Source organism: Strix uralensis, chromosome 1 (genome assembly GCF_047716275.1).
Source record: "Strix uralensis isolate ZFMK-TIS-50842 chromosome 1, bStrUra1, whole genome shotgun sequence".
Lineage (NCBI taxonomy): Eukaryota > Metazoa > Chordata > Aves > Strigiformes > Strigidae > Strix > Strix uralensis.
In genome coordinates, this window is record NC_133972.1 from 11,121,663 (window position 1) to 11,344,509 (window position 222,847).

The 222,847-nt window shown below is 39.3% G+C and overlaps 3 protein-coding genes, 2 long non-coding RNA genes and 1 gene segment (V, D, J or C); 3 read left to right on the forward strand and 3 right to left on the reverse strand.

Moving 5' to 3' along the window:
- Nucleotides 1-1,473: 1,473 nt before the first annotated feature.
- Nucleotides 1,474-80,800, reverse strand: GOLGA4 (golgin A4). 19 transcript variants are annotated; one of them, XM_074882087.1, is made up of 31 exons: nucleotides 80,438-80,563; nucleotides 79,610-79,746; nucleotides 79,418-79,534; nucleotides 78,608-78,797; nucleotides 78,099-78,278; nucleotides 73,630-73,745; nucleotides 64,363-64,452; nucleotides 55,048-55,146; nucleotides 50,438-50,503; nucleotides 48,952-49,266; nucleotides 46,879-46,926; nucleotides 46,431-46,487; nucleotides 42,814-42,912; nucleotides 42,146-42,284; nucleotides 40,561-40,748; nucleotides 39,456-39,539; nucleotides 38,452-38,599; nucleotides 32,158-32,336; nucleotides 30,954-31,085; nucleotides 27,994-28,149; nucleotides 22,853-27,144; nucleotides 22,011-22,132; nucleotides 20,836-20,966; nucleotides 18,615-18,728; nucleotides 15,169-15,189; nucleotides 14,918-14,986; nucleotides 14,267-14,342; nucleotides 11,852-11,955; nucleotides 6,720-6,806; nucleotides 4,244-4,307; nucleotides 1,474-2,210 (listed from the first exon to the last, which is right to left on the reverse strand). In XM_074882087.1, the coding sequence occupies exons 5-30, from the start codon at nucleotides 78,211-78,213 to the stop codon at nucleotides 4,278-4,280; spliced, it is 7,077 nt and encodes a 2,358-aa protein (XP_074738188.1). In that variant the 5' UTR covers nucleotides 78,214-78,278; nucleotides 78,608-78,797; nucleotides 79,418-79,534; nucleotides 79,610-79,746; nucleotides 80,438-80,563; the 3' UTR covers nucleotides 1,474-2,210; nucleotides 4,244-4,277. The 19 variants fall into 19 exon arrangements, with proteins under 19 accessions (XP_074738188.1, XP_074738323.1, XP_074738106.1 ...); XM_074882222.1 differs by lacking the exon at nucleotides 80,438-80,563 and adding an exon at nucleotides 80,672-80,800 and having other exon boundaries at nucleotides 78,099-78,797; XM_074882005.1 differs by having other exon boundaries at nucleotides 78,099-78,797; nucleotides 80,522-80,631.
- On the forward strand, nucleotides 71,859-83,751 carry LOC141949655 (uncharacterized). 2 transcript variants are annotated; one of them, XR_012630829.1, is made up of 5 exons: nucleotides 71,859-73,039; nucleotides 75,241-75,282; nucleotides 76,899-77,033; nucleotides 80,081-80,155; nucleotides 80,469-83,751. It is a non-coding gene; the product is annotated as an uncharacterized LOC141949655 (long non-coding RNA). The 2 variants fall into 2 exon arrangements; XR_012630837.1 differs by lacking the exon at nucleotides 75,241-75,282.
- Nucleotides 83,752-84,937: 1,186 nt separating this feature from the next.
- Nucleotides 84,938-88,866, forward strand: LOC141949727 (uncharacterized). Its single transcript, XR_012630850.1, has 2 exons — nucleotides 84,938-85,439; nucleotides 88,638-88,866. It is a non-coding gene; the product is annotated as an uncharacterized LOC141949727 (long non-coding RNA).
- Nucleotides 88,867-90,223: 1,357 nt separating this feature from the next.
- Nucleotides 90,224-149,922, forward strand: LRRFIP2 (LRR binding FLII interacting protein 2). Of its 16 annotated transcripts, XM_074883769.1 has the most exons (27): nucleotides 90,224-90,791; nucleotides 100,563-100,667; nucleotides 110,759-110,845; nucleotides 112,313-112,363; nucleotides 115,106-115,159; nucleotides 116,746-116,811; nucleotides 118,690-118,731; nucleotides 119,672-119,737; nucleotides 121,173-121,247; nucleotides 122,024-122,071; nucleotides 122,157-122,201; nucleotides 123,556-123,603; nucleotides 123,699-123,752; nucleotides 126,515-126,622; nucleotides 128,996-129,040; nucleotides 129,730-129,843; nucleotides 130,294-130,365; nucleotides 134,945-135,115; nucleotides 135,707-135,799; nucleotides 137,962-138,054; nucleotides 141,969-142,070; nucleotides 142,319-142,451; nucleotides 143,783-143,832; nucleotides 145,824-145,944; nucleotides 146,956-147,035; nucleotides 148,153-148,257; nucleotides 148,991-149,922. In XM_074883769.1, the coding sequence occupies exons 2-27, from the start codon at nucleotides 100,578-100,580 to the stop codon at nucleotides 149,099-149,101; spliced, it is 2,124 nt and encodes a 707-aa protein (XP_074739870.1). In that variant the 5' UTR covers nucleotides 90,224-90,791; nucleotides 100,563-100,577; the 3' UTR covers nucleotides 149,102-149,922. The 16 variants fall into 16 exon arrangements, with proteins under 16 accessions (XP_074739870.1, XP_074740128.1, XP_074740049.1 ...); XM_074884027.1 differs by lacking the exon at nucleotides 137,962-138,054; XM_074883948.1 differs by lacking the exon at nucleotides 130,294-130,365.
- Nucleotides 149,923-179,654: 29,732 nt separating this feature from the next.
- On the reverse strand, nucleotides 179,655-205,043 carry TARP (TCR gamma alternate reading frame protein). 2 transcript variants are annotated; one of them, XM_074885130.1, is made up of 6 exons: nucleotides 204,954-205,043; nucleotides 204,539-204,848; nucleotides 193,106-193,161; nucleotides 183,575-183,868; nucleotides 182,064-182,132; nucleotides 179,655-181,308 (listed from the first exon to the last, which is right to left on the reverse strand). In XM_074885130.1, exons 1-6 carry the CDS (start codon nucleotides 204,994-204,996, stop codon nucleotides 181,175-181,177), a joined length of 906 nt encoding a protein of 301 aa, XP_074741231.1. In that variant the 5' UTR covers nucleotides 204,997-205,043; the 3' UTR covers nucleotides 179,655-181,174. The 2 variants fall into 2 exon arrangements, with proteins under 2 accessions (XP_074741231.1, XP_074741318.1); XM_074885217.1 differs by lacking the exons at nucleotides 193,106-193,161; nucleotides 204,539-204,848; nucleotides 204,954-205,043 and adding exons at nucleotides 191,880-191,930; nucleotides 196,658-196,978; nucleotides 197,110-197,180.
- Nucleotides 205,044-207,071: 2,028 nt separating this feature from the next.
- LOC141953356 (putative non-functional immunoglobulin lambda variable 1-50) lies at nucleotides 207,072-209,024 on the reverse strand. The segment is given in 3 exon segments: nucleotides 207,072-208,071; nucleotides 208,794-208,881; nucleotides 208,982-209,024. Coding segments are annotated over 3 exon segments (420 nt in total).
- Between the last annotated feature and the right edge of the window lie 13,823 nt (nucleotides 209,025-222,847).

Sequence of the window (222,847 nt, forward strand, 5' to 3'; positions counted from 1 at the left end):
AGGCAGTAGGAAATAAAGATGTAACTGAGTCCTTCACTATCAAAGGCAAGCCATGTCCCTTTAGATGGTAAACAGTAATTTAAAACCAGATGTATTTGTTGACAGCTAGCAGCCACAACAGACCTTGGAGCACTCGAATTGTTGCACTTCTCCGAGTTTCATTAGCATAGAAAACTGTGCAAACAAATTCAGCTTCTTCATTTCTTTTCCTGCAGATGAGAAAAAAAGTGAATCCCAGCGCATTTTCAAAAAAACCCCACCAAAAACCAAAACAAACCCCAACTGTATCAAACATCCTACATATCACTGGCCTGTACTTATTTTTTGGAGTCATGTGCAAATATTAGGCTGCTATCTGTGCCCTGGCCTGAAGGTAAGCCAACTGAACAGGACATGGAAAACTACAGGGCATGGCAAGAGAAACGGCTGAACTTGACAGGCAACAGTATGAGAAGCTGACAAAAGGGATAGTGTTGTGAGGAATGCCTGGATCCCACTGGTGGTTATGGGGGAGTTATGCAAGAAAAGGTTGAACACAGAAAATCAGAGGCGAATAGTGGGGATGCAGAGTCTCGAAATGCCAACAATGCTGAGGTAATCACAACTCTAATGCCGTATGAAGCTCAGAATATCTAGATCACAGCATGAGAAATACAAAATTTGGGTAGACAGAAATACAAAATTTTGGGTAGTGCCCTTGGGCACGACAGCTGAAGCAGGACAAATCAAGTCTGTCGGTTTGGACCACACCACGCTAGCCAAACCTGTTTCTGCAGTCAGGAGGACCCGCTGTTTCCCTTGGCTAACAGAGGAGCACCCAGAGGAACAGACTGAGCATCCCCGGAGCAGGATGCATGTTCCAGGCCTGACAGCATCAGCAACTAACCATGGCTTCCTAACAGTACTCAGAAGTACCTTTCAGGCAGGCAGTGTATTTAGAAGGCCTGCTTATGTTCAGAGATGAGGTATTTAGAGGACTGCTGACCCTATAAACACTTGTTAAAAATTGTATTCATGGAAGACTGATCACCTTGAACCATCCTGGCAAACTAGCATACACAGTACAGACGATAGTTACTGATATGGTAAGTATCAAAGCAGTTGGAGAACAAATTAAATTTATCCATACTTGCATATTGCTTCAGAGGATCACAACTTACACACCAAAATGACCAGACAGGCATTACTTAAAAGAACAAAAATACATAATTTAAAAATTTTACAAAGCAAACTTCTCTACTTGCTATATTCTCACGCCAGCTTTTCAGCTCACTGTGTCTGTTTCACAGGTTGTGACCCCTTGAAAATCTGAAGTCTCCGCTGACTTCTTACAGTTCAACGTACTTGAATAGCTCTCCTTATGAGAGGGATTTCAGCCTCTAAATGTCTCAGCTAAAGATGTCTCGAACAGGAACAAGAACAAAAACTGGTTGTTCCTTTCAGAAGGAAAATCATACCAAAGAAGTTCCAAAATTATACAGTAAATATACTTTATTTCACCTCAGCTCTTGTCAGATTAGTGCTGTCAACAGTCACAGATCAGCATATGATACAGATATGTATTAACTATTTACAATTTACAGTAACGTACTTTTTCTCCAGAAAATATAAGTACAAAAGCTAGGAGTAAACAAATGAGGTACTGCAATTTGGATTTATTGTAGGCAAAAGCAGATAGAAGTGACCTTTAGCAAACAATCATAGGATCAAATCAGGAAAGAGTAGTCATCAAGAGTGCCTAGCTCATCAGGAAAATCACCGCAACCGCTACCCATACAGAAATTTATTGCACAATTCATTCAAAAATAAAAAAATAAATAGAAGAAACAAACAATTTATTTCAACTCTTAAAAAACACCCAGTAAAGCCTGTATAAAGATACAGTAGTGGGCAATTCCTTCCTAGGATAAAGTCTTTTCTCTCCTTTAAAAAAATAACCTTTAACACAAAATAGAAGACAGTGTTCAATAGAAGAGAAAAAAGACTTATCACTTGATAACCCCTGATTAGCGTTTCTCATCAAGGCAGTTTTAACTATATTCCTGGTCCAAAGGTGGCGCTGAGTTTTGGTTCTTGCTGTTCCATTTGTGACCTTGAGTAACAGCTTTTCTTCTTGGCCCTTATCAAAGGACAATGACAGAGATGTGAACTAAGCAGCAATGTCACGAGACATTCTCATCACCATTTCTTCAAGATGGTCGTAGCCATGACTAGAAGAATGAAAAGTTAGAAAAAATGAGCAAATGTTACATTATTATTTTAATATTAAATGCTTCTAAGTTGCTCTTAATAATGACACTGTTGTTTATTGACAGGAATAGGAGATGGAAGGATTTCAGATAAATCAAACTGTCAAATTATTAACTGATTTTGAGCAAGTAAATCCATTCCAGTATCTGCAAAACAGTTGAGAAACTATGATGAAAACAAAATAACCTGTAGCAAAACAGTCAGGAGTCTCACTGGAAATAGTCTACTACATCACTGCATGTTAATCCAATGAAAAAAAAGTTGGCCTTTCTGCACAAGGCCTATCATCAAAATCGAAGTGATGAAATAAAATTTTGGGGCTAGCAAAAAGCCTCCTCTACCAGGAAAATATTTACTGCTTTTACAATGAAGTCAGCATCATCTTAATTTCGTTTTATACATGCAAGAATATTATCCTGTTTGCTGACTATCTACTGACAGGAGTCACAAAAATACTTGAGATAAAGAAAGAAACTACAATCCAATAATGAGGTCTGAACAGCTTCCATACATATTAAGTTATGAAAGTGTACGAGGCAATTGCTGGCATTAAGGTTAAACTCAAGCCCTTCTGTGATACGCTTCGAATACAGCTGAGAACGCCTGAACTTTTTACACCAGCGTTACAGACAGCATGGCAAGAACTTCAGTTTCACACATGCTTTCTGCAACAGTGTTGTAAATAGCTTTGTCCTATCATTAACAACAATTCAATTATTTTCAACAGAGGGCTAGAAAAAACTGTTGCTGATTTAGTCAAGAAGGGATCAAGGCTAGGAGACAAACAGTCCAAACTCTACTGCGTTTAAGTGCAATAAAGCCCATCCGCTATTGTATTCAAAGGTTTAAAAGAACACAAAATAAAGCAGACACCATGACTGTTTGCTAAGATGAATGGATATTTTTCCTTTGAAACAGATATTATTTTGTAGAGGGCTACATCTGCATGACTGCAAGAGAGGGAGATAGCCTGTCAACCGCACTGTGGTAACTGGCAATGGGAACAGCCTGAACGAATCCATCCTGCTCTGGCGGTGGTGCTGGCCAGCCGCTGCGTTTCAGCCCATACACACTGCATCCTGGCAACTGTGCAAAGCTTTTCCGTTGCAGAGGAGGAAAAGGAAAGTTGGGCTGACTGTATGCTTACTTCATCTGAAGAGTTGATTAAATTTCATACAGCACTAATGACTCAAATTATAACCCTATCAGGCAGCATCCTGCTCCCCTCTGCACCACTAGTGCTTGTGTGTGTTTAGCCTGGCTAGTCTGGTCTGATGCAACTTGCATCTTTAGGCCTAAATCAGCTGTTGCTTTTCTGTACCACTGCAATTAGTGTTGCAGATTCATAATGAAAGTAGCTTAATAAAACCTAAAAAAAGGCACAATAAACTGAGAGCATAAAGCTCCCCAAGTTGTTCTCCCTAATCTTTCTGCTCCATTTTCTCTCGATACCAAGCCAAAGCTCCAATTCAGAAAGGTACTGATGTTTAAATGCAATCATATCCCAATTCCTCTACAGAGGATATTTCTTTCATCAACTTTTTTTAAAATAATCCATTCTCATATTTATAAGATGTAATGATTTATTTCAAGCAGTACAGTATGTCTCCCATAAATCTGACATTTGCCTATTCAAAAAAGGAGCTCAGAAAATGAAGACAAAACAAAGCCAAGTGCAATAAAATTCAGTATTACGTATTGAATTAAAATCTGATTTTCTTTCTACAACGGAGATTTCTGTAGGTCAAACATTTCAAGTTTGCTTACAACTCAAAAAGATTGGTTTTGAAGCAATATTTACCATTTTCAAACTTGGCTGTGTCAAACAAAACATGATTAAGAGTAGAACAAAGTTTATCATACACATATAGAACAAAAAATTTGTTTTCTTCTAACAAACAAAAGCAGGCAAGAGAAAAAAGCAGAAGAATGATTAATCTCATACTACAGGTTTCATCTTTAAATAAACAAGTATGTATTAGGCTTCACTCACCCACATGCTAACTAAGCACAGACTGATAGGATATTCAGAAGATACCACGGCGAGGTGAGGCAAACTACAAAGCCAGGAAGAAAACAGAGTATTGGACTACTTTGTTAATAGTGTCGATAACTCTGTGGACATCTACTACTTACAGATGAGATTGCTGCAGTTAGATCACAGTAACTATGCAGTAAAAGCTAGATTAGTGAAGGAGACACACTGATCTAGCATATGTTTATTGACCTAGGAATTTGTTAAAAATTTAACCTGCTAAATATATGCTCACTAAGAGGATAAATAATTACTCACAGATACTTAATACTACACACACTTATTCTCTTCCAGTAGTACAGTTAATTAACAATTTACATGTTAAAATTAGTTATAGTTTTTGGCCATAAACTAACACACAGAAACAATCAAGCTTTATGTTAAAAATGCACATTTATGTTGTAGTTCAGAACTTTATTGCTCATGAGATCTAAATACTGGGTATTTTCAAACACCAGCATCACTCCAATATTAAGTGTGGAGAAACACTACTGCCATGTTAGTAAGTGTCAATAAATAAAATACAAAAAACCAAGCATATTTCTTCACAGAATAATTTATGAAGACCCCTCTAACTTTTTAGTCCTAAACAGAGTTACAAAAGACTCATGCCAAAAAATAATTTGTGCTTCAGTAAACAAACAGTAACTTTGAAAGTGAAGAAAAAAAAAATTACTAGATCCTCCATAATATGCCCTAATATTTGAGTTTCCATTGAATGTCTAATTTAATCTCTGTGGATTAGGAAAGGAGAAAATTCATAGGCTAGATCTGAGCCAAGAAAGGACTGCTATGTGAAACTCAAGAAGTTTTTGATCAGGACATGCAGCTCCTTGAATGACAATATCCTTAACAACCAAAGCACTTGGAGCCTGCAGAAAACCTCACTGTATGTTTTAGACAAAATGTAAGATCAAGGACCAAAACCTGTTGAATGAATTCAAGTCTATTTAGTGTCAGAAGATGTGAATATCTGTTTTAGGAAGACCAAGTTTCAAGCATCAAAAAGCTGAAGGGACTGAAAAATAAGGTTCATCTCTCTAACCTCTCTTTTGGCCAACAGAGAACTCAAAATGTTTCCTAAATATTACTCTAGCTTGCCAAAACAAAACAACAAAAAAGTGCCATCTTTCTACCTGAAGGTCAGGGAAAGAGAGCATTAAGAGAAATTCATGTTTGGGATGCATGATACTCACTGGAGCTGCAGTATTATCAGTATTTATAATTTTAAAAGTTTTTTAAATATTTAAGATTGCAAGACTCTCAAACCTACTTCAAGATGAAATGGTAAAAAAATTTTTTGATGTTGTTTCAATGAATCAACAGGACTTTAACATAACTACTTCAACTGAAATGTAAAAATGTTCAAATTTTTATTTTATTCTGTTTCTGCAAGTACTAAATAAATATATATGCAAGGCCAGCAAGAGAAACAGAATGCAATTCCTCTCAATTTAATTCCTGAATATTGTACTAAACTGACCCACAAAGAGAGGGATCACAGTGTTGACTCCAGATACAATGTAGAGAAAACTATTACTGCAGTTTTTATCTCAATAAAAAATAGCTACTAGACATAAAATAGTAACAATAACACCAAAGAAATGTTTATGTTCGTATATTCTTCTTTTTTGGGTCTGCTTCTCAAACCCAAATTCACCTTTCTGGTAAATACTGAGCAACTGTCACACAATAAGAAATGTATTGAAACTGGGAAAAAACCAACCAAAGAAAACCAAAGTGAAGTGTTGAAGACTCTTATTTTTGATGTGTCCTGACCCAGAGTGATCCTGACATATTTTGATGTTTTTTCAGTGTAAAAATAAAGCAGGCTCTTAGGAAAAAAAAACCCAACCAAGAAACAAGCAAACAAAAAAACCCAATCTTGTTAGGACACTCAAGATAAAAATGTACATATCCTACTTCAAACACACGTATCTCAGGTGGTGGAACTAATCACTTTTCTACTCTACAAGCAAAATGGCTTTTGGTTTAGCCAGAAATTTTGTCCCAGGGCTGAAAAAAAATCTCAACATATTTTTCATGAAAACTGGTATGACTCCACAGAAACTTCTGAATTTAAGAAACACAAATCTTCTGTCACTTTTTTGATTAGAAAACCCATCTACAGAATAGTAGTGATGACTGAACTTGCTTTGTTCTGTTGTACCCACAGCTATCAGAAATATGGCTTAACTGACGATAAGAAATACTAGTTAAGAAAATATGCTTGGTTTTTTTTTCCCTTCACTTTTGCTACAAACTCAAACCTACAGCTGGAATTTGACATTCCACTGAAGAAGAGGGAAGGAGGGAGAAAAGGAGTTTTCTTTAATGTGGACACAGGGAAAAAGGAGACTTAAAAGAAAGTTTCTAATTCCTTATTCTTGCAACCTAATCTCTTGCATAAACTTGGTTTACTTCTTTAACTTACCAATGGTCGAGCATCTTCCCGTTCTAGTATCTTCTGAGTCTGATCTGCTGGGAACTTCAGCAATGTTGTTATAACCTTAGCCATTGTCTAAAAAAAAAAAAAAAAAAAAAAAAATTTCATTTCATATGCACTAAATGCTTTGAAATGCATTTTAAAATACATTTCATTTAAGAACACTGGATGCTATTTTTAGTAATATCAATGGAAAACATTGTGAAATGGTAAGATAAAACTACTTGTTTCATACCATATATGCATGACGTGCTACGTGAGTTATAAGAAAACCATGAAGAATCTGTATTTCACATTGTCACAAACTGCAGCTACTATAATATGATGTAAGCTCTATGGTATCTATGCCTAAATCATTGAAGTCCATTATTAAGAGAGTGTACTGTTACAAATACTGCTCCTACCACATTTGATCTTAATGTGGCCTTTCTGAAAAGCACATTTCAAGCCCATGGCACGTGAGAGAGTCCTTATGGATTCAACTATATTCACATCATCCAAATATTTTGTAAAGAAATGAAACATTGAGAAAGCAGATCCAAATGTCAAATGTGGAACTCCAGTTCTGTAAATATTTTTAGCAGGTATACAATAACCTCATATTTAAATAGCAAACCATTTAGACATCCTCAGACAGAAGACATGAGAATGTCAAAGCTTTGTGCAAAATAGCAATGATTATTTCCATTTTATAAACAGATGTGTGGGAGGAAAAAACTCCAAAAGGCACAAAACAAGGTTCAGGTGACTTTTACAAGAAAGGTCAAAGTAAGAGCTGCAGTGCAGCTCAAACAGAAGGTGATTGCTACAAAAGCAGTAACTGCTGCTCTTAAAGAATGCGGGTGAGATAAGATTGCTGTTGTGAATGTCTACTGTTTATTACCAGTCTCACGTGTGGAATGAAGAGGGAGACTGTAGCAACAAAGCAGTTGCAGGACAAAAATGACTGCAGCAAAAAGTGAGAGGTAAAGCCCTAATTTGCAACAATTGTTTCAGTATATAACTTAACTAGGGGATAAAAATCAAAAGAAAGCAAAACAAACCAAGCCCTGTTGAAGCCTTTCAGCTCCAAAAGCTTGATTTTAACATATAGCTCCCATAATTTAAGAAGTGCCTCTACTGCAGTTCCCAGATACACAAAGGAATGTGCTAGGTGCCACAAACTAACATAACGCTTTTCTAATTTTTTTTGCCAAAATCATCATCACAATTATTTAGGACTAAAATATTAGAAAGCATTGAGCTTACAATTTATTCAAACTCTCTGTAACAGAGCTATCAAGAAATTCCTCTCCTAACAATTTTCTATAGGATGCAAATATTAAAGAAAAATCTACAAACACTGCAAATACTCCATGAAAGCACAGATACTTATGTGCCAACTTAAACAGGGGCTACCTAAAACCTTCTTTTCCTGAAAACCTCCATTTTGTAATTTGTCACTAGCAACGACTTGAAATCATCGCCACTAGGGAGATTTTGAAGCAGAATTCTTCTACATTATTCACAGCTGCATAGTTATGAAACAAAGTTACAAGGACTGCAGACCTTGGGATAGTATGTTTAATATAGCCTTACCTTACCACTCTAACAGTCTGTTCTACTATAAAAAACCCTAATAACTCTCTAAGTGAGTACACACACATATGTTCCTGTGTGTGCATCTTTATATCTACCTATAGAAAGACCCTGAGCCTTCCCAAACACAATAGCTAGTTCTGCTATAAGAGATGATACTTTGCATTCCCATTTCTTTTTCTGAGGTTGATATATTTAAATATATCATCTCTGAAAATAATATTTTTACAATGATACCAATCAGTCCTCTCAACAATTCAAGAGCTGCTGGTCAAAGGCAGAACCTTCAAAATCAAAGTTTTCCCCTTTGTTTTATACCCCTTGTTTTTCTGCAATGCAAAAGAACCTGTCGAGGTGCCAGAAAAAGATCTGCATAAATTTATTATCTCCAAATCATATGTCTTCTATTACATTCTTCCATGCACCCAGTTGGTATCAGCACACACATTTATTACAGACATACAAAACTTAAACTGATTTTCTGGCCTCAGAAGAGACTCCAAAGAGCATAATGAATTTACAAGTAGAGCATCTAGGATTTCTGCAAGACTTCAGATTCAGAGTGCAGTACAGCTGGACAGTGCAACTGTTCACGTAACTGAAGAAAATATTATCTTGTTTGACCTAGTGGTTTCTGCCACATATTTCCAGGTTCAGATATTCTGAACAAGGTGCATGCTTAGAAAAAACTGGCAATCTCATTTCTTCTACCCTGCCAAGGTTGAGGCAAAAAAATAAAGTTGGACTGGAGGGCAAGACAGTAAAATCCCCCAGCAAAGACATGTGCAAGGTTACATGTTATAAGCATAATTCCTGACTCTTGAGATACTGAGTCACTATCAACCTTCAATATTTCTCTTATGTCTGCAGCACTATAACACAAGTAATGCATTCATTAATGTCTCTACTTAATATGATTCTAGGATCACTTACGAGGTGCATAAATGGCAATCCATCCTAGAGAGTTTGTACAGATTCCCTTGAATTCCTTTTAGTAAGGAGGAAATAATGTCTATAGAGAACACCAATTTCCTGCTCACACCTTTGAGACGTGGCATACATATCTGCAGTGTAAAAGGAGACCCTGCACAGAAAAAGGCCACCAGAGTGATCTTACAAGAGCAAATTAACGGCCTCATTTGGTTCAGGAAAACAAAAGCTGAGAGGAAGGTATCTGTACTGAAGAGGTAAATCTCAATACAGACCTTTTAACTCAAGGACTGGGGGGGCGGGGAGGAAAGTATGTTAATACTTTACTAACACACTTTGTGTATTCAAAGATTTTCTCAATCACATTGTCCAGTCAGTGTAGCAGGGTGAAACCAGTTTTCAAGACACAGTTCAGTAAATTTAAGATTATGCGATACAATCCCTACGAGAGCAGACACTAAGCTCAGCATCTTCCAGCAAAAAAGGAAGTTGAAAGAAAACCAGCAGATGAAATCAGCTTGGAAGTATTTTTTGAAGCAAAAGTGAAGAGACCAAAGTATCTTCATATTTAAATTAGTAAAAATGTTAGTCTTCATTCAATTTTAATTTCCCATTAGTATATGCCAGCATTTCTACAATCTTGATCCACTAATAATAGAGAACTAGACAATACCAGAAATTCTTCCCTTCTTGCAATACATCAGAACATTTACCCTCAATTAAAATTTGCTACGAGGTAATCAAATTAGTATGAACACACAACAGGGAAGAATACAATCACATTCTATTGTAAGAACTCTGTCACCTTCCCTTACCTATCTACATCTAACTTGCCAAAGCTAAAAACTGTAGTGCTTTGAAAATTATTTCTGCTGGTTGGTTGTTTAAATATACTTCCTCTTTCAATCATACCAACTTTCAAACAATGCTTTCTCAAGTTATTGTAGGAACCAGATCTCTATCTCTTCCGATTTATTTCTTCTCCTCTCAATATCCATCTTTTTTTAGGAGCCTGTGTGCAGGCAATGTTGTAATGGCGTCTTCTTGTTAAATACAATGTAATGTCCAGGGCAAATAAATACATATATATGTCTACAAACACATACATACATATAAATGCATACATACATAAATTTAATATATATATTTATTCATATAGCTTTTAATCAAAGCAATTGAAAGACAGAATAAAGACCTAAAGCCAATTTACTTTAGCACTGATTGTTGTTAGTTGCTGTAATTGAAGAAATCAACTACAAACTTTAGTACATCACTGTTCAAAAGGCAAAAAAACCCTCACAATTTTATAATGCAAAGTTTTGAGGCATGTATAGTAATGTTTTGAAGTAAGAAATAGCCTTAATGAGTGAAAAAGAGGTTTTAAATTAGGTTTTCTTAAATGCAAGTTTGCTATGTGCATCAGCTATCTGCAAGTCATCTGCAGCTGTCTCAAAACTTGAAGCCAAAACATTTGCTGACATGCTTTTTAGCATTTTCGCTTGTCTAAGTCCCTCACAATTCAAAATCATAAAATTTAGTAACATATGTATTTTTCTTTAACGATTTCAGTTGTTTGTTATTGAAGTAGGAGAGCCATCCAATGAGCTTGTGAACAGAAGGGAACGAGTGATTCCGGGTTTTTTTGATCAGGGATTTGTATTTTTAATAAAAAAGGAATTAATATCAAAGTGAAAAATGGGATAAAAAGAAAGAGAAAGAGGAATCCTGTAAGGTCAAGATGTCCTGCACAGACCAAGTTTTATTCTGTACAGAGCACGACGAGAACAAAGCTAATTAACACAGAAACCTACATAAAACCTCTCTGCTTAATAGTAGTCCAAGCTGAGAGCAGGACAACAAAGAATGGAAGAACACCAGGGAGGAGAAAAAAAAACAACTAGAAAAAAATTAATCCACATAGCATTTATCGTCCAAGGAAAATGTTTGTGTTATGACATACTTCTTTTGAACCTGGTCAGTCTCTAAGCATCAGTATTGTTACAAGCTAGTAAAATTCCAACTTAGGAATGATTTCACAGGCTTGCAGCATACAATAAGCAGCCTACTGTGCAGTTTTTTTCACTACTTTTAAGGGTAAATTAATACTATCTAGAGAAGGTATACAGATGTGGGAGCACTATAAAACATCTTTAAGTAACAATTAAAGAGATATTTCATCATCTTTGGAGCTATTAAAAACCTATTATTTAATCCAACTATTACTTACCATATTTGTGTCAAGATGACATCAAAAGAGCACTTTTGCTAATATTGTGCATACCAGTTTTCACAGTACGTTAAACTCGAATGACAACAGGACTTGTGTTAATAGAACCATACCTGCCTATAAAGGTTTTTGTCTTCATAGGTACATTGGTGAGAGATGTGACAACTCCCCTCCCCCCGCCACTCATCTCGGCATGCTGGCAAAGTTATTAAGGTATGGATCATGCCTCTTTGGAAAAAAAAAATGTGAAAGCCTATCGAATGCTGTGTCAGTAATAAACAGCATGTACTGAATCACAAACACACGGTACTTCAAATCCATACAGCAAGGATGTTAAACTGTATTCTAACCTCAATCACGTGTCACCATAGACAACTTCCCATACCTTTGTCTCACGACCCATCATATATTCAAAAAGCACCTTCCTCAAGTATTCAAACTCAGCAGGCTCCCCAAAGAGGGAAACGTCAGTATGGTGAAGGTTTTCATCTGTGTAAACAAAAATAAGAGAATATTTATACTGAGAGTCACTCATAGGAATCCAAGTTTCACCAATGGCATGAAACTGGACAAAAACAAATGCTCGACTCTGCCCCTGGAATAGGGTAACAACAAATACAGGAAGGGGTCTGGGGGTGCTGGTTGACAGGAGGCTCGTCAGGAGTCAGCAGTTGTGCCCCGGCAGCCAAGAGGGCAAACCGCACCCTGGGGTGCATCAAACACAGCGTAACCAGCCGGGCAAAAGAGGGGATTATCCCCCTGTATTTAGTGCTGGTGCAGCCTCACCTTGAGTATTGTCTGTGGTTCTGGGCCCCACCATTTAAAAAGGATGTGAAGGTACTTGAATGTGTCACGAGGAGGGCACCAAAGCTGGTGAAGGGGCTGCAGGCATGTCCTGTGAGGAGTGGCTGAGGGCTCTGGGTTTGTCTGGTTTGGAGAGGAGGAGGCTGAGGGGCGACCTCACTGCTCTCTGCAGCTTCCTGGAGAGGGGAAGGGCAGAGGGAGGTGCTGAGCTCTTCTCCCTGGTACCCAGCACCAGGATGCATGGGAGTGGCTCAAAGCTGTGTTGTTGGGGGAGGTTCGGACTTGACACGAGGAAACATTTCTCTACTGAGAGGCAGGTCAAACCCTGGAACAGGCTTCCTGGAGAGGTGGTCGATGCCCCAGGGCTGTCAGTGTTTGAGAGGCATTTGGACAATGTCCTTAATGCCTTAACAGTGAACTGATCAGGCCGTTGGACTGATTATTGTAGATCCCTTCCAGCTGAACTAGGCTGTGCTCTGCTGTGCTTCTTCCTACCTCCTCCTTGCCCAGCCATTACATGCCGTGGAAATCCCTGATGAATTTATCCCCAGCCCTGCCCTAGCAGAAGGCCCTGAATACCCATAACCATGCCCCAGCCTAGGCACTGGCTCTGTCACATTGTGGGAGGCAGGCCTGTACCTTCTGATGGGGGTGAGAGCTGTGGATCCTCTTGAGATAATTGGACCATCTGCACAAATTTGCAACAGGAAAATTGTGAAGTGTCATTTTTGAAAGTCTTCTATGTTCATTCAGTTTCACTGCATTTCCTCAGGATGGTAAAACCCCACAGCGAGGTTTTGACCCTAGCGAGGCTCAAAGATAAAGCCCTCAGTCTGAAGCAGGACTTGCTCCTCAACTAAATGGTTGCAAATCCTTTTGAGGTGAGCAATACCTGTTCATTTCCCCATGGATATTTTTTTCTCCCTGTACTCATTGTTAGAAATGCCTGACCTGTTTCCCATGGAAAAAAAGCTGAAACAAAAGAAGCTGAGAACAGCAGCACTCCCTCAGAGGGGGAGTCCATCTGGCCCAACACTCTGTCCCCAAAGTGGCCAACCATCAGTGCCTACAGGAGAGCACATGAGCAGTGCACATCTGCTTCTGTCAGGGTCCTGGGGGTGCTCATAGGCCTCAGTGGGTGGGACCGGCCTTGTGGGACCCCCCACCCCCCCATCTCCTGATAAGGGCCCAGGGGACGTGTCTCAGCTCAGCCTGGGGCCTTCAGTCCCTGCCCGAGCGATGCTGTAGCTGTGCCCGTCTCTGCCCCTGCCTCCTGGGGGGGCCTGGACCTGCTCTGCAGAGAGCTGCTCTCCTGGAGGGACCCCCTCAGACGTGGCTCAGAGCTGCTCATGCAGAACTCTCGGCATAGCACAGTGTAACTGTTCTGTTCTATTCCCTGTGCTCACCATGAGTTGAGTAACGAGGAGATGGTTATTTGCCTGAAATGCCAGGGGGTTTTTCAGCTCCAAAACCACTTTCAAGGACACATATCACAAAGATTACAAGTGGAAATGGGATTTTACTTATTACTGTGTCAAAGCAGATCATCTTGCAAGTGAACTCTAATCACAAGAAGAGTAAATGTCCAAACACATAACTCAAGAAAGATCCGTAAAATCCAGCAGTTATATTGTTAAGAGTTTTAAAGTCATAAAATGTATATCTAATTAGCCAAGACAAATGGATAATTCCTCCCTACCCACTTCTGAGTGCCACTGCTTACACCACTCACCCTGGAGAATGCTGAAGAACTCCAATATAGAACTTTTTTAACTGTATGACATAAAAACAAACATCAAACAAAAGGCTGTGTGATTCGCTCATCTGAAATCACACACCAGCTCTACTGTAACAGACAAGACAAAACAAGGATAAGATGACATAAAAACATTATACAAATGTTTTAAAGAGAATGACATTTTAATAAATTGTCTAAACCAAAGCATATCTTTCAAACAAACGAAAAACTTCCTTGTGATGAAAACAGTGTACTCACCTCCGTACGGTGTTCCAACTGAGGTGACGTACACATTCTTCTCATAATTTTTCAACTGGTCTTCCAGTACATGAATCTAAATAGAAAACAGTCAAAATGATGAATGGTGTTCACAAGCAGTTAAAATAAGCATAACTGAAAGTTTTCAGCTAAACATCATCTCCTTCTATGAAAGCAAAATACATTAAAAATTGTGTTATTAAAAACTGTCCCTAAACTACTTAAGGAAATGTGTGTACATGTGTATATATACACATAAGAGTATCTATAGCAAATGTTATGCATATATATGTATTCACATATATATATACACATGTGTCTATTCTATACACATAAGCATACATAAAGAAAACATGACAAAAATTGTATTCATGAATTGTGTTCATGAAGCGCATTGTTCCATTGTTAGCACATGTTTTGCTAACCTGTAAGACAATCACGTGGTACTTGCATTCTCAGGGGATAGAGAAGTACTTTGAAAAGTGCAGAGATCTGAGAGGAAGTATGAGGCAAAACTATTTTATGTATTATTTCCATAGTACCTGTGTGGAGATGTGCTACATCATCACTTGAAAAGAACAAACCTTTTAATACTGCAAACACAAAGTATCAAACAAGAATACTTCTTACGGGTTTGAATAGCACCCTCACCTGCTCTCTTAACTCCTGCTCTTTCAGTTTTGAATCATTGACTAGTGTTGTCTTCTGTGCAAGCTGTGCCTGAAAGAACAGCCACATACGGAAACCATCAAAAAACTCCTGAAGATATATCACAGGTACCTTTTCAATAATCCTCTTTCTGCTTTTAACACACACACAAACTTATAAGCAGTATTTCTGCTTTCAAATTGCTATGAAACAGAATTATCTAGAGAGTAAAATCAGTAAAATTTGAGACTTACCTGAAGTTCTGTTATTTTGACCTAGAACAACAACAACAAAATTAGATTAAAATGTATGAAAAAACCTGAGTATATTGAGTACTGCACACAGGTAAAAAAAAGAAAGAAATATTAATCATCTAGTTCTGATACAGTGTGCTAACTGAAGTTGATAAAAATGGAAATGATGAAACATACTTTAAAAATAAGTAGTCCCATAAATAGAGTTTAACTTATTTGTATTGACAGTACCTAAAGATTATATTTAAATTCTCTCATTTGATTCTGTAAGACAATTATCATAAATATAACTTCGAGAACCCAGTATTTCCAAATCTTTACAAAATGCATATTGGAGATGAATGGTAACTGAATGAGTATGAAGCACATGCCAGAAAGCCCTAGCTACTATGAATACTATTCACAGTATTTTATCTTATTCCTTAATTCTCCAAGTTGCATCTGGAAATGTGAACATTTATCTGAAAATAGCTTCAGCTGAAGAGCTTCATGAGCTCTACATCTTGTGAAGATAGCAATGTTTATGGAGTACAGAAACAATTCTAAGGTGAAATTCCTATCTTCCAATGTTCCAACTCTAAGGAAAATAATGCTTTAGTAGTCATGGGTATAACTCAAGGTTGTAAAAATCATTTTAACATCAAGTAATTTGTGTGTGAATCTTTTTTTTTTTTTTTTTTTATTAAAGGTAACCTAAACCTTAACAGAGAAGGGCTATATCCCACTTGTTTCTTCCCGAGCCTCTTTGGACTTGTGTTGAAAAGGAAAGCTATTCTCTATCTCTGTAAGTTCATAAACCCTGTGGGTTTTCCTACAGTCCACAAACAGACTATAGGGGAAAATCATTCCTCTATGGGTCTCAAACCTGTAAGTGCAATTCTTGCTTCTGAAGAGCTCAACTATCTGACCAGGCATTTATTTTCTCATGCAGAGAGAGAGTTTATGATATTTTTACATCCCTACACTAACACTTAAGGACATAAGTATTTGCCAACTGTTTATCACAGTCAAACAAGTATTGTTCAATCACATAGTTATGATTCATGTCAAAGTGGATACATCATGTGTGGTGTTTGGCCTAGGCTGACAAGAAGCAACACAGGAGGTTTTATAAGACAAATTTCGGTGACTTGGGAGACTCCAGCGTTACACAACACGTGTATTAGCTGCCCACAGGAAGTTGCTTCCAGTCAATGGAAGACTTCTGACCCGGTTTACTACTAGTGATGAAGGAAAAAAAACCCAAACCAAAAGAGAATAATGTTACAAAGCAACAAAATAAAAAAGAAATAAGGTGAGACAAAAGATACCACAGCGAGTATAAGATGACAGAATTAATTTGAATGGACGTGTAAAATCCAGATGTGGATTGGTACACTTCTGCTCAGGTATGTGGACAAGGTCCACAGGCCCCATCCAATTTTCTCATCTAGCTCTGTAATGTTGCAAATGCTGTATGAGTTGCAAATATACGCTATTGCACCAGGTAATAGCAAAATTAGTTTGCTACAGACATATCGAGGACCAGCAATGGACAAATTAAGACAGGTAAGAATTAAGAAGAACAACTACTCTTAATTTCTAAGGAGGAAAAAAGAAAACTACCTCCTGATCCCAGACCAGACTGTGTCAAAGAGTGAGAATCCAATCCTGAAATACTGATAAAACAAGAACTAGAAGCCCACTTACAGCACTCTAAATATTTGGGCTTTGACCAGACCAGAGATGCACCAGGAGTTATCTGCACATTCAGTAGCATCTGACTACTGGAATAAGTTATGCTGTTTTGAGATGAAGTCAGCACTACAATTAGTATGAAATATGAAATTTATATCAGTTAAATCAGAGCTATGCAAAAGAAAGCTTGTGAACAATTTGCTAAATTTGAGTTCAGCTGGAATTCTCAGAACTACTCAAGAAAGCTTGATGCCTGTATGCCAAGGAAATCATGGATATTTAACTGCCTTACACTCACCAAAAAAATCTCATTCTTACTCTGCAAGAACTTCAAACCTGGATGCTTTAACTGTACTTAAGTAGATGCACTACCACACAACCTCATTTTCCTCCCCTCCAAATGAGACATCATTTATTCTTTAAAACAAAGTTATTCACCAGCAATGGAGTTCTCTCAGCTGGTTTATATCTGCCACAGATGGAACAACTCCTTTGAGTTTCTCCAAAGTCTGCCATGGAAACTCCAAGGAGTGGACAACTGTGGACAAGGTTCCAAGGGCAGGCAAAATTATTTATTTATTTTGTTTATTGTAAGCAGACATAGAGATGTAATATCTGCAATATTCAAATTTTTTACAGCTCTATGCTACCACTGCAAATCTGTGTGATGCATTTCTGGGAAGAATTGAGAAATACATGAAATACCATTGCTGGTACATAGATTTGATATAACTTTCATGTCCTATTAGTGAATATGTGATCCCGAAGATGCATGTGCTAAATGACTGCCTGTGTTTATAGCATACTTCTATAACAAAGCAAGCAGTGAAACAGTTAGCAAAGAAGCCCTAAAGATAAAGTACTCTTCATACTCTTCAGAATGTTTTAGGGTTTAGGAGTCTCTTAAATCTTCCTCCAGATAATAAGATGATGTAAGATTATCATCAGTGGGTGGACAAGGGTTGATTAAGAATACAAACCAGTCTGATACAAGTATTTCTGCTTTTACTGTTATGAAAACATCACTCGTGTCATGGAATAGTTCATTAAAGTAATATAAAGGGTGTTGTAAGTAAGTGCAAGGTGGAAGGGACAAACATTAGGACAGTGAGGTAATAATCTCTACTGTAAGTTTGTAGTGTCAAATAAATATATTTAGTATCCCCACTCCTGCCTGTTGTCAAAATGAAAAATTTAAAAATAAGGCTAACATGAATTCTCATCAATGACTCAACACCTCATACACTTTTCCTCTTCTCAGTGTAATAAAAACTAGTAATATTTTCAAAGAATTCCTCAAAGTAAAATGTGGTCTCAGAAAGACAAAAGCATGTAGTCTTCTTCCAGTGAAGACTTCTCTGTCCATAATTGATATATTCAAGGCACTATTTCAGAGTCCTCTGGGATTTGAATTAAAAAAAAAAAAAAGTAATAATCACACTAAAAATGACCTAATGTGATTTCCTTTCCTTCTAAAGGGCTTCCAGTAAAATCAACGTAAAAAGCACAGGTAGAGGCAAACCCCCCACCTTAATAATCACAACATAACTGGACTTTTCAACATAGCATTAAAAAAGGTAGTTTCAAATACTGCAGATTCTAAAGAGGTTCACTTTTGAAAAAGTTAACATTTGAAAGAATACAAAGTGTATGGGAAAGCAAAGGCCAGGTATATAAATAAAATCCAATTAAGAGCAAACTACAGAATTTTATGAAGACTAAGCATTCCATATTTTAAGATATAAAAATAAATGTTAGTGCCAGCTCACTTTTTCACTGTTCCAATGTTGTTCTTCTGCCATCTTTTGTTTGTATTCCTTCTTCAAGTCTTCTAGCTGTGCCTGCAGCTCACGGACTTTTGCTGTCATCTCTTCTTCACGAGCCTTCAAAATACAGGAAAAAAAAATTACTTAAACAACTAACCACTCAAAACCTAAACTACAATGGACAGAAAGCAACAAAAGAGTTATGCTATACACAGAAAAGAATATGCTTGAAATTCAGTATAAAGGCTAGTTACACTACAGGACTACAGAAAAGAGCAAGAAAGAAACATAGGAGCTTGGAAAGATTTTTCAGGCCTTTGACAAGATTATGTAGTTAGGATTAGAGTTAGTTTTTTGAAAATTACAAAAAAAAAAAAAAGAGCTATTTCTATTAGACACTAAAACAGCATTCGAGTATAATCCAGTAAGTGTATTACTGGAAAGATTGTGCTTGCTTATTATAACCTTCATGAAAGGGACACATGATGATACAGTTACCTCCTATACTCTGGAGGTGACAAGGACTTAAATCTTTTCCTCACTCACTCTCACAGACATGTTCCTCAAGCAGTTTTAAGCACATTTTCAGCAACAACGACTAGGTTTGGAGGGCACTCTGCTTCGTGAAGGAAAGAAGCAGTGGCAAGACTGGTAGGGAGGAAATGAACTTTTCCTGTCTGATTTATGACAGTGTGAATGGTACATTTACAGGAGAAAAATACAATGACCTCAACCCTAGGAAGTTAATCCGCCTATATGGCACTTTGCAAAAAGAAGTATTTCTAAAAAACTGTGTCCTCTCCGGCCTTTCTGTGAGATAACGTGTTAGGGAACTTACAAAACAGCACTCCAATTCAGAGTGTGTGTCTCCACAGCTGAACTAAACTAAAACTCTAGTTTCACTCATGCTAACCACTCAGGGCACTGAGCTGACCCCTCTGCTATGCAGCAGTACTTCACATCAAATTAGTACAATTAATCAACTGTTATCAAGAACAGAACTGCTGATCAAAATTCTGCTCTATTCAAAATCTCAGGATTACAAACTACAGTGATACAGAATATTCACTGGAAAAGTAAGTGCAGAACTGGAAAGCCAGCCCAGGCTTAATAGATTTAGGGTATGCCATACGTAAAAAAAAAGATTTATTTCCCTGTAAGGTCACTTTTTAAGGTTTTCCTTGCACCCTACTTAAGAATAAAACACCCTCCCCTATGCAGCCCCTCAACCCGAAAACCACCACAAATAACAAGCAAACCCCACCCCCAAAACACCAGTGAATGGGAAGTCACAGTACCTGAGCAAGCTTTACAGCCTAGAAGTTTTAAGAATATCCACCTTCAATAAAAACCTTGCTCAAATATCATGGCCTCCAAAGAGCATTATTTTTCACTCATTTCACATGATTTTTCTATGCCCTCAAAAATACATCAACAACTAATCTTTTCTAAGATTTTTTAATAGATGGTTATAGACCTCTAGTTAAAAATCCTCAATACCTGGCATACTCAGCTGCTTCTATTTTCTCTAATTTGGGGTGTTTTTTGGGGGGTGATGGTGGTGGTTGTTTTGGGGTTTTTTTGAGGTTTTTTACATCAAGAACCATAGAATCTTACAATAGTATCTTTAGAACGAAGTTTGCTGCTAACTCCTGGTTGAAATGTTACTGGAGCAAAACTATGTTTATCTGCAAATATCAAGCAGACAAACTGTTCGCTTAGAAGTAAAAATGAAAGCTTTATTAGCATAAAAACTATGCAAACAGACTGCATCCCACATAGAACAGAACCTTACTTTAAGGGCTATGGTGCCTATCTGGACAGAGCATCAGAGAAAGGAGCTAGGGAGGGAGGCTGACCTATACACACCGTATTTAAATCCTTAAAAGAAACACCACCACCACAACTCCAGTAAAGCTTAAAATTTAACTCACTCACTTCCCTCTTTTCCATCTGGAACACAAACTGTTCAAGGACACAAGGACCTAACCATATAACATTTATTAAGTAATCAGAGCTGGAGCTTAATTTTTAGTGTTTCATGTTCATAAAACAGAGAAACAAACGTTTTAATTGCAAGCTAGGTCACCACCCATATCAAGCGTAATCCAAGCAGTAAGATATTTACTAGAAAGAATTATAGTTTCTCTATGTAGCTGTGCAATGAAAAGAGGGGAAGGTGATTTTAAAATGTATATAATCATATAACTTTTCAGAAAGATACCTCAAGGATTTCTTCATATTTTTTCACAGTTCTTTTTAGATCATCGTCTTTATCAGCAATTTTCTTATGCAACTGAGTTGTCTCTATGTGATGATTTTCTATCAATTCAGTTTCTACCTCCTGGGCTTTACCTATAAAAAAGTCAGGCAATATTAAAAAAACCCCACATTTATTTTGTTAAATTATGTCACAACAGTATTACAAAAAGCTTGAAGACAATTGAGGAAGGCATAAGGAAAACTTGACAAAAAAATTCATTTTTCCACACTGTCAGTGATAACTATGTCACTTGATCCTAATGTATATATGAAGTTGTCTGCAGTTTGGTATCCAGAGCAATTTTTACTACCTGATGCTGGAAATTTTCTCTAAAAGTTAAGAACACAACCAATATTTATCAACTAATTCTATCTCTTACTCTATCTAGAGAATTAATTGGAAGTGATTGAAACATCTGCAAATCTTCAGAAATTCCTCACTTTAAGGGTACTTCTAGTAACTGCAGAGTCAAGAGAGACTTTCTGCTCACTTCTCCAACCTCCAACTTACACTATGGTGGCAAAACAGGGACAGAGAAGCTGAAATTTGCTGTACTGTATTATAACCGTATGGTATAGTGATCAGACATATCCAGTTGGCACCTGTGAGTGGTTACAGTGAATGAAGTCTGTAAGACACAGTTAAGAAAACACAATTCTGATTCCCAGATAGATTTAAGTTTCTCTAAAAGGCACCCTTCAGTGCCATATATTCAACAATGGAGCATTAAAGGTTTGTACTGCTGAAGTCAAAGTAGTATTGCAACGAAAATTACCAATGTGCTTTCACCTCTAAAACATTACTGTCCTTTTTTTATTTTGTACATATGATAAAGATAGGTACCTATGGCTACCACAGGTAACTCTTGCTGTGACAGATGCAAACAGAGTGCTAGATCAAAGATCCATCCTGCAGGGTAAGGAAGAACAGCTACATATGCATTTTCCTATTTGTGCTACATTTAAAATTTATATGTTAGTTCCTGACCAAGAAAAGTTTTTTCCGCAAGTTCTTTAGGCAGCCGTAAAACACATGTTGTCTCTATCAGTCCCAGGTAAAACCCCTTCCCCAAAACATCTGATGATTTGGTTTTCTGGCTATTTTACTGATTACAGTTATATTAGTATTTCACTCACTGATCGCCTCTTTTACTGCTGTTTCCAATTCTCTTTCTTTTTGAGCCAGCTGAGTATTGAACTCTCTCATTAACTGCTTTAAGGTGGAGTTGTGCTTTAACTCAATGTCTTCTTGTTCACATCTGTACAAAAATGTCAAAAAATACAGTGAGAAAATAAAATATTTGAAGAGAGCGTGAGAACAGTTTAGCAAGGTAGGAGATCTGGGAATTTCTCCAAAACTATTTTTAGAATGGGATGGTTTTGAATTATATGAATTCTGTGGGATTTGGGGAGGCTTTTTGTTCCCCTCCTATTGAATTCACCTGGAAGGTGTAGGTGTTTAATTTAAAAAACAACCCAGAACTGAACCCTTCTAAAAGATACGGAGTTTTTCCTGAGGAAGATGAAGAACTGGAAGTAAAGAACATGCCATGTAAAAGCAGAATTTTTAGGGAATTCCTTGCTTGAGAAACATTACGAACGTTTCTTGATATCATTTGAACATGAACCTCTCAATACTAAGTTTTAATAAACTTTATTTCCCATCTGAGGAAAAAAGAACTATATTTTATGTTCTGGCAATGCTGAAAACAACTATCACTAAAACAAATCAAAGTGGAATTACTTTGCCAAAAGATAAACACTTTTTCAACTGATGATTCAAATAGTGGTTTATGTGTTCATGAAGTGCTACTTTCAAGTAGCATTTTTCTTGCTGTTTCTCTAAGTCTATTTAGAAAAATGATAGAAAAATAACAGTCATTATTTCACTGTTAGAAATTGAGCTTAAAAAAAGGATTCTTGAGATTTTAGTGGTTAAAGCAAAGAAATAGTAACAACACCAGGAACAAATAATTTACCTGATTCTCTGCTCCATTTCTTCTAAGGTCTCCTTCTTTACTATGTCAAGCTCTTGCTGATGTTCCTTTCGCAGAGTACGCAAGTCTTTTTGAAGATTATTCACTTCTTTGCATAGTTTCTGTTTCTCCCTTTCAGTCTCTTCCAGTTTAGTCTGCAAATCCTTCTGCTGGTTCTGCATATCACCTAATAATTTCTGCAGCTCCAAACCAGATTTAGCCTTTTCTTCAACATTTTTCTCAAAAGCTTTCAGACTGTCATTTCTTTCATCCAACTGTTGCTGTAAAGCTTTTAGCTTTTCTTCATATCTCGAACTCATATCTTCCATCTCAGTCTTATGTACTTCATTTTCCTTCACTAGATTATTTTCCAACTCTTTTATCTTCTGTTCTAAAGATTGACTGACTGCCTCCTTTTCCTGCATTTTTTTCTGGAAATCTCCAATTACATTCTCCATATCAAGATGTTTTTGTTCTTTAGCTCTTAATTCTTCCCTACTGCTTGCTAAATCACCACTGCAACGAGCAAGCTCATCTGCTAACAATGAGTATTTTTTGGTTTGCTCCTCAAGTTCTTTCCTGAGGCTTTCAGCCTTACTCTGCTCCTCCTGATGGCTCTTCTCAACACATTCTAGTTTTTTAAGGAGCTCTTCCTGTTTGGTTTGCAGTTCTAGACGAGAGTCATTACTCTCTTGTTGCTCCTTTTCATACTTCTGCAACAGTTCATCTTTTTCAGTTAAGCCCTTCTGCAACACGTGCATTTTCTCTTTGTATGTCTGTTGGACGCTCTCAAGCATGTTATTTTTTTCTTGTTCTACAGCAGCTTTTACACTCTCTACTTTTTGCAACATTTCTTTCTCTAATTCTGTGGAATCTCTTGTTGACTTTATTTTTTCTTCTAAGGACTCAATTTTGGCCTCTCTCTCCTGCACTTTTTGTTCCAAGTCTCTTAACTGATTTTCTCTATCTTGCTTAAATTGCTGTTCCTTTTCTTCCATCTGAGACATCAATTGCCTTTTAATAGAACCGATTTTTAGCTCTGCCTTCTTTTTTAGATCCGCCAGCTTAGTGTTGTTCTCTGCATTCAATCTCTCTTCTAATTCTTTCAGCTCTTCCTCTTTGCTTTTAAGTATCCCTGACTTCATTTGAACAAATTCCCTCTCCTTTGCTTCAAATTCAGTTTTCAGTGAACCTATTTGCTTCTCAAGATTAAGCACTTTTTCTTCAGCCTCCTTAAATCTATTGTCCTTTTCAAAAGCCACCCTCTCTGCCTGCTGGAGTTGCCAAGCTATCTCTTTTTGCTCTGTGTCTTTTTGTTCATTAGACTTTTTAAGTTTCTCCATCAAGGAATCATTTTCTGAAGTTTTCTGAGCAACGTGTTCTTCTAGTTCAGCAATTCTTGCTGCTTGGTTTTTTAACTTTGCAGTTAACTCACTTTCTTGTTTTTCCCTCTTGTTTTGCTTTTGTTCCAATTCACTTTTCAAACTATCGAGATTCTTGCTTTCTTTAGCTAGCTGCTCCTTCAGTTTATTTAGCTCTTCACCTTTTTTATTGGCTTCAGTATTGCTTAATTCAAGTTTGCTCTGCAAATCTTTAATAGTATCGTGATTTTGTGTAAACCTGGTTTGTGCTTTCATCTTCCACTCAGACAGCTTGGCCGTGCAATGATCTACCTGCTGAAGAGCTGATGCTTTTTCTTGACTCAGCGTCTCAACTCTGGCCGATAACTCCTGTACCTGGTTTAACAACTGCAACCGATCCTCTTCATGTTGCTTGCTTAACAGAGACATGGCTGCTTCCTTTTCCGTTAAACTTATCATGCTTTCAAGTCTAACATTAAGGTCACTAATTGTTTTGTTGAGAGCAGAGATCTCGGATACTTTTTCCTGGAGTTCCTCCCTCATTGAGGTGACAGCATTGATATTTTCAGATAATTCTTTCCTCAGCTGTGTTATACAAGTTTCTTTTTCTGATGCTGCTTGCTGCTGGTGCCCTCCCTCTTTTTGCAACTGTTCCTTTTCTGTTACAAGTCCTTCAATGTCAGCTCTCATGGACGTAATTAAATTGTCCTTCTCTTGCAGCTGTTGCATTGACTTTTGCAAAGAAGTACTCACAGCAGAATGATGCTCTGTTACTTCTCTAAGTTGAGCTTCTAGTTCAAGAATCTTACTCGTTTTAATTAATACTGCTTCTTTAACTTCTGCAGTTCGGCGCTTGCAATCTGCAATCTTGCATGTTACTATGCCAATTTTTTCACTACATTTTTCAATTAATTCATTGATTTTTGTTTGCAATAAAGCTTCAGCGTTCTTCCAGCAAGCATCTAACTGAGCTACAAGTTCTCCTGACAGCCTTTTAAACTCAGCTTCTTTTAGCTGAATTGCCTCTATTTTTTTCTCATAATTTTCATGATCTTTATACTGAGAAGACTGCACATCTTGGAGTTTCTCTTCAAGTGTTTTCAGTGTATCAGCCAGCTCGGTAATTTTGGCTTTGTCCTTTTCTTCAACTGCTTTCTGTTCACTGAGCTGTTCCTGAAGTCCTGACTGCTCTTTCAGGGACTGATTAAGATCACCTTCCAATTTTTTCAACTGTGTTTTCAGGTCACTTTCCTTATCTGACAAAGCAGTCACCTTAGCCACTGACTGCCTTAGCTGTTCTTGCAATTCCTTCAGGGACTCCTCCCTTTTCACCTGTTCTTCCTTCAGGTGGGTTATTTCTGCTCTGGTGCTCTCCTCCTCAGCGCTGAAGGTGGCAAGTTTCTGTTTCAGGTCTCCAACTTCCTGCTCTTTCTCTTGCAGTTCCATTTCATGCTTTTCCTGGAGCTCTTCAACCTGCTGATGGAGTTTCTTTTCCCAACTTTGGGTAATTTCTTCCAACTCCCTTCTATGAGCCTCAGCAAGACTCTCCAGTTGCTCTTTCTGATTAGATTCTAGTTTTGACACAGCATCGTTGATTCCAGCTGAGCTGGCATGTGCCATTTCCAACATTTTAGCATTGAATTCGCTCTCTTTCTGACTGAACTCCAATTGCTTGTTTTCAAGCTCTTTTTTTAGCTTAGCTTCCTGCTCAGCAAGATTCTTTTTGAAAGTTTCCTGCATATCTTTTGATTTCTGTTTAATTTTCTCCATTTTGTTATCCTGACGTTTCAGCTTACTTTCATATTCTTCTTGTAGAGCACTCATTCTCTCCTCTGTGGCTAACAGTTTCTGTTTAAGCTCTTCCACTTGCTTGTTCTGTAACTTCATGTGTTCAATTTCATTTTCCTTCTCACTTAGAATTCTCTTTGTATCATCAGCCTCTCTTTGTAGATCCTTCAGCTGACATTCGTATTGTTGTGTTAGAGAGGTTTCTTTCTGTGTATTTTCATTCCTTTGCTCTTGCAAATGCTGCTTCAGGTCATGTACCTGAGAGATGTATGCCTCTAACTCATTCTTGACATCATTCAGCTGGGATTCAGTTCTTTCTAGCTGCTCACTAAGTTGCAATTTTTCACCTTCAAGATCTGTCAGCTTTTGCTGCAGCTTTGCTAATTCCTCTTCATAAATCTTTGCTTGCTCATTAGACGTACTCCGATGAGACTCTGAAAGCTCCTCTAGCTTTGCAGACACTTGTACAAATTCAGCTTCAGATCTTTCTGAAGATTCCTTCAATTTCTGTTCATGTGCTTTTAGTTCCTCCAAATGTCTGTCCTTCTCCTCCAATGACTGCCTGAGTTGGTTGAGCTCCTCTTTGAGTACCTTCTCAACTCCTTGAATAGACATTTCATGCTCTTTTAACATAATTTCAACCTCTTCTTTGTGCCTTTTCCTCTCTTCTTCCAACTTTCCTTCCAATTCTTGCTCTGCTTCACACACTTTACTATTCAATGCAGAGAGCTCTTGTTCTAAATCATGACGTATTTTTAGTGCTTCTGATAGCTCAGAAGACAGGGCTTCTAATTCTGTTTGTTTCGCATCAAGTTTTTCTAATGTTTTTTCATTCATCTCTTCTATGTGTGCACGGAAAACTGTTTCTTTCTCCTTCAAAATTGTAGCTATCTCTTGTTGTTGTTTCTCTCTCATTTTTTCTATTTCAGTTACTTGTTGTTGCTTTAAGATTTGAAGTTTTTCTGTCCAAAGCTTTTCCTGCTGCTCTTTCATGTTTTCCGGTTTATTCTTGTGTTTTTCAACCATACAATTTATTTCCTTAGTGTGCTGCTTTTTTTCAGACTCCATCAGAGTACTTAATTCCTCTGATTGCTTTCTGTCATCTTGCGAATACTTTGCAAGAGAGCTTTCCAGTTCAAGAACCCTCTGTTAGAAAATACAGTTTTAAAAGAGTATCAATACTCAAAAGGTAACAAGAGAAAATTTAAAAAAATCTCACCAGGTTCACATAACTACAACTTATTCCATTATTTTTTAGTGAATATCAACTATTTCTATAAGCCTTTCATGCACCTAGTTTCTGCTCAGCTTTGCTTCCATTATGGTTAGTTATTTAATAAAAGGTTTTCTCTTTCATTGTGGTGAAAATACATACAATAAAAACTTAGAAAGAATTTAACTTATACAAATAAAATAATTCATGTGATATTTATGAGATACACACTCATTTTTTCTTGTTAAGCTAAAGTGCCAACACATAGGATGAAAGACATCAAGAGTCTACGTGAGTATTATCGACCTACTGATTTATCTTAATTCCACACATCTCATGGAGATTCTGCTGTGAAGGTAAAATGGTTCTATAGGCAAAACTTTCAAACTAATATTTGGGAGTGGTGGAATAATGTACAAACTTGCATTAGCAGATAATACAATCTTAGCCATTACATAAAGCAAGGGACACTTCAAAAATTTAAGCACATTTTTTTAATTTATTCAAGTTTCCTTATAAGTGTTTGTATGCTAGCAGTACCCAGAAGTTAAACAGTTTGAAGTTTAACTCTCCTGTACAACATATATAAAAATTATGCAGATGGATACAAATTAATATCCCACGCCATGACAGCAAGTGAATGCAGTTGTATATTTTGTAAACATTGTGAGATTAAAACAACCCAATCACAATAAATCCACAGTATCTGTAAACTGCCACAGGTAAAATATATACTAAAAGGAATTCCTGTAAACGTTTACCCCTTTGGAATCTTTACTCACAGTTCTATAAATCTCTACTACTTCACGCATCTTCTGAACCTTCCTGTCACATGCTGACTGTATTGCTTTCTTCTGCAGCTCTAATTCTTCTAAAGCTAGGGATCCTTGCTCCTCTTGTTCTTGAAGCGTTTTTAAACACTCACTCTGGTTTCTTTCCTGTATCAAAAATTATGATTAAAACAATAAATATAGTCATCACACCTTCAAAAACAGTATAATAGAAAATTTACAAACAAGTTCATAGGAGTCATACACTAGGCACCTGTATTTTCACCACACGCACAGAGTTTGTATTTTGTCTGTGAAAACAAAATCATTATAAATCACTTCCATTTTCTCTTCTTGGGAACCATTTGTCTTTCTATGAAAAACATATCTCAATCCAGCCTTTCATTTTGTTTTGTTTAACACAATTGAGAGTAACACCTTAGAGGAATAAAGGTCTGTTCTCACTTGATTCCACTGCTAAATTATTTTTAAGCTTCTATTCCTTATAATTAAAAAATAACCTGAGAAATAGGTAGGAAAAAAATATAGTCAGGAAGAGACTGTCAAAGTCCCTCAGTCCTACTCACCAACCATCATGGAGGAGCACAAAAGAGAATCTACTATTTGTTAGGTAAAATTACATGATCTAAAGTGGATTACAGCTTATGAAAAAGAACAAAGAATCCAGTGATTCCTCCCAGCCTGACCTAGAAGAAAATTCTTTTCTGAGGTCAAACACTATGAATAGTTAACCCTGCTCACATAATACAACACAATCACAGAATCATCTAGGTTGGAAAGAACCTTGAAGATCATCCAGTCCAACCATTAACCTAACATTGACAGTTCCCAACTACACCAGATCCCTCAGCGCTGGGTCAACCCGACTCTTAAACACCTCCAGGGATGGGGACGCCACCACTGCCCTGGGCAGCCCATTCCAACGCCCAACTACCCCTTCTGGAAAGAAATACTTCCTAATATCCAGTCTAATCCTTCCCTGGCGCAACATGAAGCCATTCCCTCTTGTCTTATCGCTCATGACTTGGTTAAAGAGACTCATCCCCAGCTCTCTGCAACCTCCTTTCAGGTAGTTGTAGAGGGCGATGAGGTCTCCCCTCAGCCTCCTCTTCTCCAGACTAAACCCCCCCAGTTCCCTCAGCCGCTCCCCATCAGACCTGTGCTCCAGACCCTGCACCAGCTCCGTTGCTCTTCTCTGGACACGCTCAAGTAATTCAATGTCCTTTTTGGAGTGAGGGGCCCAAAACTGAACACAGTATTCGAGGTGCGGCCTCACCAGTGCCGAGTACAGGGGGACAGTCACTTCCCTGTCCCTGCTGGCCACGCTATTTCTGATACAAGCCAGGATGCCATTGGCCTTCTTGGCCACCTGGGCACACTGCTGGCTCCTGTTCAGCCGGCTGTCAATCAACACCCCCGGGTCCCTCTCTGACTGGCAGCTCTCCAGCCACTCCTCCCCAAGCCTGTAGCGCTGCTGGGGTTGTTGTGGCCCAAGTGCAGCACCCGGCATTTGGCCTTATTGAAGCTCATACAGTTGGCCTTAGCCCATCGCTCCAGCCTGTCCAGATCTCTCTGCAGAGCCTCCCTACCCTCGAGCAGATCAACACTCCCACCCAACTTGGTGTCATCTGCAAACTTACTGAGGGTGCACTCGATCCCCTCGTCTAGATCATCAAGAAAGATGTTAAACAGGAGTGGCCCCAAAACCAAGCCCTGGGGGACACCACTCGTGACCGGCCGCCAACCGGATTTAACTCCATTCACCACAACTCTTTGGGCCCGGCCATCCAGCCAGTTTTTTACCCAGCAAAGCATGTGCCCATCCAAGCCACGAGCACCCAGTTTTGCCAGGAGAATGCTGTGGGAAACGGTGTCAAAGGCCTTACTGAAGTCAAGGTAAACTACATCCACAGCCTTTCCCTCATCCAATAAGCAGGTCGCCCTGTCGTAGAAGGAGATCAGGTTTGTCAAGCAGGACCTGTCTTTCACAAACCCATGCTGACTGGGCCTCATCATTTGGTTGTCCCGCATGTGTTGTAAGATGGTACTCTGGATGAGCTGCTCCATCAGCTTCCTGGGCACCGACGTCAAGCTGACAGGCCTGTAATTTCCTGGATCATCCTTCTGACCCTTCTTATATATGGGCATCATATTGGCCAGTTTCCAATCTGTCGGGACCTCCCCAGACAGCCAGGACTGCTGGTAAATGATGGAAAGTGGCTTGGCAAGCACCCCAGTCAGCTCCTTCAGCACCCTTGGGTGTATCCCATCAGGTCCCATAGACTTGTGTATGTCTATGTGATGCAGTAGGTCACTGACTGTCTCCTGGATTGCGGGGGGCGTCGTTCTCCCAGTCTCTGTCTTCTGGCTGAGGAGGCTGGATTCCCTCAATACAACTAGTCCTGTTATTAAAGACTGAGGCAAAGAAGGCATCAAGGACCTCAGCCTTCTCCTCATCACTTGTTACCACGTTTCCTCCCGCATCCAGCAGGGGATGGAGACTCTCCCTGGCCTTTCTTTTGCTGCTGACATACTTATAGAAACATTTCTTGTTATCCTTGATTGCTGAAGCCACAATGATACCAACACTTTTCAAGTAACAGCCTCATTCTTTGTACCTCTTTTACTCTAGTTGCTCTGGCTAATCGCCAATGATCCAGAGGAAGAAATTAAAAAAAAATATCTAACAAAAGGAATTTTAAAAATAAAAGAAGTCTTTCCCACAAGATGCAGCTGTTAGTGAGCAGTGATAGTGATTACCATTATTCAGTCTTGTATCACCGCAGCTGCTTTCCCTTCATGTTGCTGAAGTGTCTGACCTCTTTGACTTTTGGAGGACACTTTGTATCTTTGAGTGCAGGACTCTCACTACAGAACAGGGTCAGATTAAGACTTCTAGTTCCACCTCACACTTAGAGAAACGTCTTTCTACACTTTTTAGGGATACTTACAAGAGCTAACTTCATCTTGCCCTGGAAAGCCTTTTCTTGGGCCTGTAATCTCTTATTTAGCTCCTGATCTTTGGTAGCCATTTCTTTTTTATGGTATTTTTCTAGTTCAGCAACACGCTTCTCTGAAGACTTCTGTGAACCAGTCAGAAAAAAACTGATTTCAAAATATTAAATAACACTTTGTATTATTTCTTAATAAGAAAAGCAGTGCAAAAGAGAGAGGAAACCAGAACCATCTCTTTGCTGCCTTTGAATAAGTAACAGTCACTTGGAACGCTTCATATTGAGCCCTGAGAGTTGCTATTTTCAAGCTTGAAGTTATCCATCTTCCTTCTCAAGTCTTTCACTGTTCTACTAAAAGAAACACCAAATTTTCTAAAGACTCGTCGACCAAGGTGAACTTACATGTTTTCAGTTTCAGTTCAAATGTGGTAATAAATTGGAAAAGGAACTTCTGTCTCTAGCTTTCCCTGCATTCTTATTATTTCGTGAGCCAGAAAGTCAAGTGATGATACTCTATGTAGACAGCTATCTATGATCTATATACATGCTTTATTTAAGAATAATGTAATGCAAGTAAGTTCTTCCCCTAAAGCATCAGTCTATTCTCTTAGAAAAATTACTAACATAACAAATGCCAACACAAGAACTGTAATTTAAAGGTGTTTAAATTTACAGCTTTGCAAGGCACATGCAGTACTTCTGCAATGTCTACCTGAATACACCAAATGAAGCAAATTTTAGCAATTCTTAACTAGCAAACAGTTTGGCAACAAGTTCTTAAGGGTTTACACATACTGGGCTAGGATAACCATTAAAAGTACTTAGTATTAAACCCCAAAATCCTGGAGGAGATGCGTGAGCTGACCGCCATTAATTTCTTCTTCTTGACTTCCTTTAAAGTCTCAAGTGTACTTCTAGTAAATAATTTTATTAAATACTGTGAAACAAGGAGTAATACTGTTCATTTTTATATGCCTCTAATGTACTGATTTTAAACTGTTAGAGAAAAAAAAAATCTATATGGGGAGTTTTCTGTTCTGTCTTAAGTAAATCTTTAATCCTAGAAATTAATTTTTATAGAACTTATTAAATCAGAAAAATGTTATAACATTATGATATACTAATGTATTTTACAACTATAGTTTAATTGTAATTGAATTATTAGATTAAAAGCCAATACAAGGTGAGTTTCAGCTTTTACCTTCATAATCTCAATCACCTCTTGTTTCACTCTGGTTAACTCCCGTTGAAGAGTTACCCTCTCTTCCTCACTTGCCTTTTCTACTGCTTTGATTTTTTCATCCATTTCTGCCTGCAATTTCTTCCGGGCTTCCTCTGTCTTCTGGGCAAGACTCAGAGCCCTCTCAAGCTCTTCAAAAGCTGCAAAGAAAAAAAAGTATATGATAGTCAAGAAATATCAATGTCCCTTGATAGAAGAACAGAGTTCTCAGTAACTGTAAATTACACAAGTAACAGAAGAATGAACTTCGGCATCCATCAAGAATTCACATGGGTTTATATCTAGAAAGGAAAGAGAATTGACAAATAGATGTGAATGTCTTCCAACACATTCTGTAGCTTCTATTTCTTCCCCTAAAATCACTATAAAATACATAAACCGTATAAAGAAACTATGGCTCCTCTTCTGGCTATATGTGCTGAATAACTTTGAAGAAGAGGAAGAAAGCTGCATGAAGAAAAGGCAACTCACAAGTTGTTCTTCCACTAAAACAACCAGACAGAAGCATAAACCAGGAATAACTGCTATGCAGGTCAGTTTTTACTGAATCATGAAAGAGTTCTTCCTGAACAGAACACCGAAGTACAATACCAGGCACTTTATTTACCTAAGAGTTGTTCATTTCAAACTGTACAACCTAGATAATCTTCTCTTTAAACTGTGGGTTTGGTGGAGTCCATACAAAGCTAATTTTATTATTTCACTACTTACATTTAATGTAAACTACTATCAGTGCAATTCAGAGAGACTGGAAAAATGCTTGTGTGTTATGAAGACTGTCCTGTGCTTCTAAACTTCACAAATAAAATGTAAGAAAAAAATATTAACATTTGCTCCCAGAAAACCTCAATGTCCATAAAATGTTTCAAAAGAACACTGAAGTTGCAGTGATAAAGATAAGATGCACAAGTCTGCTTTTAGAAATCGGAACCAGTAATTCCACAGCTTCTTCCCATGCTAAGGAGAAGTATTCTAACATACTTCATTCACTTCATAGATGATCACTTAGATGTAAAAAGAAACAAAATAAATTCCTGTGTTGTGAGCTGGTTTTTTTATTACTATTATTACTCAATACCAGTATCTGAGTTCCTCACTGAAACTGATGGCAGAATCTGTATAGAATTACACAAGACTAGAATTTGATCACTATTAGGGAAATCTCTTTTCCTGAATAGATCGTGAATGTGGAAAACCCCTGCTGCATATCTAAGGAAAATTCAGACTAGTATATGCTTAAATTTGTTGCATAGAACAACTTTGGCCAAACACCTCCATAAAACTCAAAATCACAGTGCAAATATCAAGACTGTAATTTATCAGAGCACAAAACCCCTAGAAGTATATTATTTTACTATACCCTGGAGGACTACTTGGATACTATTCTGGGAGCAAAAATAATAATTTTCAAAGTGTTATTTAGTATGCTAAGCTTTCTACCACTTAGTTCTACCCCCAAAAGAAGATCATAACAGACACATACATTTCTAGTTTCCTTGATTCACCATTATTTGGTAGGCATACACAGCAATTTTTGTAATCCTTGTTTTTTTGAAACTAGTAACACTCAGGTACAAGTTTCAGAAGTGAATAATAATTTCCATTCCACATATTCTGATAATATTCAAACCTGAAGCTTTTAACCACAATCTATACTTTTGAAGCAATACTGCAAATATATTTCCAAGTAACTTAATTCCATAAAATTGCATTCACCCAACTTCTGACCTTTTCCAGAATTTTCTTCTATTTTCTGAGGCAACCCTTCTCTGACTACTCACAGCAACGATCATGTTTTAGAGCAAAACAGGGCTGTTACTGACCCTGGCAATACCAAAGGCCATCATTGTATCCACTTTTTCACTCCTAACCAATGAATACTAGAATTCATTACAAAAAATTAGAAGCACTAGAGATTATTTTAAACAGCAAACCAGTCTAAAACAAAAAGCAAGCATGCACGAGGCTTATAGCTCCTTGCTTTCCAAGCACAGTTCTTCACAGTCCCCACCAAGGCATTTGCCACCTGGGACCCACAGGACTCAAGTCCTCTCCCCTGGCCACCCCAGGCACAACTGTGTTATGAACACAGCCTGCAAAGTTGTTTTTGGAGAACGGCACCAGCTTCCCTGATGCTTCTCTCGCCCCTGACAAAAGCAAGTACAGCCAGCAAAATTGGCAAAGTCCTTCAGTACTACAGCATCGTAAACAGCTTTTTAAAAAAAAGAACAAAAACAAAAAACCAACCCTATAGACCATTACAGAGTATAGCTTGAAAATAAAGCCTGCAAGTAAAAGATTGTTATTTTACTTTTCTATAGATGTTTTCTGATTCTTGTTCTCAGTAACATATACTTCATTTTCATTTGAGAAACCTGTATCTTCTGTAAAAGGAAGGAGAATGCGTTTGCCATAGCCCACAAATCCATCAAAGAGAAGACATCCAGGTTCACACTAGGATTGACTACTGATATGTAAGAGCTGAGCAACATGCAGTACAACAGCTGCATCACCATCGTCACAAGCAGGATGCCAATACAAAAGCTAGACAAAAGCTGATGGATAAAACGCCAAGGGGGTATGAAAGCAGAAAGAAGCAACACTTCACAGAACCACGCTTAGCTCTCTAAAAGTTAAATTATATGCATCTCAGGCACTTACAGCACTTAAGCAAAACAGAACATTTTTATTCGAAGTAGTTAATTCTAGTGTAGCATGACACAACCGAGTTTCAAACCAGATGAGGGGTAAACTATCATCAAGCAGACAGAACATGGTCTAAATTATTACTGTTATTATTTTTTTCATCTATGGGAGATTTTAATTCTACTGTCAATAAAAGCCTGGAATAAAAGTCCACGTTTTTATCCAAATACGTCTATTCTGAATGCAAAGACTAAAGGCACTGCCTGTGTTCTTCCCCAACCAGCGGAGCTACCGTTGAGGGAAGATCTTTTAACCAAGGCACTGGTTAAGCAAAGTCTCATAAAGGCACAGTGGCAAATCAGAAACAGGAAGAAGGACACCAACAGAGTCTCAGGTGAGTCTTGCAAAATCCCATTCATGTGACCAAGCCAGACAAACAGGAAACCTTCATGTGCAGTATATAAATGACACAAAGAGCCTGAGCAGAGTTTAAGAAGTGCAAGGTTGCAAAACTGATCTTTACAAAACGTGCTAGAGAGTTGACTGCTTTACACAGGCTACTCCAAAGCACCCGTCTCAGTTCCCTTCGCCTTGCCTCTCCTACCCACTGTCACACCAGTCCGTACTGTAAAGGGCTTCTTGCTTACTCTCCCGACGCTGCAGACATGGTATCTTCAACTACAGTGCCATCTACTGCTGAAAACTGCGAAGAAAGCACTCAACAGGATGGCAAAGGAGGGATTTTTACATTTCCTTACTGAAGGCTGAGAGCAGGCACCTTGTCAAAAGTCTGAGAAACCAAGGTTGAATTCACTTCCTATAGTTGATGTGTGCACATAGGCAGGATTTCAGATGCACAGTCCAAGCTTCTTGTTTCTCTGCAGCAAGGTGCAAAGCATACGTTAATTAAGCTCACAAAAGAAAGTGTCACCTACAAAGAATGCCAAAGTAAAGCAAAATGAATTTGCTTTCTAAAGACTTTGTTTACTGTACAGAAAACTCTAAGTAAGTAATCTGCATCCTGAGAAGTCAGAAAGGACTTATGCCAAGTAGTTTCAGGAGAAACAAACTTCAATTTACCAGTAAATTTACAAATACTAGAAATAGCTTTGTTGAAGTAAAATGTAAGTAATTGATGTACATTGCAAAGCGTTAGAAAAAAAAGATCAGTTGCAGTTACTTCAAGTAAAAGTGCCTGAGAAGCACAGAATTTACTTTTTAGAGCCCAGTTCAAGCACCCAATGTGTGATGTAAGAAAAAAGAGCCCTTACCCCAGTCCTGTTCATACAAGGCTTGGGAAAGGCACCATGATTCACTTATTGGCATGTGTGGATGCACAAAAACAAGATGCTGTGTGAGATTTCAACATAATGTACCTCTAACTACAAAAAATAATGAACTTAACTGGGGAGACCAAGTTACAGTTTACACAACACGCACAAAATAAGCATACGTATCTTTTCACTATTTCAGTACACAAAAATGCATTAACATTAAAACACTGGAGCATTTCACTAAAGTCACTCAATTACAACAAAAAAAGCCAGACACGTAACTCTAGGCAAGTTAAAAACATGAAGTGGAAAATTATACCATTTTTTAGCCTACAATATAGCACTATGAAAATAAATTCCAAGTGTAAGTGTATTATGTTTATCCTTATTTTGCCATAACATAAATGAAATTAACATTTCTACAAATACAGTATTCCCTGAAGTCAATTCTTTACTAAATAATGATATAGAAGAAGAGAAATCTAGAATTTAAAATCATCTCACATCAACTATCCAAGAAATAGAACTTGAAACATGTTGACCTCAAATACATGAAACTGCCAAATTCTTAAAACTGGTACAACTCCAAGGTTGTGACCTAAAAGTAATTTCGTGCTCTCCCAATATCGATGGTGGTTTTCTCAAGTGCCTGAACAATTTAGTTCAACTGTATTGGACTACACTTCCATTGTACGTCACAACGTTTTTGTAGTGCATAAAGCCAAGGAAGTAATAGGAAAACCTAATAAAGGTCACCTTACAATTTTGCCTATCTTAGAAGCAGTATTAACTAATTTTCCAAGGGTTTCAACATTTATATATGCATGTATAACAGAGTACAGAAAAAAATGCACTCAAAGGCAAGGTGCATGCTTATGCACCATAAAATCTACCAAAAGTACTTTAAAATTTTATTTAAAAGAGAAAATATTTAACACACAAATCTCCCCCTAAGAAAGTGCAGCATACTCAAACACCTTATTCGTAAATGAAATTACTTCTCACTACAATAGTTGTTTTCCAGGTATCCAGAGCATCATCTCCAACCCATTTTCAGCTTCTGGCTATGCAAACCTGAGGAAATTACTGTATTAACCAGAGTGTGTAGATATTAGTTCATAATTAAGAGTTTTCTACTGCTTCAAAACAATGCTGTGTTTCAAACAACTATGACAATAACTTCATATCTACAGAAGTATTAAAATATTCTTCAGCTTTTTTTTTTTTTGATCATGAAGAAAAGCTTCCTAGTCTCCAAGAACTGAACAAATTCCAACTTCAGCAGAACTGACTTCTGAAGTATGAATTTCCAGAGCTAAAAAGACACATGCAACCTGAAAGGGTAGGAGGGCACCTAATCAAAATGCTTGTTACTTTCACAAGATGGATGTTCAAGCTGCTCTTCTGTATGACGGCAGAATGACCTACCCAAACTAATCTTTAAAACTGAAAGTCCTACCCTAAACCTATGTAGATTTAAAATAACCCCCTATGAAATATATTGTTTGAACTTATCATTGTTTTTTAGAGAAAGAAAATATGCATAATGTTTTATGCAAACTAACCACATCTGAGCTTCTGCCAAAAGAATGAACTCCTATTGGATGCCTATGAGAGCAAACTAAATTCTTCTAAAAGAATTTTGATATAGTGCAAAACAATTTCACTGTTTAAAAAAATGAAGGTGGGGTGGATTGACCTTTTAATTTAGTTTCAAGCAAAAGGGAAATGCGAGCACACATAACATTACCTAATTTCCATCAAAAGCAAACTACAGCATGTAATAGTGACATAACTGCTAGGTTCCAAGCCTGAAGCAAAAGGAATCATCACTGCTGTTTCACTAAGAAGTAATCAGATACACTTCCACTATTATTACTGAAAGAAAATGCTTATTATGGTTGTAACACATCCTCTTATTTCTACTCCTTCCCAAGCTCTTATACACTCATTGCTACGTTTTTGATGTAAAATACTTGTGGCATTATACTCATAATTTATAGATAGGTGCAAATTTCCCTCCTGAAGTTATACCAGCACAAAACTATCAATCTTTTTTCCTACAAATGGGGAAGTACAGCTGCCCTTCAGCAGTTTCCCTCCTAACTCCAGTTGAATTGGTAACAGAGACAAAGCAGTCAAAAACATCCCTAAACTCTGTTGACCTAAAGTGAAGTTAGTAATGAGGCTAGCAGGGGAGATATGTAGAACATCAGGAAAAAGAGCATCTCTCAATATTCATTCCAAACAACAACTGATGAAAGAGTGCAAAAAGACCACGCTGAAGCTTCCTCATGTTTAAATGTGAAAGCTAATAATCTCCAGAATTTCTTACCAGCTCTTTCAGATTTTTCTTTCTGTTCTTTTAATTCCTCTCCTTTTGTAGTTATTTGTTTGATCCGAGCACGCAGCTGGGCTATCTCCTCCTCCTTCATTTCCAGTGTTTCATGCATTTGTCGCTTTGTCTCTGCAATTACCATGCCCTACGGAAAAGATCCTTGTGATAAAAAGCTAGCAAATAAGTAAAATATATACCTGAAACAATTTCAAGCCAGGACACAATCCTTGTCAGGAATAAACTTTAGTCTATTACTACAAGACCAGAGATCATGGTATTCTTCTATGTCAGAAAATGCTAACAAAAAGAAGATAATAGGGATTATTTTGAAGAGTAGACAGAATTTATCTAGTGGTGAAAAGAACTCCTTCAGCAACTAAGGTCCATCAGAAAACTTCCTCCTTGTGGTACAGATACTTTTGTCTGAAATATGCATTCTGTAAACAAACCAAAAGCACTGTAGTGTGCGTGCTCCTCCTTAGACAGGCACATATAATGAGTGTTAGTCACGTTACTTATTATACCACTACAAGTTACTCCAAGTACCAAGACTGTGATTAAAAAAAACAACTTTAAGGAACAAAAAACTGAGAAACTCTTCATATTCCTAAGAAACTAGTTACTGTTTCTTCTTCAGTCATTTTTAAATTCATCTACATTGTATCTCATCTTTATTAGTGTGGGGGGTTTTTTTTGTTTGTTTGGTGTGGTTTTTTGTTTGGTTTTTTTTTTAAAGCTGGCACTGAGGAGTGTATTCAGCATAATTGCTCCATCCTAAATAACATCATCTTGCAGTATTAAGTATAACCCAACAGACAATTACCCTAAGGTATTTATACAATAAAATTCTTGGGTAGCTTAAATTATTTGCTTATTAAAACATAAACCAAACCACATCAGATGACTAAGAACAGCTTCCAATACCAGGAAGCCAGATATTTTGAGTTTTAAACAATCTTCTTCAAAAACTACACAGAGTTTAATGAAAATTTTTTGTTTACCTTGTCTTGTTCTAGCTGCTCAATCAAATTCTTTGCATCACGCAGCTGCGTAATCAGTTTAGTCTTCTCAGCCATTTGAAGGTCCTAAAAAAAGACCCCAACCACAAGTTTAGAACACTGCCATCTGTAAGAAAATACCTTCTCTGACAAACAGCTTAGGTTAGCTCTTATCCTGCACTATGCCTTGCAGGAAGAGCACAGAACAGAATCCAGGGAAATTAACTCGGCAGCTTTAAATCACTTTTAAATCTCCCAGTGCTAGGCTGCCTCATGGCTTCCGTAATAATTCAGGTATCTGAAGGCTTTGTTACAGCCTCCACAGTTCTCTCATGGGTGTCAGACCTGTTACAGTAAAATGGGCAAGAAACATGCCTAAGGCAACTGCTCTGTTACCTGCATCTCAGCTTACAAGAGGATCTCAGCAATGCAACTTAATTGCTCATTACTGGCCTTGTTCTAGAACAGTTCCTTAGAATACTAGAGATTTTCAGAGCTCTTTCAGATTGGGCTAGTGCTCAGAGAGACCAAGACAGAGAAGAGAATCTGATCTCCAGAACTGAAGTTGAGTACAGCTGTACTTTCCCATTTTCATGTTTCTGTTACTATTAGTCACCTTACTTTTATTCCACGCTCGGCATTAATGGCCTTAAAAGGAAAACTGAGCAAAATATTAATTTAGCTTTGGGACTGCACTTATGTTTTCTTCACTGTATTGTGCTCTCCACTGTCCTACCTGTGTTTACTGATCATTTACATAACTGATGCCTCTTCCACTATGTCTTAAAGGTTTAGCTCTGCTCCACTTTTCTCACTTTACCTCCGGTCTTGTGCTAGGGCAGTCTTTTCCTCACCGCAATGTCCCACAGCTACTTTATTTCTGATACCATTTTGACAGTTATTCATATAGTAAGGTTTCATACCCTTCTTTACAGCTTTTTGAGCAATTGCTGAATGTGTTCAATCCAGGTGAGTTTTGCACCATTAACTCCCAAAACAGCATATGGACAGATTGTTTAATGGTCTGCCCTATTAATAAAGTTTGGAAATACTGGAGTTCTTACTGTGTTTTAGTAGCTACTCATAAAGTTAAGAGCATTTTCCATACCTTCATTTTCTCCAGTTCCTGAAGCCTCTCTTCTAACTGCTCTTGAAGTGCCTCTTTCTCGTTGGTTAACTGGGCGCAGCGCTCCTTATGTGACTGAATCATCTCCTTACAACGTTGCAGCAAGTTTTCTTGGCGCTTCACCCTCTGATTAAGAGTTTCCAGTGTTTTAACTGAATCTTCATTATGCTCTACAAGACAACATAGCAACATTATCATATGCGCACCTTTCCCAAAACGTAGAGATGCATTCATCATTCACATTGTGGATGACTCTCGGGTCTCTAAAGTTGTGCAAAGTCTGCAAAACTTCCTAGTGACTACTGTAACTGCCAGAAACATGCTACACACACACAGAACCGTAAATACAGTCTTTCACCCCAAATTAATTCACAAAACCCTAGTTACTATACAAGCTTCAAAAACAAACTATTATTCAACAAGGTTTTCTATGCAATTAAAAAGTCATCATGATTTAGAAACCTGCCTGCTGCTACTAACAGAATATTCACAAGGCAGGAAAAAATGCAAAGCAAAGTAAATCGCATCTCTCAAGTGCCAAGCACACAGATTCCTGCTCTCCCAGGGCTGGGTATGATGTTAATTCTAAAATATCCAGGTTGGCAATACCACATTTGGCAGGATGAAGGCCACATTTAGCATCTTTCCAAGCTGTACTCCTCCCTGCGTAACCAGCACAGTGGGTAATATTTTACTGTGTGTTCTGCTCTGATGCTCTGGAGTCTGTACGAGTACTTGTCATGAAAACAGGACCAGACAAATTCAGAAGTTCAGTTCATGACCATAAGTCTTACATGCTACATTCCAGAAGCACACTCCAGCACAGGAAACGTCTTGAACCCTGATTCTTAGGGCCTGGATACTTAAATTACTTCCTAAGCACTACAAAAGACATGCCACAGAAAATCTCTGATCTAAGCCTTCATATCATCCTAACATACAAAAATCATGGCAGATGCTGAACAAAGATAATTTAAAGATGCATGTTCACCTCTATCTGAACCCTAGGATACCAATGAATGACACATTCATTATATATCAACATTATAATGTCCCTTGCTCAGTAATCAAATATACAAAATACTGGGTGTCCCGTAACTCAAATAACCTCCTGATGTGAGGGAACACTTAGATTAGTGAACAGCATGAGTATAAAAATTGATCTTTGCTTTTACTTTTCCGGGGGGGGGGGGGGGGGCGGGGCAGGGGTTTGGGGAAAAAAAAAAGACAGACTGGCAACTGGTCTCTTCTCTAAACTCCAGGGATAGGTCCTTGCTTATGGGGGAATCTCTTAATCATATTAAGTGGGGATAGTGACAACCCCTACTGGCAAATGCAATAATTACAATACTATCATCCTTACTGACAAAGGCAAGACAGATCAGATTTGAATTCTTACGAAAATTTAGTATCTTAGAAGGGTTATCCTGTCCTCTAGCTGCCACACTGTTTTCAAAACAACTGTCTCCTTCCAGGAAATATACCTTTATTATGACACGCTCATCATTAATAACAGTAGGCTTATTTCACAAAATTCAAGATCTCTTGAAAAAGCTGCAAAACCTACCATTGCTTCCTGGTTCCACAGTATTTTCTGTAGTGATTTCTTCTATTGGACTTTGAACTTGTGGTTCAGATTGGATATTTGAATCAGGCAATTCAGTGCCTATCTGACCATTCTGTAACCTCCGTTTCAGCAACAAGACCTAAATAAAATGTTCTTTTTGTTAAAAAAAAGCCAAGGATTCTAAGTAGATCATGTTTTCATCTTCAAAACTAGAGAGAGTTAAATAAAATTGGTATCAGCGAGTAGAGAAAGGAAAAATCTGTCTGAATTTTTTTAGCATTTTAAAAATCAGAATTATGTTTCCAATTAACAAAAATAATATCAATATGAGTGGAGAAAAAAAAAGACCAATTAAGCAAAACACATAAATTTTGCCAAAGTGATTTTCACTCAAACATCTACTAATGTTATGTTCTTGATAAGAAAGACAATACAAAGGTATTCAAGCACATATCAAAATCACATTTAACATGAGTGAGATTTTACAAGAGTATCCTCTACCACAAAGATGCACTTAATTTCTAGATAATCATAAATTCTCAAGAAGCTTAACAACATCACAGCAATTATATAAAAACATGGACATGCATTATAGGAAATACATAATTTAAAAAAAAAAAAGTACGAAGAGCAGTTTTAAAGAACATCTGTTGGGTAAGGTATCTTACCTGAGTTTGCAGGACACTAATAAGTTGATCCTTTTCTTCTAAGGAAGCATCAAATTCCTCTTGGAGATGTTTCTTTGCTTGTTGATCCATCTGGAGCTCCTGCGAATCATAAACAAATGCATCTCAAATGAAAACTGAAATGTGAATTTAAAAGGTTTATCAAAATACCATGAAATATTAAAAATATCTCTTCACATTTGTGACCCTAGAATACAACCACAAAGTGGGTATTTCTTTTACTATACAACATTCCACACAACATCAGAACATCCCATTGTAATACTAGCATTAAACCAGCAAGAGTCTAGATCTAATGCAAAATTATCACGGAATCTTTCTTCCTAAAACACAAGTTTGTGTAGGGATCCCTTCACGCTTGCTCCCAAAAACTGTTTTCCACACAAACACTTGTGGAAATTGAAGACTGCACTTCAGTAAACTAGATTGTTCATTTAGCCACCAGATTAAGTCAACTGAAACAGCAGAAATGTTAATTTCTCTTATGCTCATTCAATAGGCTAGCATTCTAATATGACATATGGCATTTATAAGAGCAGAAATTTGGCTTCTTTATTCCTCAAACATATCTCAAATCAGAAACAGTCAGAGAATACAAAAGAACTTAGCTATGTGGCTTTACTTGCTACTTAGTTGCATTAATTTGGCTGAACACCTTTAGAAACTTCTAGTTGTTACCTAAATGCATTACTAGGATCTATGTAACCATAAAATACTGCCTTAGGGAGGTTTCTTTACTTCCCATGTGTTTAAAGTTTAAATATTTTAGTTCCTTTAAATAATTATTGTTCTAATAGAAAATAAATGTATTTAAATTGATTCACATCTAACTGCTTATTGAATCAGAACCATACACATTTCATGCATGCACTGTAAACAATTTCCCAAACTTGTATTCTATTTTTTTTTTACTTAAATATTTACTTCATCCATATATATCTTCCCAGTGATTTACTGCAGGAAGCAAATGCTTCTATGACCATTATTCTGCAAAGATCGGTTGTATAAAAGCAAGCAGCACCCATAAACATGGCTTCTGTTAGCCAGGAAAAGATAAAGGGCAATAGGATGAAAAAGTGAACAAGAGACAAAAACACAGGGCACTGAATGCTTCCTGCATTGCTTTCCTCTAACTCCAAATGTTGCTTTTATGCTGTCTTGCTGCCTACCCCTTACCTTCCGCAGCGAATCCCGACTGCCCCAGCGGAGCCTGATACCAGCTCTGAGAACCGCAGTCGTGTGAGCTGAGCCTGCCCAGCCCCGCAGGCAGGGCAGTGCTGGAAGGTGGCACTGGGAAAACTAGTCTTCTCTCTTCCCAAGTAACTATATCCACTTTATAACCATGCCTTGCCTCAGGTTCTCAACAGCTACTTGCCCTTCTGAGCTTTAGAAGCAATTCCTTCCAAGCCAAGGAAAGTAGCTCAGTGCAAGAACAAGTGACAAAGAGTTTTACTGAAATCAACACAGAAATGGTCCTTTTTGGGTCCCAAAGTCCCTTCTGATCCTTGTCTGAGAATGAGAACACTGAAGACTGCTGTTGAAGAGTTATTCTTAACGAGAAAACTAAGGTAAGCAAAACACACATTGATAGCCAGGGACTCTTTCACACTGTCAACTTGGTCTCAGAGAAGACAGTTTATTCCTACATGGTCCTCTTAAAAGAAACTTGTCTGATTCAACATATATATGGGGAAAATGGACTGTACGATGAAGAAAAAGATTTTTTAACTTCTGATAACAAATTATTACATCAATGAATGATCTATTTTGTACCATTTTAGCTTCCGTAATGGAAATGTACCATTTTATCTGTCATTTTTCTTTTAGGTCTGTTTTACCTGATGCTGTAACTTGGGCTCCCAAAAGACCAAAAAACTACTTTTTGAAGTTCTTCAATTAATAGAAAAGAATTTCAGTATGAGATTTGAAGGAATGCTTAAATCTACAAGACTTAGAAGAATGAAATTAAATTTTATATCAAATATATATACAAATCTATATATATCAGAATATATATATTATATGAATCAGAAAGGCTGTGACAGAAAATGTGGAAAGTAAGTATGCACATGTCCAACCCTTCTTCATAATGAAAAGCTTTAACTCTGGTGTATATATATATGCCTTCCAAACTTTACCAAGTACCAATAAGCTGGAAAACTAAACCTACTGGAGCATGCAGATATAGACTTAACACAGAATGAGCTTCTTTCATTTGACCTTGTAGTGAACTGGGAAAAAAAACATTGGCAAGGCACTTCTGTCAGTAATGCTGTGGGTTTTCCCCTCCTATGGGCTGACAGATTAGCTTAGGACAGGGCAACAGCCCAGGCACAGACTCCAGCTCAGCTGAGCACCACACACTCAGCACTCTGGCCGCCTGTTTGCAGGTGCTGGGGCAGAAACAGCACGGATCCAAACCAAAATGCTATCCCCATGGCATACACAATGCACAGCCGGCTTACCTGGATTACACCCTGCACAGCTGAAGTAGAGTGCTCCACAATTTGTCAGTGACTTCCTTTGAAATAACGTCGCACAGGGGCAGCCCCTTGCAGGTGAGCAGGAGCTTTGGGTACCTGCACGTCCGGATGCTCACAGTCACCATCCCTCACCCTCAAGGGCCAGATCCTGGCCCTCATCCGTGGGCGAGACGCCCGACTGCCTGGAGCGAATCTGCCTTCAGGCACAGGTGGGACCTCGCCATGGCCTTGCAACCTCCACAGCAGCGCTGCTGCTCGGCACAGCACACGCCAAAACAGGAGTGCAGCCACAGAGAAAGCCCGTGGCTTTGAGCGAGCTGGTATCCAGCTGCCAAGCGAGGTCAGAGCATGGACAGAGGCCCTCATGCACCCATCTCTGAACCCGACGCTGCACTGGCTCTTGGGGCAGTACAAAGGCTGCAGCTTCACATCCTGCTTCACCAAAGTTTGACAATACGGCTTTTGTGAACTTGCCCTTTTAATTTGTTCTGCCCAATAATTTGTACATGTCTTGTAATTAAACTCAACGTGTTTATTATCAATACCATATATGTTAGAGCTTCTCCTTTTAATTTCACTATAACCTAAGGAGACAACAATCATAACACAACCTACCTGATTTTATGATTGAAATAAACTGCACTACAAATCCATAAAAACAATGTATATAATTGAGATCAAGAGAGCAGTTTTTAAAATTTTATCCTTTTTTTAAATTGATAGTCATTAAAATATTTATTTAAAAGTGTCTCTTACTTGTATTTGCCTAACATTAGTATTTCTTAATACTAGAAGAGCAACAAGTTGCACAGGGACATCTACTGCTGGACCCAACAATACTTTAAGAACCACACACATTTCTACCTATTTCACAATGAACAGAAAAGCAGTTCAGTCGGTACAATGAACTGCTCCATCTTAAGAGTATGACAATAAGCTGCTGAATGGGAAACAAGTCAGAGAAATAACCCCATATAAGCAAATAAAAACAAGCAGTAAGAAACCCTGCTGCACGACAGAAAATATTTTGTAAAGTGAACAAAAAAAATCAAAAGCTAGGCAGAGAAAGATCCTATGTATATGTGGTATAAATATTCAATTAATAAAGTAAATTACCTCTCTCAGTTCTCCAATTCTGCGGAGTGCTTTATCCTGACTTTGACTCAGAATGGCCTTAAAAGAAGGAAGAATAAACATCAGGTATATTAAATGTAACTTTTATAAAGTATAAATAAATCCATAGAATTCTATTTCAGCAGACGAATTAATGATTTGTATTTTTCTTTCAAGTCAAGCTCAATGTGTAAGTATTATCGTAAACTGCCAACTTGGCAGTCACCTGAACTCAGCTGATGCAATAAAAAAAGGCTGAAGTACAATAGCTTCACAGTTACGTTGACAAACTAATATTAGCTTATTCCTCAGAAGTTGCAGCTAAGGAGTCTTCTGTTATACACACACACACATACACAATGTATTGTGTAAACACACACACACACAATGCCCTGAAAATTAAAGCTGTATTTGCATTACACATTCTAAGAGGGTAAAAAGTAATGCTTACCTGTAGCTTCTTCTTCTCCCGCTGGATAACTTGATAAGCAGACACTAGCTAAAAAACAGAAATCAGGTATAACGACGATAATACATGCATTTATAGCTATCAAAATAAATTACTTAGTTTTATCCCTATCTGCATTTTCAAACTCTTCATTTGAGAAAGCTCTTCTGACACAAACATACTTAAATTTTCTCAATGTTTCCTTCTTCCATTTATAAAATATCTCCAATGTCTTAAAAAAATAAAGCCTACATGTCAAAACAATAAGGTTATTCAGCATTCATGCACTGTTCTCCCTTCACTGAAAAGACCTCTAAGAAGAGCCATGCTTCAATACAGGCAGTCAAAAAACAACCATAAGAGAAAGTTACATCCCAGACAGTTACCCTACAGGGATGTACATTTGTAAGGGTTCACATCCCAGAGAGCTTCAGTAAAATTAATTTTACAATGAGTATACGTTAAAAAATACACTTACAAATCTAGAAAAAAACCAACTCTGTGTAATAACGAATGTTCTCATTCCATGTGCTTTGCATATACCCAGCAGACAAAGAAAGACTGGAAGTGGACACTATTTCTTATTGTAAGCCGACAAAAGGACTTCATGAGTAACTGCACAATTTAGTTTAATTAAAAATTTGATCACAATTGCCTAAGCTGTCCAAAGCTTAAGTAGCATAATGGCACTTGGAGCTAGAATATGCTATTTCCAAATTGCTGAAAATTTAAAGGAAAACAAATCCAAAACACCAAGCCCAGAAATATTTAAGTCAAAAGGTACCTTTATTTTAAATAGCAATTTGAAGATTTTTCAGAGTTCAAAATTACTTTTAATTTCAAAGTCATACTTATTTTACATTTAAAAGAAAACTAAACCTACTATGGATGGTTTCCCTTACCATATTTTTGAGATGCTAACTTTGTATCCTACTTTAAGTGAGAAAAAAAATTTACATCTTAAATACTCATTATATATTGAAACTACATTCTTCCAAGCTCCGGCAAAACAATTCTTTCCAACTGACCTAAAGAAACCCACAAGCCTTTTTGATAGAGAAAATTAAGACTTGCTAGACAGACTACACTAAAAAAAAAAAAAAACCAATCAAAAAACCCACTAAAACAAACATACAAACTGAAGAATTTTCATTTTGGCAACATTGTTTACATAAACTTTAAAAAAAATTATCTTCTTATACTAGCTGGAAGAGAATGAAAGAATTAATGGGAGACAACAATTACTGAATTAATGGAAGAGAACTGTTTTTTCAGGCATATGTTGAATACTGTAATTACTGTATACACATTTTAGATTCCAGGGATTTTGACACTAATAGCCAAAAGGCTGCACAGGAATTTTTGTATTTGAGGGCAGCAAACACTTAAAGAACTGTAAAAGCCAGTGCAAATGTCATTTTAAATACAATACACACACATACTTAAAAAAAATAAAAAATCCAACACCACCACTTGGAAACCTTTACTTTTCCCAACAATTTGAAAAATTAGTAGCAAAACTACTTATATCATTGGTTTTCACTAAAATAGCAAAATAAATAGTCCTTGAATTAATTCCTTTCCGGGAATACCTGGAAATTATGGGGAATAGAACCTACTTATTGAAAACAAAACGCTTGCCTATCGCATGTGCAGGAAATACACACTGTGCACTTCAAGAACAAGTTCCAGAAGAAGAGTAAATTTGCTGTCATGCGAGTACAAGCCCTGCTCACCTCTGTACCGAACTCCACCCCTCGCTACAGGCTTTCAGCAGAAACCTTCACAGGCCTACTTTGTGTAAGTAACCACTAATTAATCTCTATTGCTGACAACATGGAATTATTTACAAACAAGAGAAGAAAAGGATTTCCGTGTTTTATTACCAGAAAAACATTTGACCTATCTAAACCAAATATAACTAGACTTACAATAATAACTTAACTTCCATGTTAGCTGTAAGTCGATCGATTTGCTCCAGATAGGAAAACAGAAAGATTATCCGCTACTGCAGTATCTGTTAGCCTCCTCTTTTTCCCCTCTCCACCCATGTAAGTCACTCACAACACTGCCTACCTCTGAGTATTTTCCTCTGTAGTTGCCCAAACTGCGCTCCATTCTGCGCAGTCGCTGCCGCATCTGCTCTTTGCTGAGGCTGTCCATATTTCTCAGAGGCTCTTCGGTTTCACTTTCCATGTCAGAAGTTGAGTCAAAGGTGGAACCAGCTGCATCCAAGTCCAGTCGATTCAATGAGTCTCTTGAAGAAGCTTGTATCAGGGACTCCTTAGAAGAAGAGCAGAACAGGGACTCTTTTACTGGGCTTCGAAACAAAGACTCCATGGAGGGGACTCGGAGCTGAAGCCTCTGGGCAAAAGACCGAGTGTCACTCAGCTGTAAAAATTCAAAGCAAATAATTACTTTTGCACTGCTTTTAGGCAGACACACATACTGAAGCCCAAGAAACAGACACCTGACCTGGGCAAAGGGACGACTGTTGCCTAACACATGCATGACACCAAATACCTACCACTCCCTTAGAAGAATCATCTTGTGCTGAGAAATTAAGCATGCATCTACCACTTGTGGGCAATTTCAGATAGCAACTAAATCCAATAAGCTACACCTCTGGTTTAAACTTCTAAAATAATGTATTTCTGTGTAACCCCTTTAAAAAGTGAAGAACATGTAACTAAAATAGTCGCATTTACTGTTGTCCCAAATTTAAAAAAAAAAAAAAATACTGACTCACTTCTTGATGTATTAAACAGAAGACTGTACTCATCTCAAAGACACAAAGATATCTTCCTATGATTAAGAGAAGAAATTTATTGCAAAAGTCTATGTACAAGTTAGTTCTAGCATGCCGTCTTAAACAGTCCTTTTCTTATTTTTATTTTATTTTAAATGGCTTTATGATTGTTACATAAAATGTAATTATTGATTTATGCAGTTAAAGTACTTACGCTGTTGTAAAGGAAAAGGTTTTGTGCTATGGTACCAGATACTGCCAGTGCTACAGAAGTGATTTGAAAACATTACTGCACAATGTTGCCCTCACAATCAAATGTTGGGATGCACGTACGAGGAGTCACAGCTAATTCCACTCCAGCAAGCTAAACTTTTTCTGAGACATATTAAAGAATGACCCCCACCTTTACCACTAGTGACAAATTTTTTTTAGCCTATCAGCTCTTTTTCTTCAGCTAGAAATTAGCTTTCTAGCCACGCAATATGCCCTCTCCTTTTGAAAGCGAGGTTAACACTCCGTATCCCATGCTGGCTGTGTCCATGAGCAATGAGCCACACCTCAACACAAGCAGCCTGCAGCACACCATCAGATACTGCTAACCTGTCCCTACAAAAAAAGCTCCACGCATCACTAGCAACACTTAATACCAGCTAATGGGATTACACACAAACAAAACACCCTAGTATCCTGACAGGCTACGTACTGGTCATCCCTACTCCAGAATGAAGATCTATATTGGGCACTTAAACCAACACAACACAAAGACAACACAGCAGTGAAGAAGGAAACAAATCCCCCATGTCCTCGCCGTACCTGTGGGGAGGCTTGTCCACTTCCATTGTTTTCTGTGGATCTAGGAAGTGGTTGTTTAGCTAAGGTCTACAGGAGGAAAAACAACTGTTAGAAGGAATAGACTGCCAGGACCGCAATTCACGCAATTCCTACAAATAGCACCTGTGCTTTTTCCTTGCTTGTGTTTTTAGTACTTTCTTTTGAACGTTTATTAAGATGTCTTCATGCAAACAAGCTAGTTTGTTAAATTCAAAACAGATTGCTGCAATATACAGAACTACAAAGCCGCTACGTGTGCACAGATTAGTATGAGACATCTGCAAATGCTGACATCTCCGATTAAATTATTCATAATGATTATTTATGTAACATTTATGCACAAATCAAAGAAACACTAAAAAGACAAAATGATAGCAGGAAAATATCTAATTTATGACCACTGTTGTTTACAGCCAACATAAGTAACAGTGGAATCACACCATCTTTCTCTGTTTAAGTACATTTTGGGGGGTGGAAGCTACCTGACAAAAAAGTGCTGGTAACAGACTGTTTGAGACTCCAAACAAGCACAGGAAGAAAATTAAACTTTCAGAAAAAATATCCTGTGCAAAACTTCACACATACACTCCTCTGAACTTCCAAACAAACAAAAAACCCCATCCACAATAGAAAATAATGCTCTTGGTTGTTTTGGGGTTTGTTTTTTTTTTTAGAGTTCAAACATTCTGTTTCTAATCTGTCTATCCTGCTTTTCCTATGCCCTGTGTTCAGGTATTTTCTAACCTGTACAAAACCAGATGGTTTTCTGATATTTAAAACAGGTCAAACTGAAATAGCAAAACATGCTAGAAACCATCTTAGATATGAATTTTTTCCAAGAGAAGCAAAGCACAGAGATATATCGAACAAAGTAGGAGGAATTCAGAAGCTAAAAGCAGTGTAACTTTTAATTTTTAATCAAGATATACCCTGATAGTTATATGCAAGCTGTAAAATCTAAGGTTGGTATTTTAGTTGTATACGTATCATAATCATCCATGTAGCTGCTACATGATTACACCCACAGCTTCTACTCTGTGGATACACAGATAAGCATACATAAACATAAATGTAGAAGAGGAATGATTCAGTGTAAAAGGGCTTCAGAAATGTTTGACGGGGAGCAAACTTAAGGAAGTACAAAAATAACAGAGAAGAGAAAGAAATCTAGACAGTTAAGGAAGCCAGCGAAATGAGCAGTCACCCAGATTCAGACAGAGCGAAATGAGCACTAACCAGCCATACAAGAAGTCTGTTTGGATTTCGAAATTGCACTTCACCTGGCTTGAACAAAACCTGTATTCTGCTTCAGAGCACTGTCTTGTTGTGGCTGATTTATTCCTAGTGGATAAACTGCTCTTACTGGGTTTTAAACTAAAGCACTCCTACATTTTATTCTCGTCTCCATTACCTGTTCTTTTTCACTTCCTAACTGGAAAGCTAATAATAAGCTTATCTATCTTCTGCTTTATAATTTACAAAGCATCTACTGTGCTACTACTGGACAGAGGAAGACTAATATTTTGCCAAGAATTACAAACTAACTATAAACACTTCTTTCAAAAATCACGTATTCTGATACCCATAAAAAGAATTAAAAGAAACTACGAAGGGTTTGTAAATCTAATTGACAAGAATAATTTAATAAAATTTAAGATCTAATTTTAAAACACAAGATTAAGTAGATTTATTAAATCTAATAAGGTGTTTATGAATATAAAAACCATGGATGCTGTTCTTTCCACGAAGATCCTTAAAAAGCTGTCATTTAAGGATCTATGAAGATCCTTAAAAAAGCCATTTCAAAACTAAAACTCATGTCACCACTTTTAAAATTTTCCTATTAATTGTGACGACATCTTTGTATTCAATCTGTGCAAACAAAAGTAGAACCTGTATTTGGGATTACACTTTCTATTGACATAAATCATAAAAGGGATACCTGTGGTGGTTCAGCTTTTACATAAAAGATTAACAGCGTATCTAGAAGCTGCAGTTCTAAGTCACTTTGCTCTAGGGCAAAGGGTCATATTCCAGTGTCCACACAGTGAAAGGTAAGCATGAATGGAAGTTGCTATATATAATAAGTACAGACTCAAGCAGCTTTGAAGAGCTTAAAAGCCCAAGCCTTTCATAAGCCTTAAAAGATGTTTCAGCAAAACTAGAATCACAGAGCACAGGCTGGCACTTTGAAAGTCTTAAAACCAACAGAGTTACATCAGGGTTTCTGGAAACCAGCAGAAGCCTTTCCTCCACGAACCCACAGAACATACATAACTATCTCCTCTATCCAATGAGAGCTATACTTAGAATCTCTACTAAAAAGGCTGCTTTTTGTTACTAAGATGTATAAACCAGAGCTTAATTTTAACTGGAGCACATCAGAGCATTCTAGTGACACTTGTGCTTCCTTACTTCCCTATTTCTGAAATGCAAACTAATTTTATTTATTTCTCAAAGGTATAAATAGGTTCCATAAGCCTAAAGAATGAAAGCTTAATGTTTACATTTAAAAACATTTTACTGTTCTCCCTCCTTCTCAGGTATTCCAAAGCTGAGTAAATTATCAAGGAAGGAAGGACAGCTTAGTACACATTTTCTTCCTTCATTTTCCTTTAATTTTTCTTTAAAAAAACCTGTCCATCCAAGCATATTTGAATTATTTTTTCATGCAACAAAACCCATGCAGCTTAGTTAGCAAGGAGTTTATACTAACTTCATCTATGCCAAAAAATCCACAACTACTGTCATTTCTCTATGATGCTCACTCTTGGATCACACACCACTTGCACACACACAGTTAAAATACTGTTTTAGCACAATTAATATGCATTTGTGTGTGCTGATGAAACTTTCCTTCTCCTGCATCTTTAGTTTACCCAGGTTTCCCAAACGTATATAATGGGTTTTTTAATATATATTTGTATATAATCAGCCCTCCTCTTCCCTATAAACTTCTAAATCATTGTTTTCTCCCCCCAAATTATTACCATGAGAGTACAGCTCTAGAGCCTTCTAGAGTACACTTCTAGAGCTCTACCAGTTTTACAGGTAATGTATCATTACTACACGTTGGTAACACATTAATGATAACTCTTACATAATAATTATGTATGCAGTCTTGTATATAAATATGCAAGTCAGTGATTCCTACCCCTGAAGTATATACTAAAAGATAATATAAAGACAACATTTGAGCATTCACAAAAATATGTTTTTCTAAATGCAACTGTACTAGGGATATTCTCTAATTTAGTTGAAGAGAGCTCAAAACTGTTGAGTGCTGTAAGTTTAGAAAAGCTTAATTAAATTTGCAGTGAAACTTTAAGTAGTGATCACTGGGCCTGGAATATGGTCAAAATAACTAGAACTGGGAAAAAAAAAAAAAAATCTAGTAACTACAGATCTTGGCACAGTCTGAATGTCCTTTTTGCTCCCCATCAAAAAGCTCCATCTTGTGAACACCATGATTGAGCTAGTAATGAATCTGTGCTCTAAGGGCATGCTCTAAACAAGCATAACCCTTTACCACAAAGGAAGACTTTCCACAGATCATCTTTTTAATCACTGTTTCAGTCCAATCTTGCTTAGACTGAAAGAGGCAAGTCCAACACAACATGGGTATGTTGTGCTAAGTGCATCTGCTTATCGAATTTCTATCTTGTTACAGCTTTCAGTGACTTCTCATTTTCAGCGTCTTCATGAGCAGCAGAAAAGCACTTGCTAAACTAGAAAGCAAAGTAATCATGAAGCATGAGGATGAGCTGGGACTCTAAAAAACACTGTGTTTTGAATCCCTACGGACTCAGGAGTGCATGCCTCTGAAGCATGTGGAAGATGCCATCCCAGTCCTGTGACAATAATAAGAATACATTTTTGTAGGTGTGTATGTTAGAAACTAGAAGCCTGCTTTCCTCCCTATGCCTGCTTCTTTTTCTCCATTCCTTGTTCTCTTCTCACTGAGCTTCACCACTTGTATACTATGAAAATAACATTTCCAGGCAAAGAAATATATATTTAAAATAAAATCTAATTATTAAATAAAGGACTATTTATCCTCACAATAATAGCTGCCAGGTTACCAACTAGAAGTAGCTGAATTTCAGTGTCTACGTGAGATAATTATTTCCTGCTACCATTAGTAATAAATGACATTGTGAGGCTTTCACTGTACACAGCAAAAAGCACATAATTTTTAGACGAAAACAATCTCAATGTTTATCATATCCATTTATCTTGAAATACATACAGACATACATAAAAATGAAGAGGAAGACTTTCAATGGCATTAAGGAATTCTAAGCAACAAACACACAAACTTGTGCAGCAATTATTTAAAAGTTGTGTAGAGTATGGTTACCTGTATAACAGAAAACATGTTAATTTTTTATGTTACAATAAATTCACATCATACAGCACACCAGCCAGGAGCTATCAGGTACTACCTCTGTGAAATTTAGTGCAGGGTTAGCAACAGGGTAAAGATAGATGCCTTTGTGAGAACAAGCCACAAGCAACACTAGGTTTGCCTTCTAGTACAGTACGCTCCTTCCCCTGCTAAAGGCATCACTAAGAGGGGTGGGAGGACTCACCACACCGTCACTCTGTGGCTTAGGTTGTTTGGTGGGATCCAAAGCAAAGATAGTATACTCAGAGAGAAAAGCAGGTTCTGCTATCATCCCGGCTAGCAGCTGTCATTCAATGCAAAAAGTAGGAAAATAAATCAAGCAGTAAGGTAAAGAATGTTGCATGGTTTTACTCAATTTTCCCACACTATTAAAAACATTATAAAACAATACAGCAGTTTATGAGACAACAGATATTGATAAAGGCAGGACATAACCAGAAAATATGCATTAGATCATTTCAGAACAGTCAAAATACAGTTTTGATCATTTAGAAGTAAAGAAACACACAATTTAAAAAAAAGACCTTAGTTTAGCCAAAGATAAAGACAATGTTTCAGGGACTGATATTGTAATTTTTTCTGCAGATGACTTATCTTCGAATACCACTGAGCCTTCTTTGCTCTCAGTTATGTGTGAAACACTCATTAGTCTAAAAACTCTATCGGTATTTTATCTATAAACAATATAAATTGCATGCTTTTTACTATCTTCTACTGTTCTTATACACTAGAATTCTAACTACATTAAAAAACAACTTCCTCACAAAATTTTTCAAACTACTAGCAGACTATTTTGTAAAAACACAATTAACCATTTTATCAAGTTAGTATCAAAGAAGAGATTTAAATTCCTAGAGACAAAAACCATGAAGAGACTAGAATTTGAATTCAAACTGAACATACACATGTACTGTAAAGCAATCTAATGCTGTTAGGATGATGCAACAGATTTCAAAAATTATTTCTCTCATGAGTTTACTCACACACAAAAGTTCAAGGTTCAACTTTCTTATTGCCTGAGATTTCAGAACTGTGCTGTCTGCAGACTGAACTAAAACACAACATGTTTTTTCTTTCTCATTATTTCAGAACCATTTTGTTTTATTTCAAGTTACTAAATAGTATTTTTAGGAATGAAATCTATTACAATGTAATTTAGAGTTTGTTTTTTATTTTTTTTGTGAACATTACATGGACTCCAGTGCTCCAGTAGATGAATTACATAAACTCAAATTGAGAGAGGAAAAATATTTTCATGTGTAAGATCTGGAATGCTACAGGACTTGCAATTTGTGTCCACAAAACCCTTTCAGACAACGTATTAACTGCTTAATCTTCAGTGTCAGCCATACACAATAGCCTCTGAATGTCAGTACTGACTCCCTATGCCTTTTCTCTAATATATCTATGCTGAAAAAACCCAAATAATTACTGAAAAACCTGAGTAACTGAGACCTAAATTACCAATCCTGCAGAAAACAATGCAAAATAAATGTGCTTTTATTGCCTCCTGTTTGATTCACTATACTATATACATACATATACACACACACACCCTTTGTACAAATATCCATTGCTGGAGAATCCTGCTAGTTATGTCAGAAGACCTTCTAGAGCTACAAAAGGAAAGCAGCTTAGTTTCATGGTCAAAAAAGAACCAAAACCAAACACTACAAAATTGTGAACTGTCTTTATAGACACTGCATCTGCAGAACACTAATCCTAGCATTTATGCCCAACTTTTACTTCTCAGATTGCTAAATACAGTGACAATTAATTCTGACTCCTATTATTCAGCTGCCCTTGTCGTGGCATTCCCAAAGCTGGCACGGGCAAGCGCTCCAGTAGTTTAATTGATTTGCCAAGAACTAGCTAGGTCCAAGAAATTCATGTGAAACTTCTCACTTTTAAGCTACTACAAACACAAGCTGCTAACAAAAGAGATGCTCCCATTTCTCCTGCTCCCAATCTTCTTTCCCCCCCAGCCTGGACACACTTGCCCAGTGCATCCACTGTGGTCACATGCTGAGTTTGGTCAGACTGGTCACCAATCCCTCTCAGCCTGTCAGAAGTATAATTCCTAAGAGTAAGCTGTGTTAAAGTTCCTGCTATATATTTATTCAAGAGTGTAAAAACCACTTAAGTTTCTTTTCTCATCTGAGCTTTCAGGCAAAACAAAAATAGGGAAGTTGACAAGTGTTAATGTTTCCAGAAAATCTTTGTTAAGTGGCAATGGTTGCAGAAGCTCATAGCCTTGGCTGTGCTATGCATTTTGTACATGTACTTCTGGAAAGGGTACATGCCAGAAAAAGAAATGGCAAATACTATGTACACACAAGTGTACAAGCATACAGCAGCAGTACTACAAGCAAGCCTGATGGCCTTGAGAATTAGAAGCACGCAAATTCTCAACCACAAATAAAATTATGAAATCTTGAAGACAAAAATTACTTTGTATGTTTAGAGAAGACCAGTTAAGATGATGAAACGCAGTTTGCAAAGACTTCATACATGGATTGTGGCAAATATTAACCAAAAGATTATGAACGTTTTCAACATGTACCATATACTATCTTCAGCCTAAGTCACTTTTAAAAACAGGACTGTCAAGAACTTCAGGAATCACAGATGATTCAAATTATCTCTTCATAGTAATGGTATGCTAATATTTGCTTCTCAAAATATTAAATTGTGCCATTTCATCATAGTATTATTTTATTTAATCCTAATTCCATTAAATAGTATACCAAGCAATTTGCATTAAAAAGAATTCCTACTTAATCTCTAACAAGTCAGTATTCTTCACCCGAAATAAAAAAAAAAAAAATTGGACTGTCAGTATGTTCAGCATCCATGAATTGTTATATTGTTGATCAACCCCAGAAGTCCACAACCATGTCAGTGCAGCCAAGTTCTAACAGGAGGCTTAGACAGTAAGTCTTTCACAAAACAGTAACTACAAAACCCAAAACTTACAGGTAAGATAACCAAGAGCTTTAAACAATGGAAAGAGTTAATTTTAAAAATTCACTCAAACTACCTGGTAGGCAAGTGATAGGGGGTGTCTGTAACTCCTTTTTAGCAAGATCAGAAGATGCAAGCTATTCACAGCCTAAAATATGCCAATCTACATTACTAACTGTTACAGTTTTGAGAAAAAGCAAGAAAAAAGCTTAGAGATATAAATTGATGCAGCACTGCTTGAGTCTGCAGACATACAACACCAGGGTCTCTACCACAACTAATAGTTTCCCCAAACAATAGAACGTGATTAACAGTATTGTTGAGTGTCACAGATGTTAGTCAGAACCCTGATGCAAGAACACCACTACATCATCTCAGCTTCACCCTACTGTTCCTTGAGTAAAGGCAAGCACAAAAGGGAAGGAGCCAACCCTACAATGAAGAAGGGCAGAAGGCAACAATACTGAGGCAGAACAGTAATCACTATCAAAATGAAATCACAAAATATTTCCTCTCCAGTAGTCAAGACAAGTTTCACACTTCAAATAGCTACCAAAGACAGAATATACTCAGTCATGTTCCAAGAGTGGTATTTCCTTAGCACTTTAGAACCAGCTGTATCTTCTCATCAGTGAGTTCATCCTGTTCTCAGATGTTGGGTGCCCAACAATGAAAATACTTAAGTACCTGCTCACAGTATTTTTGTTACTCCAGCAGCTCATTACCTGCTACGTTTTTATGCCTAAATTATAGGCAGAGCTATCTAATACATCCTGTAATTACACTACCTAATGCTTTCCAATATATACATGTGTTTTTATCTGCACTTTTTATTTTTTTTAATCAACCATTCAGTATGGCTTTAAAACTAACTGTCTAGTTAACTTGGAGGGAGGAAGGGTATTAAAAGTCACTAAAAATTATTCACCTATGCCTGGAAAAAAGGCAAGAAACAACCTGCCAGTCTGCCAAAATTAAACAGATACAAACATTTCCACAATGGATTCTTGCACTTCAGTATCTGGCCTAAAACCACTTTGAATTACCTTAGCAGCTTCAGAAACAATAAACATATATGGTGCTATACTGTCTAATGCATCACTAGCACATTAGTGCTATGCCAGTAACATGATCAATAAAACCAGACAAGCAGGGAATCCAACTGGGCTGAAGCATACTGGAAACAGAATGTGCAGGGATGTAAATAATCCTTTAACCTTCTCTAATCCTCTGAATGCCATCAAATCACACTTGAAGCTTGCTATAGAAATTCTACTAATATCTTCAAACATTCTGTTTTAAACATGCTCCAGGGTAAATGAACTCTCTAACTCATACTGACCTTAATCTCAGGCACCAAATCAAGGCTATGATACTGCTGGTCTTTAGTCACAATATTTAACTCTTTTTTTGCAAGTAAAATCTTACTAACCAACAAACATTTCTATCTTGGAAAGAAAGTTACAAATGAGATAAATTATGTGATGAAGCCAGACACCAGATGACGCTTTGTTTCCTTCAGTATTACCAAAAAATACATATTTTTAAAATACCCTTTGTATTTCCAAAATTCTGAATCGTTTTTGTAGCCCTCAAGTTTGGCCTAAGTTAAGCAACCTTACTTGTTCTTTATGGACTTTCTGAACTCCAGAACCAACTGTGTTCACATTATTCTTGCTATTCCTCCTTCCTCTGAAGAATTACAATGCTCAAATCTTCCTTTGCTAAGATTCTGATGAGTGGGGAGCAAAGGCCAACATACATGCGATCCCCAGATCAAAGGGACATGATGTGAAACAAAAACCAGAATTTGACAGGGATTAAAGTTTCACCCAAGTCTCATTGCTCTGGAGATGGCAGTAGTTGAATCAATGCATGTTATATATATATAATGTTTGCCAAAGGCAGTCATTATTCCCTTTCAGGAAAAAAAAAAAAAAAAAAAAAGAGAATCAGTGGTTCCAAATTTCAGATTACCCTGTTATCAAGCAAATTTGAAAATTCATACATTTTGTTAGCAAAGTACATAATGGTGTATGTGCATCTGTAGTATGTTAATGCTTAAAAGCTTCTATAATGTATGTGGACAGTTTGGCTATGTTGTATACAAGCACAGTAAGACAGAGGAAAAGGGATCAGACTATAAGGTTGTCTGAGACAAGCCGGTATTTGCTCATCTAGTTCAAGGAGCTGGGGGATGTCAGCTATCAGGCCAAAGGTTTAGTTTCAACTCTTACTGATGAGTAACCTATTCCTCACAGTAAAATGAATAAATAAATACATTTGGTTATTTGCCCAAGTTGGGGAATGCCAGAAAAAAGTTGTGAATAATTCAGTAATTTGCTGATTTACACAAATATTTATTTATAGAAGGTTTGTGCAATTTGGAACATAACCTCTTATACCTCATCACTACTGTGATCAGGGAATAGAAAAAACTGAAAGAAGAGCTGAAAGTTGAAGGTTTCTCTCTGCAATTAAAAAAAGCCCCAGAATCTAAGAGTACAGAACTGCATTTTCAGAAAGAGGTAGTACAGAAATCAAAATACAACTCTTTTCTGGTTTGTTTCTCATTCTGATGAGCAATCTAAAGATCCTGGTATACACATCAGGAGTTGTAAAATCCAGGCTTCAGATACAAACTAGGTTATACAGCCTCCAAAATTTAGTTTTAAATTTGCAGGTCAGAAAGGAAAAAGATAATAGACATATCTGAACCACTACCATCTTTGCATGGCAGTGTCTATTTAGAAGTACTGCAAATTAAGTGTATGAATACAGGAAAGATGCAGCATAAACAAAACATTTCAATTAGTTTAAAAACACAGTCATCATATAGCACTAAAGTGAGACTGAAAAGTACCTTGGCTAGTTTATCTTTAGCTCTAGGAAGAGCTATATATATTGTGCTCTGCTGTCACTTCCATAACACTCATGAGGATGTGAGTGATATTTGGATCTGCATGACCGGTAGGTCATCCACAGCAAGCTATCAGCTGTTTGCTCTCAGTTCATGGCTCCAAAGTAGCTTTGTTATCCTCTGCAGGTGAGCCTGACTTGTAAATAAGTATATTATAGAACAAAAGAAAATTTTGAACTTCTAGGAACTATACTGAATATGATTGAACGGAATTTGAAGTGAAATACATCAAGAGTCAATGCAGTAACAGTTTGAAAACCAAACCCTATCCTTCCCTAGAAAAGACTGGAAGCACCAAGTAAGCATTCAGGGCTGTTTCAAATGGCACCGAGACCAACCCAGAAAGCATCTGCTACGTAAATTGTCTGAAGAAGTTCTATGTCATATTTTATGGGCTACTTGCAAGAACAGAATACAGAACTAGGCAGACTTCTGCTTTTTTCTTATACACGAAAAAAATTATGAGCTTCTCTTTAACACTGCCTCTGGAGATCCACAACTCCATTAAAATAGAAGCTGAAGAAGAAAGTGGGCCAGAAAAAGAAACCCACCTAGTATTTCATGAATGGAGCATACATTAAACTGAGAATGTTTTGGAATTTTGAAAAATAAAAAAATATCGCAGAATATAAAGCAAGAATGTTTGCTTGTATGTTATATAATTCTTTGATCAGACTAATGCTGCCATTTACAACTGTAATCCACTCTGAACTTTCTATTCTAAAAATATTCTGATTTTAATTCAAAGCTTTCACATGCAATACTTGCAACTTTGATATTACAGCACTAAAAATCCAAATATTTGATCTGTTAAAGACGTACTAACACATAATAGGCCAGAGGGAGCACAGAGAACGTACAAAAGAATATTCCTTAGCTTTCTGTACCAAAAGGGTTAGCATTTATTCATGTACCGCAAGAACACTGTAGCATATGATACTCTTCAAACACCAAACATTTCAATGTATTAAATGTCACCCAACTTTAATTCATTGTAATGCCACTGTCATTGACACCTGTACATAAAATACCTGCCTGATCAAATGAGAACACTGCAAAAAATGCCCCCCAAAAGACATAATGCATTCATATAATCAGGACATATATTTTCAGAGATAGTACGTAATATCTGCATCTTTTTTAAGCATAGTAATACTGCTGCTGAACGGAATTTTATGAAAATCTAATCCAACAAACAATTTTCAAAGCTGATTTGCTTTTAATCATTCTGTTAACATTCATGAGAAATATCTGGAGGAAGGAGATTTCATGTCTTGATCATTCAAATTTATCTTGATTTTAGTAAAATTTTCCATTTAATGTAAAACCGGTCCTTAGAAACCAAAAGAAGATTTTCATTCCCTTGGCAGCTTCACTACTTTCTGAATTTTCAATTACAGGATATGTTTCACAAATGAAATTCTCATAGCAGCTCCCTAAGCCCAGGGACAGCTGTAAATCTCATGTCACTTCAGTACCCTGTTTCCATTCTTAATCTTATTTCTCCTTCTGCCTCTCTGATCACTCCAGCGCAACCACTGTATTTAGACCATAATGTTCTTCCAACTTAACTTGACATGTCCTGTGGGGAATCCTTTGCTGCTTCTGTTTGTCTGGAAAAGCAGTATGAAAAAACAGCCTGCTGGGGGTGGGGGGTGGGGGTGTGGGTGTGCAACATAAGTCTAATGCGCTACAAGACGAAACGTAGTTCTCCATAGAAATGACAAACACTACAGAAAGCATTGATACAAACAGGTGACACACCAGTAGCATTCAACATCATTTGGAAATGTATTAATTTTTTAAATAAGTTACCCAAATTGTGAGGAGAGCTAGTATTTTTCACCAAATCAATTGATAAAACTGAAAGAGAAGAAAAGCCTTCAGGCTCACAAACTTTTTTCAGATCTGGAATAAAAGCAGGCATCCTCAAAACCAAAAATAAGGAAAAGTATTCTGCCTTTCACTCAATGTGTGAGTTACACTATTTGAGCTGAAAAGCAGTTGGTAGTTGTATAATAAAAGGGATGAGGAGTGTCACCACTTGATCTTTCCCTTTATTATTTCCCACTGAAAAGAGAGAGGAAAATTTCTTCCTTTTGTGTAGGCAGGGCCAAGTTAATGACAGACAAGAGCAGTAAATCAGCCACACAGAGGAAAAATCACTGTTTCACAGCTTCAGTGTTTCATATTCCACCAAGCTTCTGCTGCTTAAAAGGTCTGAAAACCTTGGCCAAATCTCTAGCACATTCTAGAATGGATATATGTAAATTTTAAAATAAAAAAAAAGGGGGGAGGGCAATCTTTATGTTTGCACTGGTTACTGATGACATCAACTCTTGGCACCAACTCATTCCTTCTAGGCCACAGTGAGAGTTCTCATGCAGCAATATGCCACATCAGTACTCTGCATTAAGAACAGAAACGCTGGTTGTTTTTCCTGAAAAAAAAAAACCCCAACCTAAAAACCAGCAAACTCTCCTTACTGAAACACTTAATAATTTAGCTGGGTGACACTGCTTGCTGACATTATGGAGCATCAGTTAACAGAAAACCTCTCTCTAGGGTCAGAGTGAAGTCATTACATACATACACATATAAAAACAGCAGAGGAAAAAAGCATTTATTAGAAAATTCAATACTGCATTTCCAAAATACAAAACAAAATCATGAGGTACTCTTCCTTTCATCATTGCAGGAAGCAAACCACCGAAGTGTAATAAATTGTAGCATTCATAATCGAATTTAAGACAAATTTCAGGTGTAACTGATCATCTCCTCAAGAAAACGTGGTGTTAAAAATTAAAGGGGATTGTTCCACTGCAAGAAAACACATCTTTTTTGTAGCAAAACCCAGCAACTGAATTTTCTGGTTGGGAACTCAATGTTTCCTCTGACAGAGTTTACAGAATCACAGAAGTTCCCTGCTTTACCCCACCAGCCTATTTTCACATACTCTAAATCAGGGCTTTTTTTGCTTGTTTTTCTTTTTTAATCAAGCCACTGACAAAAAGCCATAGTACTCAATATTAAAAAAGATGAGTGCAGATTAACTCCTCTGGTTCCTCTACTACGCAAGTCATGGTTACCCATCATCCTGACAGTGATTTTAACGATATGTTATGATTGATAATTTAGACTCAGTTCGGTTTGTTCAGGGTTTTTTTTTCACATTTTATAATGATTATTGGTATGGTTAGAAACATTCACCACGGCTCAGTTTAAGCCTTCAGGCTCATCCACCTCAAGTTACCTGGGCAGTTAACTGGATTCCCCCAACTTTTCAACCAAAAGAGGCATAAAAAACAAAGTTAGTCTCTCTGAATGTAACTTCTGTCCTGCCACCTTGTTGAGTTCAGTTCAGAGGTAAGATTTTTAAGACCTGAAGACAGACTTAAAAGGTTTCCTATTCTGGGGGTCAACCACTACAGCTTAAAGGTCTGTTTTATTGATATTAAACACTTCATTATTTAACCTAAAAATTAGACTATTCGTACCTATAAATGCACAGAAAATAGTGAGATTGAGGAATGAAAAAAAAGTTAATCAAGGAAAAAAAGTTGGGGGTTTTTTTTTGTGAAGTTAAAGAACACAGAAAAATGGTTCTCAACTGACCTCTTCGTCTGATGTTGAAGTGCCGTCATCACTCTGATCTGCGGATGTCCTCCTTCTGCTGTGAGTTGCAGAAAGGAATTCAGTAGGGACCTACACAGAGATCACATATATCCAGAATAATATTAATTGCAGAACTAATTATTCCATATCATAATTTACTTCAACAGTTACTAACTGTAACATCTCAGTAAAGTCTAGTCTAGATGTTCCTTTTAAAGATAACAACCAGCTCCACGTACTGTCTGTGGAAAGTTCTATCTTACTACAAAGTCTCCAGAGCAGACTACATCATGCACCACCCACAAGAGCATGTAACAAAATCAGTTATTTCGATTATTTCTGACCATGGTCCTTTTACACCAGATTTGAAACACAAGCCTCCTAATACTTTAGGAACATAGTACAGTTGCTTAAGGTTTAAAAGTTTTGCAAACTGACAGGGATTGAAGTATTTACATATGGAATACCATCTGATTCCTTTAAGAAATTAAAAAAAAACCAAACAACCCTGACGAAAGAAGAAAAAAACCCCCACTTATAAAATTGAATCTAAACAAAGGGCAGAAGAAAGTGATACTTTTTATGTTAATATGAACTTGTTCCTGTCAGCACTGAACATCTCTTCAAACAAATTTCACGTCATGCTGAGCGAGGTTGCAACAAGCCACATCAACCCAACTCAAACATAATTTGCCAGCCTCATACTTCAAAATTCAAGCTTTTATGTACAAAGAAACTAATTAGCAAGATCTCTCATTAGGTATATTGTACCATATAAGCAGAATGAACAAAGTGTGGCAAAAAAAAAAAAAAAATGACCCTAAATCCCTTAACACTTAGTCACAGAACCATCACTGAGGTTGCATACCTAAAATCTGCCTTGCAAAATGCCTGTCTCACAAGACAGAGTTGGATGTTCTAAAACATGATTGACAAGGGTATCAGACCACTGAAAAGATATTACCAAAAAAGACAGGTTTTTGGAGCATTACGCTCACTTTATAGCCTAAATCTATGGGTACGTTTTGTAAAATTTGGATACTAATGAATTAACTCCAGCATCATACAAAACATAAGATTATTCCAAAATCAGTCATAGTGTCCTGGTTTAGCTAGGATAGGGTTAAGTTTCCCCAGCAGTAGGGGGGAAGCTCTAGCCGGGTTATTCATATGCCATGCTGACAAGAGCGCAGGAGAGTCGGTGAAGGCGCGTGTGTTATGCAATCTCTCTGCTCTCACTGCTGTATCGGTAGATATCTTGCTCTGTTCATTGTTATTACTGTTGTTGTTTGTTGTGTTGCTGTTGCACTGTTGTATTAAACCTCTCCTTATCTCAGCCCCCGGGCTTTGTATTTCACTCCCTTTGTGGGGGAGGGGCAGCAGCCACATGGTCTCAGACCCCAGCAAGGACTAAACCACCACACATAGTTACAGGTCTGACCAAGTGGACCCAATATTCCCACTTGAAAGTACAACTAAAAAGTAAAACCCCTCAACTAGTACCAAATAACCATTCACCATGAAAGCTCTATGTCCTGCTGAAAAATTTCACACCAAACAATACAAAAGTATTCATACGGTTTGAAAAACAATGACGATCTATTCATACCAACAGCCTACTCTCTTTCTTTTATTCCTACTCCCTAACCTTACACTAGTGATTTAAAAGAGAGAGCTTCTGGCACTCACCATATAGGAGAAAACATATTTCCAGCAGTCCATCATCGCTTTGCTATTGTTTAGGAGTATGAATATATCTCTTCACTCTGCCCTTAGCAGTCCTCCACTACTGCCTCAGACTGCTCGTCAATTTGCAGCTGAGCAGCACTAAGCTCTGCAGCAGTCACCAATGTGATGTCACAGAACAGAAGAGTTCCACTGGAAGGGACCCACAACAACCATCTAGTCTGACTGCCTGACCACTTCAGGGGCGACCAAAGTTACAGCATGGTATTAAGGGCGTTGTCCTGGGGCATCGACCACCCCTCCAGGAAGCCTGTTCCAGGGTTTGACCACTCTCCCAGTAAAGAAAAGTTTCCTCATGTCAAGTGCAAACCTTCCCTGACAACACAGCTTTGAGCCACTCCCATGCATCCTGGAGATGGTTACCAGGGAAAAGAACTCAGCACCCCCCTCTGCTCTTCCCCTCCCCAGGAAGCTGCAGAGAGCAGCGAGGTCACCCCTCAGCCTCCTCCTCTCCAAACCAGACAAACCCAGGAACCTCAGCCACTCCTCACAGGACATGCCTGCAGCCCCTTCACCAGCTTTGGTGCCCTTCTCTGGACACGTTCAAGTACCTTCACGTCCTTTTTTAAGTTATGGGGCCCAGAACCACAGACAATACTCAAGGTGAGGCTGCACCAGCACTAAATACAGGGGGATAATCCCCTCTTTTGCCCGGCTGGTTACGCTGTGTTTGATGCACCCCAGGGTGCGGTTTGCCCTCTTGGCTGCCGGGGCACAACTGCTGACTCCTGACGAGCCTCCTGTCAACCAGCACCCCCAGACCCCTTCCAGCGGGGCTGCTCTCCAGCCACTCCTCTCCCAGTTTAGACTTGTGCCCAGAGTTACTCTGTCCCAGCTGCAGAATCCAGCATCTGTCCTTGTGCAATTCCACACCACTGATGATTGCCGAATGCTCCAATCTATCCAGATCCCTCTGCAAGGCCTCTTGTCCCTCGAGAGAGTCAACAGCACCTCCCAGTTTAGTATCACCAGCAAACTTACTACCCGTGCATTCAACTCCTGCCTCCAGATCACTGATAGACATATTGAACAGAGCTGGTCCTAGAATTGAGCCCCGAGGAACAACGCTGGTGGCTGGTCACCAGCCAGATGTAGCCCCATTCACTGGAACCCTCTGAGCTGCTCAGCCAGTTCTTCACCCAGCGCACCATGTATCTGCTCATCCCACAGCTGCACAACTTGTCCAGAAGGATGCTGAGAGGGACAGTATCAAAAGCCTTATTAACACCCAGGAAAACAACATCCACCAGTGGGTGACCTTATTGTAGAAGGATATTAAGTTAAACAGGACTCTCCCTTTGTGAGCCCATGCTGAGTGTTCTTTAAATGCCTTTCAGTAGCACCCAGTATGATCTCCTCCACAATTTTTTGAGGTCCTGAGGTTAGACTAACAGGTCTAGTTCCCTGGGTCCTCCCTCACGCCCTTCCTGTAAAGTGGAATAGCGTTGTCTAGCTTCCAGTCTGCGGGGACATCCCCAGCCTCCCAAGATAATTGAGAGGGGTCCTGCTGTAACATCCACTAGCACCTTCAGAACACCAGGATGAACATCCAACTGACACAAGATGTCCCTTACAACTTCAGTGTCCACTAATGGAAAGTCACTGCTCCCATAGTCATGGTCCTCTGACTCAGGGGACCAGGCAGCCCAAGGTCTATCAGTATTATTCAAAAGTAAGGCAAAAAACACACTTAATGTCTCTGCTCTTTCTTCATCCCTATTTGTCAGGTGAACATCTTCAACAAGTATTGGTCCAAGAGACACCTGGAATTGCAATAGCTTTTTTTTTTTTTTTAACTCCATGTCAGCATGGAGCATGTCAGATGTGTTCTTTGGCCTGTGAGGGGCAGAGCACAGGTATTCTCAACCTGACAGATGACATCAGTTAGCTAACCATTCATATGAAAGTTGTAGGCCTAAAGGCCTCCTCAGAAAAAGTGTTACACTTGAGAAATTTTACCTCCAGATTTAATCAGTCTTAGGTCAGTAAATTTAGTCTCGGGCACTACAAACCCAAGTACAAATAACAAGTTCTAGGTCTCAAAGCAGAAGATATGAATAGAGCAGAGAGGGTATGGTGAGCCAAGTCTGTCTACACAGGGTACAGGAACAAAAAGAGCAAAAATGAATGCAAACAAAAGTCTCATAAAACTAAGAAATGTTAAGTGTTTGGAAAATCTGGTTTGAAAATGTCTCGATGGCAAGTAGCTGATAATATGTACGATGACAGAGTACCCTATAAGTGGAATGCACTTTCAGGACCTGAATTACTAAAAGCAAGGTAACAAGACTCCAGTACATTTTACAGGCTTCAAAATCTTCCCACTCCTTCCTCATTTACAGAATCTGTTTTCAAATGAGATGAGGAGTAGCAGACTAGACTATTTTACTTTTAAGATCAAATTTAACTCCAATTTCCCTCTAGTGTTACTTGGGAGCAACTGAAGAATAAGCAATACTGCAAGACAACTATTTTACACAAAAATAAAAATCTGTTCTCACTTTCTGCTTCTGCCTTTCCGTTCATGTCAACTCTTGAGTTATATCATCTACTCAGTCCACAGTATAGTGGACTAGGTGAAAGTATCATTTATCGTAAGCTCTTGTATTAGGTTTCATGAAATTTGTCAATGTTAATTTTAACAGCCAAATAAATACTGCAACATATTATGCTGTTGGGTGCAAGTGTGCACTCAGGCCCAAACTTATTCATGAGGCTGACTTTCAGCAAGTACTGACCCTTTAACACATGCACTGAGTATCCCTGAACTAAGTGGGTTACAATATTGTGTGCAAGATATCATAATCTAGCTGCTGCTTATTGAAAACAGCAACCTCTGCAGCTCAATCCCTTTACACTGCACCAAAAGTTCACGATGTACACAAATTCAGGACAGCACTCTAAACTGTCACTGAAAAAAACGTACTTAACTTCACTAACTAGAGAAGACCCAGAGTTAACAACTATGAAAGGGCTTAAAATAAAACAAGCTACATAAAGCTTTACAGTAGATCCATTTCCAAAAATACTGCCCCTATTCGACAAACGAGTGATTTAAAAAATACTACATAGCCGAACGTCAGCAGTTTTGAAACCATGGTCTAATACTGAGACTATGCAGTGTCAGATCTCCCAGCGGTTCAAATTACATTCAGATCAAGCCCAGGCAACTGATCACGTATTTGTAAAATTAACCAAATTATCTGTCTATAGCTTAACATTTACATGATACAGAGTTTATCCCAGTTTTATTCTTTTAGACTCCAGGATGCAAAGGATACTTAACCCAGCAAAAATCCAAAGAGACACAGGCAGACGTTATCTTTTTCAGCACTGAGTTTGCCATTGCAAAGTTAACTTGACAAAGTCCTTCTACCCAAATTTGAAACGGTAGAAAGAGTTTATTCTGTTTCGACACATGCATGAAATCATCACGACAGTTTTTTGCCACTGTCACTTTCAGAGATACTCTGCACCCAGGTCATATCTAATGTGCATTATTATCATTTAACGACAGTAGTTTCTAGAATCCAACATTAATCATAATTTTGCAAAAGTACAGATAGAAAAAAATGGCCAATTGAATTATGACCAAAAAAAAAAAAAACCAGCCCTGCTCTCAGCTTTATACTTGATTCTCAATTTTTCCACAGTTAAAAAAAGCAAGAATAAGGTTAAAGTAAGCAGACTAGTCCTCTAAACGATGGAAACAGAAATGACTTACAAGAATTTAAAGAACAAACATTATGACAAGAGGAAAACATAACTGGGGATCTCAATGCTGGACTGTTACACAGTGCACATGAAAATGTCGTTCCTTTCAATGCTGAAGAAGAAACCCACTTCTGTTTCAGTCGGTTTGATGTTCAAGCACGAGATGGCTTTTACCTTCCTCCGAAAGACAGCCTTTGTAGAGCGGCCGAAGAGAAAAGCAGCCCCGGGAGCCCCTGGAGAGAGAGGCTTCCAGGACAGGAGGCAGCTCGGTAACATCAAACTTGGCTCTCCAAGTTACAGCGAAGCCGCCCGGCGCTGCCAGGGAGCGGGGGCGCGGCGCTCGCCAGCCCGCCCGCCCCACAGCCCCCCTCGGCCGGCCACCACACCAAGGACATCGAGGCTTCCCCTGCGCGACCCCCGCGACCTCCCCCCGCGGCCGGGACGGCGGGACCGGCCCGACCCGGTGCCGGCGGACGCCGAGGCCTTCCCGGACGAAGCGCTGCCCTGCCCCGCCGGGCTGTGAGGCCACCGCCGCCAGCCGGACACTACAAAGCCCAGTCCCGGCGCCCCACAAGGACCCGGTGGACACCCCCCGCCTCCTCCCCACGGCTGCCGGTACCTGCGGGGGGAGGGGGGCTGCGCGCCCCCCCGCCCCGCGCGGCGGCGCCTGCTCCTCGCTGATCTTCTGCTTCAGCTTCTTGAACATGGTGGCGGGAGGGGGGGCGGGGAGCGACTCCCCGACCGGTCAGGCAGAGCCTCCCGCAGCGCGGGTGGGGGGGACGGACGGGGGGTGGTGTTGGGGGGACGGAGCCCCGCTCGCCCCGGAGGAGCCGCCGCCGCCTGGGTCCCCCCCGCCGCGGAGCAGGTGAACGCCGCGGCTGCTGCGCCTGCGCAGCCAACGTGGAGCCTGGCGATCGGGACCGTACGGGGCTCGGCGAGGCACAAACTTCCCCGCGGCCCGCCCGGCGCCATTCCTCCCCCCGCCTCGGGGGCGGCCGTCAGCGGCGCCCTGCCCGGCCGGGACTGGGCTCCGGGATCGCGGCGGGGTGGTGCCGCCTCCCCCCCTCCCTCCGTCCGTCCCTGCCGGCGGCTGCGGGGCGGGAGCGGCGCCGTGCTGGGCAGAGCGCGGGCAGGGGCCGGGCAGCACCCGCCGGCGGCCGAGTCGCCGCTTCTCTGTCAGGGGGGAGAAGGAGAAGCGGAGCGGCCAGAGCCGCCGGAACCGTGTAATCCGCTGCCTGAAACCTCGGCACCAGCGGGGGGAGCAGCCGGACTCTCCTGCGCCCCACGAAGGGAGAAGGTGCGCCCCAACCTGCCCCTCCCGCTCCGGGCAGGGGCGAGCTCCCCCCGCGCCCGGGGGGGACGGGGGGGGGCGATCGGCTCCCGCCGCTGGTGGTTTTTCCGCAGTTTGCTTCCGTAGAAGACGGCTGGATACGTAATTGCTAAAAAAAAAAAAAAACCACCTTTCCGTCTCGGGGGGTACGGCAAATCCGCGCAAAGACTCGGTTTGCCAGTGCTAGTAATAGAGGTTTGTAAGCGCTTGGGTGACGCGAGTCCCGCTGCGATTGTCACAGTTTAGTGCACAAGGTTTCACAAGCTCGTTATCACAAGGTAATTAATTATCTTACTCCAGCCTTCGGCTTGTGAAAGCTTCTGGCTGCAAAATGCTTGAAAGCTGCTTTTTGAAACTGTGTGAAAACCTGCCTGCTAAGAAAATCACATTTTGACCTGAAACCTTTTGAGTACTATTTGTAAACATGGAGTACTCTGCACGTTGTTTACAAACAGAGTACCGATAGAGGGGTAAAAGGCAGCGTTTGCCACCATGGTTGTTATTACCTCTTTAAAACTGGGGGTGGGGGGTGGGGGGTGGGGGGGGTGTGTAATGTTCTTGGCCACATTAGGTTAAAACCTATGGCTTTAGAGGCCCTGGGTGAGGTTTGCGGCCCGGTCCGTGCAGATGCCGCGAGCTGTCGGCAGGAGCTGGCATTCACTGGCCAACAATGGGGCTATTTTGAAACTTGCTGTGTTGACAGCGATGCTGGGTGAAGGCTGGAAATACACAATGCTATTTGCAAGAAACGCTGAACCGTGTGGTCTGCTGTACAGCACCACGCTAAGGAGGCTGCGTGCCCTCATCACAAACGTCCAGAAATGTTTTCACTGAAATACACTCCTGTCATCTTTAAGTAATTTGAGGGAAAATGCAGGCAGGAAATGGACTGTTTGCTGTACATTGACCAAAAAAACCCACCAAGATACATCTACAGTAAACAAACTGCTGCCTTTCCTCATTTTTTGCTACATTTTTTAAAAAAAGTAATTTTCAGCAGTCTGTTTAGCTGTAGATAAAGTCTGGTGGTGATCCTTTTTTGTTGTGCTCCCATTAAGACTACTATGCATACATCAGATGGGGGCTGTGACTTGCACACCCCACTGATTTCTAGTGAGAACCATTGATTTGGAGCACCTTCAGAAAAGCTAGTCCAGACCTACAAGCCGTAATAGATAAGTATTTTTGAAGATTTTTATATTCTCTTTTCTATAGGTGAGCTTGAAAGAGAGGTATAGGAAAAAGTCTCCAGGACTAAAGGGGCAAAAACATCTGAATAGCAGTCCATGAGGAAATAAAATGGGTAATTAAGTTTACTGCAGCCATAAAAAGCCAAAATTCTCTCCTTCAGTCAGGTAGCTTCTGTTCCCTCTAAACATGACATGCAGCAGCACGGCTGTACAATTCAGAGGTCAGCAAGCGAGAGGGGCATTGCCCAATGAACGCTTTGGGAAACTCTCCTAGCAACCTTCAGCCTCCTAATAAATCCGTGATTCTCTCACACCTCTCCGCTCTATTACAAACAGTAGCTCACATTCTCTTCAGCATCTACGGATTACGCTTGAATTTTAAACCTAGGTCACTAAATGTTCTGAGTTTGATGGACAGATGCATAACTGAGAGGACACCAGCTCCTACAGCTATCAAATAGAAAAGCAGAGCTTTGTTAATTCTTTCATCACATGTATCCAACACAAAAGAGAGCTCTGTATCATTCCCTTGGAAAATTTAAAGCTTGAGATACTGTGTTCTGCCTGTTTCTCCAAGTGCAGATGCTTTTGCAGGACTAAAGGCTACACGGAAGAGAACAAGCACAAGACTAGAAACTAGGATAAAAGAGAAGTTATTTTTTTTCCTACACTGAATTCTTAGTAACTACAGAAAATGGTAAGGTGATTAATTAATTGAAACTCTTAATGGGTTGCAATAATACTAACCCAGCATGGTAATCATATGGCAGTTAGATATTTTCCAGGGGCTTTTTTACTACAACAAGGTCTTTTGTTGTGTAAATTCCCACGTACATAATAATCTCCTGTTCTCCCCAGGAGGTGCCTAACCTGGGCTTTAGGAAGAAGTGAAGTAATATTTGTATGTATCACTTAATCATATACGTGGTGGCATTTAAAAAATCAAGGATAGTGTGAATTTCTGTGCTTTTGAATTGGTACAAAACAGCGATATTTTGTGATACACGACTATATGCCTGGTGTTGCTCAGATAATACAAAGTGGTATCCCACATTAAGCAGCAGTATGCAAATTCTGAAGATATATAGTGTAACTCTGCAAAATACTATCATAAGCCTTCTAAAAGGGCTTTAGATGTTTTAGTGCCTGGTCAAGTTTGATTAAAACATACTGCAACATACAAAGCATTTACTCTAAACCCCACAGAAGTTCTGGGGGAAATGTCTGGAACCATATTCGTATGCACACACACAGAGCATCAATATCCCTGACTTAGCTGAATAGTACCTTATTTCCAGAGGGTCGATCCGATCTTAACAGATTTCTTTGTGAAGTTAAAAGTAGTAGCTGAAAGTGAAGATTTGCCTCTCCTTTTTCATCTTTCTTACACCAGTTAACATAGGCTAAACAAGAGAAATACGACATTATTGTACTGTCTGTGAATGATAAATGTGTATCTGCAAACAGCACTGGTTATGGTAGGTAATTAATAAAGGTCTGTTCCAAATTAAATCTATAGCAGTTGTGAATGTATTTCCATGGGAGAACAGAGCATAAATGTAAATGTAAAAGACTGTGTTTTCCTAGCAGTCTAGACTTCTCTAATTGTCAGCGGCTGTGGTGCACACATCCCTGCAGTCCCGTTCCTTGCCTTGTGCTAGCTCTGGTGCTTGTCAGACCTTTCCCTTAGTCATTTCCGCACGTTGACTCTGCAGAAAACTAAACCTGACAAAAGAGCAAATAATTTTCTGCTGACTTGCTGTGCTGAGTCCCCTGAGTACAGGAGCTGCTGCAAGAGGGACAAGAGGCAGGCAGGAGCTGGATAGCCATATGTTGCCAGAGTCATTCCATACTGCTCAGGAACACAAAGTCTTTGGTGAGCAATTTGCTTAACTTTAGACTGCAGTAATCCTACCAAGTGCTACTTCAAGTTCAGCTGACAAGCAACTCTGTTACTGAAAGAATTGATAATACCTCAACCACTAACGATCTTAGTTGTAATGATGACTGAAGTATTCATGTGTATGGCCTCCAGCCAGTCTAATGAGATTTTCAAATTGCTGTCTTTAAGTTACTGCAGCTTTCTGGAAGTCACAAAAAAGCCATGGGCATAAATTATGAATATGGCTTTCAATACTCTTTTCCACACCTACACTCCAATTACTTTGTGAAAAATGTATGAATTTGCTAGCAGCTAGTTCTTTCAATCCAGTCATCCATCACAAATATCAAAAGACATAAAAGCAAGCTACACATTTTGTTTGGAAAGGAGGTTTGCCATGTTTGAATTTTTCTTTACATCATCGTCATGCTGTTAAAATAATGTCTAATAAGAAAATATTCCTATTAATCCTACTGGGTAATATTTGACATTGAGGGAGTTACTTTAAAAAGAAATTAACATTAACTGGTAATAGAGTAAACAAACGTAAGCAGAAGGGAGCACTAATCATGCAACGGGAGTTACTGTCTAGAGCTTGTGTACACACCACTGTCCTTTACAGACAGTTTATGGAACGTTGCATTGGTAAGTTTTTACTCCTACTCATAAAATTCAAACTGCTGATGTTGATGTTCAAGCAGTCAGAGAATGTACCATACACAGACGCACAGGGAATCAGTTTCAGTTAGGAAGTATTTTGATCTTTACTTCAGCACAAAGGTTACAAACGACAGCATGTTATCTGATAGCGCAGTAAAAACTCTGCCAACTCATTGTGCCTGCAGCCTATAGAATAAGGAGAAATAGCTGTGCAAAGTAAATCCTTTATAGTGCTCTGATTAGAACCTTAAAAGCTTTAATATGAATAAAATGGATAATCAGAGCATTTGTCTATCCTGATTTGATTGCCATTTTTACTTTTGTATTTACATGTTGTGACTTACAACGACCACCAGATGACAGTGTTCTAGAAGATTATAACTGCCTCTACAGAGTCGGTCAGTATTAGGAATGCGAAACTATACCAACGGGGGGGGGGGGGGGGGGGGGCGCAGTTTATAAACATTCAGGTCAGGGAACTGACAAAAGCCAGTTTCTACATCAGCTGTATAATCCTTCCGTGTACAAACTATGGGCTGCTCTAAGTAACTTGCTGGATATCAAATACTAAATTTCTTTACCATGTGGCTGACTTCATGGTTCCCTAGCAGTTTATTTGCTGTTTGTGTATTTCTATCTTCACCTGTGGTGCCCAGATATTGGTCTGATCTCAGTGAAGGTAAAACTGAGCAAAAAGGTTCATTAATAGCCACTGGAATAAAGATAGCGAGTGACTTAAGGGAAAGGTCAGATTTGTGTGTTCAAAATGCACGAGGCTATGAAAAGAGCAAGGGCACTGTCAGAGAAAGCTGAAAGGTAGTCTTAAGGCTGCAGTTGTTCGAACTGACAAGACAAGAGGAATTAACTCACTTCAGAGTGAAGAAAAGCTGATGGGCATTGCTGCTCTGCTCCCTGGGAGGGAAAGGAACTTCTCTGCTCTAGTGGGAAAGTTGTCCAGAGATCACATATCGTGCCTCTCTTTCCAAAAGTACAAAGTGCAAACTCAGGCATTGAAGACTACTAAGAAACACTGCAGTAAACTGGCTCGCTAGCTAGGACTGCAGGAGGAGGAAAATTACTTGGGATTTATTCCACTGAAAGACCATGAGCCATCTTTTTGTGAATGGGAATACAAGACATGGAGAGATTTAAAAGCGAGTGACAGGATTTGACCCTACAAGAGTCTTATTTTCCCAAAGCAAAAATCTTCATTTTATCACTGTCTTGTTAAGTGGCATTTCCTTTCTGCTTTGTCTAGAGTGTCAAAACCTTTCTCCTAACTTCCATTTCACTTTAATTGTACTTTTAAAAGCTCTGGATGCTGCAAAAAGGGAGTCGATGCTATAGAACAGCAGATCCTTTATATCAACAGTGATGCTGGTCACGAGTTTGATTTTAAATTAGCTGGCAGGAGACTCTCACTTAAGTACTTTCATTCTTATTTCTGTAATCACGAGATTAAATAAATAAAAAAAAACAACAAATCCATATGGGCAGGGACCTTGTATCTAAAAAGAGAAACTAACTTGCTCCTGAGGGCAGAGCTTCTTCATGGCAGAGGAGTGGGCTGGTTTTGAGGAGACCTGGGTTCTGTTCCCAGATCTCCCAGTGCCCTGGTCACCCACCCTGGGCTAATTTGCATCTCAGTGCTTCTATTCTATTGGTATTTTAATCAAGAACTGTGATGCTACCCAATTTCCTACAAACACATGGTTAGTTTTCCTCTTTGCTTGCCCAACTGCTGAAGGAAAGGTCAAAGGAATGACTGCTTGTTTAGATGCTTTTCAAGAATACTAAGATACACATTCATAAAACACAATTATCTCCCTGCTGGGATTTTTCTGATTATATTGTAGTATCTTCCCCTTAAGCACTGTCATTAAGAAACAGCAAATGCTTTTGCTTAATCATTTCTAGTCAGCGGGGCTAAGAATACACGCAAAGATCTTGAGACACTGAGGATATTCAGTTGGGAAGAGCTAAAAACCTAATTTAATTTGTGTGATCCCTTTAGCTAAAGTGCAGAACATCTAAAACCACATCACTGGAGATGCTACACCCAGCAGAATTCACTGCTGAGGAAAGTCACTGAGCCATAGCATGACAGACTCTTAAAGAAGTGCACTGAATAACATTTGGAACTATCAAGGTAAGCAGCTATTTCAAGGAGAATCAGAAAGTATTTCTCCCAATTACAATACTTTATAATTTGATACGTCATTAAGGAAAACATTCGCTTTCCCTCTCCGGCACCAGATTTATGAAACTGATGGATGCAGAATACAGAAAACAGTGATTTCAGAATAGTTCTACTACTTTCCTGCATCACAGTTTCTAGAATCTACAAAATAGAACAAATACACATTTTTGGTCTGTGATTACACAAACCCATTACATATAAAAGCACAAAGACAATAGTTTTATGTAGCTAGATCTATCAGTTAGTGCTTGAATTCAGGACACACAAAGGTTATGAATGTAACAGATCTCTAAGAACAGTCAACCAATGTCAGGTTAGGAATTTGTCAGCATTTAAGATAATATCATGATACTGCTATGTTGTTGCTTGAGTATTGTCATACTCTAAATTCCCTACTACTCTTACTTTTCAAATGTTTTGGAGGGAATTGTTTCTCATCCTCCTTAACTCCTTTTTTCTAGCTCCCAGGATTTAGTACAAGCTTTGCCACCCACTGAGTAGGGTGGAATATCTGGTTGAAGAGACCGAGGGCTTTAGGCCTGCAATTCCTTTGATGTCTGACCTACTTCTCAGTGACAGGCCCATAGGGCACTTCTACATAAAGAAGAGTAACTTACCTTTCAGTTTAAAATAGTGAATACTTTATCACCTCTGCTGAACTACTACAGAAGCCGAGTTACTATTCAGTACTGATTTGCATACATGATATTATCTGGCTTTCTTGAAGTGCTTTAGAAACAAATGGTGGTAGGGCTGATGGTATGCCCATAAAATAAACACAAGTCATTTTACAGGTGAGTAAAGTGACTTCTGGAAAACTCGAGATACTGCACAGCAACTCAGTGGTGGATATGGGACTGAAACACGGACCATTTGATACCGTTCCCAGATGTTTCATTTAAAATCTTTTTAATCCTGTGGTCTAGAAGACATCCTTACTATGTACACACATAATGAAAAGAGATGCTCCCCTTCTTGTATTCTCATGCTATTTCATCATCTCTAGGAGCTCACCTGTAAGGATGACATGCTGCCGTGTTTTCTTTTTATTATCCCTTTCGTCTACAAAGAAATACTGCCAATGCAGAATCTTGAGATGTGAAGCACTTCTTTGACTTGAGAAAACCATTATTTAAAAGGAAGCAATTACCAAACTGCTCAGAATGCTCCAACTATATGATTTTGCACCTTCATCTGTAAATATGCACAACGTCAAATTAAACTCAAATTCTAAGCATCAAATTGTTCTCTCTCAGACTTTACCTTATTTTGTCACTTTGATTCCACCCTCCTCACACACACACAACATTCTTCCCTGCTTACTTCCAAAAGGCCAGAGACATTTGCTTAACAAATACCAGATACAGCTCACATATAGTTATGTTTAATTATTAATATCAATTATACCTTATTGATTTAATAATATAAAAAATTCCTTATTGAATTTGCAATATAAAATATTTTTTATTGAATTTTTAAGTATTCCTTATTGATGAGTGTATCTATTAAAATAGATCACTTACCTTCTAAATTGCAAAATAGCAGTTTTCCAATATCCAAAATAAACTCTGATGTCTGTAATTGAAGTACTACAATGTTACATTTACAGAGGAAAAAAATGCTTCAAAAAAAATATCACCACAACACAGTGACAAGTCTTCACAGATATTTCCTCTGGTAATTTGCTTAAACCATCTGGACTTTCCCGTGGCTCTGAAAGGGGAAGGGGTGTTAACCTAAGGGTTGCAATTATACAGTTCAACTTACAGTAAACGCAGTATGAACTCAAACTATTATATCAAGATAAACTAGACTGACTTCAACTTGTCCTCCAGCACCTGAAACTTCCTTTGGAACACCACCTGTGGGAGTTATTCCAAAAGAGATGCTGAGTTGATGGGGCCTGCCTCAGTACTAAACTGCATTCAGTGTCCTTGGGTCAGGAGGAGGTCATAATCTGAAAGTTCAGCTCTAAAAAAGTACTAGCAATTTGACAAGTTGGTTTGGTACTACATCATAAAGCAAAATAGCTTGGCGTAAAAAGAGCAAGACAACCGTGTCACTTATTATTCTGTCTGGCTAAATTAAAGGATTTCAGGTAATTTGGATATTATTTCCATCATTGCCAGGTCCTTCTTATGAAACCAGGAGCCATACTGTGAGCTTCTTATTCTGATTTAACAGCAATCTGCATGCAACCAGAGAAACTCGGAGTTATGATGCAAGTCACTGTTTACTAAAGAATTTACAGTATGATTTTTACTCTGTGAATCTTTTATATTAAACACATGTGATAATACTTATTCTCAGAAGTGCTACACTGAATTATTTACCAGAGATGAAGGCCAGACCTTGTGCTCAGGCAGGGGGGCCTGCTGTGGATACTTGGGTCAGAGCACACACAACTCATGGAAACACTGAGATGTAATTCGATCTCCTACAAGTAATGACTGGAATAGAGACATGTTATTTAGTCTTTGATTTTCAAGCATAAAGTGTCATGTATTGTTCTTCTATTATCCTACCTTACTCAGTCGATCCCTGTAACTATCCAAAATAGCAAGAAATGTTATTTCCACATCACATAGCTCCCTAGACCTCTGTTCAACTCATTCTTCAATATAAACTGCCACAATCCAAAGATAATCTTGCAGTTAGGACACTGAGAGAAAAAGACCATCGGTCAGCAAAAGTGTTGCAAACAGTTAAAATTTCATAATTATACTATAAATATGCACACAAGTAGTTAGAAGGAAGGCGTAACTTCCTTTTGGTTCTGTTCAGATACTGTAAGAAAGATAAGTCTTCATTTGCTGTCGTAATGCGTTAACCACCATCATGCTATTATATAATTCTTGTTCAAGGTGTGCTCTAAAAGTTTGCACTGAAAATGTTTCATGTAGTATTTTCTCTTCTTCCTCCACATACTAAAAATGGCTTTCTTTAAGAACAATATGAATACATTCATTAATTTTATTATTTGAAATATTTTTTAGATATTCTTTATAATCTAGTGATCCAAACTTTTGCTACTCCATTGGGGACAATACTAAGCAAGTAACATACTGCAGGTAAGATCAAATTTTGTTCTTGCCAACCTCTGTTACAAACTTTGAATTTCTTATAGCTATGAACAATGTCAAAGTCTCATCGGGTAACGTACCGCCCACAAGCCATGTGGGGCTTGGGGTCTTCTGGTGTACTCCATTTAGGATGTGCTCAAGCAAGAGCCGCACAGGAAGGTTAGGTATAGGCAGGTAACTGTGGACTGTTATGAAACAGCAAACCACCGTGAATGAGGCTGCTTTAGCTTCCGTGGTGTTGGTAATCTAGAGTACACAGTGCATACTTACAAAACATTCTCTTGTTGCCATCACCTTGCAGCCTGCAAACCAGCCATGAAGCTATCGAGCGGTTTTGGAAGTGACTTCTCTTACCTAAGCAGCCTGAAATACTTCAGAAGCAAGGTGGTACTTCTCTGGAGTTCAAAGGAGAAGTTGCTGCTTCAGGAGAATACCTAGTCTCCAAAACCAAAACTGGAAAAGCAGACATCTTACAGGTAAACACAGTGGTGGCTCAACACAAACCTCAGAGCAAAGCGAACAGATAGGTAGTAGACTGCAAACACAATCCAGAGCAGAGAGACAGGGACATGAACAGTCTTCAAATCACTCTTTGTCCAAAAACAAATAAAAGTTCTGAATTTTAAGTTCAAAGATTTGCACTTTTTGAATGCAGTTTTATCTTTTTATAGCAGATTTACAAATAAATCCAGTTGCATCATTCATGCAGAGACGCCCTAAGACAAAAGCAGAAAGGATCAAGTCAAAAGCTTTGTTATATGGAGCAAAGGAAATAATGACGGGGGAGAGAGTTCCCTCATGCTTATTTGAGAAGATTACCACACCAGACAAGAAATTTAACTCCTATGAAATAAACTCCATTAATGACAACTAGTAATTTTACTTCTAGTTAGTGAAACTAACTTCATTTTTTCTGTAGTGGAAGAATTTTGTTGTTTTGTTAATTTAGTCTAACACTAAGACTGCTCAAAGAGAGAAATACTGAAATCACGGAAAACTGTGGTTTGCCTCCAGGGTTTCCAGAAAAGGTGATTTTTAGGAGGGGAGGGATAAGAATCTAAATACTGAATACACTGAAAAGACCTGCTGACTGAAATGAAACGCTTCCTTTAAGAATGAGAAACACATCAAGTACATTAGTTAACACAGAAAATATTTCTAGTTTTTAAATCAAAACCAACAGCTGTTTGCTTTTTAACATCATCTTCTGACTGCTGTATTAGGTATATTTTTGTTTGTTGACATATTTGGAAATAGGGGAAAGTATAAATACTGAAAATATAAACTATTAACAGAATTCAAAACATGGGACTCAAAAGCAGACCTCACAGTGCAAATACAGAAGGGACAAAGGATCAGAAAATGGCATCACTGTAGAGATAACAGCACAGTATTGAGAAAGAGAGCAGCGGTACTGCCCAGTGTTAAGGATACAAGTACCAGCTCCTCTGTACACCAGTGTAATTACCTTCCATCTTTGTGATCCTGACCTTCCCAGCACTTTTATTATAGCCACCTGCAGCAAAGCCTACTGCCTGCCAGTGAGACGCTGCAAACAGCAGCACCTTTCATCAGCTGATCAGGAGTAACAGCTTGTACTTTTGCACCTACTTCTCTATCTTCTTACCTTTAATACAACCCTGCCAACTCCACTCCTCAGCCTTCTCCGTGCTAAACTGAAGAGTTCTCAGTCCTGGGTTTCGGCCAGCTGCCTGGCTTCGTGTGGCCAGCAGCTGCTCCCCAGGGGGCCAGCCGGCCATGGCTGCGTTGCACCCTCACGCTCACTGCTGGGGCACCTGGCAGCCTTACGCTGCCTCCCACCAACTGCTGACCTTGCCCAGAGTCAGCACCCTGCCAGGCACGGGCTGGCGTCAGAGCTGCTTTCCAGGCCATATGCTGAGCTCTAAACTTTTACTTGTCATTATCAAGGGAATGATTTCAAATTAAAAGCCTATGGATTTTTTACAAAATCTCCAAGTGAAACTCTCACATTTCTCATCTTAACCTAGCATGGTCAAGGGCAGATGTAAAATAGTTGAGTTCAGTGTTGCCCTTTAATCTTATATTAAGTTGCCCAAAAATAGAGCCAGTAAGTAAAATAATTGCATCTGAGAAAAGCTTAGATGAGTTTCAGTTCAACATCTTCCTCACAACTTTTTCTTGATCTCAATAATTTCTGAGGTAACTCTTTACAAAGCATCTCTTAGTAGTCTTTCTGGATGCTACTCCTTTAAATCTGACAAACATGAACAAGTGCAACCCTCAAATAGCTATTTTGAAATAAGAGTTTTTACTGGTTTTCCTCATCCAGCATGAAAGTTTCTCTTTTTTCCCTGGGGCTTTTTTTTTTTTTTTTTTTGAGGAAAAGGCGTGCATATTTTAACAGTAACAACATGTAGATAGGAGGCCACTTTTTTCCTGTTCTAGGTTATACTCCAGACATTACTTCTACACTTATCTATGACAAATTAAAAGGAACACAAGACCTATTACATAGTTTCAAGCAACTAAATTTCAGTTGTATCAACCCATATTTTTATGTTTAGATAGCAGTTATCATCCTATTGATTATGTTTGGTACTATTTTTTACAAGCAACCCAGTCAAATGTCCTCTCCATAACATACAAAAGTAGATAAACGCAGATGCAGAACTGGTTGTTCTAAAAATGAACGTGGCTGTCTTGCTTACCAGGAATTGAGAACTGTGGTATTTCCCTCAAGAAACAGGCAAAGCTTGAAAAGTCAGCACACATCTTACTTATGCTGGTCTGGTGACTATTTAAATATCTTCTCAAAGGTTTTGAAGTAAAGCAGACATGGTGAGTTAGGAGAATACTTGTGACATCTTCGGTGAAGGAGTAACCTAACAGCATGAAATGGTTATTTAAATAATTGCTTGTCATTAGACACTGCAGCCTCTTTAAGATTCCATTTAGCCTAGTTTTAACATTTATTAATACATGATGTTCTGGTTTATACATATTGCACATATGTTTATTTTATATATATAAACAGAAGTTACAATTTCTGTTGGTGATTTGAAGGATTCTTAAATTGGTGGATTAACCTGTTCTATTAATAAATCCTGAAAGAATTTGTTTTCAGCCTTAAGTAATTAAAGAATCTGATGTCTGTAACAAAGTCACAAAAATAAATTGTTGCACAAAAGCTTAAGGTGTGGTTCAAAGTATAGCTTTGCTCTGAAAAATTAATGTAAAAACAGTATGAAAAAAAATCCATATTTGTTGTGCCTTGGTTCTGACACCATATATGCTTTTTGTAGTCATGTAGAGAGTTTGGGTTGGGGGGGACTTCTTTATTGTTCTTTTTTTCCCCAAAATTGCCAGGCCCATAAACCCAACCTTGGCTCCTGTAGTCACCCGGCCTTATTTCTTGCTCATGTCTCACTTCCTGTAACAAGCGTTCTCCTTGCCAAACACTGTCCTCATTACAGTTGTGTAATCCCGTTTTTTAGAAGTGATGCCCTTGGTGACACCTGTGAAAGCTGAGCTGAGGTTGCATAAATAACCAACTGGCTCTCTTAAATGGATGCTAATAAACAAGTCTGCACAAGAAACTATAATCCAGTTTGTGTGTGCCTTCTCTCTTTTTTAGCTGAGCTCATTGGAATAGTTAATAAATGTACAAAATATTCAGGCATGAATCATCACAAAAGTTACTCGATCTCCTTTCAAATGCTACAGAAATGTTGAGCAAGACTGTCATGTCACTCTTCAGAATTAAATCACGTCTCGAAGTAGAATTGCCCAGTATATATTTGGAGTGACATCTGCTTGCTTTTACACTGCTTTTACATTTGCTCAGCCTAGAAACAGTAGAAGACAGATTCTTTCCCTTACATCACCTATAGCTCTGTTTGCTCTGTTTCAATCGGTTTGACTTTTGCTAATATAATTCAAGAACTCTCACAGAGTTGCACAGGTATTGTGCATAGGTGAAATTTAGGACGTCCCTTAACAATCACGATTATTTGCATGATTGTCTTAAAAACCCCTGAAAAGGAAAAACAAAACCTCTGAAATTGCAAATAATCTTTTCGATTTCATATATCAAACACAGAATTCTACAATGTTCAAGTTTTTTTAGATCAGAACTGCACATACAGAAACATAAATACTTGCTTTTTACTGCTAGGTCACAAAGGTTGAGCTGCCATAACCCTCAGAAGACTCAACATGAAGTACATGTAGAGATAAGTTTGCTACAAAATCTAAGAAATCCTATGTCCAAGATCTAAAATGCAATGTACATTTAAAGGAATATTATCAATTTTGTTTAATTAATTTGTTTAAACATTTTCAAATTATATATCCCCTTTTCAATGGTTTAAACTGTATTTAATTTTAATTATTATGAACATTTCTGTGAACTTTTCACATTTTTCTTCTTCCTTGTTGTTTTCTAGTGTTTGAATTCCATTAGCAGAGCATTTCTCTAAAATGTTAAGAATAGGAACTTACCTCTTTAAAAACAAAAAAAACCAACAAAAAATTTGTATAGTATGATAGTCCTAAAATTTCAAGCATTGGAGCTATTATCTGCTCTAATCACGACCTGGCAAAGCCAGTTTTGCTCTAGATCTTGGGTGCATGTACCTTATAGACAAATATTACTTAATTCCCAGTCTTCTGATGTTCAGTTCAGTAAATGGAAATATTAGACTCAATCTGCTTAGTTTGAATGGGCTGTTTCTCTCAGGAGTGCTGAGCATCCATAGCTGCCACTGACTGAAGTGGTAGTGTAAGCTCAGGAGCTGTAAAAAAAATGGACCAAAAGGGATGGTGATTAAATCTACCAAGAAGATACAAAGTTACCATCGAGTGGCTTCTGTGAACAATATACAGATTTCACAATCTCTAAAGTAAACTCTAAAGTTCAGAACCTGGCATTTAAATTTCAGTGTCCTTTTGCTTCCCAGTTTAACAGTACTTGTAGGTAGGAAACATTCACCTTCACCTTCAAGTAATGATGGAAATTAATGTCAGACATACACCAACAGAGGAGGAGAAGTGCACTGAAGCAGTGAGCAGCAGTGTGCAGCATACAGGCTCAACACCGATGGAGAAGAAGCATCTCTCTCAGTTTGGCTTTCAGTTACTCCATTTTGTTGGTTTTTAAATACATTAGACAGAGGGTCAACTTTGTTGCTGGAGAAAATGAGATGAAGGCTCAGCGAAAGCTATTTTTGTTATATGGAGAATTTGTGCACTTGAGATTTTGAAGAGAATTGTAAAGGAGGGATTCCTTCAGGTAGGAAGCAAAAATAAAAGAGTTTCTTAATTTTTATTACATTTTTGAAAGAAGACAAAAAATCACAGTAGATATGTCTTAGTTACATTAATAATTTGTTCACCTCTGCATACCTGGTGGAACACTGTAGTAGGTGAAGATCATTTGGATTGTGGGGATATCAGGCACAGGAGAGTTCTGGTAAATGCCCATTAAATTTTAGTGTGTTATAAAATCTAAAGTCATATTTAAACTTTAAATTCTAATGACATTTCTACATTTAAAAATATAATGGCCGTCAGAAAAGCGACTAAGAAAAACATGTGAGTACATACTAAAAGATCCATGTGTTTACTCACTTATGCTTAATATAGACACTGCTCATTAGTTTTGCAAGTGTAACACCACTGTGTAAGAGTGAGGGGATTTCCTCTATGTGGCTGGTGTGTCATCAGTAAAATCACCTAGCATTTACACAACCTCTTTGGGGGGATATAACACACACAAAGAATAGATCATGACTTCAGATTGTTTTCAAGAATGATATTTAGCATAGGAAGTTGTCAGTATTTCTTTATATATCAAACAGAACATATAGAAATTTATATCTATGAGGTCTGTAAGGATGACGATTCTTGGATCTCTAGTTGTTTCACAATGGAATAATAATGAAAAGCTCTGTATGAAAATTAAATATACTGCTATGAATAATATAAACTTCAAATTTTAAAGTAAAATTTTAATTTTTAAATATTTTTTTTCAGAATATAACTTCACTCTCTTAAAAAAAAGTTTCTCACAAACTCTCAGCCCACAAACCTTGTTAAGATACTTCATCATTTATTTACATCTAAATGGAATCAATCAAAATAATGCCAGTATCTTCCCCTTACTCGTTATTTAACAAGGTGATCTTTGGACACTGTTCAGAGCACTCTAGTGCTAAAAATTTTAATGTATAAAAGTGGATACTAATTCATACCAATTAAAAAAATCTTCCTATAAACACATTCTAAACATAAAACACAATATTCTAGCGCTTACCTTATTTCTAAAAGACTTTAAAAAAGAAAACAAAACCAAAACCAAAGCAAATAATGACCAAAACAGTGAAAATATAAATCTCAAAAGTGGGGAGCATTCTGTTTTCAATTGTTTGGTCAATTAACAAATCTGTGTTAAAACAGATGTTTTCTACAAAAGATTGCTTTTACTTGGAAATCTAGATTTCTTGAAAAACACTGGAATACAAATTTTTCAGTTAGGCCTACCCACAGCTATTCAACAGACAGTCTAACCCTTTCCCTCCTGAGGATGCAATGGATCTGAACCAGAACAACTTGTGCAATTCTACTGCTGGAGAGCACCAAAAAGATTTGTGGGTGCTAATCCCCATTACAATGCATTGTATATGCATAATTCCTACTGTGCCCTATAGCTTTTTGCACTATTAAAAGTAAATGAGGTAAACGGAATAACTAAATCTCACTGATCCTGCAGCTACCCAGAATTATCAGAAACCTTCTAGTCTATAATTAACCCCTACAAGAACAGCTGTGAAATGTGCATATCCCCACAGCAAACAGCCAGGAGTTCTGAAGGCTTGTTTTTTTCCACTACTTGGTAAATGTCATATGTATGCAAAAACCTTACAGAGGAAGCCTGATAATAGGCTCTCAGTACTCCAATGAATACTATAAAAGGTTTAAAAACAGAATTCTGTGATTATGTTTAGCATACAGTCTGCACGCATTCTGGCTTATAATTATTTCAAATATTCTCTTTAAAGTCTTAAATTGTTTCCCATCATTTACATTTAAGTCATGCAACCCTTTGCTTATTGCTTTGAATGTAACTGAAAATCAACATTACTTTGAATAATACCAAGCGCTTCAGCAGAGCTGGTATTGAATCATTTTAAAGATCTTTTGAGTTTACCAAAGGATTACTTATTCTTTTGCTCTATTTAGTTTTCCAGCAACTAAAAATATATTTTGCTAGTCTAGTAACTGAATTACAAACTGCTCTGTGTTTGTTTATGTAACTTTTACCTTTAACTTACAGTAGAAATTTTCTGATTGCTACAGTTCCCCAGACCTTAGATTTTGCAGATATATTCGGGGGGGGGGGGGGGGTGGGGGTGTGGAGGAGAGAAAGAACAGAGAGGACACAGAAGGGAAAATACATGGAATGACATCAGGTATTAAGTTAGACTATAATCCTACATTGTGTGCCATCACTATTACATTCTTAACCAGAAGCTGCAATAATCATGAAACAAAAGCTTCACGGGAAGATTAGAAACACTAAAGAGAGGGACAAAAAAAAGATGTTCAAAACTGCACAAATACAAACATTACACAGGAAAACACCTTTTTCTCACATCAAAGTTGTTTCAGTGACAAAATGTCTTTAAAACTATATACAAATTATTGCAGGAAGTTGACATTGTTGAAAGCATTCCATACAACTGACTTACAGATTCATCCTAGATGAACTTTCTCAGGTGACCATGGGTCTACAAAGAACTAAGATTTCACCCATGGAATGCCTCAACTGAACAAAACAGTTTTAGAGACAGATTTCCGGAGAAAAGGGGAAGCAGAGAGTAAATCAGCAGGTTCAATTATGCATGACAAGGAATCTATACTAACCTACTACATAAAAACACAACAGTGAAGAAAAAAATATATTCAAAGGCAGATCCAGTGATACTTCTTTCATTCATTTATTTATTTTTAGCAGAAACTCACTATTAACAGACCAAGCTTATAGTAGCTTCAGTAAGAATTTGTTCAATGCAGATTCATAAATAAATGTCTATTTTGTAACTGCAGCCATTTCACAGCAAAAGTTCAAACGTAAGTTTCATGTTCTGGCTTCTAATTAAAGGTTTATAAAGAAACTGTATATAACTTGACTGCTTAACTACTCATTAATGACGCTGAACTCAGAATTGCTACCGTGACATGCTGTACCACTGCCTGTAGTAACTGCACTGTGTAGACACTGCACCGTGCACCGCTTTTCAGCCAAGTAAACAATTGCTCTTTCAAGCCACAAAAACGCCTGCCTGCTCTCAAGGAGACACGCGTTTTGCTGCATCATTAAAGAAAAATGTGCAGCCTATGATATCAAAAGACTAAGCGTATGCAAATACCAACACTTCATCAGAGAAAAATGTACAAACGATTGAAAACATTTTTCCCCTTTATATAGCAATATGTGAACAGAGAATCATCCCACACAGACTTGGGACATCCCACATTTCAGAAGATTTCATACAAACCCTCCACTCAAGAGGGAACAAAAGACTTCTTCCACCAGCTAGACTAAACTAAAATGATCCGAGATGTTTTTAAAGAAGACTCTCCATAAAGCCCAGAAAAACAGCAGGTGAGTCCTTCTGTAAGAATAAACTTCAAATAAAAATGTAGTTTTTAAGCCATTACTTTTTTTTTGGTCTTTCCTACTGATGTTCCACGAGAAACTTTCTGCTTCATCTCCTTACGGTGAGATCATCACCTATTACTACAGAAATTAATGGGATGTTAAAAATAAGCATGGTGAGACTATGCGGTACAATCAGCTGAGGAAAGAGATTGAGACAGTATAGGGTTTCTCAGACAGTTATAAAATACTAATGAAATTCAAGGGAGGTATTTTATGTCTACTGTAATAGATTTAATTCACTTTCATGTCCCTTTTTCTTTACTTTATGCACATCCACTTGAGCTTATTTTAGCAAGACGAGATTTGACCTCTGCCAAGGGCTCTGGTGAATGTTCTCGAGTCCTACCGCTGGGCTTGCCATTTTAACCATGCTTTTTCATTCCCATGTGATTTCTAACATATGAAATGCCATCTCCTCCAGACCTCTGATCATCTCTACATTCTTACCCACACCCTGCACTTACTGACAGAGGTGTCGAAAAGCAAGTGACTACAGATCTGATCCCAAGGCTATTTCACAGCAGAGTCTTATCGCTACTTTCATTGGCTCTTTGTGTATAAATTGGAATATATTTAATGGTAATTTCCTTCTTTTCTGTATGTTATCATTAGGGACTCTGTTTCTTGCTCATATCTAAATTTTGATAGTGCGTAAGTGCAGTCACGTTTGGGTCAGTGTAAGATAAGGTGTAAATGCCTGCACAGGATTTTTACCCACAAACCCTGCCTGGCACCCACCCACATCACTCTCCTGGAACACCTGGGAGAAGGGTGGCTCAAGGCGCGGGAGGAGCGCGGCGGTGTCCGCGGGCCCGGCGGGGGCTGAGGCCAGCAGGTCGCGCCGCGGTTTTAGGGCTGCGGCCTGCCGGGGCTCTGCCTGAGCCGTGCCCTGGGGGACACCACTCGCTAAAACCAAAACCCCAGCTAAAGCCGAAAAGCCAACCCCAAGGAGAAGGTCGCAGACCTACCTCTCCCCGCCACAGCAGTGAGCCAGCCGGGCCGCCCGGTGATAAGGGGGGGCCCGAGGCGGAGAGCGGGGCGCCGCGACCCTCCTCAGCACAGGGCGCGACCCCCCTCCCGTCCTGCCTGCTGAGGAAAGGGGACACGGCGGGAGAGGAGAGCGCCTCTCAACGTGAGGCACCGGCCACCGCCTCGCCCGCCTTCCCGGAGCCGAGCAGGCCCCTCCAGAGGGGGAACACCCCCAGGCGGAGAGGCCGGGACCCCGCCGGCGGCGCTGAGGGGAGCGGGGCGCCGCCCGCCAACGCCCCCGTGGCCACCCGCTTTGCGCATGCGCGTCGCCCTCGCGCCCCTTCCCCGGCGGCGGGAGCGGCGCATGCGCGGTCGGGCTCGCCGGCCTGGGCGAGGGGCTGGGGACAGCGTGGGTCCTCCGCCGCGCTCGTGGCGGCTGCTGGCCGCCTTGCCATCCCTCATCGCCGGCCCTCCTCCTCCTCCTTCCCCTTCCGCAGGGCCTTGCGGGCGGTTTGAAATTAGCCGCAGTTTCCTACCCGGGTTCTCGTTGTGGCTGTGTTGAAGGGGAGGAGGCAAGAGCGCGGGGCGGGGAGGAGGAGGAGGAGGAGGGCGGCCTGGAGCGGTGCGGCTAGTTTTTGCCTAAAGCTCGGTTCCTGCGGCCCCTCACGGGGAAGGGGCGGGAGGTGAGGGGAGGGGGGAAAGGGTGAGGTGAGGTAGCAGCTGCCTTGCCGCGGCTTCTGGAGGGTGCGTGCCTGGCGGGCACCGCGCTCGCCCTGGGGCGGCTTCTGCCTCCGTTCCTTGGACTCTGGGCGTGGGGAGTGAGGGAAGGCAGGAGCCTGAGGCGACTCCGGGACCTGCGAGCCCCTCGCACCCTTGGAAGGGGAGGGGAGAGTGAACCAACCCCCCCCTCCCTGTTAAGGCGTTGGGGTGCTGCAGCAGGCTGGCCCGCAGGTAAGGCTGCTTGGGGCCCGGGCGAGAGGAGGGTGAGGGCCGGGGGGGGTGGTGGCGGGGGAAGGGTGTCACAGGCATACAAACCCGGACGGGGCGGGGAAGCGGAGTGGGAACCCGGTTCTTCGGGTTTAGAGCAGCGGGGAGGGCTCAGCCGGGGCTCCCTCGTCAGGTAGGTGAACAGAAAGAGAAACTAAGGGCGGCAGCTTGGGGCGGTGGAGTGCGGCCCCTGCGTTCTGGCCGCTGTCAGACCTGATGCGGGCGGGCGAGGGGCAGCCGGGCCCGCCCCAGCCCTGCCGGGCCCGATCCCTCGCCCGCGGGCCTGCGGGAAGGTGCCGTTCACGCCTGGGTCCTGAGTGGGAACGGCGGAAGAAGGGGGAGGGAGAAAGGAAAATGTCCTCAAATCACAGCTGTATTTCAGTGCCTTTCTCTCTCTCGCACTTCCTCGAAGCACTTTGCCACTGCTCCCTAGAGCAGGGCGTGCCCCCTCGGTAGAGTTACGGGAGGGCTTATTCGGGCATTTATTTATTTCGGAGCACGTTTATTTATTTATTCGTAGTATGCCCTGCTGCTGTGATTGCAAAGAGACTGTTGATGATAATAAGAGAGATGGACACATTCATGAATTTGAAAGGAGCCCAAAAGTAGCTCTGGGCTGTGATCTGCACCGTGTGTTCCAAGTGATTTCTAGTTTGAATCTTAGCATGGCACTTTGAAGGGCAGTGTTATGTATTTCACTGATAATAAAAGCGTTTTGTAGATGAAGTTTTGCTACATTGGATTTGTATGATCTTACTCAGCGGCTCCCTCATTTTGGAGAGACTTACAGACATTTTTGGCTTGAAATAAGGAAGGTCTATGATCAATCTTATCCCTTTAAAGTATCAGTGTTAGCATTGAACATCTTTGGAGATGTCGGGGTTTTTAGTTACAGATTTCCTGTAAGATTGAATCAACGCTTGTCTGGTGGGTTCTTTAAACATTCATTGTGTCTTGACTGTAAAGTGATGTAATTAAATAACAGAAACAGTTACCATCGTAATATACATCGGCTTCCTTGCTTAATGTAATTGCTTAGTGATGTAAGACCAGATGAAAGGTGCTCTAGCAGTACAAAATAGTTTGACGTACATGACATGCTTTTTCCATTGTTTTGTGTGGCTTGTGTTTGGAGATGTTTACCTTAGGGAGTGAAGTCAGTCTTACCTGAACTGAATTCCTGACTGTAGCTGAGAACTTGTGAATAGAAGACAGTTGTGTGAAAGTGTCAGATGTAAGCTTGTTGCCCTAAACATCAGTACTTCTTGAGAACTGACTCCAAAGGAGTTTATTTTTTCTTTTTTTTAATGACTCACTGTCTCAGAAGATGGCATAGTTCTTCAACACACATGAACTTTCAGAAAGTGCTGTTTAAATTGGACTCCAAGTAGTGGGGATCTGTAGAACATGTTAAGTTCTAGACTTTCGGGTAGTGCACAAGTTGTCATGTGTATATACTCAAAAAACCTAGGCTGGTATCATATATAATTGAATACCTCTGGTGTCTAATGCCAGCAGAGGATTAGAAACCAGGAACAGATTTGATACGATGTTTTTGATACTATGTGTTTGATCATGGTGTGAAGGTGTGTAGTGTTAGTTACGGGTCAGCAGAGTCCAGTAGGGTTACAAAAAATGATTAGAGATGCCTTCTGAGAAAGTAATCTAAACTTACTATCTTGAATATCAGGAAACTAGGTAACACACAAATGCATGTAATGGACAGTTTGTGTTTGTGCATTACACATCCTTGAAAATAGTTTGTGTAAATAGTGCTGTCTGCTTGTGAAGACGATAAAGTTCTTTTTTTTTTTTTTTTCTGTATTAGTCATGCAGAGTTAGTGCTGCTCCAAAAGAAGAGGTGAAGGGGCACCTCCCAGAGGGCCAGGTGGGAACAAGTGTTTGAAGCCTACCAGCCTGCTACCGCAGCAGGGGGCTGGTCAGCAGGCGTGGTGTCAGCTGATTGAAGCAACAGCAGGTGGAGAAAGCTCTAAGGGGTACCCAGGAGAATTTGTCCTGCTTGCTTCAGTAGCTTTTCTTCATTGTACTGTAACTGTAGCAGTAGTAGAAAAGAGTGTAGGAGTGTATTAAATTAGTAATGGAAAAATATCTTAAATAGTTGCAGCTCATTACTGAACGTGGGTTGTTACCATGGGGCTCTCTGTTTGTTTCATTAAAAAAATAGAGCCTCAGTATAGTAGCAGTGTTTTGGTTTGTTTTTTTCAATGAGTAATGAATCATTCCTTTGCAAAATGACAGAAAGGATACTCATTTTGGAAAAGCTGACAGTGTAAAAATTATGGTTGTTCCATTTTAGAATAAACACTTATGGAAGGTCCTTGTGAATTTATTTTTTATTACGCATTCCCATCATTTTTCATGGTGCTCATTATAGTACTGTCATTTCCTCATATTTTAAAATCCCATTTGATTTCTTAGTTTGTTCCTGGATCTTCAGCATTTATGGTAGCACTGATTCTAGAGAAGTCCAACTGTGTTACACTGCTTCTCTGAAACCCACATATGCTTCACATTGTGCCCTGAGAGATCCTCTGGTGAGTGACTATTATAGGAGCTTTGCAGATGCTTCTTGTCACTGACTATAATATCCTGTATGTAATGTTTTGTGGAGTAATGGTATCTCCAAGTGCAGCTGTTAGGAACTGACTGGCGGAGAACTCATACTTCGTATGAGTTTGCTTGAAGTTGCATCACTGCGTGATGTTGTCTTGGTACTTTGGTAATTTGCAAAGACCGAGGAAGGTCACTAAATACAGGTTGGCAGGTCTGGAGTTTACCAACACTAGCCAGGCATGGTTACACTTTATGGCTCCATCAGGCAATGCTTTTGCAGACTGCCTAATGGCCTTTGATTGTCTTAACTGGTGACTTTCGGTTCATCTATAGCTTAATAACACCAACAAACTGAGGGATTTCAACTCCCTCTAAGGAATTGCCATTCTGTTGCTAACACCGTGAACTCATAAGAAGTTGTATTTCTCAGATTTTAAAATGGTAAATAAATTGCAAATATGCTGCATTAAAGGGGTAAATTGTGCAGTTGTCACTTTGCACTGGATTAACTGTCAGCTATTCAAAGAGCAACTTTTTTCCTGAAGAAGCTGACATGAGCTTGTCCACTCAGAGCAGAAACTTTGTGCCAATGGTTTCTGAAGGCCATGATTAGAGATGAACAGTTTTTTTAAATGGAAACACTGTTCATAGAACTGGAATAACTTTGCCTCCATCATCGTGGTAAGTGCTCTAATCTTTTGGCAGACAGTAATTACATGCTTTTCTCAGTCTTTGCTTTTTCCTTTTAACGTTAGGCTCTTTTGCTTATATTAGCAGCTCTTTTTTGCAGTAGCTCTACTGTCAGTTAATCTTCTGAACAAGGTTATTCTGAATGAAAATTCTAAATGAATCCTTGAAACTATAGCATTAAACCCCTGTTTATTTCCCTCTCTTGCTCCCCGCACACTCCTTTGTTGGGTCATGGTCCCCCTGTGATTGTGCAGCTCCTCTTCTTTCTCAGGTGCTTTTGGGCCACGGACAGACTACTAATTCTGTGTCTCCTTTAGAGTTTGCTTTTACAAAGCACTGAAGGTTAAGGAAATAAGATTGCGATTTCCAATGTGATTTTTTTTTTTTTTTTTTTTTTACTGCTTCTTCTCAAATACGAATGCTACTCCTGCTGTTTTGCAGTAAATAATACCTCTGGCCTGTTTGTAGCTTTGTGTTGTTAGAGCTGCAGTTTCATGAGACAGTTCTTTAAAATTGCTGGGTTGGGTTTTCCACTGTTCTGAGCACATTAACTTTTAGAACTTTGCTTTAATTATGGGTATGTAGCTTCCATACCTTCACTCGTCAGCAGTATTCATTTGTTGGAAGTAAAGAGCAAGTGTTCGGTTAACTTACAAAGTATATTTAGATTCTTTAATTTCAACTCCATCATCGTTGCATAGCACTCCTGCTTCTTAGATCTTTCTTTTTAGTTAGGTATTTGAAAAAGCTTTTGCTCTCTTCGGTATATTTCACGAGAATATTTAACATTTGTGGAACTGTCAGAAATCAAAATGAGTTATTACTGTTTGTGCTTTATCAGCAACCTGTGATTGGCAAGATTTGCTGGTGAGGAATGTTTGGGGTTTTTTTCCTGCTTCTTACATTCATCCTCCTTATTAATGTTTCTAATGTTATTCAAACAAGTAACTTTCATTTGGATTCTTTTAGGTTTTTAGAGTGATTTCAAGAAATTCTAGCCTTCCTCTGTGTTACTATTCCCCTCTCCCACTGTCTTCATTGCCTTTTTGTTCTTATGAAATTAAAGAGTTTAGACACTAATTTAAATTGAATCAACTTATAACTGGAATTGATCACACAGACTATTACTACGTGTTCTATAAGACCTTTGGGTTTTATTGAGAAAATGCTTAGTGCTATGTCTTCTTTGTTAAGAAAGAGAAAATTCTGTAATGAACCTAGGTATTTATATACTCGAATATTGTGAAATTACATTCAGATGATTTTTTATACTGAACAACTTCCCAGCAGTGTTTATCTTATCACATGTCCAAGATAATTTCCAACAGCGGGGCAGTTAGCACTGTTGCAGTATTCTGTAGAACCTCCTTTATGGTCTGCTCGATTCAGATGTTTAGAGGTCTGTAGTAGGTAAAAACACTAACTTTGCACGTGGACAACTGAAAGAAACTTCGGATGTTATGGACAAAAGGTGCAACTCCTTCCCAGGATTAAAATAATTTACTGCTTTAAAGATACAAACTGCCATGTTTTTGACTTTGGCCTTAAAGTGCAGGGCTGCTGGCTTTTATTCCAGTATTAATTAGGAAACTGTGAGGCTGGTTCTAACAGACGGTAGCTCTAGAGCAGGGCTGTGCCTTTCTTTTGTTGGATCAAATATACAGAGATTGTTTCTTCACAGGTGAATTTTAATTATCTTGTGGTCTTACTTGAAAGAGAAAAGGAGAGTTTCGGTCTGTTTATTTATAGCCTGTTCACACTGTAGTATCTGAATGCCTTGCATGTATGCGATGCCAAATACACTGGCACAGACCCAGGCATCAGAACAGGTGGTGCCATTGAAGGTGGTGAGTGATAGGGCCTTAAATTGTAGTGTAGCTTCTGTTTTACGTAAGACGGGTCACACTTTTTTCTAGGAAGGAAAAAAAAAAAACAAAGAAAACCTTTAGTCAGAAGATAATAGGAAGAAGAGTAGACAGCAGAGACTTAGGGAAGAGATAAAATTTGTATATGCCAGAAGTAAAGACGAATGAGAGGGGAAACTTGAGGGAGTTCCTCACAGGTCTTCTGGTTTGTTTGGGGACTTCAAACACTTCAGGTTTTTGGAATGAAATGCAACAGAATGTCCCTTAGTCATGTAATATAGCACATAACCCAGTCTATAGTGTAAAATAAGCATGTAATAGATGTGACTCAGTAATTCCGAACCATAAATGCAGCAGATTATAACGTACTTTCCTTTTATTACCTTTTATAGTTTAGGAAGGCCAGTGTAACAAACTGGTTTTTGTGTGGTTGTGCTTTGTTTTGGGGTTCTTTTTGCTTATTTTCTGTGAAAAGTCTTATGTTCCAGCATATATTAAATTCTTTGTAACATGCAGCACGATAATTTTTCCTGTAATTAGCAAGTTAGAAGTGAAGCACCTAAGAAATACTTCTGCATGCATATGAAATATTTGGCACGTTATATTTTTCTGAGAAGTAACATCATGATACGTTTAACATTAGGCTAATGAGTCTATTAGTAATAGAACTAGATCTCTTTAGTACTGAATTGTATAACAAGACATGAAATACTTTGACATACATCACCTCAAAAATTACATGGAATGGAAGAAATTGTGACAAGAGCCTTGAAGGAATATTAAAACATCTCACTAAAGAAAGCTTATATTGAGATTTAGTTTCAAAGCTAGCAGCAATAATAACTATGAAATCATGTAATCTTTTATTTTGGAAGGAACCGCTGGAGGTCACCCCTTGCCCAGAGTGTGGTCAATTAGAGCAGGTTTGTCCAGTCAAATTTGTCCAGTCAAACTTTGAGTATCTTCAGGCTGGACATTTCACACCCTCTCTAGACCAATGTTTAACTACTCTCTGTTCTTCAGCTCCAGGGTCCCTTATTTGCATGTGATTCCCATTGGAGATGTGGATGCTCCTAGATTTGTGTGTACCTATGCTGTTCCCTACAACGCCCTAACGCACGTGCCAGCGTGCACCTCAGAAGCTTGCGTTCATGCATCTGAGGTGGGGGTTCTCCTCCCTTGCTGCACCTTGCACTGACCACCTGCTAGCTGGAGTGCAGGACCTTGCACCCTCCAGGAGGGATGCTGTGCTCTCTGGCCTGGGCAGATAAGATGGTGCTGTCAGCGTGGGGACTTCTGGCAGTGTCAAACGGGGTTTTGCCTGATGCTGTTTCCTCTCCAAGGTCTCTCCCACTGGTACAGACTTTCATATTTTTTTTATACTTCTTTTCAAGAGGACTCCTTTATTTCAAACATTTCTTTCCAATTCCCTAGTTACTGTGTAATCTGATTATCTTCTTGGTCTTCAACATGACCAGTTTTGGGCAGATATCCTGTCAGACAATTTTGCATATTTGAATCACACACAAAAATTCCTATCTTCACATTTGTTATCTGGACCATTATGCCAAGGATGGGCCTTGCAAACACCCCCCACTGTGTCCCCTGCCTCTCTAAGCAATGGCCCTACAGTTCTCTTAGTCTTTCTTTTGTTCCCAATATTCTTACAGTAGCCTTTCTCTTTGCCTTTACCAGCCTCTGCTAGTTTTGACTTAAGTTGAGCTTTGGGTTTCCTAACTCCTACTTGTAGGCAAAGGCAACGTCTCTGTATACCTTATAGGTAGTCTGTCCCTGCTCCCTTTTCTGGGTTTGGGCTTAATCAGGAGTTCTGTGCTCATCCGAGGTGTGAAGTGTGGCAGATGGCCGTCAGAGATGCCACACTTGCCTTCCTCCACAGTGACTTTGGCACAATTATGCTACAGTGAGACTGAGATGAAGCACCTTTTGCTAATTTAAAGCATCAGCATCTCATTTTTTTAAAAATTCACTATGTATATACATTAGTACTTATTGTCAGTCTGAACACAGTTATACTAAAAATAGCTGTATAACCTATTACGTTCAGTTCCCCAAATCAGTTTGCCCGTGGAGGGAATCTCACTGAATTAACAAACCACAGTTAGTTGTCTATCAGAAGTGGTATGTTGTTTAAAGGATGCCCACAAATGCAGTTCAAGTCTATGGTATGTGCAGTTATTCTGCAATTTTTACTTATGTGGTAAATATTTACTTAAGAAATATAATGCTTTAGTTAAGAAATACAAATTAAGAGGATTTCACTTCATGCTTAGTGACCTTTTTTAGTAGATAGGCTTGAGTTCTGTTGCTTGCATGAACTGATCAATTGTAATAGCATAATTTCTTGATTTTTCTTTTTCTGGTTTTTTTGGCTAATCTATAACCTTATGAAAACCTTCTGTAGTAGGGGATTATTATTTTAAGTTGATGCAACTTCTACTTTGGGCCCTATCTGCTTTTCTTATTTGAAGTCAGTCAATAAGAATTACTGAAAAAAAATGCTGATTTTTGGAGATATTTCTTTTGAATGTGGGCAGCAACCTGTAGCTCTGAGCTTAAACCTTTGCCCCAGAGATCTCTAAACTGCTTTCTGCATGTATATATCTAAATTCATCTGAGTACAAAACGTATGTTTGCTTGCTTGTTTTTAAGACTAGAAAGACAGACTTTTACCAGATGTATTAACAGTGGCAATACTTGTCCCAGGCCTTATCTCAGTTTCTCTTAAGGAGTGAGGTTGGAATCTTGTATTTCTTCTGGAAAGTGTGCTGCTGCCTAACACCAGAATTAAAGCCAAAACAAACAGCAACCCAAAAAATCATGTTGTGGGGGAGTAACAAATACATTGAACCATGAGCCACATGCAGATGGTAAAAACACTCCCTGACAGGTGAGTCCTGTGTGTTGGTCCAAATGCCTGTATTTTATCCAAACACTGCACTGCAAAATGAATGAGCAGCCTGTGGAGGAATGGATGGAATCCAGGGGGGTACTTGCATCCTCTCTTCCCCATCAGGAGTGTGTTTATTATTGTATGACAGAACTGCATCTTTCCTGGCCCCTTCAGATGCTGTGGTTTTATTCCTCTGCTACTCATCCACAAACACTGCAAGTGCTCCTTTAAGGTTTTTACACAGTGGAGTTGTTGTGCACCTGCAGTATTGAGTATGTTTGGTTTGGTCTCAGAATAGCAACAGGAAATGAATAAGATTATTGCAGAGTTGTATCTGTCCTATATGGGAGCTTTTAAGAAGGGGGGGACATCTAGTTTCAAGTCTTTTTTTTTTTCTCTCATTAGGAAATATTCTATTTCCCTTGTCTAAACATATAAAGAGTAGTAAAATACCTGCAGAATAACGGACTTCCTGCCTGCAAGGAAAAGAGAGGACTAGCAGCATAAAGTTATGGTGGGGGAAAGAAGTGTAGAAGCTAAAAAAAAAAAAAGGGAGCTGGGATACTACATGATATCTTTGAGTGCCAGAAAGTACCCCGATATATTTTGGCTTTGTGATAGCTGTATAAAAATAATAATCAAAACTGTGCTTGTACAAAAATACCCATCACATTCTTTCTCCCTGCTGCCCTTCTGATTAAATTGTAAGGAATTGTTAAATGTTTGCTGGTTAGATCCAGTATGAAAGATAGTTCTTGCACCAGTTCAGTTTCAAAAGGATAGTCAATAGTAGTTCCCTTCTAGACCTTTTCTACTCTCATGAAGAAAATTTTGTTCTAAAAAAGGTGTCTTCCCAAGCCCTATGGGGGACACTTTTGTTGTTTATATCAAATAGCTGGACTACCACCAAATTCTGATCTGACATTTGGAAGGACCTCGATGTCTGGAGGTAGGGTTTCTTTAGGATATTAGAAAAAAAAAACGAATTTAGTTTATTTTTTTGAGTAATGTTTTGCTGTCTGTGGCTGTGTGTGCTATGTTTTGGTTTGGTGGTGATATTTATATTTTTGCAATTGATAACAGAGGTTTCTGGAAGAAGACTAAGGAGGGTATTTTATGCATTATTTTGGGTGTATGATGCTAGTATGTTTCTCTCTTCATTTCCCAAATTAGGAATATTGTTAGGCAAAAGAGTGTTGGCCTAGAAATGTCTTTACTTCTATAGTAAAACTTCTGCTTTATTAGAAGATTGTGCTTCTTGTTCAGTTGCAGCTGAATGAGAACAGCTGCATTAAAATGTAGGTAAACCCTATCTACCTTCTTGGATGCTTTGAAAGGTTGTCTGCTGGTCAATCTTTTCTGGTTTTGAGAGAGCTCTAATGATCATGTAAGTTTAATTCTTGACCCCATTGTTGCCTATAGGTTTTCTTCATGTCCATAAAGTTAAATGGATTCTTAGTTTTAGGAGCTGTGAAAAGTGACAGGTTACATAGGAGTTGTCGTTGAGCTAGGAGCAGTTCACAGTTGTGAACAGAAATAGAACCGCTGGATAAATTCGTGCCAATGACATGTAGGTTTCTTGAAAATTATATAGCTAAAGAATTGGAGAACTTACTACATTTGGGGTGTGGATTGTTTGTTTTTAATTTCAGATCTGAAAACTGAGCTTTTTCCTGTGTGTTTTTGCAAATACAGAACCAGAGAATAAAAATGGGAACTCCTGGATCAGGACGGAAGAGAACTCCGGTGAAAGACAGGTTTTCTGCAGAAGATGAAGCTCTGAGTAACGTTGCCAGAGAGGTTTGTTAATTTCAAATTGTCTTAAATTCAGAAGTAGGTATGAAAGCAAGCTCATTATCCAGGAAAAGTTAATTTTTTTTTAAGCTGTGCATTAAAAAATGTAATTAGCCAAAAATATGACAATTAATACAAAGTAAGAGTATTTTTGATCAAAAAAATCACATATACTGAAATGTCACAATGAGATATTGATTGTATGATGAGTGTAGCTTCACAGGATCACACTTAAGCTTAGCAGCTATTTCTACAGATAATAGCTTAGCTAAAGATAAATGAGAAGTCCAGTTGCCATCTCAGGTCTAAAACTAAAAAATTCAACATTTATCTCATTGCAGTACGTAGTATTCTTAAGATGGTAAGTATAGTGTATTAGTGTTGGATAAGTAATAGTCCAATATTTCTGTCAAAATAAGCCACTATACCAGGATTTTTTTACAGAGTCATCACCTGAAAAATAGAGAGCTGGAGGTAACCAGCCAGAAATGCAGTTAACAAGAAGTAAATACAATGGGGAATTTTGTCCCTCCGGATATAGGAAGGAGGCAGCTGGAATTTGGAGTCTTGCAGGCGTCTATTTGGACTTGAGTTTTTCTGGGAGGAAATGCTGTGACTTGGAAACAAAAGCCTTAGTACTGTTTGTATACAAGTGGATAGAGAAGCTTTGAGCTACAAAGCTGCTCGCCCTAGTTGACATGAGTGCAAAATGCAGATTCTAATTAGCCTTGTAATGTAAACTGTTGTCTATACATGTGTGTATAGTGTATATATATGTGTATGTAAGACAAAATAGGTAGGTGATAAGTCTTTGAAGATGCAGCTTCTGTATGCATTTCATGTGTAGCTGTAGTAGACTGTAGGCAAAGGAAATGCTCTGACAGAAAAAAAAAAATAATAATAAATTTAGTTGGTAACTTTCCAGAAAGCTGTGTTCACACCAAATCTAATGGAAGTTCTTGCCCTACCAGATATATTCTTTGTGGGGCTCTGGGTCATGTACTGTCCCACTCATGAAGTTCCATCTCCCATTTTTGGGGAAAGCAGTTAACAAAGGAGAAGGGATCTGGCTTTAAATTTCGTTCAAGTATTCTATGTGTGGTTCCAGTACAGTAACATCAGCTTGCAACTTAGCCTAGGGAAAAAGGTATAATAAGTACTATCTTACTTAAAAATACTGTGGTGCTTTGTTCTAACCCCTTCAATTAAAATTTGAGCATGAGCATAAATTAAACAAAAACAAAGGGGTGTTTTTCCCTGTTAATGCAAAATTAAACTAATACTATGTCTTGCAGCTAGAGGTATTATCTCACAGAGATAACAGTTGAATATGTCTATTCCAGGGATTAATGTATATTAAGTCTTTCTTTCTCCTCTGTCAAAAATGAACTGGAAAGCAACTTGCTGAAAAGCTCATAAAACTTATTGAGTATTCTGATATTAATCTAAATCTGCTGAAGATAACTAAAATTTTTATGCTGATCAGCATATCGTTTACAGGGTAGGCATTTCATATGGTTTTAACTGTTTTATGTCTGTTAATAATTCTTAAAACCTATTTGAAATAATTGTTTTAAATGTTACTTCTGATTTTCTTATTAGAATTATTTTTTCCCTTTCTAATATTCTGGCATTTTTCTGTATTTTGAGGGTCCCCTTTCATGGCTTGTTAGGGAGAAGAGAATTCAATGTATTTCAGAATAAAATAGTTTGCACCTTTACATACACTTTTTGAGGCCGTGCATAGCACCATTTCATCTTTTGTGTTGCCATATCTAGGTTTCACTTTAAGAGTCTTAAAATTGTTATCCAATTTTAAAATGGTGTGAAAAGTTGTCTGTCGTCATGAATATTGTGTTATCACAATATGTACTACTGTCAGGTTGTTAATCCCTTGGTCTGTAGGAGAAGCTGGCCTTTAGATCCCGTGTCAGACAGCAGCTGTTGTCATTGAATTGGCAGCTGTAATTCATAGTGTCAGCCAACTTATTCTAAAGAAAACTTTTACTTTAAAGGAACAGAATGCATTTCTTAGGATATAACAGCAGAGGCTAGTTAACAAAACTAAGTTCTGTCTCCAGCATCTGATTTTACTGTGTCATAATATGCCTTATTTGAGACTGGGGAAAGTTTTCCGTTACCATGCTGACATAAGGCATGCCAGTTCTCCGTGCATGAATATATAGAGTAGATGTGCTTTGCTGTTCTGAGGCCGTTATCTCAGCAACATGGCTTCTTATCTTTTTATTGTCAAAGGGTGTTTTGTTCTTCAACTTCCTCTTCTGAAATTACCTTTTTAGCAGATGTTACTTAGAACAGTTGAGTCCTGTAATTCAGAAGTCAGATGTCTTGAGGAAAATGTTCCTAAGAGGTGTTCTAGGTATCAAGAGATGGTAAACAGAATATGCTGAAACAAAAGGCTGGCACTCCGGAAGATCTGCATGGAAAAACTGCATAGACGTGCTCTGGGATTTAGAGCAGTCACAAAACGGCACTAGGAATTATCAGAGTTTGTAATACTAGCAAAGACTTCTAGGGTAGTATATGAAGTTTCAGGTGTTTTTCCTCCAAAAGTTCAGATTTCAGAAAGCACTAATCTTACTCTTTCTCACCACTCTACTTTGACAAAATTGAGTTTTCCTTGTTCTATGGGATGTGTGGGAAAAAAAAAAAGGTGGTATCTTCCTTTTGGTACCAACAAACATCTGCTTTATAGGAAATCTTTTGTAAAGAATTCTTTGGTACTGATCCAATAAATTCTTTGCTATATAGTAATTTTTATGCACTGGTTGAATCTGATGTGTCATCTTACATGACAACATTTAATGGAATACAAGGGCACTATCATAGGATCTGAGGGGCTTAGTCAAACTACTTCCTCCTTATGAGGTTTCTTTAATTTTCTCCATCTTTCCTCTGCACAGGAAAGCTTTTCCTCTCTTGGTTGTGTCTCCTCCCCTTCACTTCTTGTAGCACTAGCACTGTTATGTAGAGAGTTCTTTCATATCTTTTCCTTGCTCTGGAAGTTTGCATTGAGACAAATTCATCTGCAATGCCTCTGCACTAACCAAGGCACAGGTATGCACAGGTATGCTAAAACATCAACATTGGAGTGAATTACTGTCTTATTCCAAGAACTTCAGAGTTACCAGACCTCTTTCTTTGAGACCTGCTTTGTATTCTGTTTGTGTGTTATCCTTCCTGGCACTGAATTCCCAGTGCTCATGGAAACTGAGGAAGAGTAAAGGTGATATACATACCCAGGGACAGGGATCTATGCATTGTTCTCTGGAAGCAATGCACTTGCCATATTATTCAGTATCTTAAGTGATATTAGTTGCAGCTGGTCAGTTTGGAAGTCTTACCTTGGTAGCACAGAGAGGATTACCAGTTCATCATGTTTGTTTCAAAAGCTGTGGGAACAGGTGTAGGTATATTGTCCAGGTGTTCCCTGCAAGGAGAAAAGGAACTCTTGAGTATAAATGCATCCAATGACATTGGAGTGTTAGCAAGTGTCTTCAGATTATAGCAATGTTAATTTGAAGTCAACTTATCTCTATTAAAAAAAATAAAAATAAATGCCTATCTCCTGAAAATGAGGAGTTTCTTTATACCACCTTCTGATTCCTTCTCTAGCTGTTGTAATGGATGCTGAAGCTGTTAGCTTTCTCAAATTGACAAAGAATACAAGCCAGCTGGTGTGGAAGACAGTTTCTTCTCTCTTGTGGAAAGTTCTGCCTTTCCAAACAACAGATAGGGATTGTCTAGTGTGACTTCAGGCTCCTGTCAAGATAAGATTCTTATGTGGGAATCCTTTTTGTTGAACAAAGAACTAAATAAACAAAAACTGAAGTTCATATTCTCAAGGTTATGTTCGCAGTCTGTGCTGGATACTGCTGATAGGATCTCGAGATCTGTTTTCCCTATGGTATTGTTGTGGAGAGTCTCTGCTTATAAAGCTGTTTTGTGGACAGAGTATCTTCAGCTGACAACTGCATCACTGCTTCACTTGTCTTTGTAATTTACAGACAAGTTGTGTTCATTTTAAATGTCCAGCAGTAACCTGTCATCACCAGGCATCTGTTAATGATTACTTGAGGCCTCTTTCTCCAAGACCAGCCCTACGTGCAAGAGCAGAAGTTTCAGTCACTTCTGCGTTCTTACATTGACTTCAGTTCAAGCTCAAATACAATGAACATCGTGCCAGAAAGTGAGAAGAGTCTGACTTTTGTCACCTCACCAGCCTCAACCTGATAAACAGCAGTTTGAATAGGGATTTACCTTTTATATCCTTTCTTTTCATGCTTGCATCAGCAACCCTTCCATTCTTCAGAGCTAAATAACTCTAGATGACAAAGAACTAGAACTTGTGGACAACAATTGCATCACGATTCACTTCCTCCATGTAGCATCTTTTTCGTATTTTTTCAGGAACTGTTCTCACGGTTCTGTTTTCATTGAATAGCAGGAGCCTGGAAACTCTTTATGAGGTGTTTTCTCATGAGAGAGAATAAAGATTTGTGTGAACTTACAATTCGCTGTGTAGAGTGCAGTTGTTCTTACTTTGGTTAAAAATGTCATGTTACTTAATTGCCAGGGTAGAAAAAGCCAAAAGTTCAATATTTTAAAATGCATGAAGGCTATATCATGAATTTAAAAAGAGTTAACATAGTCTGTCGTATTGAATTTATTCAAAGTTCAGTACATGTTTCTCTCTTCATACAGCTTCAGCTTTTCTTAAGAAAACAAACAAAACCCCAAAGAACACCCTGACACAGAGACTGGAGATGCTTGATGATTTTTGAATTTATGTTTTATTAAGAGACCATTTAAATCAGCTATTTCTACTTTCAGTAATAATTCAGAATTTTGCTTGCTGTTGCTTTTAATAGTGGTTACAGATATTTTATAGGAGATAAGGTATTCTAGAGATTTTTCTAATCTACATATGGATCTGTATAATAAATGGAAAAAGAATAAGAGACATCAGAAATAAATGATCCTAAACCTTTAAGTCATGTAAACCTTAAGACTTCGTTGTTTATATTCTTTGCTTTGTAGGCAACTAGAGAAAGAGTAGGCACATCAGAAATAAGTGGAAGGAAGATATTTCTGAGGAGGCATAAGAAACACATTTGGCACAGGAACGATGGTGTTGCTTTGAGTCCATGAGACAGTAAGGAGATGTGGAGTCTGAAAAGTGTGGAAATGAGAATACAGAAGAAAATGAGCAGCAGAAGAGAGAAATAATGCATGTTCACTTAAGTCATGAAATAAACTTTATATTGCAGTGTGTAGTAGCGTATTAAGGAATAGGGTGAACGCTGTTAACATGCTCATCCTGATGCTTTGCTGGAGCTGGCAGAATGTCCTTCCCGCTGTTCTGTCCAACGCCCGGTGGCAGAAGGGCAGCCAGGTACTGTGGCAGGGCACCTGGTGGAAGATGGAAAACCTTCCTGGCATGGGCCTCCTGCCTTGGAACCTGCGGGACTGTAAATGCTGTGTATCCCTTCACAGAGGAATGAGTTACATGTATTGTAGCCCATGATGACAGAATTCTGATTTTTCAATGGAAAGCATTTGTATTTTTTCAGAAGTGAATAACATATTGTAGTGTAGGCTATATTTTATCCTTATGAAGCTTTTACGCTGAATCTGTGATAATGAATCGCCTTCTCTACAACATGAAAAATAAAATACTATTGCTTTCTAGTGAATTCCTTCTTGCAAGCACAGGGAAGGAGAAAGATGCCTGTCTGCACTGTGGAGACAGATGTTATGCTTCTCCTTGCCAGCACGGACGGAAGCTTCTACCATATCAATTCAGTGTACTAGTATGATTCTTACCTTGGTGAAGAACTTGATCATGGCTGTGAAGAGACTAAGAAAAAATGCATCAGAAAGGAGAGATTCCAGACTCAATCTTCACAAAGGCATTCAAATAAAAATCTGATCATTTTCCCTTTCTCCTTTCTTTTTTGCCAAAAATATCTTGGGTTTAACTGAAGAACTAGATGTTATCCTTGGAAGTTGGTTTGAAAGGTTTTCAGAAGATTGTGGTAGAATATGTATTAAAAAAAAATTGAAAAAATGGAGTAAGCAGAGATGGTGTTCTAAATGACCCTAAGTAGTTTTAGTAATTGTTTTTTAGGTGAAAATGAGGAAACTGACCTTGTCACCTGTAATCGAAGGAGAACATTCTCTTGTTACCCCTATGTTCACTAAACATATGCAATAAAATAACCTAATCAAAGTGAGTACTGCTTCAAGGTAGTAGCTTAACTGCTTGAAAACAGCCGGAATCATCATATTCTTCTAGAATGAAATGCTGTTTCTGCAGGTGCAAGGAAACATTACTTCTTTTCTGTTGCATGTAATGCTTTTTGGTACCTATTTTGAAATGAAGAATTCCAGAACTCAGTGGCAAACAGATGGGTTTGTTACTCAGAGCAGAGCTAATACCCAAAAAAATGCAGATATGGCATTTGGTTTAAAAATCCCATATTTTCCTTAGGGTAGGAGGTAGAAGATAAGGAATAGTATGTGTGTTCATATTAAAAAAAAAATCACAGATTTAGTTATTAATTAATCCTTTATTAATTGGTCCTTTTTTCCTATCCAAACAAAGTCTTGAGGGCCTCTTCCATGTGTTTCTTTCCACCCAATCTCTTTTGTTACAAAGATTGTAGTCTTCTGTTTCCTTTCTTGATCACTTCCCTGAGTGAATTCCATGCAAAATTGTTGTATCTATACCTAATGGCTCCTATTTGCCCTCCAGAATATATAACCAAACCATTTCTTTCCATTTTAGCCACCAGTGTAAGTGTACTGGTAAGGCTCTAACAAGTTTGGATACCTCCTATCTTATTTGCAGTTGAAGCGTTCAAGAAAATTTAGCTATCTATTTGCAGATGAAGTGTTCAAGAAAATTTAGCTATCACATTTCTTTTTAGAAATTGGAAGTTCCCTTTAGAAACTTTTAAAATAAAGTATCAGATTTGCTAGATCTTGGGCAATCCACAGTTTAATTTTTACTTCAGGAAAATACAAATTTGGTACATTATATCACTTCTTAAGAAGCTGTACTTCTAACTATATGGTATTGTAATATATCTTTACTGTAAATATATTTATGTGTCTAGTCTAAAGACTGTATAGAGAGCAATGAACAATGAAACTGAAATCAAGACTGTAGTAGCCAATCTGAGGTTTTCTAAGAGTGGAATTTGTTTAATGAAAGCTGTAGAAAGTAACCTGGACTGAATCCCAAGCTCCTACATCACTATTCCATGCTCGTATTTGGAATGCTCTTCAATTCCAGTATTAATTTAATTAGAAAAGCATTATAACGTGACTGTCTGTGCTTTTGTTGTTGGTTTTTTTTGGTTTTTTGTTTTTTTTTTTTAAATAAGTAGTCTAGATTTTCTATGCTGCTTCTATAGTCCGAACAGCTTCATCTTTTCAATTTGGTTCTTTATCCAAAGCTGTTGTGGCACTGTATTTCCCTTAGCAGATATTTAAAGACTTTATTTCAACATAGCTGAAGAATTTAGTTTGTGAAGAGTTTGTTGGAGGAAATCTGTTTCACAACTTTCATAGGCTTCCTTCAGTAACACAGCAGAGTGAACAGCAGCACCCAGGAAGAAAACAATGTCCTTTTGAATTATGGTTATTTCTTCATTTATGTTAATCTTGAATTTTGATTACGTAGTTACCAAGATTTGTATGAGTGCTCTATTAATAACATGAGGTCTGCTCTCTGAGCAGACATTCTTTATTCTGCTGAAAATAAAGAATGATATGGTATGATGGCCTGTCAGATAGTAATGTGATTTGTCTCTTGCTCTGAGGCTTGGTGAAGGAAGCCTGAGAACCACACTTTCAGTTAACTTGCCAACTTCTCTGTCTTTTTGAAATGGTGTACTTTTTAGAGGAATCTAGTTGCTCAGATTAATAATTAATGTAATATCAAACCATTTTTTGCTAAAATTTTTTTTCTGAAAAGATAAGGGTTTTTTTCCTTCAATTTCAGGCACCCATTTGATGACAAATGTTTGTAGAATTTTCCTGTGTTTTATCAAGGGTTTAGTAATTGGAGGAAATGGAGTTTCCCCTGTACTGCAGGAATGTGAAAGTTAGGTCTCTGGCTGTAGGAGAGAATGGTGAAATGTGAATTGCTTTTTAGTGCGAACCAGTAAAAGAATGAACTTTCTTTCTTTAACAATAAAGTGTTGCCAAAATCTAAAGGCTAGATGCATACATCTGCTGATCTATAGACAGAGCTGAACCCAGACATATCAGCTGTTTGAGTCCTTTCTCGTCCTGGGCTGCGTATGTATCTATGTGAAAGTTTATATGCTGCAGAGCTGCGATTACAGACAATTACAGAGTAGGGCTGCAAGCGAGAAAAGACTTCCTGTTGCATGGGAATTCCCTTGCTTTTCTTGTGTGCTGTCATCAGGTAGGAAGAAAAATAGCTTTATGCTGCTCTGAAAAACGATTACATCGTGGCAGTCGAGAGTGCTGACACAGACTTGGAATCATTTCATCTGAGTATGTAAAATACAGAAAAACAGTCAATGAGTCATTTGAATTTAAGACAAACTATTTTAAGTAACAAAGCTGTAACGTGTTTGTCTTTCTTGTCATTATTTGATAGATATTTTTGTACCTGTAGTTTAATCATTATTTAAAGTTAAACTCTGAGTTAAATACCCTTTGCTTTTTCCTGAAGCGCCGTAAAAGATAGTTATTTTCAATTGTCATGAATTTTACAGGTTTCTAATGTTTTACATAAACCTATGCTGTGATAGTGGCAAAAGCAGAAAAATACCCTATCTTAACCAAAGGCAAAAGCCCATTGAATTTTACATTTTTAAGAAGTTCTATAAGATTAAATGTTTTGGGTGTTGGGAGTTATGAATTTTTGGCTGCTGGTGTTTCTCATAAATTTTTAATTAACATTAGATAGACAACTGGAATTTTTGGTGGAAAATCTGTCTTCAGTGGTTTAATATTTCAAAAATTTAAGAGAAAATTTTCATCAACTCATTCAAACATGAAAAAATTGAGTTTGTGTTTTCCTCAACTATTAGCTTTACGTCAAAAATTATTACCTCATGTAATTAACTGATTAAATCTGAGGTAGCATTTCAGGTCTGAAAGATGGTGTGTTTCTGTTTTGGTTGAGGCTGGATAGAAAGTGGAGAAAATACATAGTTGTATCTGGCAAGAACCAGGTTTCACAAGCATTATGGATGTAACAGCTTTTTGCCACTGAAAAGGGGAAGGTCTTGCTAGTGTTTGTCCTGCCTGTCCCTTTTGCTGTGTCTGGTGTTGATAAGATCTTGTACAAGCCACAGCAGAAAACTCGGAGAATTACTTTTTGTTGTGAACTTTCTGCTATGGTAGTTAGTTATATTGGCTTGAGCAGGTCCTGATTGCCGGAGCTGTGTCCGAGGAAGGTGTCGGGAGTCTAAGGGCTTGAATGGAAAGCTAGGAAGGTCCCTTTTTGGTGATGGTAAATGTTTGAGTTAGCTCTTCAGGAACTGTAACCTGCAGTTTCTTTCCTATGTTTTGTCCAATAATTGATTTGAGTTTGATTTCTGTTTGAAGTAATTCAACTTCTAAGAGATGTTTGCTCTTTGAAATAATTCCAAATGATAGCAGAGCCTTTAAATACAACATGAACAGTAGTGGTTTAGTATCTTTGTTTAGATTCTTTCTTTTGTTTTAATGTCTTTCTGTGGTCAAAGATTCTGCAGCTGCATACATGCCTGTTTAAATACTATTCATAGGCAAAGTCCTGTTAAAGTCAGCAAGACAAGAATTTTTAGATTTAGTGATAGTAATATTTCTGAACTCAGTTCTTTTACCAACATGTAATTCTTTTGACTAGTAATGATATCTGTAAAGAGTTAGGTATATATCCTTTCTGAAACATCATTCTGAGAACTTTGATTTCTTTACTATTGATGTATTGTGATGTTAGAATCTTAATGTGTTTTTGTGAAGAGATTATTATATTGAGTATTCTATTCAAACCATTATACAAAAAATGTGGTTTTTAACTTCCAGTGTTTTCAATTTGCTTGTAGGCAGAAGCCAGGCTTGCAGCCAAACGGGCAGCTCGAGCAGAAGCAAGAGATATACGTATGAGAGAGCTGGAGCGACAGCAAAAAGAGGTAGTGTAAATTATCAGGAATTATTGCAAACCTTTACTAACGTTCTTAATGTATTTTATTTCTGTACTTGCATCAGATTTTGTACTTTGGTGTAATTCAGGTGCATGCTGGTATTTTCAGCATCAGGCAACTGTTAGCTTCTCTCTCTTCCTCCATACACTCCTCTTTCCCCTTAGGTTGTATATCTAAAAGGATAACTTGTTTTGTATTTACCTGTGGGTAGCACCTCACAAAATATTAGTCTGAACATTAATTTTGAACTTCCTTAATAGTTACACTCATATTGTGGAAAAAAAAAATCTACTATACGAAATAGGCTATTAGTACTCTTGCTTTCAAATTAAAAATAAAACATTTTCAATGTGATTTTAAATTTTAGCTTTACAGGCAAAATCAAATGTTTGGATGTTTTACCTTTAACAAATGCAGTAAATCCAATGCTGGCAATCAAAGTTGGACAACGATTAATCTAAATGTTTAGATATTTAAAGGGCTGAGGCTTTCTTATTATTGCTTATTTAATTTTAAATGAGCAGAAGAGAGAACATAACGACACTGTCCAGAACTCAGGCTCGTATAAATAATTTTGCATAGAGGGGAAGAGTTTTCAACTTCTAAAGTGAAGTTTAATATTGCCTGGATTTGAATTACTAGATTTGTGGCTGAGTCAGCTGGTGACTTTTGTGCTTTTATAAGAGCAATCACTTAACACGTGGCAGATTCTCTGCCTGTTGTTGCTGTGCAAAAAGTCCATGCAAATATGGATAACTGGCAGCACAGCATAAATAATAAACATGACTGTATCCAAAGTGTACACTGCCTAATGTATAGGATAAACAACTATGAAAAAGAAGAATTATTTTGCTCTGCTTTTAATGTATTTATAATATACTCAGTAGCTGGATACTTTGGATATGCAGTTTTCAGTCAATTTCTTCCCATATGGATTATACCGGAAGTATTCTATTCACAATAAATAGCTATTGTCAGGACCTTTATTTTTTAAAAAATTAATAGAATTGGGATAATACTGACACATACGGTTGTGTGTTGCTCCACACATTTCTCCTAAAAAATGTTTGCATTTCTTGAGCAAAAAACCTTAGGAACCAGATTTTCAGTAGTCTGTTTATTTCATGGTTATTGCATTTGATTCAGGTTTTGACATAGCATGCAAAAGATGGAGAATTTATTATTTATCATGATTACATTCAAATCCATGTAAATGCTGATATTTGGGGGTTTTGGCTGTGGTAGTAAGTGCAATTTACAAAATGTTTTTGCCTCAATTTTATATGGTTATTATTATTCCATAATTTCAGTTTTCTAACTGCTGTAGGTGTCTCATACTGAAGATGACATGGCGATTAACTTAGATTTTTTTCCAAATTTTTGATTTTTTGATCAGTCTTGGGTGATGACTAACCTATATTGTAAATGGTTTGTTTTTGTTTTTACATTCTGTAGTTTTCTCAGCATTCATATGATAGAAAATGGGCTCATATCCAGAAATGGATGGTAGGCTAAAACCGCCTGTTGTGCATGTTTTTGCCTCTCAGAGAACTAACACAGGATTTGGAGGAAGTAATTTACTAATGGTTTGCTGTGTGTCATTTCAAAGTGTTTTATTACTGAAAACAATTACATATAAACTATATCCACATCCATATATGCAGGGTACTTTATAGTGGCAAAAGACAAACTATGAAATGCAATGCTTTTCTTAAAATGAAATGGTTTTGTTTCCACCATGTGCTGGCTTAAGTCACAAACCTATTTAAAATAAAATTAAATTCATTTCAGTCTAGGTAAACATCTTTTCAGTAGTAAATGTATTTATTTAAGTTAACTTCTGGAGTTTGGGTTTTTTACTTTTTTTTTTCTTAGCAGACCTGCATTTATTTGTTTCCTGTTTGAGAAATGTAATAAACGCTAGCTTTTTCCCTGATGATTAAGTCACTTGTATGACTTACAAAAACTAATTGTAAAAGATTTAAAAAAAACCCAACCAAACAAAAGATTAAAAAAAAAACCCAAACCCAAAAAACCACCCCATGAATCACTTGCATCCTTTTACCCCTTGCCCCTTGTTTTCAATTAATAATGATAAAATATTTGTTCATTTATTTAGATTAAATCTACTAAGTAGGAAGGAGTAGAGATAGTTGAGTTACAATCTGAGAAAGCTGCTGTTCAATTTATATCAATTTAGTGCAGTGTTTCTTTAGAGAGTTCCTTTCACAAACTTCATGTGCCTCTTAAAAACGCACATGGGAAATGTGAGTTCCTTTTTATGTTTTTAGAGAAGTGTTCACTGTGTGAATGTTTTTGAATCGAGAAGACTGCAGTAATACATGCCGAGACTAACCATAATTTCAAATAGTTAAAACTACCGTCACAATTAATCAGCACGTCTGTTGAGAAATCCTAGAACTGCCATTAGAATTTTATTTGCAAAAGTCGTGCTGACTTTGTTGTCTCTTTGCCTAGCTTACGTTTGTGTGTACGTTAGTTCTCATGTCACTTATAAAGAACAACATAGGTTTCTGTTATCTCTTGGTAGAATGCACATTTGAATGCTTTTTTGCTGGAGAGCAAGGCTTTCCAAACTGTGGAAGGCAGGTTGCATTTGTGAGAATCTCACTTTGAGCATCTGAGCAGATGTGCACTCCTTTCCTGGATTGGGATTGTTTTAGATAAAGTGCATATTTCAAACTTAAATTCTTAGAAATCAAGCTTGATAGCTACCAGCAGCAGCTATCTGTTTGCTGTACGTACTACAGTACTTTATCCTTTGACCTGAATATGCTGAACACTTAACACTGGCTTTCTATTTTGTGATCGTATGTCAGGAAGAGACTTGTTACCCTAAGTAAATTACCTACAGAGATATACAGAAAATTGTATCAGAAGTTGAAGTTTTGCATTATAGGAGCATATTATTAGCTGGGGTGTTATACTGCAGTTAAGAGGAATCTTAAATGAATAGCAAACTGCAAATATTAACAGGTATTTGTCCATTTAAACCACAGGCACAAACTATATTAAAATTGACAGTGATCTGACTATAATGTGTTGAAAAGTTATATAGCATAAATGTTCATTTTAAACCTCAAAGTAGACACTATAGAGAGGAAGACTAAAATGTCATTATGAAATGAACCTCTTTTCCCCCTCTTTGGGAAATTATTTCCTTGCAGAGTATTAACTAGGCCTCTTGAATAGTCACAAAGTAATATTAAACAACTGAATGTATCCAGTGATAATGTAGACAATAACCATGTGACTATAAAGCTGGCTTTTATACTGCTTAGACTTTAGATATCCATCTATGATCTGGAGGCTGAGCTTTTAATTCTAAAGGTAACTGGCTTACAATCTGTAGAATAGTTTGACATATTGAAAACTGTAGGAAGTGAGTCATTTAAAGAAGGATTCCTAGTTTTAGAGCCCTGTTGTAGTCTTCAAATTGGATAGTTTAAAATGAAGGTTATTCTTAACATGTAACTGAGAATTTGAGAAGCTTATGGCTTGTGAAACATTTTAATGTTTAATTTTAAATTAGTTGCATTTTTGTTCTGCTGCTTCTGACATATTCCTTTGTGTGAGCCAGAATGAACATTCTCTGATCTTTCAACAGAACAAAAGATATTAAGGTGCCTTAGCTAGTTGTCCTCCCCCAAATTTTATGTTGAGTTTATTATTTTCACTGTCACTGTAGAGGAGAACTACCTGTAGAATTTATAATTGATCAATTAGCTTAAGAAGCTTTGTTCCTATAATAGAGGAGAAAATCTGAAATATGTATGAGGAAACTGAAAATGATCATCTCTATTAGGGCTAAAATAACTGCAAAATGTTCACAATCTGACTGTGGTAATTATATAGAAAATTTCTTACTAATGTAATTTTGTAAAGCTCTTATTTTTTTTATTTTTACTTTCATTTCTTAATTTCAAAAATACTGTACTTTTTTCTGCATTAAGACAGTAATCAGAAGAAAGATTGACTACTGAACACAGATTATTAATTATATTAAGCCACCCTTATTTACATCTCCTAATGTAGTGTGTTGGCATACTTACACAAATCAGGTGAAATCACAGGTCTTCTGACTTGAATGAGTTCACTTGCCACAATGGATTATTGAAAATAATACACAGCATTAAAAGTGCTAACAGCATGCTGCTTGCTTTTACTTTGTCATCTTTTTTTTTTTTTTCCCCCCTATGAAATAATTCTGCATTTCTTCTTTCTCAGGAAGATTCAGAGAGGGCCAGGTATTCTCACCGGTCCAGTCGACATTCATATTTGGTTTGTGTTCAAACTGTATACTTTTCCTTTTCCATCATAGCCTTTAAAAAAAAAAAGAAAAAAGTTGGTGTTTTGGTTTCATTTTCTTAGGGAGCAGATGATGCTTTAAGTCTTCCAAGTAGTAGCAGTTTTAGAGTCAGTATTTTAAGTCACATATAGTGTTAAAGTTCATCTGGTATTTTATTTCCATCAATGTTAACAAGGAGGTTTATGTATTTCAATCTTTGCATTTAAAAAGAATCTTTATTGTCACATTTTTCTTTGACTGTGTTTTTACTATAAACACCTCATGCTTTTTTCCCTTTTCTACATATATTATAGTATATTTTCATTGATGAAAATAATTAAGTAGGTGTTTGCAAATGTATGTAGTTCAACAATTATTTGGAATAACATATATTTAATGACAAGTTTTAAGTGTCATCTTTTACTGTTATTCCAGTCTAATATAATTTCTTTTTTAAAAAGCTGAGTAATTGTACTTACTTAGGCTTCAGATATTGCCAACTAGTAAGAATTAATTGGCTTGTCTTCAAATGGTAGAGTATTAAGATTCTATTTTAGATAAGTCTAATGGGAAGCCCCCCCCCTCTTTTCCATTTTCCCTATCTGCCTCAGAAATTCTGCAAACAGGCAAATTTTATTTAATAAAATAAATACTACTGCTGACTCAGTGCCACTTACTGAAGATGAGTGATACTGACTTGTCGTTTTGGCTTTCATGCCAAACTGATGCTCGTCTGCCCATTGTTGTGTCTTTTCTTGCACTTTAAATATTATTGTGTTTCTATAATATTTGTGGAAGACATAGTACTTTAGGATACAATTTGAAGAAGAATTTGGTATGATGCAGGGTTTTATTTCTTTGAGAATGTGGGGATATATTATTTGTTAGTGACAAAGACTTACCTGAGTGATGCGAGGTATCCAAAAGACTGCTATAATAGAAGTATTTGTTGTATTGTATAGGCTGGCCTATATCCTCTACAGGTAATATACGGTGCTAAAGAATGGTTTTATTGATGGTTTGTAAACATTTTCCTGTTTTTAGTAGATCTGCCTAGAAATCATCAAATGTCATTGATCTGGATATATAGGCCAGGAGAGGGACAAATTACTAAAAGGGCTGGTTTTGTTTATTTTGGAAGGTGGAATAAGCATCTGTTGCTTTGTGTAACTTAAAAAAAAAAAAAAGTGATTGTCATTTACTAAGAGGTTTCAGCAATTTAAATGTGATCTTTGATTAAGTATTTTGTATAACATCTTGCAAGTTCTCATGTTGTTTCTGCAATTTATCCCACAGACATCTTGCCAAATAAATCATTTAAATCAGGTAGTGTTGACTACTTGCAAACAGTAAATGATTTATAGAAAAAGCATGTAAAACATGCTATTTGGTACCATTTATAAACTTGTGAGCTGGTACAGGTTTGTCTTTGCCTTAACATACAAAATATGCTAAGATGGAGATTAAGTAATTTACCCTTGACTAAGGAATGTGCCTTTCAGTGAAGATTAACAGTTATCATTAGACCTTTTTAAAATTATTTTATATATTGATATATTTTTACAATTTCATTCTGAAGAGTTCTTTGGATGTCAGTGGGTCTCACAGGAGCAGAGCAAGTACCTCCAGAAGGAGAGATGCCGTGGTGTGTAGCCTGGAATGAGCATGCTTTGATGTGTTCACACTGTAACGTTTTCTGTGTCTACTTACCAAAGCAGTAGTTTGTTGAAAGCATGTTTCTTTATAAGAACAGTATTCATTGAACTGCTGCAATGATCGATGTAATCGAACACTTTGTGAGAGCAAGTTTGAGGGCTCAAAGAGAGTGTTAAGTGATAAGCCTTCTGTCTTGAAGATAACTTCAAGTTTGAAGAGAATTAGTCTCTCCAGTCTCTCTCTTCTGTTGTACCCAAAAAGTGGCAAAGGTTGTGCATCAACTTTGATAGGTACAAAAATGTTGCTAGAAGTTATGGCAGGAAACTTTTTTTCTCAGTTATGTTGCGATGTTAGTCTTACAGTTAAGGCTGGAATACAAACAGAAATTTTACTTTTTCAGAAATAGGTATTTCTGTATATTTTGTGGTATTCCTAGTTTAGCAACTTACATATTTCTTAGTAGACTGTTAAACTGTTGATAGTTAAATAAAGGTATATGTTAAGTGTTGTGATGATAATGATTATCTGAGGGATCTGTCTCCATTCTCTGATAGCAAGGTTGCTTATTGATAGGTAACAATTAAAGATAAAAACTGTTTTTAAAATAAATGGTTAAGTTGGTTAATATTGGTACAGTGTCCTATGGGTCCTGTATGGTAATACTTTTAGCAACATTATTTGAGATAAAATGAATACAAGATGAAATCATATGAACTAAACCAGACCTATATTAATTTATAAGCAAATATAAAATCTAAACCCAGGAAATTTTTGGTGTTAATTTGATGTCTAGAAGGAATTTTCAGGTGTCTCAATAGACAAGAAGAAATTATTGTAATCCTCTCAGTAGTTTTCATGTTGAAAATTACACTGGATAATACTCTAGCATGCTATTAATAAATTGTGTAATGTTCTCAAATCAGCTTCAATTTCTGTTTTGTGTTTGAAGAAGGCTTAGGATGACACTAAGTAACATTTTGGATTGTGCATTACATACCAGAATAGCTAATTATACCTGTGAATTGTAAATGAACTGGAAAAAACAAGGTTGTTTTGAAAATCTAACATTTGCATGTTAAAAAAAAAAAGTATAAGCTCCCCAAATTTTGCTCTTGCTGAGTGACAAGAAACATAGGGACACTGGCTAAGCTAACAAAGCTGTTTTGATAAGTATAGTTGAGTTGCCAAATCTGGTAGACCAACAGTCTCTTTACACCCAGGTGGCCCTTTCATCCCCCTGTTCCTCCTTTTTCACCCACTTGTTCCTGCTGAAAACACCTTTCTTCCTCCCTTTCCCCACTTTTGATTCCTCCCCTGATCCCCAGATGCTGTTCCCCTGCATCCCATAATGTCTTCCGTGCCCTGCAGGCAGTAACCTCCCTCTGTCTGTAGGGTGCCCTGGAGAGCCCCGACGTGGTGATGGGTTTCACACTCCACAGGGGGACTAACTAATGCTCCTCTGGGCTCCTTTGCCTGGGCAAGGATGAGCCATTTATGACATAACCCAACGAATACTGTCTCAGTTTAATGCAATCTACCGTATGAGACTCTGCTTAATTATTTAAAAACCTGTTAGTAAAACCACATGAAATGTTTCACATAACCTACTGCTGTTCAAAATTACCTCACTTTTCAGAAATTAGAATGCTGTTTGTGGGGGGAAAAAGAAAGTTTTTATTAAAAAGTGTTCTAAACTCAGAATGCCCCTTAGATTGGATAAATGGCATTCCTTCACATATAAATTCTCATAATTAGTAGAATATGTTTTCTTTTAATTTCTTTTTAAGGCTTTTTAGTCATTCTTTGAAAAAAAGCAAATTTCCATGTCTTTGTTTTAACTTTATGATTTTAATTTCATTTTCTTCAGTATGACAGCGCTAAGGATAGATCTGCAAGATACTCGGTCCCTGTATGTTAACACTTTGCATGTCTTTGAGTGAAGACTGCTTTTGTGTTTTGTTTTTAAGGTGTAATGACACTAGCTTCTCTGAATTACTGATTTTAAAAAGTATATAAATTTGTACTATCACACTTCTGGACCTAGAATAGCAGTATGATTCTAACACTTTCCACAGAATGCATGTATAAACTTTTTCTGGCAGAAAATATAATGAAGTCACATATTACAGACAGCTATCTTACAGTAAGTACTCTAGTATTTATCTGTTATTTCTAAACTTTGTAGTGAAGTGACATGTAGAGATTAGACTTAGAGCACATACTTTATTTAAAATAAACCAGCGTATGTGTATGCATATATTTGTATTTTCCATTTCCATATAGAAACTTTAATCTAATGGAGAATTATTTCAGTCTTGAGAAAAAGCAGGTGGTTTGTATACCTTTACTTTAAAAAGTTCCTTCTTACTGTTATGAAGTGACAGAGTGCATCTCATTGGTATTATGCCAAGTAAGGCTTGTGTGTGTCTCCTTATGCAAAGACAAGCATCAAGTACCACTAAAAGGAATATGTAAGCAGCTTAAAAAGCTGGATTTGTTTAAACAGCTACAGGTAGGCAAACACAGTATCATGTTTAAAATAGTCTGTAATGTTAAGCTTTTTTATTTCATGTATTGGTTTTACATTTTATTGTGAAATTTGAACACTGGCTTAAGCCAAGTTTGTGTTAAACGGAGATAGGGCTGGTTGAAGTTTCACTTACTGTTTCGCTTTTTTTTTACACAGCAATAGAAGTATGGCCTACTATTCTAATCATGTAGTTAGAATTTTCTGTGGTGTTTCCATTGTAGGTGATAAAAATCTTAAATCCTTATGTTTGACTTCTTTATATTTTAAGATTGAAGGTACTGTTCTATAGTGGTATTAATTTTCTAAATTTTGTTCTTAGAGTCATACTTACAGTGAATCTCATAGTTCAAAGAAGAAAGCTGCTTATTCCCATAAAGATTTATTGGTTAGTTTTCTACTATAATATTTACTATAAATATACTAACTGTGTGGAGTTTACATACTGATACAGTTATGGATAAATTCATTAGCTTGCTGACATATGCATAAATGTTTTCATTTGGAAAAAAGAAACCTCTGGTATTGACCAAACTCTGACCTGAAGTTGAGTGTTTGAAACTGTATTCGTGGCAGGGGAATCCCATGAATGTAATCAACTGAACAGAAATTGTGTTCTGTTGGAGGCCTGGGGAAGGGCTCTCAGAAATACTGAAAAGTGGCACTTCTCTGGATTAAAGTTCATTCATTCAGGATGGAGATATGTGTTCTATTATTTACACTTTGTCCCCTATCAGTTAGAGGTATTTTAAACATAGATGTAAAGCAGACTGAATTTACCATAAACCTTGACAACCCAGTGAACTGTTGAGAAAGACATGTGGATTATTGTGATCTTCCAAAAAGTATTCTGGAAAGTTCAGTGTGTAACATAGGTGAATATGGTGCCATGAAATTAAAATATTTTGGCTGTAATTTTCCAGGGGGTTTTGGCACTGATGAATTAGCAGTTATATCAGAGCTTGGGGGAGTCAGAGCAGCAGTGGACGCCTGTGTTGAGACAAAGCTGAAATAATTTTTATATTTACTTATGATTAGTTGTATTACAGCATTTCGCTGTGTGCTTTTGAGGTACTATTTTCCTGATCCCTCAGTTCTTACATAAATGAGTAATATGAATCTTTCTGCCTTCTGTGGCCTATGGAGATACGAAGCACTGCATTCTGACACCACTACTTTTTGCCATGTCTTCATCTCTCAGTTCTTCCTTCTTTATATGTGTATATCAATTTTTTCCTCACATATGCATATATATGTAATTTGTGTAGAAAGTGTCAAAAAACAAACTGAAGTGTAATTGCTAGGCTTTCAGCGTGCACGTTTGGTGTGAACAACAGTGGTAGGATACACACTAATGCTGATCACATAAACGTCCCATCCACTATTAAATTTTTAGGAATTTATGCCCTTCTCTACGCAAATGCTCTGATTCAGGATGGTATCTAATGGGGAAAAAAGATCAAGCAAATGATTGCACTAATTATTAACAAGTTTTGTCCAATATGTTTTTCATGTATTTCATGCTACACTTGTCAGGGTTTAGATAAACTTTTCAGGGTTTTCTTATTTATTAGGGAGAAAAAACCAAAACTATGTACTACTTTGGGCATAGCATTAAAAATAGAGATAATGCTGATATGCAGAGCACATAAATAGTTTTGGGGAAGTTACATGGATTTTTGGGTCAACCATAAGGTGAATTTTTACAGCGTTCTGTACAAGTTCTAAGCTGGGAATGTTTGGGCAATGTCGAGATGGAACTTTTATTTACAAGATCTACAGCTGCGACCTTCATTTTCTCTTTTCTTTTTTTCTCCCAACAGAGTGGAATTTACTATGATCAAAGAAATTATAGCAGCCTTAGATATAGTAAACCAGTTTCTTCCTACCATACGCGGGTCTGTCTCCTCTTCCTATATTAATTTTTTAACGTATATAAAATACATATATTTGTCTTTGCTTACTTATGCTATGTGAAGGAAACTTCTCTCTTTCCTTCTATAATAATGCAAATTATTACAACCAATAGCAGTTACAGTTGTATTTCTTGCTTTTGAGGGTTGCCTTTTATAACATGAGTGGATAACATGCAAGTTACTCTGTGTTCTGCATATGTGGGGTTTTAAATTCAATCTAACTTCTGTTTCATGATTGCTGTATGATATAAAGAAAACAACTAGCAGCTGCAATGCTTTTTCAAAGGCCTATTTAAAAAAAAAAAAAAAACAAAACAACGAGAAGTCTTAAAAGTTTAGCACCAATGTACTACTTTCTTCTACACTAATATAAATGATAAATCCTTTGTAGTATCAATACAAATCTGTCATGAGATGTGTAGTATCTTCCAGTACTTGCAGCTACTGTCATGGTCAGGTTTAAATAAGTAGCTAGAGGAGATTGACATGTCTTTTGAAAACTACTTAATTTCTTATCATTCTCTTCTACAAATCTTCTGATAAAAATACTAGGTTGCTTTAATGGTTTAGATTATTATTTCAAAGATAATGGTTTTCTTTGAGTGTTTATCCACACTTTTCTTAAAGGTCCTGTCTATTATAGATGTAAAATTTATTATTTCAATCTTTAGAACTTTAGGGGAATATAGAGCAATAGATAAAAAACTTAATGTACACAGAAAAAGTGGTTTTGACTTTTTCTATTCTTCACACTACAGTCGTCTTCTCTATACAGTGATCCAGTGGCAACAACTAGGAGTTACAGGGTTAGTACAATGTAAAATAATATCTTACTCATCTCTAGATGTTTGAATGGCCCTCAGAAATATAAAATTGTACTTTTCTTCATAGGTGTCTCCTTCTGTAAACACTGGTTTGATAAGAAGTATCAGTTTGGTTCGTAAGCACCATTTGCATGGTTGCCTTAAATTTGTATTGTATGGCCATGAGGCTTGACAGTATTACATGTGCATTTTTTTCATATTTTTAAATAAAGCTGCAGCTTGTGTGTGTCATTTTGTGGAGGCATTCAATTACCATTGTTAAATTGCCTCTTTAAAGTATTTTAGTACTTGATGTGTTACTGATCTTTTTAGACAAGCATAAAGTTTATGAATACAACAATGATGTTGAAGAACACTGGGGTTAGAACAAGTTAATCCAAGCATACTAAATAACAACTGCATGTATAATACTAAAAAAAGTATGTAAACAAGTTACTTAAGCATTTCAGTGGGAAAAATCATTGTCAGGAGTTTACAGAAATCTGTGGTAAATACACTTTAAATATTTTCAAATAAGGTGCCATATTTAAATTTAGTAATCATACAAAAATGTAATAGGATGAAAACCTAATCTGCATCTTTACAAAATGAAAAGTAGCTAGAAGTGCCACAAGAATGGCTAGTACAGCTCTACAAAAAGTTGTTGTCTTTAAAAAGTGACATGCATGCCTGAAATTTTATGCCTTTTGCTGCTACAGTAGTTCAAATCCAACTTATGCTGCCGTTTACAGACATACTAAACCGATGTAGAAAATTGTCAAGTATCTTATGTAATATTTTTATGTAGTGAGGTCTTCTTCTGCACTTTGGTTGCAAATGGAGATAATTTATGTTTTTGGCTTTGTGCATATAAAACATTAGAAGATCCAGTGAGAGAACAAGACCACTATTACATATAATTCTACTATAGATATAGTTCTAATTTCTACTAGAGATCTCTTCATCGGTAGGTAGAAAGCAGCATGAGACTGTTTTGGGGTTTTTTTTTTTAATTGCGTTGCCCAGAGCTGCTTTTATTATCCACTGCATAAATAGATTTCAGCCTTGCACCTTGAAACATTCTCCTTCAGGAAAACCTGCATGGGTGAGCACAAAGTAAAACTGGTAAGTGTACAACATAGCTTCAGTTCCCAGGGTGGATTAGAACTTCTGAAGGCTTCAGAACAGTGGAAACCAAAGTGCAATTGAAATAGTTAATTTTCTTCTGAAAATAGTTAAGATTTGATACTTTTCAAGGAAATTCTTAGATTTATATTTGGAAATAGACATCCCTAATAGCAGGAGGAAACGCTGCTGGAAATTTTTAAAAATTGCTTGTCCTTTCAAAAAGTATAATGCTATCTGGAAAATGCATAGATGGGATAAGATAGAGTACATTACAGTGTGTAAGAATTAGAGCGTATAAGACTGTGGCATAATTCTTTCTGAGACTGAATATAAATGGTATTTCATTCCCTCTTTCTCAGGCATCATTGCGTGGTGATGGATTACGTAGCTCATATAGTTCTCGCACTGTAAGTGTGATAGGCTTTTGGTTGTTTGCTTCTTTCACTATCTTCATTTTCTGGAGATGAAAATTGTGAAAATTTCCTTCGTAACTTTTCTTTAGCCATCTGAATACAGTTATTCTTCAAGAACAAGCTCAGTTCGAAGTAGTCCTGTGGTGAGCGACCCTCTTGCATGATTTGGTGATTGCTTTGATACTAACACACAACAATTAGGAGCGTTTACACTGTGGATCATTTTACTGACCAACACACAGATTCGATTTTTCCATTTCACAGCAAAAGAATGTAATTTGTTATAGATGTGACTTTCAGGAAGATGTAAAGTTTCAGCAGTAAGACAGTAAAGTGTAGAAGCAGTAAGGAATTTATTTTTCTAATCGTGTTTTAAATGTTTGTAATGTATGTAATTGGAAGCAATTGGAAACTGGAGCATAGTACATTGTTGGGGTTACCACCTTATGTCATCGTTCAGGCAGGCAAATGAGACTGTTACTACAATACATGTGAAAAAATTCTTTCTTTTGGGAAAGAGGACTAATGCAAACTGTTGTATCATGCAGTAAGAAATAGCTGGCTCATTTTTATGGTGACTGGTATTCAAAATGGAGAGAAATTTGTTCCTGGATCTGTATTGTGTTAAAAGTATCATTCCAAAGATGGCTTTTCGTGCTGCAAAATGATTTCACATAGATCTGCTCTGTTTCTGCCACAGAACAACTGTCTTCGTTTCATTGGTACAGCTGCTCACTTGTCATGCTAGGCAAAAAGTAGATAGGTATGGGTTAAATTGAAATGTTTGGTCCTTTTTTCGTTATTCACATATTTTTAACAATGTTATATAGACTAAACAAATAAAACCAGATTTGTCAGAAACTGGATGTTTTCAGGTACAACAGTTGTCAGAGCAAATTTTTGAGGGTGCAGGAAGAAGGGAATTCTGCTGTTGCTTTAAGAAGTTCCAAAACCTAAGAGGTGTTAACATCCATCTGTAAAGTCTCTTGAGCTGTGAAAATACTACTTGTCTCCTTAGCTCCTCTTAACATTAAGATTCATTTAAAAGTATATACTTCATAGATATATATAGGAGTGTATATATATATCAGATTTCAGTATGTATATGTGATACCAATATTTCCGAGTTACCGTTCACTCTCACTAGTGAATGTTTAATAGAGTTCAAAGTATTTGTCTAATGAAGTAATTCTGAAAGGCAGATGAAGTAAAAATCTTATTCATAACTTTCACTTTCTACTGTTTCTATGGTTAATATTCTGGTTTCACTCTGGGTAGTCCATTGGAAGTCAGCTTAGTACTCGCTGGAAATCAAAAGAGAAAGTAGGAGAGAAGGTAGAAACAGGAGAAAACACTGGTGAAAAACGGTATGATGCATCTCCATCTTAAACTGTCCTGGTTTTCATAAACCCATTGAGAAAGATACTAGAAGTATGAAAGGTATGCAAGGAGGAACAGTAAGGTTTATCAGACATATGGGCTTTTCAACAGCAAAGATAAGCTGGTTTTGATTGAAAAAGAGCAGTGTTGTCATAGATTATGTTTGTAGCCCTTGATTTGCTCTTTTACTGTAAGCATAATTCATATAAGCAGAACTCTGTTCAGCATCTTTATACTTTGTGAAATGCAATAAGAAATAAGAAAATTTAGCCAAATTTCGGATTGTGAAAATTCATTTACTTTGTTATCTAAAAAAAAAAAAGAAATATATTATTAAAATGTAGATATAGTTATAGCTGGAAAATTCTTTGTCGGAGAAATAGAACATGACGTAGCAGTGACAAAAAATACAAATTCTGTAGTCCTAAGCACGCATAATCAGAGACAGGTGTTCATCAGCAAATGGGTTTATATGTAACTGGTCATATTTGCATAGAAGACATCTCACTGTCTTCTAATTGGAATAAGATGAGGCTACATCACTCATGTACATCAAGTATAAAGAAAATAATTATTCTTTTAAAAGGTGAAAATTGGATAAGGACAATATATTTTCAAACTGTTCATTTAAAGATTTTTTTTCTTTTATATAACCACTTTTAAAACTAAATATAATGGTCACAGTAACTTTCTGCTTTTTGAAGTAGGGCATTATCAATACAACACTTGATAAACCTACTCTTCTCACTAAATACTATGGTTAAGATGCATACTGTTTTCTTAGTTAAATATTTCACTTGAATTCCCATGGCAGTTGTAATTCTGTAATGTGGTTAGATTTATTTTGCCTTTTTTTACCAGTGAAAATGCATTACCATTTTTTCCTCACCTTTTTAGGTGCCTGTCTGACATACAGCTTTGGGGAGTAAGCTTGTCTTCTATTCTAAAGCCTCTTAAAAATTGTGAATGAGAGGAAGCCCAGCTCATGTTCATAATTAGTAGTGTTGGGATTGTGTTGATTTGAAGCAAAGACAACATTTGTAGAGAAAAATAATAACATTTATCAATTTCTGGTTAAAAAATCTGTTTTTATAATCACAAAACTTTTTAAAAAAGTAAATTTTGTAGCTTGTGTTTGGCACCGTATTAGTACTAAACCCTTTTGTATCTGTTTTTTATATTACTTTAAATGAGGAAGATGAATCAATAATAAATTCTTATTGGTTTTAGTTTTAGATACTATATAAGAATAAGAAACATGTGAAGAGAGTGTTTAAAAACAGTGCATATGCTGCCTAAAGTATTCATATCAGTACGGTACATTTTATTCGTGTAGACACATTCAAAATAACAAAAATCTAGAAGAGTAATTAATATTTTACAGCTGTTAAACTGTTAGAAAAGCAGGAATAAATTGCAATAATGGAGATTTAAGTTAGGATTTCCAGTTTCTTTGGGTTTTTAAAATTTTTGTTTGGTCTTGGTGTCATCTTCGGTTCACTTTCACACTTCTTATCTTTTGAAGTCCTCTGATTTTTCTGATCAAAGTGAAACTGCTGCTGACTATTTTAGTCGTTCCAACCGCAGGGGAAGCGTTGTTTCCGATGCAGATGATGTCCAAGGTTTGAATAGCGTGAGTGTAATCCTTGTTGTTATACTGTGGTGAATACAGCAAAGTTACTAACCATGGATTTAATTTTCATACTCTGAAAGAGTAAATACTGTAAAAGTACTTGGAGTTATTTAATGGCAAATAGGCTTGTTGAGGGGTTGGGGCCGTTTTTTGTATAAAAATGTCTGGAATCTGAGTTTTTAAAAAGCATGCTGCTTTATTTATAAGGGGTTTTTGCCTGTTGCTAGAAGCATGTGACAAGTGTTAACACTTCACATTTTTTGTGTGTGATAAGTTTAAGCATCTCTTAAATGTAAAGTGTTGGAGTTTTTTTCTTAGGGAAATTAATGTCTAGGTTGTCTGTGTATTTTTGGAATACAACTACTTGGTTTAGTGACAAAAATAAATGCTCACAACTGTGCCCTTGTTAGTGCATTTTAGTATTCATTCATCCAAGAGGAGATTTAGTCAGGATCCATTACTGGAGCACTCATTGTTGGCTATGCTCTTGTACTGAATCCCAGGTCAATAAATAGAGCATGTTACAGGAAAACGATCATGATGGTTTTCCGGTGCATCCCTTCAGTCTGAACATTATTTACACCAAACCGCTGCCTTCTCTTTATTGCTGCTATAAGTTCTAGAAATTCTTGTTACCTGCAGTCAAAACTTTTGTGTTTAATAGTGGAAAAAATAGGGAAATTTCTGTTCTTAGACGTGCCTTTGAAATAAGTCAGTTAGTACATGCAGTAGGAAGAGAGGTTGAGAGAACTGGACTTATTTAGTTGGGCAAGGGGGATGCTACATGGTGATCAAGCCACCTGCAACTGCTTGATTAGGCAAGAGCCAAACTCTTCATACCGACGCCAAGCAGTGCAACAAGGGGCAGCAGCCTCACGCTGCAGCTTAGGAGGTTCAGACTACAGTGCAGGAAGCTCCACGGGGAGGTTAGTGTTGTGTCATGACAGGTTACAGCAAGGCTGGAGAACCTCCATCCTCAGGAGCTGGTGAGGCTTAGCTAGGTAACGCCACAGCTGACCTGGACTGGTGGCAGCGGTTCTGCTTTGTTGGGAGGCTGGACTAGGTGACTGCTAGAGTACTGCTACAGCCACAGTTTTGGGGATTCGGCATTTAGATGATTTAATACTCTTATAGTGCTGCATAACTTGTAATAATGCATGGTATTTATCGTCTGTGTATGCTCAAAGCATGAGACACCAATCATTTCTCCAGTTTAAATTTTAGCTTTTTTATTCTCTCTAATAAACCTGCTTTTCTGAAGTTAATGCTCTGCTAAAAGAAAATGTGGAGGCTTAGACTGGCACTTATGCTACCTTCTCAGTTGCTTTTATTATCATCATCATAATTATGTATGATTAGATTCAAAATTTATTCTTTTATTTAAGTTATTTTGAATGAATAATTCAGATCAATTGGATTCTTCACATCATTTTATCATCACAGTGGTGAAAAATATTTTCAGTTTACAATTTCAGTACATCGTTGGAGATGGTTAATTTGCCATGGAAATGCAATGTTGCTTCTGTAGAAACTACAACAGAAGGAAAAAGAAAGATCTCATAAAGTAACATGTTTCTACTGTGATTGTAGCAGACTTCCACATCTCTTCTCTATAGGCCAGGAGAAAAACAGGTGTTCTCAAAGAAGCAAGATACTTGAGATACCATACTCAATATATCATACTTGTTTTTGAAAATATGGCAACATGTTAAGGTCTTACTTTAATTCTACCTATTTTGATTCATAGAAATGTGGAAAATATGGAAATCTACAATATAATTTTGCAGTATTAGAGATTCCTAAATAAGAAAGGGGGGGAGTGATAGTTCTTTTGCTTAGGCTTCAATACATAAAATAGGAGTTGAAATTATTTTGTAGGTTGCTATTAATTAGTACACTTCAGTTATGGGCTTTTACCTGAATTGGTTTGTCCTGATGCAATTGCAAGTTTCACCAAAGAGACTGAAGGAACAAATGTGTTTTCTAATAACTAGGATGTTCACACTGGTGTCACTGATTGTCTGAAGTGCACTTGCATGAAGCTTCGTGTTTGTTATGCCACCAAGTGTTGTAGTCACTACCCTGTTGAAATTTAAATTAATGAAACACTTTTTGTTGTTAAGTACTTTAATATTGGTAATGACTTTCCTTTTACAAGCATTCATTTATTTTGCAATTGAGGTAAAAACTACTTTTTCAGGCTGATTTTTTTTTTTTCCCCCCTGTTTTGATCTGTGCTAACTTCTGGAATTTTTTTCATAGTTTCATTTTTTGTTTTTAAATATTTCTCAGTATCTTTGGACAGAAGATAGTGATTCAGTAGTCCCTTGTTGCAAAAGGTGTGTTGTGATCACTTTCCTTTTTCTCTTTCAGCTGGAAGAAAAGAGTGAAAAATCACATTCAGAAATATTTTCAAGGGTAAGAGTTTTTAATGTAAAAACTATTGGAAGTCAGTGTTCATCCACAAATTTGCAAATAGTAATATAGTTCAAAAAGTATAAATGCTCTGTGTTTTTTAGTAGAGTGTATTTTAGTAATTTTTAAGAGCTTGCAAAGAGTTATTTTTAGACATATTTTTTATGTCCAAAATGAATGCTTTGTGTCTTTTATTTCCTGAGGAAAGAATTTTATTCTTTAGTTTACTTTTAGCAAGTATGAGTTTCTTATAGAATTTGTATTTGTGAGAAATATTTAGCAGGAAATGTTGAATTTTAAGAGGCTAGGGCTATAAAAATTCATATGCTAGATTCAACTGGAGACTTTCTTCCGAATCCCTGAGTGTCAGAAATTATAATTTTTATAAATGTTTTAAACTTCTGCAGTTTTTCAGCACTAACAGCCTCCTTAACGAACATTTTCTGAACAGATGACTCAAAACTGTAATGTTATGATAACTGATAAGTCATCAAAGAGGAACCAGTGTTTCACCAAGAAGAAACATAAGTGCTGGAAAATAATCAATGGAAAATATTGCCTATAAGTTAATATTAAGAAATGGTAAAGAGAGAGAAAAGTGTGCTATGACTGTGAAGAAATTTATAAAGAGTAATGTCAATGTACCAGAAATGATGGTATGATTCCTGACACAATGTTTTTCCCTTTTGAAGCCATCATCTCGCAATTCAGTAAGTGCAACTCCTCTGAGTGGCAGCTCTTCTAGGAGAGGAAGTGGAGACACAAGCAGTTTGGTGGATCCTGATGCCTGCCTCAGTGAATTACGGGTAAACTGCATTTTCAGAGAATTTGGAGCTAGTTTAAAATTGTATTTGTGGTTAGGAGGAATTTTTCTTTGCTACAAAACTTCTGGTTTCTTAATAGTAAGAAAAAGTTAGGAGGATGTAGTTTCCAATCACAAAAGATTTCTGTATTTGTCTTGGTAATTGTATCTGTTGTGTTCCTAAATATTTATGGTGCTAACAGTTTAGCTTATATTAAAGTAACACTTTGTTTATGTCAAATTTTGAAACAGTTCTGTCCGATTTGAGATGGCTTGGATACAGGGACATAAACAAAATCTTGATTTCCATCAAGTTGTGAATTAATGATAATTTCTGTGAATTATTGCAGGCTTTGGCATTTGACAGAAATGGATGTAAACTTTTTAATGCTTTTTCAACTATAAGTTATTTCCCCATACTTCTTATGCAATGGTTCATTCCTATGTCCTGCAGGATATCTATGATCTTAAGGACCAGATACACGATGTAGAAGGGAGATACATGCAGGGACTTAAAGAACTAAAGGTATCAGGGCTCCTCCCAAGCATGCATTCTGTATGGGTATTTTGGGGTAATGGAGGTATCACTGTTTCCACTAACTATATAAGCCTTTACTAACAAGTTTTTAAACTTCTTTAAAGCATGTATCTAACTTATAATGCATAGAGAGCATCAGCTTAAATTTGTCATGTGAGTAAATTATTAAGACATGATTTAAATGTACCTGAGATGGTATATGTTTGTTATTTGGTTTGTGTTAAAATAGTATTAAACTTTCATAATTTTAGCAGGTGTTTTGTGGTAAGATGATGAGAGATCTGATTTATATTTTTTAGAGTTTTGTTAGGAAATAAATGGATATTCAAAATAATTGCTATGTATTGAATATGGAAGAAAGAAATGGGATATACTTATGACAAAGAATTTAAGAAATTAAGAATTAGTCTTCTAAGTTTCTGCAAATACTACATCTTATAAAGCAAAACGAAAGTAATAGTTCTGAAAGATGTGCTGAAATGAATCTGGACAGGCAAATTGCTTGCAGGAATAGATTAATTTTGTTTTAATCCTTTGCCATGAAGAAAGAAATTTTTTTTTATGCTTATGGTCTACATTCCTGTTGCCTTGATCTAAATTATAGGTTGGTATTTTCAGCATTAGGTTAACGAGATTTGTCTGTATTTTGACTTGTTTAAATTAGCATGTATGCTTTTCTTTCATAAGCTTTCACACAATTAACAGTTTGCAGTTAATTTAAAGTATAATTATTTTCCCCTCTTCTGTGCTGAAGGGGAACTGAATACAGCAAGCGATGTGTCTTACAAATATTTTTCAGGATATTGGTTGTGTTCTTTCCTGTTATTGAATTGTGAATGGTTCCATGTAAAAGTAGAGATCTATTTCCATATTTGGTTTATATCCATATAGAGACTGAATTTAATGAATGCTACTTGTACTAGAGTATGTAACAGTGATGTATTTAACAGCTTCCTTGAATTTCATTGATTAAACAACATATTAAATGGTATAGTAAACTATGTAATTTGAGCTGTTCAGTGTGGCAAAAATTATTTCCTCTTTAGAGGATAAGTAACTTAGAATCTGATAGCCATGTGCTCAGATGAATTATGTCTTGTTTTAATCATATTGCTATATGAATATTAAAAGGACATCAAAGAGCAGTAGATTACAAGATTATCAGACATAGCTATGGTTGTACAAAGTTTGAATAAAACATGAGATTGCTTCATATTTTCAGAGTGGATCTAACTCTCACACTTTTGCATGTTTGCCAACACCTCATGACTACTGTTCTGAACCATTATTAGTGCACTATTATTTATTGTAATCCATTGCAGTTACCAAAGAGGACAGGTATGCAATAGACAGTAAGATCTTGATCTGTGCTTGGCTTACAAAATTGAATTGCATTTTATGCTATTGTTAGTACCGAATAATATGTTCCTAAATTAATTTGCCTTCCATAAAGATTCTTTCAGGAACCTTTCTAACTTCTGCTTTAGCAGTTTTGTCTTGTGTACATTAGAAGAGTTACCAGGATACCCGCTTTTACACTTCTTTTAAGTGCTTTTTCAGTGATTGAGTAACAGCAATTTGTAATCACACCACCTTCCTATCTCTGTGGTTGCCTATCCCTCATGCTGCTAAGAGTGTGTTTTTTAAGTGGCTACAAATCTGCTGGGTGTCAGCAGAATAATGTGGATAGTTTTGATTTAGTGAGGTTTTCAAATATTTTCATGTCTCAGTTTGGTTCAGTTTTGTTGATTCTTTCTATATTCCTTTGCATCAACTAGAAGGGAATCCTTTTTCTTTCCTCAAAATTTTTTTAATGCAGTTAACCAAGCACTCTCTTGATGTCTGCTGGGTTTAATCATCTTGTTCTAGCCAAGCAGGCTGATTTGCATAGCTGTTTGGCTTTACTGACAGAGTTGTGGGTGGTATTTCTTCATAGCTTTAGGTTATGTGGAGAGCCTTATTATCCATTTTCATTCCAGCCTGTTCCCACTGCTTCATCCTTAGACATCCCACTGCCTCATTCTAGTGTTTCAGAAATTCTTCCAAATCTGTTATTTTTCACCAAACTGGAAAATTACTGAAACTAGATGGAATTCTTGAACCCGTAGAGAACATGTGTAATACTTCACTCAAAAAGAAGGAACAGTTCCAAAGAAGTCTTAGCAATGTTCCACTATTTTTAACTGCTCGGAGGCTCTTAGGCATAGCTTGGTTTCTTTCTCAGAAGCAATTCTCACTCTTCTGTCTCAAAATCAATTTATTCCTCTTCCATAACTGCAGATTTTTTCCCCCCTTTAACTTGTTGATTTTAATCCAATCTTTTAAGCCCCAACCTAGTCTCCTCTTTAAGGCTGGAGTCCTGGAGCATGTGGCATACAATAAGAGGCTGAGACAACTGGATTCGATAAATCTTGGCAGGGTGGGTGGCAGTATCATTGCTGTTTTCAGCTGGCTTATAGGCTGTGGAGAACACAGGGCAGACTCCTTTCAGAGGTGCACAGTGACAGGGCAAGACGCAACAGACAAAAAAGTCGCATTGTAAGAGTAGGAATTCCAATTAGACCTCAAGAAAAAGGCTTTTCACAAGGAAGGCAAACACTGGAACAGGTTGTCCAGCCAGGTTCTGCAGTCGGCATCCCTGGACATACTTGAAATGAACTGAAGATGAGCTGTGAGCAGCCTGATCTTGGTTGGCCCTGTTTAATTAGGAGGTTGGACCAGATGGCATCCAGAGATCTCTGCCAAGCTAAATTACTGCATAACTCCACTCACCACACTCACAGAAACAATCAAATCGGAATTTTTTCCTAGTTAGACTTTTTGTTAAATTTTGTATCTTCCCATAAAAGGACTATAGCATTCATTTTAATCCTAGTATTTTCATTTTTTCCTCTAAATTGAATTATTCTTTGAAAGTCTTTGGAAGGTTTGCTGCCTCTGACATTTTGTTTTACCAGTCTTTACAAGATTTGTCATGTTTACACCATCACAAAAATGTTTTGTGGTTTTAATTTTAAGAATTACTTGAATGCACTTAGATGTAATCTTTATTTTTTCATTATTTTCTTCTCTCTTATTCTGAATCTTCTTTGCTCTTTGCTATTTACTACTTCCCAGATAATGGTACCTTTCTATTTTCACTACTTAGACTGCCTTGTCTCTTCTGATCTGTAGTCTATCAGGATATATGTCAAGTTATTTTTTTCTGGGGTTTCTAAAAATAGTGTATTTCTCCAGCAGAAGATTGCAGAATTCAGTGAATGGAACAGAGAGGTATAAATACATGTGATTATGATAAATTTATAAAAGGTAAAATATGTACTTTAAGGACAGCTTTCTCAAAACAGAGATTTATAACATGGAATAGAGTTTGGGGGTTGGGCTTTTTTGGTTTTCTTATAATGGAATATTGAACTGTGACTTGGTATCTCTAAAGAGAAGACACGAATACAATTCAGAAACAAAAATGGTTGCATAATTTTACTGTATTACAGATAGCACTCTTCAGCATTTTCTTAGGAAATTTAAATCGTTACCACTTCTCCCCCAATATCTTAGTCCTACTGTTCTGTTTTCTGGAAAACCCAGGCCTGGTGCCCTTCCTGTGCTAGTACTTCTCCTGTCATAATACAAATAATTAAAAATGTAGGTTATACTACTTATGCCTTCAAGGGACAGATTACATGAAATACTATGGAATTTGCAATAGGGCACGGATCTACTTTGGAAAGGGCAGGGCTTATTAGTTCTTTTTCAATTCTAACATTAGGACCCCGTGAAACTCAAATTTTTGTATTTTTGAAAGAATGTGTATTGAAATCATTGCATATTTAAAAGTGCCTGGAGTGATAGTTTTTCTAGTATTTGAATAGTTGACATTTGTTACAGTACTGAGAAAAAAATAATAGGATAAAATAATTTTGGTAAATGTGAGAGAATTGCATAAGAGCACATATAGCAAGGCATATGTGCACCTTCAGGTAGAGAATCAGGCATGTGAATCTTTACATGCTTTTTCTTATTTTAAACTTGGAAAGACAAAATGTCTGCTTAAACAGAGAATCATTATTACTAAAAAAATGTGACTACCTTAAAACTTTGAATCCGAGATAATAGAGCACTACTTAAATAATGAGCATTAAGTTAAAGCTACTCTTACAGATATTTGTGATCTTTTTTAGTTGTTTAATTGTCTGAGTACTTTGTCAGATTTGCTGCCTTATTCTGAAGCGTTTTCTCATGCATGCACTGAAAATACAATAAAGCTGTGATATTGCTACTTTATCCCTGTAAGTTAAGTTGTGAAGATGGCAGAGCAGAAAATGCAAGTGGAATATTACCTTTTAATTTTCATACTTTTGTAAGGATAACTTTTCATTGCTGTGTATGACCTTACTTGAATAATAGAAATTGAGCAGTGACCTGGTATCTCTAAAGGGAAGACATGACTATAATTCAGAAGCATAATTTTACTGTATAAAAGCACACTTCAGCATTATGGTGATATTCTAACATGTTGGGAGTGCATCAAAAAGTTAGATTAATGTAAGCTTTCTACTGTCTATAGGATTCGCTAGCTGAAGTTGAAGAGAAGTACAAGAAAGCTATGGTTTCCAATGCTCAGCTAGACAATGAGAAAAACAACTTGGTTTACCAAGTAGATACTCTAAAGGACGTCATTGAGGAGAAAGAAGAACAGATAGCAGAGTTCTACAGAGAAAATGAAGAGAAGACCAAGGTACTGATTTTTAAGACTTTCTTTCTAATTATAAAGATAAAGCATAGAAGTCTGGACTGCTTAGTAAGAACAGTTGAAAACTTTTGAATTAGTCTGTCTGTCTCAGTGGCCAAAGATGTTTTGAGTATTGTGTTGGTTTAAAAAAAAAAACCCACCACCACCACAACCCCACCCCCAGAAAAAAGAAGTTATTTAATTGATGCAATCACTAAAAATAAAATATGCTTTTAAATCTATCAGGACAGGTTCAGTCCCACTTTCTTGGAAACAAAAGATCTATGTGGCAGCTTTTTCCAGCAATATTTAGCTAAACTCAGTATCTGAGCTTTTCTCGTTAATATTGTGCTTAAACCTTTATGACATCTTTTTCTCCGCTTTATGTTTTATTAAATAAAATCTTCTGTATAGTTAGTATCTGGAGAAGTTACCTAAAACACTGTTTCTGTGATTTTTAGCCACTTGGTAGGTAGAATTTCTCAAATTGCAGTAATTTCTTGGATAATGTGATGTCAAGTGATATTACTAACTTTTTTAAACTTTGTTGATAATGAGTGTCAAACCCAAAATAAATAATTAATTTATTTAATATAGGAATTGGAAAGACAGAAACACACGTGCAGTGTTCTGCAGCATAAGCTGGATGAACTTAAAGAGGGCCTTCGACAGAGAGATGAATTGATAGAGGTATGTTCATATGAGATAGGGTGTGATACCACTTGTGCAAATAAATGTGGTATAAGATTTGAATGGGAACAGCCATCATACACAAAATTAGCTTAAATGTTATCTTGGATTTTTAAGGAAGAATTTATCTTGTGTTAGTGGCTAGAATTTAAGCTATCAATCTCTCCGAATTTATAAAATTGAAAATGTCTCTGCAAGGTTCTCAAATGTGTTACATCTTGTAAAATCCTGAATTGCTGTGAGGATCATGGTTCTCTCATGAATGTTCCTTGTATCTTTTCCTCCTTGTGAGGGCAGAACTAATGTTTGTATGGCCAAAATCTTTTTGTGTAGCCAGAAGTCCTGATGCATGGATAATACCAAAGGGTATTTTTTTCTTTTCCCAAAAGTTTCCATTTCAGTTATTTTCGGTGTCTTTGAGCATCAGCCACTGAAGCTTGCAGTAGTGAATGTTTGCTTACCAGTCAAGCATAAATAAAGCAACACTGGTCAGCATGGTATTGGGTCATAATCATGTTGCTGGGTGTATGGTGTGCTCTCTTCCTCCTCACCCCCTTCGCCCTGCTCTTTCCCCCCACCTCCCGCTCGCCCTGCTCTTTCCCCCCCCCTCCCCCTCGCCCTGCTCTTTCCCCCTCCCCCTCGCCCTGCTCTTTCCCCCCCCCCCTCACCCTGCTCTTCTGGAAACAATGTGCCCTAAAATTCCGGGGCACATTGGGAATGAATTACAGTTAAAATGAAGATGAAAAATTAAAATGAAAATTATCAGTCTTCATTTTAAAATGGTCCACAAAGATACATATTGTCAACAGTATATTGGTATCCATTTCCCATTGATTTTAGTTCTAGCACTGGAAGCTGTGGTTCAATTAATACGTCGTTTTCCCACCACCTTTTGGTTTCAGTAAAAATTGATGGTCTTTAAGTGTATAGGCCAAAGTTTCCACTACCTGATTTTTCAAAAGCTATATAATATTGCATTTCACTGTCTTTCCCCACTAAGTGCTTGTGCTCTCCAGGTAGTAGTAGTAGTACAATAACTCAAAAAGACTTCTGAAAAGTCCCAGATCTGCTATTGAGAAAATAATATGCTTCATAAACTGGAGTTGATCTGACTTACTAACAGAAGAAAAGGAATAAGATTAGCCTAAGTAGCAGCATTTTGCATCAGACTAGTGCTGACGAGCAAAAAAACCTTAGCAAATTCTGGTTGTAGCTCTGTCACTTGCTCTAGTTTTTCTTTGACTTCACTGTGAATTAAAAAATAAACAACTTTATACTTTGGTTCTTGGGGTTTTTTTTTTTTAAGTATGTGAATCATTGGATATACAGTAGATTTGTCTGGAGTGTTCGCTTTGGTGGAATGTAGCCTATGTGTTGAATATTCTCCAAAGGCATGCAGTCCCTTCAAAGATTTGACCCATATTTACCATTTATTTGAGTAACTTCTCCATCTATTAAAAGAAAATCTAGCTGAAGCCATTTAGCTTTTTGCACAAAGACATTGTCTTTTCTCAGATGTAAAATCAAGTTCACTCATTAGGAGGGAAAAAAATTGTCTCTAGCCCTAAAAATTCTTGTGTCATCTTCATATATAATTATATGAGCATAGCAAAGAATCTTAGTTACGTTTGCAGGGAAAGCAGCAAAATGCAGTGTTAGATAAAAAACAGGACCACGCTTGATAGTACCAGAAAGCAGTCAGCAGCTGTGTTTCACTTCCTGGGTGCTTGATTCAAACTTCCTTCTTTGTACTTTCAAGGTTTTTTGATTTTTGTAGAACATTAATAAAACCACTTGTTAACATTAGTGTTCACTTCCAGATGGGACTTGACGGTATCTGGAAATTATGACAGGGTAATTATTTTCCTATAGAAAAGATGTTATCCCCAGTCTGCAGTGGGAACTGTTACTAAAGAAAAGTAGCTCTAGCTGCACTAAATTCTCCCATCAACATTGATTGAATAAAACTAATTACCGTTCTGTTGCATGAATTCATAAGGAATATATTATGTTAAGTTGCACCCTTTTTCTTTAACTTCATGCTCATAAACTCTTTGGTTGACTTTTATTACTTAATTTCCTTTATCTATTTGAATGTGGTTTTTTTCCATTTCCTTACTTCTCTTTCCTCTTTTATTCTTCCCTCATCCTATTCACTACAGGAGAATCAACGCATGCAGCAGAATATAGACTCCATAACCAAAGAGGTGTTTGATCTCCAGGAGACAGTTAATTGGAAAGATAAAAAAATAGGGGTATGAATCAAATATGGGGGGAAAGGTGTTTTTTCATTTTAGAAGTAGGTGGATGCCCCTCACACCCCAAGGAATGCTGTGTACTCCAAAGAAATGAAGGCTGCTCCCAATTTAAATATTTAAAACATTTTATATTCTTTCTTTTTTAGAAAATGACCTCCACTTCATCTTTACTTGCATAATGACGAAAATCCTAATTAAATCTATAACATAATAAACTGTTATGCATACAATTTTATAATTTTTTACCAAATATTTTTTACCTGTATTTAGGGCTCGAAAAAGTCATCATTTCCTTATTCTTAACAAAGGTAAAAATCGCCTGGGTCCATATATTGATCCATAGGGACATGGCAATAATATAATTTTATACAGATTTGAAGTTGTTTTTGAAGTTTTTAATCTCCTTAGAGGCAAATATAGTTTTCAAAACTTGGAACAGTTCAAAGCCTGCTCACCGTTTGACTCCTGCATCCGTTGACATCTTTACAATTTGCGTAAGAATTTGCTTTACACTACCTGGGACAAGAGAGACAAAATACCCCAAATAATGGAAAAGCTAGAAAGCTGCAGGAGCTAAGGGTCAAAATGTAGAGAAGCCTCAGTGAGTATTTGTAGATCGTGCTTGCATTGGCATACCTAGAGCTAAAAAATATGATCTGGAATTGACTTCTGCAGCCAACTTTCACATTCCTGTATTGCATTTCTGATCCTTCTAGGGCCGGTTAGCTTGGATGCAACACTGAACCAAGCTGATTTTGTGGTACCACACACAAAATACCAGAGTTACCAACTATTGGAATTGAGAGTTGAAATTAAAAAAATGGTTGTGTGGGACCTTTTGGGGAGCATCCGTAGGGCTCCTGTATAGGAAGGAAGGTGGTACAGAAAGATCTGTGTTGATATTCACTGTGCAGCCAACGTAGGTCAGGCAGGGTTTGTCAGCTTTGCTTCTGGGCAGCACAGAAGTGGTAAAACTGTGAGTCAGCCTGATCCTTGGTGGTAACTACATGGCTCTGAAGTTGTGGCTGTTCTGGGCCACAAGTAGATTGCCAGGTGGTGAGAGGGAGTTAACTGGAAAGTCTTTAGAAAGGAATTGTCTGCCCCTTAGTAACTCTAGGGTCATTTCTCTCTGACTGAATTTTACCACAGATTTTGACATACGCAGATTCCTTTGAAAATTGCTGTATTTGCTGGAGTTCAGGTCACTTTGAAAAGTTATCTTTTAGCTGATGGTGCCCAGTTAAGAAAAGCCCTGTTATACTGTCTTTTTTCAATCCATATTTATTTTGTGTTTCAGTCCTTCAATGCATATTGCAATCTTCTCTTCCACCATAAAATAATACTACAACATTTCAAAGTTTTGTTCTGAGCATTCTTCTGAAAGTTTTTTTTTTTATGTTTAACCGTATTCTTTCCATGCTTACTCTTCACCATTGCGTACTGGACTGTCTCAATTTGTGCAATTATTTTTTTGTGCAAGCACTTTTTTCTCTTTCAAATACATTGCCAGAGTCAGTACAGAGCATATCATTTGTTTAAGGTTCAGAGAAATAGCTGCCAGCCAGATTGACAAGAAAGACATATTTTTTCCTTTAGCCAAAATTTTCCTGCCAGTTTCTGTGTTCTTCTAAACACCGTAACTGGACTTTTTTTCTAGTTTTGATTTTTTTACCATCTTGGAATTGAAATCTCTTAGTTCTTAAAATGTAAAAATGCTGCTGTCTTTTCTTTCTCACTTCTGTTATCTAAAAGCATTTACATACTTTTCCTAGCTCCCAGTTTGAGTCTTTCTCCCCAGTACTGAGTAGCTTTTCTAGTTTTTACTCTATTCTAGCTTCAGAAGTCTCTGAGAAAGCTTCACAAAGGAGTGGCTTGTAACTAGAATTGTAACCTAGTTTTACAGTGTACACAGGACTGATGCTCCTCGGAGGAAGAAATGGAGGCAAGAAGAACAGAGACAGCATGAGTTTGTTTTAGACCTGCCTTCTTATATTGTCCTGTTTCAAAAAAGTGATTGAAATTTGCGATTGTATTTGGTCTTAAATTAGATCAGTTTGAGGACACTGAATTATAACTTCCAGATTATATTCCTGAAATACACAGTTATTTTACTGTTTGGTGGCTCCAAATTGTACATGCACTGCCAGTTTGAAATTAGCAATGGCATGTCTGAGTTTGGTATAGATTTCATGAAGGTTTTTGGAATATTTAGAAAATAGGACCCCAGACACAACTGCTTTCTGCTAAATGATCAGATTTTATTCATACTGGTTTGTTAAAATGTGCCTGCAGAGCTTAGTTGTCCTGATTTCTGGCCACTGCCTCAATAGAAGAATTGCAGAAGTAGATTTAGTACAAAATCCCTGTCATCTGTCATATCCCTGCACATAGAAACACTAGCAGTTTTACTACAGTTTTGCAACACGATTACTAATCTCTCCATAGGTAGAGATATATGGTTATATCAGTTTCATTTCCTTCCCCATCAAAATTTTCTGATTTCCAACACTTATGCATGGAGGGGGATGCAGTGGGGAGGATAGAAAAGCTGTTTTGGGAAGGTCAGCAGCATCACAGGGCACTGCCAAGCACACAGGATCTGTGTCTGCAACGTGTCTGCGTCCATTCTCTCAGTTGGGTGAGCTCACTTCCCCCTCTGTCTCTGCCTCTATCCTTCATGTAATAGCAAAAGTGTATGTATCTAAGTGGAACACAAAAAGATGTAACGATTAAGGTTCTTCACACTTTTATAATGTAGTTAGAGATCTAGTATGTGTTAGGAATAAAAGGACATCTTTTGAATTCTTAATCTAGGATGTGACAGCTAATACTTTTACACATGTTGAATTACCTGTACTTTAAATGTTACATTTACATACTAATAAATCAAGTGCAACAGCACTTCTTATTTTTTTTCTGTTGAAATTGAGTGATTAAAACATTGCTCTAATATACAGATTCTAGATAATTATTAAAATTCAGCATACTGCAATTGTTATGTGGGGCAATTACATTACAAAGGTATACACCTTCATTTCTTTCTTGATATCAGTCCATTCCTAAACATTCATGCGTGACATAAGATTTAGCTGGGTAATTTTCTTGGCAAAATGTGTGTACACTTTTGCAGTTGCTGTATGGTCAGGATTATTTGTAATGCATGCAGTATTGAATTTGAATGGAATGCTGGGGATGCTGCCCGGTCAAGTGAAAGTGTCTGGTTAACTGCCAGGTGACACAGCTCCAGGCTAGGTAGGCAAACCTATGTCCATGTCCATATTGTGCTTTTAGCTGCAATCCTTTTTTTATGCAAAAATAGTGCTGCTAGTGTTTGTTGCCTTTTTTTGTCCTCTAAATATGATTGCTTTGGTTTTAGTAAAGGGTAGTTGTAATACTTAGGCAAGTAGTAAATAAACTAGTATTTATAAGTGGATGACAGGCTTATGTACCCAAGGTCTTTTATTAGGTAAGACTTCTATATCATATAAAAGGTAGAGAAATTAGTTCAATTAATGTAATGTTTTAGGATCTTTGCCGATTGAGTTCCGGTAAATTTTATTTCTGGCCACAGAATGCCTGTATTAAGAAGAATCACTTACTCTTTTGGTATTCAATTTAGTTTATCAAAATCTACCAAAAATAGAATCCACTAAATAGAAAATCTATTATAGAATCTACTAAGACTTTCCTGGGAAAAAATTGTCATGACAAACACACAGTGCTGAGGCTAGATATGTGACTTGTAAAAGGTAGTTATCAGAGATGTATGTTTATATATAGATATTAAATACCCCTTTTAATTTCTTTACTTTTATTGAGCTCTTTCTATGTACTTGTAGAAAATCTCTCTGCTATCTGTCATATGCTTTTTCTCTGTGCCATTCTTTTTCTTGCTATCTGCCTGAACCCAGGCCCTAGAAAGACAGAAAGATTACTTTGACTGCATTAAGAATGAACGAGATGAGCTCAGAGAGGAGTTGGCTGACCTGAAGGAAACAATGAAGAGAGGAGAGGTATGTTGGTAGTAGTTACCTTACAGTAACAGAAATCCAGGAATGGGGCATGAAATCAAGGTTAATGAAAAAAAGGAACAATGGTTACTATTCCTGTGCAGTCTCAAAACCTGACCTTAGGGTAGGATTAATGATGCGTTTCATTGTTTCAGTCACCTTGAAAAAGTTTTTTTTTTTTAAACTTTTCTGGCCAATTATATTTTAGCACTGCTCTTATATGAGTAGTTTTTTTTCTTTTGTATTTTTAGAAACATGGATTAGTTATAATTCCAGATGGCACGCCAAACGGTGATGTAAACCATGAATCAGTGGTTGGTGCAATAACAGTTGTATCACAGGAAGCTGCTCAGGTCTTGGAATCTGCAGGAGAAGGACCACTAGGTAAATATATTCTAACTTACTGTATAGAGTGTTTGAAGTCTTCGTTTTGCTCCTGTTCACAGTGGGTTGTGATATACAGCCACAGAAAGATGCTTCTGGAATACACGCTTACACAGCTTTCAGGATTGCTCAGTAAAAAGGCAGATGTATCTTTTGAGTAAAAAAAAAATTAGTATGTGCTTGGATGTTTGTAACTGATTAGATCTCTTGGTCCCACTTTTGTTTTATTACTGTCAGAAAATATCTTGTCTAAAAGTGCAGTCTTTTGGATTAGTATGTTTTCCATTGTGTTTCATTAAAAAAATTCTTTAAAAGTATTTATAACAAATGAAAGAACTTCCATTATAGAAAATAATGCATTGTGTACACTTTCCCCTTCCTTGAAATACTTCTGCCTTTGCTAGGGTAAAGCAAGTGCAGTCTTTCATCACATTCATTAGAAAAAAATACTTTTAAAAACATTCATAAAATGACATAGACAACAGAAAGATACAGGTTTGGGGGGCTTTTATTTTAACTTGCCTTTATCCTTAGGTCACACGAGTTATTGTACGCATAGTCAGTCCACTGTAAAATTCTGTTAGTTAACATGGAAAGAAACATCTCTATAGACTTGCATTATATTTGTACATAATATATAATATTTACATGCTTTTGTTTCAACAGATTAAACTTGATTCATGTTTCTGCTGTGGCTCAATCATAATGAAATACAGATGTCTTTGTGCTTTGTCACTGTCAAAGTTATGATTTCTAAGGGAGCTACTCTAATCTTAGCACAGTGTTGCTTGACAGACTGTTTTGTAGCCACTACTGGTCTTCTGAATGATTAAAGATATTGCAACATTCCTGTGGGTCATTTCCAAAGTACTTTTTTGTGGTTTGAGAACACTTTCTACAAACTTTCTAAACATATGGGGAAGCTTAGTGCTTTCCTTGAAGAGATAGCAGTCTAAGAATAAGACGGGGAAGAGTATATAATCAGAAGAAAATTTTGTTGGTAATGGCTGTTGTAGATACTGGGACAAAACTGTGGTTTATTATTTTAAAAAAATCCTCAGTTAACTTACTTTGAAGAAATACTAAACTCAGAGGTCTTGCTTTTAAAATTGTTGTACTAACAAACAGCGTGAATGAAATATCTTTCCCTTTTTTCTGCTATTAACTGAAGGCTGGTGTGTTGTTATAAGTAAGATACTAAAGTTTTATGTTCCCAGGGCTACTAGATTTAAGTTTGAAGAGCATTTGATTTGAAAATGAACAAAAAGTTATAAAAAAATATGTTGTTAGTTACTGATTTCTCTGGTTTTAATTTGGTTCTTTGTTTTTAGATGTCCGGCTACGAAAACTGGCTGGAGAAAAGGAGGAATTATTGTCCCAGGTAAAATAAGCTATTCTTTTCAGAAATAGACCTTTGTGTATCCTTTTGCAGACTACTAATATATTAGCAATAAACAAATATTAAGCACCAAAGGTGCTTAATCAAGTACATAAGCACTAAAGCAAAATACAATACTCAACTTCTTACCTGCCTGGCTAGCAAAAGTTATCAGCTCCTCTCACTAGGGTCCTTGTCCATGTGACTTTGATATCGGTTGGTAAAGAACCCTTATTTCACTAACTCACTAACTGGTTAGCTGAAATCTAACTTGCTGCTGACTCTGTTATTAGTGCACGTACTTAATGTTGTTCTTTATTTTGTCTTATGCGGAAATACTAAAGTCAGTAAAATGACATTCTCATAAACATTCTTCCAAATTGCTAAGTGGTAGTATTTCTTTGATCATTTCAGTTTCTCAAATAGAGAAGTAGTATTATCAAAGTAGTCCTCTGCTCTGGTGAGACCCCACCTGCAGTGCTGCTCTGGGGCCCCCAACATCAGAAGCACATGGACCTGTTTGAGCGGGCCTGGAGGAGGCCACGAAGATGACCAGAGGGCTGGAGCACCCCTCTGTGAGGACAGGCTGAGAGAGTTGGGGTGGTTCAGCCTGGAGAAGAGAAGGCTCCGGGGAGACCTTAGAGCAGCCTCCCAGTACTTAAAGGGGCTACAGGAAAGATGGGGAGGGACTCTTGATCAGGGGTGTAGGGATAGGATGAGGGGTAACGGTTTTAAACTGAAAGAGGGCAGATTTAGATTAGATAGAAGGAAGAAATTCTTCCCTGTGAGAGTGGTGAGACACTGGCACAGGTTTCCCAGAGCAGCTGTGGCTGCCCCCTCCCCGGAAGGGTTCAAGGCCAGGTTGGACGGGGCTTTGGGCAACCAGGGCTAGTGGAAGGTGTCCCTGCCCATGGCAGAGCGGTGGGAACTGGGTGATCTTTAAGGTCCCTTCCAACCCAAACCATTCTGTGATTCTAGTTGTATTTTAATACAGTTCAGTATTGAGAAGAGAGGACTTAAAAAAACATATAGCTATTGAAGAATTGTTAGGAATACCATAGTTTTTGTGCTTCTAGTTGAGCACGTTGCAAATGGTGTTGTCATATTTGTTTTTGCTGGGAGCATACCTTAACTTTATTACAGGTACTTGGTTTAGAATGCAAGTAAATTCTTTTAGTATTGAATCAAAGCTGTTAAATATAGGTATATAAAGATGTATATGTATATTCATCACCATATAATTGTAAAAATCACTGTTAAAATACTCGATTTATATCATGAATGCGAGTTTTGCAAGTATAACTCCCATACCGCTAATCTGTAGGGCAATATTTTGATAAGAGAGGCAAAAAAGTAGCTCCCATTTCTTTCATAAACTCCAGACACAGAGGACATAGCTGAGGAATCTGTTCCCTGACTACTGGAAAAATCCCAAGACAGCTGCTGTAGCATAAACCAGAACCATTTAAGACTAATGTGCACTACAGGCTTGCCTAGGACCATGGCTTCCAGGTGGAGTAAAAGAGAAGACCCCAAAAAAAGCTGTGGATTATTCTTTCTGTAAACTCACCAGGATATTGTTCATTATCTTCATACATGTTTAAAGTGTAAACGGTATACAGTAGAAGAAATTCATAAATGGAGTTTATTGCTGCCTCCCCCTCTGGAAGGGCAGCTGTGTTAGAGTTACTGGGTGCCCCTGCATTGTGCAGAGATCCCCACAGCACTGACCGAACTGGTGGGTTTGGGTTGTGCATTGACAAGCAGAGGGCACTCGCCCAGCGATGGGGATGGGGGGCTGCAGCCACAGGCCTCAGGGCCTGCCTGCCCTGCCTGCCCTGCCTGCCCTGCACGGCTCTGCGACTCCCGCTTACAGAACCATCTCAGCCAGGGGCATCTCAGGACTACTTTGCCTTTTTCCTATGGAATGTTTAGATACACGACTACTGAACTTCTGGGAGCGTGTTTTTCACAAAAGAACACTTCTTTTTCAGGTTAGAAAACTGAAGATGCAGTTGGAAGAAGAACGACAGAAATATTCTAAAAGTGATGGCATGACTCCAGATATCATAGGCTTAGAGAATGGTTCTGACTTGCAGCTAATAGAAATGCAGAGTAGGTATATGGTTACTGTTCAAAAGTATTCTTACTGGGGAGGGGAAGCAGACCTCCAACTCCTTGTCCTACATTGTTGTGCAGTAGTAGTATTGTGAATGAATATATAGTTGAGCAGCTAGTTTTTTGTGATATATCTCCTTGCAAGAAATTTCTCAATGCAGAATAGCTTAAAAATCTGCTTCTTTCAGTGCTGAACAACAACATTCTGAGAAGTTATTTTTCAGTTGATGACCTTGCCTAAATTGGGTGCCACTACTGAACAATTTTGATTTTTAGATGGCAGAATATCAGCTGAGATACTTTGTTAATATATTATACCTGATTTTTTTTATTTTATTGAATTTTTGATACAGAAACTTAATCTAAAATACTGTTATTCTTTGAAGCAAAACATGAAAAATTATTAAAGTTTAACACTATTCAGTGTTGCTTCATAGAAACACTAAGCTACTTTCCATTTCAAGACAGCTATTCCTTCAGCTGAAAACTACTCATTTGATGGATTGTCTTTTAATATGCTTGTGGCAATGGACATGAACAGAGCATTGGCAATGTCAGGGCTAAAATATAACACCAAAATAATTTGCAGAGCTCTTGGGAGTTTGTCAGGCAGGTTCAAGCCTTGTGCTCCTCATTCAAATGTTACTACATACGTCTATGCTAAATGCTGCTGGTAGTATGTCTATTGTGATTTCACCTGTTTTGCAGTGCGTTTTGACTCTTGTGTTGATTCTTTTGAGAGATGAGTTTGTTTTAAAAGGTATCTCATTTATATATCTGAGACTTAATGCACACTCTTACAGAGACAGTAATTATGTTCTCTAAATAACAGGAAAATTATGTCCTTTTCATATTCTCAAAAAATATTTCTGAAAGAACATTTACCTCATATAATCCTGTATATGGGCTTCTCAATAAAATGGTCTTTTTAATGAATTTTAATTTGAAAGGAAACTGCCAGTTTAGAGAGTTGCTTTAAGTAATACATTCATGTCAATTTTTGTCTAGGAGATGCCAACAGACAAATTAGTGAATACAAATTTAAGCTTTCAAAAGCTGAACAAGATATAACTACCTTGGAACAAAATGTAAGTGTGTCTGTCTTCATATTTATTGTTATCATTACACTTGCTCTGCAACTATGAAAACATTTCTCATTTGATTTATTGTTCTTCATTTTGCACGGAATGGCATTACATTTGTATTTTTTCATATTTCCTGCAATTCAATACCTGTGCATAGTCTAACCATAAAATAAAATAATCTGGAGTTAATTTACCAAGATGTGAATGTATGGCAGAATATAAAGAGGAACTGATGCTATTAGTTCAAGAAAATCAGTTTATGTAGCTTAATTGCTTGTAAGAAAGTTGTATAGACTGTAGAAGGTACATAATTTACTCTCTGAAATTCAAGAGTTTGTTTTTATAGATGTACATATATATATCTCTCACGCTGACTTATGCTTTGTTATTGTAAGTCAAAAATATGGTATTATAGTTCAGCACCTCTGTAGATCACCTAAAAATCACATGAAGGATTATAGTTTGGATCAGAGATGCATAGTTGTTCTTTTGCACAGCAACAGGCTACCAGCCCATCCTATGGATGTGGGGGGGTAACAGGGAGCTATAAATATAACAATCCAGCAAGTGGGCTTTAACACCTGCAGGCTGCAACCAGGGTTTGTCTCGAGCCCCCTCTTTACTGCTGAGCTCTGTGCCTCAGCTCAAGACCTCTTGCATCATGTCCTGCTAACAGTTAGTCTCCTTTCTACTTTGCACCTTTTCATATGGTCTCTGCTTTTCAACTTTCCAACTTTTGTTTTTAATCCCATGTGTTCCCCAAATCTTGATTTTTCTTTTTCCAACTCCTCTCTCTCTTTAATTCTTCAATCTCCTGTATCTTCTCAGCTGTGTCCTGTGCTACATTGCATTCTCTAACATTTCCTGTGACCCTTGCTAGGGAGGGACAGGCAATGAAGGGTATTCCAAGTTTCTGCCCACAACTTATTTTACCGTTTTATTAGTTCTTTTAAAAGCCCTCTTTGCAATTATGGCTGCTGCTAACACAGTTAAACCTACTCTTTCCAGAGGGAGATACTATGGATAATTCACAGGATGCCTACAGTGGCATTTCAGAAAGGGAAGAACAGCTGGTGGAACACCTGAGTAATCATTCCTTTTGTCTTGTTTGGGTTTGCAGATCGGACGGCTTGAGGGGCAGGTTGCAAGGTATAAAAATGCAGCAGAAAATGCAGAAAAAGTAGAAGATGAACTCAAAGCTGAAAAGAGGAAGCTTCAGCGAGAGGTAATTGACTTGATTTCCTTTTGAGCTGTATGCTCCTTTCAGTCTTGAACTGCTCTGTCTTTTGCCTCCAAGCTCTGTTTTTTTGTAATCTTCGGGTTACAGCTTTGAAGTGTTTTTGGAGGAGAACTCTGAGTCTATCAGTGTTGCATTCAGAAAACTGTAGCACATAAAAGTAATACTAGTTACCATTCAGTGCAGTACTTCCTTGAAAGGAAGGGTCTAAAGTTGTATTTTCTTCTAAATGAGGTAACTTGTACTATTTTAAACTAATCCTTCCATAAAAATTACTGGGGAGCCAAATGTTCCCTGTGTCAAGTGCCAGCCTGGGAGGTTTCCAGCATGCACCTCACAGGGAGCTGGGATCATGCTTGTGTAAGAGCTGCTGCATGACTAGTGTGATGCCTGCTACCCCCGGGAACATATATCCATCAGCAAGTGACAATAGTGGAGAGGACTCTGTCTTTAAACAGCATGTAATAGGAAGTTGCTGGCACCTAGTTCTTTTGGAATGAGTACATGTTTCATGTTTCAGTTGCTTCCCAATTTTTGTTTTTTTTAACAATTGAATTCCAGTTCATTTGACTGCAGCAATGAAAGTGTTGTGTCTTACGTGGCACTCTTACAAAGCATGTAATATTTGTATTCCTGATTTAATTTCCTCTGTCAGAGCTTAAGAACAGCAGAAAGCCCGAGTAAACTTAAAGTGATCATAACTTTTGTTTTCCTTTTATAGTTAAGAACAGCACTGGATAAGATAGAAGAGATGGAGATGACCAATAGCCACTTAATGAAAAGGCTGGAGAAGATGAAGGCAAATAGGACTGCGCTTTTATCTCAACAGTGAAGTGGAAATTGAAAATATGATGCACTGCTCCATGAATAATTAGCCCCTAGCTTGGTTTTAAAATACAGACTTTCATTGGCACAAACTATTTGAACACAGAGTTGTTCATTGGTGTTTTAGTTTCATAATTAAATGGCATACTTCTTTTTGTAACTTATGAGAGAATGAAATGTAGTTTGAATTTCCATGTGAATGACAGCAGTTTTCCTGTAGCGTTTGATTCTAGAGTCAGAGCTGGAGCACAATGCTGTATGTTCGACTTAGCGATAGAAAATGTTTTTACAACTGTGGAATCAAGTTTACTCACGATCTCTTTTGGCTGCTTTAATGATGCTTGATGCTCGGAGACAACTGCATGAATTCAAGAAGACACTGTATTACTGTATTATAAACTAACATATATTTGCTCAAGACATCACACAGCACAAGTGCCTTTTATCTGGTGCAATTTAGACTTCATTGTTGAAATAACCTTTGAAATCAGATAACATTTTATTTTAAGATACATTTGGGGTATTCACTAAACTTTATACATTTTGAAAATACATTTTTGTAAAATATTTAAATTTATAAGAAAAAAAATAGGGACTGTATATAAAAATCTGCTTTTTTGCATGGGCACATCTGAGTTCTAGGTAATTTTGTCAAATACTAGCCCCTGATACTCTTAGTATTAAGAGTGCAGATTTTAAAACTTCTGTTGTACACCATCAAATTATATGTCATCTGCTGCTTAAGTGTGAATTGAAATTTTCAGGTGGGAGGAAGGGGTGGGAAATGTGGCTAAGGAGTTTATTAAATGGACACTTTACTGACCAAAACCAGATGTTTTGTGTTTTCTTTTAAATACTGAGATACCAACAGACCAGAGCAAAATTTTTGCAGAATAGTAAATTCTGATCTCCATATTCTTCAAAAGTATCTTTTGGGCTTTGAAATAGTGAGTTTGAATTTTTTTTTCTGACTACTTATCCTGGTCTGCTGCTCTTTGACGGTACTGCCACGGAGGAGGGGGGCAGTACAAGGAGGAAGGTGCTTTCTGGAATGGTGTTGGTTTTGTCTGTACCCTATTCTTGATGGACAGTGAATGTTATTAGGAACTTCCACTCTTTTTAAGCTGGCGCATCACAAGTGGGAAATGAGCAGCACCTGCAGTGGCAATTCTGAAGTATTTGAAGTGGCACTGCCCCTGTGTTGGACTTTCCCTGAGGCCAGCAGGAGCCCAACATTTGATATGAGAGGAATCATTCCTTTGGACTCATATCAGATGCTTTTCTGTTGCTAATTGCTACCCTTCAGGAGTATTTCTCAAAGCAAGGCAGGTTTCAGGACCATTGCAATCCAGAGGTTTAGTACTCCTGCTTGTACCAGACCTGCTTTCCAAAGAACAGCCATCCTGACAGTGCAAAACTGAAGCTTTTGGTCTCTTTCAGTTTGGGTGCCTCTTGGACTCGGAAAAGAAAATGCCTTCTCTGTTGAGAAACCTCCCTGTAAGTAGCAGATCTCCCTAGGCCTAGATTAAATAGGAGACGACTGTAGTTTGGTGATCACATAGATCCGTGCTGTTAACACCCTGCATTCTGCTGTGTACTTGTTCAGAAGAAACTACCAGGATCTTGATTAATTGCTCTTAATGGTGTGTATTGTGAAGGTAAAGGGATACTTCAGGGGTTTTGAGAGTGTTCACATGACAAAACTCTGCTAAAACCTTATTTGGCATGTGGCGGGGAGCACATCTTCTTCTAGTTCATGTCTTCTAAACCACCCCCTCGAAGCCAGCCATTTTATGGCACAGGGAAAACTGTGATTTCAGTATTAAACCATGACAGTCAGATAAGCAGTTACTAACTCAAAGTTGCTAGCCTACTGCAAAACTTTTTCTGGAGCACAGGTAAAGCATCAGTACATCCTTTCTGAAGATTAAGATTTTTAGTAGTTTTTAAAGTTGTTTATTACAGAGTTCTGTTAATGTAGCCATTTTAGTTGTAGAGCTTCCCCAATTCTGGCTACCAGAAAATCAAAGCAAATTCAACAAAATACCCAAATGTGAGATTCCCAGCGCGTAGACTAACTGAATAACACTGGATTATGTGATCCAATATGACTCTTAAGGCAATTGAAAGAGGTAAGAGGGAACAGCCCTAGGAAGAATTAATTGCAAACCTTTAATCTTTCTCCAAAACAACGCTTACCAGAAGTAAGAATAATGTTTCACTAAACTCTTGTGAACTCCTTTCATGTAAGTGGGACAGATCCAAATAAAAACAAAAAGCAAAAGCAGTAAATAAACCAACATGATTATCAAGCCTGTCCCATTATTAAGTTTTCCTTATAAAACTATTTCAGAATCATGCAACTCAACAAAATTTTTGTAATCACCATATAATATCTGCCATTTGTTTGAAAATTACAGAGTGACTTTGTTTTTTAAGCTGTGATTTTATTAGTTATGATGCAAGTTAATGTTGCAAACTACTTAGAATGTATAAAAGTTCTGTCTACTAGCAGGGTACACTGAAGTTTAAAAACAGTCCTCCCGTATGGCTCGTGCTGCTTTAGTAACTGCCTGTTCAAAGTTTGGCCCTTGACGTTTAATAAACTGAAAAAAATTCAGCTAGCAGCACAGCAGGCTTATTGGCCACCTTTTTAACATTTCCCACCCCCTCACACCTTCCCCCCAGCAGTCTTAAGCAATCATAGTTAGTGGAATAAAACCTTGAGAAGCAAAATGCTTGTTTACATGCATTTACTGATTTCCTCTTAAAGAGTCCATACACTGGTCAAGTGAATTCTTCCTCCTCTAGGGGTGCAGGCAGCAGTCATTTCCCTTCTGGTGTCATCCTTCTCCCTTTCTCTGTCAGTGTCTTGCTGTGGTCTCTTTCTGTGGTACAGAAACAAAACCAAAGTATGTTCTGTTCTCCTATCACTCAGGCAAAACATGCGCAGCAGATGGGATGCTCAATTCATGTGCTCTACCTTAACACTGAAAATGCAGAATGTTTCCCTAAGCTTCCCAGAAAGAAAGTTTTGGTTTACTTCCTAGGCATAATTTGTTAAAAAAGGGTCATTCATAAGGGAATTTAAGACTTGCCGAACACACCAGGATTCTGACTTGACTATACAAGGTTGAATAAGGAATATGATTCCAGTGCTTTTGCCTTTACTAGGGTAATGTCTATGTAATTCAGTAATGGAGTTTATCTTTCTATCCCCCACAAGAGAATGACCTCCAAATAGAGATAGACCAGCGTGATCTCACTAAAGTCCAAAGCAATCAGAAAAGTCTTCAATTTCAGGGCCATGCTGTGAAATAAATAGATAGCATTGTATGACCTCAGGCATGATGAGACTTGCTGAGGAGGCACCATCGTAGGAGAGAAGCATCCACTGTTGCTCACCACCCCCAGGCCTCCCTGTGTCCCCCTGAACATCAGCCATTTCAACCAGACCGCTGTCATCTTCCATTTCAGCATCCTGTGACCTGACTGCACGCTCCAGAGGTCCTTCGTTAATCTCTGTTGTCCCTTCAGGGGAGCCTGTGCTTAAGGGCTGTTCACTGGCTGGAGAAAAGCATCCAATTTCTGCTTGCAGGAATCGGTGGGGACTGGAATTTAGACATTTACAAACAAAAAATTATCTAGAGAAATATCTCAAAAGTGTTCCTGAAATTGTTGAGATGACCTGGGAGGTACCATGAGAAGCAGTAACAAGAAAAAAAAAGAAGACAAGAGGTTACTTTGTCTTGTAACAAGTATAGGCATGAAAAAAAAAATTGTAAGTAATAATGATTGACACTTAGATAGCACTAAGGAAAGCTCTTTTTTTTACTCAAGGTACAGTTCATTTAATCAGAACCAGTGTATCTGTGACAAGCAAGTGAATAGTGGCTACATGACCTTACCAGCACTGCTGGAGACCACTAATTGCTTGTCGGCCAAATGAAAAACAACGTTAGCTGTAATTACAGAAAGCTTATAGGGAAAGTCATTAGTTTTGGTCAGCCCAACTGGGCTTTGGTTGAGAAAAAAACATGAGTTCAATTATCTTAATCAGATAATTTTAGAGATGCTTGCAAGGGGACAGAGAAGGATGTTAGTGCCTCTTGCATGCAGGGTTTATGCCCCATTGCTGCCTGTGAAAAGTTTAGGAAGTGGACATAGATATAATTGTAACCTGGCAGAATACCAGTATTTTTATTGAGGGCATGATTTTTAACACCCAGCACAGTTTGTTCCTCCTTCAAGTTTGCAGGGGTCTTGTTGGGGCTGGGTGGAAAGATTCGGTAAAAGCAGCACCAAAAAGGTAAAGAGAAACTACATTTTCCTGATTTGTCCTTTGTGGGACATTAGGTGCCAAAAAGCAGCCTCTGGGGTACCTAATGTGCTCACAGCCTTTTCCACCACACTCCACTGAGACCGTGAATCTCCACAGCCTCATCTTGGGTGCCAGAAAGATCTTCACCCCACGTTTCCCACCGAAAACCAGGAGACCATTAACTGCAAGCTGTTGGTTTAGTGCCCCATAAAAGCTACATCGGTGAGGCCAGTCAGGCTGAGCAGCAGAAATACCAACAATATAATCCCCGCACACACCCCGAGCCTTGCGGGCGGAGGGGTGAGGTGCCCTGTGGCAGCTCTGGGCCCCGCAGTAGCTGCAGGCGGTTGAAGCCCTGGCTGGTGAGGGGCCAGTGTAGGCCCCGCCGTGGCCAGGATGCCTGGCAGGGCCCGGAGGCAGGGCAGGGCACGGCGGTGCGGCCGGCCGGGGCTCGCAGAGCCCTCCCCGGAGCCTCCCTGCAGCTCCTGGTGACTTGGCAGATACTCCCCGGTTCCCTGCCGCAGCCATTGCAGGTGACTTCTTTGCCTCTGTTATTTGTGAAGGTAGGAGATGGCCAAGTCCTTGCGAAAGCTATTCAGAAGGAGTCAGGCCACACTGAAAGAACGAATAGAAGAGAGAAGCAAGAAATGAACAGGGCTGAGGAAGGCCTACGAGCCCTCCTCTGCAAGCACCAGCAACACAAGTTCGATGCTTTGGTTGCCTGTGTCACAATTTGCCCGGTGCTCATTCTTTTTAATTTCCCATGCGTGACAATGGGCGGTTCTGCAGCCAGCGGGCCTGTGCCACTGCAGAGCATCCAAGCCAACAACAAAGCTCTAGCCCTGGCTTTGCAGGAGGAGAAGCTCGAAGAGAGAAAAGCCCAAGATTCCTTTGTGTTTGAAGGGAGAGAACCAATACCTGAAGTTTCACATCTTTTATTTGCAAACACCGCTTCAGTTGCAGCAAGGGCAGGTGCCCGCTGAGGTATTTTGAACACCATCTTTGTCTTGCAGTAATGGGGAGTGTCAGAAATGGCTCCAGATAAGCCTGAGGTCTCTTTCTGAACTTTAGTGACTCCTGAGAAGTCAGTTAGCTACACAGGAGAGGTCTTGTTGGGTTTCCCCCAGTTCTAGTCATTAATACATCCTATTTTCTGTAAGGAAAGTCAGTGCTCTCTTTTTAATGGACAGCCTGTGACACCTGATTTATGTAGAGTTGTTTTCTTATAACATGACTGTGAGATATGTATATGTGGAGCTGAAAATAACTGCACCAACACGGTTTGCACTGTTCCTCCATTACACAAGTGTGTCAGCCTTGTGTGGGGCCCCGTCTTCAGAAGCTCCTTGGAAATTACTGTAGTCATTCGCTGGGCCAGAAGGGTCAGGGGGTTTGTGATGTGGTGGCATCCCACCCTTCCGTCTTTGGTCTGGACCTTTACTTGTGTCTGCCAGGGAGGCTTCTGTTTTCTGAGTTTTCCCCTCCAAGTACCTCCATTGCTTTCTTCCTGCAGACATCCACACAATTCACCTGTGGAGGAGAAGGAGAGGGCTGGCTCTAAGCTTGGCAGAAGTTGGGTTTCTCTTCTCTTCTGCTGCTAGTCGTCTGAAGCCTTGCTCTCCTGGAGACTATCAGTCTTGTTTCAGCTGCTTAACCACAGTGAAACCTTTCTTGTTGGCAGAATGCGGGAACTTTTCCTTCAGTGCCTGTAGTGATTCTTGTTATCACTCAACAAGAGCATTGTGTGTAAGCAGCTCTGACTAATTTGTCTTGTCACTTCTCTTACAATTTTCTTACAGTGAAGAAGGGGGAAGGCGGATGTAACACAGGAGAAATAATTCCTTGTTCTAAAAGCAATGTATTTTTCCCCTCCCTAGGGAAGCTCCACAACATATTGTGCAACATGAAGAAATCCCTGAGAGTGAGACAAAGGCCACAGCAGATGGCAATAAGCCAGCTGGCTGCATTTCAGCAGACTGCTGTGAATCTGCCAGTGCTGATGCCATAAAGGAAGTAGACCCAGCGTGTGGTAAGGAAATCTACTGGGCATTCCTCCCTCCTGAAATAAGGAGGAGGACTGTATGCCTATAACTGCATCATGAATACTCCTTTGTAGTAATGGTGAGATAATACATGAGAATAGAGAAATTCTGTATAGTGGTAGCTGTGGTTGTAGAAGCTGTGGTGAGGAGCAGACTTGAATATCAGCAAAGGCTAAAGTTTGAGTGAAGATGCCTGGCAGAATGGGGAACGAATTTGAAAGGTCTGACTCTTGTATCCCTGCCTCCTAGTGACCTACCTACTGAACAGCTGACTAGAAAAATCTCCTTTTCTGTTAGTGTTTATGATGAGCAGCTTTTTCAAAGTCCAGTATTTGAAAAGGCTAATTGGAGAATAGATATGAGCTGCAGCTGAAATTTTCTGGAGTCCTGCTGTTAGGATTCATGTTTTCCCATGAGGAGAATACCCAAACTGTAGCCTATTTCAGGATGCTTTCTGGAGACTATATTCGCCCGAACTTATCTTGGTGACCACGCACTGGGTCTTGCAAATCTTTTTAGAAAACTCTGTGGTTGGTCTGACTGATGGATTTGGAAAGTAAGCAAATCTCTGTTAATCTGTACTTCAGTAGGACTCTTTGTTCTGAGCTGATTTTTTCATTTTTTATCTTGCTAACGTAGTGCCAGAGCTGGACACTGTTTCTTCAAATGAAGAATGTGGACTATTTGGCAATGTGTTCCACAAAAGTATGTCCGTCAGTCAGTGCTATTCAGAGATAAAGGCTCGTGCAGCTTGTTCTTAGGGTTTTGCCCTTCCAGAGACATGTCATTCAACAAGAGTCTTTTCCAAACAGGAAGAAGTTAGGCTTGAGGAAAGCCTAGAAGCACATAAAGTTGAAAACACAAATCCCAGTATTTCTCAACAAAATGAGAGCATGGGAGAACTGGAGCTGATGCTGAGGCAGGTATATTCTGCAGGTGCTCAGCTGAATTCAGACAATGTGCCTGACCTGAGGGAAGTTGTATGTAAACTTGAGTTTGCTCTTGAGTAAGGAGGGAGCAGTATCAGGAGAGAAAGTTGGAAGGTGCTGGAGAAGCCTTTAGACCAAGCCTAGCCTAACACAAGTGAAGACTTTCCAAGGAAAGCCAGAGGAGCTGGGTGAGTCCTGTCATGGTAGGGGCCACACTTGTCAGAATGGATGTCAGGTGACAGCTTTTTGATGGAAGAAGGTGACTGACCCAGGTACCAGCAGGGCTGACACAAGTCCCAGCCACAAGTTGGGCAGTATTGGAGAGGATTCAGATGATGACCTCCACATGCCTCATCACCATGAATCGCTCAGCGAGAGCAGCTCAGTGGCCAGAACTGGTGCATGGGGAGACTATGCAAGACCTGGACCTGAAAGAGGGTGTCTGGCAGAGCCTGAGCAGGAGCTCCAGAATGAAAGAGGTGGAGCAACGAAGCTGGTGCAGGGTCTGGAGCACATGTTGTACGTGGAGCGGCTGAGGGAACTGGGGTTGTTTAGTCTGGAGAAGAGGAGGCTGAGGGGAGACCTCATCACCCTCTACAACTCCCTGAAAGGAGGGTGCAGAAAGCTGGGGATGAGCCTCTTTAATCAAGTAATAAGTGATAGGACAAGAGGTAATGGCCTCAAGTTGCGCCAGGGAAGGTTTAGACTAGATATTAGGAAGTATTTCTTTGCAGAAGGGGTTGTTGGGCGTTGGAATGGGCTGCCCAGGGAGGTGGTGGAGTCCCCATCCCTGGAGGTGTTCAAGAGTTGGGTTGACATAGCACTTAGGGATCTGGTGTAGTTGGAAACTGTCAGTGCTGGGTTAACGGTTGGACTAGATGATCTTCAAGGTCCCTTCCAACCTAGATGATTCTGTGATTCTGAACATCCTACACCAAGGGCAAAGCTAGTTGCTAAGGGGCTTTTGGAAAGGGGTGTTGAAAACCTGATATGACAACGTCATTTATCCAACCACTTGTTTTGTCAACAAAGAGGTAACTGAAGCTGGATACTGTTTGATAAACTGCTTAAAACCAAAGTATACTGTGTTGTTGACGTTTCACAATGTTTTAAGGATGAAGGGAAATAGGAAATCATAGCTACTAAGAAAGAGCATGTTGCCAGAGAAAGCTGCATATTCTTTTTTTAATGGCAGGTCAGGGCTTGAAGAGGATCAGCTTAAGTATTTTTTACTCTTTCTTGAATGGAGAGATGGATGTCATAGGTATGGCTGGCAGCTGCTTAATGTCTACTAGTTCATTTGTATATACTGTGCCTTAAGATCCATGTTTTCTTGAAGTGTTGTGTGTATGATGAACTAACGTGCCTTGAAACTCTTTGAACAGGTGAATATTTTGAGCCTTCTCATCAATGTCTTCAGAATGTTACCAGCATGGTGTGCTCCCACTTCAGCACTGGGGTATCAGCTCTTTACCCAGCACGTGAAAGGCCACCACCTCTGAAACGTGGGCAACATGATCCCAGGAACTGTGTATGTGTCCTAGTTCTCAGCTTAATGCAGTGAAGCACTGTGGCCTTTCTTAAAAGGCAGGATATGGCGGTGGTTATTTTGGGCAGAAAGTTCCAGGATGGCCTTTGAAGAAGGGTCTGATATCAGTGGTGTGAAACAGTTCAAAGCAGGATCTAATGTAATAGTTGGGAGATGAAGTGTTGTAAATAGAGGAGAGAGCAGGAGGTGAAATAGAATCCAACAGCTGTGTCTTGCTGCGTTACTTTTGCAGGAATCTTAGAGGAGATGCATTTGCAGATGAGCATTGTCTGACAGCTGCAATTTTCCAGCAGAAAAATAGAAGAATCTCTTGAAATAAAGGAGAAATGTTTTAGTTATCCTGGTTTTTTCCTGTTATTCTTAACACCTAGGCAGTTCATGATGCATGAGAACATCCCCTACAAATACAGCCATATCTGGGCATCTGATACTAGGGACACAGGCAAAATCTTCTCTTGTATTCTTTAGTCCAAAGAGTGGCTTGTTTTTAAGGAGGTGGCTTTTGTGTGTGAGGTGTAAGGTGACTTTATAACAGAGGTGACCCTATTCAAACTCTTCTGGGAGAAATAATGTTCACTATGTCTCATTTTCAAAATGTCCCATACAACGATGGTTGAACATTAGAGGTTGACTTTCCTGTCATGTTTGAAGTAGGACTTTCGTTGATGTGGGTGGATTTGGAGTGCCTAGGATTACTTGATTATGAATGTTTGTGTCTCTTCAGGTCTAGTTTACAACAGGGCTGGTGTTTTATATCAATGCTTGTAGTAAATGCATTAGGAAGTACAGTGGAGATCTGGGAAGCGATCGGCATCTCTTGCATGGCTTCAGGGGTTGCTTTAAGTGTCCTCTGCCAGGCACTAGAGTCTGCTCTGGGCACAGTGCTAGCCAGTGCACTCTTCCTCCCCTGTTGTACCCATATAAGCACCTGCATTAGGCGGTCTGTCAGCTCTGGTTTGACTGCCTAGCTGGAGCTGAAAACGATCCCAATCAGTTGGCACAGCTACAAATGCAGCTTGAGAAATACAACCCGGGTTCTGCCTTGGCTTGCTGCGAAGACTGTGAGATGTGCTCTGCTTTGGGGCATGGGAGGGTGGATATCGTAAGGGTAGAGGGAGGTGTTGGCAGCAGAGGGCTTCCCTGCTTTGTTCTCACGGGCTTGATGCATTTGTCCCTGATAGAACATAACCTCAAACCACCAAGGAAAAGCCCCTCGTTTGTGAACTGGTGCTCTCAGTACTGCAGTAGGTGGTGTGTTAGGGGAACCTCTGCAAACTCTTAAACCATTTTAAGGCTGTGCAGCACTGACTGCTTTTTCTTTGCCTGTCTATCTGGCACTTTCTGAAGTGGCTGCTTCTGTTGTGAGGTCATGAAGACGTCAAGTGCATCCCAGGTTCATGGTGGCAGAGAACAAGTGTACAGCTTCTGTCTCTATTGGAGAGATTCGCAGCCTCACCTGTCCCATGTGAAGAGGCACAAGACCTCTCCCCTTCTGAAGTTTGTAAACAGCAGTCACTCTTACAGTTGCTTTGTCTGTGATGGTCTCAGCAGTTCAGATGAAGGCAGTGCCTGCTGATTGTTTTCTAGTGTTCCACTGTAATACAGCGTTATGGCTGTTGACCTGAAGCTCACAGGGTTGCCATGGGAGTCAGTAACTCCTGTGGGGAGTGTAAACTTAATGTTGCTGTCCCCTTCTGTAGTCTGAGAAGGATGTAAGCAGGGTGAGCTCTTCCCTCCAGGTGCTTTTTGTCGCCTTAGCACCCCTGCAGCCTGCAGTGACTGTTTCTGTGGATAGAAAGCTTGCTTTGTATGAAGACTCCTGAAGCATAGGAAGGCTTCTGAACCTGAGTGAGCAGCTGCTTCTCACTTCTGTATTGGTGGGCCTAGGGCTGTCAAGAAAGCAAGGCTGGGTTTTCTCTGGAAACTGCTGGATGACCTCTAGCAAATGTAAGTATATTTATGATAGGCTTTCTCTGCCTTAGGTGACAAAGCTCCAGACTAAGTCTTACTCAGTGAATAACAGCCCATCCTTCCATGTTTTTTGGAATGCCTCTCTAACTCTGGGAAGATGCAGACCTACCCTTTAGAGAGTTTTTTTCCAGTGTGCCAAAAATAACTTGCATACCAGTAGATGATGGTAGGTAAGTTCAAACTCTAAAGGGAGAGGATATTGCTTCTGTTCTTTGCGTACTGTTACAAAGGGCATTTCACAGAATCACAGAATCATTCAGGTTGGAAAAGACCCTTGGGGTCATCAAGTCCATCCATCAGCCCTACTCTACAAAGTTCTCCCCTACACCACATCCCTCAACATCTCATCCAAACGACCCTTAAACTCATCCAGGGATGGTGACTCCACCACCTCCCTGGGCAGCCTATTCCACTGTCTGACCACTCTTTCTGTGAAAAATTTTTTCCTAATGTCCAGTCTAAACCTCCCCCGTTGCAGTTTAAAGCCATTCGTTCTTGTTCTATCGCTAATTACCTGTGAGAAGAGACCAGCACCAATCTCTCTACAATGTCCTTTCAGGTAGTTGTAGAGAGTGATGAGGTCTCCCTTCAGCCTTCTCTTCCTCACACTAAACAGTCCCGGCTCCCTCAATCTATCCTCACAGGATTTATTCTCCAGGCCCTTCACCAGCTTCGTTGTCCTCCTCTGCACTCGCTCCACCACCTTGATTTAGTGGGCAAAATACGCACCTAGGAAAGAGCATGTGTTTTCAGAGGAGGACTGAAGACCTCTGAGCAGATAAATCTGAGTTGCTTGAGGTGTTAAGGTTGCCAGAGGTTAGTACAGTTTGTGACAAGGTATGAATGTTATGTGGACTCTTTCCTGCTCTTCCAGTTAGAATTGCTGGCTGGGCCCTGCTTGGGCTCAGTGGACCTATCCCAGGGAATCTGTAGGCTTTCTGAATAGTTTTCTTGGGGCCACTGGAAGGGGAAGTAACTGACCTCTTGCAGATTCTGTGCTCAGACATAGCAGCACAACCTTTCTGCCCAGAGATGTTGTAGTTGACCCATCCCTGGAAACATTCCAGGCCACGTTGGACAGGGCTCTGAGTAACCTGATCTAGTTGAAGATGTCCCTGCTCATTGCAGGCGGTTTGGACTAGATGACCTTTAAAGGTCCTTTCCAACCCAAATCATTCTGTGAACTATATGTTGAAGGCAGACCTAGTGAAGGAGAAGTCCAAAGTACTTCAGGTTTAGTTATACTTAAGTTAAACCTCTTCTGTACCACTATATAATACTGATTTGACAAACATGGAATTGGTCAGCTGTTGAAGCATTTGCTAAATCACATATGCTACTGTGACTTCATTGTACCGTATCTCAAAAACTTCCAATTTTAAAACTGGGGAAACAGTGCATCTCTTTGAAACTGAAAAGGGAGACACTCACTACGCTTTTTAAAGATTACCAACTTCCACAGGCTCTGAAGCTAAACAGGTGCATCTAGCCAGTTGCAAGATGGTTGTAGTATCCACCCTGGCTATAAAACAGTTCTGTCTGTATTTTAGTAATGCATCCAGGTGTTGATCAGACTTGTTACACACTGAGCTCTGAGATAGTTCTAACATAGACATTTTGAATGCCATTTTTGTCACTCAGAATCCTTCCAGCTAGTCTGACATGTTCTTACTGAATAGACCCCTGATTTAATGCTCCTCAATCTCCACAAAGCCACATTCTTTGTCAGAAGACTGACTTTTTTTCAGCCTGGTAACTCCTAAACTTTACCTGTGGAGCATCTGCATGTATCAGCCACCAACAGTGAAATGTATGTTTTAGACTTCATGAGAGTAGTTTATGAATTTTAAGTAGAAAATATCAAGTGATGAGGTCTTTGTGACTGATGTGCATATCTGTAGAGTTAGAGATACATCTGGGATGTCATGTAAGGAGCAATAAGTATATATGTGTATTCAGTTTCATGCTGTGTGATGTTTTATATAGTAGTCATCTCTGTCCTGGGAGAGTTAAAGCATGTATCAGTGAAGAGTAGGATATGAGGCATATCAGGAAGTACATCAAAACCTCATCTTGTTGAAGCCACTTAAATACAAATCTAATAGACCAGAGACATTCTCAAAGATATTTTGAGGTTTTATGTCCTGCATAAACCAGGTCAATGTAGCATGAAGCATCTAGCCAGGCACTTTTCTTCATATATTTGTTATGAGACTGCAGTTTTCATGTGGAATATTTGTCAGGCTCCCAGGTAAGGCAAGTTCTACTTACATTGGTTTAGGACTTGATAGAAGTTCCATGAAATGGTTTTTTTGAAGTTGTTCCTCTTCTCTCACCTGAGTGTTTCAAAAACTCTGTTTTAAAAAAGATAAAACCTCAGAGTTTAAACTCTTCAGCACCTTGTTTCATTATACCATTTTCTAGTAAAATAGAAATGGGGGGCAGAGCTTTTTCAGCCTGGTACTTAATTAGCTGAACTGCCTGAATAGTCTTCATATTTCCAAATCTACTGTTTACCATGTTCTGAGGGATTTTGCACTATAGTTAATAAAATTTTACATGCACACTGTAACCGATCATGAAAAAAGACTTCAGACATCAAGTGCAATATAAGGCATCAGTTCAATAAAACAAAATTTCTGTATTTTCAGTATAAGTGCTAGCAATCAAACAGGGAAGTTTCCTGAAACACTAACTTGTGAGAAACAGAGCTGCATCCCTAGATATAAAACAGGCATACCAGTTGCAAGAGAGGCAGCGTCACTTGTCAATCAGGCTTGTTTAAATTACGTATAGAAAAAATTCTCTATTACATTGTCACATTTGTGGAATTTATTCTCAGTGTAGTTTGTAAAAAGTCATTGAAAAAAACAGTATGACTTATTTGAGACACATAATAGCTACAGTTGCTTAAAAATTAACTAATGCTATGTTGAGGATGTGTTTCAGGGTGTGGTGCAGTTAAGGGAAAGGCAGGAGATATAATTTGAGAGAAGCTTGGAAGAGAATGAAGACCTCGACCTGCAAATACTACTCTGCCTGGAGGTGCAGAGGGAAAATCTAAATGAGGGTGTTGTCCCATGGTGGCTTCCATAGGTGCTTTATTGGCTAGCATGGAGGCAATGTGAGGTACTGGGAATGTCCTGCTAAACTGTGAGCTTGCTGGCCTCCCAAGGGAAAGCACTAAAATTCACATAAAGCACTGATTTTCCCTGCAAAACTCCTAGGGGATTTGGGGGAAAACGTTTCTAACTCAGATGCTTGAAATTAACAGTAGTGAGGGCTGCTTAGTCCTTCCAGGATAGCTTTTGAGGGATGAATTTATTTCTTGTGCCATGAGCTGTTTACCTGATTTTGAAAACTATTATGCTCCTGAGCAGTTCTTTCTAATGTTTGTCATGTTTCCCCAACCTCAGGCTTTGTTTTTAACTGGTAAAGTTGTCTCATCATTTTGGTTTTGGGTTTTGGTTTTGGGTTTTTTTTTTTTTTTTTCGAGAATAATTTGAGGTCTTTAGGGCAGGAGACCTGTGGATAATTAATATCTGCTTGTTTCCGTGTATGTCAACAGAGGCTGTCACTTGCAGCATGTGAACTTTAGGTGCTGCTGGAATGAGTATAACCTGAGAAACCTTAATTTGGCTGCCCTGTGTGCGTACACCTCATGAAGGGCTTGCTAATGGTATAGTTGCAGTTTTTGTGCTGTGACGAGAGGTCACTGGTGGTCTGGGAGTGTATACTGGGAACCTCGCAGAAGATGCTGTATTTGAGGAGCTAGTGATCTTGAACAGACCACGTCCTTAAGGCTTGAGAAGCCCATATGTTCCTAATATAATCTCTGATACCTTTGGGAAAGGTAAACAGCATGTGGATCAGGGGGTGGAATGTAATGATCCTGACCAGAGACCACTGTACACTGTGGAGTTAGTGTCACGGTCCACTTGGTGGACTCGTGATGGTTCATTTGCTACAATCTCGAAAGTGCAAAATTAAGGTGACCAACACCAAAGGGGATAGCAGTAATCAAACAGGAAATCTTTATTGTGTTGCCTGTGAAGCGGCACGCGATAGTTAGAGACGGGTGAAAGAAAGGAGAACAGTAAAGTTTAGAGAGAGGAGGAAGAGAGGTTATAGCTACCACCACTGATCTTAAGACGTCCTAACGGTCCCGGGTCCAGCTGATGCTGCGTCGTCGATCGTCGTGGTCCTTGGTGAGGAAGCTTTTGTTGCCAAGAAGTCATCTTTTATGCTTAGTAACACACCTTGCTCCACCTCTGCCTCAGGGGTCTCCGCCCTTCTCAGAATTCAATTATCCTATCTCCGCCCTTCTCGAGCGAGGCCATCGCGCATGCGCAGGGGGGAGTGTCTGAGGTGTGGTCAGTCTTGGAGGCGGGTAACCTTCAACCAGGAGGTGTGTTTTGGTATTATAATGAAGCAAAGTTCGTCTAAGGTTCATGATTTCTTCATCGGTGTTATGGCAACAGTTGCGATCCATCTTTTTTGACAGGGCTATGCGGTTATCTCTAACAGCTCCGGCTAGGCCCAGGTACCGAACAATAGCACAGCACTCTTTGTACTGCACGGCTCAGGCACCGAAGAACAGCCCTGCACTGCCTGCACCACACGGGTCAGTGCTCAGGAGAACAGCACAGCACTGGCTGTGCCACACAGTTCTGCATTCAGGAGCCTTTGCACCACATTCCACTCCAGGGATCGGCAACTGTGTTCCAAACAGGCTGTTGTTGGGTACCTCACTGTCCATGTCCCGGATGACAATGTTGAGACAATGCTGATCTTCTGACCGACTCTTACACCACCCTGTGGCTCAACATGGTCGTCAGGATGTCAGGATCGCATGGTAGTAGCATAGTAGAAGAAAAGGAGAAAGGGAGAGAGAGAGGAAGAGAGAAGAAAGAAAGGAAATAACAGTGATCGAACAATCTGCAAAATTAAGTTTATGAAATAATTACAATCAAAGCTGTTTATATAAGAAAAGAATTAATAGGGTTTTAAAACATCAATTGATTTGGGGATATCCACATTGAATGGGACATCAAGCATATTGTGTGTGTTCAATAGAGACATCAAACGTGTTAACCGATTCATCATTTTCCATGTTATGACATACAGTACTGCTGACAAAACCAAACTGATCAAAACCAATATCAAGAGAACCACGATGGGGTGACACAACTGGTTGAGGATGCCTGTAGCAGTAGGCAACCATCCGAAAAGTGTGTCCCACCATCTATGTTCTGCATCCTTTTGCACTCTTTCCAAAACTCAGTGCATTTCTTTCACATTGTGATGAACAGTTATTAAGGTTTTCTGTCCATTTTCCCTTTTTCCAAGATCTCAATCAAATTCTTGTGTTTTCATAACTGCTTTACCAAAGTGAGATTCATTCCAATGGGTGCAGGCAGCAATTCATGAATCAATGTGTAATTAGATTGCAAAAGTTGGTGAGGTGTGACCGGGGCCGAATAGGAAAAGTCACATCCGATAATCTCAGTAAAATTACAAACGCAGGAATTTGAATGATTTTTAGTCTCTACAACTACCTTATCCGTGAATAAAAAATCACAAACAGTCCTCAAACATACACAGCCTTTGCCAATATATATGAGTACTGTTTCAGGGTTTTCATTAGGATGAATCTCAAAATGACAAATATTTTGTTCAGTATCTAAACAAATATCTTGAGCCTCAATTGCATTGCCTTCACAGATAAATCCTTGTTGTTCTCGTACAATGCAAGATTCCAAATTGACAGTTTGCCATTTTTCATCCATCTTTCGGGCCCATACTCTATGCTCAAAAGGCTAGAGTATAGTTCCATTGTGGTTCAACCCTAATGCAATGACGGGATAAATTGGGTATATGGTAGCATTATATATAGTAAGCACAAAGGTTGTAGGTGTGTTTGTGATGGGGTCATAGGTAAAGTTTACCAGGTTCCACCAGGACTGGAATTTCTTCTCGAAATCAGTGGCACTGTCCCAAATTATTTCCCGAATTTCAGTGGGGAGAGTGCCTTCTTCACCTTCTCTTATAATTGAGACAGCTACCAACTGCATCCATATTTGAGCCTGGATACAGCTGAGAGCCAAAGAGAGAGAGGTTATTTTGGATCACCCCAAGTGCGTCTGTAATCAATTCGTGGTCCTTTACATTTACCTTTTCCCATTTTGGTAATATATTTGACAACAGCCATGGGTTAGTCCCCAAAGCCAATAAAGAAGATTGCAAAGGCTGTTATAAGTTAGCCAAATCACTAATTGAGGTAGCCAATTTGTTCATTATTACCTCCGAATCAATACTATTTAAAACTCCCAACCCTGTTCCCAAAACACCGGTTAGGTCTCTCCGTGTTCTTCTTGTGGAAAGAGTTCGTTTTTGCAGCCACGTTGTCCATCCCTCATAAGAAGTCTTTAGGAAAGGTAAACAAGCTGGCTGAATGTCTGAAACATTGTTTTGCATCAGGAATTAAACTCGTTTGAGAGACCATGCTGGGTTAAACAACATTTGTTGTTGGCCCGTATTCCTGCTTACATATGGTCCAATTCCAAAGATTTTTGGGCTAAGCACAACAGTTGGTTGGGTAGTAGGTATTACAACATCTATTTTGAGTTTTCCCCAGTATTTGGTGTTATTTTTACCACACATAACTTTATGGGCGTGCTGTAGAGCAGTCAAATTTAGCCAACAATCTAGGTTTTGATTTTTACACAACAAAATAGGGCCATGTGGTCCAGTTCCATAACTGTTTGTGGGTTCAATGTGGGATTCAGTGATCAATCTGCATCTTATTGTGATGTTATCCCTTTGTACCACCATAAAAGAGGGTATGACTTCATCTTTGTCAGTTAGCATGAAGAGGGTATCTATGCCATCATAGGTGACTACTGCAACAAGCATCACCAGAGGCCTAGTTACAGCATTTATTTTGAATTTAAATGTTAGGCCTGATAGTCCTCCTACCGGTGGATTAGGACGCCAATCGCACACCACATAGACTGGCTTAGTCAAAGTGAAATTATGCCAACAATCCCCTTCTTCCTTAATACAGGATTTGGTGATTTCGACATTGTTGGTACTTGGGTCTACCTGTTTGTTACATCCCCATTCTGTAGTAGGACAGAGTTCTGCAGTGATGCTGGAATTAGGGTCCAATAGATTTCCAGAGATGGTAATTGAGGAGGCTTTCTCATGAAGAGATCCTTCCACTTTTCTGCATCTCACCTGGATTTTTTCTCCAATCGTTCCAGTCAGGACACAGACCCAATCTTTTCTGTCCCATTCCCCCCACTCAAGTGGGTGGTACACTTCAGGATCATGCAGTGGCTAAATTTGGGAGACGGTCTTTGGGATACTGTCCTATACGGCTAGTATGCTGGATAATAGCTTGGGACCATGGCCATTCTGTATCTTTTTGGTTACAGGTTAGTGGTAAGATGCAGAAAAGTACTACCAATCCAATTAAGTGATTCATGATTCATGCTATTCTTGGTGTCCCTCGGAGTTCTTCTGCAACAATAAAGCAACAGAACTTGCCTCTCTGAGGCGAAAGAAATTAATACTGGACAGAAAATTAGAATGATGGAATTATCCAGCGAGTATTTATCCAATGCTCCTTCCCTAGGGCATCGGATGCTACCCATGAATGTTCATTCAGTGGGGTTTTTAGTACCAGTGGTACACTTCCCATGGTGGGAAGTTCTACTAAGACAGGTTGTCCAGGGAAGTGTGCTGCGTTCCTAGAATTATCTGGTCCCTTTAATGAGGGAAGTGAGAGGGAGCCTTTGGGCAAAAGGCAGTAATTTTGGGCATCCATTTACCCCCCATCTGTCATTTACACCTTTCACAGCTTCCCATAGGCGGACATCCCAATTTCCCTCCTGTGGTCTCAAAAGTTGTTTTATGAGACCATTTGTTCTTTCTACAATTCCATTGGCCTGTGGATAGTATGGAGCGTGGAAGACCTATTTAATCCCTTCGCTTCGTGCCCAACCCTGTACGATTCTGGCGGTGAAGTGGGAGCCATTGTCAGATTGTGTTTCTTGTGGTTTTGGAAAAATTCCAAGCCATTCATGCAGTGCTTTCACAGTTTTTAGTCCCGTAGCTTTGTTAAAAGCTTTGGCTTGGACTAGCCCTGATGTTATTTCCACTCCCACCAGCACAAAGCGTTTTCCTCCTGATTTCTTAAAGGGGCCGATATATTCTACCTGCCAAGCATCCCACAAGCCTTTACCCTCTCTTAAATGCAGAGGGTCATCCTCTAAGATGTGTACGGCACTGTTCACAGGCTGATATACAGGTTTTACACATTTCCCTAGTGACAGGCCAACCTCGGGCAAGGGCTTCATGATACAGATCTTTAGCTCCCATATATTTACGTTTTATATGGAACCACTCTAGCAAACGATCCTAATCTTCTGTGATCTGGTCCTTTTGTACAGGAGCTAGTCTTGCTAATTCATCAGCTTTGTTGTTCCATTCTCCTGCTGAGTCCCCATCTACTTGATGAGAAGCTACCCATCCCACAGCAAAGTTCCCTTGGCTAGCAATGCTCAGGATTTCTTGCCACTTGTCCTTTTGCCACACTGGAATTCTGTTAGCTTCCCATTCATTTTGCTCCCAGAAAGGGAGCCATTCAGTACATCCCTTAAACACTGCATAGGAGTCAGTGTACATGTGGACAGGGGAAGCGGTTTGTGCTTCATGCTTGAAAACGCTCCATACTGCAATTAATTCTCCTACCTGGGCACTCCCTTCTCCCTCTGTTATTATCTGTTCATCAATAGTAGTGTGGAGAGCTACTGCCTGGTATTTCCACACTTTTCCTTCTCGCTTTGCAGAAGTGTCGGTAAACCAAGCATTCACTGACTGATCATGGGAGAAAGGAGGGGCTACCCGAATAACCGAGATAGGTTTGTCTTGGCTGCCGTCCAGGCTCTCTGTTTCTTGCATAGCTAAGTTTTTTAAAGCTCCTTCAGTCACTGAGAAAAGGTTACAATAGTGATCAATCTGGGCAGACCACTTTCATACCGAGGCCCGTCAGGAGGAGGGGTCCCACCAGTGACTGCTTTTATAACTTTGAACAGGCCTCTTAGCACGATTGGTTGTTGATGTGTGATTTTCTCCACTTTTATGAGAGCCAGGCTAACCACAAACAAACCTTTCTCCCATGCAGAATATCTCTTCTCGGCATCCTTAAAGCCACGGGAATAAAATCCTATGGGGTGGGTTAGACCTTCAGGACCACGTTGCCAAATGTGTACTGACAATCCTGTTGTGGAAAACGCCCATTCTACCTGAAAAGGGTCTGTAGGGTGGATAGGGCCAAGAGCCTGGTGAGCTGTTGCTTCAAAAATTAACAATTCCATTGTTTCTTCCTGAGAAGCAGTCCATTCCCATTTGTCCCTTTTTCTCAGTAAATCATAAAGAGGTCTGGCAATGATAGAAAAGTCTGGGATGTGTTTTCTCCAGAATACCAATAACCCTAAAGCACACTGCAAAGCTTTTTTTGATTCAGGTATTTTAATCTGATCTAGGGAAGTGAGGGTGTCTGGTGGGATACATGTCTTTCCCCCTTTCCACCAAATTCCCAAAAACTTTACTTGTGAGGGCTTTTAGACCTTTTCTGGAGGAATTTGTAAACCCAAGTTCTCCAAATGAGAGATTTTATGTTCTGTTGGGTTGCCCCCACCTCCTCTTCTTTATCTCCCCCCACAAGAATATCATCAATATACTGATAGACAGCTATGCCTTCGGCTTTTGGTATTTTCTCCAGTTCTTGGGCCAAAGCGTAGTGAGCTAGTGTAGGGGAATGTTTGTATCCCTGAGGCAGCTGGGTAAAGGTAAATTGTTGTCCCTCCCATGTAAAAGCAAAACAGTCTCTGTCTTCTGGTCGCAAAGGTATCATAAAAAACATGTCTTTAACATCTATGGTTGCCATGATCGGATGAGCTTTCTCTTGAATTGTTATTACCAGTTCAGCCATATTAAGGACTGCGGCAGTTAGAGGGTCTGTGTTAGCATTCAGCCTTCAAAAATCTGTTGTGAGCCTTCACTTCCCATTAGGTTTTCTCACTGGCCACACCGGAGAGTTGAAAGGAGAATGGGTATTTATCACCACTCCTTGCTCCCGCATCTCCTGCATGACTGGTTTGATAACTTCCTTTGCTCCCAGGGGGAGGGGATATTGTTTAACATTGGTTACTTTGCTAAGCGGCAGAGGGGGTGCTGTTTGAAGTAGCCTGATGTTCAGCTGTGGTGTCCCAAAAGTCCACAACAATCCTTCTGAATCCTCCCACCCCCTTCCCTTAAGGGCATCTATTCCTAACAAGTTAGTCGGAATATTCCCGACCACCATGATAATGGTGACCATGCTTTCCTCTCCCAGTAATGTCAGCTTTACCGGAGCAACGTTCAGAACCTCTGATGACCCTAAAGCATTCAGGACACAAACGTTTTGCTTAGAGGGAATCACCCCACACCTCTGGGCATCTTCCTCAGTCAGGGCAGAGATCTGTGCCCCGGTGTCGATTAAAAAGGTTACAGGTGCACGCTTAGGACCTACAATAGCTGTAATCAATAAATCTCCTCTATTAGTTTTAGTGAGCTGTCGGATATAAATACATCCCCTGTTCCCCCGCCCACTGCTAAGGAACAGAGGTTCTAGTTTCCCTGCTGACTTTTCCCGTCGCCCGTGCTCTCCGCGGGGGGAGCTGTGGGCATGACAGGAGAGATTTCTCTATTTGACCGTGAGTGCTGTGGGTGTTGTTTCGGACCATACCACTTTGATATCAGCTTACTCAGCTTATTAAGGGGTAAACCATCCATTACATCTCTGGGAACTCCCTTTTTAATTCCCAAAGCCCACCATTGTTGTCGAGTCAGGGGCTGTCCTCCTCCTCCCCCTGTTTTAGAGTGGGAGTAGTCAGCAACAGTGACGTGGTCAGTGGGGGCAGTTACAGTTTTACTAACAGAAAGGGGTAGATGTTTAGCTCCTATTTGATGGATTCCTTTAGATTTCTCCTCCAGAGTTCTCACAGGACCATATTTTCTGCTATAACCTATCAATTCCTGTGCTACATCTCCCCATGTCCACATCCTTTTATGTTTTGAGTGGGAAAGAGTCGAGCTATGATTGAAAGGTGAATCTGTGCCAGCTTTAGTTTCATCTCTTCTGCCTTTTATAAAGCTCTCCAGCTTTTCTGAAGGGTCTAAAGATGCTATGGTCCTTTGGAGATGAATCCCGGTAGATTTGAGTGAGTCTGGGAGTCCCCTTATCAAGGGAGTCATGATTTCAGGATTCACCGACAGCATCATTGGGGATTCACATCCGGGAACTAACTTCCTCCCATGTATCATTTGCAGGCAGGCTGCTTTGTGCACACTTTCTAGCAATTGATCAACTGTGCCTGTAATGGCCAGGGGATCTCCCCTGTCCAAAGGGTTCAACCCTCCGGCCCAATAGGCAGCCCGCTGGGTTAGGGACCATGGGGCACGTCCATCTCCTGTTGTTAAAAAGACGCCGTGACCCCAGTAACCACTTGCTTCTTTTTCACTTAACTGAATTTGGTCCCCCCCGGTTAAGGATACGCGCCACACATACTCCATTTCGGATTCTTTAGGAAGGCGCCCGTATACTCTTTTCATTTTGGCCAATTCAGTGGGAGTATATGGTATCTCTTTAGTTGTAATATGAGGGTCATTATCCTCATCATCTATATAAGCATATTCTGCTTTAATCAAAGGTCTCATGCGAGGGTTTTCCCTGAAGCATTTCCTCACTTCCTTTAGTTCCTTTTGGGGATATATTGGGCTTATTTGCTGAATACCTATTTTCTCCAGCTTCCTTTCTACCTCACCCAACGATTCAGCAGTCTTTGAATATTCCTCTCTTAAGGCATCTTTTAACAAGGAATTTTCTTCCTCTATCTCCTCTTTTTCCTCTATCTGCTGTTTTAACAAGCAAATTACTTTCTCTTTCTCTGCTAACTGCTCTTCCAGGTTGGAGATTGTTTTCTGCAAAAGTTGCACCAAATTTTCAAGAGATTCTATGATTTGTTTTTCATGACTACGCCGCTTAAAGCGGTCTTCAACTGCTGCAACCAGGCTGGCTCCTAGAACTGCACAAATAGACTCATTCTGTAAAGAAATCACTCGGTCTGTTACACTCTGCAAATTTGTCCAATTATCTCGAGCCCAATCTTCCCCAGGTGGGGAGGGTCGAGCTCCATACTTTGCCAAGAGTGCATAGAACGAGTCAAGATTTTTCACTAACGAAGAGTCTTGATAATTGTCCTTTTCAGTCATTCTTATTACAAAGGGACCAAACTCACTTCAGGGAGGTTGAACTTAGTTACACCACACACGCAACAACTGCTGCGTCACCCTTCTCTTCCCCGAGTGGCTGAAGGGACTAAAATCTACCACGGGGAGTCAAAACTTATTTACACACAAGTGTAGACTTTCTCGGCTTGTCCCTTCAACTTCCCCGGGTAGTCGACCTCATCTATGGAGGACAGTTCCCCCTTTTGCACTAAGAGATCCTTGCACTTGATCCTGATAGACAGAGCCCTCAATTCGAGTTTGGGGAGCAATACTCCGAGGCGTGTGTGGTGTGTGGGAATCTCGAATCGCCCCCCTTGCTTTCTGGACACCTCTCACCCTTTCGGGTGTAGGGCCAGGTGCGGCTGAAGCAAAACGTTCTTTCCCTGTTACAGACCACACACAACCCACACCCCGCTGTCTCTCAGGATCCTGTCCGTGATGCCAGTTTAATGTCACGGTCCACTCGGTGGACTCGTGATGGTTCGTTTGCTACGATCTCGAAAGTGCAAAATTAAGGTGACCAACACCAAAGGGGATAGCAGTAATCAAACAGGAATACTTTATTGTGTTGCCTGTGAAGTGGCACGCGATAGTTAGAGACGGGTGAAAGAAAGGAGAACAGTAAAGTTTAGAGAGAGGAGGAAGAGAGGTTATAGCTACCACCGCTGATCTTAAGACATCCTAACGGTCCCAGGTCCAGCTGATGCTGCGTTGTCGATCATCGTGATCCTTGGTGAGGAAGCTTCCAATTTTCATTGTCCAGAAGTCATCTTTTATGCTTAGTAACACACCTTGCTCCACCTCTGCCTCAGGGGTCTCCGCCCTTCTCAGAATTCAATTATCCTATCTCCGCCCTTCTCGAGCGAGGCCATCGCGCATGCGCAGGGGGGAGTGTCCGAGGTGTGGTCAGTCTTGGAGGCGGGGAACCTTCAACCAGGAGGTGTGTTTTGGTATTATAATGAAGCAAAGTTCGTCTAGGGTTCATGATTTCTTCATCGATGTTATGGCAACGGTTGCGATCCATCTTTTTTGACAGGGCTATGTGGTTATCTCTAACAGCTCCGGCTAGGCCCAGGTACCGAACAATAGCACAGCACTCTTTGTACTGCACGGCTCAGGCACCGAAGAACAGCCCTGCACTGCCTGCACCACACGGGTCAGTGCTCAGGAGAACAGCACAGCACTGGCTGTGCCACACAGTTCTGCATTCAGGAGCCTTTGCACCACATTCCACTCCAGGGATCGGCAACTGTGTTCCAAACAGGCTGTTGTCGGGTACCTCACTGTCCATGTCCCCAATGACAATGTTGAGACAATGCTGATCTTCTGGCCGACTCTTACAGTTAGTGAGCCACGGAACACTTAACCTGAGCAGGCACAGGCCTGTCCTGTGCTGCACACGCACTAAAGTGGCCTTCAGTCTCTGTGTGCTGCAGATTCCTGGGCTGCAGCATCAACTCAGCTCATCGTAACAGAGGAGCCTGCAGGCAGGTCCCACTTGGTAGCAGGGGTTATGCCACCTGCATGGCTTTCTTTTTATCTAAAAATACAGCAAGAAGTTCTCCTGTTAACATCCTTTATGAATGGAGTTGTCTTCTTGTAAGAAAATGATAAACTAGCTCAGATGACTGAAATGTAAGAATTTCTCCTATTGACAGGGTCTGTCCAGCATGCTGCTCGTGGAGCAGAGGCCTGTTCAAAGCTACAGCACCCATGGTTACCACCATCTCAAGGGATGTAAGATTATCTATAATAGTCTCTCCTTACAGTGTTAGCTCTAGTAAATAACATTTTAAGTGATAGTTTACAGAGCCCAAGTTCCTCTCTTACTGGATTGTAACAGACTAGCACCTCCTGGTGCAAAACAGAGGGTATTTACGCCCCTGGTAAGTGAGCCATATCTAGAGTCTTTTCAATATGCAATTAGGAGTCCACAATTAGACTTCTATAGTTTTAACTTATAGTTATACATGAAGTCTGTTTTCAGTACCCTCCACAATGTATCAAAATAGAGCAGGTTCATACTGTTTTCATAATGAGAGCTTTTATTCTGTGGAATCCAGGGTGTCTCAATTTATGAGGAGGATTAAGGTAATAATGTAGCAGAAAGTCCCTTACATCTGTTGTTTGCCCTGCAGCACTCCTCTAACATCCATGAACATTTTTCTTGAGGAAGAGGAGACTCTTCCTCAAAACTGATTGCAGACTGACAAATACTAGAACAAAATCTATCATGAGATGATGTGCAATTTGGTATACGTAAGGAGACTATAACGTATATTCAAAACTTTCCAGACCTTTTTGTACATAAAAATATGTTATTGGTCTTAGACCACTTTCACTATTTTGCAGGTTTAGCCTTATTAGATAACCCTATTGAGTACTGTAAGCTCATCTTGCATGTTGTATCAATATTTACTGAGACTGAACTTTTTGAGCTCTGGCTCTGTCAGTCCTCACTCTCAGACAACCAATTTTCCTTCTGGAATATGCAGCACAGGACCTTGGACTCTATTTCAGGGCTGTGCACCTAAATGCTGAGCCCCTAACCTGGGTACCCAGAGCTTGTCCAGGCCATTTGCTTCCCCCGGTCACCCTCCCAATAGTAAATATTGTACCAGAAGAGCCATCTGCAGAGCAGAGGTGGGAGGTTGACTGTGTCCTGACCTCCCTTTGATGGAAACATTCAGCTGAGTTGCTCTTACGCACACTCCAAGGCTGTGCTTTCTTTGTGCATTTGCGGACTTTTAAATTTCTGATTTCTGTGTGTTGAATAATCCACAGATTAACCCAGAGTAATCCCCATTGAGCTCATCGGGACATGGTGTATTAGGGTAACCAGATAATATTCTCCCCAGAGCTCTGTGGCACGAACAGTCCTGGAATTGGCTGTGGGGTAAATTGAAGCAAAGCCCATCAAGCAGCTGGCCTTAACAATTCTGTGTTTGGCACACACATGGCTTGAACAGCTTTCAGTGAAGTATTGTAGAGGTTTGTAACAGAAATGACTGCTGTGAATGCAGGACAAAAGGAATTGAGCAGTGAGAGGAGGGGAGCTCGCCTTGTGCTTGGCAACACGTGAAAGGTGGCACCTTTCAAACATGCAGGAGCTGTTGGTCTCATATCGCATGTCCTCTATGGTCCTGTCCTTAGTTGGGGGTGATCGATTATATGTGATCAGATTTCCCTCCTTTGGGTGGGAGTGACTGGTGAGTGGCAGTCAGGAATGCTGTGCTCTCTCATCTTTGAAGCAGCCACCAAACTCTAAAGGTATCCTTTGCCATCTTCTGTTATAAAGTTATAAATATTGGTGATATTTTTGACAGGTTAATTGCTGCCTTAACAGTTTCTGAGTGGGTTTTTTTGACAGCACTGTCTCATGCCTTAATGATGGTCAACTTGATGGTTCACCAAGGGTTCTTCCCACTCATAATGGCATTGTGCAGGAAGGAAAACTGAACTATTGACCCTGTGTCCTGTGGAGAGCTCATCTACCAGGAGCCCGAGCTGCCTCTCTTGCTACAGGGCTGGAGATGCTGGAGCAGCTTTCTGACCTGGCATTTCACTGTGCTGAGCTAGGCTGGAAGACCCTTTGCTGAAGAAGAGATTTTTGTTCCTGCGAGACCTTTTTTTCAAAAAGCATCTTCTGAGTGGAACTGCTGTCTGGCTGGTACTCTGCACTTGTCTAAAGGAGTGTGTCAGAGTGCAGCTCTCAGCCTTTCCCAAAGCTCTCTGAAAGAAGAGGATTCTTTGCGCAAGAAGTAGAAGGCAGCAGAAGCAGGATAGCCAGCCCTGGGGTGGAACCTTTCATGGCCTTTGTAAGCCCATGTGCACATTCTGTGTGTTTTTCCTTGCATCAAGGTGTTCACTATCATTTATTTTGTGAGCTTATATGAAGGTGAGCAGGTATGCTCTGTACCTACTAGGAATTGGAGTATATTCAAGACAGCTGTTAAAAGCTTTCTCAAGAGAAGTTAAAACTCGATGAAAGAGTAAGAAATCTTGCAGTGTCTTGGCATTAGACGTGACTTACAGCTCCGTCTAGGGGTGACGAAGCATCAGGACACGGAAGAGTATAATGCTGTGCTGTAGCAGTGCACTGCAAATTAAGGTCTGTTTTTGACACAGAAGATACTTAGGAGGGGGAAAACTTGGGTTACAGGAACACAGGTCAGGAATGAAATACCCTGCTCACCGGTCAGGCTGCTGGGGCTCCAGGTGCAGTCAGTCTTTCCTGCGTGGAGGTTTTTGAAACCTTATGCAGTGGTATGATCCCTGGGAGCACAGTGGACTAAAAACACACTAACGACCCAAAAGGAAAATGTATTTTAGTTAACGTAACTGTTCTGGTTCTGGTTGTTCTGGTTCTGGTTGCTGGTGGATTGAGGACTGTTGGTGGAAACAGGGTGCATCATCAAAAAAGCAGATTGAAACTGCAGAACATAAGCTGTTAATATTTTTAAGGGATGGTCCAGCCTTTTGCTGTGGGTATAACAATCAAACTTGAAGATTCAGAAAGTTTTGAAAGACTGTATCCTCACGCTGGAAATGTTCTCATTTTGTTCCTACATTTGTGACTGTACTTGAAGATAGAAATGGCCGATGTTTCTGACTCCCCCTGCTATTTGTTCTCTTCCTCCTTGCCCATTGTACATGAGTTGAATGAGCTAATGTGTTGTCCGTTGCATTTTAGCCAGGTTAATGCTGCATGTGCGTTCAGCTACCATGCCTCATATTGCAAGTGGTGGCGAGGGCCCTGTGACTGGCATTGCTTTGAGCTCAGCGAGCTGCTGCTTGAGCTCAGTTACAGCTTGTTTTCTTTCTGCTAGTCTGCCCCAGCTGTCAAGCAAATTGTGTTGGTTCAAGCCCCCTTTATGGCTATGAGAAATGAAATGACATTAAATTATGTGAAAATGGCTAGAGACTTCATCTTAAAGGTGAAGGGACTAGATATGAACTCCTGGTTGCTGAGTAATCATTCCGCTAGCAGCATGTACAAAATCAGCCTGGAAACAGTTTATTCCAGCTGTTATTTTACAATCTGAGCCTCAAAATGATCGGCATTTATGCTATTCCAGGAAAGGAAAGGAAAAGTCTCCCTGAAGTGACTAATCCATCAAACAACCTTCTTGAAAAACAGGGCCTCCCACAGGAGCTGTCTCTGGGCACGTAGCTCTGTGACCACCTAAACTTTCTTTTGGGGGTCTTTGAGCACTTTGTCACAGCAGAGAGCCGTATCTTTTTGTAGGGCGCTTTGATTGAATATGAGAGATGATTTTCTCATTTGGGGAATTCATTCGTTTTCAGGATTATCTTGCCCCATGCATTCACTTTGCCACAAATGGCAAAGCTCCAGCTGGGGGAGGAGTGAAATCTTGAGAAGCTGAAGCTTCTGATTTGAAATCTCTAGTGCTCATTGGGAACAGTGGGTGGCCTTTTCTTTTGAGCCTCCCCATTTTCAGTATCTGTTGACTTGACTTTCATCTTCATTCATCCTGACTACTGCAAAAGAAAATCTCTGGGAGAAGTTGTTAGGGTTTGGAAACTGTGGCAACAGGGCCTGTGGCTGACTTGCTGGTGGAGCTGCTGACAGGAGAGTTTATGCATTAGAAAACAAAGGGAATGGTTCCCATGTGCTGTAATATCTCATAAAGATGTATCTTCTTGACATACATGTATTAGGTTGCCTCCCATGTAGTATGAAAATATTTGTCCAAGATATATTCAGTAGTTCCTCAGATTAATCTTCCAAGAACTAGGTAATTACTGGAAAGTGTTGTCTTGTGTACCTTATGAAGAGACTGGTAATACAATGGAGTAAAACTTATCTGTGGTAGAACTATATTTAATGATTGTTTGGACTCACTAGGTAAAACTTGTCAATCACTTGCTGTTGTCATTCAATCTATCTCTCTGTAAATAGCTATAGGTGCTGAGGAACAGATTCTCAAACTATTCCTCTGAGATTTTTGATTTCCTCAGCACTTTCTAAACGTGTGCTGGTGCCCCAGCAGTTTCAAAATCCCAAACTGAATAGTCCACTATTTGAATCTCCAAATTTATTAGTGTTGGTACCTAGTATCAATAGAAGTTAGCTGTTGGCAGACCACTATAATCCTTATGCATATCTTTTTCATTTACAACTACATGTGAGAGGAATCCACAGGTAGTTTTCCATATCACCTGTTGTAGGTTATTTTGATAGTTGAGAAGTCAGTATTCTCAAGCATGTGTCCAGTATAGGACACACAATTATTCTAGCAAGGTAAAGAATACATTGCAAATCCCTTTCCACAAATAAATTTGTTTGTGCTGATTACTCCTTTGTGTTTTCATGGGAAAAGTTGATCCCGTTCTGTCTTCTTTTCATTAGAATCACCAGATTGCCTGTAACCATTTTTGTAGTATTTGCATTAATTCTGCAACTCTGTAACAGGAGTAGAGCAGTTGTAATGCTGGTACTTGTAGAAGCTTGAAATCACTGAAAATCAGTTGTGAAAAGACATGTACTTGAGAAGACATGTCTTTTAAGTGTTAACAAAGTCCTGACAACAGAAGTTTACACTGAAAAGATAACATCTAACTCTGGTGTGCACTCATGATAAAATAAGACTGCAAGTCCTGCAGACATCCTGCAGCACCCATGTTTTTGTGGTAGCAGTAGCCCCTACACGTACATATCGCAAGCATGCAGTTAGACCAACATGCGTAGTGAACGGTGAGTTTCACTGTGTTATTTACATGTAACTTAAGGCATGTGGTTTTTATCACTTTGTATTTCCATTAGAAGGAAATGGTTTAGCAGTATACTGTGGTAAAAGGCAGGGCGGCTGTGGTCTAACTGTCCTCAGCTTATCACCCATTCTCATCGCAGCCCACCTCCTCTGAACCAGTTCTGACTGGTTCAGTTTACAGGGTTTTTCCACTAAATAATAAAGCCTTTCTGCAAACAAATGCCCCAGCACCCAGAAGCCTTAAAAATCCACTTGTCCTCTTATTCAGGCTAAATAAATAAAAATTAAAAACTTGGTATGAACAGTATATATCTGTATAAATAAAATTCAGGGACATGTGAGCTGTTGCAGATGTGAAACCTGAAACCTTGAGAAACCCCGAGAAACCCCAGAAATGCTGACGTGATAGCTGTGCTCAGCATGGTTTAGGGTTGCATGTAGACACGGGATTTTGTGCAAAAAGCTTAAAAAGCTGTGTTTTCTGTCTGTTTTCCTGTGCTGCATGGACAGCATCTTTCAGTCTCGTGTATGAGACACGACAAGTGGATTTGTGGATCATTTTAGTGAAAAAGATCTTGGTTTATTAATGCATCAAGCATTTCTCTAGCAGAGATCAAGGTAGGAGAGACCAGGACAGTAATATCAATGATGCTACTTAAATCTACATTCCAAAAATACCTTTGTAGCTATTTTATTTCACTTTGATTGGAACCAAGCGTTAACAAATAATAGCATGGGACATCAGCTGTTTCTCAAAGAGAGTTTGACTAAAGACTAGACATCACATCTTCCTTCGCATTGAAGAGTAACATGACACTGAAGGCAGTAATTAGTTGCATTGGCTTCACTATGCAGATTGTAAAATAACTTGTAAGATATGCTGTTGGTAAAATAGCTGTGGTTATTAGCATTGAGCCTGACTTACGTCCTCCTTCCCTTGCAAAGGCGTGAGCCATAGGCAGTCCTGTTGTAACAGCACTGCATTTCCCCCTGGTTTGGCTTAGCTCTTCAACACAAAAGATGTAACGAGCTAGCTTTTATTGTTCCATGTAGAAGTATTCCTGTTTAGTACATTGAAAACTGGAACACTGGTGGTTTTAAGGATCTTTTCATTTCCTGAGGAATTTATACGAGCAGAGGAATGAATCAGGTTTTCTAGCCATCTTGGTACTTGCTGTGACAATGCTGGTGAACAAACCCAGGCCTCACAAACGTACCTGGAGGAAAGCTTGTATTGCCCTCTACATCCTTGCAGATACAGTGAATGTGAATGCTGCAGGCACTTATCTCCAAACTTACGGCAGTGTTTTGCCCCAAACTAAGCAAATGCTTCAAATATATCTACTTCTGATTTTTCCACAGAAATTTGAAAGGAACTGATCTGTGGACCTAGGAGGTGAAGAGTTCAAAGTCCAACACCTGAGAATTTTTCCTCTATTGTGAAATCACTTTATCAAAGCTTCAGATTTAAGGTTTTGCTCAACATAAAAAGGTATCTCTAAACAAGATGATATTTGTGAGCATTACAATTGTTTTCTTTCTTAAATACAATGTGCAGGTTTTCAGTCTGTGTCACAGTGCTGGGGTGGGACCTGCTGGATTTCTTCCATTTCTGTATGCGTGCACCTTAGAATTGCTTTTATGATCGTCTGATTTCTTAATTCAAAAATATTATGTTCGCTTTTTAAAATCATGTTTAATTGACTCTTAAAGCACACACCACTTCAGAATATTTAAGTCCTGATTTGGTGGATACATGAGAGTTGCAATAAATCATTGAAAGTAAAAATGAACAAATACCTGTGAATTTACAGCACAGGAATGTTCCTAATTAAGCCTTAAGCGCAATGACAAAACACATCTGTGCTTTATATATCAAAAGCCCTGTTATGCTTCTAAACTATTGCATGCATAACTACTGTTAACGTGAGTACCTTCCTCATTTTGCAATATGGATTTTGGATTAAAATCCAGGGCATGTATATGTATTCCTATTGCTCAGAAAAATTAGGAAAACCAGGCTGATATAAAAACACAAGAAGTAAAGCAAAACAAGCCCTATGCACTAATGCCAGAAAATTATTTGGGGATTTTTGTGTTGTCACATCTAACACTGAGAGCAGGGGAGTCTCTATGGATAAGCATACAGTAAAGCAAATTTAAGACAATTTTGTAAGTCTTTCCTAAACCAGCATTTATGCTTTCTTTCCTTGGTGCTTGGTTGGAGCCCACATTCTGTAGATGAGGAAGAGTACGATGAGATAGTACATGGAGCTCTTCAGAAGAAGGACGATGTACACTAAATATGCTGTCCTGTGCATTAAGTGATCTGTAATAAACATAAGACAGAAGAGTCTTGTTTAATGTCAGTGTTTTACAACCTCCTAAAAGAGGGGTAGAACTGGGACTGTGTAGTCTGTTTACTGCTGCAATTACACTGAGTTCAGTGGACAGTGTGTAAACACCTCCGGTGTCTCACTGTGCTTTGGGTTTGCACTACTGATAAGTTCCAGACTGAGCAGGTTTCTTAGCACTAGGCTGCCTTTCATGGGTTATTATTCCCTGCAAAGGCAAGAACAGAATTATAGTGCTTCCAGCACTGATTACCAATAGCACCATGTTTGCTTGAACCCTTTTGTGCTGGATTTTTTGAACATAAGTGCTCATGATTCTTCCTAAATCCCTGTTCAAACCAAAAGAAAATTTCTTTGCCTGAAGTGCCAGGCAATTGCTAGGCTGATGGAGCATCAGCTGAAGCGCTGAGAATTTAACCACTTCAGGTATTTAAAAAAGTGACACTTAATGCCAGCTAATAATCTAGTAGCCCAAACAGCATCTGTAGCATGCTAAGAAAGCTTCCAGTAAAGCTACCTAATAAAGGTAGGAGAGACCCTTCTTATAATCCCCAACAGAAGTTAATTTGGAGTAGCACTGAAGGGTTTTTAAGTTACAGACCCCAGACTTAAAAGTTTTACTCTACGCTCTTTAGAAAGATCATTTTTGTGATGTTCTGAGCATATGTAGCAGTATCTAACTCTTGCATGACATGCATCACTTTCCCACATTTTAATACATTTTAATTACCTTTATTAAAATTAACTGTGCTGTTTCCAGGGCTGCAGTCCTTTTGCTGAGTAGCAGTCTTTCTAGAATCTAATGGAAAGAGAGTTTAAATGCCCCAATTAGTCTTTTCTTTAATTTTAACAAACACGAATTGAGAAATAAGGAAAAAAAGAGGCAGTACAGCAACAGTGAAATGGAAAGTTAGTATTAAACAACAAAAAAAGATGTTTAAGATCTGTCTGCAGAGCAGACGTTCACAAGTAGGATTCATCTGCAGAGAGAATTTGAAGGGGGGAAATGCTCATAAAGAAGTGACTGGGTATTTATTGCAGTAGGTGGGAGGTTTGCCTTTGCCCTTTCAGGAATGTGTCCATTAGGCTCTTCCTTGGCAGAGTCTCTTTTATTTGGAACTGCAGTCAGTTTGACCGCCTGATCTTGTCACTGAAGTAGCTGGAGTCTGTTTGCCTTCTCAACATACTGTCGTTAGAAATGCAGAATAATTTACATCAGAACAGATGTCAATTACTCTGTCACTTAATGGTTGCTCAACACTAAAGAATCATCTTGAGGCGAGTATGATTTAAGGTTCCCCTACTGGGAATTTGCTATTTTGGTGTTGGTCATTCTCTCAAATAAACCCTTTTTGTGCTTGAAGCAGCAAATTTGTGTTTGTTCTTCGTCATGGTGTTTGCACACATTGATACATGGGCTTAAAGACATCCGTATTACATCCCTAAATACATCCTCCACTTAAATAAACTTAAAGCATATTTCTGTCAGAATATATTTTGAAGGTTGAAATGTAATGGTTAATGCTGTCACTCATTGGAGTTACGTTAATTTATAGTAAGTTGGACAGAGGTAAATACTGAGAAAAGGTTAATCTAAACCAGTATAGGCAGCTTTTCTTAAAGTTATTGCCAAGACTTAAAACAATTTGCATTAACTGTAGGTTACTATTTTCTTTAAAATTGAATTGTCTTTCAGATTTTGCTTTGCTTAATCAATCTTTCCACAATTAAATGAGATGTCTTGTTTCAACACATGGTTATTACCTCACTGTTGCTGGACTATGAGCAAGTAATATATTTAAACTCTGCTCTACATCCCCAGCAACCTCGTTTTTAACTCTGTAGTTTTTTATAGTGGTGATTGATGTCAGGGGATATCAGAGGGACTTACACCTGTAAGCCATGGATAACAGAGAAGTAATACTGTTTTCAGAAACTTCTGTAGACTGGAAAGTAACCAATATGGCTGAGACCTTTTGGAGCTATGCTAGTTTATACCTGCTGAGGTTCAAGAACTGCTCTTTTCCTATTACAAAGGGACATTCACTTGGGGAGCATAGCACAGGCTGGGTAGCTTTTCCTAGGAAAACTTTGGTAGTTTCTCCGGATGTATATTTCAGCTATTGTTGTGCCAAGCAGAACAGATGCTTATCGAAAGCATTATTTCTGAAATGTTATTGCAAAGAAAAATTCATGTCTATAATAACACGTAGAATTGAATTTTTAACATGTAGTATATACCTTGTGTCGACAGTGAACGCTGTTGGCTTTCATGCTCATATTTGCAGTAATAGTTCTTGTCTTTGTTCTCCGCTGGTACAGTTAACCAGCTGCCGATTGAGTATTTATCCCCGTTTGTGGGCTTCCAAACGTCTCCTTTTATTATGTTGTCTGTTACCTCCTTATCTGCTTCATCGGTCCATGTCACCCGAATAACCTCTGGGTAAAATTTCTCAATAAGGCAAACATACATTATCTGATTTTCATGTCTCTTCTGCAGGATTTCAGAGCTTGCCGGTGAAGAAATAACTTCGTCTGGATTGGTTATTGGAGGGAAAGAACAAAACAGAGAGCTGAAAGATCAACAGTGTACAGCAAATAAATACACAGCCACAAAATAGAACTTCTGAAGAGCAACAACCTAAATGTCTTATTAACAAATGTTTTAGCTAGCTAACTTGTTATGAAATACTTATGATCGGAGTAGAAATGTCTCATGTATGAAAAGAATTTTAGGTAATAGGATGGATGAATTACAGCTGTTTCCACCCTTGTAGTAAAAATAAGTTTTTGGTGAGCTGGACAAACCTGGAAATCAAACACACTTTATATTAAATATTATTTCAATGGACCCAAATGCCAAGTTTTATTTTTTAGTCAAAAACATTTACAATACTATTTAGAATAATTTGGAACTTTTAACCATATTTTAAAATACGTTATTTTATAGAGAACTAAAATGAAAAGAGGCTTTTATGAGTATGGTACAAAAAATCAAGCTCAAAATCAGGAGACAAGACTCAGTTCTTCTAAATATTCTAAACTTGGTTTTGTTTGGACAATATAGAGTCTTCCAGAGTCTGAAGAATGTTTGATCTAAGCTTTGGTGCTGTGCTATGTGCATGAAGAAACATTATTTAAGTCCTAAATTGTTCAGTGAACACTAACACTGAGACTGCTTCAATCACGCTTCTTGTCAAGCAGCACATCTGGTAGAGGAAGTCTAGAGTAGACTGAGTGTACTCTTTAATACTAGAGTAGATTTTAAATTATCTCACAAAAGATTTCTTGAGTATTTTTTTAGAAAAATAAATTTAAGTCTGGTTATTTATAACCTTAGAGACCTACTCAAACATGTTTGAAAAATTATTTTTGAGAAATGTTAAGAAACTGAAATATTGTTGCAGATATTAATAATCTCTCTTGAAACTGAGTTAGAAAACTTCAGGTGACTACATGAAAGCCTATATCCCACAGCCTTCCAAGCACTACTGCTGTCAGAAAGTGTATTTGTCTGCACAAGTCTTTGACAATTATTAAATAACAGCAATAGTTCCTGAAAGAGCTTTATTCATTTCTTTGATAAGAGGAATTTAATATTGCTTTATGATGTTTATGCAAAAACAACTACATGAAAGTTTTGTCTACGGAGTGTTAAAGATAGACTACCTTTCAAATCTTTGAAGTTTTATGGCCCCAGTATAAGTCCCACTGCTAATGAATGAACATCTGCTATATCTAATTAATTTTTTTAAAGCTGATACTGATTTTGTGATTTTTTTTTTAAAGCAATAAAAATGTATTGTTGCCATTTTTTTGGAAGACATTCTATGTATTTGCCAGGTGAAGATCTTGATAAAGACAGGAAAATGGAATCAAAAAATGCCCTGGACCCCAAAGGTTGGCAATGCTCTTCCTTTACTACGAGATTTGTTTAAATGTTTGAATTAACACATCTGAAAAGGAAACACCAAAACTAAACTAAAGCAGAAGAACATGCTATATGTAGATAACATTTCTATATCCAAATAGGATATCAATCCATACCAGATTGGGTGATGTGTGTTGTGAAACATGCTCAGTATGAACATATGTGAATATATTTCAAATGAAAAGTGAGCTGTTTCTACAAGCTAACTGTAGGTAATCTCCATTTCATTTGCCTCTCTGGATTAACCTTGTCATTAGGAGGAGCCTTATCCAGATTTTGTCCACACAGAAAAGATATTTTGATATTATAGAAGTGGATAGTAAATTTAAGAGTCCATTTTAGTTAAACGTGAACTTCTGCAGTGCGTGCATAGGCAGCGCTCATGGGCAATCATTTTTGTCTATACTTAACTGCAAGTGAAGACTAGATACAGATTTCAGAATTGACTTTTGCTACATAGTAGGTACTGCTTAAGACTATTGTTTTTAAGGCAGCAGAGAGATTTTAGGTGTTCATCTCCTTACAGCACTCTTTAGATTCCTATGTAAATCTCAGCCACTGAATTTGAGCAGAGTTTAAAGTCTGGTCTGGCTGAGTGGTGCAGTTTTCATGTATTGTGAGAAAACACATTGATATAAATACGTATTTTTGTCAAAAAGCTTCCACCTTTCTTTAAAGGATCTGGCTATTCTAGAGCGATCTTCTACATTGCACCCTCCCTACCTTCAAAAGGCAACTGTTATGTTATGAATTTCCTTCATTTTGGAGATTTGTCATTGAAATGAAGATGTGGACTGAGTTCTATTGTACCAGAAATAAAATTTCTAACAATGTTATGGTTCTCTAACATTAATTTAGTGGTTAATTTTATCTTCTTTAAGCATCAGTCCTCACACTGATGCAAGATTAAGCTAATTTCTAAAATGTTTTATTTGTTCAGAAGACCATGATGTAGCTCCTGTCCCAGTGACTTTGAACTCTGCAAAGCTTCATGACTATTTTAGATGTTTCTTTTAGATTTTCAAAGCTCAATAAGTTACCTTGATTTATTTCAGTAGGCTAAAATTTAATTGTCTAGTGTGATGTTATTCTCTTGGATTATTAAATCTCAATAGAGAGTCAGAGAGAGATGCTTCCAGCTGCTAGTTCATCCTGCCCATTTTAGAGATTCCATCAAGATGGAATAATTTCCATCCTGGAGGTGTTCAAGAGTCGGGTTGACATAGCACTTAGGGATATGGTGTAGTTGGGATCTGTCAGTGCTGGGTTAACGGATGGTCTAGATGATCTTCAAGGTCCTTTCCAACCTAGATGATTCTGTGAAATTTCCGAATTGCCGATGTCTTTCTATTTACCATAAAAAGATCCTAGGTGCTTAGCTTAAATGAAATGTAAATCATATCACAATACTGAGGAAATATATTGCTTGAATAACTGCAGCTGTGTGAATGCATGGGAGTCTTATGTACACACATAGGTAAATGGATGACAGTGGAGAACTGAACAACTTAAGTTTTGCATATATACATGTTTATATATTTTTGTGTGTGGAAAAAAAAATCTCCATAAACTGTAGGTATGTTTATGGAAAAAAAGATGAAAACTTGTAGAACTGACTGTAGATTTTGATGTACTTTCAGGCTGATCTGTGAAGTTGTCAAAGTCAACAAGTCAGTTTACACTGTTTTGTCTAGGCAAATGATCTGATCCTTTCTGAAGAATTTTAGTGTCATGAACTTCCACCCCACTGTCTTTTTTGTTTTAGTTAAACTTTCAAAAATGTTGCTGTTTACTTTGTTAAATGGTTTTCTAAGGCAGGTTTTAAGAGGTACATAGGTCTTACTTTTTAAAATAATATGTAAGCATGTGCAGATATTTCTTACGCTAAAATCTGTCTTTTCTCTCGTAATAATGCAATGAGCCTGCAAAACATTGTGCGAATAAAATTCTGGAGTTAAGCTCATAATCAATGAGATATTAATGAATTTGAGTACAAAATATATGTTTTTATAGACTAACTCTCAAAAGTTTTCTTAATGAAACTCCTCTACAGTTTAAGTATCTATAAATAAGATTTATAAATAAGGTCCATATGTTCTTAAGCTGAAATTTTAATTCTCATTACTTGGATGATCCCACAAAATGGAGTAATTTTGCCTGATACTCAAAGCTCCTCAGTTTCCCCCCCCAAGCCAGTGGGAGCTGAGAGCACTCAGCACACTCAGCTCATGAAGAGCTTTCTTGTCCTGCTTGACGGTGGCTTCAGGTATTATCATTGAAATGACATAGTATAGTCCTGACCTACTGTGAGCCTCCCCAGATACCTTAAAGAGCTGACAACCTTCACTCCGAAGCTTTCCCATTACAACACTTAAAAAAATAAATCTTTGAAAACACTTACTGGAGACAATGAGTTTTGTGCCAGAACCAAATATCTTTCCGTACCCCCACTGGTACATTCCCTTACAGAAACTTCCTGAGATGTTTTGGCCAAACAAGGACCAGATTTAACAACCATCATATGAACAATAAGAACCTATTCATTTGGCTACATGAATGTAGAAAATTTAAATTCAGTCTCAGCTAATGCTACTATTCCCAAAGAGCCTTTAGTGATATGTACTTTAAATTCAGTTTCAAGCTAATCTTTGTCATCACTTGTTCAAAAAAATATCAAAACAAACCAAAACTTGTTGTTGATTGATCTACCATAATTCCTCTAGATTTTTTTCTAGAAAAATTACCTTTTTTCCCAGGATGGTGAGTGGTTTTGACCACACAATTTAAAAATACATGCATGCTCGACCAGCGTTTAACTGAATTAATGAAAGGCAGTCCTCAACAGCCACGACTCTTCTCAAGCCTAGTGGAGGGGCATTTGCTCATTTTGGGCCTAATTCTCTGCATGTTGAGGTTACTGTAATCTGCTTAAATGAGTGCAGTATCAGGACTGTTCACCCTCAAATCCTGCCATAATTGCCTGTGCAGTACTATTGTGGGTAGTCGGCACCAAAAGGAAACATCACATATGCATCTATGTACACTGCTTCCACCATTCCTGTGCACGTCCTTCCCCAGGGCCTTCTGGCTTCTCCCTAGGGGAAACCATGTGCACCTTGCACGAAATCCTGCCGACACTGAAACCAATGGCATCATTTCCAAAGGTCCAGGGTTTCCCTCCACGTTTTAATTTTCTGATTATTTATTGTCTGCCTGCAGCTAACTGGCGCTGTGGTGCATCAAAGAGAGCTCAGTTCCTCTTGGCTGGAATAAATCAGCTTTGTTAGGACAAATCCATGGGGAAAGGCCTTCCCCTTGACCAAACAGAGAGATGTAGAGCTTCAGCCATGGTTTAGGGGAGCTGTTGGCACTCACAGAGTTTTCCTGTATAACACCTCTGTTTCCTCTGCTCTGAGGCCAAGAGCTGATCTACAGCCACATTTCTGAGTTACCCTGACCCTGCTGCTCTGGGCAGCAAGCTTTGCACAAGGGAATGAGCTGATATAGTCCTAAGTATCCAAAATAAGTTATATTTCAGCAATTTATGTTTTATGTGAAGACTCTGACCTCTCTTATACAAGCATTTGGGTGCTAAAGAAATGAATTCTGCTACTGCAAAGTCCACATCACTTTTCTGTATTATACTTTTAAATCTGTATTTTAATCTGCATTATAGTTTTAAAATAGAATATCACATTCCCTCTCCTCCAGATTTTAGATTATCAGAATGAGGCATATTTTCTTAGATACTAAAAAACAATAAGCTTTGTGCCAGTTCCAAAGACTTTGTCATAATCACTGGGTGTATGTACTTTGCAAAATCCCACCTAGCATCAACGTTTTTAAAACCTTGTTTTGTGTCCCAGACTAGCCTCATATTCTTATTAGAAATGCATCTGTTTCTGTTGAGACTCTGATTTCTGTAATTAAAATTTTCCTTACAAAATGGTGTATGTATCAACCTGTGTTTTCTCATACAACGGCTTTTTCTTATGTTAGTCTTTCAGGTTTAAATACATAAGTTTGCATGTGCATAAAAACTAAGGATTTGGAATGCTGACAAAAGGGAGGATGGAGCCCTAATTTAACAGTGGGCATTCAAAATCACTGAAATATTTAAGCAGATCCTGTGTGCCTGAGATTTATAATTTTCTAGACTCAGACTCCTTCATCATCCCCTGAGGTTTCTATGGAAAATGTGAGGAACAGTAAAGCCTGTCACCTTGACAACACGGGAAATAATGTATTTACATATATATGAATGTACATTTGTGTATGAATATATATCCTACAACAAGAACCTAGCGCTGCATGCTATCACCAATGCAAGCTGATCTTTTTGAGCCATGGCTTTAGGATGACAGAGACCATTATGAACAGGCGAATGGTCACACTGAAACCTGTTTGTAAATATTGCCTTAAAAGAATCTGATACTGAATTCATCTTTGTGCCCATTAAACCCTTGGTATTTTAAATCCGTTAACAAATGTTCCTATTAATATCATGGCAAGAGGTTTTCACTCTGCAGATTTATTTTGAGTCGCCACATCTTTATTTATGTCTTATATCTCCATCCTTCTCTCCTAACACTTGTTTGGACTTTCAAGCCCACTGGGTTTTGATTTAGGGCTTTGTGTTTTTTCCCATTATAAAAAATAATAATGCGTACAATAATCTTCACCATTTTGATTTAAAAAGGCAGAAAGTCAGTTTAATCCAATCTCAGGTAATGTAAAATAAATTTAAGTATAATCTATCTTTAGGCAACATGTATTTTATAATAGATAATTACAAAAAAAAAAGTTGTAGCTTTTTGAACTTTGAACTTCAATGCATTTGATGAAAACAAAGTAGATGCTTCAGTAATATTTAGGAGATAGCATTTAAAGAAATTGAATATTGCTGCCATAATTTCTGCTATGAAATAATTTCCTAGAAATGTTAGTAGATTGTTCTTTTTATCACTTCAAAATAAGTTAGCAATATGCTTGTGAGTTGCCAGGAAGACCCAGCTACAACTGTAGCAGAAGAGATGGCAGAGGAAAACCAGCCCCACACTGACTGAGCAAGCCACTCTGCTGCTGTGCTGAAGGAAAAAAATGGATTTGGAGAGGCTGGTTAAGTCTTTGGTTCTGTCTTGGCTTCCCTCTTGCAACCTTGTGAGTGCCTAAATTCCCTGGAAAGATACTTACAGAAGAATCCTGTATTGCCAGTTTGTGTAGGATTAATATTCCTGTTCTGCTGTAAGCTTCTAAAAACTCATCTATTCCACCAAGTGCAAATGCCAAACCAGTCTCTCAGTTCCCAGCCCTTCTGTTGCATGCATTATTGTAAGTCTCGAGCAACTTTCCTTTGGACAGAATTAATTAAAAGGGACCAACAAGAACAAAATCATGTTCATTACAAGTTGGTGGGAGCTTGGCTCTTTATTCAGTATAGACCTGGGAAAAGATTCTGCTCAAGCTCAAACCCTGATGATTCAATTGAATTAAGGTCACTTATCCTAAATCCTGGTTTTCTACATTTCAAGTAACTTACTGAGCTAATGTTGGATAGTCATCTCTAAAAAGACGAGCTGAGATGAAATGCCTGATCTTAAGCATGAGGTAACTACAGGCCTTTTACTCTATGAATCAGTCAGAAGCCTTGGCCAAATAAGGACAAAATCCCACAGAATTAGAGTGATGCTTGAAAATAATTTATTTTAAACTGTACATACTAAAAGCACAGCAACTACCTTATTAACAAGGTAAGGATTTTCACTAAAAATGACACGCTTATCCTGACACGGATATTTCTATTGAATTATAGTTATGATTTACTTAGTCTTTCTGACATAAATCATTAAAACCAATCTTTGCCTGATATGCTAACATAAGTTTATGTATTTAACCAGGCTTAAGACATTTGGTAGCAATAGTTCTTCTGTCTTGTGTTTGAGTGGTTGTTTACTCCAGGATTATGGCATTTAAAGCACATTTAATTGGAAAAGAAGATTTTTGTCCTCCACTTTCCATTAAAATAAATGTATCTGCAGGAAAGACAAAATATGGATCACTTCTTCATATGCATGTGATTAAGCAATAAGAAGAGTATTTGGAGGCAATGATGTATTTCTACTGCCAAAGTGCTGTGTACATGACAAAAATAATTCTGGACAAGTTATTTTACTTTTACTAACAATGCAAGAAGGATTTTGGCAATGGCCATTGCATATTGCTCTTTGTATCTCTATTGGGAAGAGCTTTTCCTTCTTTGTGCTTAATTCACAGCTGCTTGATTCCCTGCTTTTTCCTTCAGTACAGCTGGAGGAAAGAACGATGGCTCTGGAAACTGCTACAGGCCATTTTCCACCACATTTCCAAGGAGGAGTGTGACCAAAAGTGGCTCAAACTAGCTCCTTTTCAAAAATGTTTGTGATCCTAAACCACTGCATTACAAACACAACAAGCCTCACTGCAGGAACGACAGTCTGGGGAGGGGAATCCTGTGCAAGGATGGTGCCGACTGAGGCTCTAAGCCGGCTGAGTGCCCTCTGGGACGCTATAACACTCATCTATATGACCACCCCAACCTCCTATAGCTTATTGTATGGAAAATAACATGTAACTTACCTGACACAATGAGTTTTGTACCGGAGCCAAACACCTTCTCGTAATAACCAGTCACAGTGAATAAGGTCTTTGCAATAACAGTACATCTCTGTTATCTTTATATGTGTAAATATTACTCTTTAAAGAAAATCAGTTTTGCTGTATAATCTACTTTTAGACCCTAGAAAAGTAAAAAAGGAGCAGGTGCCTAACCTAAACTTAAAAAAATCCCCAATAAAAGTGTGGAGGTTTTTGAGGGTATGTGTGTTCTTAAATTGACAGGATTCATCTCAACTAATTTTACTCTTCTGAAAATTTAGACAGATGGTGCGGATTGAGCACCTTGGCTCCATCTCTGCTTTCTGGAGAGAGGCAGCACCAGCAGAGGATCTATTTGATCAGATATTGGCCAAGTAATTTGCTCCTTATACACCCCCATAATTGCTGAGATTTGAGCAGCACAAAACCCCTGACCAATATTTGTGTTGTCATTAACATGAAGCAAAACCCTGCATGGATTGGACTCAAACCTCCCAATAAACAGATACACCATTTTCAGATGGTCAAAATTAGGCAAACTGTTTTCCTCTCCGGTGCTTAGCTGAGCCAAATCACAGGCAAGTATCAAAGCACCTGAAGACCTTTACTTGAAGCAAAATAATTTTGATAAGTATGTCAAAACATTTTGAGTTTGGCATTGTTCCTTAATAATAGTAATAACTGATAATAAACAGTTTCTGCAAAAGCTAGGAAGAGAGAGCAGCCTTTCAACTATGCATATCTTCAGAAAGTTCTGGGCATATCTCAGATAACTTCTTTGATTTGGTATATTCAGACATAGTCCTAAAGGAAAATGTTTTGCTTTTCAAAGATGTGAGTAACCCAAAGGTTTGACACTTTTCTTTCAGAATGAATTAGAAATATCACAGAGGTTGGACATACATATTTAAAGACAAAAACATCTTTCAGTTCTCTGAATGTTATCTTTGCCCTGTTTAAAGTCATGTTTAAAAATGCATCTGTGCTGCAATAGCTGTTTGTTTCCCCCATTTCATACATAAATACAAAACAATTTCATTGTGTTCTGCATATGGAAATGCTGTTTAAGAGGAAAATCCTGCTCATTTAAGAGGAAAATTCAGTAGGGTTAAAACTAGCAGGAGCTAAGATAGCAGAGCACCTCATGCAGCCAGTATCTGTATTGAAAAACATTTCAGAAGTAGTTAAGTTTTACATTTTGTACTTACTTGAAACAATCAGCTTAGTTCCACTTCCAAATATTTTGACATCAGCATCCCACAGTCTGATAATGCTTAGCAATATCTCCTGCACTGCAAATTTCTTGCATAGGCTACAGAAAAAGTCTTTCTGATTTAGAGGTTGGTGATAAATGTGGCCTAATTTTCAACATTGACTAGAGTGCCATTTTTAGAAATACTTCAATTTTTGTAGTGAGTAAAAAGTTCAGGGTTTTAAACCCAGCGTTTTCTGAGAAGAAAGCAGTGCCATGATTATTTTATAGCTATGTTCTAATCCTTTCAGCTCTGGGATCTCTGTTACAAAAATCTGTTGCCTCTGATGTGCTAGGTTTTCTCTGAAGTAACCTCTTTTTGCTGTTTTTAAGAAATGTGGTTACATTATGATTCCCAAAGGAAATTAAGGAAGTTTACTAGTTATTTGTTGATTTAAATATACAGGTAAACAATTCTTTTTTTCCTAAGTGTCTCTTCTGAATTACTTTTTGTGTGAAAGAACTTTATCTAAAGTTTCATCAAACTCCTATTTTGAAGCCCATATTTTAAATGCAACGTCCATATTCTGAACAAAACTTACTGATGCCCATAACTAAGTTCATGCCTTTTGTAACTGGTTATGCTGTCGTCTTTTAGGCAAAAGCAGCTGCTTCTGCACAGGCACAGTTTAATTGCAAATTGCAGCAGAGAACATTTTTGGTCAGAGACCTAGATAAAATTTAAAATTTCTCTGTAACTCTTCTCTGCTTTTTACGATTTGACTTAATTACAGTCACCTTGATAATGTAGTGTGTTTTCTGAGGAACATACTGTAGGCATTGCTTTATACTGAAAATAGCATTCATCCTATTGATTGCAAAACTTCACTACAATTAAGAATAATACAAATGCAAAAGTAAATCAGTTACTTTTTCAGTAGGGCCAGGAAGTAGAAATTTATTACATTCCAGGCAATTTTCCTTCCCAATCAACTTAGACTGAACCACCTCTAGCAATAAGAAACTTTTTGCATTTCTTACTTGCTGTTCTGAGAGTAAACTTTCAAGTTCACTTTTCAGTTCACTTTTCTTTCCCAGAACAGGAATGAATCCATCCCAATATTTAAATTTTTACCTGTCCTCATTTTTCCATTCCCTTGTCCTTAATAAGTATTCAGTAACTGTTCTAGAGGCGATTGCTCTATTCACGAGGTTGATATATTTACTGCCCATCAACCCACCCAGTTGGGGCATGAGTCACAGTTCACAGACAAAACATGATTTATCAGTCAGAAATTAATTTTCATACAGTCTTTCATTCTTAATTATCCAAGAACCTGAATGACTGTGAAAATGAGATCGGTAATAATGGTACTTACTTGAGACAATTAGCTTGGTTCCTGTGCCGAAGTATTTGATCCATGTGGTTCACGCTATGTTTTGTCTTTGCAATAAGGTAACGTGCTCCCTTGCTATGCCATTGCTGAAGAAAATCCCATTTTTTTTCCCCAATCAGCGTGAAGGCCTGATCCTTGGCTGCTTGGAGGATGTCAGGAATTTCAGACTTGCACCTGGTTGTTCAGCTGATAGATATCTCAGGCCCTTTGGAGGGTGGAAACTCTCTTTCCTAAAGTGTTGGAAATTTGTTAGTTAATTCCTCTGCTTTAACACCCAAGAATTAGGTGAAGGTTTCTCTTCAACTTTAGACACACAGATAGGTGCACAGGGTTATGCATGTTAAAAAACACATATCTTCAGGTGGTGATCCTGCTCTTTCCCAAAGGGGTACACCCCCTCCCACCTGCAATTAAGTGACATAAAGTACAGCTAGCATGGAGTTAATTTTTAGTTGGCTTAATACAATTCAGCAAAGGGAAGGGAGTGAGAGGCAGTACCATAAGCATTGCGAAGGTGTCCGTGTGCTGCAGTCGCATCTTCTGACTCTGGTACATGGTTATTGTCTGCCCATCTCCTGGAATCACTCCAGATCTTCAACAGCAGCTCACCGGCAGCTTTCCGTATACTAGCTGGTGGGAGAACACAGCTTTTCCTTTGCGCACAGGTTTCTTATAAAACAGCCCAAGATAACATCAGAGGAGTCACCGCTGCTGTTGATCAAACAACCTGCATGCTTCGTTTGTCATTTAGAAGAAACTGAGTCTGAGTACTTCTGGGATCTTGTGTGGCATACCGACTGCAAAACAACATTAGGAAATTGCAATTTGTGGCTCGAGGGAGGAAACAGACTGAGGGTGAAAGTCTTTCAATTGAAGCAGATGTAACGAAAGCAATCTACTCTGAAGGCTCCTGGGCAGGAACATCATAATCGCAACCACAAAGCAATGGCAGGAGAGATGTAGGCAGAGAATGGAGCTGACCAGTGCTTTTCCAGCTGTGCCCTTAGACACGCAGTGAAGGAGACCATCACCACCTCACCTGCATTTGCTGGGACTGTTCAATTATGCTCATGACACTGAGTAGCTGAAAGGTCTCATTAGAAGAAACAAAGGGAAACACTGCTTGTTGCAGACAGCTTGTCTAACTCCTCTGTATGATCTGGACTTGCAAGTATGAGGAGGACAAAACTGACCTATGGCCATTTGGAGACCTAATACATATTTGAAATTGTTGTGTCACTTTTTCATCCCATCAGACTAATATTCTTTAATGAGTTACACTTCAATGAATCAAGTGAGAAGAGTATCAGGGTACCACAGTAAAGAAAAATATTAAGGAGAGGCTTGATGATAGAGAAAAACATCTGTGGATGAATTTCTCAGGCATGAGAGTCAGCATGCACCTTGAGGCAATAGTTAGGAGGGATGCATTGCATATGAGACATAAGTATGAAAATTTGATCTTAACTACAGGAGGCTCTTTTCTTTGGTATGAGGGTTGGTAACTCTGTCTCCAACTTTTTTGGTGATTCAGATGCAACACCAGTGAAACACAGAGAGTAATAAACAAGAAGATGGAGAAAGGGCATGATACAGCTTAAAAAAACCCCCAAAACCCAACAAAAATGCCCACCTCCAGATCTCAGGAGGAATAAATGGAAAATCTTCCTCTTCGAACAGCTACTAACTTTTAAGCAAAAATAACACTCCTTTCCCTTTGATTAAAATTTTAAATACCTCTGGGCTGAAGCTCTCTATTTCAGTTTTCTTTGTCAGGGCAAAGACTTTGAAGAGCTCTAGTACCACGTGCTAACCCATTTCCAGGAACAACAATATGGAAACATGCCCCCTTTCCATTAAATAAATCCTTGCAACCAGTTCGCTGACATGCTTGAGTGGAAAGGAGGAGAAGGTGGAATGCAGAGGATGGGGTAGGTATTGGACCTTTACCATTCCCTTTGCACTAGGCACTTTCTCAGTCAAAATCTCTAGCTTTTGGCAGCTGATGCTTCCAAGATGTCGGTCAGCACCGAGCATGTCCTGCTTCTCCAGAGCCTGCGCCTGAGGCCAGGCAGCTCATCCACACCAAAGGAAGTGAGTTGGGATCTTTCAGGCTGTTTGTGATTGAGACGCTGGGGGAGTATTTGTCTCGGTGATCACCGAGTTCCTACCACAGTGACGATCCCAGTAGGCGCAATAGTAGGTAGCAGAGTCGTCTGGAATGACATCATTTATTGTAAGAATACACATTTTCTTGTGAGAATCTTTTTCAACCATGTACCTGTATTCTTGGAAGCCACCATCTACTACTTTTGACTGTGCTAAGTAGAGTATCCTCACTGGAGCTTCATTCTCCTTCTGTTGATACCAGTGTATGATGGTGCCATCATTATATTCAGAGACATCTTTAAAGTCACATTCCAAGCGCACACTTCCTTTAGATTTGGTGACAGACAGGGGCTTCTGCATGGGGATTCCTTGTGCATATCCATCTAGGGAGAAAAAAAAAAAAAAAAAAAAAAGGAGAAATTATATCATTAGCTGGAATTCAGGGATTTAGGAAGATGTTTAGCACAGCCATGGGTGCCTGTGAGGAAAGATAAGAAAATAAGGAAGGACTTACAAGACCAAGTGGCTGTGGCCACAAGCACTGCCAGCAGCAGCATGTTTGCTGGTCATGCTCTGCTGTCGTTGAGAGTCAGAGGAGAAGGAAACTAGCCCTGGTGCAGAGTGAGCAATGCCACGTGGGAGGAGGAGGGGACTGCCTCAGGAGGCAGCTGTGTACATCAAGCTGCGGGGAGCAGCGGGGAAAGGGGAGCAAGTGGGAAGGGGAAGGGATGCCACATGCTCCAACGAGGATGAGGTCTGCTTCAGGAAGATTTCTGTCACCACAGCAGGAGCACAAGGGAAGGGTCCCTGAGAAAAACTTCAATGCTGACTGCAGCACTGCAAGTGCAGTAGTGATGGATGCTGGAAGCCACTGCATGTGAAAGGCAGAAAACAACAAAAAGTAAGGGTGATTCACTGAACTAAAAGGAAACTCTTTGGAAAATTGCCATGAGATCCTATAAATAAAGACAGCATGTGACTACCGATTTCTGGCTTAGAGTTGTGTGTCACACCACTGGCTAGCCCTGAAGATACCAACAGGATTCAGTGAAATCAGTGAGCACTTGCCTGCTTAAACTTCACTTCGTGTTTAAGACTTTCAAAATCTGAGGCTACTGGTGTTTAGTGTTTATTTGCACCTATTCTGATCTTCTTTCTAAAGTCCCATAGCTCATTCTGTGTGATGGTCCAGCATTTCAGGTATCCAATTATACCCTTCATCAACGAAAGAAAAGCTGATGAGTAGGCACATACTTGGCTAAAGGCACAAACAAAAAATTATTCTGCTCAGGGTCCTCTGTGAAATGCTTGCTGTGCCATATACTAACTCACAGCAAATTTGAAATAAGTCCATCAAACTTGACAGTTTCAGCAAATCTCCTTTCTTCCAAAAAGTCCTGTTTGCCTTAAGATGAAATGAAACAAGAAGACGGTTGTAAGCAGCATGTATCAGCTGTGGTAGAGAAGAGACTGTAAATCTCTGATTTCAATTGGTCCATGTGGGATTTTGAGGTATCCAGATAAGGTAAATAATATTTCCAGGGACTTACAGTTGTGTAAAAGGAACAAGCTTTAGAAATCTCTTTTCTCTTAGGATATTAATAGCAGGAATAATTAATAAATAGATATTGTTTTATAGGTTTAATTAATAGAGCACAGGTGCTCTAGGAACAATACTGACAGTTTAAGCAATTTAGAAAGGCTAGGCAATGAAAAGCTAGACATAAGCTAAGTGTATGTTAAATAGAACATCTTGAGTCTTTTCTCAGAAGTCTAAAAGTGAATTATGATGAAGATTGTTCAGAAGATAAGTAACCATGATGACCGAACACTGTATCAGTGAGCAGTGGTGTCCAAAGAGGAATTGGAATGGAATGAAAAGAACTAGCCAAAACTGTGAAATACAATGGACTTTTGAAATTGATGATGAATTGAGAGCTGAAAGTTCCTGGAAAATCACCAAAGACTCTTTGTACTGTATGTTATATCATATATACAGAGGGCGCTTTTTGTTAGCTGTTGCCACTCACTGAGGTGATGGCCCAGCTCTGAGTTGTTAACAAAGCCAGCCTAGAGATACCCGCAGTCTGGTGAAATCCTTTAACAGCTGTTTACATGTACAGCAGGGAAGACAATAGTGGGGAACATACAGATCCTTTTCTTAGAAGTGCTAGGAAGTGGCAAGCATATCGTTCCCACCACTAAGGTACATTCTTCAGCATGTTGTCTTTCTTCTAGTGTCTTCTCTTTCCTAGGGGAGAACAGGGGCTGGACTAGAAAGTCAGTGCAATGTTTGCTCCCCTCAAGGGCCACCAGACATCTGCCATGGCTGTGCAAACAGCACCAAAGAGGCAGGTGTGTTTTCATTATTTATGTGCGAAGTCTTAAGGCAGTGAAGACTTCCTTTGCCCTTATAGTAGATGTGTGCTTGAAGAGCAGTGTGCTATTGACAACTCAGACTTTGAAAAGGACAGTTGTGCAGGGTTAGCTGCTTTTTTTGGGTAGCAAATACCACATGGAGTGAGAAAATCAGGGGAGTGGCATGGTTACAACCCTGTGGTTCAGATGTTGAGGGAGGTGGGTTTTTTGCCTTGATGATCTTTGAATTTCTATCACAGTGAGGGTCCCAGTAGGCGCAGTAGTAAGTAGCAGCATCGTCTGGTATTACATCTTTTATTGTAAAAACACATCGATTCTGGCTAGAAACTGTTTCAATCATGTACCTGTCTGCTTGAAAGCCACTTTCAACTGAAGGTTTCCCTCCTGAATAGTACAGGACCCTCTCTGGAGCTTTACCCTCCTTCTGTTGATACCAGTGTATGACAATGCCATCAAAACTTGCTGCTGATATTTGAATTTCACATGTCATCCGTGCACTTTTTTGGAACTTGGTGATGGATATAGGGCTTTGCATGGGAATTTCTTGCGCAAATCCATCTAGGAAAGAGAAAAGGAGAAACCATGCTATTAGCTGGAATTCAGGGATTTGGGAAGATGCCTGTTAGCACAGCCATGTGTGCCTGTGAGGAAAGATAAGAAAATAAGGAAGGACTTACAAGACCAAGCAGCTGTGGCCACAAGTGCTGCCAGTAGTAGCATGTTTGCTTGTCACTCTCTGCTGTTGTTGAGAGTCAGAGGAGGGTGAAGGGGGCTCCAGATGGGGACAACGTTGTGTTGGAGGAGGAGGTGGCTCTCTTGAGTGGTCTTCAGCAATGAGTCTTCTGTGTGCAAGCAGATGGGGCACATTTACATAAGGCTGTAGTCCTGTCTGCTCTTCAGGTAAATATGAGAAACATTAGTAAATCCAAGGTTTGTGGCCCTTGAAAAGTCAAGCCAGAGCCACTGAAGAAGGGCTGCAAGTGAGAGCAGCTCCAGCTGTCTATCAGGGCATAAAGTTTCAGCCCGGAGGTCACCCCAGTGGGCGGTGTGTGGGCCGTCACCCTGAGGGGTGAGAGGAGGTGTACAGTGCCTAAGCAGGCATTCCGCCATCCTTTTAGGGACCTCCTTTTGCCACCTCAGCTTAGTCACCCAGCTGCAGCATGCTGAAGTGCCGAGGGTGCCCCTGTGCTGGTGCTGCCCTCCACTGAAGCAGCTGGAGGCCATCAGCCTGCAGCGAAGGGGGCAGCTGCACTGCGAGGACGTGCCTCCACTTGGTTTCAAGTTCAGGAGGAAATGCACAGCCACAGAAATTTGGTTTTGATGCTCAGATGAGGTGCAAACGCTTCTTGGAAAGGAAGACTGGAAAACAAAAGCACGTCAACAGCCATCACAGAGGGGCATCTCAATGAGCAGGGCTGGTGCCACAGGGCACTCCCCTGTGACCGGTGAGCCTGGGCTGCATCTCGCCAGGCATGAGGGAGAGGAGCTGCTTTGGCCTCCCTACTGCTGGCAGTTGGCCACATGCAGAAAGCCAGCAGTAAGCACATGTTGCTAACTGTCTTGGAAAGATGCCTGTGAGAGCAGGGGTCCAGGGAGAGGCAGGCAAGGAGAGACGCCTGCCTTTTTGTGGTGGCAATGGAAAGGGTCCCTCTCTTCCCAGTAAATAACCGTGGGAAAGTCTGTTTAATTTTCTGTCAGGCCACCCTGAGGGGGATGAGAAGGAGAAGTGACTTAAGGACTGTCAGGCACAACAAAGTGACAAGGAAGAGAGAACTATGAAACAGAATGTAAGGTGAAGGGAGAGAGATGCAAGGAAAAGGTTACCCATCCCAGCAGCATCTCATGATGGTCTCCCGCATGGGCAACTATAGTTAATCAGAGTGAAAACCACATTGGCAATTGTATCTGAGGACCTGAAATCAAGCCCTTGTTGCCCGTTGCCCAAAACTACCAGGACATGTATAAGGACAAGTAGCCGTACGTTGCTACTCTTCTGATCACACAGCAAAAATCTGTCAGGTGCCCTTGTTGCCCTGCTCCCTTCTCTCAGGAGCCTGAACTCTATCAGCTCATGGTCACTGCAGCCAAGACTGCCCCCTACCTTCACAGCCCCAACCAGTTCTCCCTTTTTGTGAGTAGGAGGTCCAGCAGAGCCCCCTTCCTTGTTGGCTGCTCAATCACCTGTGTCAGGAAGTTGCCGTCAACTCATTCCTGAAACCTCCTAGATTGGTTGTGAGGAATTCTCACATCCCACAGCGTGAAGACAGAAAGCAAGCTGACTGAAGTTAGCATCTGAGGTCACATGTACTACAACCTGTTTTTCAAATAGTTAAGGTGTCAAGAAACATCTATAGCGAGGCATTATATACTCAAATCGTACTGAAAGTTTAGCAGAAACAATGTTGAGAGCCTGTGGAACTGTAAAACCACCACTCTCGAGGTATTTGTGCTCATTTTTCAAGGTCCATACGCATTAGAGGAATATCTCACAGAATATTGAGCATGTGCACTCTGTCCTAACTCAGGAACCTGAAGACACAAAGCTATCTCTGTTTTCTGAGTTAGGCAAATGCCAGCTTCCCTAGAACTAGTGTTTGATTGTAGAACCTGATTTGTAAAACTCAGTACACTTGACCTGAAGGGCCTGACAGTCTCTGCTTGCTGGGGGCGTAGCCCATGGCTGAGGTTTTCCATTCTGTCCTGGACATATCAGGTGAGAAACTGTGACAATAAAATTAGGTTTTCTGGGCTGTTGTAGGAATTTGTAGTGACTGAAATGCAAAGGAAGAGAAAAAAAATTACGAAGGAAGGAGTGTGTGTGTGGTCTTTTATATTCATGTAATTTTTTTTCAAGAGGAAGCACTGAGGGGATGGAGATATGTTTCTCTGCTTGATCTAAGGATTCTAACAGAAGAGAAATTTACAGCTCACATTTGTTCACACACAGAGACAGGCCGTGTTCTCTATCAGGTGAGTGCTTTCCGTACAATCAAACCTCCATTTTAAGAGCAATGTTTTGTATATTTACCCTAAAGTGACTGCAACTCTCCGGTTCCTGGATGTTGCAGATATGTGTGAGGACTGAAATGACATGCTGATTGTTAGTGTCATATATTTAACAGTTGCCAGAAGATATTGTTGGTTTTCCTACCCTGCTGCAGAAAATCATGACAGAGGGGTGGAATAGGGAAGTATCTGAATTCTTAGCAGAGTTCAGAGCTTGTGGTTCAGAGAGCAAAGTGCCTTTTTTGTACGGCTTATCCTTGCCCGTCTAATGCTGTGGTGATTGATAAACCCAGTACGCACAGTAGTAAATGCCAGAATCCCTTGGGGTTAAATAATCTATAGTGAGACCATAGCGGAGCTCAGTAGGATGCTTCCGAACTTGAAATCTCCTTTCATCGCCACTGTTATCAAAAACAGGTGACTGTCCTGACATGTACAGTATCCTCTTCGGTGGCTCTCCAGGAAGGTGCTTGTACCAGTGCACGATGGCTTGGCTGCTCATTCGGCATTCCATGCTGGCAGAGCTGCCCTTCACCTGCCTCTGCAGTGCTGGGGTTTGCGATGGTGCTGCCTGCGTGTCTCCACCTGGAAGAAGAAGCAAAGAAATTGTGTGAGGGGAAGAAACTGCTGGAGTTTGGAGCCAGGACTGTGTTCTCTACACATGGGAAGGAGAGGAAAAAAGGGCTTACGGGACCAAAATGAAGTTGCAAGAAGGACTGGAAGCAGCAACATGCTGCCTGTGTGGGTTAAACCTGGAAATGAAATAGAGACAGAAACATTATAAAGCCCTTCAGGTGGAGAAAGCATCCAATGGCTGGAAGGAGGAAATGTCTCGTTTGTCACATCCAATGGTCTTCAACTCACTACCATGAAGGGGGTTGAGTTTACTGACAAGTTAAACCACAGCACTAACAGTGTAGAAAGGACCTAAAATGCTCCATCTGAAAGAATTTTTCTTCAGCTATTTCCTACATTCTTCTCAGATTACCTGCTGAACTCACACATAAAACCTCAAATTGTTCAATCCATCCCTTCCCGAGGATGTCCTCCTCTCCTCAGACACCCCAAAGCTGTCCCAGAAGTGCATTTCACCAGCCTTTCCTAGAACACACCACCTCCTTTGGTAGCATTAATTGGATTATTCATAGTGAACTATCATCTCGTACTCTTTCTTAAAACAGCTCCAAAATGTCTGATCAGCCTTATCCAGCTACTCCAGACACAGTGAAGTGAAACCAGGGTGAAGTATGAATGTCTCAGCCAGCTGTTTGCTGCCTTCTGCTTTTTCTTGTACTCTCCCTCATTTCTGAGCCCTGAAAATGTGCCTTGCAAAGACTTCATAGCAAACGGTCCCTTGGGCAGCAGCTACCACACACCACGCTCTTCCCTAAGAAAGATTTCTCATTTTCTAACCCAAAAGAGAGAATCTACTCTGCATCTTTTTTGGGTCTTTTTGGCAATAGCAGTGTACACAACTAAATCTCATCTCTCACAACGAGTACAGAAAGTTCATATTCTTCTGTTGTCCTTGTGATAGATAGATGAATTTGTGTCGGGTCCTGTAGTGTAGATGTATCCACATAGAAAGAACAAAAAACAAATCATAAATGTGGAGTTTACTGACTTGAAGACTGTCTTTATTATTAGTCCATTTAAGTGTGAAAGCCAGAGAGGAAGATATCTTCCAAGGCCAAACTAGAGCTGCAAAAAGAACCTGCAGCAATGACATTTTCAGAGAAGACGGCTGGGCCTGTAGGAACTTAGTTAATGAACCTTGGATGGGGGATGGACTGCCATCGAGGAGAGGAAATGACGTGCTCTAGTTGCATGAAACACTCACATGAACATGGGATTGTGAATACTATTGCCACATAAGTGAAATTTCACTGTGGCTTTGCTCCCAGCTGCCTGACTGAGCAGTGCTGTGTCACCATTTCCGTATGTTCCCTGCTTTAACCCGCAGCTTTCTCTTGTAAACAGTTTTCACACCCCTTTCTCGGGACCGTCTTTTCAGGTGTTGCCCAATGTAACAGGTCCTTGCCTGTAAGAAGGGGCCCTAAGGGGTATCTATGTGAAAAGTAGTCGTTGTCATTCATAACCATTAAGATGGGGGTGACCAGTGATGAGTATCACCAATATTTCCATCATGACCTGGATTTGAAGTCTCCCAGGCCAGACCTTCAGTGCAAATATCCTCCTCCTATGCTCCCTCTCTGCCACTGCTTCATTTTTGCTAGCTCAGACTGTATTTGGGAAAGTATCTACATTATTCAAAGACAATCTGTGTTACTGTATAATTCAGCTGTAACACCGTCACTCACAGGAGTGCCCCTTTTCCCCAGCACAGCACATTATACCCGCTGAGTTGTAGCACGCTGCATTTCTTTGCTGTTTTCTCTGTCCATTATTTATACTTACATACTCAGCATGAACCTGTTGGGTTGTTTTAGAGGCAGGAGGGTGCGGTTGTCATTCTCTGCATTTGACAGAAAGCCTGCTGCTCAGGGTGCAGGCAGCTTTCTGTACAGACTGCCTGTGGTCTGCTAGTTCTGTGGTACTGCCAGTAGGCACAGTAGTAGGTACCTTCATCGTTGGAGTTGATGTCCTCGACTGAGAAAGTGCAGACATTTGTACCTTTCTTCGAAGAAGTATACTTGTTCCTATAGGAATCGTCATCATACAAAGCTAAACCTGATCCGATATACAGAACCCGTTCAGGAGCTTTGGGGGGTATCTGTCGGTACCAATGTATATATGCAGATTTGAAGTCAGATATGCCCTCGCCTACACAATCAATCCACGCAGTTTTAGTTTGCCCTCTGGTAACAGAGACGTCAGTCTGCTTCAGAAGCACTTGTGCTTGTCCATCTAGAAAACAGAACAAAAACACTCTTAGTCTACTATTCATTCACACACACGAATACGGGATGTCTCCTGCCACTGCCCCATGCTGTGGTGATGAGGGGAACCTACGAGACCAGGCTGCAGCCAGGGCCAGGAGCGGGAGCAGCAGCATCCTGAGGGCTCTGGCTGGTGTCTGCCTCCGGGAGGAAGGTGACAGCTCTCCTGTCCCAGCAAGTATAGAGGGCTGAGGCTGAGGAGAGGAAATGACTCACATGGGCATCATCCGGAGAGGCTGCCCTGATGACAGGTGGGGGATGTTAAGATAAAGCAGCCTAACTGAACCCCACTAAACGTTAACAATAGCATTACAGCTTTTACACAAGTGGCACAAACTCACCTGCTCTCTCATGCACACACACACAATTACTTTAACAAATTTATAAAATAATTTTGTAGTCTGAAGCAACTTTCACCACTGCTTTTAGACTAGTCAAAAGCTGCTAAACAATGCCTGGGGTCAGACACTTTTCCTCAGGTGCACCGTCAATAAAAGGGAGAAAAAATAAGAACCTGAAACTTAAGGAATTCGAGTGGTATCAGATTACTGCTCATCACACAGAAAAATATACAGCAGCCATTTGGGATCTCAGAAGCAGGAGTGCTGCTCTTGTAACTGCTTCTTGTCACAGGTAAGGTGAGACGCTACACCCCAGGGTGGCAACCCCAAATGTACCTTGTACCAGAGTCTAGGAATACTGGGTCCTTTGGGATCAGAACACAGTGGTCCTGTGATTTTAACAATCAGTTGTTCAGCCGTAAGAATCACAGAATCACAGAATCATTCAGGTTGGAAAAGACCCTTGGGGTCATCGAGTCCAACCCTCAGCCCTACTCTACAAAGTTCTCCCCTACACCACATCCCCCAACCTCTCATCCAAACGACCCTTAAACACATCCAGGGATGGTGACTCCACCCCCTCCCTGGGCAGCCTATTCCACTCTCTGACCACTCTTTCTGGGAAACATTTTCTCCTAATGTCCAGTCTGAACCTCCCCTCCTGCAGTTTAAAGCCATTCCCTCTTGTTCTGTCACTAATTGCCTGTGAGAAAAGGGTTGAAATAACTTAAATTCATGTCTTTCTGTTTGCACAATGGAAGTATAAATATCTGTTGTATAGTTGCTGTTTGTTTTGCAGGCTTGCTGCCATGTTGGATGAGAAGCCCCACTGAAGTTAATTGAGAGACTTGTGGTTTAACTTAAGTGAAGGTTTGATCAGGTCCAGATGGAAAACAAAGAGAAAATAAAACAGGATTCTCTACCAGCAGAGAAGAACAAAACGGGTTATTATATCTGCAATCCTGAGTGGTGCTTCAAGTTTATTTTCACTTGTATCCTCCTGTTCTGCCACACAAATAATGTAACTGGGGATTTATTCCAAAGATGTAACTTGAAGGGCAGTGGGAATGGAAAGGTTTTTCCTTCTTTTAGCTAGCCCAACCTGCCATCTTGTAAACCCACCCAGAAGCAACCCAGCCAGACCATTGACAATGCCCTTTTTACTGGTAAAGTGAAATAACAGCTCTGCTGGTGCTGGCTGCAGTGTGTGTCTGCAAAGCGTGCACTAGCTCAGCAGCGCCTTTGGTATCTGCCTGCCTGCACGGTGTGTCTGATTCAAGGATGATGGGGAAAGTAGGGTCGGGATGTTCCTGCATGTTGTCAAACACTTCAGGATCTGGTTCAGAAAGCAGAGCACGTCTTTGTGCAGGTCCCCTATGGTTTTCTACTTCTGTGCATCCCACCTAGCACAGTAATAGGTACCGGAGTCTTGCAGAGTTACTTTGCTCACTGTCAAGGTGCAGACAGATTTGGCGACGTCCTTCTCAATACTAAATTTCCCCTCATCGGACTCGTTTTCGAGGAAGACCCTGGAGGACATGTAGGCAACGCGCTTGGGAGCTGCATTGGGCCTCATTTGGTACCAGTGAATGAAAATGTTGTGAAAATCAGGATCGGAGACGTGGCAGTTGATTAGCACTGTTTTTCTTTCTGGCTTGGTGATGGATATGGGGGTTTGCTGCAAGACTTGTGCAGAATTGCCTGTGTGAAAGAAAGAGAAAAATTACAAACATGAAGCTGAAATAAGAGAGCTTCCCCATTGCCACTGATGGGCGTGAAGCCAGAAGGGTGAGCAGGACACATACAAGAAAAAACAGCTGCCAGGATGAAAGCTCTCAGCAGACACATTGTCACTGCCCTTCTTATGGCTTCCTTACGGGGACAGGATCAGGGCCAGGCTCAAGTGGGGGTGAAGGAGATCTGAGGGGCAGAAAACCATCCAATGAGGTTGTGCCAGCTGTGGATGTGTACAATAATGATGCACAAGACATTTCCACTGATTAACACTTAAATAGAAGGCAAACACCTTTGTAAGAAGAGAGCTCACTACCGAGGAAACATTTATTTTTTTTCTTTTTTTCCACAGGGAATTTGCTTGGATGATGAGTGAAAAGTCGCTGTTTTTTTTTTTTTTCCTCAACATCAGATTTATGTGTCCTAGCATTTAAAGTCAGCTTCATATCCAGATGTTTAAGGTGCATTGGCTATCAGAGGATGGAAGAAAAGAGATGCCCCTCAAAAGCAGGCTAAATTGCTGCCCTAGATCACTGAGATCAGGAAGCATTTCTGGGAAGCTGCTGCTGTGCCTTTGTTCGTACCATCTCCTCTAGGCACCTGCTGTTGCCAGCTGCTGGCGGGAGAGCGCTGGGCTGCACCCGGCAAGGAGAGCTGTAGGGTTAAACTTTGACTCTACTTCACGATGGCGGTGCAACTCCCTGGTGCCTTTCCTTCCAGCTTAGTCATCTAAGGCAGCTAAACAGCACTTCTATGCTGTTTTTCACAACTTGTCACCCTAATGAGCTCCTGCAGGCGAGCCCAGCCTGTCAGGCAGGACCCTGGACTCAGGTGATGTTTCCAGCCCTTGGGAGCACACAGGAGGTTTCTCTGTCCACTGCCCAATGGTTTTCTAAGGCTGTGTGGCCCCAGTGAGCACAATAATTAGGTAGCCTCTTGCTGCTTTGTGATTTATTTATTGTCAGAGGACAGATGGACTCTCTCCTCTCCTTCTTGGCCCCAAAATTTTCTCTGTAAGACTTTTCATAAAAATAAGGATCCCCCGATTACACGTACAGAATGTGCTTTGGAGCTTCTCTGGGTTCTTGTTGGTGCCAGTGGATCACAGAATCACAGAATCATCGAGGTTGGAAAAGACCTTGAAGATCATCCAGTCCAACCATTAACATAACATTGACAGTTCCCAACTACACCAGATCCCTCAGCGCTGGGTCAACCCGACTCTTAAACACCTCCAGGGATGGGGACTCCACCACTGCCCTGGGCAGCCCGTTCCAATGCCTAAACAACCCCTTCTGCAAAGAAATACTTCCTAATATCCAGTCTAAACCTTCCCTGGCACAGCTTGAGGCCATTCCCTCTTGTCCTGGTGCTGGTTCCTTGGCTCAAGAGACTCATCCCCCCTCTCTGCACCCTCCTGTCAGGTAGCTGTAGAGGACGATGAGGTATCCCCTCAGCCTCCTCTTCTCCAGACTAAACCCCCCCAGTTCCCTCAGCCGCTCCCCATCAGACCTGTGCTCCAGACCCTGCACCAGCTCCGTTGCCCTTCTCTGGACACGCTCAAGCCATTCAATGTCCTTTTTGTAGTGAGGGGCCCAAAACTGAACACAGGAATCGAGGTGCCGAGTACAGGGGGACAGTCACTTCCCTGTCCCTGCTGGCCACGCTAGTGCTGATACAAGCCAGGATGCCATTGGCCTTCTTGGCCACCTGGGCACACTGCTGGCTCATGTTCAGCCGGCTGTCAATCAACACCCCCAGGTCCCTCTCTGACTGGCAGCTCTCCAGCCACTCCTCCCCAATGTTGATGAAGGATGAAGGTACTCAGAAGGTCTGACCCAGAAAAATGGCAGCTGATCCACACAGTCATTCGCATGGCTCTGCTGGTGGAAGGTTCTGGCTGCCTGAGGCTTTGCGCAGCTCCATCTACAAGGAAAGCAGAGAAACAGCACTGTCGTGTCAGCAGTGACGAGCCCCAGAGGCTCACAGACTGGGACTCTCCCAAGCCCCTGTGACTCATATCTACAGCAAAGGGCTGAGGCAGCCAGAAGCACCTGCAGCAGCAACATGAGCATCGTACGATGTGGTGCCTGCCTTCCTGAGCCGGCCAGGAGCAGTGTCCGTCCCTGGCAGGAGGGAGCAGGCACCTAAGGTGGAGAAATGAGTAACTCAGGTTCCCATCAGCCATTGGCACCTCCTTTAACTGCCTTGAGCTTTCTGAGGGCCACAAGAGATTCCTCTGTCTGTGTATGAGAATTCCTGCAAGTGGTGGTACCCTGCAAATGAATACCACCACCCACAGCAGCTCCCAAAATTAAGCCCTGCGTGAGTGACTACAGATTTTCTTTAGGGAAGCTGCCTTGTGACCTGCAACACAGACTGTACCCCAGTCATAAGCAAGATGCTTCAGCAGTTCATTGCCCCACTCTTACACCTTATTTATGGCCTGAGTTTCCCTTGCTTCACTTCTGCCTGGATATATCTTTGCTTGTTGTAATGAGAATGCTGTTCTCCGAGACTTATCCCCTAGATATGGTACTAGGCAGAGATCAGCTTAATTCCTTAACTCTCTTACCGACTGAGGTGTTGGAGGCTCCAAGTGTAGGATGATTTTTCATCCCATGGCAATACCTCTGAAGCTTTTCTTTTAACAATTTGTCCCATTCATTTTGGACCTTGAACATCAAATGGGATCCTGTAACACAGCTGCCCCCTGAAGTGCCTGTTCCTACAGTCAGTGTGTGGAGTTAACCATTGCTGCAAAGGAAGCTCCAGTGTTTCCAAACTTTTATTGACAGCTCCAGTAATTAAAAAAACCATCAAAATGATGCCTATACAGTAAACATCTTCCATTACCTGGCTCTGCAGCTGCTGGTTCCCACATTACTGAGAAGGTGGGATTTCTCCCTGCCTATTGGGGGCAGCTGTCTTCATGCTCGGCCATTTCCCATGGTCTTGGTACCACTACAAATTTTAGCAGACTGGAATCTATATTTGGCTCTCTAGCTTAAATGGAGATGCTTTATAGGACATCAGTAGGAATACATTCATTTGCGTGTTCTTATACCTGAAAGACAGCCATTTCTAGAACATGCTTTCTATGTGTCTCATATGGTTTACTATCTGTTTTTCTAATCAAAATAGTGTACGTTTCCAAAGCCAAATGCAGCACATGGGCCTAAGTATTTTTATATCAGCAGGCACTAATTAGGCAAACCAGAATCTCATTTAAAAAAAAGTTCAATACTGAGATCTGAAAACCTGCTGATGAACAGCCCACTCCCCCAGCTACCTCCCATCTCTGCTGCTTTCTCATCCAGACTGTCTGAAAAAACACCTTTATAATGACAGTTTACTGATACTGATGCTATTGGAGTTCTTTGTTTTTAAAGTAGAAATGAGTTGCTTACACAAGATATAATTTTCCCAGCACTGTGAAGTAATTCACACACTTCCTATTTCTGCCCCAAAATTGTTTGGAGTTTCTCATCCAAAGACACAGGGAGTCTTTCCACTCACCTCAGTGAGATTTCAAACACACTTAAATAACTGGAGACAACCTACACACAGACCTTTTTTTTCAGCCTAGCCTAAGTCCTATCAGCTTCTAATATATAAAAGAGTTTCTGCTAAAGAAAGCAACAAATCAATCATTTTTTAAGTAAAAAGATCTTGACTCTGTCTTCCTGCAAAGCCAAAATTGTACAAGGGATTTCTTTCATACGTGATATAAAATCATAATGTTGTCAGGGGCTTTGTACAGCTCCATATAGTTCATAGTGTTAAATGACCTATTAGGTACAAGTTTGTCCACAAACAAGCTTAATCCAGCTGAATGTAGAGAAGCAGCACACGGTCTTGATGAGCCTGTTTGAGCCATTTTTGAGCCATGAGTGGTCAGGGCTCTATAACAGATGGAAATGAATTCAATGTTGGTCGTTGTTCTGATTTCAGCTTGGAAATTTTAAGTTAACAATTCAATAGTACTTTCTGCACTGATACATCTGATAGGTGTATCATAGCAACTATGAAGACAATGTAAATCTATTCAATTGCTCAGTAATCAATTACAGTGATTAATAAGAATTTTGGTAACTTAAGGTTTGCCTTCCAACAGTCTTTTTGTAGATGCTTCTATCTTCACAAAATATTCACCTTCAGGGCTGGCTTCTTCCTGTGCTCAAAACTTAAAACTTGTTGAGAAGACATGAAAATCAGGTCAGCTATTTCACCAAGGCAGACAGGATGAGGAGGTGTGTGTTGCAAGGAAGGAAGAGAAAAGAAATGCATGAGAGCGTTCTTCAAATTTTAGGTGACTTTAGGACTATCTGGGACACCACAGCCATCTCAAATAAGGAAATAGTCCGCTCCACACACCTCAGTCACCCCATCCCATTGCTCCCCGCCGCATTGGAAACACCTGAATGCAGGTTCCCCCCTGCCTTGGTGCTTTGACTGTGGCTTTGCTTCCTTTCTCCCCTCTTTTTTTTCATTATCTGTATCTGCTACCATTCAGGTCAATATGCAAGATACTACTGACTTCAGAAGAGTCAACCCTGCCCTTTCTTGGGAGCTTAAAACACCCAAGGTGCAGGGAAAGCCAGTCATTTCCACTCCAACATGAAATAAACTGAGCATGGGAGAGCGCTGTGGCTGTCTCCTGGCTTACTACAAATCCTACCGAAGTAAGGGGCTGCTCTTCTCATTTCTGCTGGGCTTTGGCTGGATGGTCCACCTTGCAAAGTGCTTGCACCAACAGTGAAAATCCCCTTACCAATACAAAGTGCGGGAAAAGTACCTTCTAGAAGTGGAACTTCAACATCAAAACAACTGTTTATCGTTTCATGGTGTAGCACTTGGCATCCATCGCTGTTAGATCTTTAAACAAGATTTTGTTGGTTTCCTGTCTTAATGGCAAAATAGTCAGAAGTGAAGGCCTGTTGCAACTGGAAACTATGTTTGTGGTTTTCTGAGTGGGATTAAAAAAAATAATTACATAAAGTTTATTTTGTAAAACTACAAAATGCTGCAAGATCAACAGCAGCTCTGCATTGGCCCAGGACTTGCACATCACTGATCCTGGAGACATGCACATCAGGAGTTTCTTGCCTTGACCACTCTCTCCACAAGACGTGTAAGAGGCAACATAGCCTGGAAAAAGAAGATGGACTGCTCCAGTATAGATCCTGGCCTACCCTTCAGGTCTTGTTGGAAGGTGTAGACAAACACAGGGTAAACCTGGGAATGGAGTTCTTTGCAATTCAGCGTCTGAAAAATATCCACCCTTTGACTCAAATAATGATTTTTTTCCTTAAATCTTTGCTTTATAAAACCAATATGTAATAAATTACTGAATGCTTTGTTCAGAAAAACCTAAATCTATCTAGCCCTGAGCAACTTTAGAAGCATTGGCTCTAAAGTTTCTCATTAGTTTCTCATAAGTTTTTCATGAGTGGTCATTAAAAATAATTTTCAGACAAGGACCCCTTTCTCGTGAATCACCAAAGTGCTTTGCATTCTTTAGCTGTTGCAGGAAAAAATGGTAAACCTTTTCTACCGTGACCTAGAAGAGTAAGTGAACTCAATGTTAGTAGCTCTTGCTGATACAGCAAATTCAGGCTGACAGTGTCCTGATCTTGAGGTAAGCCAGGCTGTAGCCCTTCATTTTCCCTTGGAGATGATGGCAGCTCCATTCTGGGGACTCCTAGAACTAGACTGATGTAGAAACAGTATAAGAAATAATCCTACATGGAGAACAAGATGGACTACAGGATCTGACAGATGTCTTAAATTTTCACTTCTACTTCTAGAAACCTTTGATACAACTTCATAAAGACTGCCGAGAGTGTATATTTAAGTACTATATTGCTGTAAATAGCTCTTGTTTGTGCTAGACTTTTATCTGATGAATAAACCATAGCTTAGCAGCACCTCCCAGCTGCTTATCAGCTGTGTGGCGTACCTCACATCACTCAACAGCCCAGGAAGGAAGAGTCAACGACCTAGAAAGGAACAACAAGGTGCTCAGCACTGTGCAAAGGATACTTCTCACTGTCTCTCCCAAAGACTGGACTTACATTGAACTGCTCTGGAATAGCAAGAGGGAGCTGCAGCAGACAGTGCCACATGGCTCCTAGGATGGCCCCTTGGAAATCACAAGCACTATGCAGTCCCTTCTGCCTCCTGCCCAGGTTTTCAGTTGAAGATAGTTTGAAAAGGACTCTTAAGTTGAAGGTGGTTTTCTCCCATAAGGATTCTCCAGCATTTACTGTGCCCTTCCCTATTTACATCTGGAAAGCATTTTGCTTCTTCATCCCGTTGGATTTTGCATCCAGAAAGTTCCTTATCCTGGGGTAAAACTTGAAAACTGCCATGGTACACGCAAACTCAGCAATTTCATCCAAAATGCCCTCCTGGCCCCTAGTCATTTCAGATAGCACTCCTCCCTTCCTCCTTCTGTCCCTCTTGCATGCCCCTAGTCCCCTATCAAGAGCTTTCTGGCCTTTTTTGCCTGCTGTTCTCCCATGTCTAGACAAATAAGCTGTAATGTCCCTACACAAAAAGTTCATGGTGTTGTGGGGATGTTTTCTCTGCAAACACATCACTACTGTGGTAAATGGCAGGAGGTCGAGGGAACGGCCGTGGGTGCAGTCCCATGCAGCGCAGTGGTACCACATGCTGGCTTGGTTGTCCAGCCCCTGCACCAGCAGCATGCAGGTGTCTGTTTGTGTGTAGATAAGGTCTTTCTTTCAGGGGAAACCTGTGTCCCAATTAATATCAGCCCCAGAAAGGGTGATACAGACCAGTCTCTCTGGGTGGGGTGTGGGTCCAGCAAGAAATCCTCACCCCTGTGGTCAGGAGAGTATCCTCAAACCACAGACACCCCATCAGTGAGGAAGAGGGATTGAGGTGTACTCCCTGCTTCTGCTGGCAAAGGCACGTGCTGCTGCACAGTGTGAGGAGGGGGAGAAATGCAGGGCCTTACCCCCAGCGTGTGAGTTGTATGGCACACATTTGTCAGCCATCACACAGGGGAATCAAGACATTTGTCCACAGGTTATCTGCCAAGTGTGTCATTCGAGTTTGGGACTTGGGTAATAGGACATGGCTGATACCAAACCACATAATTAGGCTGGGGGACAAATGGAAGTGTGATATAAAAGCAAGAAGAAATACATTCTGACACCATTAAAAATAACCAATCCATACAACTTACAAGGCAAGAGACAAGCTTGGAAGGCTTTCAAGAAGTCCATAGTTTTTTCTTGTTCTGCCACAGCTCTTCAGAAAAGGAATTTCAGACATACTGGGATAGTTCAACCCCAAAGAGATGAAAAATTTTTAAAAAAATATATACTGATACCTTGCCCCCTCAAAAAAACCAAATGAATTAGTGAAGAGACAAGTGATTTTTTTTTATGGTGTTGCTTAATTTCCCGTTAAAAAAGAGACAGAGAGGGGTGTGTTGATGTGAAACTTGGTGAAGCCGTTGGCAAGTGCCTGCAAGCCTCTAACCAGACCAGGTCACCGCGCTGTTGTCCTGCCTGGCAGGCACCAGCATCTTTCTCTGTTCTGCCCCTCTGTGCCAGGGTATGGCTAATACCAAGCCCCCTCACAATTCTCCTGGATAATCACAGACAAGTGACCGGCTTTTGAGAGCTGGGGAGCACCCACGTGGGTCTCATCAGGCAGAGATGTGCTCTGCTCTCCTGGCACCCAGCCCCCAAACCTCCCCAAGCCAAAGTCACCTACACTCACCTGTATACGAGCACTGTCCTTCTCCTTTTCATCCAGCCTTTTTTTGTTGTTCTGCCTGAACTTGTGAGTGCTCAGACATATAGACACTAGCCTGGGTGTCTTCTAATGTACTTACTTGCAGGTCAGTCTCAAATTGAGTGTAGCAACATAACAGTGATAAGACATTCGGCATAGCAGGACGTAGAATTTACTTTGTGAAGTGTCTTGATTAGGAGAACATAAATAAAAATAGGAACAATGTCTTTATACCCTGCAAAAAATGTTGTGTGCCCCAAATTGTCTCTTATTCAACAATTTCACTTCTTCCTGTCCTGCTTCTCATCATGGGCAGGGAGGACACAGCTCCAGGTGGCTAATACTCCCATCTTGCCATATAAAGCACAATAAGTAGGCATGGCTTCCCCCCCACCCCCACCCCAATAAAACGCCTGCACCATCCGGTGTCTGGGACATCAACCAGTGAAGACATTGGTGGTGTTTTATTGTGCAGGTTTAGTTTTCCGTAGAAAAACGGTGGTCTCACCCCTGCATGCGTTGTGTAGGGATGATTCTCCAGACATCACCCTCCTCCCAAGGAATGGCTTCACCGCAGCCCTCTCTTGCTCTCTGTCTAGTCTCAGGCCAGCTGCAAAAGCTCAGGCTTGCAGCGATTGAGAATGCCCACCCCTGCAGCGAGCTCAGCCAGGCATGTAGATGCTCAGTGCTACCCAGCCAGGAACCCTTCCAGAGAAGGGCAATGAAGCTGGTGAAGGGTCTGGAGCATATGTCGTACAAGGAGCGGCTGAGGGAACTGGGGGGGTTTAGTCTGGAGAAGAGGAGGCTGAGGGGAGACCTCATCGCCCTCTACAACTCCCTGAAAGGAGGGTGCAGAGAGGGGGGATGAGTCTCTTTAATCAAGTAATAAGTGATAGGACAAGAGGTAATGGCCTCAAGTTGTGACAGGGAAGGTTTAGACTAGATATTAGGAAGTATTTCTTTGCAGAAGGGGTTGTTGGGCGTTGGAATGGGCTGCCCAGGGCAGGGGGGGAGTCCCCATCCCTGGAGGTGTTCAAGAGTTGGGTTGACATAGCACTTAGGGATATGGTGTAGTTGGGATCTGTCAGTGCTGGGTTAACGGTTGGACTAGATGATCTTCAAGGTCCTTTCCAACCTAGATGATTCTGTGATTCTGTGAACCTCTCTGAGCTGAAGTGCCTGACTAGAAAAAAACAAGAGTAACTCTTCACCCTTTCCTTAGTCTTCATCTGTTTTTCTTATTCATTGAGAGCATAACTTCCCAGGGGTAGGGATGGTTTCACAGAGCATTCTTCTGAAGCACCTAACACAGCAACAGGTCAATCACAAACCAGATACAACCATGGGCAGCAATCATGATAACTGAATCAATTTCCTGCTAAATGTTCATTTTACTACATGGGGATCTTAATTAAGAGAGTGGTCCTGAGTTTTGTTCAGAGAGGAAGAGCAGTCTGGTTCCTGCCTGGAGTATTGGTAATCAGACTGTATCTAGTAGGCAAATGAGAAAGGGTCAGATTGAGCATAAAGAAAACATTATTTACATTGACTGAAGAAAATATTTAGGAGAGGAAAGTTTGTACATTTTCAGGACTAAAGTAAAATATCTGATCAGCACATGTGTTACTTTGATGTAGGAAAAATACCTTAAAGCATGCAAAAGGGTGTACCAAAAGCTTATACACTTATTTTCAGTCACATTCATAGTTGGAAGGAAAGATGGTGGCATCCTGTGCTAATCTGGGCTCATTACTAGCCATGGGCAATCAGGACTATAACATCACTGCCAGCTTCTCCATCAGCACTGAAAGCAAAGATATTTAACTCTGCCCTCTTCAAAGTGAGCACAAACATCTGCAGCCTTCAAGCATTCAAACTTGGTGAAAGGAAATAATCGGTTTGGAAATCTGTTGTGTTAATGAGAAACTACCACAACATTCCCTAAGGTGTTACCCCCTGAATCTACCTCCAGAGTCATTGCATTTGGTGGCCATCTGGTGATGGACTCAGAGCAACTGACCACACAAATAAACCATTCAGTAATTCCACAGGGCATGAGGGTTTGTTCAAAAGGAGGTCATTTCTATAAGAGTAAAATCTTTGAATAGCTGAAGTAATGTTACGTAAAACAGATGTTGTTGTTCATCTGCTCATTCATGATGCAAACATAATTAGATTAAAACTTCAAACTCATTCCCCTTCCTTTATTTGTTAGGAAGAGTTCGAAATCTGACAAAAAATGGTACTGCACAAACCACTAAGCCTGCTAAACTCTGCCAAGAATATTTATCCCTGGAAACCAAGCTACTTCGTCAGAGCATCCTCTCTGGTCCTGATTAAACTTGTCCTTTGCCTACCAATGTTCCCAGGGCTGATGCAGAGCAAAGAGGACTGATGCCAGGCCACACCTAGGAGCCTGACACCCCTAAGGGGAGCCAGAAGCCTCTGGACCTAACAGGAACCTCCTGTGTTGTAGGTAGAAACATATTTATACTACAGAATTGCAATTGGATTGGAGCCAGGCTTGTGTTCCAATAGCTTCCCACTCTACATATTCTCAGTGTGCAGATGTCTCTGGGTGGGAAATAGGCTGTAACCTTCACGGGAGGAACACCAGTGTCCTGGACAGGACCTGGGTTTGAGGAGAGGTAGGGTGGTGGTCCATTGCCTAGGGCTTGGTACCAGTGGATGTAGCTGGAGCTTGAACCGTCAGGCCCTTGGCCGATCCTGCGCTGCTGTGGCTGTCGGCTGATAAAAGCTGGATGCTGATTCACAGGGAGGGCCCACAGCAGGTCTGGGGGCAAACGGGAGGGAGAGTGGTGGTGAGGAGATACTGCCTGGAAATCCAATTCTAGTCTCCCATCCTCCTACTGGTCTCAGCACCGTGGCTTTCCCTGGCCTGGAGAGGCCAGGATGGCTGTGGGGACAGCAGCGCTGATCCCTCCTTCCAGCCCTAGTGCAGAGACTGAGAGCCGGGAGGGAAAAGCCCGGGGACACGGCCCTGGGGCTGGCACAGAGGCTAAGGGTGACAATGGGCTTTGCTGAGCAGAAGACATGCACAGACAACCAGAGAGGCATCCCTTCGGGAACTGGCCCCTGCAGGTATGTCTGGGGGGGTGTCTGCTGGCTTCTGCGTCCCCTCTTGCTTTTTCTTTCCTTCGTATAAAATGCAGAGCAATGCAAGCCTCAGGTACTTTTGCATATTTAAATATTCATGGCATCTCTTGCAGAGGCAGGGCATGTTACATCGATCCTGAAAGATAATTTGCTGTCTCACTCATGATTATAACCACAGTCAGAGCCTGAGTGTGCCCAGGCATTTAACATTCACTAATATCCATATGTCCTTCACTGTTCCATATCGTCTAGTCATTTTGGTTATCTGTATTCACTTCAGTTTTTGTTGGATACTGTACATTTTCTTCATTTCTTCTCCTCTATTCCTATACGCTGCCATTGAATTTCATCTCACAGATAGATGCAGTGACCTTCTTTCTGTCTTAAGACATACTGTTTTGTTACAGGGACACGCCAGTGTTTATAATTTATTTCTCCAGTTTGAAATTATATTCCTCCTGCTTGATCTCTACATTGGTTCCTCTGGCTAGTCTAATGGCCAGGGCTGAGGGGAAGGAAACCTGGTGGAAGATGCCCCACAAACCATCCCTGGCAGGTAGGATTTACAGACTGGAAGAGGTTTGTGGCTTGACGCCCGCTCCCACACAGCACAGGAGCAGAACTTGCTGCCTTCCTTCTTATGCTTGAATCCTATGTAGCAGGACACAGCTGTCTTCTTGTTCAGAGGCTGAAGTTTTTCTCTATAGAGATGGCTATTTCCCCAGTGAGGTCAGAGCCAGAGAGATGGAGGTGGAGCTGCTTCTCTGGGGCCTTCCCTGGTAGTATTCAGTGCTGATGGATGTAGGTCGCCTCTGATCTGACCATCACGTTGCAAGAGACTTCAGCATTGCTGCCCTTGTGTGCCTGGTTTATAACAGGGCCCTGCTCCAGGCTAATGGCCCACAGCATGTCTGGAAAGTGAAAAGAAAGCAGCGATGAGGAGGCCATAGTTAGAAATAGGCCCCTCCCTGAGGCAGCAATGTCCACCCCTCGGTGCAGGATGAATTTGTATGCAATTTCGCAGACCTAAATCAAGCAGGCAGTATAGAAAAATGATGGAATATTTTACTCACTGGTGTTATCCCTACAAGTCTCCTGTCTCTCTCTGCTCTACTGTTTTGAGGACTCAATTTATGGGAGAGGTGGTTCGGTGCAGTATTTTTACAGCCTCAAGAGCCAGTGTCAGGCAGCTGAGGACCAACTGACTTGCTGGTTTTGAGCACTCTAACATTAAAAAACTGTGAACATTAATTTATCAGGGCTGTTTTGGTTGGAAGTCAAATACTGCAACACTAACACCCCAGAACCACAAGTCAAGCAGGGTTTTCATTCACCCCAGTGAAACCAGGACAAACTATGGGCAGGTTAAGCAGAGAGAGACAGAGACAGGAGGAGACATGTAAGAAAATTACAAGGGAAACTGTCTTTACAAGGTCAAAGTAGTGCGAAGGAGCTAGAAAATGAAGACAATTTTTAATTTTTTTCCCTGTAGTTAATAATTTAGCTATTTAAGCACTGGTAGAATATAAAATTATTTTAAGCAGAGGTAGCATACTATTTTTACCTCTTAAACCAACACTGTCTCTTTGAATTGAATCAGCTGAGTAACTTGTTACTTGGTGCTGATTTACCATGTTTGTTATACAGCATGAGTTTTAGATGCAAGGATATGTTGTCGCAATGATTTACAGTGCAGCTCGATAATATACTTGTCTGTCTTTGCCTGCAGGGTGAAGTAACCAGTTACTGCATACACAAAACTGGTTTTGCTTCCATTATTGCACGGAATTTGCCCTGTGTGTCGGCAAGTATGAGCCAACTTCAGATAACGAGAGGTATTAATGAAACAAACTCGCAGCTGAAGATTGATCCAAAGGAGAGCTAACTTGGCAAATGCAAATTCTAGCATCTATCACCCTCTGCTGGGTACGAAGGAGTAAAACCCTCAGAAGCCCTTTTTGAGCAACTGTGCAGATGCTATACAGCATCCATAGGCATGGATGGATGCTAAGAATTCTTACAATACTCTGATTTTTTTAAGCAAAACAGGTGTGCATCGGTCATTTTTATTTTCATGAGTACTTTTTAGGTGGACAGCAGCGTGATGTTCTTTCTTGGGCCATGAGATACCCAAAGATCCTCAGCATTTATACAGCCTCTCCTGTAAAACATCTTATAGGTTTAAAATACAGTGTTCTGAATCCCTGCCAATCACTATGGACAATTTCCACTTTCATTTGTGTCTCTGCAAGACCTTGGGAGTCACAGCACCATGCCAGATATGGGATCTGTCAGATTTTAGCCACTGAGAGAGAGAATTTTGTATGACCTTCTCATTTGGTGATCTTGTCTTAACTCACACAGCTTATTCCTCAGGATTACATGTATTTTTTTCATTCACTGACACACAGACAGATTATTCCTTCCATTGCAGCGCAATGTGTTTAAATTTAAACACTTATATAGAGAATTTGGCTTTCTTATGAATAATTACCTGAAATATATGAAGTATAGGAAGCCTGGATACGTTCACCTTCTCCTTTGTAGCATGTACATTGGAAACATAATAATTTAAGTATATAACTACTTACCTTTCCAGTGTTTTGGTCCAGTTATACCTTGTGCTACAAGCAGTCTGTCTGGCACTATTAGTGACCTGGGCTTGCACCAAAGCCTATGCTCAGATAGCACCAGAAGAGACCCCAGCCTGTTTTCTCCTCTGAAACCAGGTTGAGGACTAACAAGACTTCTGCATTTGTTGACCCTCTTCAGCAGACATGGGTCTCACTGACTCCTGAAGACTCTATTTCTGGTGGCTACATGCTCCTTTGTTGTTCTCTGCATTGCATCTAGCACCTGCGGCTGGACGGAAATCCTGCATACACACAGGATGATGCTTTTACTACTGCCTGGGCATTTTCTTTCACTGAAGTTTCCCTTAGCTGCTATTAAGCATCTAAATACACAGCATAATTCCTTTTGAGATGGTTTCAGCTTTGCCAAATTAATGTTAATTAAGAGGTCTTCCTGTCGGTTACAGGAGACGTCATTTGGGAAGCGTGGCAGTCTTCCCCCTTACGATGCTTCTGTGCTGATTAAACAGGTCAGAGTGAAGATATCCATGCAAGAGAAACACAGATGGTCTTGAAATGCTGCTAGGGACACAGTGCACACAGAGACAGAATCAGAGCTGAAATCACGTGGATGGAGACCCAAGAGAGGAATTTTTGAGAAGTAACTATCTCACCATACATTTAGCGAGCTCTGAGTCCAAAACCATAGCCCACTTCATATTCTCTAATTCTGAACCCGGACACGCCATCTCCTAAAATTCCGCTTCCTAATTAAACATAATTTCTTTACTCCAGAAAGAACTGGGGTTTAAAACAGAAGCAAAGTGGCTGCCGCATCGCTGGCTTGCTTGCGCCAAGTCCATTGCAGTCCCCTCCTCTGCGGTGAACGCCTCGCCACCAGAGAGCACATCAGAGCTAGCAGTGACACTGCTGATCACAGCCAGCTGGAAAAACACTTCCATGCTCCTTTGCGCTGCTTTCAGAAACGGTGACCCTGCTTAATTCACTGAACTGCTTTCTGTATCTGGGGATTGGCTTATCAGGTAGTGTTTCATCAACTGCCACAAAAGACAGATCTTTTAAATCTATTTTAAAAACTAACAGTAAAATCTGATTTTGTCCTTCAAGCAGCAAACTGTGGTGTTTCGGAGGCTACTGGGGTACTTCTGGCTGCTGCAGCTGTAAACTTGCACATGCTCTGCTTACACATGGGTGCACAGGAGGGGACAGCCCTGTAAACTGTTCCTACAACCAGTGGCTGCTCTTTCCCAACTCCATCCATCTAACCTACCTGTCACGGTGACTTTCTTTTGATGCCTTTTTTCCCTGTGTCTGCAAGACGCTAAGAAATTTTCATTAAGCATGCACTTCAATGAGACTATGATTTATTTCACACCCTTCTGGCTTTAAGGCATCAGTAACCAGAGCATCCTGGAATCAAACGCCACACAATCTGAGTAGGACCAAACCCCCCAGCCTCCCCTCCATCTTCTTAAGGCAGGGACAGATGCACCCAGCTGTGAGGTCTAGAAGAGGTGGGGAGAGCAAGGTGGGGAGAGGAGGAGGAGGAGAAAAGGGACAGAAGTGTCATTCAGTTTATGCATGACAGCTTATTTTTCATTATTCATGGAAGGTAGTAAACCAGAGAAATGAGCTGCAAATACACAATTTATTCATTCACTCCCATGAGATGTTTCTCCATCTTCAGTTATTTTGTCTTACTTCCAAGGCCACACCATGCATAATCAGCCTGCGGGATCAGGAGATTGGGTCCCTAAATCTTTGAAGGGTTTATCTTATGTAGAATTAGAAATTATAGCTCTGTACAAGGTTAGTAATGTGTGCTGTCTTAGGCATAAATAAGTCTTTAGAGAAACCAAGATACAATGGGCTGTTGTTTTACAATCACTCTGAAAGCATGAAATTTGGTAATTTGCAAAGTCCAATGTGGTGTGTTAATTAGAAAAATCCAAGAAAAGAAGTAGTAATTCTGGGCTAATACAACTCCAGGGGGGAGGTTATCAGGGGTACGTAACAGCAGTACATGCTGGAAAGAATTTCTCTTGCTTGCCCTAGAATAAGTTTCTACAGATCACAGAGAAATAAATTTATTTTCACTATTCATCTCAGGAGCTGCAGACATAAAAGTGTCTGAGAGATAAGTCTCATTGTCTAATGAAACTAAGAAATCGAATACGAGAAGCAGCTGTTAACCCAAAATTATAAATACGTTTCTATTCATGAACTCCTTCTGTTAGAAGGCAAAATTAGGAAAATTATCATTCTGGCTAACTTATCAATGCCCTTCCTTTAACATCTAGCATCTTGGTATATGGAATTTTGCAAGGAATTTTAAAGATACAACATTAATAATTCTCCTCATCCTTCCTGTAAGAAATCTTTGCGTTGTGGCTCTGTGGTACATGTGT

What these genes read in the sequence shown, in the direction of transcription:
- GOLGA4 (XM_074882222.1), bottom strand. Translation starts at nt 78,213, where the DNA reads ATGGTTTTCTCAAGTCAAAGAAGTGCTTCACATCTCAAGATTCTGCAT. An exon ending in AGAAAAATCTGAAAGAGCTG is followed by an intron (nt 32,337 to 38,451) that starts GTAAGAAATTCT and finishes TTTTCTTTGCAG; the next exon opens with CTTTTGAAGAGCTTGAGAGG. An exon ending in TAGTAGAGATTTATAGAACT is followed by an intron (nt 27,145 to 27,993) that starts GTGAGTAAAGAT and finishes ATTTTCTAACAG; the next exon opens with AGGGTTCTTGAACTGGAAAG.
- LRRFIP2 (XM_074883769.1), top strand. Translation starts at nt 100,578, where the DNA reads ATGGGAACTCCTGGATCAGGACGGAAGAGAACTCCGGTGAAAGACAGG. An exon ending in ATGTCCAAGGTTTGAATAGC is followed by an intron (nt 126,623 to 128,995) that starts GTGAGTGTAATC and finishes TTTCTCTTTCAG; the next exon opens with CTGGAAGAAAAGAGTGAAAA. An exon ending in AAAATGAAGAGAAGACCAAG is followed by an intron (nt 135,116 to 135,706) that starts GTACTGATTTTT and finishes TATTTAATATAG; the next exon opens with GAATTGGAAAGACAGAAACA.
- TARP (XM_074885217.1), bottom strand. Translation starts at nt 197,152, where the DNA reads ATGCTGCTGCTGGCAGTGCTTGTGGCCACAGCCACTTGGTCTT. An exon ending in GGCCACAGCCACTTGGTCTT is followed by an intron (nt 196,979 to 197,109) that starts GTAAGTCCTTCC and finishes TTTTCTCCCTAG; the next exon opens with ATGGATATGCACAAGGAATC. An exon ending in CTACTGGGATCGTCACTGTG is followed by an intron (nt 191,931 to 196,657) that starts GTAGGAACTCGG and finishes TATTCACTGTGA; the next exon opens with CTGGTTATTACGAGAAGGTG.